The sequence below is a fragment of the Aptenodytes patagonicus genome, chromosome 5 (genome assembly GCF_965638725.1).
Source record: "Aptenodytes patagonicus chromosome 5, bAptPat1.pri.cur, whole genome shotgun sequence".
In the NCBI taxonomy this organism is placed as follows: Eukaryota; Metazoa; Chordata; class Aves; order Sphenisciformes; family Spheniscidae; genus Aptenodytes; species Aptenodytes patagonicus.
The window spans coordinates 63,222,519-63,460,540 of NC_134953.1; the positions used below are offsets into that span (position 1 = coordinate 63,222,519).

Here is a 238,022-nt window from a genome sequence, read left to right on the forward strand (position 1 = left end):
GGTATTGGGAAACCCAGTGTGGCAGATAGCAGGTACTCTTGCTGATGACAATGTCAGCTAACTGTTGAATCATTCAAACTGAGCTAAATCTGGATGTGTGCCATGCAGAGCTTTGTTGCCTTGAACTGAAATAACTCCAATAAATTGTGTACTGCTGTTTCTTAGTAGGTCTGTAACAGCAGGTTATTTCGAAGTCAGATATGCTTCAGTGGCATGGATTTACACTGAATTTCTGGGATGTCAACATTGCAGTCTGAAAGGAAATGGTTCTAAAGTAATATCCAAGATGTTATGTTTTCCTTTTCTCCTGCTGCCTAAATAATCTATCCTACTTTAGTTGTGTCCTTATTTTCCTGCACTTGAGCTGTAAGATTTGCATAGCAGCCACAATGCTTTCTGCACAGCATATCAAATGGGTTGTGTAGTCCATAGCAACATCATCAGTTTCAGTTCTTGCTATAAGCCTCCTGCATTCACCCAACTTCATCCTTCACTGTGACTTTTGGGGACTTTTATGACAACAAAACAGTAAATCTTCTTTGATTTGATAAATCTCTCTGTATGCATGTGTTCTGTTCATGAATGGTACTGGGTAGTCCTGGAAACTGTACATCCTTTCCTTATCAAACAAAGATAGTGTGGACAGTGATGATGGATATTCTTCTCAACCTCTTGCGCAGTGGTCCAGTCTTCTAAAAATAGTGTTATTACCAACTATAGTTTCTATAGTTCGGGTACTTTTCTAGTATCAGTGGGAACATCCAATCCTGCCATACAGGGCCTTGTTATTATTTAACACTACATAAATTAACAGTTATCCTTAAAAGTAAATCCACTGGTGGTAGTAATTATAATGGTCTAGAGAAAGCCTGTAGACCAGGAATTCCCTGAAGTACTGTTCCTCAGAAGCCTGTGTCAGAAAAGGATTGCACAGGACACCATAGCCTTTTCCCAAGCATCTGCTGCTGACCACTGCTGGAAGGAGGATACTGTGCTATGCAGATTCTTGCCTGGCCCAGTGCAGAAGTGATGTCCTCACATCAGCTGCCTGCTGAGGGTAATGTCTTGTTTCAAGTGATCTAAATTAATTTGAGCCAGCAATTTAATTTTTAAATGCTCCTTGTTCCATGACTGTAACACATAGTTCTCTGGTTGTGTTAATGATGACTATATTCAGTTAGGTCAAAACAGTAAAAGAGTAGCAAAAGGAAATACCCATGGAGAGTGGAAGAAGCATGGAAAAAATCAGTATCTGTCAGCAAGAAAGCACCAATATTACAAAAAAAAAAAGTAATTTTTCAGACCCACTAATAATAAATACAATAACACAGAGAAGCTTTTGCTCTTTTTTGTGAAGAGAGAGGAAATATATAGATGGCTGAATCCATTCAGTTAGCAGAATAAGCATCATTGAGTACCTCTGTCTTTCACAGCATGTAACTGATTTTTAACTATACTATACCTAGAGAAACTAATCCTTGTGTGAAAAAAAAATTTGGATTTTTCCATCAGTTCTTATTTGAGCAAGGAGGTCAACATCTGTGCAATCAAATATCATCCCAGGGAAGCATATACTGTAATATCACTCTGGACAGGTATGTTAAGTCTCCACAGTGTTTTGAATAAGGAGTCTGATTGTGCACCTCCACTGAAATCATTACAATTTTGTATTGAGCTCAGTCAGAACAAAATCACAAGTACATTGCACACATCCTAGGAGAAGCATGAGCAGCAGTTTAAGGATGCCTAGACCCAGACATTGGTTCTTGCACTGCAGTACTTCAAATTCCCTTGTCTGAAGATGTGACGAAGGTTCCTCTTGGCCACGACGGGCTCTGTGCTGTTTGGTCACTGGTCCTGTTTGCCCTCACTCTCCAGGCAGAGCACCGTGAGCAGGCTTTCTGGCTCTCACATTGTTCTCTGAACACCCACTCCTCTGATCTTAAGCAACAACACCAACCTGCCTAATAAGATGCCCTACTGTGTTCCCTTTTTGTGCTTCATGCCAGCTACTGGCCAGGAATATCGCATCACTGCACAGTAATGTTTCCATTAATGTAAGTGCAATTTCCTGGTGCTCCATATCCCTTTATCTTGTGCTCATATGCACAACAGCCTGTATCTGTGCTGTGCAGAAGGATGCATCCAGAATTCATTTTCTTTCTCATGTAATATGAAAGGTATTTCTGAAACAGTAACTAGTGAAGTGATGAGAATCCTCCAGGCTTTGAAGTCTAAGCTTTGCTGGTGTGATTAGTTTAAATGACTCATTTGCCATATAGGGAAGTGGTATTGATGGGTTTGGGTTTCTTCACCCCCCTCTTCTGTTTTGAAATTTGATGTCTCCCAACAAGTGCTATTTGGAGCAAGCTCAAAGCTGCTGTTGTGTTTCCCAACAGGAGCCCTCCAATATATGTGCAAAGAGGAAATTATCTGGCATTTCTGAGCTGTTCTTTTGGTTGCTCATGTTACAACACGTTACAATGAAGGTGTTTGAGAAGATGGTGGTGGGTGTATAATACAAGCTTAGTTGGAATCTTTCCTCTCCAGAAGCCTAGGGCACTTCTCAAGATACGTGTTTCTGACTCATAGAGTTAGACAATTACAAATGCTTTCAAGAGCAGATGCAAGTTGTCTATGCACCCAGCTGGACCTTTCTGTAACAGTTATTCAGCTCCTCAGACAGTCTACCACAATGAGGATTTATCTTGGTGTTTGTTGCCTCAGTCTCATCTCCTCCTTATTAAAATGAGCTCTCAGCCAACATAACCAAGACACATCTGCCATTTATGCAGTCCAAACTTCCCTGTGGCTGGCTATTAAGATGGGCTGTATAATGGAAAAAACTCACTTACGCTGAAGACTGACTTGATTTACCAACATGCAAAACAATCAATCCTAGAACTCCTCATAAAAAACATTTTAGTCTCTCAAACCGTCTTGTTACTCAACTACTCTGTTTCTGCTTTCAGCCCAGGAACAGAGAGGACAGTAGGATCCAGAGATAGCTATAAGCTGTAGAGGCATTGAGGGACCAGCATATTTCTGTCATCATTTAAAGCCTGGCTGGAGTGTTACTTTCATGTGTTTGAATCTTCCTGTGGATAGTCATCTGCATGCTCACAGCCCAACATCCATGTGTTTTGGGTCCAAAAAGGCTTGCCAGAGCATCACTGTTGAAACCTCCTATGACTCTGTGTGCAGTGAGCATGGTCTGCTCTAGCTGAGCAGGGTTTAATTGCAATCATGGGATACTTTTAAGTCAGGCTGGGCACTCATCCTCCCTCTTCTTACAGCCCAACAACTGCAAAAGCAAGCTATCTGACTGAGAGTCTGAGGCGATAACAGTTGGGTCTATGGTTTGTGCTAAAAAGGAGCACAGACTTAGAATCATAGAATCATTGAGGTTGGAAAAGACCTCTAAGATCATCGAGTCCAACCGTCGACCCAACACCACCATGCCCACTAAACCATGTCCCTAAGCGCCTCATCTACACGTCTTTTAAATACCTCCAGGGATGGGGACTCAACCACTTCCCTGGGCAGCCTGTTCCAACGTTTCACCACTCTTTCAGTAAAGAAATTTTTCCTTACATCCAATCTAAACCTCCCCTGGCGCAACTTGAGGCCATTTCCTCTCGTCCTATCGCTTGTTACTTGGGAGAAGAGACCGACCCCCACCTCGCTACAACCTCCTTTCAGGTAGTTGTAGAGAGCGATGAGGTCTCCCCTCAGCCTCCTTTTCTCCAGGCTAAACAGTCCCAGTTCCCTCAGCCGCTCCTCATAAGACTTGTTCTCCAGACCCCTCACCAGCCTCGTTGCCCTTCTCTGGACACGCTCCAGCACCTCGACGTCCTTCTTGTAGTGAGGGGCCCAAAACTGAACACAGTATTCGAGGTGCGGCCTCACCAGTGCTGAGTACAGGGGCACGATCACTTCCCTACTCCTGCTGGCCACACTATTTCTGATACAGGCCAGGATGCCATTGGCCTTCTTGGCCGCCTGGGCACACTGCCGGCTCATGTCCAGCTGGCTGTCGACCAACACCCCCAGGTCCTTCTCTGCTGGGCAGCTTTCCAGCCACTCTTCCCCAAGCCTGTAGCGCTGCATGGGGTTGTTGTGGCTGAAGTGCAGGACCCGGCACTTGGCCTTGTTGAACCTCATACAGTTGGCCTTGGCCCATCGATCCAGCCTGTCCAGGTCCCTCTGCAGAGCCTTCCTACTCTCGAGCAGATCAACACTCCCGCCCAGCTTGGTGTCATCTGCAAACTTACTGAGGGTGCACTCAATCCCCTCATCGAGATCATCAATAAAGATATTAAACAAGACCGGCCCCAGTACTGAGCCCTGGGGAACACCGCTCGTGACCGGCCGCCAACTGGATGTAACTCCATTCACCACAACTCTCTGGGCCCGGCTGTCCAGCCAGTTTTTGACCCAGCGCAGAGTCCACCTGTCTAAGCCGTGAGCCGCCAGCTTCTCTAGGAGAATGCTGTGGGAGACGGTGTCAAAGGCCTTGCTGAAGTCCAGGTAGACCACATCCACAGCCTTTCCCTCATCCACTAGGCGGGTCACCTGGTCATAGAAGGAGATCAGGTTGGTCAAGCAGGACCTGCCTTTCATGAATCCGTGCTGGCTAGGCCGGATCCCCTGGTTGTCCCGCTCATGCCTTGTGAGCACCCTCAAGATGAACCGCTCCATAATCTTCCCCAGCACTGAGGTCAGGCTGACAGGCCTGTAGTTCCCTGGATCCTCCTTCCGGCCCTTCTTGTGGATGGACGTCACATTGGCAAGCCTCCAGTCATCCGGGACCTCCCCCGTTAACCAGGACTGCTGATAAATGATGGAGAGCGGCTTGGTGAGCACCTCCGCCAGCTCCCTCAGCACTCTCGGGTGGATCCCATCCGGCCCCATAGACTTGTGAGTGTCCAGGTGGCGTAGCAGGTCATTGACTGCTTCCTCTTGGATTACGGGGGGTTCATCCTGCTCGCCGTCCCCGTCTTCCAGCTCGGGGGGCCGAGTACCCTGAGGATAACTGGTCTGACTATTAAAGACTGAAGCAAAGAAGGCATTGAGTACCTCAGCCTTTTCCTCATCCTCAGTGACAATGTTCCCCCCTGCATCCAATAAAGGATGGAGATTCTCCTTGGCTCTCTTCTTGTCATTAATATATTTGTAAAAACTTTTTTTGTTGTCTTTAACGACAGCGGCCAGATTGCGTTCTAGCTGGGCTTTTGCCTTTCTCATTTCTTCTCTGCATGACCTAACGAGATCCCTGTACTCTTCTTGAGTCGCCTGCCCCTTCTTCCACAAGCGGTAAACTCTCCTTTTTTTCCTGAGTCCCAGCAAGAGCTCCCCGTTCAGCCAGGCCGGTCGTCTTCCCCGCCCGTTCTTCTTACAGCGTACAGGGACAGCCTGCTCCTGCGCCTTTAAGACTTCCTTCTTGAAGATCGTCCAGCTTTCCTGGACCCCTTTGCCCTTCAGGACCGTCTCCCACGGGACTCTCTCAACCAACGTCCTGAACAGGCCAAAGTCCGCCCTCCGGAAGTCCATGGTTGTGGTTTTGCTGCCCCCCCTCCTTACTTCACCAAGAAGCGAGAATTCTATCATTTCATGGTCGCTAAGCCCAAGACGGCCTCCGACCACCACATCTCCCACCAGTCCTTCTCTGTTTGTAAACAGCAGGTCGAGCGAGGCACCTCCCCTGGTAGGCTCACGTACCAGCTGTGTCAGGAAGTTGTCTTCCACACACTCCAGGAACCTCCTAGACTGCTTCCTCTCTGCCGTGTTGTATTTCCAGCAGACGTCTGGGAAGTTGAAGTCCCCCACGAGAACAAGGGCTAGCGATTGAGAAACTTCTGCCAGCCGCTTATAGAACGCTTCATCCGCCCCTTCATCCTGGTTGGGTGGTCTATAACAGACTCCCAGCAGGATATCTGCCTCGTTGGCCTTCCCCCTCATCCTTACCCATAGAGACTCAACCGTACCATCATCACAATCGTTGAGCTCTAAATATTCTATTCTAAATATTCTATTCTTACTCAGACTTCACGTACATATGTTTAGAAAACCTATGACAAAGGAGTGTTAAAATGACAAAGTTAAGTTCACAGACATTGAGCTTTCCTATGCAACCTTAAATCACCTATTTTACACACTTGAATGTTGTTAATCTGTAATTATGGGATTCCACACTATATTTTCTTTCACTTGGGACCTTTGCTTTATTTAATAATTAACATAATAAAGTGTGCTCTGGAGATAAATCTATAGTCTGTAGTGAATGAGCACCAAACCCTTTCCTGTTGCAGAAAGTAAAGAGCACGTAGCCAGTGATGCAAGGATCTGCAGAAGGAAAAACGATGATTTTGTGATGGCTTTCTCTTGTGGCAAGTGAATAGCAGAGAAATGGATTTTATCTCCACATGCACCAGAGAACTCTTATCTAATTCTGAGCATCCTTCTTGCATCAAACAAAACTTTTCAAGGCTGTTTTCTACTTGTGAGTTTGCCTTCTTTTTGTGGTACACAGCTAAGATCCCAGCGTTGTAAGCTGGGTTAACTGTTGAGCAATCACAGTTCCAGCTGAAGCCACTGGAACCTTAATCTTGAATATATGAAGTACTGTATAATAGTCTGAAAACACAAGTTTTAAACAGCTTATGTTAGGTACCCAAGTTTAGCTGGTAGTTCTTACTCAGTTCATGTTCTGTAAAAATGGCAAAAACTATAACCTTAACATCCCAGAAAGTTTATAAAAATGAATGCATTGATGTCTGAAGCATTCATACTATTCTGATAAGCACCACAGAAAAGCCTATGAAGAAATGAATAATTCTGTTTTCAAAGCAGAATCTGAATAGCGTGCAATAAATAATGCCTGGTGAGAGTGAATGATGAAGGGAAAATAAACTATGGAAAACTACACATTAATTGAACATTGTTCATTCTGCATACTGAATGAGGTAAGGGTCTTATGGAAAAGAGTATATGTGACAGTGTCATTTACAGTGCTATCTTGGTGCCTGTGCACGAAGCACATGAATTACTGTTTCACAGGCAACCACACCATTTTACCTGCTTGATTAGCAGCCTTTATAATATAAGCATAGCATACTTTTTGTGTGCAATAAATAAGTTACATGGTTTTTAACTCATTTGAAGTCCCTACTTCAAGATCTGAAGGCTCTGAAGCCTTTTCAATGAAATGGTACTAGGGTTATTCTATTCTTTCATGTGGGGGAACAATATATTCTCCCTGCTTTAGTTCTCTGAAATATGTGAACTATTTTGTCTGAAACTAAGAAAGAAAATAAAGAGTGATCCTGGTGCAGGTATCTCACATAATGGATTTTATTAATACTGTAAGTGAAAACAGAATTCGATCATGGAAAGTACTGGGCAGGGGCTAAGACATCCATTGTGTCCTTCACATCCTTCAGTGTCTCTTGTTGTACCACTGTTATTTAGGAACATGGTGGTGGTTCATGCACCTCACAACAGTAGTGACTGGAGATGCCAGACTAGTCTTTTCCTTGGCGGAGTCACCAGTCTCATTTATATTTATGTTCTATGCTGCTGTTACTCACAGAAAGAAAAATATGTGTAACTACCCACCTTCAAGGATAGCAGGGCAGTTTGGTCAGCCTCCAGGTGGTGAGGATGAATTGCCCAGTTTCATAAGTGGTTTTTGTAAACAAATACTGGTTAACACTGATAGGATTTCAAGGAGACTCTACATGAAAGACAGCAATGAAGTATGTAGAGAGCTGAACTAGATGGAAGCGAATCATGTGAGGTGTTCAGGTTGCTCACAAGGTTGTTGTGAGGATGGATTTATATCAAGTTCGCTGCTGCCTAGATAAATATTAGTGCTGATGACACAGGAAGATGTCAGAAGATGGTGCAGTCTGACTTCACATATGGCAGAAAACAGAGAATTTGGGATTTGCTGAAAGCCATGAACAGCCTGAGGGTCATTAAGTAATAAGCTCCTCTGCCCACAGCAATAATTAAAGAAAGGCTGCCGTTCAACTTAAATTTTACTTTTCAGCCTTTTTTAGGGGTACTTTTCGGTTTCTGTCCACCAACAAATTCCCATTCTGCTGTGCAGGACTCAGACACTGGCTTATTTCAAGATAAATTCTCTTAAGTACTGGTATCTTTTACATCTGAATCCTTGTGCACTTGGTTAAAAAAAAAACCCAAACCACCATGTTGCACTATGTTCATTGTTTACTCTTGCATTTAATCAAGGAACGCTGTCTCGGCCTTTGAGTTTGCTTTGAAGATGGATGAATTCCCAGAGATGTCTAAAGCAAATGAGAGGGCTTTAACTTAACACAAGAACAATGACAATTTAAAAATTCTATAAGGGTGCCAACCATGCTGGTTTAATTTTTGATAAGGGATGATACTACGTTTCTGCATTTTTAATAAAGAGACTGACAAAAGAGTCGTTTAAGCTACCTAGAGAGACAAACTTTTACAGCAAGACTGTAACCAATTCAAATGTTAATGGTGAAGATACCAGGACAGTCTGTCTTAAAAGACTGTCATGAAATACTCACTAGTGTTGCTGCATAAAAGTCAAAAGATTACTTTTGATTTGCAGACACATTATACAATGCTTTCAGATTCTTAAAATTGATTTGGAAATCATTTTGATATTGTGAAAAACTGACGTAATAAAATCCATGAAAATACCACCTCACACTGCAGGTAAAACCAGAGAGAACTTAACTCTGATGGATTTCTGTTTGTTAAGGGAAGACTTTGATTTTATATTACCAGAATTTTTATGGGTTTCAGAAAGAGAAGTAATTTCAGGTTACTAAACTCTTAAGAATATAATGTACAAGAAAAGATTACTGCTGCCATTGGTACAAATTTCATTTCCAAGTGCATGATATATGTTATGATCAATAAATAGATCATAACACAAGCATATAAGGCACAGTAATATTTAATTTTTTTTTTTTTTGCACAGTCTTGCCTTACAGATTATCCTTGTGTAAGAAGAGCAATGTTTATCCATGAAACATTTATACTATGAGCACCACTGCAAGAAACATGACTGGACACTTTTGCTCAAGGTCGGATTTGTGCACTTTGGCTATTTTGGGGGGGAGTTGAGCCGTGAATTGAGACCTATCATCATCCATGCATCAGATATGCTAGGTGGGTTGAATGGTAAGAAGAGGGGCTCAGTTGATCGGGAATAGGGCTTTTGATAGGACTTCAGTGCCTGCAGGGCCCTACTACCTGGTACGCTCCCCGGTTACAAGGCAATGCCATGGCTTGTATACCAACTATGTCTTCTCTGCAGCAGATCACAGAGCAGTCCGACCATCTGCATCCTGCATATGTGACCACAGATGGGGAGAGAGAGTTCACAGTGCAGAGCTGTGCATGGATTTGATGTGAGCCTCACTGTGGGGAGTGTGCAACAGGAGGTAACTACATTGCTCTCAGCTCTGTGGGTAAGATTAGAACAGAACAGAACAGAATAGAATGGAATAGAACAGAATAGAATAGAATATTTTAGTTGGAAGGGACCTACAATGATCATCTAGTCCAACTGCCTACTTGTACAAGGCTGTTGGTTGCCTTTCGTGGGCCTATTCAGCCCTGTCTCATTTTTCTTTCCTCTCTAAAATGGGTCCTGCATACATTTTCCTGGCCTGGCAAATTTTTGAGAGGCCAATAATGCTGTTAGACCCTAGATGAACATGAATAATAGCCTGTTTGCACAGCTGATAACTGAGCTGTAAAAGTGAATCTGCTCCCAGATGAAACTTGACATGCAAAATTTAAGCTTGGGGAGCAATTCTTTGTACGTATTCTGAAAAAGAAAAAAAAAGGTTTGGACTGCTTAATTTTTATTCATCCTTAAAATAAAAACTCTACAGGAGGGTCAGCAGAGAAAGCTTCTGTGTTTTGACATAGCACTTGAAATTAGCTTTAAACATAAAATACAGCAAATGTTTAATCTGTAATAAAGTTGAATCTGCTCATTTTGGAGAAGAACAATGGCCGAGGGTCGAAGCTTTGGGTTCTGCAGTTGGCAGATGGGATCATTTCCAAAAGGGAATTTGGATGGTAATCAGTGTCCGCTGGGATCCATGCCCACCACTCCGAGTCCGCGTGCCACAAAGGAGAGATTAGGGGCAGAATGAGAATGTGCAGGGCTGGCACGAATCAAAGGGACTCCCTTTAAAACCTATTACATCTGCTCTCTAAAAAATGCATAGAGAAACTGACAGTCAGGAAAATGCAGTTTTGATTGTGCTTTGATGGCTGGGAAGCTAAAATTGTGTGGGTGGGTGGCTAAGTGTAACTCCATGTCCATGCCAGCTTTATTTGACTGAGACAGCCAGAGTCAGGCCAGTTTTCATTGTCCTTTCAGGACTTTCAGAGCAGCAGGATAAATAAAGGAATGAAATGGGGAAATGAATTCATAGACTTTGGTTGTCAAATGATTAACAAAAGGCCCAAACCTTGGTGTTTTGTTCTATTGATTTTGTTTTGGCAAGGCAAAGATAAGATTGTGGACCTATACAAAGGGAGGTGGCCTTTACTTCCCTCTGTGCCTTTGTGAATGGCTGGATGATTTGCTGAATTGAAGTTTCACTTTCGGACTGAAAGCAGGTGTTGCTCTACACTGAATTATGAGCTACAAACAATATGCCATGTTTTTGGGACCCACAGAGTTGGCTAGTATTAAATCAAAACAGACCCCAAATGCTTGGGTGGGAATATCTGAATAGAATACTCACCTGCTAGAGGGTACAGGTCTCAAGGATATCTGAGTTTCTCCAATGTCTGCTTTGTAACGGTAAGAAAAACAATCCACTTCCCAAATCAAGTTTCAGGTGAACTACAAGGACTTGTCATGATCATTGGGAGCCCATGTTAGTCCTTGAGACCTGTACCCTCTAGCAGGTGAGTATTCTATTCAGATATTCCCACCCAAGCATTTGGGGTCTGTTTTGATTTAATACTAGCCAACTCTGTGGGTCCCAAAAACATGGCATATTGTTTGTAGCTCATAATTCAGTGTAGAGCAACACCTGCTTTCAGTCCGAAAGTGAAACTTAAATTCAGCAAATCATCCAGCCATTCACAAAGGCACAGAGGGAAGTAAAGGCCACCTCCCTTTGTATAGGTCCACAATGGTGCCCATGGTTTGGGTCCTAGCACTCAAAACCAGCTGAAGAACATGAGCTGCTTTAACCTGATCTGGCCACGGGATGTATCATTTTCCAGAGGAAAGGGAACAGCTGTGCAGGGCTGTGAGGTTGGCTGCAGCCGTTCAGTGCTCTACTCTGGTGCTTTGTATTGGCCTGGTGTTGCCCTTCTGTCCTCCTAGGGATCATGGGCCTCCTTCGCAAGTACCAAGACCAGCCTTTGATGACTCGTGGACAACAAATATCTGGCAATCCTACCAAGTGTCACAGGTTATATTGAAATAGAAAAGCTATTTAAAAAAATAGTAACTTTGAGATTAGTTTGGACATGTTTAAGCTTTCTAAAGAGTGAATGAAAGGGAGACAGGGTCTTTCTGAGACAACAGCAGGAGTGTCATGAGTAAAAATTAAAGTGCTTTAACCAAGTGCTGTGGGAAGTGTTTGTAGAAGTTCAAACTGTATGAGTCTGACAAGATCTGTGCAGACATACAAATGCATAAATACTGTGCTTTATCAGAGCCACAGGAGAACCCAGGGCTGAAGCACAAGAGGTGCAGCAAATCAAGGGCCAGCTGAATTAGTAGGAGTTGGTTTAGACTACAAGTATCTATCTACTTGTATTTTTTCAGGCTTGATCCCTCTTGGTTAGAACTTAACATCTGTGGAACTGAGAGACACTTTTGCTTTTGAAGGAAGAATTGGGGATGGGGGAATATTTTGAAGAGTGTATTGGTAAGGGTAGGAGGAGAGCTGTTTTGTGCTTCTAGAAACTATGTCTCTAGGACATGTTATTCTGAAGTGCATCTATCACTTGATGCTTTATGTGATATGACAAAATGCCACAGGGATTGATCCATCAACTGCTGTTGTTGCAACATGGTATAATAGGCAGGAAATCTGAAAGGACATGTTTTCTGAAACTGTTTAAAAGAACTGTAGCTCTGGGAGTGCACATACATATGTCTATCACTCATACAAGCATCGATTCTACACGTGGCATCAGCTCTGTCCTAACATTTGTGTGAAAAGGTTTCTCAACCTCAAAGAAACAAGTTTTTCATAATTCAGTTACATTGATAACTCTTCTCAAACGTATGGACAAATATAAACAAGGCTGCATTCGTGTGACTCTCATGTATCGCTAACGAAGCTGTGCATAGAGACACCCAGAAGAATTTTATCGTTGGCTAAGCAAAACGCCGTGCAAAATGAAGAGATATTTGAACATCAGGCCTACATTTGCAAGATGATAACTGGATTCTTTTTCTCTCCTGGAAAAAAGATCTCCCAGTGTTTCCCTTTTCTTCTCCTCCCCCCATTCCTATTTTGGGGGGATTTTAAAAACTAGTTTGATTTTTATCCACTTTGAAAAACAAATAATTCCACTCTGCCCAAGCTCCAATGTTTTGGTTATGCACAAGACTCCATTTATTCTCTTGTTATTTAGGAATTGAAAGTGATGAGATGGCAATATCTAATGGGATGGCTTTGAAAAAAATTATTAAAGACAAGCTAGTAAATCAAAAGAGGAAGCAAGAAAAAAGCATTCAGAATCCAACCTTGAAAAATTTGCTTTTAATGAGCTCTCACTTTAAAAAGGAAAACAAATGTTGAGTTCATATTCCTTCATAAAGATATCCTTGTCTAGCAGCTGTAAGAATTTACAAATTAGACGGCTTAGACTCTGCCCGCTGCTTAGCATGAAGGCATAGATTCATCACTACTTTGAAAGCAAGATGGGTTTTAAAGTGTTCTGCTGTCATACAAAATCCATACAAATATAATGAGAAACATTCCATGCAGACATCATCCTAAATTCCCATTTGGGCATTATTTTCTCATTGATGTTGTAATTAATGCTAAAATAATTTGTCTGTGAGCCTTCAAGATGCTTAGAGCTTTCCAGAGGGCTGCTAGGAGCTGAGGGAGTTTTGCACCTCAGAACCAGACCTTGTCTCCGCTTCCACCATCCACGCACAATACACCACTTCTTTGCAGCACCGGGGCCTAAACAAATAAGGTGGGGGAGGAAAATGGAGCAAGTGTCTAGCTTACAGAATTTTTAAAAAGCGGGGAAAAAAAAAATCCAGGCTTGGTGCTGCTACTAGGTTTCACTGTTTGTGTCTAAGCCCTTTAGGAGCCATAGAGCAAAGAGCAGCCTGTGGTCCTAATCTGCTGCTTTACAGCATTGGTATATGGTCACTGTAGAGTTACACGAGACACTGTCAACTTCAGTTTTGCTCCAATTCATGATTCCTTTGTTAGTAGTAATAGGATAAATAGTTTGAAGTGAAACATCTTGAAAAAATCCCACTGTACTTGTTACTAACTATGGCCTCAAGTCTGCATTTCTGTTAGCTTTCATGGCGATTAGTCACTGTATGACAGCAAAGAGCAGATCAGTCTACAGCAGTGCTCCTCTAGCATGCAAAAGATCTCGCCAGACACCTAATCCTCACTTTTTTTCTTCTCGGTCCCTTCATTCTTATGGTCATTAAAATTAATTGGAAAGGTCCCTATCATGACTGTAGGTTTGGTTGCATTCAAATATATATAGTCTAGGGATACTGCTATGGCAGGGTGTTCAGCCTTGGGATGGGAATGAAGGGCAGAAGCCTTCTGTGTTAACTCCTCTCTAGCTGAATAAAAAACTTCACCAATGGACTGCAAAGCATCTCTTATCTTGCCCCTAGTCCCTTGACAGAGCCGCTATAGAGTAGCAGGAGTGGGAGCATGAAGTGGAAGAAGATGGATTTGAAGCTGTACTGGAAAAGTATTGTGACTAACTCTCCAGGAAGCCACGTTCCCAGGGAGTGGCTCTTCCCAGCTACTTTGGGAACCTTACATGGCCAGAGTATTGCTGAATGGCGCTGGGTAATATTTCAGTTGATTTACTAAGCAAAACCAGGAGGTGGTAGTCAAAGTGGACTAACTTGGGTTTGCAGTTTTATATATATATATAAAAATATATATAAAATTTTAAGAGAGTGGTTGTAAGTCAGAATTGCTCTGAAGACAAGAATCCATGAGTGTGAGATATGGACTGATATCTATGCATGTGTATATGCAGTTGGTGAATGTGTGATGCAGTGTGTTTTACATTTAAGTGGAAGCTTTGGTCACTAAATGTTGCCGTCTCATACCTGGACAGTAAGTACCACTGAGATTTTGTTTGGCCAGCAGTGTGGCAGTATTAATATCATACCGCTACTTATGCTTGAATAAAGGAGAACTGACTGACAGTTTTAGGACAAAGAAGAATTATGGCTATAGAAGTGAGAGATTCTGGCTTGTAGGAGAGACAATTCTTGGATGATAAACTGATGGGGTTTGTAGTTTGATTTAAATCTAATTGTGTGATGTCCTCCTTTCTTTACTAGGCCATGAGCCAACTAAAAATAAGGATGTCATTAGAAGACTTTGAGTGTGCTAAGGGGGTTAAATTGACCTTTTAGGCATGAAACAAACAAAAGGAAAGTCCCAGTGGCTGTGAAAGGTCCCTAGAATGTGAAAGGAGAAGATGGCTCCAATAGACAAAGTAGCACAGAGCATGGATTTAAATAAGAAATATGAAAAGCAAAACAGGAAACAGCTAACTTAGGGGATTGGAGTCCTCTGGAAAGAAGTTGAAGTTGAAAGAGAGTAAGATTAAACTAAGAAACAAAAGAGATTATAGAAGATATTGAACAAAGCATTTTAAAACAATAAAAATTGCAAAAATAAGAGCATAGAAAAGGGAGATCAATGTATGGACCCCATTTAGTCAGATACAAATAAAAATATGAATTGGAAAAAAACCCTAAAGAATTCGAGTACTAACTTGCTTTTACACACACAAAAGAGGATTTGTGCAAATGAAAAGTAGTATCACCTGTCATTAGAAGTGCCCTTACAAAGAGAGAGACAGGGATGGCCACAATGATGTAACGGGGCTGGAGAGTAAAATGTTAATGGACACCAATGCTACAGTAACAGTGGTCAGATGCGTGAACTAGGGGAAATTCCTATAGCCACATGGACAAGAGTGGAAGTATTTAAGGAAGTTAGTAGGGGAAAATTTTTAATTGAGACCTCTTGGAAATCAGTCTAGGGAAAACTATGAAAAGAGAGGAAGCAGAAGAAACCTTTCTGTGCAGTTTAAAATGGGCAGATTTTGAAGAAATTCATCAAAAGCAAAAGACTAAAGCGTCTTAACAGATAAAAACAGTAAGTAGAACATTTTAAAACAGAGTATTGAACAAGGTGCAAACAAACGTAGGTTAGGTAATCCCAAAAGTAGGAAGGAAGCTTGTGAAAAGCGTTAGTCATTTTGAGCACAGTAGGTAAAAACCAGGAGCTATGTAAGTGTCTTAAGGACAAGTCCGGATCAGAAGTGAACCTGTATTAATACTCCACTGAGCTTGTGGCTTGTTTTGTGCCTCACTCAGTAGAAGCAGCAGAAAATGAATTTTAGTTTCAAATGGAATACACAATACTACGTATAGCTGAAAACTCACAGTAGTTTTGGCTAGAGAATTTTATTTTAAAATGTAAATCATATTGCAGGTTCTGACATCATTTGGCAGATTAAGGGATGTGGCTGCTAGTGCATTGGTTCAACTAACTTTAATTAAAAGGATTAATTTAAATATCTGTTTGCAAAACATATTACATTAGCATATCGAAAGGCCATGAGGGGATTGAAGGAATTAGATTTGTCTAGCTGAAAGACAAGCCTGAAAAAGTCAGCCTAATGGACGGGGGGTATTTTCAAGGGTTATTATACAAATAGGGGAAGACAGGTTTTTAAATGTCCATTTGAAAGAAAAAAAAAGATTGTAGAAGGACATTAAGTTGTTTGGGGGAAAATGAGGCGGGGGGGGGGGGGGCATTATTACAAATAGCTTAAGAAACCTGGCCTCCACAGCTTGAAGAGTTTCAGCAGATAGACTGGAGACTTCCCAGTGGAAGTACATGTACACTAGTCCTGTTCTTTCTCTTCCCTGACAATGTGTCTTTTTTTTTTACATATAGCAAAGATATTATTGACAAAAAAAAATGAAGCACCTTCCATTCTTCCATAACTGAGAGAGCCCTCTTTGGCTGGGGCTGTCTCTCTGACAGTGGTCACAGGGCAGGGGAGGTCCATGGCTTGTGGACATTCTTGATTATGAGTGGCAGTAAATAAGCCAGGGTAAGTCTGATACTGCTCTAACTTGGCACCATCATGCCCAGGTTATCAGTGTTAAACTAGATGGAATCTATTGCCCATTTCTAAGTAAGTCAGCGTGGATGGTGTTGGTCACCTCATCTTGCACAGTTAATCTGTGGCCTCTTCAGCTGCACTAAAATGCTCCTGTGTATCATACATCAGGTGGAAGTGCTTGTAGCATATTGCTCAGGATGGACTTTTGGTCTGAACCTGTGTAGTGTTCTTCTGCAAAACAAGGGAAAGTGTATGTACAGTGGACAAAAGCTGGAAATGCCAGATGAACTTGCATTAAAATAAGTTTGGTGCATTGCTTTTTACATGCTTCTGAATGACTTTTCCAATTCAATAAAATCTGTGGTTGGGAGGGTGTGTATACGCACACCTGTGTGAGTAAACAACAAAAGAACCTGGTATACTAATACAAGCCTGCAGAAAATCTAGTGTGCACAATACCAGCTATTCATCATGACACGGAAGAGACTTCTCTGATGTCTAAGCTGTAGCTATCATGAGATACCTATGGATCTAAGTGACCAATTGTTGCAAAATGTATGGAAAAAAGATCTGGGTTCTATGTTAGGGGAAAAAAGTAATCTAGCTATAAAAATCAGTTTGTGAAATAGATCAAAGAAATGGTGTGGATGATGAAAGACACAGAGCTAGCTGATGGGAAGCTCCATCTGGATGGAGCTCTATAGAAATAGTGTTTCACTGTTCTGATGTACCTCCCTGCTCTGTTAGCGGCAGGCTGATTTGTGCTAGTTTGTGGTGTTTAATGTGCAGCGATATGTGACCAGAAGTAGAAGCAAATTAGCACATTACACATACAGCAGGTTATTGAACTGTCCCTTCCTTCACAGCACTTTGACATGGTCTGAGAGCCTCCTGCTCTCATTTTCTTTGTGCCCTGGGGCTGAGGCTGCCCCATTGCTGGTTGGTCTGCCTGAACTTTTAGGATGACTTTGAATGTGTAGTTAGTAGATAGAGGTAGGACATACCAGTCACTCAGATGGAGAGAAAAAATAGTTGACGTGGCAGCCTGAGCCTAATTCCTAATGAAAACTATACATAACAGCCAGCAGAGAAACAGTCTGCTACAGCAGGAGCCCTGTACTAGCTTGAGAAGTGTTGAATAAAGCTGGGTCACCTTTGTACTACAGATCAACCAAAAGTAAGGAACATGTAGTTCAACTCTGTGTTGGTCTTCTAAAAATCATTAGGATGGCACTGTGTTCCTAAGTTTACTTACATTACTTCTAAGGCTGAAATATTTCCATGCATGGCAAGACCACTCATTCTGTGCTATACACCTGGAGCCAGTAAGGACCAAGCAGGGGCAGAGCAACATGAAGCAGAGGTACTTCACACAACATGTAGAGCTGGGGAACTCCTTGCTTCAGGATGTGACCCCTGCTAAAGCTTTTACTTACATTACGTTTGAAAAGGAATTGATATTCATGAAAAATTATTCAGGACTATTTGAATACAAAGACACTACCACTGTCTCAGGAAGTCCTCAAACCACTAATGGCTGGGAGGTAGGAAACTGTTCTGGGCAAGCACTGCTGCATCCTGGCTCTGGTCTTACATTCGCTCCCAGGCATCTTGCTATCAGCCACAGTGTGGGTCAGAACGAGCTAGAGAGACTCTTGGTCTTACCTACCATAACCAGTCTTGAGATTAGGAGACAGACTGGTTTATGTGTGTCAAATCTATAAGCAAACTCAGTTGCCAACTAGCAAATGCAGTATATTAGAATGTGTTTTGGATATGATGGTTACTAAATGTTGCATATTAGCTGTTGGAGACTTACTGTTTGGCCAAATATGCCTGTGCTGTTGCTTTACAGATTTCCATACAGTCTGGAAAAAAGAAGCGTGAGTTCCTGTTCCAGTTTCTGACTCAAGAGGTGAGCTCCTGGAAGAGACGTGCCTTGGGAGGTAAATTAACAGTCTTAATTAACTATTGGAAAATAATGGATAAAACTAGATTTAATTTCTCTTACATACCAAATGGTTTCCCTTGCCCAAATACTTCCCCTTCAGCACCTCTAGCTTCCTTCTTGCCTCTGCAATTCCTTGGAGACACGTATGTCCACAAGATGGTACTAGGCTACAAGTAGCCCCTACAATGGCTGGTCAGTGAAGGCTGTTGAAATTGCTGTTGGTCAGGTGTCATCAGAGCAATTTACTCAAAAAAAGCTTATTAATGTTGTTTCCTGTGAGAGGCATTCAGGCCAAAATACCTGTCTGGTATTTTTAATAAAATAAAATTCTGATAGGAATCGTAGCAAATCATTGCTGTGACTGATGCTCTGCACACTCGCACCCGTTTCATACCAGATAGCTTCATTATTGTCTTTGGAGCCACCTCCAATTTAAACTAATTTAGGAAAGAGAAGAATGAGGCCAGGAATTATAGTAGCTGTATGAATCTGTGTTTTGGCACATTTAAAAAAGAGAAATTTGACCTAATGTCTTATAAATACCTCATTTGCTTTAAGCAATTATTGTAATCTATCACACCGATCCAGCCAACACAAACACGCGCTACATTTTGCATGCTAAAAAAATGTTCAAAAAGGCTTGAATAAATTGTTAATACTCTATAAGCTGCTAGTGAAATAGCTCAGTGATTAGCTCTTCTCTTCACATGATTCAAACGCATTAGTGACACTACTGACTAATGACTTGCAAAATTTTAGTTAAAGGCACAGGTGCATTTTTAAATGGCGGGCCAGTTCTGAAGTCAATGGCATTTCAGGGTTTGAAACGGAAAAGTTTTACTATATCGGTTTATGTAAAATTAGTGCTTGATTTTTTTTTAAACAACACTCCACATGTAATCATGTTAGTCCTGTTGTGACATTAGATTCAAGTTACTCCTGAAAAAAATATCTTTTCATAGTAAGATTACTGAAATACTCCTAATCCTGACTGTATGAACAACGCTGCAGTGTTAATTAAAGACAGTGAACCGCTTTCCCATCAGCACCGTGCAAACGGAGTGATAAACGCGGCCCCCGATAGCTTGTGAAAGATTTCCTTTGCGGTTACTGATCAAACCGCACGTGCTTAAGCAGTAGCAAGGGGGAGCCGTTCCTGCGAAGGGAGGTTGCCACCTTTACCATGCTTCGTACTTGTTTCACTAATTTGAACGCAGTTAAGTGGAGATGACCGCATCGGTATGGTCATAATGAAATCCCTCAGTGGGAGAGCCGAAGTAATGACGAGAGCACGCAATTTGTGACTCGGGGCCATTTAAAAGAGTCCACGTGTTTAACTGACTTAATAAAATCAAGGCCATGAACGAGGCTGTCGCTGTAACTGGGCATGTGGAGGGGGGCTCGTGACCGGAGGGCCCGGCCCTGCGCGGCGCAGGCCAGTCTAACCCAGGAAGAGCTCCAGGGTTCCCGGAGCAGGGCCCGGGCCGGCCCTGCTCTCCCGGGGCCCTTTCGCTGCTGGCTGCCCAGCACCGCCGGCCCGTTTGCCAGGAGGTGCCGCCACCTCCCGCAGCCGCGGCGGGACTTCGCCCCTCGCGAAGCGGCAGCAGGTGAGGCCGGCCGCCGCCAGCCCGGCCGGCGACGCGGCGGAGGCCCCCACCCTCCGCAGACAGGCCTGGAAATGCGTGCCCGAGCGCGGCGCGTACCATCCACGGGGCTTTCGGTGGCCGCCGCTGCGCGGCCGCGCCGCAGCGCACCCGTTCGCACGGGCGTGCCGAGGGAGGTGTCCCGCAGGTGTCCCTCCGAGTACGGCCCCTTCGGCGCTCGTCCCGGCGGCGGCGGCGCTAGGCGGGAGGGGGCGGGGGCCGGGGCCGCCCCCTCCGGGGGCAGCGGCAGGCGGCGGCCGGGGCCGTGCCGAGCGGCGGCGCGCGGGGCCCGCCCAGCGGGGCGCGTCACGGCGCGGCGGCGGCGCGCGGCGGGGCGGGGGCGGCGCCGGCCGCAGTCGGCACGGGGCAGCGAGCGGCGCGCCGGCTGCGCGCACCCCGCACACGGCGCGCTGCCACGGAGGGAGCGAGCGAGCACCATGTGCCGGCCAGCGCTCGCCCGGCTGCTGCTCCTCCAGCTGCTGCTGCTGAAGCTGCACCTCGGCAAAGGTGGGTCCGGCGCGGCCCGGCGGCTTTCCCTCCGCGCCGGGGCGGCCGCGGCGCGCCGCAAGTGCACGTCTCGCCTCGGCTCTCCCGGGGAGGGGGCGAGCGTCCTGCTTGCCCGGGCACCCAGGGCTGCGCGGCCGCGGCCGCTCACTCGCCGCGGTGCCCCGCGCGAGGGCCGGGCACGCTCGGGGGTTGCGACCTGCGGGGGCCGGGCACGCTCTTCAGCGGGCGAATGCAGCCCGACCGCTGGTGACGGGAGCTGCCACCTTTAATCCCTTTCTGAGGAGATTTGTGCCTTATCAAAGCGGCGCTGTACCGTGTCTGCAAAGCAAGATTTGCTCTGTCCGCCCCCTCCCTCAACTTCAGTTGGGTCCGTTCCCTTTTCTCGGGACGGCGCCGGTGCCTGTTACCCCCCGCGTCCCCGGGTATATGTGCGTTTTGCGCCGGTAGCGAGCGGCCGCCCAGGAGGTCCCAGCATCGGTGTGCTTTATGATTTTTCTTTGTCTTTTGCATTTCGGGTTTAACGATCTTCTGTTCCCAGGCTCCTTTCCCCCCGCCTTTAAAACAATGCGGGGAAGCACGGGAATGGTACCTTCTATCCCTGCACAAAGCAGCTTCGGGATCACCGCCGTCCTCCCGCGGAGGCGCATCTCCCCCGGCCCGCACCGAGCCCCTCTGCCCTGGCGAGCCCAGCCCCAGCCCCAGCCCCCACCCTCGGCCGGCGGCTCCCGGCGCCTGCCCGGCTTGTGCGCGGCCGGGGCCGGGCGGGGTGGCGGCCCCGGGATGCCCCCGCCGGGGGAGCGCGCCCCGCTGACCCAGGCGCGGCCCCGTGTCTCGCAGGCGCCGTCAAGGAGTGCGAGGAGGACCAGTTCCAGTGCCGGAACGAGCGGTGCATCCCCGCCATCTGGAAATGCGATGAGGACGACGACTGCTCGGATAACAGCGACGAGGCGGATTGCCGTGAGTGTCCGTCCCCTGGCACGGTGGGGCGGGGAGCCGGGGATGGGGGCCCTCTGGGGCCTGGAAAGGCGCGCTTCCCCGCTGCTCTGCACCTCTTTTTTATGAATGAATGAATGAAGTCGCGCCGTCCCCGGCTCCGGCGCCGATTGGCTGCCGGGAGCAGCAGATCCGTGACGCGGCGGGCCCGGCCGCTACCCCTGCGCACCGCGCCCCGGGGTAGCGGCTCCTCGCCGGCCGCGGCCGGGCCGACTCGCCAGGGACACCCGGAGGGTGATGCGGCAGCGCTCACTTGCCCTCTCCCTGCCCTCTCCCTGCCCTCTCCCTGCCCTCTCCCTGCCCGCCAGGAGGTTCTGCCCTCGCCTCCAGCAACGTTTCTGCTCAGAGTGTCTGAAGGGAACGGTGCAGTTTGTGTCCCCCGGGGAGTTGGGAGAGATGTTTAACCCTGGGGGAGTCCGTGCTCAGGGCCAGTGACAGGTGCTCATGTGAAACGCTGCTTACTTTTAAGCATCCTACAAGATGTGGGGTTGGTGTGAGTTTTGTGTTTAAATATATGTTTGCAGTCACAGTGGGGAGAAGGGAGATGAACAAGTAGCAGTGCTTGGCAGCGTCAGCCACGTAACACTGACTGGTTCACTGGTAGTGTAAGGGAAGAGGGAGCAAAGAGATCTATACTTTCAATCCTGAGAAGATGAGAGTCTTGCCTTCTCTTGTGGTGTGGCCCTGGTGCATGTGAGTGGCACCCAGTAAACTTTGGGTAGTTTGTAGGGTTGTGCTGTTATTATCTCTCTGTTATTTTGCTTACAGCTTCTGACTGCCTAGGAGAATTTGTCTCAACCAAGGAGTGTAAGAAGCGTCTGTAAAAGAAGTTATGGAGCCTAAGTCTTAAAGAAAAGTCTTAAATCCAGAGAAGTCCAAATCTTTAATTTGGAGTTTTAAGTTGCAAATATTGTAGCAAGTACCACGACTCTTGAATTATCTCTGTAGGATAATAGACATTGAATGTGCATCAGGTTATATATAATTCACTGAATGAACTCTTGAAAGTTCATAGACCCAGGAAGAAAAGAAGAGTCACTGGTTATGTGTTTTTCAGTATGCGACTATCCTGTTAACAGCTTCACCGATAAATCTGTGTCGGGTGATACTCAGAGTGAAGTCTAAGTAGATTAGTTTAAGTGGAGCGGAGATTCCCAAACTCTTGTTCATGGGAAACATCTTGATGTTATAAGATAAAACATAACATTTATTTCTGGTGCTTTTGTATTCAGAGGACTTGATAGGCTTTATATATACCTAAGTTTATGGTCTGGGGAGTTAACAGCATTACTTAATTCAGATATGGAAATGGTTTATGCAGGCATTATATTGGCACTAGTTAGAGGCAATGTAGATTTGGAATGTTTCAAGTTACAAAAGACTCAGGGAAGCCATGGCTGACTGAGAACTAGCTTGGACTCGTGTGTAGGCACAACTGGGCAAGTTTTCTCAGAAGTGTATGAGTTTCCAGAGAGAGACACTAATCTGTGGAAGTGCTGGCAGTCTCTGAGCAGGCTGATAATGGTATTCTTGAAGTCTTCTATTTAGAAGTCCCACGGTGTGCTGTTGTACAAAGGCTTGGTGAGCTGCAGGTGACCTATGGGCTGTGCTTTGGGAGCTGCTGTTTCAGAGGTTGGGATCGTGGCTGGAGTAGCATCTTGAACAGATTCCACACCCCGTACTCCACACTGAAGAGTAGGTTTGTGGCCTGAGCTCCTTGCCTAGCACGAGTGAGTGGGTCAGTGTCTGGGCTGCTTTTTTATTTTTTTCCCTTTTCCTTGTGATCTGCCCTCTAAGCATTTCGTCAGAAAAGAGTGTAAAACAACATCCTGTTGACTATCAGCTCTGTGTGAATTGTGCTGTGTTAGAATGGTTAGATGGATAATTGCATCTGATGTAGTTTTACTTTGGAGGGTTTTTACAGTTGTTGGGTTTGGGGGTGGTAAAAATATGATGGCTAGATTGTGGTAGAATGGTGACTTTTGAGATGCTGGGAAAAAGAATTTTTGGATGTGGAGATACCAGGAAGAGTTCTTCGCTTTAATCTGAACTTGGCTTTTATTATTGATTGGGGAGCATACTACAGAAATTACTCATGGACTGTTAATTTAGTTCACATATATATATATGTGTGTGTGTGTGTGTGTGTATATATATATATATACTTTGCAGTTGCTTCTCCATGCAGTCTGAAAGACATTTAAATTGCATTTTTCACACACATTTTTCTCGCTTATATTGTTCTGAACACTGTTTTCTTTTAAAAATGCATACTGCTTTTCAGCATATGTAATGTTTAGAGTTATACTCACTGTGTGAAAGAATATGTTCCATGTGGTTTTGCTTCTAGATATCACCTCTGTTATCACTGCTGTAATAAACAGATACTTATTTAAAAACTATTTTATGAACATATGTGATGGAAGAAACTGTTCTGGAAAACTGAGCATGCTGGAGTGGTGATGGAGAGGGAAAACAATATGCAGGTAGCCTGCTGGTAATGAGTACTGACACAGACACTGATAACCCCTGTAATTACTTGCTGATGCTTTTTTTTTCAGAGTTGATAACATTTGTAATAGCTCATTGCTGCTTGTATATATCCTCCCTTGTTGAAGAGACAGAAAGGTCTTCATCTATGTTAAGAATCGGGTTATGAAACAAGCTTGTCCTTGTGGTAGATGGTCTACATACTCTTGGCTACAAAATCTTCCAGTGTATCTTAAATAGTTCTGGAAGGAGATAATTTTTCTGGCAGTACTCCGTGTGCTTCTGACTAGAAGCATCTTTGTGTAAGACTGACATTGTTGGGAGTTTTTTTGTTTGTTTCTTCCCTGCCCCGCCCCAAACTTTGCTGATATAATGTTGGCTTTTTTAAAGGAGTTTTAGACTTTAAGGGGAATGTCTCAGTAATCATCCTGTATCGTTTCCTTGTAATTTGCTTTCTGTTCAGTAATTATTTTCTGTTGTGGTTGGTAGTTCAAGTTATCTGCTATAGGACTGATGTCTGAGTGAATATGGCAAATATAGGAACTGAAGCATGAAAACGTGATGATCTCAGCTCTTACACAAATCAGATAACACACCTTACAAACCAGTACTGAGTAAAGTTTATCCTAGGTTGCTCAATAACCTTCTTGTATATCATAGGGCCAAATTCTTTCTTGGTATGTGGCAGTTGACTTTAGAGGCTTTACTTGTGGGAAATGAATGAAATGAAAGGAATCCAGTTTGGTTTTCTTCTTTTAGAAAAAAAGGAAAAAAAGCTGTTTAGCACAATTTTTTTAACTTTAACTAATGTTGCTGGTGAAGGCAGCATTTACGAGCTTTCTGGCCACATGGTTCACTTGTGCTAGCAGGCAGCAGAGACTAGGTGCGTATTAGAGAAATGGGATTTGTTGCTTACACTGTTTGGATTATCAAGCGTTGGTTGTTTTTGTAAGATACCCACCGCAATGCAGACTAGACTCTGTATATCACTTTGGTTCAATTTAAATTATCTTTACAATTTTACCCTATTCCAAGAAGCATCTTTAGTTGAAGTTGAAACTTCATGCCTCTTTGGTCTTCCTCATTTGAGCAAGTATCAGTTCTGCATATGGTGCATATTTCGTATCACATATTTCAATGTTATCAAGTCCTTTTAGTAATGTTGATGATTTAAAACAGTCAAAGTGCCACCAGAAAAAATAGATGACTCTCGCAGTATGAAGACAAAGTGCTGAGGATTTAGGGAAGAGCAGGAAAATAGGGATTGCAGAAAGTGCCTCGCCTGTTGTGGAAAGGTAAAAAAAGAACCAAATAGATGTAGATAGCAAGTAGGTATGAATTGAGTTACTGCCTTACAAGAATTAAAAGGAAACAAATCCTGGTAGCAAAAGAACTGTAGCAAAGGAGGCTACCAGGAAGAAGGGAGACAGTGCTCATTTGTCTGTAGGCATGTGGCTTGGGAAGTGCTAACAAGAGAGAAGGAGGAGACACTCATTTGTGTGCATGGTGAAAATATATAAAGCTGTATACAGATTGCTTAAATACGAAGATGCCTTTTTCCTGTCGTGTTTTCAGAAAGTTATAGCATTTTATGGGAAAGAAGAGAAAAAGAGAGTAGCAAAGTTCCTTAAAATGTTCCTGTGCATCTACTAAAAGGAAACTCAACTCCCAAGAGAAAAATAGTGAAAGTTACGGTGTTTGGACTGCTGGGGAAATCAAGTCTCAAGCTCTGGAATTAGAACTCTTGGGTAGCTATTACAGAGTTTAAATCTGTGTAAGACTATTGACTCGGCTCTGCAAAATTACTTGCTTGAGCTCAATCCAGTCTGCGTAGGCCTGACAAGACAAAAACCCAGTTGCAATTCGCAGCTTGCACTGTCATGAGCTGCACTATATGTGATCCACACAATTAGAACAGGGCTCCAGGGCAGTTTTGAACATGGTTTTTTAGATGCATTTTACTCCTACCCTGTACAAGCAAGTGATGTTTTTTCCTCTCAGGAAACTCTGGAAAGTCAAGACTGAATTTTATAACCTGTTTCAGAGAATGTTTGCAGATACACGGTCATCGAGACTTTTCCTTAATGGTATAGCAGCAACATTATAAAACACCAAAGCTATTCTTATAGTGGGGAAAAATGTCCATTTTCTGAGGCACAATATTTTGGCAAAGGATCACTCCTTGCTGAGATACTCAGAACGTGGGATACCGGGTTTTGTTTTATGTCTCCCTCAGGATAAGTGGATGCTGCAGGGCCAAGTCAGCCTCGGGGCCCACAAGCTGTGTGCCCAGGGTGTCTGCTACTGTGTGACATGTCACCCAGAATGGAAAATCCTAGAGAGCTGCTTTGATGGGGGAGTGGCTCTTGGAGACTTTTTGCCCAGTTTTGCAAGTTTCTTCTTGCTTGCCACTGCAGCCAGCAGAAAACAAGGAAGAACTTGCACGTTGCAGCCAGACACGATACATTTGACACAAAATAAGAGCTCTTAGTTTGATGGTTGTGTTTGATAGGATTTTATTTTTGTGCTGCAAGTAGGGTTCACATTATCTTAACCCGGACCTGAAAGCGGGTAGAAGAGACTGGAAGACCTCTGCTTAAATGTTTCACTGTTGATTAATCCTTAAACGTGGCAAGGAGTATAGTTGCAAAAAGCAAGCAGTAGCTTACCCGGTTTCCTAAAATGAAACACAAGCTGCAAGGCCACTTCAGCTTTGTAATACCTGCCTGCAGATGGACACAGCCAAATGCAGAATTACTATTTCTCTTTTAAAGCTCCATTTTCCATCTTGGTATTGGGATACTTTCTGTGGTGTTGCTTTCTGGTGAGTACTGTTCATAGGGATATTTTATACTGGACAGGATTGAGGCTGCCTCAGGTATAAGAGGCATCCTGAAGGGAGTTACTGTTTCAAAGACTGTTCCTACATGTCCAGAATTCCGGGTAAACACGTGGCATCAGCAAACTTCCTCCTGCCTTGGGGCCACAGTATGTGACTGCATAGCTGAGACATGCTTCCCTTGCTATTGGGAGGAAGAAAGACTCCTGTTCTTCTGCTGGCTTTGTGCATAGAGAATCTGCAGGGAGTTTGACTCCTGCTGCCTCTGTGAAAGCCCAGGAGGCAGCCTGGTATTCTTGTTGCTTTTCAGTTCAAATTTCACTAGAGCTGGAATTTGGGAATAAAAATATATCAAAAGCCTATCTGAAAACTAAAATCTGGATCCTGTGAAGAGTTAAATATGGCCTGAGTGGCTTTGAAACGCAGGAGTGTTATGGTGTGCCATGCTTGCAGGTTTTGGGACATGGCAAAGTGAGACAGCAGGCAGTCACAATTGCCACATATATTCTATAACTTTTTTGTCGTCCATTATCTGTTGCTCCACTTTTTCTTCATGTTGAGTGTTGAGACAGTATTCTCTGTGCTGAGTGATAGCTGCATGTTACTCTGGAGATGCCTGTGTGTCTTCAATATGTGCATATCATCATGTGTAGAGTTTTAGGTTTCCTTGACGTATGCATGGTCATATGCTCTTGATTATGTCAGCGATAGTTTAACTGAGTTGTGTGGCCAGCTTGCATGCTCATCCCAAAACTGGAAGCAATGGGAAGAGTGGTGCAGAGAGGAAGGGCTCATTTGCTTGCCTGTGTGCCTGTTGCCTGCCTGTCCTGGTCTGTACTGTGTTCATGTGCAAGCGAGACTCAAAACCAGTTTACTGATCGCTTGTGTTCCACAGTGAATGTTGTTATTTGTTTCTCTTCCTTTTTTCATTATATTTTTGTTGTCTGTTCTGAGAAAACTAACTTGCATATTTTTTGGGTATGGGTTATCTTCCCTGTGCTGCATCCTTTATGTAGAAAATCAAACATTAAGTACATGTGGGAAACATGCCCTTCTCCATTTCCCCATTTCCTGGCACATCTGCTTGAGGGGTTTTTATTATCTCTAGCTACAAACTGCTTTCCAGGAGGTGGTGTTTTTCTATCATTCCTGCTCATGGTCTGGGAAGGAGAAAGAGAACTGGAACAGGACCACTGAAAAGACAGAAGAGGGAACTCGAGTGCATGGGATAGCCACTGGGGGCATTATGGCTACAGAGGGAAGAGAACTTGATTTTATGAAGTGCTGCTGTGCTAGAGCAAGAAGGCACATGGGTTGCTCTAGATACAGTTACAGGAACAAGCTGTGATCTGAAAAGCTTTCCTGAGGTCAAGGAGAATGGGAAGATTGAAAATAATGATTAAATTCAGGAAGGAAATTATGAAAGTGCATTCAAAACCGACAGTGACTTGGTTTGTTTATCGAAGAGCTCAGAGCTCTCATTTCAGAGGATATAAACATATTCTACGTTTTGAGCTAAGGTAGGCAAGCTTCATCCAGAGCATTTAATGTATAAAAAGATAAAACAAAAGTCAATGTAGAGCAGTTCTCTCTTGTCTGCAGTGTTACAGACCCAGGATTAGCACAGGTTTGAGATGTGATTTCTTATTGGTTGATGTTGGAGTGGAAGATACTTAGGATAATTTAATATTAATCAAAAAATGTTGAGATTAATTCAAGTGAACAAATTACAATTATGAGACTGGAGGAACCAAGTGTAATATGTTGGTGAACGTATTTATCTGACACACCTAGACTAAGAGATTGCCAGTACTAGAAATAATGAGTTTTCTTGACTCCATTGTCCACCTAAAGGACCATTAAACACTCTGTAACGCCTGAAAATGTCTGACAATTATTGATTCTCTTAGCTGTTTCTAATAGAGCAGACACCCAGCTTTTGTTTCTGCTAGCTTTTTTAATGGCACTAGCTTTTTTAATTCACTAGCAAATTTACCATGTCTTTGATGTGCCTCAGAGACTGTGATGTTGTATTAGAGATGCGTTTGTGGTAGACTTGATTTGGTGTGAAGTTCTCCTGGTCCTTGTACTGTTGCTTCTCTGATAGCCTTTTCCTCTCTACAACTTTCCTATTTACCTGCAGCTTTTCCCTGGTAATTTCAAAGATATTCCCAAGGCATGTTACTGCTCAGCTCTGCTTTTCTGCGTCATCACATGCCTTATAAAATGCCATAAGATGTCAATTTTTCTTTCTTTGCTTTGCCCAGGAAAACAAATCAGTAAGCTGAGTTTGAGTGATGGGGATGAAGATTTGTGTTGCTGCTTGTTTTCTTATGCAGGGGCATGTCCTTGGTAGAAAAGCAGACTGCCTGCTCCAGTGTGCTCTGCTTCCAGTGCAGACAGCTGGTTCTAGCCAAAGGGAAGCCTACACTATTTTTCGGTGCGTGGGTGGGAAGTGTTGAAAATACTGAGTGTAGTTTTTCTAACTCTCTATTTCCTGTTAAACTTATTAATATTTAGATAGCCACAAGGGAAGGGAAGGGGGTAAAAGGCCCTCTGATAAAATTAATGCAGATTTTCTGCTCTGTGAAAAAGTCTGGCTGAAGTACAAGTAATAACAAACTGATTAGACTTCAGAAGTTATAATAATGCTGTAAGGTAGTTGAAAAATAAAACTAAACCCATCCAAACTGAAATATTTTTCAAAAGCCAGATTTTAACCAAAGAGAAGCCAAAAGATTTTTAAAGTGGAGATGTGAGCTCCATCTCTGGTCTCTCAGGGTGAGATATATTCAGTGTCTTGCCCTAATAATGATGCCCTGGTAGACTGTGGTTCTGTTCCTGGCAAGGACCGTGACTTTTTACCCAGAGCTGAGGCTGATCTGGCAGCCCTATGCCTTGCTCCTCATGAAGAGGTGAATAAATGGTGTTCAGCTCTTCTGCAGGTGGGAGCTGTCCCTGAGTGACTCGTGGTTGTACAAGTAGTCAGCAGCAGAGCCAAGAACAGAAATGAGGTCTCCTATCTACCAGTCCAGTGCTCAATACGCGTAACCATATTGCTTACTGCAGAGGTACCTGTCGAACTAGTGGAAGTGTTTCAATTTTTCCTCCAGGTTTCCTGGCTTTTTTCAGTCTAAGCGAAGGCCTGGTGGTCAGTTTAACCTTACAGTTAATGCCAAGAGCAAGTGTTAGAAACTAGGAGAGAACAGGATTTATAGTTGGCTTAGAGTAAGGCTAGTAGTAGCCTTTGGGCTGCAGCCATGTATAGTGAGCTTTATTGCCATTTTTTTCTTTCTTAGGTGCTCTGTTTCTGATACATCAATATTATTTTTGCATTATTAATATTTATTAAATGCTCGAGAGCATGTGTGGCACTGTACCAGAACCAGAGCAGTCAGGGACTCAGTTTCCATGGCAGCAGGAGCACAGTCCTGTACTTGCAGAACCAGAAGGGCTCTTTTTGGCAACTGCTCTCTGTGCTGTGATTACTTTTCCTTTTTAAAGATAGATGTATAATTTAAAATCTAATTCATTAGTGCTGCAGAATCTTGTCCATCCTGGGTGAGAATTTTGCCTGCTGTAAGTTTCTTTATCTTTTCTGGAGTTCTAGCTTGGTTTCTGTAGCTTCTGTGGGTGCGATTTCTTTTACTTGCAAAACACTGAAAGAGGGGAAAAAGAGTGTGTTTAAAACCATTGAAATAGATGAAAAATTCCTCTTGATTTTGGTTAAATTTGAAATGTTATGTTGTTGTAGACTTCTCTCCCTTTCCAAGTCGCCTATAGCATAGATCAATTTAAAAAAATAATCGTTGAAGAAAGTAGTGTGTACAACTGACAGTAAACTCTTAACTGTACTTTTTTCCTCATGTAGATAACTGCTCCGATTCCAGGTTTTAACTTTGTTTTGTATTTTAACTGGCCTTGTTTCATACTTTTTTCATGCTTCCTTCCTAGAGACGCAGTGTGTAGTATGATGTACATTGAGGTGACGTTTTGCTTCATTTCAAAGGGTGAATTAAAATTTTCTTTCGATCCCAAGTCTTTGTTCAGCTGTGCATTACCCAGTAGAGGTTTTCTGTCCATCTTTGCTTTCCATGTATAAAGTTAATGCGACTAATTTCCTTGTTGGCTTTTTCTATTTTTGTTGATCTAGATAAGTAAGGTTGTAGGTATCTTCCAGATATGTTGCATGGGTCTCCTACGATACCAGCTGCTTGGCTTGCTGATTTAGCAATGATTGTATATCAGTAAATCTTGCTGAATTTGCTCGACCTATTCCATCCAGATATGATGCTACTCTGTGTGATCCAGGGAGTAGTTAAGAGCATAAAAATCAGCAATAGCAGGAGTAGTGAATATACTTGCACTGAGAATAAGAATTTCAGATGTAAACTTAAAACTGTTCCTGTAGACTTCTCATCCTGAATCACAATTGCATCTATGCAGCTACTTATAAACAGAGAGAAATGCCCCAGTTTTCTTTGACAACAAATGTCAGTGTTGACTGATATAGGCCAAGAAATACACCTCCTGTCTCTGTAACTGAGTGGTTCTATTCTTGTTAGTGTAGTTGTGTTACGCTGATTACACATTTGTCATGCAGTGGCTGGTTAGCAGTTTAGCTTTCTATAAATCTTCTCTGTACAAGTGGACTAAATATTACCTTACGGATGTGAAAACTGATGCTTAGAGAAGTTATCCTTTGCCCAAGGCTGTAGAGTGATTCAGCAACTCATTGTGAACATTAGTGACTCATGAAGAATGTTCCCAATTTCTTGTTTTCTGGTCCATTATCACATTGTTTTACACACATAATCGTGTTCCTTGGATTAAATGACTGCTCAAGGGCTTATCCTTTGCCTTTGTCACATACAGTTTGTAAAATATTCAGAAAAATCCCAGTGTTGAGATAACTCACTGTTTCAAAATTTTAGTGTTGAGTCAAGTGCAAGAAATACTTCAAATGGATCACTTCTTGTATTTAGTATCAAAGACACACAAAATACAGGCATTTGAGAGGGAGCGTGGTATTTGTTTTGCTTTTCAAAATGGACTTCTTTCTTTTTGTACATTCTAACATATCCTAAAGAATAATAGAGCGCAGCCTGGGTATGGGCAGTCACCACTGCAGCTACCTCTTCAGCTGGCCAGAAGTCCCGGTTTTGAGACTGCACACAACAGATTTTTTTCATTGCTAAAGAGTCTCTTTCCATTTCATGTGGGGACACTGTCTCTCCAGACCTCCTTTACCTTCATGCCCACACCTTGCTGTTATCTGAGCGCTAACTATTGAAGTAATTTATCACTAGTGCACCCTTGCCTCGATAAATTATTTGTAACATATCCTTGACTGGCAAGAACCGAGATTACTAGGGAAGTTTAATTTGCTATTATATATTTTATTGCTGCCTCTCTTTTCCTTCTTCCTTTCTTGTGTAAAACAATAAAGATTGCATAACTCTTAAGTTAGCGCAACAATATTCATTTCTGCTAGCTTGATAAGTAGGGCTGCATCCTTACCTTGGTGGCAATAACAGGTAGCATTTAAATTAGCTGGGTACTACTGGGTGATCCTGTTGGGCATGTTATACAGTTTAGAAGGGGTAGCCTGTATGGGCACAATTCTTTGGTGGATGATAAATAATGAGCTTCAAAGGGAAGCTCTGGAACAATCTCTGCCAGGATCACATTGGTGTATTGAAATTGCATGCTTTACTTCAACGAATTGCTCTTTGCTGGGTGATTTCTGTTCCCCTTTACACAAGAGCTCTTTAACACAGAATTTTGTCCTATTTTTTATGAAATAATGTGTTATGTATGTTTGCCCAAGGTGCCAGTGCATGTTGATCCCTGAAGTTAAATAAGGATTAAGGAGCTGCGTTGACAGGGGCTGAAAAGAATCGCATCTGTCCAGTTCTTGACTGGAGGGATTCTGATCATGGCATGACACTTCAAAGAGTGTGAGTGCTGAGAAGGGGAGAAATCCTGGGGCCTGCAGTATAAATCCAGGCACCCTCTTCTAGAGGGAAATGATAAATAACGTAGTTAATTTTTCTTCATGGTTGTGGATGAGCATGTGCCTGAGCAACGTGGAGCTTTTCCCAGGCTTGCATGCAGCATCTCATTGCCTTGCTAGAATCCTTTTCCTTCAAGTCCTTATGCATGAGTTTAGCCATTAATTCTCATGGCCCCGTTTCGCAGAGTGCCTGTCCTCAACAGCAATGCACAAAGCCTCTGTTAACACCTTCTCTCGCTCAGGCATTGAAGGAGACTCTGCAAAGCTTGCCTGAGAGCAGCAGGCATTTCTTCACATTTGATTATGCACGCAATCACGTGAATGCTGCCAGCCTTATTTTGTGCAAATACTTGTAGAAAGGATTAATAGCTCCTGCACAAATGCTGTGCTTCAGCTGGCTAGAAGCTATTAAGTTCACCCTGCCCAGATCTATTTAGTTCATTTACAGTATTTTTAAACTTTGAGACTGACATCTAGGTTGAGGCTGCTAGGGTGACAGTGCTGGAGAGACTGGAGCTGACGTGGAGCTTCACATCTGCCTACTGTTGACTCTAATTCAGTTCAGGGCAGTTGTGCACCAAATTGTTGGGCATACTGTGAAGTGTATTGGCAAACAATAACCCAGATGATGTATGTTCAGAGAACAAAAGGCATCACCTGTCACTGAGCAGTTCTGATCCTCCAGCTTTCAAGGTCAGGACTGAGATATTCAGCACTATGGGAAATGCTGCATTCCTGCAGCAAGAGTCAGCTTTTTGCTGGGGTTTACAGGGTCCTCGGCTTACAGGGCTGTTGCCCTGGCAGCTTCATCTCTGCCCGCTCAGCACACTGTAGGAGTGTTTCAAGAAAACTGGAAACCAAAATATCCTTTTAGGAGACCGTTTTCTTTCCTTCCTTCTCTATGCAAGCTGGATAGCTGTCAGTGGGTTGTCCATAATAGTAAGGGTTGAGCAATGATCTTTGTTACTAACAGATTCCTTTTCTGTACCGTGTTGTGCAGGCTTCATTATCATATCACAGGATTAATTTTAGAATGCAAAAAAGATGCTTCTCTGGCAGTGAAAACCACAGAGGGGGAGGAAGGCAGCCAAGTACAGGACCTAATTTGTCCCCTTCCCACAAGAATTTTTTTTTTTCTTTCTGTGGGGGAGTGTGAGTTTGAATGTGGCATTAGAAACATATTCAATGGCTGGTTTAGGGCAGAATCTTGCTGTATCGTTTTTGAATAGGGTTTTCTCCCTGCTACTTGTTTTTACTGAAGTCTTGTGGGATTAGGTTTCTTGAAGGAAAGAACAAGCCTGATGAGACTTAGAACAACAAACCAAAATTCTCTAAAGCTTTTCTTGAAAAATTATGGCTCTCTTTTGTGACTGTGGTACACCTGAAAGCTGGCATCATCTCTTCTTGAGCTGGTTGGGGGTGAATTTCCTGTAGACGGAACTTTTTGGTGCATCAGCTTGACCTTTAACGTAGCAAAAGGGCATGTGTAAATGTCATTTTTCTACAGTAATCAGTTGTGATTATCTGTTACTGTGTTCTTTTTTTCTCTGCTTTTATAATAGCAGAGATTTTTACAGCAGTTAGACATATAAGAATGATGCAGGTTTCACTGTCTTACATTGGATAAATTCTTGTCAATAGACGGGAAGGAGAAGATTCATACCTCTTAGTGCTCTGTGTGTGTGAGAGAGAGAGAGAGAATTATATTTCTCATTGGACATGAATTGGAAGATCAAGGATCTCATTTCATTCTGAAGTGTTAGAAATAAAAATATTAAACTATGAGTATCTTGGGATTTGGGGAAGATACTTGTTGTGCGTTCTGCTCTAACTAATTGTGGCGTTTGGTGGGGTTTCCTTATTACTTTAATCTATGGACAGCACCATTCCCTGATGTTGAAATTTGAAGAAAGAAAACATCTTGTCTGCGTGATGGCTCAGCCTGATCTTGCTGCTGCAGAAGTCTCTGAGGAACTGCTGGTCTGTTATTTCAGATTGCTGACTAACAACTTGGCCCTGTAGCTTCATAGCATAGGCCTGACCTTCTACCTGCTGGTGTAGCTCTGTTGAGATTGAAGTGTCTTTGCTGGTGAAACTGCTGCTGTGGGCCCAGAAAGGCTGAAAGGAGACTGGTTTGTGTGGTCCGTGAGGTTCCGCTGAGAGAAGAGCCCTTGTCGGCCTCGCTGCGCCTGCGGGGCTATACCCACGTAGCTGTGCTGGCAGGGGCTCCTCCAGTGTACGCAGGGCCACTGTCTCTCATCCAGGCACAGTTTCACCTCGGGTACGTTTTATCTCCTGAGGTGAGCCTTGTGAAATAACGGTGAGGGGAGCAATGTTGTCAGGGGAGTATGTTGGATAAAACATCACATTTTCAAGTGATGTTTCAAGGGCTCTTTTGTCCTCCACAGTTATAAGCAGTCACAGCTGGCAATGAGAAACCTTTCCAAACTCAAAAATCAATGGTTTCAGCCCTGTTTTGTTCACAAAAATGTTTTCTGCAGCAGTTTTCACTAGAGTATTACCCTGTTTTCTTTTAGCCTCCAGAAGTGCATGGAGCATCATCATGGACCTACAGAAAATCAAGGTCCAGTCCTGGTCCATGATACGTGCTTTGTAATGGTACAGATTGAAGTGGTTTCTGCAGTACTGCAGACAGGAATAATGGTGTGCAGGAAGAACAGCAGGCTTGCTGGGGAGATACCATGTTTGATGACTAGTCCTTGATCACAGTCAAGTTGTCAGTTCCCACCTAGTTACATGCAGAGTAGACTCAATGAGGGGGGCAGCAAATTCTGGGCTTGGACCACTGTTTTGTTCCAAGTGAGGATTAACTCCTCTGTAATTCTCTCTTGGAAAAGAAAGTACAGTTTCGTTCTGTTCCTGATCTCATGCATCCCCCAGCTACATCGCTGTGTGAGGACTTGCCATAGGCAAGCCATGAAAATAGTAACCATCTGTATTTTATTGACTCTTCATTCAGTCTGTGTGCAGGACTTCTTTTGCCTGTGTTCTCCAGTGTTCTGCTGAAGGGAAGATGAATCACAGGCATATTTTAGTTTGTGATATCCCTAGTTGAAGAATGATATGCTTTCAATTTGGAGATTGTAAAATTGCCCCCTCACCTGCAGGTAGGCTCTTAGTCTGCATTTACAGCTCTGCTCTTTTGTGGAAGGGGCCAAGCTCACTCCAACAGACGGTGTGTTATTCCTTCAGCTAAAGCAGGTTCTTCGTGTGCTAAACTTCAGGTCTCTCTGCTTTTGGAGCAGAAAAACCCAGAGTTCTCAGTGTGGTATAGGTGTAGTGCGTAGGTCTGAACTTTAACACGGGAAGGCTAAAAGAGCAGGAAATCACAAGGGTTGGCATAATATTTAAATTGTATCGAGAGCTCACTTACGGAAGTAAAATCCTCACAGTTGCTTTGACTTGCCAGTGCCTCTGCTGTTCACCCTGCCCTAGACCATGAACATCTCAGCAGCTAAGGTTTCTCCAGGCTTGGCCCACAGTTTGCAGCCTTATCTGTCACATCAGGGATGGACCCGAGGGAAATGAGCAGCATTTCTCAGTCCCACAAAGCGGTGTGCAGGCTATGCTCCTACCACCACTTGGATTGAGTATCCCCAGTTGAAGCTCCTTGTCCTGCCTGACAGTCTTGTATCCTGGCCTGAATATGGCTTGGAAAGCCTCAATGTTATTGTTTTAATCCATTTGCTTATGAAAAAAACTTTAAGTTCATGTTCTGTTTCAGAAATTGTGCAATATATGCAACTGACAAAAAACCAAACCAAAACAAGAAACAACCCTGAACCATTTGGAGAGGCAGTTTCTCCTGCTAAGCTGCAGGCTATTAGATTGCACAGCAGAACTCTTGGTGAGTTCAAACTGAGTTTACGGTTGCTGTGTGAGTATTTAGTGAGTCACTATAAACCTCTCTAATTCTGTTTCGTCAGTATTGTAACTTACATCCTGCTTTTTCAGTACCCATTCCTCAGTTAATATTAATAGGATTTTCCTGTAATATATAGATACTGAAACACTTCCAGAGTATTAGATTTTTAGTTTGACTGCAGAAAATGGCCAGGAAGAATTGCCAAATGTGAGTAGGCACTTTACATTTCTATCCTTGATGTGTACTTGCTTGTAAGTGTATGAACTTGATGGAGATTTGCTTTGATGAGCTTTTGCCAGGTTGGACTTCTGTTCAAACAGCATTATGTCTGAATAAGTGAGTCAAATAAACTGCCTTTGATTTTCTAGCATGCTGTCTCTCCTCCAGATGAAGAGCAGGTAACCATGGTTCAGTCCTGCCGAATCTATTGTATTACTAAGTTTTTCTAGGAAGGTGGCTACAGAGTAAAATTTTACTGCTCTTGCAAGGACCCTTGCTCACAAAGGCTTCATGCAGCCCCTCTGGGGACAACGTTCAGGGGCCATGTTCTGTGGGAATAGGCAGGTGAGAGCCAGGCCTGCTGTAGGGCGATTTGGCTGCTTTGGACAATCATGTCTGCAGTTCTCCACTGGAAAGGTGCCTCCCTGTGCAGAGAGCTTGTAGTGTAAGCTTGCCTGATTGGGCTCAGACACTGGAAGACAAGGGAAGCCTAAAGAGAAATAAAATATCACCAGGACTGAGAATGAAACCCCTGTGCAAGGTCTGGTGAGCCAGCTGGAAACTCAGCCATGCCTGAACTTTATGGTTTTAATAAATGGAGCTTGTGTGATGCCTGTTGAGAAAATATACCCAATGTGGAGAACCCATAAAAGGCAGAAAGAGGATGTGATGGGAAAGGCAGGCTGAAAGCTTGACAAAACACGTCCCTGTTTCAACAGGCTCTGTGGCAGGCTCTCCCCTCCTCACCCAAAGAAACTGTGTAAACTTAACCTTAAATGTCGGAGGAAGTCGTCATCTGGAAATGAAGAGCTGTTTGTGCTCAGGCCTGTTTGTTCCTTAGCCTCATATTGCTGACAATAATTGTGATAGTGTATTCTGCATCACGTGGACCTCAGCAGTTCTTTGGGAGTGCATAACTCCCTTCCAGCATCAGATGATGCTAGTTTGATCCCAGCTGTCATGCTGTAAAGGTGAGTGGCTTTCCCCATCTCATGACCGAGTCTGATGGGGCGACAGCACAGTTACTGAAACTTGCCAAGCAGCAGATGCATAACAGGAAAGCAGGAGACCTTTGCATTGATTTATTGTTGCTATTTCCTGCGGAACTGGCTTTGCATACAGAAAACTGTCGCTGTCAATGCAGAGAACTGGAAGGATGCAAGTGCATGTCAGTAAGGTGTTTTTCTGCTGCAATAAGTAGCAATAGGAAAATAAAAATGCCTACCTTACCCGTTTGACTATTAGTGGGGCAGATAGGCCCCAAAAGTAATATTTAGGTTATTCAGTAAATGCCCTATTTTTTAAAAATGAAAACAAGAAATCTCATTATAGCCATCAAGAGATGCAGGGTACTTAGCTCTATTAAAATGTGGGCTATTTATTCAGGCAGGGGCAGGGACTTGGTATAAAATACCTTTTTATTTTATATTGGTGCCTTTCTAAGTTTGCATTGACAAGCCCCTTCAGCTCTCATTTTCCCAATTTACCTACTTGTGAGATGGGGAAGTGGTTTGTCTTTATTTTTGTAAAATAGTGCAGTCGATACATGGTCAAAGGAGTGGAATAGGAGCTTGGTATTGCTATTTAGTTAAATGTGTGTGCTTGCAAACAAAATCAGCAAATTGGCATTTGGTCAAGAGAAGCAGCTTTCAAGTTTAGAGGAATGGACTTCTGAATCCAGTAGGAATATTGAATGCAACCCAGATGGCATCCTGGAGGGAAGTTTTGTGGCATCAATTAGCTTGTAGGTGACCATGCTTCTAGCCAACTGTGAGTTATTTGGCAGCTTGCCACTTGACTGTTACTGAAAATTCAAGAGCAATGAGATGAAAAAGAGTTCCTGATAGACAAAGAGAAAGATGTCTTCACTTGAGAAAAGAAATTTGTGGATCCTGTTTCTTAAATGATTTAATCTGTCTGCTCTTGTACAGCCACATATCTCAGCCTCATTTATATACATTTCTTTGCCACATTTGTATAAATAAAAACATTTAAAACTTCTCTCAAATTTCACATGTAATTGGTTCTCAGGAAGGAATCTGCACATAAAAGGGCCGCCAATAGCTGGACCAGTGCTCTTGTAGCTATTAGAAGGTGAGCTTAATTTAACGTTTCCTTCTGGAAATGATGTTCTTATCTAGATTTTAGGACTTGGGTCTTTCTACTGCAGGTTAAGTCTAAATGAAGTTGCTGCAATCTGGACTCTAAAGGAGCTGCCAAATCCCTGAAAAACTGGCTGCATTGTAGTAGATTGTAGTACCACAGTTTCATATCATCCCACTGAGAACTGAGTCTAAAGAGCAGTAAGAGTAAACACCCATTATGGGACAACTGTGGGAATGTGACTTACCTGATATTAGAATGAGCTGGGATCAGTTTTTGTTGACTTACAGAACATGTATCAGCTTACAGAAATATTTCTGCATGGCTTTCCTTTTTATTTAAAGTCTATTTTAAAGGGATTTAAAATCATCTCCATGTCTCAGGTGCTAACATTTCAGATGGCTTTTGCAACTGTGCAATGAGGGATAGTTAGGTTTGTAGATGTTCCGGAAGCCTGCACTGCAGTATGCCTGGCTGTTTCTGGCTACAAGGATTTACTCCTGGGTGCACTTGTTTTCTTTTTATGTAGGAGAATGGCAAACTCCCAGTCTTCTGTGTCCAGTAAGGACTTCCAAGATCTCATACCAGATTTAATCAGTACGTGCTTCACTAAGAGCTTTAGAAAAGAACAGTTTTGCTCCCAAGAATTTATTTCAGCTGCTTAGTACTGAGTTCTTACTCTGCACTGAAATGTGTTGTGGCTTTTTCAAAATGAGCAGAAGTGTTTGCAAAGAAGTAATGATGGTGAGATTTTTTCACTCCGTTCTCCTGAGGCATAACAATTTGGGGAAAGAAAAAAAAAAAAAGCCCTCAGGGAAAGTAGAATTATACCATTATCCCAGAATTGCATTCTGTTGTGTACTACCTTGTGCCGTACTGCCTGTTGGAGGAAGAAATGGGATTTTGTGAATAGCCAGATAGGAGCAAGGATATGAATTGTGAATATGGATGTATGCTAAGAGTGACCTAGGACTAGCTTTATAAAATACAAAATGTTCTTCATGGCACTTTTTGGTCTGGAGATGTGGTTTTTCTCAGTTTTATCACATCACACAAGGTTACATGCTTCTCCCAGTGTAGCTGTTATGAAAAAGGCAGTGTTTTGCTTTTGAAAAGCATTAAATGCAAAAAGGTATTAAATGGAGGTAGCCTTTTTTATCAAAAAGTTACCTCTCACTTTCTGCTGAACAGATGATACTATATGCAGCTGTGCTTTCCCTCATAATTTCGTCAGGTATGCCTGTTTTTCATAGACAAGAGCTTAGGCAGCTGATCTTCTGCCTTTCAAAGGCCACCAATTCACTTCCATTCCAGAGGGGACAGGTCTCTCTCAAAAATGACTTTGCTAGGTCATTCCTTCTGGCATTAGTCCAATACAGCACACACGTTTGTTTTTACAGCTTCAAAAAGATGTGGTATGAGAAACAACAATAGCTTCAAGGAAGGACCTGGAGACACAGCACTAAAAAAATAAAAGCTTTTAAAGCTTCACAGAAGGGCATGTATGGGGAAAAATACTACACATTCAAAGCAATACAGTGGGAGATTTTTTTGGGGTATGCTTTCAACTGAGAATCAGAAATGGACACTAGGCATTTTACAAGTAAAGGCAAAGCATAATGTGACTTTTAGATATGATTTTTTAAAATGCCTGCTGAAAGAGCTTTCTCTCTCTGCTTTGCATAAGAATGAACCTGGCAATCAGATCCTTATGTAAATAAAACTTACAGCTCACTCAGTCAATATTTTGTTCTTTTCTTAGCACGTATAGAATAAAATCACAGAAGAGCTAGTTAATTTTCACAATTAATGCTGATCTTGCAACAGCAGTCACAATTTTAAGAGTCACCTGAAATCTAAGTCTCTGCAAAATCCTGGTCAGAGAATTTTTTTCTTTATCCAGAGATGGCATTGTCATGGCACTCTTCTGTTCTGAGGATTTTAATTTTCATATCATTTTTGGCAGAATCCCGTTCGAGAGCTGCACGTTTCTCCTCTTTAAATACTGCAGTAATTAGGAAGACATCCTGACAACTGAGTCATCTAAGTGACTTTCCTCTCATCCTCAATACAGGATGAATCCTCCTTGTGCCTGATGCACAGGAAGGTTCAATTCCTTCCTCTCAATTACTTCCAGTAGTTTATGCAGTGATCTATCAGCTGCTGTGAGAGGGAGAGGAAGCAATAAATATGGCAGAAGGTTACTATGCATATACAATTTCTGTTGCTGGCAAAGTTCAAAGTCTGTTTCAATTTTCCTTTGATTCCTTCCAAAGAATCCCTCCAAAATGTTCTAATATCTTGTCAGGGCTGTGCTCCAAGGATGCTGGATGAACTGTCAAAAACCAAAGTGCTACAGTGCTTGCTGTATGCAATGGCAACTGCTGCAAGGAGGAGAGGGAACAGCGCACTGTTCCCTTCTGCTAGCAACAGCAGGAAGATCTTGTAAGGGGCACTGTAATATTTTAGTACCTGCTGGGACAGTTTATTTTCTTTTTATCTCTGAGGCAGAAAAGTCTCACTAAGCTGTAAGGCACTTACAATTTGGAAACTCAGCTGCTGATCATCAGCACTGAGAGCTGTACTTGAAATCTGATGCAGCCAAAGGTGTCCGAGGCTAACACAGTGATTTTGAAGGCATTGGGATGTTTCCAGATACAAGATTGTTAATCTTCAGAGTAGACAAGACCTTGATTTAACCTCTGGGCCCTCTACAGTGTCTGTTGTTGTGTTGATGTGTTATTGGTCAGTATAAGAAGTCCAATTTAATCCTCAGTCAGAATTTGAACTTCTGTGGCTTTCACGTTTTGAAGTCAGCACTGCTACTCCTGTGGGATCATGTGGTGTGAGTTTATGCAGGAGTTGTGAGGACATTAATTTTTCCATTAACACGTGGCAAATGCTCGTGCTCTTCCTTCTCTCCCCAAGGTTTTTGGCATCGTATTGCATTCCTATCAAGTCATTGCTCTTAGGCTCATGACTTTCCTATACTCATGGGACATTTTAAATTTAGCTTTTCCATTTCATCATGGTGGGTACTACTTGGTGGTTTTGTTGAATGTCTGATCTGATTTTTTTTAAAATGCTTTTCATATTTTGTAGAAATGATAAAAGGAGGACTTGCCTCTTATCCCCTGGTCTAGTGGTGGCTCAGCAACCTAGCAGGCTTACACACCTGCCAGGAATTCAGGTCAAGTGGCCCAGTGTGATTTGTGCTGGTACTCCCAGGTGCAGACAGACCAGAAAAGATAACCTGTGGCCCGAAGGAGGACTGCTGTGTTCCTGTTCCCTGCTTAATTCTTGTGTTTAGGATTGTCTGGCCTTTGTGCCATCTTCACCTTTATGTCTGCAGAGTGGTGACAAAATCTTCTCTACAGACTTGTTTTGGCAGCACCAAAACCAGAGGAAAAATGTGGTTTGTTTTCTTTGCCTTTAAAATCCTCCTGCAGAAAGGGTGCAAGCATGGCGGCAGAACATACAAAATAAACAGCTGTTGGGTGAGTTCAGACTCCAACCACTTCCCTCCCAAGTAGGAATAATATTTTTTGGTCACTGCTTACATTGACTTGAGATGAAGCAGGGTTTTAAGTGCGAAATATTTCACAGGCAGTTACCAAACCAGAGCTATCCAGCTATCCCTTTTGGGTGTTTTCTTAAGTCTTCGATAGGATCCCCATCTTTCCAGTCCACGTCGTATTACTCACAGGAAGGTTGCTTTTAGGATTTCTAATGGCTTTCTGTTCCATTTGACTTTTGTATTTTGCAATAAATTATACAAACCTTTGGTCTGGTGCCTCAACTGATTACCTCCTGTTCAGTATTTTTCTGAGATGGGTACCTGAAAAGCACAACCAATTCATGATACTAATGCCACTAGTACGGCTAATGAGTGTTTTTTAAAGCACTCTTACAAGCAAATCCAAACCCAGCCTAGCAATGTTTCAGGCTACTGTTTATTTTTTATTGCTTTTTCTATTTTTATTAAGTTTTAAAATTTAATGTTTCAAAGTTTGGCCATAGATAATTGTTGGCTTTTCTTTAGGATCTCTGAGCGCCCTGGCTGGAAGCATAAAGTCTTTATGTCACACATCAACACAGAGTGAATCTTTTCCACTTCACAAAATTAAATAAGAAATTTTCTGTTTGAGTTTCTGCTCTCATTGTAGGCTTGAAATTCAGTCCTGAATCTTCCACACTCAGTTTATAAGTCTGTCCCTATTTTTGCTTGGTTTGTTTGGTTTGGTCATATATTCTGTTAGCTCATAGTTGTCAAGATCAGTGAGATTAGAGTTTTTCTTAATCAGGAGGCATTTATTAAAGAAAATGGCAGTTAGAGATACAGAACAAGACCTTCCACAAGCACTCAGCTTAACAAAATCTGAGCCACATACTTATGTCTTATGTGTCTTACCTGCATTTTCACCTTCCTAGCCCCTGCCAATCAGCCTGATTTCTGTGACCTCCTCTCGAGAGCAGAAAAAGCCAGGTACTCTGTGTGAAGCTATGGATATTCTGATTAGGTTGTCAGTGCATCGCTGACTGCCACCAAGCAGGATGTGTGCACAGGCTGAGACTTGCTTTCCTTCAGTGAGGATGCTAATTCAGAGCTCTCTCACACAGGCTGTCATTTTCTGAATCTTAATAAAGTTCCTATAAAGATAATCATCTTTGAGATCTATACTTTGTTTTCAGACTTGATTGAAATTAATCAGCTGGTTTGATTAGCGGATATTAACAAGAGGTGTAACAGACAGAAAACCAGCATGATCACATAACCATTGTGTCTTTGAGATACCAGTCTCCAAACAGACTAGATTTCTACTTAACTGGAGTTCCAGCCTTGTCTCTGCCAGTAGTACCAGGGGTAAGTTACAGATACATAACACAGACATCTAGTGGCTGAATACCATACTGCGAATAGAGGTGCCACTGGCAGATCCTGGCTCCGTGTGGATGCCGTACAGGAAAGATACTTCCAAAATATGAGACCTATCAATGCTCACAGCTCCAGAATAATGAAAAGTTGGACCTGCTTCGTAGGTGCAGTTGGTTGCACTCCGCAGAGTGGGAATCAATGTAGAAATCCCCTGTAATACCCATGAAGCTGGTAGATTGGCAATGGGAGCAGATTTATTGCTTACGTTGTTGGTCTTTGTTATAGAGAAGTAGACGGGTAAGTTCAGGGCTTAAGGTCACTGTAAGAAATGCAGTTCAGAATTGGAGGAAGGCGATCAGTTTTTGGCATGGGATATTAATTGGTGCTGCAGATAACCCTTTATTGTTCATCTTCCTGTAAACCACAGACATTTTTCTTCCTCTGATTTGATTTCATATTATATTTTAACTTCATAATAGATATTTTTAATGTACATTTGGATGAAATTTTGCTTATCCCTGAAGTGCAGTTGTCCCATAATGGCTCAAGGGACACTTGTCAGACTGCTGTGAGGTGATCCAGACCTGACTTTGTTCAAGTTTGGACAGAGCAGCTTTTAGGCAGTTTCTGGCCTTAATCTTCGAACATTTGCCTTGAGCCTCAGACTTAGTGTCTGTGACGCCCCTCTGGCAGCGGAGGCTTTGCCTCGGCTATGAAATTGGTACCATTTCATTGGTATCAAGTCTCAGGCTTGTGACTGTTTGCTTGAACTACCTTATTCCACTGTAAAGATAGAATTTCTTTTATTTTCTTTGATTCTATTGATCTGGATTTCCTCATGGCAATCTGATTTCTTCAAGCTGTTTTTCCTTCTCTTTACTGTGCAAAAAAGAGTCATCATCTGGTCTCCCCTGTGCTCAGTTTGGTGCGTGCTTGCTAGAGGCCTCACTAGTCCACCTGGACAGCGGAGACTGGCTTCCACAGCCCTGGAGGCCTTCAGAAGTGCAGCCTTTGATAATGAGGCCACAGTGTTGGCTAGGATGCATAAGCTGTAGGTAGAGAAGATCTCCATGTTTTATATTTTTTTGTTCCTGATTGTGTAAATTGCTGAACACTTCCTCCTTTCATGTTGGGCTGATGGAGCTCTTAATTTCAAATGACTAGGCTCAAGCCCTTGGGCACAAGCCCTTGCATTTTAATCTGTTTTAGCTGTTTAGTTTGGACTGGAAATATTGTGTGATTTCTTGTAGCAGGAATTAAAGCTGCAAATGGTAATTCCAAGGATAAGACTGACAGAAGAGTCAAGTGTATTCTTGGAGTTTTTTTGTTATTGACCGGCAGATGCACTCTGGTGTTCATGAAAAATGAGAGGTTGGTATTAGGAGTAAGCAAGAAGTGTTTATTTATGTGCTTTCCTTTTTTTTTTTTGTTTTTGTTAATTTAAGTAGATAAGGTAGTTGTTACTGAAGAAAATGATAGAAAGCTGTAGTGTGATCACAGTGATGAAGAATGCACTTTGGTGTGTGAATAATGATGTCATAGGAGAGACATGCAAGGTAACCTTTCCAGTAGTGGAGCTTCTTTACAAGTACTTTGAGACTAGTACTGAAAATTCAAATTTTTGGTAAAGGAGATTTAGATTAGATTTTGGTAAAGGAGATTTAGACGTCTAAAGGGTAGCAACAGTGAAGCTGTGGTATGAACTATTTAGGGGGTATGTCTGTCACTGGAACTTTTTAAGGACAAACAAAGTTCTGTCAGGAGTGGCTCAGGGCATTTGATCCTGCCTTGGGACAAGAGTTCAAGGTGGAGGACATTTCAAGATCCCTTCTGCCTTACTTCATGTATTTCCCTTTGCTGGGAAGAAAGGCTTGGCTGCCTAATTTTCCTGCTGCTTCCTCTTTGTGCCCAAATTCAGAGGGGATGAATTGTTTTGCTCTTGGTTGAGCAATGGTTTATATAAAAAAAGCAGTCACAAAACTAGTCATCTCAGTGTGGGAAGGAGATGCTTTCCTAAAATAATGAGCATTGTTATTCTTTGGAGACTGCAGGTTATTCTGCGAGATTGCAGGTTATTCTGCGACAGCTGCCTAGTAAGCTTGCTTACTTACGGTAAGTGCAGCTCTTCTTCACATGCTGCAATTGCTTTGTCTGCTTTAATGAGTTTTGCAATTTGTCAGATCCACACACAGAAAAACACACCAAATCTTAGATATCCATAAAATACATATTGTTTTCAACTGACATTTATTGCTGCTGTATTTCAGTAAAAAAAAAAAATAATTAAATAGTACAATAAATATGGGATATTTTTCTCTTTCCAAGCTTCAGAGATCCCAGCTGTGAGAACATAATCATAGAATCCTTTGGCTTGGAAGGAACCTTTAAATATCATTTAGTCCAACCCCTCTGCCTTGGGGAGGGACATCTTTCACTGAATCAGGTTGCTCAGAGCCCCATCCAACCTGACCTTGAATGCTTCCAAGGATGAGGCATCCATAACTTCTCTGGACAACCTGTTCCAGTATCTCATCACCCTCATAGTAAATAATTTCTTCCTTATATCTAATCTGAATCTACCTTCTTTTAGTTTAAAACCATTACCCCTTGTCCTGTCACTACAGGCCCTGATAAAAAGTCTCTCGCCATCTTTCTTATAAGCCCCTTTATATATTGAAAGGCTGCAATAAGGTCTCCTGGGAGCCTTCTCTCCTCCAGGAATCTGCAGGATAAGTCTGTGTCTCCTGCGATTCGGTAAAAGCGATTCAGGGGTATGAGGTGTTTTGACACTTGGATTCTGTGATATGGATGTGTTAGGAATACCTACTCAGCAAGGCAAAGGGGAGAAAAATGCAAGGATGGTAAAACTGCAGTTGTCTTAGAAAATAAGCATGCATGGGACTCTGATTTCACTGCTGGAGGATAAAAAGCAGTAAGAATGTAGAAGTCCAGTCTGCTCATTGAACAGAAAATCCAGTTGTATTTGAATCTGAGACGGAGGCCCTGGCAATTAAAGGCTGTAGGCCCTAATTTAGTTTTGAAAAAAGGCCAGATTGGTAGTCGTGTTCGATAGCTTAGGTCCGGGGCTGTGCCTGCCTGCTGCTAGGCTCCATCTATGGGGGCTGTTAACTCCATGCTGGGATTTTCTGGTGTCTGTCAGTGCTGAAATGTGTTCATTAAAAGAGATGGTGCTGGTGTCAGACATCCACATGCAGGGTTGTCACAGTCTGGTTATTCTGCAAAGATTAGTTCTTTTTATTGACTTTTTGCTGAAGATTGGCATGCATTTCCTAAAGAAAATCTGGACACCCAGCCCTAAAAATAGCCGAAGACAACTGGCTTCTGAGTAGTTTGCAGCCAGTCTGTGGCCCTAGAGGAAACAAATCTGTTTATGAGCTTCTGGTAAGCCAATCCAGTATGTGACTCTGTCCAGTCTTTTACATGTTCTCTTAGCCCGAAGCTTCGACTAGTTCACAAAATCACCCAAAGTGCAATCTCTCTCACAAATTCGGGTAGGATTTAGGATGTCAGTGTGGCACTGTACCCTTGTGCTGGATATGGCTGCTCCAGGAAAATCCCACAGCAGGATTTAGGTTATGCAACCTATTGTAGCCCATGGCTTGGTCTGAGCTGTCAAGCAGTTGAAGCTCTGCTGGACTGGGCTGTGTTCACGAAATTGTGATGTGTCCATGTAATCAATGAGAAAAATCAACAGAACTCAGCATGTGTACACAAGTGGATAGGATTGATGGGTGTATAACTCACTGTCCTGTTACAGGTCTGCATACCAGGGAAAGGTAATAAGTAGCAGTATGTATAGTGAGACATAGAGGTGTAAATAATTTGCAATGTCTGTATCTATTAGCTTTTGGAAGATGTGGGACTCCAACTGAGTGGGAATGGCTGTGATGGCAGAGCTTTCAGTGAATTGAGGCAAGGTGTCTGTGCTTCGCTGCTTTTCAGAAATTGGTCTGTCCTTGGCTTCAGCTGCATTTTTATGTGACATTGGACAAATCGCTTAACCTCTCTGGGCGTTGTTGCTTAAAATGGAAACATCAATATTCTTGCCAACCTTTGTGAGCTATCACTAGATGAATGAATAAAAATTGCTATATAATGTGTAAGCATCACTTATGATGTATTTTATCTTGTTTACTTGCAAAGCAGCTGGGCTACCTTGAAGTGTCACAACTGCCAAAAGTGTAAGAGGGGACATGCTGTGTTTGCCTGAGTCAAGATAGCCCCAAAACGAAGATTACCTATAAATTCTTGAGATTGGTTTAGAAACAGATTTTAAATAGGGTTTATTTAGTGTTTGAAGTTTGATGTAGTGCAGAACTTCACTTTCTCTAATGGACTCTCTGAGCTCCATGCTTTCAAAAATTGTTTGGGAAGATGACAGCATAGACACTGACAACCATAGCCGTTATGAGCAAACCTGGGTAGGCAGAGGAAGACAAAATACATTGTCATACTTCCAAATAACCCATCTTCTGCTTTATTTGTTTAGTTCCTTGGATCTTTGTCTTTAGCCTCCTATTTTTAAGCAAACTCTTCCTGTGCATTTTCATTATAATTACAATATTTAGAATTACAATAAGTATAATATCTAACTACTTTTTAGCTGCCTTTACTGAGAAAAAGAGCCTTAATATGAAAAGTGGCAAATTGTTGCAAAGAAAGAAAAAGTGTTTTAAAGGGAAGGTAATTCAGTTTATTCCACATAGGAGGAGCAGCATATACATGGACAGGTACTGAAGATCAGTTGATTTGCTAGCATTTCCCTGTGATAAGGTGTTTCTTCCCCCTACCTCCAACATGCAAATTTAAGACAATGTTTAGATTTAGATCCTTAAGAATTGGGGGTGGGAGGGTAAAGTCATCTTGGATTCTGTTCAAGGTGACATCTTTCTTTATGTACATGTGTGCTTAGAATTAGCAATCCACGCTGAACCCTGTCCATTGGACTTGCTTGTTTCTGAAGGTGCCCCATACCCTGTTTTTCTGGCATGTAACTGTGTCCTCTTGCTTTGCTGTTGTGGAACCATCGCCCAGTCCTCCTGCTTACAGCTGCACTGCTTCCATCCCTGAGCTGATGTTCAGCCCTCAGACAGTTCTTGGAAGCAGTAAGTTTTGCTGGCAGGTTGTTTCATGTCTACAGAATTTGTACCGAAATGGTTGTTTGCTGTGCTGTTCAGACACATCCTCCCATATCAGATAGTCATTATTTCAGAGTGACTTGAAAATCTTGCAGCATTGTTCTTGGGGCACAGTTACACTGGAAAAATGCATGGCCTGCTATTCTGAGCCATTCTCAGCCAAAACAGCCCATGGAAGTAAGGAGCCAGTGGGGGAGAGTAGTGAGCACGAGTCAGGGCAACACATCTGAGAAATCTGGCTCGTACAGTACCACTTGGCAGTTCTGCACAGGACCAGCGCACCACGGTGTTGGGCATTTCACAAACACATAGCAAAGACCTGGCTCTGAGGTTTTTAATTCTCTGCTAGATGCTGATAGCTGAGAAGTGAGAACAAGTACAAGTACAGATACACTGTCTTGTAGGAGCAGAGTACAATAAGGGCAGAACAAATGTCTTTGAGTCTCAGTCCATCTCCTTGTCTGCGTGACCCTTTGCTATTTCGTCTTCAAGCCTCTTGGATGTACTGGTAGAACCACGTTTTCTCACTGCTGGAAAAACTGTGTGGCAAATGTGGTGTGACTCAGGCTGTGATTGTCCCTCAAAAGCTTGTTGAGGTTTGCCTAGGACTCAGAGAAGAACAACAGGGAAGGGCTGGAGCAGGAAAGAGTAGCTGGCAGTGTCGTCTTAGGCCAAGCACTGTCATCGCAAAACCCTTGCACTAAGCTAGGAGGGAGATGTTGGGGTGTTCATTTTGATTCCTTAAGCCACAACGGCTGTCTGCTTTTGTTAGCAGGCTTCCCTGTTATCCCATAATCTCTTCAGACACTTGAATTTGTCTGCTTTTCTGCCTAGATGGTGGGGGGTGTTGGGAGGCTTCTTGTTTCAGAGGCATTTGTGGTCTTTGAAAGCAACTTTTTACCCTAATGTGACAAAAAGGAGGCACAAAGCCAGAAATAGCATGCTGTGCTGTTTATTGCTTGATTTATTTGTGGCCATATCTGTCACACAGATGCCAACATGTTTTATCTTCATTTACAATGGCCCAAAATGTTTCACCTGGACTGATATACAGTCCTAGGCCAGACAGGGAGGTTCCACAGGGAGATTTTTCTTAGCATGTAGCTTGTTGCTGTGATTTTTTTTTTTTTTTTTTTAACCCCTGCTTCCCTCTCCGACCTTAAGTTTGCTTGTAAAGCTGTGCATGTTTTCAGTGCACAGTTTGGATAATTAAAAATAGCTGCTTGCAGCGCTTGGCTTCTGTGCAGTCTTTTATCAATAGTGCCTCTGAGAATACCTTGTGCTTGGATGAATGGTTTTAAATAGAGTGGCGAGAACTGCATGGAAGACAAATCAAATGGGCCTCTTCCACAGCAATCCTTTTTTACTTTCTAATGCCTAGAAATTATTTTTAAACTGAAAACAAAACATATTAATATTTGAAATTTAATGTATCCTTGTTAATCTTGTTTTCTAATTATTATTTTTTTTTTTCCTTGCTGGTGGAAAAGTTGTCCTCATAGAAATTAGTCATCAATGGGTCATTCTAGGATTGGTGCAGGACATGCAGGACCTGTCACAGTGAGTCTGCTGCAGGGGCCCATCCTCATTATTCTGTCCTGTGAAGAACCCAGTATGGTGGGCTTAAAGGGATGGTGCTGGAAGCCAGTTAGAAAACCATCAGTGAAAGTTGGTACCTAATCTCCTTTAATGATTATCTTAGGCTCTGAAACTGTAGACATTATATCCCATTAAAACTAGAATCCCCATTAAAAAAAACCCCTATGAATATACTTATGGTCAAAATAATAATGTAATTTCTTTTCTCCCTTTCCACAGAAACCTCCTCCTTCCTCTCACCCTAAATCTCGGGGATATGTGGTCATGATTTCTGCTGGAAATCCATATGATGTTTAAAATCTTTCACTGATTTATTTGTGGCTCTTCAGCTTCGTAGTCTGCCATGATCCATCCGTTGTAAGAGCCTGCAGAGTTCCTAATTTCCTTTTTTTTCCTGTGCCATTTACTTTATTAAAATACTTTCCCATGCTTTCCTTTCTTCATCTCCTCTCTACATTAAACAGTTCGGTCTCGCTGGAGGAAATGGGAAGATACATGAATTGCTGTTGTCTGTGGTGTACTTAGCCTGTGAACGTAAATCTTCAAAGCCTTTGTTCTGGTGCAATGCATTCTCTTAAATAAGGGTGTGTAGATGTAAAGAAAAAAAGATTTCACCTCTTCACACACAATTTTTGCAACATATTGATTCTTATGTTACTTCTCAGAAAAATCTCATGTGGGTCTCAGCATCTTATTTCTTTTTAAAAAAAAAAAAAGCCATGTGAGGCTCTTCGGAGCATGCAGAACATTGCATGGTTGGGTTTGTTTGTTTGTTTTTTAAAAACAGGAATAGCCTCCTGATAGAAGTGGAATAAACCTATACCCTAGTAGTGTTGCGTTCTAATCATGACTTGTAAATCTGCACGCGTAACCTTGACCAGTGCAAAGCTTACTGACTTTCTAGGAAGCTTCTGTCCTGAAGAGCTTGAAATCAAAGGTGGTAGGTTTTCTTCAAGCATGTACACACACTCAAAAGTAAAGAACAGTGCTAGGGGTGTGTGTGTGCCTTTGTATGACAGGTAGTTAAGTTATGTGTTGCAGTGATACTGATTTTTCATCATTGGCTGACTTGGTGATGTCTGAGCCATTGATAATTCTGAGTCCTGGAGTTATAGATGGGTAAGATGATAGGTTTGATACTGTACTAAGTCATCGTGATAATGCTTTAATTTTACCTCTGGTGAATTTCTGATGCTGACTTTGACTTACGCTTTGGGGGAGAAAAGTAATGTATGTGGACTGAAGAGTGTTTGTAGAGTACCTGTGAAAGCATTGCTAGGAAAGCATGAAAGGGAAAAAAATAACGAAGCCATAGTGTCTTGGTGACATTTTTGCTCTATTTTTCTTCTGTCCTCTGTTTTGCAGTCATACTGCGGAGAAGTGAAATGAGAATTTGGTTATGGGTGAACAGCTGCAGAAATAAATTCTCAGGGAGGGCAAAGCCTTCATATGTGTGTACAAATACACGTGAGGATGTGGACCAGGCTATCTCCAAAAGTTTGCTTCCTAGAGAAAAGCTCATTGAAGTATATACGTACTCATTGATGGTAGGGCTTCCTTTTAGAAGTATCAGCTTCCCATTACTGCTTACATTCAAGAGCAGACAGTAGAGTTTCAGGATGCCTCTGTGTTGACTCTTATTCTTGTGTTAATTAGCAGACAGCCGTCAGTCTGGTGTGTATGTGGTTTTTAGTGTCGGTCTTTCTGGCTTCACTGTTTATCTTGAATTTAAATGGGAATTCAATATATAATCAAGACCTAAAACCTGCTAAGCGCTGACATAGCAGCAATGCCCAGCTCTTCTCCTGGTCTGACCAGCAGCACATAAGAAGCTAAATGAATATTAATGCATTCCTGTCAACTAGCAGCTTGGTTTACTTGTCTCTTTCATCTTCTGCAATGAAGTATGAGCTTTCTGGCTGGGTCATTAATAAAACAGCTAGTGGGTGATTTATTTCACCCAAAGTACTAGTTGGCCATTGTGTCTCCAATGTCAGCAGTGAATGGCTTTTCTGCTGTTGTCATGGTCTCCCCCTTAGTAATCACAAGGATTCAGGAGAATGCGAAGGACTAGTATCGTGGGGAACTTGTTTACCACACGTCTTGCTCCTATTGTTCTCATTGTGCAGCTTTCAACTGAACGTGAATCCTCTTTTCCTGGGAGACACCAAGACCTCCTAGGCCTCTGGGTAAGAATGCAGGGACCTTGTCACATCCCTCATGGTGCAGGGCAGATTAGACTGCTGTAGCCAGTACAAAAGAATATATATATATTTTTTTTCCAGACTGCTGAAGATAGATGGTGTCTGTCCTTCTTCCTGGTTTGGAGGCTGTCTTACCAACCATCTCTGCGTGTCTGATGTCTTCATGGCTCCAAGTCTTGGCTTTGTTTGGGCTGCCATGGAAAAAAGTGCTGATTACCTGTCAGTCATAGGAAAATATATTTTTTTAGAGTAACAAAGTTGCTCTATAGTCTCCTTTAAGCATAAACCTAACAATTTTGATCCAGTGAGCAGAACTTGATCACCTACTCTGAATGAATATAAGATCTATTAAGGAGAGGGATCTTCCTCTAGAGAGTGTCAGAAATGGGCTTAAGTTAATTGTTCTGGATTTGGACTGCTGTTCAGTTCAGTTAGCAGACCTTAGTTAGCAGAAGAATTTGGTTCAAAGCTAAATAGTTCAGCAGTGAACTACGATGTGGCAAAAAGTGTCCTGGCACATCTAGACACACAAACTTCTGAAACAGATCTGAAGACTGTAACGTATATATGGCTTAGACCAGCAGATTTTATTAGAAAAATGGATGGGCTCCTTTCCCCTGCTAATTTTGGTATATAATAATCTTTACCACTTGTTTGCAGCCATTAAAAAAATCTGGAACAAGTCCTGGTTCTAGGACATTCCCTCTCCTATGGTTTTAGTGGAAGCTGCACATGCGTATGCTGGTTACTGCTGAACTAGCCAAAACAGTTGTGCGAATTCTTGCTCATGGATACACTCTTGCAAGCAAGTTATTACAGGTCTAAAGAGGCAAGTATAAACTCTCAAAGGCTTCTGTACGATGTGTATTTCTATGTATGCAGATGAATTTTTCTGTTTTCTCTTTGTTCTTTCTCCTCTCCTGATTTTTTTTTTTTTCCCAGGCACATTTTTGGCATCTGCTGTCAAAAAATTTGCCCCTTTATTAAGACACCAACTTCAAAAGACACTGAAAAGCTCAAATAACCATTTCAGTTGGTATAAGCAATTACAGATATTTCCAGACAGCAAAATGACAACCTCAGTGAAGCTTGGACAATTGCTACATAGATGTTAATCAAGAGGGACATAGGCAGATTCCTGAATTATTAAAAACGCAATAATGTTTCTGAAGCCTTGATATACCCTGATGAACCATGCTTAGGGAACAGATTTTGCCCGTCCTAAGTTCTCTTATCTGGTACAGCAGAGTAAGAACTGAGCAGCCTCCTCTCATTGCCTTTCATCAGTTGGAACATCTTTTCAGCTTTGAATTTCCGAGGCTGTTTCATTGCTTGTGCTGCCATTCCCCCTCCCATCCTTCCGCTTTGTTTGCTTGACAAGAAGAAAAGGCAGAAAGTGAAGCATGCAGCCACATTTCCATAAGCTTAGACAAACTATTTCTTTCTTTTTCTTTCTACCCCAGACAGGGTGCTTATAATTAGTCATCCCTGCTGTGGTTGAAGCGGAGTTTTTAGAAGAAAGCTTTGGTGCTTTCTTACCAGCCAGAGTGAAAAATAAAATAAATGCAGTTCACCATTGATTTGGAGAATACTTGTTAGCCTCATAATCCAGGCAAATAATTTTCTTCAGCCATATTTGTTAGAAATACTGGAGCAGAGACCTAGTGGTACTTTTCCCTGTCATGCTGAGATCAGACAGTGCTGGCAGCATTTGGTGTCTTGAGGCTGAATGCAGAATTAAAAGCTTCTTAAAAAAGCAGGCTATTAAAGTGGCACTAAGAAAACTTGTTACACTGCTTAATGGTTGGGTGGGGTAATCTGAACTTCTTTTAACTAAAAAGTGAACCCATGTTGCAGAATGCAGGCCTGGGTTGAGAGGGTGTTTTGCATGTGTATTTTAAGTCCTCCTGAAACTGGCAGTATTGAGCTCTTGGGTTTTGGCCAGTGAGCAGTTCTAGTGTTGAAACAGAGAAGAAAGAGAAGTGGTGAAATAAAACTTAAAGGAAATTTTACTTCCTACTAGGGAAGTCTAGAGTATAAATGGTATTGCAGACTCTTCCTGGTAAGAATTTTAAAGCAACTTTTTGGTGGTAAGATGTGAAATACATGATTATTAACCTTTTAGTCTAAGTGATCAAGAGAAGTTATTTCTGTCACTGTTCTTAATACTTGCTGTGTCATTATCCTGTCTTGTAAGGAGCTAAGATGTGATCTAGCCTTCTCTGACCCTGCAAAGCTTATTCTCTCATCCTTTTTTAGTAGAAAAGAAAAGAAAAAAAAATATACTGAAAAATACGTACATAGACCCTGGCTATGAAAGTCACGTGTTGGAGCAGCTAAAGGGATGAGTCCTTGTAAGTATTGCACAAAATTTCCCTTTGATTTCATTTGGACAGTTGGATGTACAAAGCTTGTAGGTGTACAGAGTTGAGTGTACAAAGCTGAGCTCCAAATACAGCTCAGATGTAGTGTGAATTCAGGACTTGTTTGCCCATTGCAGCAATGACTAGCATATTATAACGTAATCTATTTGTGCAAAAATTGGGCCCTCACTGCTATTTTTGCCATGCAATAGATTCTTAGAACTGTTGATTGCCATTTAATAGATGTAATATGAACACCAATTCATTAATCTGTCTTATTTCTTCTTTTTTGGTAACCAGAGACAAGTTTGGTTATTTCCTGCTGTAAACATGAAATTGCATTTTTAAGTTCTATTTAATTATTCTGGAAAACCAGTTCTTCCTGGAAACGTACACCACTGTTGAACTGAGAAATGGTCCAGAATTGCTTGGTCATTCTGCAGGGAGGAACAATGATATAAAAAAGGATTTGACTTTCTTAAGCAGTAGAGATTCAAAATTTGGAAAGGTATCCAGTGCTATGCCCAGTATTACTTAGTTTTTATTGAACTAACTGAAATTCTCTTTTAAAGTCAGTCCACTACACAACAGATTTACCACTTAACTGAGTTTTAATTGACCCTTTTATTATTATAATGATGGGAATAATGCTCTGGTAAATGTATTTTCCAGTTGCTGATTTTGGTGATAAAAAACAGCTTTAGATAGCAAAAGACAGAGAAACTCAGTTTCATGGAAATAGGCTGTCCTTCCATTTTAAAGATAACAGGGTCTTCTTTTAACCTTGGATGGCACTCCCTAACTTGTTTCCTGTCTTTTCTTCATTATGTTGGCTCCTTGCCTTGAAGAGGAGATGGCTTTTTAATACAGCCACTAAATTCCACCAACTCAGAATCTTTAAATCCCATTACTATGGTAGATTAGTTCTTGACTCTCTCCCTCTCCAACTATAGCACTTGTGAATCAAGCGTTTGTTTTTCATTGCAAGTTTTTTGCTAGAATCAAAAGATTTTCTTTTTTTCTTACGACTTAGCTCGCATTGTTAGTACGGCTCTCAAATGTTAATGTTAACAGTTTTACATAAAGCATCAGCCAGGCACTGGCTGCTGTGCTTCGTAAGATAAAGCTTGTTGTAAAGTTGTGCTTGGAGACAAAGCAAAGATTCACATCCTGGAGCGGCGAACATGGCTGGAAAAGGGGTAATCCTGGCTGGTGTTTAGTGCTGTCCAAAAGAATAACCCCTCCACTTCCCCCCTGAGGAATAGTACTATTAGTATAGTACAAGCTTTTGTAGCGTATTCACCAGTTTGAGGACAAAGCATAGAATGATAAACATAACAATTGTTAACCTCAGTTATAATCTAGGGAATGTGCCATAAATTCTGAGGAAAATAGTCTTCTTGTCTGGAAAGGATAACAATCCTTTGTTCTAGAAATGCCAGTTTTAAAATAGTCGGGCTCGGGCTGACATAGCTCATTGATGAGCAGAAGCTACTTATTAGAAATTATCGTGGGATTTGTTTTTTAATTCTGACCTCTCAGTGTATTCCACTGAGTGCCTCTAGCACAGGGTGCAGAAGTTGGATTTGACTTATAGCACTTATAGTTCAGGCTCTGGGAAGGGAGTGTTTAGCCTTTACGTTACACTAATCCTCAAGTGGCATCAGAGCCTGGCTAGCTCCTGGCATACCTTTAGGTGAGGGCTGCTCTGCTTTGTGCCATCTGGAAAAGTCAGTCCGCTGGCCAGAAATCTCTGTAGTGCTATCTAATGTCATCCTTGCACATCTGTGGTGTACTTGGTGTTCTCCTTTCTTTCTGCAGCTGATCCCCTGCTCCTGAGGGGAGCCATTGCCATAGTACACATCAGCCCCAAAATTATTGAGCTGTGCTTGGACATGACCAGTTTCGAGATGTAATACTTGTCTTCTGTGACTCATTCTAGTTTAATCTATAAAGTTTGGCAGAGAAAACTGTCACTATGAAAAACTGTTTACCTACCTAGATACTTCTTTTAGTGCAGAACATAGTTTGTGTTTACGTGGACAGAGTTTTGCCTCCAAAGTACCTTGCTTTATGCTAGCTTCCAAATGGGAACTTGATTTCTAAGCCAGTTTCTGCTGCAATTTATACTGAAAAGTCTCTGAAGTAGTTGGGGCTGGATGTGCTGTGAATACATTAAAGCAAATCCTGTATTTGTGCTCCATTCCCTGGTATAGGAATTGGGCATCTGTTTTGACTGGTGAGTGTCCCTCAGCTGTATTCACACTTGACGTGGGAGTTTGCGGACAAAAGAGATGCATACAGACAAGATCTCCTGTACATTCAAAAATGTGCAAATGTCTTTACTGCTGGTAATAGAAAGAAATGAACAAAATACGCCAAAAGATATAGAATAAATTCCAGGTATGATGGCATTTTTAGCATAAGCAATATATCAAATTTATAGCCTGCTGACAATAAATGGAAAGTTTTGAAAACCTATTTGTTATATAAGTTTAATGAGGATTAAATACTAAATGAAAGGTAAGTTACTTGAATGCAGGCAAAACAGAGCTAGGGTGGTTACCTGGTAGTGCTACGTACAGTTAATGTAATTTAGCCAAGGATGTTGAGACACTTTATAGATACCCCTTTTAAACCTTACCTCTCCACCCCTGTGAAGTTGTGTGATTCATCATTTGCAGGCAGATGATTCCCATCTGGGTACGCAGGTATCTATTGCTGTGCTTCTGCAGGTGGCCTGCTACAATGAAAGCTATCAGAGAGGACTTGGGTTTAGAGTAACTGGCTGTTCTGCGCGCTGAGGGCAGCCGGTAACCGCTTGATGTCTCCAAGGCCTCACACAGTGGCAGTGCTTATCAGCACTGCACAACTACTAGAGACTTCACGTTCTTCAAAGTGGAGGTTTGAAATCCTTCATGGATTCTGCAGTGGATTACACCATTAATAATGTAATGGGAATAAACACTCTTAATCCTTCAAACCGGTAATATGTATTTGAATCACTAAGCATCAAATAAATATTAAAAACATCTAGAAACATCTTTGGAAAAATTGTATAAAGTTGATGCTTATGTTGTAAATGTACTGCGGTAGTTTCAGGAAAATATTTTAAAGTAAAGAATTAATTTGAAACTAAAGAAGTTTAAAAAATACTGTATTTAACAAAATAAATCTTAAACTTTGAATGTAACAAAATGCAAATTTGAGGGAACTCAACAATGTTATTCCAAGACCTTATGTATAATTTAATTTCCAGTCTTTACACATATTTAATGGATGTAGTATAGCCAGAGTTTTATACATTTCTAGCATTCTCTGTTTTTAAGCAGTATGCTGCTGCTTTGTTGGATGAACTAAAGCATGCTTTTTGTTAGCTCACTTCTTATAAGCAACCTGCCCAAGCAGGCTGCCCTGAGTTTCCTTTGAGGCAGATTACAACTTTGTACTGTCTTTTACTCCATGGCTGCATCACAGCTGCAGAAAAGTGTGATTTTTTTTTTTTGTTTGTAGTCTTTTGGTTTTGTGTTTTTTTTTTTTTTTTTTTTTTTTTAATGCAACAAGGCATGATTCATTTTTATAGGGAGGCAAGCTTTATGTATACACTCAATTAATCTAGCTCACGGGAAAACCAAGCCCTTCCAAATTTTACAGTGAAACGTGTCATCTATTAACCATCTTGCCTTGCAAGGAAAAAGTATTCCAAGCATCTCACCTTTACTTCAGATTTTTTATTGTATTTATGGTGTGGATTAAATTTCCATTTAAGAGTAACTTTGTGTTCCACTGTTTCACAAAAATTTAAAGGTTGTATCGCATACTTCAAATACTGATACCAAACTCAGCCCGTTCTCCCTTTATAAGGGAGACCATAATATATATATACACATACACACATGTGCACATACACTAATTACCTAATCAGTCTGTTTTCAGAGTGATTTTGAACATGTGCTTTTCCTTGTTTTGCTTTCATTTAGTTTGTGTTTTCTTCTGGATATTCATCTTTACTGTGATTTTCATTATTTTGATGTTCCTAAGAGTGGTTATAAAGAGAATGGCAACAGCACACTGATCATTGAATTCCTTTTAAAAAGAACTGTGAAAAGAAAGATGAACAAATGAATGTTTGCTCATTAAGTGTGTTTTGCAGATTTTTTTCCGGGTTTTTAAGACCAGTTCAGCTCCATCAGCTTCTCCTGAAACTGTGAATTTTGATGTACCCGTTGTTTGTATTATACTACTTACTTAATCTTGTTGCTTGATGCTTAAAATATTAAGAAGGAGCTGGTACACTAAGGCTCTCAACATCACTAACGTGGAATTTTGAACAGTTGTTGACAGCAAAGAAAACATTGCACAATTTTCCCAGTTTTAGTTAAGACCATGAAAGGAAGCGTGTTTTAAAATAACGGGAAGCAAAGGCAAATATATATTGGAAAGAAATCTGCTCCTTAGATAAGATTTTATTACACACTTTGTGGTAAAGAGAAGATTGGAGGGTCTGCAAAATCCCTGAACAAGTGTCTCGCCAGGTTCAGTGTCATGCTCAGATTTCTTTACCTTAGGGCATAAGCTGTCAATGCATCAGGCAGAGAGAATGTATTCTCATTTGAAAACATCTAGGAAAGAAAAACTTCTGTGGATACATCACTATGCAGCTGCCTTTATAATTTATGCCTCTTTCTTGCTTCATTTCAAGCTGCCTTCAGCTCTGGTGGTGGTGAGGAGCTGAATCCCATTTTGCTCCTCCTGTCTCGTTTGAGGCTCTGCTTTCAGCATGCAGTGACGGGGTGACCCAGATTCTCAGGGGTGTCTTGTGAATGCAGTGCTGATGCACTGCTTTCAAAGTCCTTGGTTAGCAAGTCTTACCCCAGCTAGACAGTGTTATTTTCTTTCCTGCTCATCAGTTTGACAGGTGCATCTATCAGTAGTGGTTTAATATAGTTAGCATTAACTAGCAGCATGTGTGCCTGATGAATACAAATGGAAATAACAGTTGGATGAAGGGGCAGACAGGTGTGTTTAATAAAATAGATCAGTGGGAGGGGGTGGGGAGAGAGGAAAAAAGCCCGCAGGCACAGGAGGCTTATGGTGGAGCCTGAGAAGCCATGAAGCCAGGTAAGCTGGAGAGGGTTGGAAAAGCCAAATGGAAATAAGATGAGGGGAGTGCCTTCTCCCTGGTTATGAGCAAAAGGAAGAGGGAGTGGGAACAGATGGCTCTAAATTGTATAGCCCCCTGATGCTCTGTGGCTTTCTGGGATCAAACTGTGATTGACTTCTTATTTGAAGGTGGAACTGAGGCTTTTACAATTGATACATAGAAAATCAGATCCTTAAAAGGCAAACCCACAATTTTGGTAATTCCTGAAAAGGAGGAGGAGCTTGTGGGTGTACATCTTTGTTGCAAGAGAGTGGGGCGTGAACAGTCATGAGTCTGTTCTGATGGGTCGTCACGTTTAAAAGACACTAGTCTGTTCATCTTAGATGGTCTTGGTTCGTTGTGCTCCCCCCCCCCCCCCCCCCCCCATTTCTTTTTAGCAACAATAAAAGCGAGGTAGGTTGAGGGATTGTTTTCATCAGCTTTCTCAGGTTAGGCACTGTGTCTAGGGTTCTCTTACCAGGAGTCCTCACTGCTGCCTGTAGGCTCAGTATGTTTGAAGGTTTTTTTTGTTGTTGGGTTGGCGTTTGGGTTTTGTTTTGTTTGTAAAAATACTTGAATCCTACAACACAGACATATAATGATGTTGCTCATTAACACAGCAGACTGAGTTTATAGCTTACCAGAGGAATGCCATGTGAGTGGGGCACTGCAGGGATCCCCAGTGAATCTTGAGATCCCAAAACCAGATTTAGTTTTTCTTTTCTGTGAAGTAAATTATTGATGCTTTTAGGAAAGCCCACCCTGAATCATGAGAGGGTAAAAGTGCCTTCCAGCCTGTACCTGGCAAGCAACTAGCAGAGCTGGAAAAATAACTTGTATGAAATCTCCAGTGACTGAGATCCTGGGAGGAGAGTTCTTCCTTGGACCCTAATGCACAGTGTATCCTATGGTCTGTCTTTTCTGTGTGCTGCTTATTTCTGTTAACAGAAAGGACAACTTTTAGCAAATAGATTGTTTCCTGGCTGTCCATTAGGCAGAAAAACTGCTTAAGTTCCAGGAACATACTGTATGATGCATTGCTCTCTGTGGACACTGCAAAACATGCTCCTGTTCTAAAAAGCTTTTAATATGGGAAACTACTAGACAAAATAAATAGCTTTTCATAAGAGTCTGGAATCCTAGTAGATTTTATACTGCTTCTCAAATATTTTTGCATATACAGAAGAATGACTCTTCAGTTTCAGGCTTCCCCGCCCCCCCCAGTCTCAGACATATACCTGCTCATTTTACTGTATGAATTTACAGGCTGTGTAGGTCTTGGAAGCAGTGTCCTTTGCTTTGGGATCTCATTGCCTTTTATAAGTGAGTGCTTCAAAACATGCCAGTAACTACTGAATTTGGCTTCAAAAGAATTATTAAAAGGTGCCTGATTTTATTTTTTTTATTTTATTTTCTTCCCTTTTTTATTATACCTTCTCTGGCCAGATCTTCATACCTACATTGTATATCCTGTGCTCCTCTGAAATACGTTTAATTCGGTTGAGTCATTTTTTGATGTGTATTGCCGAGACTGTAGTCAAGCCAAGAGTTTTTGTTTGTTGAGGAAAAACAAGCCATGGAGTTTAAAACCCTGCTGGTTTAAATGTAAGGCTTTCATGACCTTCAGCCAAGTACTCCTGTGCAAGCAGCCGCGTGTTTGCAGCTGCACAGAAACGTGGGTGTGCAAGTTATGAACTCTCAGGCTGTAAGATAATCCTGTATCTTCAGCACGTGCTGGGATAAGTTGGCATAACTCAACTGAAACATTGCTTTAGGATGAGCAGAGTTTTATAGTCTGTGTTGCAGACTATACTTATAGTCTGTTTGCAGGATTGCTGGTCTCTATTAGGTATTCTTTCCCTTGGCTGTCTTACTCTGTTGACCCTTCAGGGAGGGTAAACATACATCTGTCATGATAATTGGAGCCATGAGAAATACTGAGGGCATTTCATGTCCTTGTTCACCAGCTCCTGCTTCTGGAGACAGCAGCAGCTTTCTGGGCATCCCTAGGGCGCAACCTGGCGTTTGACTGTTTTGGCTGAGCCTAGTTGACTGGAATGGGAGAATGATGGTTTTGGAAGAGCAGCATGAGAGGACATAAAGTGCAGCTCTGTGAAAAGTTAAGAGGACACCTTGGTTTCAGTTCATGGAGTCCGTCACATTGGATTGGTGACAGATGGAGTGAACGGGAGTTGGCTGTGTCAGGAGACTGTTTTGGCAACCAGAAAGAAATCTGAGGAGACAGACACAGCAAGACAGGAGCTAGGGAAAGGGCAGAGGGTGTTTCATGTTGGAGAGGAGGGGATGGGTAGAGCACTATGGTGTCTGCAGCTTTAGTTATGTATCTTGATGTTCCACCTTCTTATGAAGTTCCTTGAGGATTAGAAAAATTGCATTTGTGGTACTGTGCGTTTGGTACAACTCTTGACCAAAACTTGAAAAAACTCTTGGAAATATCAAGTTAGCTATTAAAGGCCAAAGGGAACCTGCTTGCTGTTACATTTCTGGGACTGAGTTATCTGCTGTCAGATTGCAGCCCAGCCTTAGGATTTACTGGAAGGAGTTTATTCCGGGAAAATCCAGACGGATGAAGGCAGTAGCAGTGACAGTGTGAAACACCTGATGATTTTGGATTGCATGGTGTAGCATGTCTCAAGCTGTGGCCTACAGAGACCTGTCTGGTACTGAACTGTAAGAGAAGGAGAAACTATCATGGCAGCTGGGCAAAAAAAGCTGCCAAACATTGCAAGTCTGCTGTGGGGAAACCCAGCAGTAGTTCCTCTGTTCCGAATGCCTAATGCTTTTCAACTCAATTTAAAGGATTCCCGTGGTTTGTGGGAAGGGTGCTAACAACCTTTCCCTCTTCCTTTGTTTGTGGCAGGCATTTGAAATCTAACAGGAAGAAAGCCTGAAGACCAAGAAAGTCCAACTATAAAATTCTCTTCAGGTTTTGTTGAGATAAAAATTGTATTTTCCTTTTGTTGGGTTGTTTTATAAGACTAGCAGGATGTTTCTAAAATGCTGGCCCATGTTATTGCCAAAGGAACAAAAACACATGCAAGAATGTCTGTGTGCTTGTGCAATACTGTTTGTAATTACATGTTCGCCTATTCTGGGATTCTCCTCTTCAATTATATGATGTGTCTTGATCTGCCCCATAAAATACCTGTGTTCACTGGTGAATGTGTTGGACACATAAGAGGGCAGAACTAAGATTGTACAACTCTTTTGTGTGCTTGATGCTGCAACATAACTATTTTTTTAAAATATATTGTCTAGATAATGCAGTGTGTACTATCTATGGCAACACAAATATTTCAAGATTATGCCTGGAGCAATGAGAGCAGGAAGAGTTACAAGAATTTGCAGATTGTAGTATGCAAAGGTAGATGATGCAGTCCTATTTATTACAATTAGGAGAAGTCTCATTGCTGGCACAGAGAGCTGAAAATGATAGGGACAAGATAGGGGTGGACCCTGATGTCCCTTGAAACCGGCACTTGAAATCAGTCATGTGCAAAAGGGAAAGGTTACTGCATCCTTGCCAGGAATGACAAAATGGGCAAACTCTTCACTGCCACTACAGATCTGGAAGATGCTGGTGGATTGTGAGGAAGCCTGTGGTTAGAGGCGAGTAACAGGTACAAGTGCTTTATCTTCTAGTTCAATTCAGTTTTACATGAATTAATAATTAATGTCAAGCAACTGCTTCTGTCGATGAGATCTATCGTGTAACTTCATTGGTCTGAGAGAAAGCTGTAGATGGTTCATTTTTGCAGAACAGCTCGTCTTTCACTAGTAGTCTCTGGTTGGACAGGAGAAGTTCTGTTCTCTCTGTTGACATGAAAACTGCCTGAAGAAAGCAGAAGGATGTGAAGATGTGAATAGGTATCTTTTTCTCCATCTTCCTGTGCAGGCTTGAGGCAGGGTAAAAGTTAAAGCTGGGTAAAAGAAAATGCTGTTGGTTTCTATACTATTGAGTCTTTGGTATATAGTGTTGAACACTATAAAAATAAAATTGCATAAAAATATGCTCTTCTAACTGTTAAAAATTGCAAAAACATGCACTGGGTTTGATGAGCAGTTGTCTAGGCATTGTAAATATATTCCTAAGAAATTGGGTTTGACAGACAGGGAAGGACATGCAAGCTGCAGGATTTCAGCATTTTTGAAATCTCATTTTCATTTCTGGACTCTCAGTCATCTTTTGTGTGCACACGCACAAATACCCATGAAGGCAGTGTTCCCATTGCAAACTAGTTTCCAACTTTGATGTTTTAGAAATCTAAAACTGTGGTGTTAGCATTTCAAACAATATCAGATTTGCTGCTACGCAGGTGTACCCTAAGCAACAATATGCCTGGAGGGATATCTGTTGACTGCTAGCTCTAGAAGAGGCAAGTTTTTGAGTTAGCCCAGCTAAGGAGCAGGTTGTGTTTTTAAAAAAAAAAAAAAAATCTATTGCAGTAATTCTTCTGGAATAAGTATTTTGGGAGAGCTGTTTTGGTAAACTTCCAAGTGCAGATGACTTCTGAGTATCTTTTCCTTCTTCACTAATTGCCTTAGGCTCCTGCTAACAATTGCCCATCCCTTGCATATGGAAGGGCAGTTGGGGGCGGGGAAGACGGACAGTGCACAGATCTGGTAGGTATTGCAGCCAGCCCGCCTGGCTGCTGTGCCCCGCAGCCTCCCTGCCGTGCAGCTCTGCAGAAGGATGGGGAGGGGACCCCACTGGGAAGCTCCACGGGGCACAGGCGGTGCTTTGGTATCCAATTCAGAGGATTAATACCACTTTCTGTTCCTTGGACACTGCAGCCAGTTGGCCTAGTGTTCATATTCAGTTTGCCCACTTCTTGAGTGCATTTACTTGTGTAAATCTGCTCAAGCGTTTAAGTCTGAAAGAGCAAACAAACAGGGAAATGAACAGACGGCTCTGCTGGCTCCGGAGGGGTCGCTTGCTTCTCTTTCCTTGTTTCCGTGAATGTGGCCCCTTGCAGTACATACAATGCCGTCTGTCAGCTCTCCTTTCCCAGATGAGGGCTTTGCTGTGAAGTGTAAAGTGCCGTCTGTGCACCCAGCATCTTTGCTCCTTTAGAAATGCTTGTTGGAAACTGGACACATACTCATTCCTCTTCCTCAACGCTCGGTTCCTCTGCTGCTGCCTATTCGTGCCCTAGTGTGAGGGGCAGGATGGATGACTGAGCCCTCGGGGGTCTGCCAGGAGGAGCCACCCCAGCACATGGTGGCTGCCTATAAACACACACACAGAGAAGCGTACACATGGGAAGAGATTGTGCTCTATACAAAATGGCATATAGGATTATACTGAGGGAGGACAGAGCTTTTGGCTATGCCTATTCAAACACCGAGGCTTGTCCCATAAATGATGGACCTCTACTTTATTAAGTAGCGTGGTGAGGATTGGCCTGCTTCACGTACTGGCCATACCACAGAGCTATTAATCAAGTCAGGCTCATATCATCTAATAGGTTTTCTCTCACAAAAGTGCCAGTGCTATTTTATTGTAGGTTATGGCTTGGTTTGATATGTGCATGCACTTATTACTGAAGAAATCTGACCATGTTTGAGATTCTCACGACTATTTTCCCGTTCTTTATTACTTCTGTTAAATTGCAATGATTTTGTTAATCCCTCGCTGGTCACCCAGTGAATCTTGATTGTTTTGGATGCTTTGGTCTCCGAGGTTATTGCAGGAGTTCTTAGAAACACCCTTCTCTTGCAGAGATCCTGTGCTAGATTTTAGCGTACGTGGTATTTGCACCTTCTGCATTTTGGCACAGTGCTTTCTGTATATTACCCTGCATGCTTTGTCGTTTGTATCCTCTTAACCTTCATACCTTTCAGTCTTGCACTGAATGCCTAGCTCCTGATTTGGGTATGTTAGACAAAGCAAATTTTCTGACAAAACTCAGGTCGGAGTTTCAGGCTGGATTTCTCATGGGTAATTTAATTTTGCCTATTTTAAATTTCCATGCAACCACCTCAGACATGACATTTATTCCAGTTTCTAACTCTTCTATGGCAATGTCTGTACTGTTTTTAAAGGCTGCCACAGTCCATCCTTGAGTATCTGGTGTTATAAAGGTTAAAGGACTGACTTAGTGCAGAATTGGTCCTGGCAGTATATTCTCAATTGAAGGAAAACTGTAATGACTGTAATTCTGTCATGGAAATTCTCTGTTCTTGTTGTCAAACAAAGGAATGTCATCAGGCAAAAAGGAAAAATACCTAAGATCTGCTACATATTTTAATAGTAATTTGTAATTAAGCCTGTTTTACTCAGTTTAGTGCTATATAATGTATTTTGGGCGTTTGGTGACAGTCTCCCAGGAAGAAGGTTCTTGTTCTCTGGTGCCAGCCAGATGTGTTAGGGACCCCCAGACGGCTGTGTAAGAGAGGGAATCAGGCAGGTTCTGGACACTTCTGTGTCTAGGGTCTGTTTTCTCTGTCTATGCTGGTACTGTAAGTATCTGGTTTGGTGTGCCATCCATTTCAACATGTGCTTCCCTAAGCTGGCTGATTCATTTAAAATCCAATGCTTTGTTGGGAAGCCAGTTCTCCAGGCTTTTTGCAGTGAATTATGTTTCAAAAGCTGATGGATTTTGCTTTTTTAATTGAGCTATGATATTAGTTTTTTCAGTGGAAGGTTTGTACGAAAGTGCTCTCAAACTTCTCTGCTTGTGACCCCATTTTCTGTTGCAAACTCTTCTACTGCAGTTGAATTTCATCCGACTTGTGATCCCACCTGGGATTCTTTCCCCTGTTTGGGGAGCTGCTTGCCTAGGCACTCATAAAAGTGTATTGCTTTCTGCAGGCTCCAGAAGGAGCTGCTGCTGCTCAAAACCTGAAGGGCATTCTCTTGGTGATACTTGCTCTTGCTTTAGGTACAGAACGCTGGGCCAAAATCATTCCTGGCATATCTGTGTCAAAAGCAGGGACTTATTTGCTACACTGCTGCTGATTTTAGTGTTATTACAGAGTGTTTGGCTTTAGTTTAAAATGTCAGCCCTAATCACACACACAGATGTTCCCTGTTGATTATAGCTACGGTTTCCTACCAGAGGAGTGTACTTATTAAAAAAATTTGCAATTCCTGTTGAAGTCCTGTGTGAACTCCAGTGAAGATACCACACCACTGATTCTCTTTACCTCCCCTTTCACCAAGGTAGGATGTTTTCTCTGTTTTTTTAAAAGTGCTGTCAGACTCAGCACTCCATCCAGGCAATGTGCCCTGCTGCTTTGCATTCATCCAGGTTTCTATCCCTTGCTATTAAACAGATGTTTAAAATGTCACAGAACTCACCAGCCCGCCTCTTGCACAGTTCATTTATGATTATTTATTTGCCTCCTGGTGATTGCCTGCTGCAAAACTGGAGAGGAAGGGAAGCGGGTGAATTGCATGAGACCTAAGGTCACCTCCCAGATGGAAGGTCACTAGCACAGCAAGAGCATTGAGAGAGTCTTACTGGTGGGAGCTGCTGGAGAACCCTGCTAGTGTGAAGGCTTGTCTGCAGTTCTTTCAATGAAGGGGAAGACTGTCCCTCGAGGCAGCCTGACCCCAAGGATAGAGGCTTGTCCTGTCAAGATTCGCCATGGGTAAGACATCCAGGCAGAGGCATATGTTGTGGGACACGAGGGAACCTTGTCAGAGAAGCTTTATGGGATAGGATAGGAGGAGAAAGAAGGTGGAAGACTTCAGGAACTGCCAGTGTGGTTATGGTTCTGTGCTACAAGAAGTATTCTTCTTAAGCCCTTGTAGCTCTCCAGGGGATAACCAGAGTGCAGGGACCTGGGACAGAGAGATTGATGGTTCATTCCAGTCTGACACTTTATCGTCATTGCTGTGTGAAGTCCGGTGACTAATTGCACTAGCAATACCTCCTGTTCCAGATCAGAGAATTCCCTTGTGCTAATACACTGCTTGACTCATGAGTCATGTTCTCTTTTTCTCTGTTTCAGAGTAGAATTTTACATCCCCATTAAATGGGTCGCCAAATCCAAACTTGCAGTAAACTGAAACTGGCTTTCTTTGGCTAAATTCTGCCATCGATCTTGGGTCTTGACTTGCAATATCCTAATCCCAGACTAGGCACTGAGTTCAGTGTGCTGCGGGTTGCCTCTCCCGCTCATCTTTGAGATATCTGGAACTATGTCATTGCTTAACTGGCCCTGAACTGTGTCTTTGGGAGATCTGCCAAGGCGCTCTGTACCCTTTCTTTGACATTTGAGTAGATCTCTTGATCATGTGTATGGATCTTGGATCTCACTTTTGTTGAAAAGTCCATGTCCTTCTGAGTTGGGACACTTTGGACAAAAGTAAAAAGATGGCAGCATTAAGGCAGCTCAATTCATTTATATTTCATCCTGCCTCAAATTCAGGCTTCTTTCCATCAGAAGACGCCTGGTTCATTACCCTAGTGCAACTCTCTGCACCTTTGCCCACCTCTTACATATTTTTTTTTCTGGGCTGCTCTGAAACAGTAATCAAATGTGTGATCCTCCAGTAGCATGCCAGCACTCTTGGACCCTTTTTAGTTTTAGTTGAGGTGGGGGGAAGCGAGATGCAGAGCCGATTCCTGGGAGCCCTTAGGAAAAAAATATTGTGCCTTGTAAAAATGAGTGATTTTACTTATTGCAATTGAGGAGTCAATTAACTGGCTAATTAAAGCAATTTCTCATTACATAATTGAATTCTGGTTCATCACCATTTCTACTCTGCAAGACTGCCGCAGAGAGCAGAGCCATTTCTGAGTGCTCTGTATCACAAACAGAAGAACCAGTCACTCTGTGTTCAGATGTGGTACTGAGCCACTCATGAGTCTGGGAAAGAGAGAGATGGTTGGGTGGGACTTCCCTTGATTGCTTGTGGAAATAAACAATGGGATGTCATCTAGATGGTTAAGAAAAAGGCAGTTTTCTCAGACATGTTTCTAGTGCCAAAGGTAAATGAAGGAAGGAGGTGACAAATACTGGAGACACAGCTGTTAGCACAGAAAACATGAGGTTTAGGATGCCCAGGGTTGTGGGACTCAAGGTTACGCTCTAGAATATGCAGAATGTCTCAAGCTCAAAGCATTATGCTGGATTTGGACATGCCAGTGCTCATCAAATATACTCTTAAATTGGCTGAGAGGAGAGCGAGCTTTTAAATTCTGGCAGCTTCCTCCTGTACAGAAAGATAGACTGAAGATGGAGTTATTTTTTAAGGAAGGATGAATTAGAAAAGTGTTGATGTACTGAAATGTTGTATGGTAATGGAAGGTATGTGGAAAAAATGAATGATAAGAATTTGAAATACTTTAAAATGTACAAGATGAGATTTTAGTGGGCATAGTTGAAACCAAGTATAGTGTCAAGCCATGCCATCTGAAGGAGAAGAGAAGGGAGGGCCAGGTTAGTGACATTCGTTGCTGGTGAGCCATGATTTGACAATGAGGGATTGTGGCAGAGATATTTTTGAAGTTAGGATATAAGTACTTCAAAGCCCCGAAGAAATTGCATTTGGCAGCTGATGTGGACTTTGAAGACTGAATGAGACACAATTAGAAGAGCTGCATTTAACACGTTCAGCTTCCACTAGTGTGATACCCAGTGACTCTGAATGCCGTGATCATGTTGTACCTTGGAAATAGGACTGAGCTGGAGCAGAAACCATCTTCTCACTGAAGGAGGAAACTAGTTAAAATTAGTGAATGTTGTGGATTTAGTTAGAATTCGGGTATTTTAACTGATGTTTCATTAGTGAACACAAAGTGCTTGAAAGAAAATTACGGTGTGATTATTTTTTTTTTAATGGGGGGGGGGGGGCGTTTTGTTTTGTTTGTCTTAAACATTCTTTTCAGACTACAGACCTGGGCTACCTACCAATCAGGTACCTCATTCCCTGAGCCCCAGTTCCTCATTTACAAACTGAATGCGTTGCCTCTACGTCACAGGAGTGCTTTGGGGCGCAGTCAGTGGTGTTTGCAAATCCTCATACCTTGTTGATAATGACCTATAATAGAAATAACTAGGCTTCTAAAACTCAATGGGAAATTGTTTCGTGCTTAAAACAGAAAAGATATTATACTTTGAGAACTGCAGAATTTACCTGGATAGGGAAGAGTGAGAGCAGAATTTTAAAAACCGAAATAAATAAAACGGGCCTATTGGTAATACTCAGCATCTCCAGAGTATGATGAAGTGAGAAAGAAGAAGGGGGTAATGATGGCTTCGCACAGTGGAGTATTTGTTTCCTGTACTTGGATTTTCGGTCAAAGTATAGAATGGAAGAAAGGGAAGCAATGGAGGCAGATCGCAATATGAAAGGTGGGGGAAGGAAGAGGTTAGGAGGTGTAGAAAATGCCTGTGTTAATGTATGTTGTGAGGAGGGAAGGAGTGGGTATAGTGCTGTGAAAGACTACTCCATAAGTGGGAAAGAGTATTAGATTGTTAGTGACTGAGTTATATTTGATAAATGTATTGCCAAGAAGAAAAAGAACAGAAGTTGGGGAATAAAATCTATGAGAACAGTATACTTCAAAATTATTCAACCAGAAGCTGGAGTGTAAAAAGCCCTAGGATGTGTTGTAGGGAGCTGCCTAGCACTGGTGGAAATAGATCACCTGTAGAAACAAATCTTTTGTGGGCTCAGTTTAGATGAGTTTTGCTGTGGGTTGAGTGTGATGGGGTTTGTTTTTGTTTTGTGGGTTGGGGTTTTTTTTGTTTGTTTGTTTTTCCCTGTGGCTGGAGTATGGTAGGAGGAGAAAATCCAGGCAACTTTTTTTTTTTTTTTTTTTTAAAATACATAATGTTTCACTTCCAACTGCCACTGCTTGGTATCATGACCCTGGTGGAGCTCAGTTCCCACCCTTGACCAGCAGCATCAGCCTCCATATGTTCCTGATATGACAGGTGAAATGGGCATTCCTGATTTCGCACAGTCTGACAGATGCTAGTTTTTACAGTGGCAGTCTTTTCCTCTCTCAATCAAGTTATTAGTGTCATTGTCATGAAGCACTCAACATCTTTCAGCCCTTAGGGAAGAGGAGCCCAGTTTGGAACAGAAACCTGTGCATCCTGACAGCACACATTGAAGCACTGTGGAGTTAAAGCGTACTCAGGTTTGTTGTCCCTTAGGAAGTACTCTAATTCCCAGGCTGGCACTTCTAACATAACTCAATTATGGAATCATAAATAAACAATTGACATAGGCCAGGGAACTTCAAAGGAATCAGTACAGTCATAATAGGTTCTAGCTTGATAAATAAACCATGCTGATATAGTCTAAAGGAGTCTTAATTTTTTTTTTTTTTCCTTCTGTCTTAGATCAAAGCTTCTTCCTTGAACTGCAGCCTGGCAACTCTCCCTAACCCCTTTCCTTCCCCCACAACCCCTACTGATCTCTCAGTACAAGCATCATTACCCATGGGACTGGTTTCTTTGCAAGGTGTACTCCATCTCCTAAATTAATTGGATCCTGACACACACTTGCATGCGAAGTAGTTCTTAGAGAATGATTCTTGGCCAGTGTTGTAGGTTTTTTTTTTTTAATTGAATTGACACACATAAAGTGGCTTCTTAGGTAATGAGGATCGCTTTTATGTTGGTCATAACAGTTACATCCATGTTGTGTGTTCTTTTAGTTGCCTGCATTGCAGCTTTGTACCCACGTAGTGGGGGTTTGTTCCCAACAAGACCAGGACACAGTGAGGTGGTGGCTGAGATGGTGTTGCTTGTGCAGCTTGAGAGGGTTGCTGAGGCCTTTCTCCCAGACCATTTATAATATTTATAACCAACTTAGAAGCAGTTGGTTGATGTGTCTCGCCTTCACGGAGCCCAAGACTCTCTTTAAGATATCTCATCCTCCATTACCAGACTGAAAATGTCATGGGACCATCTGAATGTCCTGTGAATCAGTGGCAAGCCTTGCAATAAACTTGGTCTGGGTTCAACACCCTATTTTTGTGCCGCCCTTTTTCTTTGTGTGTTGTCTGTGTCAGGAGTGAGCTGACCACAGTAAAGTATGGAGGGGAGCAGGTGCCTACCCTGCTGCCTCTGCCTGCACTCTGCAGCCTTTGCAGGGAACACGCATTACATAAAAATGTCTGGTCTAAAATACAGTGAGTCATATGTCTGAATTCATAGTTCCAACTTAATTTGTGAAGTGCAAACCCAATCAGTGAATATATTGCTAATAGCTTTTCCCATTCATCCCCAGCAGTGGTACAGCACTGGTTCCAAGGAAAAGGTGCCTTTTGCTTCTGTGTCACAGTGCCAAATCCAGCACTGCCTCTGGGATGGTGAAGGGGAGAGGGGAAAGCAGCAGGCGCAAGCAGGCTCCTGTGTGAGCATTTAAATGCTGACATGTCAGGAGCTGGGAAATTGTGTGATAGATAGATAGTTTTCCTGCGACCTGGATCCTGAGAGCTTAAGGACATCTGAAGCTTTTTTTTTTTTAACAAGTTGATGTATTAATAACAAGCCTATTGTATATGTATGTGGGAGGGTGGTAGGTTTTTGCATGAGAAGATCTGACTTTCTGAGAAATCCCATGTGATGCCCAGGTGTTGATGCACAAGACCACATATTACTGTGCTGCCTCCTGACCAGAGGAGGAAGTTGCCAGAATTTTCTGAGAAGAAACCAAACAAAACCCCCCTTGTAACTCCAAATAAACAGAGAAGGAGAAGTCACTGATGTTGTTAGTTTCTGAACAGCTGCATTTACAATGAATCCTGTCAGCAAGGACAAATAAAATCTCTGGTTTTTGATTAACAAAAAGAGCCCAATCTACGAGGAGCTGATCTTTTCAGATGTACCGAGAGGTCCCTGGCCTGCCACGAGAGACCCACGTCAAAATAGTGCAGAGCCTGTGCCTGGGTCTTTGGCTCAAAACTGCTTGATTAAATATTCTAGTGTTTTGCACATCTCGTTGCCAAAAATTCAGAGTCTAAAACTGTCTTCCAGGGAAGGGGATTTTTATGCATGCTCATTCAAGCACCACTTCTTACTGTGTGTGGTGCAAAAAGGCAAGCTTTAAAATCAATTCTCTACTCCATTAGCATCCTCAAAGGATGTCTCTGGTCACATCAGAGGCAATCTGCTCTCTCTGTCTTTTATATTATTGTTATTTGTTTTGATTAAAACTTCATCATCTCTGAAATCATCTGTCACCCTCTGCAGAGACCTGTCAGGGTACCGTCCATGTATCTGCCTCTGCCTGGGAATAACAAAGAAGTTTCTCTGTTGCAAGCTACCTGTCTGCCTCCCCCTTGGCTGAGGGAGAACTGGTTTGCTGAATTTTCATGGCCCGTTTGGTCCTTGGCCTCTTTGCTCGCACTGCCATTAAGGATGCCAATTACCATTAATCTGAAGGTATATGCTGCTTTATTAGATCCTGGAGTAATGCTATCAGCTAGTCTCACATGTGTCACCAAGCAGCTGTCAAGCAATAATGTTTATTGCATTTTTACTTCATATCCTTTACTTCATGATTGATCACTGTGGCTTATATAAAACTAATAAAATTGACAAAATTTTGAACTATTGTGAAAGCCAGTAAGTGAAATGTGGGGGTGAGAGCAGAGAGTTTCTGGCCAGCAGCTTTCACACAGTTGTTGAGAATACAGAGGAAGGAGAGACAGTGAAACTAAGTGCAAATAAGGGTGTGTTTTGTTTAGATTTCAGATGGGAACCTTGGAAATTATTGTTGTCATGTAAGGACGTGATGTTCGGTAGCACACTTTTGAATTCATGTATTTTACCTTGTCCTTAATGATGCTGTATTTTCTGTCTGCCCTTGCACACTCACCTTTGGATAGGAACAACTCTCAGGTGATATTTGGCTGCCTAGGGAACAGTAAGATAGAGTGTTATATTTATGCTGATCGTCATGGGGTTTATATTTGTTTAACCAGTGAGCTGGACAATTTGGACCCAGTGCTGGTTAATTGCTCCTACATCATAAGTAAAGTTACCTTATTCATCCTGTAATACTTTTCATAAAGAACTGGATAAAGTGAAAGCAGGATTAGCCTGGTCAATATGGAAGCTCTGCTGTGGCGCTGATGGCCTCTCTGAGCACACTGTAGCTCACTAGCAAATCTCTGCAGCATGTGCCTGGCCATAAGTGGGGGTATGGCCCTGACGGAGGCCATGGAGCCTGCCGTGCTTAAAATGAAGTGCTCTGTTGGACTCGATCCACAGGCCTCATTTTGATTGTTTACAATTGAGTATATCGGGCCTGTCCCCATGGAAGTTAATGGGATCAGTTCTGGTGTGAGGCAGAGTGAAACCTTGCATGCTTGAATCTTGCATGCTTAAAACAGTCCCATTTTTTTCCTATTTCAGGTCCTTTACTCTTTCTCATGTGTCTTGCTTCATGAATGCATTCCTTTAAACGTGTCATGGATCAAAACTGTAAAATACTATCTGTCAGCATGGGTGAAATCTGTAATCCCCGTGCTGTTCAGGTAACCAGCAAATTGACATTCATTTATTTGGAAATGGGGCACTTAGCCATCCTACTAATGTTATAGATTTGTCGTGTGTGTCCCCCCCCGATCATTACTTGCATAATGTATGGACTAATAGTTGCTGTATGGTTTGCATGTAAGTTGCTTTCTAGAAGCCATCTGTAGGCAGGGAGCTCAAGATGACATAATGTAGGATTAAATAATTGTAGTAATATGTTGCGGTGCAAAAAGGGGGGTGATTGCAGTATGTGAATGATGCTATCCAGTTAAACTGCATCCAGGCAGGAGTGGTACAGGGTCCAGATGGATGGGTCCTCCTTGACTTGTGTTCTCTGAGACTAAAATTCTTCCTGCTGTCTGCTGGATAGATTTGGGAGGACAGAGCTTTCCTAGTGATGCCACTGTAAATTAAGACTGAATTTATCCCAGTGTCACTGAGCTCTGAGCCTAGCTCATTGTAGTGGTCTGTTAGTGCCCTGTGTTTGTGCATAGCTTAGTTTGGTATCCCCCTTCAGTAAATTTTGCTAGTAGTTCACAAATTAAAAATTTTCTCCCTAGTCAGCACCAACTTTTTAGGTCAACAGTTTGTAGCTTTAAATAAGCATCCGAGATTTTGTTGTTGACTTTGTTTGTTTTAATACTGCTTTGGAACTGTTTGTACCTAAACTCACTGTGACTCAGTGTGGGGTCTTGCTGCCTTCGCTCAGAAATGCACATTTGCTGAACTCAGCTGGAAAAGATTTTTGTCAGTGGAGAGTGGAAGGGTGAAGAGAGGTGCTGGAAAAATTCAGTTAACACTTCACTGCAGTGCTTATAGCCCAGCTATTAGCATGTCTTAGGAATGTGAAAATGAGTGTGGAGTATAAACAACACAATTTTGTAATATCCAGGATGAACCAAAAAGAAGCAAAAACCATAAGATGTGGTCAGGGTAAGTTACAACCTAAAATCACTTCCCTTACAGATACCCAGAAGTTCCTACTACGTACAACAAAGAGTGTTTTTTCCTCAAGGAATACTTTTTAATTATCGTTATTATTTATTTACTTATTTAGCCAGAGAAACCCTTAAAGAATGGCGCCGTCTTTGTTTCCATGAGGACTGCAAGTTTCTGCTATGAGAACTGGGGAAACTCGAGCCCAAGCCTCAATAGGAATCTACAAGAAAAAATACAAGAGCAGAGACACAGGTGTGCCTTGTCTCTACAAGTGTCTGCAGGCTCTCCCCGTGCTCCAGGACAGTCTCCTGTCATTGTGTGCCATGAAGTAATATGTTCGTTATCAAACTAAAGTGGTTGGCATGGCAGAGCCTTTGGGCTCATTATTCTTTGCGGACAATGCAGTGTGACAGTGAAACGGCTGATGAAATCTAATGCTGTCTTTTCAGTTAAAAGGCAGTGTGATGATTACAGCCATTCATTTCCTGAAGGCAGCTGAGTAGCAGGGATTAACGGGAGTGAGGCAACTGTACTACATCTAATGACCAAAGGTTGTACTGTAATGTGGAGCTGACTTACCTCCTGAGCAGCCAGACCAGCTCTGGCCTGAGCCCACAGGGTTTGTGGTGGCCAGCGTGTTGCTGTGATCAGTTGAGGTCTCAGATAAATTCAAAGGAAAACTAGTTAATGTGTGCAGAAAGCAGGTTAGGTTAACAGCACAGGATGACGTGTTAATGAATGTGTGTGGACAGTGTAACTCTTTATTCAGGCTGGGTACTACCTTGTGAGCCTCTACACATGCAAGAGTGGTGAAGTTTCCCTGAGCCTTTGATGCTTGTGGTGTTCTGCAACCCCGAGAATGCTGCTCTTGTATGGTTTGTGGCTACTGTTTCTTATGTGGAAGTGTCTTTTGTCTTTTCTTGGGAACTGGGAGGGTTAATTATAAACATTAGTGGCCATTAGAAGTCTGAAGACCAGCTGAAGGTCTGCAGGAGAGTCCTGCACTTGGTGCTGAGGTTGTGCAGTGGGTGGGGGGCATGCTTAATAAGGTGCACCTGGAGGCAAGATCAAATTTTTCTTCTGCATTTGGTTGCAGATGTGCATCTGGTACATCAGAGTACAGGGATCTCGTTAGGTCGTGCAGAGAGGAAATGAGAAAGGCAAAAGCCCAGCTAGAACGCAATCTGGCCGCTGTCGTTAAAGACAACAAAAAAAGTTTTTACAAATATATTAATGACAAGAAGGGAGCCAAGGAGAATCTCCATCCTTTATTGGATGCAAGGGGGAACATTGTCACTGAGGATGAGGAAAAGGCTGAGGTACTCAATGCCTTCTTTGCCTCAGTCTTTAACAGGCAGACCAGTTATCCTCAGGGTACTCGGCCCCCCGAGCTGGAAGACGGGGACGGCGAGCAGGATGAACCCCCCGTAATCCAGGAGGAAGCAGTCAATGACCTGCTATGCCACCTGGACGCTCACAAGTCTATGGGGCCGGATGGGATCCACCCGAGAGTGCTGAGGGAGCTGGCGGAGGTGCTCGCCAAGCCGCTCTCCATCATTTATCAGCAGTCCTGGTTAACGGGGGAGGTCCCGGAAGACTGGAGGCTTGCCAATGTGACGTCCATCCACAAGAAGGGCCGGAAGGAGGATCCGGGGAACTACAGGCCTGTCAGCCTGACCTCGGTGCCGGGGAAGATTATGGAGCGGCTCATCTTGAGGGCGCTCACAAGGCATGAGCGGGACAACCAGGGGATCCGGCCTAGCCAGCACGGGTTCATGAGAGGCAGGTCCTGCTTGACCAACCTGATCTCCTTCTATGACCAGGTGACCCGCCTAGTGGATGAGGGAAAGGCTGTGGATGTGGTCTACCTGGACTTCAGCAAGGCCTTTGACACTGTCTCCCACAGCATTCTCCTCGAGAAGCTGGCGGCTCACGGCTTAGACAGGTGGACTCTGCGCTGGGTCAAAAACTGGCTGGACGGCCGGGCCCAGAGAGTTGTGGTGAATGGAGTTACATCCAGTTGGCGGCCGGTCACGAGCGGTGTTCCCCAGGGCTCAGTACTGGGGCCGGTCTTGTTTAATATCTTTATTGATGATCTGGATGAGGGGATTGAGTGCACCCTCAGTAAGTTTGCAGACGACACCAAGTTGGGTGGGAGTGTTGATCTGCTCGAGGGTAGGAAGGCTCTGCAGAGGGACCTGGACAGGCTGGATGGATGGGCCCAGGCCAACTGTATGAGGTTCAACAAGGCCAAGTGCCGGGTCCTGCACTTCGGCCACAACAACCCCATGCAGCGCTACAGGCTTGGGGAAGAGTGGCTGGAAAGCTGCCTGGCGGAAAAGGACCTGGGGGTGTTGGTCGACAGCCGGCTGAACATGAGCCGGCAGTGTGCCCAGGCGGCCAAGAAGGCCAATGGCATCCTGGCCTGTATCAGAAATAGTGTGGCCAGTAGGAGTAGGGAAGTGATTGTGCCCCTGTACTCGGCCCTGGTGAGGCCGCACCTCGAATACTGTGTTCAGTTTTGGGCCCCTCACTACAAGAAGGACGTTGAGGTGCTGGAGCGTGTCCAGAGAAGGGCAACGAGGCTGGTGAGGGGTCTGGAGCACAAGTCTTATGAGGAGCGGCTGAGGGAACTGGGACTGTTCAGCCTGGAGAAAAGGAGGCTGAGGGGAGACCTCATCGCTCTCTACAACTACCTGAAAGGAGGTTGTAGCGAGGTGGGTGTTGGTCTTTTCTCCGAAGTAACAAGCGATAGGACGAGAGGAAATGGCCTCAAGTTGCGGCAGGGAAGGTTTAGATTGGATGTAAGGAAAAATTTCTTTACTGAAAGAGTGGTGAAACATTGGAACAGGCTGCCCAGGGAAGTGGTGGAGTCCCCATCCCTGGAGGTATTTAAAAGACGTGTAGATGAGGCGCTTAGGGACATGGTTTAGTGGGCCTGGTGGTGTTGGGTCGACGGTTGGACTCGATGATCTTAGAGGTCTTTTCCAACCTCAATGATTCTATGATTCTATCTGTGCTGTTGGAGGGGGTAGATAAATTATATCAGCTTAAGTAATGTTCTTTCCTCAGTGCAGATTTTCCTATGCATTGATTAATCTGCTTTAGGATGTATTGCCAAACTGCAAATGGCACCATCTATAGAAATGATCAGAACTGGACGCTGCACAGTCACTGGAAGAAACAGGTATGTGAAGCTTTAGTTAGCCACATCCTGAGTTATGGCTTCTCACACTTACTGTTGAGCATCCTCTGCTGAGGCCCCAGTAGATGTTCCCTGGGATCTGGCTTTGTCACTGGTTCTTTGCAAGATGATTACAGGCAGTCTCTCTTACGCTTGGAGCAATTCAGTCTTTGGTGATTTTTAAGGATACGTATGCAGTCCAGTGGAGATGCATGTTAACTCCCCATCCAGCCCTACCAGGGTGTCCTCTGATGAGCCAGTGCTGACATCTCCAAACAGCTAAGCATTTGCCTAGCTGCTGTAGTCACCTGGTGCTGACATGCTGTCAGTCAAGGGGGTGCTGAGTGCTGAAATAAATGCTGTCCATCTAATTAGTATGTGTTGCAGCAGCAGGTTTTAATTATATGGTTAAATACACAGAAATACAGGATTGTCATATGGGATCAGTCTGTTGGCCCTTTGTGGCTGACATCCTGCCTCCAGAGTAGCCAGTGCTGGATATATTAGTGCGTAACATATTTCTTTTTGCCCTCAGAGTAATATGTGCAGGCTGTTACAGGAAAATTTCCCCTCTGGCTTTGTTGAAGCCAGTTTGTGTCCAGAAGAGTAATTCCTCCTCTGTGAACCCTTTCACTCTGCTGTGGTTCAGGTTAACCCAGGGCCTTTATATTTTATGTTTTCTAGGCAAAGTTTGTAAGATGAATGAGCTCTTTTATTTTTTCCCTGGCTTTAACAGGAGACTTGGTCTCTGCAGAATTTCCTGAAGTTTGTGGTTTCTCCAGATCTCTCAGTGATTTCTTGTGCCTAGTGGAAATTCATTCGATAGGTGACCAAGTGGTGAGCTTGCAGAGTATTTATGCTCCAGTTACTCTTTCCTTGTGACTATTTCTCATGCAAATCAATCTTGCAATTTTTGTTAATAGTTTTAGGTTGGTTTAGGTTGTTAGGCTTTTTTATTATTTTCACTTTCTATTTAATTAGGCATTGACTGCTGGCAGCTAATTATACAGTTCTGATCTAGAGATGCATAAAATGGTAAACTAAATTTGTATTTTGGTTCATGTGGGATGTGCTGTGTGGCCTCTCTCAGTTTGAGCAGGTGAATATGAAAAGGATGAAGAGAGCAAAGCATTCTTCCTGGTGGTAATATCTATGCAGTGGATGTTCCACCATGTGGATGGTGTCTTATGGGGAGAGTTGCTGTTCCTTTAGTGTTGTGACTATTCTGCCTTCCTATTGTACAGGAAGAAAGATGTGAAGCAGCTATTGCCATGTGATGTTGGGAGGATCCCAGCCCACTGAATTCTGATTTTTTTTCCAAGTCTGTCTCCTGCTGTATGGAAGGCTTGCTCATTCAGCTATGTTGGTGTTAGCAATACTGGTAAACTTGCTCACTGAGAGTCAAGAGGTCTCAAAATTTCATTCACAGAGGTCACTGAGTGTGTGAATACCAGTCTGCGTAACAAATTTTCAACTGTGGCCATCTGGGAGCCTCAGACCAAGGCTCTGCGGAGTCAGAATGACTCATCAGCTGAGCCCAGGCAACCTTTGGTACAGATGCAGCTGTTGTCAGCAAAGGAGTATTGCTTCTGCAATAGTATCTGATATCTCTCCAAGAGAAATCAGTGACACCTGCAAAAGCTACAGTCCTATGTGGCACAAGGGTTTTCCCAGAATACAAATATTATCATAAAGCCCCTATGGCCCTGGCAGTTTGTGTTTCTCAAGTTATAGACCAGTAACACATTTACCTTGAAGTAGGGGGGTCATACACACCAGTGGTTGAAATGCAGATTATAAAAAGGGTCACTGAAGGTCTCTGGAAACTGTGAGATGCTGTTGCTCCTTTGGATGCTTACACACAAAATTCAGCACAGTGAGGGTGCAGGAAGATTCCTGGGAAACTGCGTTCCTGCAAGATGTAAATTCCAGTCACTCAGTGAATGCGTATCAGAGTATGTTGTAATCTGGGCTAAACAAGTGTGGGTGTTACCTTATTTTTCATTGTGAATGCTGATAAAGGATTTAGAGATCCCACTGGACTGAGAGATAAGCCTAACAGGAATTTTCCTGATTACTTGTTACTCTTTTGACACTAACTAAATTGGAAGGGGGAGGGTGGAAAGACATGGCTTTAATGGTTTTTAGATTTGATTGGTTTAGATGTGGTTGTGGGGGTTCATTTCCCCTAATTTGGGAGATGTTGTTTAGGACTTGAGGTAATGGATATTCTCTATGTGTGAAGTACACTGGAGACTAATTGATTTATGGGCAAATTAAATGTTACATTTTCACAGGTGGAAAAAATTACCTTCAGAAGTTCCTGTCCTCCCAGGCTCCCACCCACTGTGCTAACACCACACCTTGGTCCACAGCACCCTCCCTCGGGCTGCTGCAGTTACTCTGGGGCAGTGTTATAACTGGATCATCACAATGACTGTGTGTTTTGGGGTTTTGTGGTCTTTTTTTTTTTTTAATTGCTTTTTAAAGAAACAGCACTGGAGAAAATGTAATAATGTAATGCCAGACCATACCCTTTGCTGCATGACTTTTGTGAGTTCTCTGATAACAGTATTTGGTGGACTGTAGGTTGTGTAAATGAAGTAATTGTCCAATACTGCAAAGAACATAGTGATTTAATAGGTTAAGGTAAGAGGAGAGGGCAGTATTTAGGAGTCATAGTTTGCAGCCTGAGAATAAAGGAGTACAAGCATTTGCTATATCGATATGCTTCTGTCTTCCCAGGGATAGTGACTTTTCCTATACATACAGGTATTGCCTATTTAGTTATCCTGCTGGATATTTACAGAAGCTCATGAGATACAAAGCTGCCTGTATAAGTTTGAGGTTTTATATGCAGTCTGCATACAGCTCTCCTGCATGCCCTCACAGGAAGGGAATGATGAGAATGAGTGTAACGAAGGTAGCTGCAGCATACTCTACTCTTACTCACAGCATTTTGCAGCTGTAATTCACAAAAGGTATAGGAACTGTTTACCTTTCAATTTATTCTTTCTTCTCTTTTGTTTAACAAAGACATATATTCTCCTTCCCTTTTGTAGGGTTTGGCTTGGAGACTGTGCATCACTGCCACAGGAACTGTATTGGAGAAAAACAGATCTAGCAGAAGCACTGGTTGTGATGAACACTGTTCAAAACTTCCCTTTTTAAAACCCTGCTTTCAGTTGTCCTAGTTTAGCTGTCTAGACCCAAATATACTCTGCATCTGCTTCAGACAGGTTTTGTTGATAAAGCAAAAGATGGGCTATTTGTCAGAGAAACTTAAGGAAAATAGTTTCATTTATGTTTGTGTCTGTTTGGTCTTCACTGAAGAACTTGGGTCATTAAGGGCTTGAAATCTGTCATACCTTTGCCTTTGTGTTGAGGATGTGCTTTTAATAGCCCCATTAAAATTCAGCTGGGCATGAACCTTTGTGCAAATCTCTGTAGATGCATGTTTAGCTTCCATCCTGGAATTGTAATTTTTGTCTGATTTTTTTTTTCTTTTCTTTCCTTTCCAAAACCTGAGAATAATCTTAAATGATTTCTATTAAAAGAACATTGAAGGCATAGTCAAACACTTAAAAATCAGATATTGTTGGAATTGGCAATAGGAGCTGGTTTTTGCAACCTCTAATACTACTTTAATCTAACTCTAATCTAATTTAATCCCACACATTAAATATCTTGCATGTGATCTGAACCTGGAGACAGAGTTCCACAGTTTCTGGCTCCTTAAAAGGAATTTTACTTTGCTAGAATAAAGAAAGTATGACAGATGACTTAGGGTGGAAAAAAAATAGGCAGTTAGAAATTTTTGGTGACATTCACTTAAACTACACTGTAAAAGGAAACATACCTTTAGCTCGTGGTAGTACATGTTTGGAACAAGCAAGCTGCTCATGCTTCTGGCCTGGTAATGAGGTGAGCTCAGAGACCAAAATCTTGTGGTGGGTCCAAGTCATAAAGAAACTTCAGCAATTCGGTAGACATCTTTGCTTTTTTTTAATAATGGATGATGTTATTTAAAACCTCAGGTAGAGGACACATTGAGCATCACCTTTATATAATTTTGACTGGTAATTGTTCACAAATGATGTGTCTAAACAAGGCTATTGTGTTGTTTGGCTTTCCTTTTTCTTTCTTTTTTTTTTTTAAAGTACAATATCTGTTTTGTTTTTGAGAAGCACTGAGACAGCTATTCATAAGATTTTCTGCAGCACCTGCTAGAGGGTATCATTTACTACCAACAGAAATGATTGTTTGCTGTACCTCCCATTGTAAGTGTAGGGACTGCCACAAATCTTGTCGCAAAATAAGACAGAACAGCACAGCAGATGTTGTTGCCCATTGATTCACAGGTAGTACAAACCTGATTCTGTTGTTAACGCTTTTTTCTTGCAGTGTGATTACTCTGATTTCACTTGTAGCTTTTTATATCACTGTAGCTGAGAACAAAATTAGGCCCCCTGTGTTTACTGATGAAATAATGATACCAGGATACAGCTTTTTAGCTCTGCTGGTATCCCCACAGTTATCCATATTCCAATTGCTTAGGAATTCCCATTGCTTTAGCATGTGTTTCTGTGCGTCCCCTGTTGTTGCTGTACTGTGGGACTGGACCTCACCAAAATCCACTTCACAGTTGCATCTGCCCCAGGAGCTGCTGAATGCGTCTGTCACATGATGAGGATTTCTCATCTGCGCTCGTATTAAGAGTGACTCTAGCTGTGCATGATGCATGCTGAAATGTCAAATCTGGCTGCCAGCAACAGTTGGCTTTGTCTTTTTTAGTTCTAATGTCAGTAACAGGTTAATTTGTATATCTCATCTATTATTATTATTATTTATTATTATTATTTTGTTCCACACTATATTTAATTTTCACATGGGATACTAGAAGTAATAAATCTTGTTAAGAGAAGCATTTCCACAGCAGGAGAGCTGAAGCAGTAGGATGGATTCAGTCTAGAGGCATTTTTTGTAGCACTTGGATTGTTTAGAAATTCTGCTGTGTTCTGAAGTAGCAAGGGAGAAATTTCCTTCAGCAAACAATGCCTGGTCACAGAACTTGATTTTTTTAAGGTGGATTGTGTTCGTACTCTGTGGCATGCTTGGTCAGATGATTTGGATTTGGGTTTGGGAAAGCAGCTTAAGTGCTGACTTGAATTGTGAGCTACGGATCACATGTCTGTGGGGCTGGTGTGCATTTGAGCCACTGGAAGTGTGTGGTAAGGGAAGGACTCAGGTGAACTCAAGGAGAGGAAAATGCAGTTTATGCAAGTGGAAGTGAGCAACTCTGTCAGTGCAGGAACAGCCAAGGAAACGTTGTCAGGAACAGAGTGAATACAGGTTGCGTAACCCAAATTTAGTATTACCAAAGATAATGCTCTGGAAGGTGAGGAGGAGAGAAGGGGTTGAGATTTTTGCATGTCCCTATTGAGCAGGATTGTAGAGGGCTAGAGAGCTGGGGTGGAGCAGTAAGAAAGATGGGAACGTGGATCACTGATTTGCAGGAAGGCAGAGGGGTATGTTGTAGAGATCAAGGAACTTTGTGAAAGAGTAGGAAGAAAAAAAACTTTAAAAGGAATGGTAATCTTTTGAACATTGAATTTAATCTGAAACTAGCCTTCCAGACCTTGAGGCTCACTTTTTGTGATCACTTGGCTTTAGACTGAATATAATCAATCCTTTCTTCCTCAGAGAAACCACCAGGTTTTGTGTTGTGTCATGGGAAGCTGGCCCCGGTGCCCACTGCAGAGTCCCAGCATTATTTGGGCTGTAATGCCTCACCAGTCACCTCATTAGCCATGTACTTTGGAGGGTCTCCTGTCATGTTATGTCTCCCCTACGCGGTCCTGCAGGTTTATCTGCTGGTTCTTGCTTTTGCTGCTTCGCACTCTCTTTTGCGGGGATGGAAAGAAAGGGAGAGTGATTTTCTTGCTTGGCTCTTGAGACAGTATTATCCTGTTTTATTGCCTTGTTTGTTATATGGAGAATAAAGCAGGTGATTTCCGCTCTCACTTCCTTGCCTCTCAGAGCAGAGGACAGTGGGACTTGCCTTTCCCCAGTAGCTGGGCTTTGAAATGTGCACTTCTCGCACTACTTTAAGTGACTTGATGACAACAAACCCCAGGTACCACAATGAAGGATGTGAGCATCCCTCTTCAAAGCAGAAACTCATGTGGCTGAATTGCAGTTCCTGTTACTGCTTTAGGTGCCATCCAAACTTCATGAAATCATGTCATGGGAGTGTTTATACAGTAGAAATTGTCAGCTTGCTATGAAGTTTCACTGAAAGTAGAAATAATAGGGTAAAAATGTATTATTAATACTGAGATTCCCAGATACAAATGGAAACCATTTGATAGATTTCAAGCGTGCTGTGAGTTTCGGGTAGAAGAAAAGAGCAGAAAACTGCCAGGGAGGGAAACGGGGAGACATACATGAATCAAGGAGACATCACAGGTTGTGGTAATTACTGTGAGACAGAATTAAAGATGTGCTCTTTGCTTTGGGTGACAATGTGGAAGATTTGTGTTAATGCATTACAGGCTCTTGTGCCACAGGCAGTGACCCCTTCCTCCTCCCAGCTGCCCCCTTCCTGCCCAGGTAATGACAGCAAAATGCACCCAGCAGGCTGACCCTACTGAAAGGGATGCAGCAGATCTGCGGGCAAGTGAGATGGAAGGGCAGCACTGCAACATACGCACTGGAAGAGGAGGATGTGAGCCTACTAAAGATAATAGCAGTCCTCCATATAAAGAACAAATCTAGGTCGTGCCATAAAGCGTTGGTTGCCTCCCCAGCACCCTTCATTTGGAGTCCATCCTTTGGTGATGCTCATGAAATATATAAATTATTATTTATAATAATATATAATTATATATATAATAATTTATATAATAATAGCTATTACCAGTGCTGTGTGCAGAAATGAGGGAAGTGGTTTTAAGCAGCGAGGTGAATACACTTATTGTCCCATAGAACCAGCAGCAAGTACCCTCCACCCAAGCTGGTAAAGCCCTGCCTCATAGGTATGTTTTCTCTTTCATTGTCATGGCAACTCTTTACACTTTTAATGTCTTTAAGACTCCACTAAAAGTGCAGAGATCCCAGTGAAAGTTCATTGCTGTGTTCCTGGTATGCTAACAGCTCTCGTGAGGTCCCCTTCACCCAGTTCACATGCTCTGCTCTTAGCTTTTGCTTTAATGTGGATCAAGGTTGTGTGGTTTTTCTTGCTGTAAAGTTTGACCTGATAATATCCAATATGAATGGAAGACCAACTTCTTTGATGGATGACTTGAGTCTTCGTTGTAACATTTGAGTTGGCACTAGTGAATGCTGAGTACCCTTAGAAACTGAGAGCTGGCTTTCTCTTTCGTTGGGGTATCACTGTTGTCTTCCCTGGAGCTTGTTCTTGATTTGCCCTGAAGCAAGTGAGAATGGCCCCCAGCCTGGGAGAGCAAGCTGAGCAAAAACTACAGCAAGAGAAAGGAACCCTGAGAGAAAAATGCTAATTATATATTTTGACCTTGTTGCATTAGAGATGGCATCACCCACATTAGCACTATTCACGATCATTCCCCAAGGGCCTGAATTGCTTCTGGACAAGGAGAGAAGTCTGGAGCTTTTATTGTGGCTGCCTAGTTAAGTTACAGAATGAAATATATACCATGTAATGCTTTTGGACAAATTCAGTGGTTCTTAGGTGCTTTTGCCTGCCATTTGTCTTCTGTAGCAGACAACAATTACCAGACCAAAATAAAATCCTGGGCAGAGGATGGGAGTGAGCTGCCCGAAGAAGGCAGGGGTGGAGCATAGCATTCCCGTTGTAGAAGAGGAGGGAAGTTGGTCAGTAAATTCACAAAGAAATTTGTTCTACTCATTTGGTTTAAATATTGGCAGGTGGCTCAGTTGTCTGTGTGCATGACTGGGAGCCAGAATTTGTGTTGCAATGTTGTCCTGCTTAGTGATCCTTTTAAAATATTCTTGAGTCCCCAGCTCTTATTCTTTGGTACCTCGTACAAGGCAAGTTTTCTTCCAAATGAGAGTTGGTAACAGATCGACTTAAGTCTGCTCGTGCTCTAAGGGTAGGAGGGGAGTGGGCAGAGGCAAGTGGGAAAAGAGGCACTCTGTGAAGAAAGGTGAGAACAAGTTATTTTCTGTAAACCTTCTTAGATTAAATCAGTGCTGTACTCGAGAGGGGTAGAAGAACTTAGTGCCTAGACGTGAACATGACTGGCATCCTCTGATTGACTCAATATATACTACAGCTTCCGTTATTGGGAGAAGTGGTCTATCTACTATGAATTTGGTTAGAATTAGGTCTAGTTTGTCACAAGGTGTGTTCAGCTGCCTAATCTCCTTTTCCTGTAAAAACGAGACTTGCAAACACTCACTCTTGGCATATAGGTGTCTGGTTTTTATTTGTGGACTGATTTTAATGACATTTGAATGAGGGATGGAGGTCTCAAAGCTGTAAGGAAGTAGGTCTCCTGCCTCTATCTTTTGAGTTTCTTGTTTTTTTAACGGGGTGGAGAAAGAGTCTTATGTAACTGTATAAGACATCACAGAATCTGCACAGAGGAGTCCTGTTCTGGTCTCAAAAAACCACTTCATCTTTTGAACATCTACACCAAATCCATCGAAAACTGAGCTTCAAGAAGCGCAGGAAATTAATTTGCTTTCCACAACTGAAACCAAAGTTCTTGTTCCTGAGCAATGATCCATGTCGCAGTGCTGAGCAGTCAGCTTTTCCCCAGACACCAGCTCATTTTGCAGTAAGGAATGATGAGATTCACTGTGGTGGTAAGTCCTTCAGCTCTGCTTCTACAAATTACAAACTGAATGAGCAAAACAGGTAGTAACACACAGGATGGGCTTCTGGGCTTCCTTCTTCGGGATTGCCTGTTTTGAGCTTTCCAGACTTTGGAAAAGAAAAGCACATGCAATATAAATTTTAATTTAAAGTAAAACTGTATCTGTATGGATTAGATCTGCCTTTATCTTTTAGGTGTTACCCTTCCCTGCAAGAGGCATGTTTAATTTTCATACGTTAAGTGTGCATTGTCCATCTCGGTATCCTAATGGTGTTATGGTCTGGTCTTTTGTAAAGGTACTGATGCTGTCTTTCCAGCATGTAGAACAAGTTGCCTCACAGAGTGTGCTCTCATCTAAGTTGTTGTCAGTTCATCTCATTTTGTAAGACTGTATTTTATATTGTATTGTTTTCAAACCTGGACAAAGCACAGACACAGTCTAAGCTAATGCCTAATTTTTATTTATTTAAGTCTCATGTTGCCAACTTGACCCATTTTTTCCATTCTACTGACTGTTCAGGTCTCGCATGCTAATTAGTCAAGGAAGGCACAGCTGATCCTGGAGCGAAATCCATACCCACACATTCTGCCGCTCTGTGATCTAACCCTCTTGGTTTTTTTCCCCATTCTGGGATGTAGGCTGTTGGTATTACACTGCACTGTAATAGACCTGACCAGCCATTATCATTAGCAGTGGGTACCAGCTTAAAAACCCAGTCATCAAAGAACAAAAATGCTGGCAGCTAAATCAAGAAATCCAGCCAGGAGGAAAACAACCCAGAGCGTCAGCCAGACGGCTGCTACTCCCTGTACAGAAGAGGAGGACCATGCAAGACAAGTCAGCTAAATGTTGTCTGACATTTTAAAACAACTGTTCTGTTGTATTTGAGAATGCTGTTAAGAAACCCCAACCCAATGCAAATTGCTGTCAGCACGCCTCAAAATGACCACAGACAGACTGAATCCTCCTTTCCTCTGTGCGTGCGCGTGTGTGTGTGTATATATATATAGGCAGCCAATTCTTTCATGTATTGTATGGGGGCCACGTCCCTTATTTATTAGAGCCCTAGGGTGTCTTTAAGCTTGCTTTCTCAAACTTTGGCAAATCCTGTTATACCTGAGAGCCATTGTACTTGCCACTTGTGTTCACATGCTACGGAATTTAGTTCCCCCCCCCCCCCTTTTTTTTTTCCCTTCGAAAATGTTATTAACTAGAGCATTAAATGCTGGCCTCCAGCAGGCCCTCTCCATATGTCTACAACAAATGTTTCCTCTATAGAGGGAGGATGTATGTGTGTGAGAGAGCATGCAGATATAATGGGGCAGCTCCCAGATCCAGCCTCCCTGGGAGGCAAAACTCAGGCACTTGAAAATGCTTATCAGTTCAAGCAATTCAGATGGAAACAGATTGTAACATCTCCCGATGCACCTTTCACCCGTGGCAAAGAGAGGACTGCAAGCATGATGACCAGATTTTTCTTCCTTGTGATGCGTGAAGATTGGCCTATCTCCTGGGGGAGCACAGACCGTTATTTGGTGTGGCAGAAAGTGCTTTATCAGGCAGGTTGGACTTCAAAGTCAGTTGGAGTGAGTTGCCCCTCTCCAGTCTTCTTTCAGTCCAAGTTCTGTGCCTAAAACATGTTTCTTATCAAGCCATGACTTAGAATCATAGAATCATTGAGGTTGGAAAAGACCTCTAAGATCATCAAGTCCAACCGTCGACCCAACACCACCAGGCCCACTAAACCATGTCCCTAAGTGCCTCATCTACTCGTCTTTTAAATACCTCCAGGGATGGGGACTCCACCACTTCCCTGGGCAGCCTGTTCCAATGTTTAACCACTCTTTCAGTAAAGAAATTTTTCCTTACATCCAATCTAAACCTCCCCTGGCGCAACTTGAGGCCATTTCCTCTTGTCCTATCGCTAGTTACTTGGGAGAAGAGACCAACACCCACCTCGCTACAACCTCCTTTCAGGTAGTTGTAGAGAGCGATGAGGTCTCCCCTCAGCCTCCTTTTCTCCAGGCTAAACAACCCCAGTTCCCCCAGCTGCTCCTCATAAGACTTGTTCTCCAGACCCCTCATCAGCCTCGTTGCCCTTCTCTGGACATGCTCCAGCACCTTGACATCCTTCTTGTAGTGAGGGGCCCAAAACTGAACACAGTATTCGAGGTGCGGCCTCACCAGGGCCGAGTACAGGGGCACAATCACTTCCCTACTCCTGCTGGCCACACTATTTCTGATACAGGCCAGGATGCCATTGGCCTTCTTGGCCGCCTGGACGCACTGCTGGCTCATGTCCAGCCGGCTGTCGACCAACACCCCCAGGTCCTTTTCCGCCAGGCAGCTTTCCAGCCACTCTTCCCCAAGCCTGTAGCGCTGCATGGGGTTGTTGTGGCCGAAGTGCAGGACCCGGCACTTGGCCTTGTTGAACCTCATACAGTTGGCCTGGGCCCATCGATCCAGCCTGTCCAGGTCCCTCTGCAGAGCCTTCCTACCCTCGAGCAGATCAACGCTCCCGCCCAACTTGGTGTCATCTGCAAACTTACTGAGGGTGCACTCAATCCCCTCATCCAGATCATCGATAAAGATATTGAACAAGACCAGCCCCAAAACTGAGCCCTGGGGAACACCGCTCGTGACCGGCCGCCAACTGGATGTAACTCCATTCACCACAACTCTCTGGGCCCGGCCGTCTAGCCAGTTTTTGACTCAGCGCAGAGTACACCTGTCTAAGCCATGAGCTGCCAGCTTCTCTAGGAGAATGGTGTGGGAGACAGTTGCAAGCACAAAGACTTGCTCCCTTTGTGAGCAGTTGGGAGGATGTAGAGCATCTGCCTTCAGCATTCCTGAACATCTTTGCTGCTGGCTGGTGCAGCATGGAGGGCTGTGATGTTACATGGCTGCTGCTAGCCCTGAGCTGCGGCGTTCCCAGAAAATATCCCTTTTCGTGTAGGAGGCACGGTTAGAGAAGCTGTTGAAAGTGACTCTTGCAATGCAGTTCCCGTGGTTATCAGTTGGAACTGGGCATCACTGCATTGTTCCCTAGTGTCAGTACTTTGTAGATTAACTGTTCAGGTAATAGCAAAGGCAGAGTTAATTGCAGCTGTTTTGAACTGAAGAGAGCAAATAGTATTCATCAGTCATATCCCCCCTTTTGGCTTGTAAATAATTCATAAGCTGACCCTTACTTTATACAAATGTGTGGTGATCACAATGATGTACTTTGAACGACTTATTTTTATTTAGTGAATGCTCATGAGCTCCTTCACCTTCATAATTGGTTCTACTGTGGCTGTCACCCAACAGTGAAGGTTTTGTTTCTGCTTCCTGCTCAGCAATTGAAATTTAAATGGGGAGAAGCAAATAGAGTAACAAATAATATGCTTTGGTACACATTTTCATGAGGAATAATTGTTTGAACTAAAAGCTTTCAGGATTCATTAACTACTGGGTGTTTGTGGAAATGCTATCAGAGTATTTTTGAATAATGGAATATGAGTGACTATTGTACACTGAACTCTGCCCTTCTAGATTATGCAAATATTTGTGACACAACTGTGTATATTGTAAGATCTCTTGAATCAGCTCCTCACTATTGCAAGGAGAGTAGCGGAAACAAGAAAATCTTTTTCCTCTTTAGTTGGTTCATAAGTAGTTGTAAAAACACAGAAAACAGTTGTTAACATTTCACATTCAATTTTAAAATTAAAAGCTTCTTTTTAAATTGGGAGAATCATGCTTCCTCTGACTTTACAGACTGGTATAGCTTAAATTTGTGGTGTCTGACTTCAGGGTGGGGGAATAAAATGTGCAGCCTGTGCTATAGACCATACGTAGGACACTTCAGTTGAAATTATTTGTTTGGCAAAGTTATAAATGATGGAAAGTCCAGACCATAATACATATGTTGCACGTGATAAAACATCAAGGTTTTATCAACGTGCCTTTGGGAAAGCTACAATAGTTAATACATTAGCCATAAGTTATGTAGGCCATTTCAAACAAGTTCAAGTAAAAATAACTCTATACTGTAAGATACCCACTTGTGTTCGCAAGTTTTTATATATGTTACAGAGAAACTGCCTTAATGTTCCAAATACATTGAAAGATGACGCAAAATGTAACCCAAAGCTAGCAAAGCTTCAAACATGCCTTTGGCTGTATTTCTGTTTATCTGGGTGCTATTGATACCTATAGGTAGCTTTATTTCCTCTTCCTCCAGAAACTCTTCAGTATTACCTGGTTAGTAGTTTACAAGGGCTGTCTGGTCTTTGTTCTGGAGCCGCGTGGCCTGGTTCTGCCAAAAAAACCCCCTGAATTCTGTAGGATTGGTGTCTGAGGACATTTTGCAGCATACCTGGTGCATAGGCAAATACTCTGGAGGAATTCAAGTAGTTTAAAGCTGAAAGAGGGGCAGTGGAGCAGTTGAGAGGTGGTATAGAGATGATACCTTTTGCTTGTGTCCAACCCAAAGACATGCTTGCCGTCATCTTTGTAAGTAGGCAGAAGTCATGTAATACTTGCTGATAGTGATTGCAAGCCTTACCCCGGTGAAATCAATGGAAAATACTCTGGTGACTTCAGTGGAAGCAAAAATGGGCCATTCCTTTGGAAACTTGTGTTCTTTAAGGGTAGTCGGAAAGTGTAACTAAGCTGATTGCATCATCTCTCAAATTACTGTCAAATGTTAACAATTAAATATTTTCTTTATATTAACAGCATCTTCCATTTGTTTTCCCAGTACGGTCTCAGCCCCCTCTCCCTCCGTGTGTCACTCTTGACGTGTTTCTCCCTTTGCATTGGCCTGCAAGTATCTTAAGAGATTTCATTTCACTCAGGATGCAATGCTTTTTGAGCCTGATTCACTCAGTTGGTTTTATGGTTTATGGTCTGCTGCGGGGGCTTTCAGTCTTCTGCCCAGTCTAGCGTACCTCCAGCTCTGTCACTTCTGCCTTTCTAAATGTCATAGGGTTACATTATCAAGCAGTGCTGCTCTGCTTGATAATGTTTGATGGAAAGTACTGCAGTTACAACTGTTGCACGCAATGCTCATGGAGATGTGTTTTCACCTATTTATTTTCCAGCTCATGTTTCCTGGGCATTTTGATGCGATACAGTGACTTTTGCTTGACGAGGCTAGCCAGTCACTGCTTTGCGTAATCAGGGCCTGGGCTAAACAGTTGGTTAGTTTATTTTCCAATGATCGTTTCCTGACTGCTTTGATAGCTACCTCATTACATCTCAGTATTTAATGGTTTATAAAGCATGTGAAATATTATAATAACTTCAGGACTCATTTTCATAATATCAATTTGCAGTAGCTAGATAACTATTCATTTTCATTTTATTGCTTTAATAATTGTTCTGGAAGGTTAATACCAGTAGTCTGGTAGCACTAGTGATGCATTAGCATCTGTTTCTCATTGAAGTGTGTGTCTTCTGTCTGTGGGGGCCTGTTGCCCTGAGACAGGGTGTGAGCAGCCTACGGAGGAAGTACATGTGGAAGTTTAACTCTTTCTTGAACATTTATTCTTATGTTTTGAAATGGGTTTGGACACAGGTGAGAGCAGAGCTGTCATCTGTATGATTGCCTGGGATTTGCTCTTTGCTTCATGGACATGTAATTCCTCTTTTTCTCCTTCCTTTCATCCCTTCAAAAATCCAAATTTAATTTAACAGCTTATTGCTGCAGAACTGGCAGTGGACTCTGCAACACTGTTCTGAGATTTATTAGCTCCTAGAAGTGATGTTACACTTCCAGTCTGAACTTACCTTCAACCTAAAGTCACTGGAGCACGGTAGACTTGCCTGCTAGGCTAAATGAACCTTTTAATACTCTATTTTTGTTTGCCAGGTAGGTGCTGCCAGTCAGTAATCAAATCGTTCTTTGCATCTGCTTTGATATGCTACAAAACCTGTTATTTCTGTAAGGCTCATAGCCTGCTAAGGAAAACAACTGGTTAATTTGACAGGATCTCATTTTTATAAACTTATGTTGATTGTCTTAAAATTAAAAATGAATGTAATTCACTTTCTTAGATTAGCTAGAACTGATATTAGGTTGACATGTCGATAAGCACTCATTCATTGTATTTAAATTCTGACATAACATTAGATTTCTTTAAGTCTCCTGGAATGACACGAGTATTCTAAGATTTAATGAAAATAAATAATTTTTTTTATTGCCTCCCCTCAGCCAGCTCTTTTAAACTCTTGAGTGCAGGTTACTTGCCTTAAAAAGTCTAAATTTAATAACTGCTGTTTAACAACCTTGTGTTACTTGTTAAAATTGAAGTATTTTGTTCTGCTGTGGAATGGGAACTATTTTTGAGCACTTTCTACATTATTGCTGTCACTTTTAGTGTATTTTAAAATGTCTTTAGTCTTTAATTTTGCTGCCTGGAGAATTTCTTCTTGTATCATCTTATTTGAATCTTGCTTTCAAGAGTTCCTGCCCTGTATTTATTGCTATCAATTTGCTTTTTGGTTTTCCTCTCTTCTGTATAGGTTGGGGTTTTTCTTTAAAAACTTAGTCTGTATTTTTACTGACTATGGAATGAACATCACATAAAATGTTCTAGCCTTTAAGTGTGAGGCAAAGATTTCAGTTCATCTTTGGATTCTATGTAGTTTTCAAGCAAAGTGTCCTGTGTATTCTGAAGCAAGTTAATATACATTTACTGACTTAGCTGGCACAGGGCTAAGGACCACTTTATTATCAAAAACATGCTGAGGATGGCATATATGTCCAAGTGATGCTAGTAAGTATTTCATTATTATTAATTTTCCAGTGAAGTGATTTAGTAACGGACCTTTACTACAAAGATAATTTAGCTGCTAAATTACATCTAAATTACATGTGCACTTCCACTCTGTACACAGCCTATTAGCACTTCTGTTGAAAACAAATAAAGTTGGAATACGTTTTTTAAAGAAAAGCGCATTAGAGAATAGAAATTAGTTTAGTTCTGCTTGTGACTGGGGAAAAAAAACTACCAACCTTTTGAATATTTTGTGTTTTATTTTCATTGTCTGACTGTATGTGGCTTTCCCCCCCATGTCACTTGAACTACTAGGGCTGTTGCTGGTTCATCTTTTCTTTGTTGGGAGGGTTTCTTTGTGTGATCCATGGGTTATGGATTAAGAGCTTTCAGTGCATTACTGATGGAGCAACATCACTGAATACTTAGCAACAAACTTTTTCTCTCAAGTGTTTTTAATGAAATGGAAGTTTTCTGTTGCATCTAATAGGTTTAAATACTATTAAAAAGAAATCCCCCCTATTTCAGTTAATCAGATTCTGTTTGCTACCCATGATAACATAAGCTTGCTAGTTCTGACATGTTCAGAGGGAGATGAGACCTGAATGTTTAATTTTAAAAAGAAAGGCAGAAAAAAATGTTTTTTGTGTGAGAAAACTTCCTTTGCGGTTCATAAAACCAAGAAGGGGGAGCAAAAGGGTGCAGTAATAAATTTTCTTCCTTTTACAGCTCGTCTTAAAGCAGAATGCATGAAAAGTACTTGCAAATTTATACACAGTAATGTGATTATATTTTCAAAACAGTATAGTTTTGCTTCAAAATTTATTACAGAAATTTGCTTTCTGTTTTTTGGGGGGGGGGTTTGTTGTTGTTTTTTTTTTTTTAAGACCTATAGCAAGAATATTGTTTGCCAAACACTAGGTTTTTTAACTACTTCCCTAAAGAGCAGCTTGGTAACTCTCCAAGGATTACCATACTGCTGACTTCAGAAAAAGAGAGAGAGCACAGAAAGAAATTTATTTGCAACCCAGGCAGTAAGAGAAGAACGAATCCCAAGTGATTGTGGCAACTGCTGACACTGTATTTCCTGGAAACAATGTTTGGTGCGTTTTGGGATTTGGCTGTTGTGTGACACTGAGAGCCTCTTGGGTTTGAGGGTAGAGTGAGAGACCCTTAGCATCTCCAGTGGGTAGGGGGCCACAGCCGTCCCAGCCAGGCAAGAGCTGCCTAGGAGACATCTGCAGCAAAAGTTGAAATTCTCTGCTTTGAATGATGAATAGCTCAAGTCTCACAGGTTGTCATTTTTTAAAATTACATATCGTTCATAGGTTCAACAAGGCTAAGTGTCAGGTCCTGCACTTGGGTCAAAACAACCCCATGCAACACTACAGGCTTGGGGAAGAGTGGCTGGAAAGCTGACCAGCGGAAAAGGACCTGGGGGTGCTGGTCGACAGCCAGCTGAACATGAGCCAGCAGTGTGCCCAGGTGGCCAAGAAGGCCAATGGCATCCTGGCCTGTATCAGAAATAGTGTGGCCAGCAGGAGTAGGGAAGTGATCGTGCCCCTGTACTCGGCACTGGTGAGGCCGCACCTCGAATACTGTGTTCAGTTTTGGGCCCCTCACTACACGAAGGACATTGAGGTGCTGGAGCGTGTCCAGAGAAGAGCAACGAAGCTGGTGAAGGGTCTGGAGAACAAGTCTTATGAGGAGCGGCTGAGGGAACTGGGGTTGTTTAGCCTGGAGAAGAGGAAGCTCAGGATAAGGTCAGGAGACCTTATCACTCTCTACAACTACCTGAAAGGAGGTTGTAGCGAGGTGGGTGTTGGTCTCTTCTCCCAAGTAACAGGCGATAGGACGAGAGGAAATGGCCTCAAGTTGCGCCAGGGGAGGTTTAGATTGGATGTAAGGAAAAATTTCTTTACTGAAAGAGTGGTGAAACATTGGAACAGGCTGCCCAGGGAAGTGGTTGAGTCCCCATCCCTGGAGGTATTTAAAAGATGTGTAGATGTGGCAGTTAGGGACATGGTTTAGTGGTGGACCTGGCAGTGCTAGGTTAATGGTTGGACTTGATGATCTTAAAGGTCTTTTCCAATCTAAATGATTCTATGATAGCAGAGACTTCTCTGACAGTTCTGATGTATAGGACAAGCTTTCCTGTGTTTTAACGTTTGCCAAACTGTAGCCTTTTAATCTGACCTTTTCTGTGTGCAGTTGATGTGTTTTTCAAGCATTTTATTTATTACATACACATTTTGGGTTAAAATGAGTTAGAGGCTGTTGGGAGAGCACTATAAAATGTCACAGGGGAATTGCCAGCTTTGCATTCAGTGGAGAGGCTGGATCATGTTTACCGAAGATCGAATAACCAGGTATAGAATTAAAATGGTGAAGAGAAATATTCAGTAACTCCCTGCTCTGTAAATGAGGCACAGCTGGTAGGGAAAGAAAATAGCTCAGGAATATATAAGTCTCTATTATACTATAAATACACAAGGGAGCTCAATTAAGGTTGTTCAGGAACTCTTGCTTGACAGTTTTCTTTGAATGTGTGATTTTTATAAACTTAATGCTCTTTTAGAGCAGTAGTTTCTAAACTACTGTGTGTTTTCTAAGAAATGTATAATATACTTGCTTCAGGGGGAACCAGCAAGCAAGAATTGAGATACATTCAGCTCACATGAGGACTGCTCTCACAAGATGCTGATCTTGCTAATAGAGAAGTCTGAGTTGTGCTGGAGGCCAGTATGTCCAAAGCCAACACTGATGTATGTAGGTCTCTTGGCTGTTGGGAGAGGACCCGTCGTGTGCTCCTTGGTCGTACCTGGTTCCTGCTGAGCAGAGAAATCTTGGCACTGAATTTATTCAGGCAGGTCATTGTTCTTACAAGCCTGTGTTTTGTAGGCACTATCGGGAGTGGAAAGTGGATGTGAAAGGGACTTGCTGTGTAGACCTTTGGTGGTGGCAGCAATCAGGTGGTTAGTGTAGTCCAGCCACTGCTGCTTCTACCGCTGCTCCATCCGGAGGATGTTTAAAACCTTGTGTGGATGAAAGATGGAGGCCTGGATCATCCCTGCCTGCACGAAGGCAGCAGTTTAAGGCATTATTAATGTCGCAGCTTTGGCAAGACATGGCTGGGTGGACCCCACAGGATCTGTACGCGTGGCAGGTGGCTCCAGCTCCCCAGTAGGAGCGTCTCTAGACAGTGAACGAGGACTCTGGTGAGACCCCACCTGGAGTACTGTGTCCAGCTCTGGAGCCCTCAGCATAAGAAAGACACGGACCCGTTGGAGCAGGTCCAGAAGAGGGCCACAAAAATGATCAGGGGGATGGAACACCTCTCCTATGAAGAAAGGCTGAGAGAGTTGGGGTTGTTCAGCCTAGAGAAGAGAAGGCTTCGGGGAGACCTTATTGCAGCCGATCAGTACTTAAAGGGGGCTTATAAAAAAGATGGTGGCAAACTTTTCAGCAGGGCCTGTTGCAACAGGACAGAGGGAATGGCTTTAAACTAAAGGGGGGTAGATTTAGACTAGGTATAAGGAAGAAATTTTTTACACTGAGAGTGGTGAAACACTGGCCCAGGTTGCCCAGAGAGGTGGTGGATGCCCCATCCCTGGAAACATTCAAGGTCAGGTTGGATGGGGCTCTGAGCAACCTGCTCTAGTTGAAGGTGTCCCTGCCCGTGGTGGGGGGGCTGGACTAGGTAACCTTTAGAGGTCCCTTCCAACCCAAACTATTCTATGATTCTATGACTTTGGCTGGTTTGTTTTCCAAAGCTCTGCAGTGACAGGTATGTTGGGCTATGTCTGTGATAGTTGCAACTGCGTGGGTTGTTTAAAGGCAACCCTGTCCTCCCTTTATGGGTTTTGTTCACCTGTTAGCTGGAAGGGTAGTGAGCAGTGATACCCTTCAAATCGTTAATAACACAGAGTTCTGTTATCATGGAATAATACAGAATACCAAAAAAGTATTGCACCAAGTATTGTGCTGTTGTGTCTTTTGGACACAGGATTAGTGCATTGTCCAGATTTCTGACTTCTGTACTCAGTCCCTGAGGTCACATGGGTCTTGGCCACAAAGGGGAAGTACATAAATGTGTAGATACTTACATGTTTATACATGTGTGTTTTGAAAAAGTAGGTGCTTGCTGCGCTCAACTACAGTAGAGTTTTTCTTCTCTCATATTCCTGCAGAGAAAAGTAATTTGTTTGTGATACAGTTATGTGCAATGTAGTCTTTCAAATGGTTGATTTCTTTATTCTTTTTTTGGTTTTTTAAACTGGCATTTTGAAACTGTGTGCCAGTTGGCATTCTGCATAGGGGAACAGAATCATCTGCTATGTCAATATTTTACCCTGATGTATCTTGTTCAATGTAAGTTGAAATTAATTGCCTTTTTCTTTCCTCCACAAAACCAATTACAATTCTGTCATCTATTTAGGATTAATACTACTAAATGTATCCCTTTTCCCATATAAATGTTCCACTTAGTACATAGGTATTCTACTTACTGTAGGCTTACGCATAGGCAGAATTTGCATCAATTTCAATTAAATCCCTCTAGCCAATTGTTATAGAATTTTGTGTTTATGTCCTTAATTTGAGTTAAATGTGGCTTATATTGATGGAGTTTAAATAATTTCCTCACTGAACGTAATTAAAATACTGCAAAGTCAAGCTTACGAATGTCCAGTCGAGTGGGTCTCCCCCCCCAGTTTTATACTGAGCTATTGATACTAGATTCATTTAAACTTTTTAAATGTGTTAAGACAGCGAAAGAGTGAGAACCTTTGGTGAACTGAAGGGGATGGGGGAAGAGGGGTAAGGAATCTACTCATGCAAAGATAGATGCTCCTACCTGGGTTTCAAACACCAGATACTATTTGAATACTTTGGGTATTTTGAGTGGACTGACTTTACTGATGATGGGAAAAGTAAAGCTAAGCAATTGCCATTGAAACCAGACACGGATTTCAAATGTCACTTGAAGTATGCTTGGCTTTTCTTAATAATATGAGATCTGTATGCAAGTCCCAGGACTTATTGCTTCCAGAGGTATCACAGCTTGTCAGAACTGCCATTAATTACTGTCCTCTTGTACCATTGCCTGCTGTACTGTCTCACCCCAGGACCTCTTCTGTCCCTGAGACACATGGAGCACTAAGCAGGAATTTGTCCTGATTATGCAGTATTGATTCATACAAGCAGGTAAAAAGGAAGATGTTGAAGGCTTTTGCAAGGGCTCACGTCTGTCAAACTCTGTGGGGGTTCTGGGATTCATTCTGTTTTCATTTTGACTGAGTTTAACTCCTTGATAGGTTACTTTTTTGTTTTGAGTTCACTAAGTACAAGATTGGCCCTCAGTCCTGAGTACTCTCCACTCAAGTGGAGTGTGGTTTTTACAAGGCTATGATGTTAATTCCCCAGTAATGGGTCTCAGTTACCAATATGGAAGATTTCCTCCCCTCCTCCACTATGGAATGTCGACCCTGGAGATTTTCCTTTTGTTTTTAGTGTGGTCAAACAAGATGCAGGTTTGCATGAAAATAGCCATATATAAATTAGCCGTCTGCTCCTGAAGTGATAAAAAGTGATCTAAATACTGCTGTGGGGGGAAAAAAAAAGTATTCTCTAATCTGTGTATACATTGGAGAATACTTTTGTTTGGCTCAGGAGAGCACTCAGCATGAACTCTATCCTACCCAAATACTCCAAGAGCTGCTGTTACACTGAACCATTCATGTGGCAAATTAAAAAGTCTGGTGGACGGATGATATGGTTCGGAGAACTCAATAAAACTTATTACCTATGAGACTGATCTTTCTGTTCCAGTGACATATGTGCTGGTAGTTTTGCAACAGCAGGAATAATTAAGAAAAAAAAATACAACTTCAGTATTTTGAGGCTTCATTTTAATGGAGCAAAAGAACTAATTTCTGCCTCGATACATGCAGGATTAAGTAGAAAACTCCCCTCCATTACCTTCCCAAAAAGATGTGAGCTTCCTAATCAAAGTCATACTTGTTAAGCTAAAATGGTGATGGAGGTGTGAATATATTAAGGTAAAAACCTTGAGAGGGCTGAAGTAAACAGGAATGATTTGACTTGCATCATCAGGGGTATGAATTTATCAGTTTAATCTGTGTCGTGGTTTAATCTGTCGGCAACTAAGCACCACGCAGCCGCTCGCTCACTCCCCCCCACCCGGTGGGATGGGGGAGAGAATTGGAAGAGCACAAGTTAGAAAAACTCGTGGGTTGAGATAAAAACAGTTTAATAATTGAAATAAAATGATAATAATAATGATAATAATACACAAAGCAAGTGATGCACAGTACAATTGCTCACCACCCGCCGACCGATGCCCAGCCAGTCCCCAAGCAGCAGCCCCCCTGGCCAGCTTTCCCCAGTTTATGTACTGAGCATGACGTCACATGGTATGGAATGTCCCTTTGGCCAGTTTGGCTGTGCCCCCTCCCAGCTTCTTGTGCACCTCCAGCCTTCTCGGTCAGTAGAGCATGGGAAGCTGAAAAGTCCTTGGCTAGTGTAAGCATTACCTAGCAACAACTAAAACATCGCTGTGTTATCAACTTTGTTCTCATCCTAAATCCAAAACACTGTACCAGCTACTAGGAAGGAAATTAACTCTATCCCTACCGAAACCAGGAACAGCCTGGTTTCATCTATACATAATGGCAGCTTAGAAACACACAGTTGGTCTTCCCTGTGAGTTAGCTGATCTTATAAAAAGTCTCTATAAGGTGACTCAAAAACAGAGCCAGTGCTATCATACATCTCTTGTCCATGAACTGGTTAGTGTTTGCTAGTGATTCTCCAGGATAGGAAACAATAAGGAAAAACCTTCAAATCCCAGCATCCAAAGTAAGGCAGATCCCTGAATAAGAGTTGTTTTGAACACTGAGGTAAGTATAACGAGCAGCAATGTAGTAAATCGCAATTACTCTTCAAGAGCGCTTGTCTGCCTCTTCTGCCAGCCTGTCTTCAGTGTGGCCCAGAGGTACCAGTGAGAGCTGAAGAGGTGATGTTCTTTCTTGTGTTTTTGGAAGTTCAGTCTCGAATAGGAGCACCGACGTAAGCACTAAAAACAGACTAGGGTGCCTGCTTGGTCAGCCACTGTCTGAGCAGTAAGAAGTGTCTGTAAGGTTGGTAACTGAAACCACTATATCTCTTTCTATAGTTTTTTTCACAAGTGAATGTCAGATAACTCCTTGAAGTTGAACTTGCAGGCTGTCTGTAGCGGCAACCTGCAGAGGCCAGCTGGCAGCATTACAAGCATTATAAGCATCCTCCTGTTTCTGGGATAGTATCAAATCATTTTAGCTCCATCTTTTTTTAATTTGAGGGCGGGGGGGGTAGATCACCGGTGCTCTGACCCAGAAATCTTATTGGATGGTCCTATGATTGTGCATGGGAATTGCAGTATACTTTTAGATCCTAGAAAAAAACCTATTTTTTTTGTCATATTAATACAGGTTTAGGCCTATGCTGGAGCATATGCTTCTGCACAAGTCAGTTGAAAACAATTGCCATCATTTGGTATAAGCCTTAAAATCAATAGGTAATTCAAACTCTAGGCAGAATTCTTTTTATTTTCATTTCCACTTGCGGTAGTATTGCGTATACCAAGAAAAATTCTCATTATACATTACTTCTATTACAGCATTTTGATGCCGGCAGCACAACTATGTGTGTCCTTGATCTTCTTTTTCTTCCCTCTGAGCCAAGTAACTTCAAGAAACATTTTGAGCTAATGATGACCATGCAGTAATAGTGACTCTGCAGTTCTGGTAGCTCTCAACTATACACATAAAATCACAAAGTGGACTGTAACAAATATTTTGGGATGTCCCTTTTGTTCTGTTCCTTTAGGTTTCTCCCCTCATTTGCTTATATTGTCTTTGGAAGGATGTATTTCCTTCATTTGACTAGTGGGGAGGGCCTTTGTTGCTGGATGCAATTCTTGTTATAGTCAACTCTGCTCTTCAACAGAATTTGCAGATGGATGTGCAAATTTGCAGAATTGATGTGCACGTGGCACCAACTCCCTTTGTTACTGCCCTGACAGGTTGCTTTTTGGTTGACTTGACTTTGAAGTTCTGAGTTCTCATTTCTAGAAGTTTGCTGTGGTTTTTTGGCATTATTTCTTGTATGTTTACAATGCTTTCCATTCATACTCACTTCTTGTCCCTGCCTTTGCACTGGCTGGTTACGAGAGATATTTGGGGTGTTATAAATAATAGAATGAGACAGATCTATTCCTTGTTCAGTTCAGCAAAGCTCTTGGGAAGCAGCATTCTTATTAATTCTCATCTTTCTGCCGGTGACACGAGAGGGGATGGACATGCATGGTTAAGGGGATGGTATTGTTGTGTTTTCATCAGTTTTGTCTCAGTGTGTGTTTGTGTTGGGCAGAGATTGGCGTGAGTTTTCCAGCTCTTACACAGGATCATTGTGGAGGCAGTTCATGTCTGTTAGTTGTGAACAGATGGTAATGCATTATTTTTGGCATGGGGAAGGAAAAGGAGACCTCACATTGCATATGAATAGACATCTCTGGGGATTGTTCTACCAAAATGAGGATGCAAAAATAAAAGCAGAATGAAATTTACCTGGGGTTTCATGCTGCAGTGTATGGGATTTCAGTCAGTCCTGGCTTTTATCTGTTGCTTCTGGAAGTTCTTTAAACTTACGGTGGATGCAAACATAGTAGGGCTGATGAGCATATTTATTTTAGCTAGTCAAAAAGATTTTACTTGCAATTTTTGGAGTAGTATTAGAAATAGGTAGGTAGATGGGCCAGCAAGTTGGGGTGAGAGACATAAGAACTAGCTTGACTATAGTAACATAATTTATGTCATTTGGGTTATTATTATTATTATTATTATTATTAGTGTGGTTGGGACCGTGTATTTGCTGTCGTGTTACTGCAGAACAAAAAGACCATTTCTGAAGTCCACACATGGACTGTTATGCTATGGGGAAGCATAAGGAGATGCTGTGTGCAATAACTGCTAGAAAGAACACATTACAAACTTACTCGTATTTAGTTTTTTGTAGGTGGTGTAGCAAGTGGCATCTTCAAGGAGGCATTTGAAAGCAGTAATGTGGTTCCTTAGGATTATGGCAGCTCCTCTGAAACAGTAGTGACCGTGTGAGGGAAAGCAAAAAAAAGACTGCTTTGAAAATAGGCTGGAGACAAGGTGGAGGTTTGTCCCTTGCTGCAATATGAGAGGAGTGTGAGTTCATTGGTGGAGGGATGCACAGAGGGGGCTGATGTGCCAAAGTGCTGGTCAGTTTTTCCTGTTGTTTGTACCAGTCCTTGGCTGGAGGTAGATAGCCAAAAAGGAAGCCTGCATCTATTCAAGGACAGAGAAAAGGATCCTGCAATGACTGGGACTAATGAGACTCCAGACAAGACCTGTACCTGTAAGCAGAGAGGAGCCCAGGGTGTGCAAGGTGCTATTTGGATGGGGAAAAATAGAAAAAGGTATCCATCGAAAAATGAGTAGTATAATGTAAGGGTAGTTGCTGACTGACTGAGAGATGAGGCTGTGGGAAGTTTGGAGTAAAGATCAGTTTTGTTTTAGACATACAGACTCGGTGGTGAAAACCCAAACATCTGCAAGGACCAACTGAGAAGCAAGCTGATTTTTCTTCACCATAGGAAGCTTTGACTCCTTCATCCCCACACATGTGCCTCCCTTGCTCCATTTCCCATCCTATTCACTCACTGTTGAGCATTCAGTCTAGCTCTCAGGCTGCATGGGAAGGTCTGTAATACAGCTGCCTAATTACCTCCAAAATAAACTGCACAAAGCCCTATGGTGAGGAGCAAACCTAGGGAGTGAAAGAACAAGACCAGAGGATTTGAAATTGGGGTTGTTGAGCGTTTAGGATGAGTGTTTGAAGGGCCACATCTTAGGAGGTGAGTGTAGTCAGCAGATGGAGGAAAATCTGAGGAGCTGGGGAACTTCAAGAGATAATACATCCTGGGTGAGATGTGTCACTATAGGTTCATGCTATTCAATACTGGACTCTGAGTACAAGGTACTGATATCTGCTGATATCTGTATGTGCTGGTTTTGGCTGGGGTAGAGTTAATTTTCTTCACAGTAGCTAGTATGGGGCTGTGTTTTGGATTTGTGCTGAAAACAGTGTTGATAATACAGGGATGCTTTTGTTATTGCTGAGCAGTGCTTACACAGAGTCAAGGCCTTTTCTGCTTCTCACCCCACCCCACCAGCGAGTAGGCTGGGGGGGTACAAGAAGCTGGGGGGGGACACAGCCGGGACAGCTGACCCCAACTGACCAAAGGGATATTCCACACCGTATGACGTCATGCTCAGCATAGAAAGCTGGGGGAAGAAGGAGGAAAGGGGGGACGTTCGGAATGATGGCGTTTGTCTTCCCAAGTAACCGTTATGCGTGATGGAGCCCTGCTTTCCTGGAGATGGCGAACACCTGCCTGCCAGTGGGAAGTAGTGAATGAATTCCTGGTTTTGCTTTGCTTGCATGCGCGGCTTTTGCTTTACCTATTAAACTGTCTTTATCTCAACCCGCGAGTTTTCTTACTTTTACCCTTCCGATTCTCTCCCCCATCCCAGTGTGGGGGGAGTGAGTGAGCGAGCGGCTGTGTGGTGCTTAGTTGCTGGCTGGGATTAAACCACGACATTGTGGAAGCAAAGTATGAACTGAGACAGAAAACCAAGTATGAGAAACCTTTGTTTTCTTTGTGTTTAATAACTTGCATTTGGCTTCAAATGCCAATCATTTAAGCTCCCAACAGCATTCTCTCAGATTGAGGAATTAAGGATTCATGGGGAAGTGGAAAGCTCTTTGTGTTCCGATGGAGAATCCAGCCCAGGCATTCAGGGCTGAGTGATTGCTCTCCAGCACAAAGCCTCAGAGATTCTGAGATGCGTGTGGTGCCTGGTTCCCTGTAGTTTCTTAGTTGTTGTCTGGCTTTTAGTTTGTTTAAATAAAACTTGACTTCCAGCATGAGAAAATGTTTTTTGGATGCATTTTTCATGAGCTCTTCTACAGTTGATGGGACCCAGAGGTAGTTCAGTGTCTTCTACTCAGTGCTGCTGATCCTTGTCAGAGATGAATGATAATGCTTAGTGATTTTAAAAACCATTGAAACACTGATTATATCTTTTATTTTTAATTCTATTTTACAGTGGTAGGTTGGGTTTGTTTTGAGTCATCGCCACTTTGGCTTTGCGCTGTGCATCCTTCACAGAGCTGATGTGATAGCAAATGTTTTCAGGTCAGATGAGACTAATTAAATGCTAAGACGCAATTGTACGTGAGTGTCTGAGAAAGTCAGCTCTGAGGCTTGCCTTTAGCCTTCTCCTGAGAGAGTAATTATATTGTATCTCACACTTCGGGCTAAAGAGTGCTGCTCTGTTACCAAGCCCAGTCAAGTTAATCATGCTGCTCTGAACAGACATGTAAACAAGGGCTGTACTGTGTCTAAAGAAGATCTGGCTCTTCTTGTGAAGACCACTTCAATGTAACAGCACTTAGTACACGCAGATGTCTATATTAGCTTTTGACACAAGTGTGCTATTGCCTTTTAATTCTCTTGGTCTTAATATAACGTACTGGATCATCGTAAGGCATTGATATGCTGAGATGGTAAAAAATGATGCTTTTATATTTTTATTACAGTGTGAATAATAAAAAGTTATAAACCAATAACTTTTAAGTTGTTTTTATAAATGTAAAAAACTGTGCACGCTAAAAATAATCAGAATTGCAGCACTTAAGTTTACAGTGATGAGAGCTAGGCACATGTTTTAACCCTTTGATGAATGCACCTTGCAGTTTAGTTTGGGTCCAAGTGATTTAAAAGCTGAAATACAGATTCGATTTTGCTGGATTTCTTTGTAGCAGGTATAACTTGATTTGATCTTAAAGATAGAGAGATGGAGGGAGAGTTCATTTGGAACCATGGGCAAAATTTTTTTTGGACCAAAAAGACTCATTCGGGATCAAACTGGAGGGCTAGCAGCTGGGGAAGGGGCTGGGGTCAGGACCTCCAATATCACCCTGAAAGCTTTCAGTGACAGAACCTATCCCAGAGCTGGGAAGGCCACACAGGCTCTTCCAGAGGCAGGTGGGACCTATGTGGGCAGCACACCCTTTTCCCACACCAGGAACGGCTGTACTAGATGACCTTTAATGGTCCCTTGCAACTGAAATCGTTCTACGATTCTGTGATTTTATAATATTGGAGGAACTGAGAGAAGAGCTTCCTTTGGTTTCAGAATGTCTTAACTTACGAAGTCTTGCTGGCAGTCAGATGGGCTGAAAACCACTGAGCTTTCTAACCAGCCATTCAAAGTATTTTGCACATCCAAATGGGCATATCTTTTTAATTACTTGCTGTTGCTTATGGCAAGCTTGTTTCTTCCCTCCCTTCTAAGTAACACACGATCAAGAGGGAGGGACTGCATGGTGATAGTTCCTGGCGATTTTAGTGCTCTGTGAGAAATCTGGAAATCTCTGGGATGCTGCAGTGTAAATTAAATACTGCCCCTCACATCCCCTCAAAGTTTAAGAGGGCTCTGTGTCTGATTGCTAATGTGCAGGGTGGATTTACGCTGACATACACTGCTTTCAGAAAACATTTAACGTTTCAAAGCAGTATCACTTCCATGGAGATTTTGTTCACCTATTTTGGATATGCATTTGGCCCAGGTCTGAATTTTGTACAAAATTTGCCTGACACTTTACGTATTGAGTTAATTAAATGCATGTGGTTCTATGGCTGTCACTGGTGCTCTCTGGACAGGGGTATGTGTTTATAACTTGTCCCTTTTTTCTATGATAAATGTGACAAATACTGGTTTTCGGGGGGGGGAGCTGGTTGTTTTTAAGCACAAATTCAGCTCATTCGGCCACCTGGAAATTTCAGGAGAGCCAAGGTGCACAAATTGCTGTCTCACGGGCTCAAGAGCAGAAGCTCTGTGCTTTTGTCTTTCCGTTAGGCAAAGAAAGAGTCAAATTCTCACCTGGTGTATGTTGACACAGGCTCTGAAGTCAGTGAACCTTTCCAGTGATCTCTGGTTCATACAGTGTAACTCTGTAATAACCGTGGGCAAACACAGATGGTTGTCATTACTTCCAGTGGCCATGATATTTAAGTTCATCAAAGAGTGGAATGATAAAGCTGGTTCTTGATCTCTGGATCCTAAAGATCGACAGGAGTAATGACTGCATCCAGACCTCCTGTGACAGTGGAGAGCTGCATGGCATTGAAAAATTCTCCTGAATGCATGTGCCTATGACTTTGTGCTTGCATCAGCAGAATCAGGCGCTATTATTTGTTTCTGTAGCAAAAAAGACATTGAGATCTTTGTTGTGAAGACCTTGGATTCTAGGAATGCAAAGCAAATTAAATAAATGAATAAGAAAATAAAAATTATGTAAATATAAACTGATGTGATGGGAATTGACCTTAAGCAGATCAACTCCCCTTTTTATTTACATGAAAATATAGAGACCAGTCACTGAAAGCATTTGTGGTGACTGATGCCATATTTATTTCAGAAGGCAAGATGACTTACTGTTATGAGCGCCTCAAGCAAATCTCTGTTGTTGCCGAGTTTGGCTCCAGTGTCAGTAGTTTGCTGATCATGACAAAAACTCTTGTTTGGAGTGGCCTCTACTAGGTTTCTCTTCAGTGCTGTGATAGAGCTGGGTTTTCAGAGAGATTTGAATGGAAATACTATAGCAGGCAGCCACTCAAGGGAGGCTTTCTGGGAATGGGGAAACACAGAAAATAGTACCCAAGGTCCTTAGACTTGTTGGCAGATCGGAGCAGACGAGAGATCAGGAGACTCCAGTAAACAGTCTGATAGCTGAGCATTAAAGGAAGGACAGGAAACTTTTGCTTGGTGCAAAACCGCAGTGAAAGAATGATGTGGTCAGCAAGACTCATGTGGAGGCATTGGTGTCTGCATTCAGCGTGGATCAGAGGTGATGGCAGTGTTGGGGAGGGCAGAGAGAAGGATGCTGTGCATCACTTGGGGTGAAATACAACATGATCTAGTGCATTCACTCTAGAGAAACCTTCCCAAGGAACCAGGAGGTTTTCTATTGCCTACAGGGTGATGGCAGTTTCAGCTGCCATCCAGAGGAAATCCTTTGGAAATTTCCTCTCTAAAACTGGAAGAAGCAGTTTTGTGTGCCTTGCCTGCCTGTAGACCAGCCTGTGGCTGTGCTGCGGCTTGTGGGGTGGTTTGTTTACCCTGTAGAAATGACTCTGTAGGAGACATTAATGGAAAAAGACTTGCAGGAATAGTTGTGCTTGGGGTTTGCAGGAAACTTTAAGTTTTTATTGGTCTGAAGTGTCCAACTGTATTGCGGAGGTGACTTTCTGAAGGCAGGTGGAGAAACACAGGTCAGTTAGTAGTGGCTGCCCTGGAATAGATGCAGTTCTGCTCTTGTCGGTGGTCTCAGCTATGGGTGCAAGATGTGAGGCAACATTTTGTAAAAATCTCTGCAGTAGATCATGTGGCATGTTCATGTGCTTCCTCTGAGTTCTGAGAGTTCTGCTCTCACTAAGCCCAGACTGACAGTTCCAGCTATTATTTTAATGCTGTGCAAATAGTCTTTGTATTTCAAAGTGGGTTTTAGATTTTAACAACAGTTCTTTCTGCAAGAGCTGATATTTCTTAGTGTTCTCGCAGCATCCAAAATGTCAAGCCCCTTGGGACATAGCAAGCCTAACATACGGTGGTCAGTGCTAATTAAACTTCTAAATATTTCCTCTTGTGTCAGGATGTTGGAAATTCCTTGGTTTTGTTTAACTTGCTTTGTGATTTCCATGCTCTGATTTCCACCCCCCACCCCCACCCCCTGGTTGCTTAATGCATGCGTAACCCAAATACTTGTTTCTCTGTGTAGAAAACATACGATTTCGGGGGGGGGGATGCAGAACTTGTAACCAAAGTGCTTGCCTCCTCTTAATTGTACTTGGTTTTTATTTTAACTGTTGTTGTCTCTGCTGATAATTGTCAGGTGGTCTCAACACTTGCTGCTTAAATAGTGAGCTTTCTTCAGTGTTGTTGGAGAGGGTTCCTTAACACAAACAGAAAAGTAATTCTTTGTAATCCAGTGTTAGCTTTGGAGTCAGTTTGTGCTTGTAGAACTGGCAGACTGACTTACAGCTTTCTATTGCTGCTTTTTGGCGTTTTGGCAAAGAACACGTTTGGCAAACTAGGCACCCTGTCCTTCCTGTACAGGAGGCTGGTCTTCCTGAGAAATAGACCTTTTTCTATTCTTCTCTACAGCTGCTCTCAGCCTGACTTGCTCTTAAACTTGTGGAGACTCTTTCAAAGACCCAGTCACATTATTCAGAGCCAGCGGCCTGGGGAGTAAAGTCATCCTGGGCAACTGTGAGAGGTAGCCACCTCCGTGTCCCTCAGCTTGGGAATGCTGCTGCTTTTCCACACCTGGGATTCCCATGAGGGTCTGGGGTATCTACAGGTTTCCTTGTTACTCAGTAAGGATGCAAGTACTAGAGCCTGGCCATGTTTGTCTCTCCCTTTGGAGACTTTTGAGGATTCAAGGACACAAGTGTGTCACTGGTATTGTGCATCTGCGTGTCAGTGCTGTGGGATGATTCCTAGTGTGTGTATACCTACTCTGTTAGCTGGAGCTATGTGTATGATGGGTGGTTTTCACAAGGATCTTTGAATGTTTTTCAAAAGCCTTTTATATAGCCCCAAGCAGCCTTTACTGAAGTTGTGTTTCTTCACCCAACTTTATTTCAAACAAGAGGATGACTCCTTTTAGGGTGATGGCAGCCAGCACGCGTGAGAAACTCCTGCCCTGTTGCAATACAGGATCTTCCTCTGGGCCTTTACATTTTGTTCCTGAGAGGACTTGCAATATAAGCTGTCACTGAAGAGAAGGGGGCAACAGTGAGTGCGGATTGCTGGTGTAAAGCCTGCCCATCCAAACCGTGAAGGTTGGCAGAAAAGGCACTGAAATAGGAAGCTAGAGAGTGATTGGGTCTCCAGAAGTGGCGTTCATGGAGATTAGGTAGAAATAATAAAGCTCTTTTAGGATCACAGTGAAACAAGGTAAAGTTACACTGGCTAAACAGGCTGTTGCTCATCTGATGAGCAGACATGGCATCTCTGTGCTAATTTGGCCTGTCCAGCTAGGTAGAGGAATGTTCTGGCATAAAATGCAATGAAAAGAGCCTGTGTCTCAGTCCATGAGACCGCAGTGTCTGAGCAGTTACCAATATTATTGTTCTTTATTTCTGTCCTTTCAAACCTGTAGAAGGCATGACTGTTAATTTATAGGCTCTCTCTCCCATTTGCTTATGTCTGATGTGTAAACATGTATGTGTTTGGAGCAAAAAGGAAAGTGGCAAGTCCAGGGGGAAAAACAATCCTGAGTTTTGAAATGGGGAAGTTCAGTCTCATGGAGGATGTCTGACTTTCAGCAGCAAGCTCTGTCATGACCCAGTACAAACAGCAACAGCGTTGGCCTTGTCATGGCTGCTTTAGTACTTTTTGAATTAGTCCTCAAAACTCTTGAGTCTGTGATTGCTAAATGAAAATTTTCTGGGCCCTTTACGCATATTTTCCATACTTTTCAAAAGTATGGAAATCCATTCCAAATACACAAATGGTATGGGGGTCTACAAAATCTTTTTAGAGGACGGGATATATTTGAGTGTGGTAGCTTAACTGCTCTTTTAAGTCCCTGAATAGCTGCTAGAAAATTTGTCACTGCCACTTCTTTGAATTGGAAGAGAACAATCTGTATCTTATGAGATTCAGTAAATCAAGAAGATCAGCAGTCTTCCTTCTCTTTATCAGGGAAATGTACGCATTACAAGCAAAGCATAATCAGGATCCCAGTGCAAGCCAGTCATTAAAATCCTTTTGCATCTCAGGATCTCCTTTATCATTGTATATTTGCATAGTGCTTATTCCTTTATGCTGAAAGACAGCAAGGAGGAAAACCCCTCTGGTTCGGGACTGAGAGTCTGCAGGCAGCACCGCTCTAGTTAGTAGATGTTTCTGTCCTCATTCCTTTCCATCTCACTGTTTTGTATATGACCCTTTGACATTTGCATATGGCAGGAGCCAGGGAAAAGATGGTGAAGGATTTAGCCCGAAGGAAAATAGACTCTGGTAAGAAAATGAGACTTTCAACCTGGGATATGTGCACACAGTCTGATGGGGGGAGACTGGCTGGCTGTAGTTGTTATTCACTATGGATATGCATGACACAGAAGTGATGGTCCCTGTCTCATGGCAGTGACAATATGGATGGTCCCTGGAAGACTGGAAGATCCCTGGCATAGGAAAGAGTTTGCATAGAAGCAAACTCTTCTGTGTGAAAATGAAGTGTTTGAGACAGTAAACAGCATAATTCCCATTGCCATTTCCAGCTGTCGTTTTCTAAAAAGTAGGATTGCGCCCCCCCCCCCCCCCCCCCCCCCCCCCCGTTTCCTTCACATGGGATCTAGGAACATAATAGATTTGTTGGTGATTAATAACTGTTAATTTTTATGGAGGCAGCCCCCAAGGGAACTGTCATGAAGAATTAGGACCTTGTAGTTCAGGACAGCATGCAGGCATGTGATAAGGGTAATCTTTGTCCCAGAGCTGTGACTGTGCTGGGGTGGGGCAGGGTGCAGGGACTGAATGACTCGGGCAAGTGGGGATGTTGGGAGGGAGTGGAACGGAAGAGAACAGAGAATGAGAGGCTCACATTAAAACTGAGCTCTCTCCTAATCCCTGTGTTTCTGTATTGGTATTACAGAGGGCTTTAAAGATAATGCAGACATCGCTAGTTTTGAGCCTTTCCATGTAAAGGAGGCAGCCAAGGAGATGAACTCAGTGGCCATTATCCTTGCTCTGAATCCCCAGCTAGACCGTTCCTTCTTATTACCTGTAATGACTTTTCCTTCTAAGATCAGCTCTTCCTCTTCACTTTCAGTTTCAGCAACATGACTGTTTTTTGAAGCCTTTATGCACTGCTGTATTGTGCTAATGCAAGGTTTCTTCTCCTCCGTAATATCCCTATTACATAATATCACCATCTATCAAAGTGGTGGTGAAAGGAAGCAGAATTGCGTTATGTTTTCATGTTTGGTGCAGAAACCTAGTTTAACTTAAGTAGATTTAGCCAATATGTTTTTTCTTTAAATTGTCTATTACTAGTCAACTTAATACCTTATACAAATAATCATTAAAGCAAAGCCACAGGATAAACTCTTTGTGTAAGCAAAGAATGGAAAGTATCCCAACCATTTAATGAATTAACCTGTTCAAGGAATAATTTCCAGAACCTTATAGTATATTAGGAAAGGCTTTAAAGTGAGTAATAGTGCTGCATATTTGAGAAAATATATTTTCCTGCATGCCTGATGGGATTTCTTGACATGGGTATGAACACAAGACTGCTATAAGGGAGCATAGCTCAACGTAGATTTGCAGAACTGCACCTGCCGCAGTAAATTTGATCTATTACATCTCCATAAATGTGCTTTTCATTTTGTTTCTCACCCAAACCTTTCTTGTGAGTGGCATTTAGGGCTCCACCAGATACCTTGTGATTGTACTAGAAGTATGTCTAGTTCTCAAAAGCATTTTTTTTTAGTGCTGGAAGGGACCCTGGCATTGAGACTGAAGTTCACTTATATTTGCTTGCTCTTCTGTTCTGAAGAGGAAGGGATTTTGCTTGGCATTTTCCTTTCTTAACCAGCCCAAACAGCTCTTTCTGGATTAGGGGAGACTCCACAGCAGTAGAAGAGGAGGAATCCCCTCTTCCCTGAGAGAAGAGTTGTGACTTATGTTCTCCTTGCTTCTGAATGGTTTTAGGGATAAAAGAGCTGGATCCTAAAATAACAGTATCTACCTAAAGATACTCCATAGCTCCATTGCACTTTGAGAGTGAGTTAAATCCTTGTACTGATGCTTGGTACCTTGTCCCAGCCTTAGATGCAGCACTGCCTTGACTGTGCAGGAAAGGTCAAACTGGAGGAGATATTGTGGAAGGGGGAAGAATTTGAGGCTTTGTTTCTACTGTCTCATTTCTCACATATTTCATTTAAACATGAAAAATAGATTCCTTTTTGCTTTAAAGGTCTTCCTACAAAGCTGTGAGTCCATGAACAAGCTCAAGCACTTTGGCTAATATTTCAGTGAAAATCTCTCAAACTCAAGACAGGAGTATGAGACCCAAGAACTGGCAGGGAGAGTTGACCAGGCTGGTTATGCATGAAACACCTTGGGTACCTGCCTGTACCTTAGCCAGGAACTGGCGCGTTAAAAGAAGCTCTCAAAGTAACACAGTTGAAGTCAGAGGCTGAAATGGCTGTTGTGATAGAGGAAAAATGCTTTGGGGGGAAAAATGAAAGAGCATTAGGGGTAAGAAGACTACTGAAGGAGAATTAACACCCTATGAGATGTGAGAGCAAGTCGCGTTACTAGGTATGAAGTGGGCTGCTCTGGTAAACTTGCCCTGGTGTGACTTCTACCATTGCTGAGCTGTGGACCATTCTACAAATATACCTGGTAACAGCCCATATAATACACATGCTCATTATTTATAAGCTAGCACAGTTCACATACTGCTTTTGTGTGAATGATGTTGGTTGATGATTGTATTGGAAGCTTTTATGATTACTATTTTAAAGCTTTTACAGTAATAAACACAAATCCTGCGGTGCTGTATGTTTTAAAATCCCTGTTCTCAAACTGATACGGTGTTAAAGGACTGAATCCTTAGCAGCAGTGAATGTGAACAGCTGTGTTGATTTCCGTAAAGCTACGCTGGTTTACATCAACTAGGGTTGTGGCCTAAAATACTTAGGTATGTTTAGCGCAGTGCATTTGTCCAAAAAATATAATGACGGGTCTCTTTGCAGTGCCAAGAAAATTGTCCTACAAACAGTGAAGCGCACTCAGTACATCATGCCAGTTCGGTCAAGGCTGAATAGCAAATGGCAAGCCCCAGAACTGGGTAAATGCCTCTGTAATTTGTCTTCTGACATTGTACTGCTTGCAGCTCTGCCAAGGAAATAGAAAAGTGTAGAGAGAGCTCTGAACAACCCGTCACAACACAACGAATCCAGCTTCCAAACCTATTGTAACTGGGATGCCGCTCTCATGCATGCCAGCAGCCTCAACAAATTAAACAAAACAAAAGCAACCCCCCTCATTCAAAGAAAGGAAGGGGGGGGGAATCACATGATGTCATATTTTGTGAAAGTAGCATAAACTTGGCAGTTTGTACAGCAGGATTGGGTCAGTGTATGGAAACAACAGGCAAGTCTAGGTCCATGTAGCCTCCTTGCTTCAGGCCCCAGCTGTTATACGCCTCTGACCAGTAAGAAGTCAAGGAAGCATATAAGATGTTCCTTTTGGTCACGTTCTGCAACATGCACTTTATTATGTCAATACATACTGACACAGCTTTGATGAAGTGGAACCCACTTAAGGAGTAAGAACTGCTCATCGAGACAGAAAATCTCTATTGATACCAGTAGGTAAGGTTCTGACTTCACAGGGAAGGTCTGCTACTTTATTAACTTAAGTATGAAGTGAGGGGAACTAAGCAAAAGGCAAGCTTTTCTTGAAGCTTAGGACCCTCAGAGTTCTGATGCAATAGAGTTGCCTGCTCTGGCTTGTGTCATGGACACGTAGGATCGCTCCAGGGATCCCCTAAATCTCCAGGGTGCTTTGGAGAGACAATGCAGCTTTCTGATCCTGCCAACATTTAATGTCCAGGATCTTTTCCTGTTGTGCCATGTTTCCTCTCTTTTTATTTTTTTTTCCCCCCAGACATGTTATTAAATACAATACTTTTTATTAATAAGAAGTAGATTTTTCTCCAGATAAATACATTCTTCAAACAGAACTCAATGGCAGAAATTTCCTGAGCAAAAATAAACCACATCTCTCTGAAGCTGTGCTAGTGACAAAACATAGCCCTTTTCATCTTCAAAGCACTGTGCAAACTTTAAATAATGGATTTTTTTTTTTTTTTTTAATCAAGGCTGTGAAGTATGTATTAATGTTCCAGATGAAAGATGGGAAACCAAGAAGAGAGGTTAAGTGATTCAGTTAAAGTTGTTGGGATCAGAGCCAGCTTAGAGTGGAGACTCTCTGGGCTGCCTGGACCTAGAACACAAGATTCATGCTTGTTCACGCTTCCCTAATAAACCTTAGAGAAGTCAGTGGAGATTCACTAGGAATAAGTTTGTTTAGTCTTATTCATGTGCTGAGGTGCTGCACCATTGAGCAAATAGTCTGAATTATTCAAGGGTAGGTAATAAAATGAAGCTTTCTACCTATTAGAAAGAAGGTAAAACACAGAAGCTTCCTGTGTGCTTCACGCTGCAACCTGAGACAATCTGCACACTCACCCTGACAGACCCAGAATTTCATTGTGGTTTATTTGTTATAGATTCTTGCAGTTGTATTTTAAACTCAGCTGCCCATTACCGTGTACAATACAAAGCTCTCGGTGCCTATGCGCAAGTGTGTGCTATACATGCTGTGTGGCAAGAGAGTTGAGTGGCTCCGAACTTGAGCTAATATGCAGCAATAAGGCTAGATCATGGGGGGGTCTGATCTTTTATATAAACAAACATGCTTATTTGCTTGATTTCATTGGAGAATGATATTTTTTTTTTTAATTGCTTTGATATGAGATGCTGTGCTGTAATTCTCTACAGTAAAGAGATGAATGTGGCCTTGGTGCTACATTAATGATCAATTTACGGATTTATGAGTACAGACCAGTGAACATGATACATTGTAAGCGTACAAGAACTTGTAATTGATGTTAGTACTTGGTAGAACATGGAAGTCTAAATAAACATCACTCATTTCTGCTAGCAGCAGCCATTGCTGGCAATGTGTCCATCACACTGTTACTCAGAACGTCCTGCGAGTTAGAGGAAGTGATTCAGTAAATGTTTTCAATGAATGTCTTAAAAGTGGAGAATGTTCTTAGGAGTGGAATTAAACCTATTTGGCTTTGCCATTGGTATTGACTGTTCATAGGAAATGTTTCCAGGACAATGACATCTCAAGTGACGTTGAGAAATAAATTGTATTTGGAGTTTTCAGGCTTTGGAGAAACCTCAGCCTGTACCCTTAGGAATGGATATGTGATGTTGCAGTGTGGTGAGTTTATGATGTCGTGACAGCTGTTAGGGTGGCTCAGCATGTTGTGATGATAAGGTCTGTTTATTCCAAGCATGGTAACATAAGCAGCACTGTAACTTAACAGTTTTATTTATTTCATGATTCATTCTTGCAAATGTTACAAGGCAAATAAGAAGGAAATATAACATTAGGATAAGACCTGGGATATCTGAAGTGATTTTTAGTCCAAAACACTATGCAGATGCCAGGTAAATACAAAAGCATTTGAACCAAATGAAAAAAATTTTTATTTGTATAAGTGACTGTTGTTTATACACAGGTCACCAAAAGAGCACATTATGGAAGTAGGCAATAAATTAAGATGAACTGAAAGCAGGAGATGGATTGAACGGGTGAGCCTACTAGAATAATTCAAGCACAAACCAGTCGAAAGGTCAGATTACTGAGTGGTAGCTACTGTTCCCATGAGATTAGGATAGGGGAAGGCAGACCAGATGCTTCCCAGTTACTCATTGTTGTCAGAAAGATTTTTTTCTTACTAAGGAGCAGGATTCCCATCTGCAGTTTCAAATGGATGAGAGGGTGGTCAAAATGCAGCGCATGGTCTGAAACCAGCTTCAGATATTGCTTGTTTTCATAAAGCACTGCCTACAGCTACAGTTGGGCTTGGCGGTCCGTGCCCTCAGTGCTGTACCAGTGTACGTCCATTGACGGGAGCGAGGGAGGAGGAAGCGCTAACCTCAGGTCTCCCTGACTTCCCCAGATTTCTAGTGAAATCTGATTTCTTTGGTGCTCAAATACCTGCTGCCATTAGCAGTAGGCTGAGGCTTCAGGCAGCTCTTTTAAAAAGTAAGTTTTAAAAATGTAATGTGTCACTTGGGTTCATTTGTGTTGTTAAAAATCAGGCCGTTCACTGCCTCTGGTGCTGCAGAAGGATAGCCTGCTAGCATGGCTTATAAGACCCCAGCAAAGTTTCTAATGGGGTGTCACGAAGACTGAATATTCCTGCATGCTCAGTCCTGGCTTGTTTTGTGTGCAGCTGTTTGAGTGAGTTTTGAAGACTCAAAGTGGAGCACAGGTTTCCATTCTTCAGAGAATGATATTGCAGAAGTGGCTAGGAGGGTATTCCAAGGTGTGGGAGCTGTGGGGTAGCTGTGAGGTTCTCTGTGTATCATATGTGCATCCTTTGGTCATAAGGTTGCACTTCTTGTCCACTCAATCTTTGAATAAGTAAGCAGTAACAGGCACTTGAGCATTATAAACAGTGACCACGTATGTGTTTATTATCTTGTAAGTAAATCCTATCTCCTGGAAAACAAGGAGATACAACCGCATAAGTAATATTTCTGAGTTTGAGGATGCTTGGAAAGGTATATTTCTGCTAGATAGGTGGTTGTAGCAGTTGGAGTTGCATACTTTCCGAATAACTGAGGCTGGATAGTTAAGGTCATAACAACTATATATGTGTATGAGTATGTGTATGCATATGTGTGCGTGTGCTTGCACACACATGCTAAAAGATTGATTTCCTGCCAGCAGATTAAAACTTTTCAGAAGTATTACATTTTATTACATCTCTACAACTACCTGAAAGGAGGTTGTAGCGAGGTGGGTGTTGGTCTTTTCTCCGAAGTAACAAGCGATAGGACGAGAGGAAATGGCCTGAAGTTGCGGCAGGGGAGGTTTAGATTGGATGTAAGGAAAAATTTCTTTACTGAAAGAGTGGTGAAACATTGGAACAGGCTGCCCAGGGAAGTGGTGGAGTCCCCATCCCTGGAGGTATTTAAAAGACGTGTAGATGAGGCGCTTAGGGACGTGGTTTAGTGGGCCTGGTGGTGTTGGGTTGACGGTTGGACTCGATGATCTTAGAGGTCTTTTCCAACCTCAATGATTCTATGATTCTATGATTCTGTTAATGAGTTGTTCCCCTTTCAAGGTATAGACAGTGCTGTCACACAAAATGGTGACCAACCTTGATGCTAAAGTTTGCAGTATTTTGTACCTGTTAGCAGTTGTATAATGCTGTTTGGATAAGACATTGCCCAAAAAGTTGGCATCTTTTTTTGGTTAAACTCAACATCTGCTTTGCCATGCTGCCTTCTGCTGTGTTTTGAATTAAATATTTCAAATTACTCAGGAATGAACTAGTTACTAATCTTCAAAGGGAGTCTTTAAAAAAAAAAAAAAAAAAAATGGTTTGGGAAATGCTGTTAAACATTATTTGTGTCTCTGTTTTTCTCATCCTTTCCCCTGGGCAAAAATCAATATTCCTTTGTACTGGCAAAAGAACGTAAAGCTATGGCAGGTGTTGGCTCTCCAATGCATACAGCTGGAGGAGGAAAGAGAACTGAGTATTTGGGATCGATCTTTTCTCAGAGTTTCAGATGAATGCTTGTCCTGGTTTCGGCAGGGATAGAGTTAATTTTCTTCCTAGTAGCTGGTACAGTGCTGTGGTTTGGATATAGGGTGAGAATAATGTTGGTAACACACCAATGTTTTAGGTGTTGCTAAGCAGTGCTTACGCTAGTCCAGGACTTTTCAGCTTCTCGTGCCCTGCCAGCGAGAAGCTGGGAGGGGGCACAGCCAGGACAGCTGACCCAAAGTGGCCAAAGGGATATTCCATGCCATATGATGTCATGCTCAGTATATAAACTGGGGGGAGTTAACTGGGGGGCAGTGACCGCTGCTCGGGAACTGGCTGGGCATCAGTCAGCAGGTGGTGAGCAATTGCATTGTGCATAACTTGCTTTGTATATTCTTTTATTATTATTATTTTCCCTTCCTTTTCTGTCCTATTAAACTGTCTTTATCTCAACCCATGAATTTTACACCCCCCCCCCCCCCCCCCCCCCCCGATTCTCTCCCCAGTCCCACTGGGGGGGTGGGGGGGCAGGGGCAGTGAGCCAATGGCTGTGTGGTGTTTAGCTGCCTGCTGGATTAAACCACAACAGTTATTTTGGCACCCAACATGGGGCACGAAGGATTGAGATAATGACAGATCTGACCAGAGCATGTAGAGGCAAATTTGTTATAAGCATTCATCATATTGGTTTAATAGTCACTGCTCACAATGTTGATTAATTTACTCTCAAAGTTGTCGTGCTTGCTCTCAAAGTTGTGTTGTGTAACACCTTACTTGCTGTATATGTTCCCTGTTGTGCTGTTTATCACCTCTGGGAGCTGGATCAAGGATATAATTTTGTTGCACTGCGTAACACTACTGGTTTATGATATGATAAAATTATTGGTCATGAGACTAATTTTTGTGTTTGTACTTCTGTATTTGTACTCAGCATTGCCGTCATCTCCGTACCTCAGAAGCCACCTTTCAGAAACTATTAATAATTACACCTTTTACCTTTTCTCCTTGGGGAGCCAATCTGTGGGGAAGACGGGGTGGGGGGGGTGGGGGGGACACGGACAACACTTTCCCTCGCTCCTTCACCTTCCCTTTCTCTTTCAGGCTAGTTACAACAGCTCTTGAGAATTTTGAATATCATTGAGATGTTCAAACCAGCATGTTCCTATTGCCGTCTCCTGAATGTGGTTCAGGTCTTGTTTAAGGTTAAACAATTATTTAAGAATACCATCCAGAGATGAAGCCCCCGTGACAGGCACTGTGGCTACTCCAGCCCCCGTGACAAGTACTGCAGCTAAACCAGAGAACCAGCCTGTGCCGGTATCAGTTGCCCCTATACACAAGAAAATAAACTCGTTTAGTAAGGGATGAAGATGAACCAGGGCCATCATGAGAACAGGAGGAGGAAGAGGCAGAATCTGTAAATGAGGTGGTAACCACCTGATCCCTATCCCTGAGTGAGCTGCAAGATATGCAAAAGGATTTCAGCTGTCGTCCAGGTGAACACATTGTCTGCAGAGCATGGCTGCTCTGATGCTGGGATAATGGTGCCAGTAGCCTGGAATTAGAGGGTAGGGAAGCCAAGCAGCTGGGATCCCTTTCTAGGGAAGGGGGCATTGACAAAGCGATTGGAAAAGGGGCACAAGTCCTCAGCCTCTGGAGGCAACTCCTGTCAGGCGTGAAGGAAAGGTATCCCTTCAAGGAAGATGTTATATGTCACCCAGGCAAGTGGACCACCATGGAGAGGGGTATCCAGTACCTGAGGGAATTAGCCATGCTGGAGGTGATTTATGATGACCTGGACAACAAGCAGTTATCTGAAGATCCAGATGAAGTCAAGTGCACATGACGACCCATGTGGCAGAAGTTTGTACGGAGTGCATCATTGTCGTATGCCAACTCATTGGCAGTGATGACCTGGAAAGATGGAGAGGGACAAATGATGGATGAATTGGCTGGTCAACTCCAGCAGTAGAAAGAAAGTCTCTCTTCCTCCCTACGGGCCTGCATCTCGGCTGTGGAGAAACTGTCCCGGGATTTACAGCAACTCAAAGAGGATACCTCCTACTCCCCACCTGTGCAGACCAGTATTTCAGCCCTTAATAGTAAGCGTCTCTCTTCAAGAGAGAGGGATATACAGAGCACACACCACGGGCCACCCTGTGGTTTTACCTGTGTGACCACGGAGAGGACATGAGGAAGTGGGATGGAAAATCTACCTCGGCCCTAGAGGCACGGGTACGTGAGTTGCAAGAAAAAACAATCACAAAAGGGGGTTCTTCCAGGAAAACTGCTGCTCCATTTTCCAGCGGGCAGTTCCCCAGAGAGAGTAGAAGGGCTGATCTTACTCCTGATCTTAATGAAGGAAGAGACTTCTGATTTGTATTTGGCCCTGCCTCCAGCCAGGGGGAGGGAAGGGAACAACCGGGTTTACTGGACTGTGTGGCTTCGATGGCCTGGCACATCAGACCCACAGGAGTATAAGGCTCTAGTGGACACCAGTGCACAGTGTACCCTAATGCCATCAAGCTATATAGGGGCAGAACCCATCTGTATTTCTGGGGTGACGGGGGGATCCCAACAGCTGTATTGGAAGCCGAAGTGAGCCTAGCTGGGAATGGGTGGCAGAAGCACCCCATTGTGACTGGCCCAGAGGCTCCGTGCATCCTTGGCATAGACTACCTCAGGAGAGGGTATTTCAAGGACCCAAAAGGGTGCTGGTGGGCTTTTGGTATAGCTGCCTTGGAGATGGAGGAAATTAAACAGCTGTCCACCTTGCCTGGTCTCTCGGAGGACCCCTCTGTTTTGGGGTTGCTGAAGGTGGAAGACCAACAAGTGCCAATCGCTACCACCACGGTGCACCGGCGGCAATATCGCACCAACCGAGACTCCCTGATTCCCATTCATGAGCTGATTCATCGACTGGAGAGCCAAGGAGTGATCAGGAAGACTTGCTCACCCTTTAGCAGTCCCATATGGCCAGTGTAAAAGTCTAATGGAGAGTGGAGACTAAGAGAAGACTATCGTGGCCTGAACGAAGTCACGACGCCACTGAGTGCTGCTGTGCCAGACATGCTAGAACTTCAATATGAATTGGAGTCAAAGGCAGCCAAGTGGTATGCCACAGTTGATATCACTAATGCGTTTTTCTCAATCCCTTTGGCAGCAGAGTGCAGGCCACAGTTTGCTTTCACTTGGAGGGGTGTTCAGTACACCTGGAACCGACTGCCCCAGGGGTGGAAACACAGCCCTACCATTTGCCATGGACTGATCCAGACTGCACTGGAACAGGGTGGAGCTCCAGAACACCTGCAGTACATTGATGACGTCATCGTGTGGGGCAACACAGCAGGAGAAGTTTTTGAGAAAGGGAAGAAAACCCTGCTGAAGGCCGGTTTTGCCATAAAACAAAGTAAGGTCAAAGGACCTGCACAGGAGATCCAGTTTTTAGGAATAAAATGACAAGATGGACGTCGTCAGATCCCAATGGATGGGATCCAACAAAATAACAGCCATGTCCCCACCAACTAGCAAAAAGGAAACGCAAGCTTTCTTAGGCATTGTGGGTTTTTGGAGAATGCATATTCCAAATTACAGTCTGATTGTAAGCCCTCTCTATCAAGTGACCCGGAAGAAGAATGATTTTAAATGGGGCCCTGAGCAATGACAGGCCTTTGAACAAATTAAAGAGGAGAGAGTTCACGCAGTAGCCCTGGGGCCAGTCCAGGTAGGACGAGATATAAAAAATGTGCTCTACACCGCAGCCGTGGAGAATGGCCCTACCTGGAGGCTCTGGCAGAAAGCACCAGGGGAGACTCGAGGTCGACCCCTAGGGTTTTGGAGTCAGGGATACAGAGGATCCGAGGCCTGCTATACTCCAACTGAAAAAGAGATATTGGCACCGTAGGAAGGGGTTCGAGCTGCTTTGGAAAGGGTTGGTACTGAAGCACAGCTCCTCCTGGCACCCCGATGGCCGGTGCTAGGCTGGATGTTCAGAGGGAGGGTCCCCTGTACACATCATGCAACTGATGCTACGTGGAGTAAGTGGGTTGCACTGATCACACAATGGGCTCAAATAGGAAACCCCAGTCGCCCAAGAATCTTGGAAGTGATAATGAACTGGCCAGAAGGCAAAGATTTTGGAATATCGCCAGAGGAGGAGGTGATGCGTGCTGAAGAGGTCCCACTGTGTAATAAACTGCCAGAAAATGAGAAGCAACATGCCCTGTTCACTGATGGGTCCTGTCGTCTTGTGGGAAAGCATCGGAGGTGGAAAGCTGCTGTATGGAGTCCCATGCGACAAGTTGTAGAAACTGCTGAAGGAGAAGGTGAATTGAGCCAATTTGCAGAAGTAAAGGCCACCCAGCTGGCTTTAGGTATTGCTGACCAAGAAAAGTGGCCAGTGCTTTCTCTCTTATACTGAGTCATGGATGGTGGCAAATGCCCTGTGGGGGTGGTTGCAGCAATGGAAGCAGAGCAACTGGCAGCGCAGAGGCAAACCCATCTGGGCTGCCGCATTGTGGCAAGATATTGCTGCCCGGGTGGAGAACCTGGTTGTAAAAGTCCATCATGTAGATGCTCACGTACCCAAGAGTTGGACCACTGAAGAACATCAAAACAACCAGCAGGTGGATCAGGCTGCTAAGATTGAAGTGGCTCAGGTGGATCTGGACTGGCAACATAAGGGTGAATTATTTGTAGCTCAGTGGGCCCATGACACCTCAGGTCACACTAAGGAAGAGATGCAACATACAGATGGGCTCGTGATCGAGGGGTGGACTTGACCATGGACACTATTGCGCAGGTTATCCATGAATGTGAAACATGCGCTGCAATCAAGCAAGCCAAGCGGTTAAAGCCTCTTTGGTATGGAGGACAATGGCTGAAATATAAATATGGGGAGGCCTGGCAGATCGATTATATCACACTCCCACAAACCCATCAAGGCAAGCGCCATGTGCTTACAATGGTGGAGGCAACCACCGGATGGCTGGAAACATATGCCGTGCCCCATGCCACTGCCCAGAACACCATCCTGGGCCTTGAAAAGCAAGTCTTATGGTGACGTGGCACCCTAGAAAGAATTGAATCAGACAATGGGACTCATTTCCAAAACAACCTCATAGACACCTGGGCCAAAGAGCACGGCATTGAGTGGGTGTATCACATCCCCCATCATGCACCAGCCTCTGGGAAAATTGAACAATACAATGGACTGTTAAAGACTACGCTGAGAGCAATGGGTGGTGGGACGTTCAAACATTGGGACACACATTTAGCAAAGGCCACCTGGTTAGTCAACACGAGGGGATCTGCCAATCGGGCTGGTCCTGCCCAGTCAGAACTTTTACGTACTGTAGATGGGAATAAAGTCCCTGTAGTGCACGTAAAAAACATGCTGGGGAAGACAGTCTGAGTTATTCCTGCCTCGGGCAAAGGCAAACCCATCCGTGGGATTGCTTTTGCTCAAGGACCTGGGTGCACTTCGTGGGTGATGGGGGAGGATGGGGAAGTCAGATGTGTACCTCAAGGGGATTTGATTTTGGGTGAGAATAGTCAATGAATTAAGTTGTATGATGTTAATTGTTATGTGATACTGTATATCATCACTTCTGTGGTGGCTATATGCTATGTTAACTGTATTACAGTAAGAATCATCTAGATTAATCAAGAATGAACTTTGATTAAACCGAGCAAAGTGCAGCGATGATAGAACCAGACAAGCGCAGCAATAATGGAACCAAAACTGGCTTCAGCATGTAACAATCCAATACCACACACCATCTCTCCTGTCCTGAAGGGCTGTTATGACAGATGGAGCCCAAAATCATGGGCTAAATTAACTCAATGAACATTTTATAGGGATGGCCCATAGATTGATATTTGTGTGTTACATATAAAGACAGGAAAAGTGGTGGTGATTAATTGAAATGTGTTGGAAAATGTGGGACCTGGGCAGAATAAGGGGTGGATACTGTCCTGGTTTTGGCTCAGATAGAGTTAATTTTCTTCCTAGTAGCTGGTACAGTGCTGTGGTTTGGATTTAGGGTGAGAATAATGTTGGTAACACACCAATGTTTTAGTTGTCGCTAAGCAGTGCTTACACTAGTCCAGGACTTTTCAGCTTCCCCTGCCCTGCCAGCGAGAAGCTGGGAGGGGGCACAGCCAGGACAGCTGACCCAAAGTGGCCAAAGGGATATTCCATGCCATATGATGTCATGCTCAGTATATAAACTGGGGGGAGTTAACTGGGGGGCAGTGACCGCTGCTCGGGAACTGGCTGGGCATCAGTCAGCAGGTGGTGAGCAATTGCATTGTGCATAACTTGCTTTGTATATTCTTTTATTATTATTATTTTCCCTTCCTTTTCTGTCCTATTAAACTGTCTTTATTTCAACCCAGAAATTTTACTCTTCCCTCCCCACTGATTATATCCCCCATCCCACTGGGCAGGGGGTGAGTGAGCCAACAGCTGTGTGGTGTTTAGCTGCCTGCCGGGTTAAACCACAACAATGCTGTATTATTCCATCTCCATAGGCTGTTTAGTGCTTTAGCCTCTCATAAATAGATTAGAAGCAGCTGAATTTTTTGTGCAGGTAGATTGATTTCTTGCTTGCTCCTTACAATTCATGTGGGAAGATTTCTAGAGCATCTTAATACTTTTGGATAAAGGGCTGTATGTGTTTAAATGCGAGATTCCAATGTTAGTTGTATAATGCACACAAATTTAAATAAAAATGGTTAATTTAGAGCTAAATTAGAAATATTAAGGCACTACCTTATTTAGCATCTTTTTTTTCTGTGCTTGACTTTGAATTGTTGTCCTTGACATGGAATATATAATAATTCCCTAGCTAGCATGCCCTTGCTGCCCAGCCCTGTGGGAGAGCCTGACGCAGATGCAAGTGGGTGATTCCTAAAAGGTTTTAATAATGTGTGAATAGCATTAAAGTAAATGCAGGTAAAGTTTTGACCTTTTGAATCTGTAAAATCACAGATGCACACATTCTGGAAGTGGGGTTGTGATTTATAGGTGCCCTGGGGGCAGCTAGGGAGCATTATCACTGTTTGAATGTGATGTTACAATGCTCTTGATTTATTATCTTGTCATAATATAGATTGTAAAGCGCTACAGTGTAGGAATGGCATCTGACCCTACTTCTGTCCAGCACCATACAACATTCGGTTGGGACGTGAGAGCTGCTGAGTGTGGCTGTGCCTGTTGGCAGAGTGGTCAGCTTGGAGACATCTGGGATGTGGCTGCTCCAGAGGAGGTTTGTCCCTGCAGAGAGCAGATTTTATAACCAACAGGTTACATACGAATCCTGGCAAGAAAAGGTGTGGGGGGAATGTGGAGACTGGCTTGACTCCCTTTCTTTTTGACTTCTCCCAGCTTATTTTGGAGCTGGCAACACATTGCTCTGGGAGAGCAGAGGTTGTGGGCTGGTGTGTGTGTGCTCACGTGCTTGTTCTACCTTGTGTTGGGATTTCTTCCTGGGAACACCTGGGGTCCAGAGAAGGAAGGAAACCATGGGGCAATGCAGCCACAGAATGGGGGTTCGGCCGAATGTGATGCACCTCAGGTGTCACTGGTTTAGGACTCTGCTGTGTCCTTGCAAGGTTAGAGGGAGGTTTTCATTTTTTTTCTTTTTCACTTTCATTGTTATAAAGTATTTTATTGATTTATAAAAGAAGATCACAAAAACGTAGACTAATAATAAAAGGACTAAGCTACAAACTAAAGCTTCACCCTGGCAGCCTCTTTGCTGCATGAATAAAAAAAGATTCTGCAGTGTGGCAAGTTGTACAGTAAAATCGCACTGAGAAAAAGCAATGAAAACAACTAATAAAAACTGACGTAAACATCCAATTTTAAGAATGAATTCAAGTAAAGCAGAAAACAATACATACTTTTCAAGATGGTGATTGGGAAGGGGATGGAAATAGCACTGCAGGCTGTATATTTTCCACAATTTTATGTTTACGTAAATCAAATTTAAGTAGTCTCTTATTGCTGACTGTGGAAAAATATTTCAAATTGTAATTTTGTTGCATGTGTTTGTTCTGAATGTTTTTATTAGTTTTTAGATAATACTGAATCTCTAAGGACAGGCCTGAAGCTGAAATAATTGCAGATTTTCTGTTGCTCTGCAATAGAAACTTGTTTTTGCTCTGCAAAAACTTGTCAACCATTCTCAAAACAGAAAAGTTGATCCAGAGAAAACTGGACTATGCAAGAATAACAGCAGGTGTCTATGGCTTTCCACTTTGCTTCTTGTTTTACTGCAGCTAAAGCACAGAAGACCAGATTTTGTTCTCAATTTGAGCTTATGTAAATTCAGATTAACTCATTAGGAGAGCTCTTCCAGGCTGTGTTTGGAAGCACAGTATGGCTTGGGGAAGCAAGAGTTTTTTTTTGTCTTCTGACTTGGATTTTGATCAGTGAGGATTTCTTGAGAGGATATAATTTTGAACGGTGTCCTCTAAGCAGCCAGTAGCCATCATCAGTTATGTTTTAAATATTAGTGACTGGTCTCCGTTTGGCCTTGGATGACTTGTAGAGAGGACGATGGGGGTTTGATCTAAATCTTGAGCCTGTGTTTGAATTGAGTTAGCAAAGGACTTGGTGTTTTCACAGAAAACTGACATGAGCCTGGAGACTTCTAAGCAACTATTAATAAATTCATCTGTCTCCAAAATAACTTTGTACCCTTGTACATAGTGCATCTGGCTTTAGGGGAGAGTCAAATTTAGTCTTCAGGAGTCTGCCAGCAAACCGGTAAATCTTTGCTATGCAGGACAGGTCACTGTTAGTCCTTAATTTGGATTTGGGAACTTCTGTGTGTTGTAGCCTTAGACCTGTGGCTGGTCCTTGCTCACTATGCAGCAGCTTTGTAGGGACTGTGAGAGGCCCCTGTCCTGAATATGCAAGGAGGTCAATCCCTGTGGGTGCAGGACCCAGAGGTTGTGATTCTTACAGCCTGAGAGTCCTAGAGCGTGTCCAGGCATTATATTCATTTACTAAGTTTACCCCTTGATAAACAGCTATTCCACTGTTAGCAAACCTTGACTTAGTTGCTTCCATGGAAAAAGAAGAGGAAAAAAAAAAAAAAATCTGTGTAAGGCAGCTCCATTACACAATGAAGGTTACCTGGCAGGCAGCTAAACACCACACAGCTGTTGGCTCGCTGCTCCCCCCCCCCAACACACCAGTGGGACGGGGGAGAGAATTGGGGGAAGAAGTAGTAAAATTCATAGGTTGAGATAAAGACAGTTTAATAGGACAGAAAAGGAAGGGAAAATAATAATAATGATAAAAGAATATACAAAACAAGTGATGCACAATGCAATTGCTCACCACCTGCTGACTGATGCCCAGCCAGTTCCCGAGCAGCAGTTGCCACCCCACGGCTAACTCTGCCCAGTTTATGTACTGAGCATGACATCACATGGTATGGAATGTCCCTTTGGCCAGTTTGGGTCAGCTGTCCTGGCTGTGCCCCCTCCCAGCTTCTTGTGCACCCCCAGCCTTCTCACTCGGTAGAGCATGGGAAGCTGGAAAGTCCTGGACTGGGGTAAGCACTGCTTAGCGACAACTAAAACATTGGTGTGTTATCAACATTATTCTCATCCCAAATCCAAAACACAGCACTGTACCAGCTACTAGGAAGAAAATTAACTCCATCTGAGCCAAAACCAGGGCACCTGGAGACACAGGTAGTCTGAAAGTCCTGTCTGTTCTTTTCTGTTCCCAGGGACAATCAGCTTATCTTCATTTTAACAGCTTACTATCAGTTCTGACCCATTTAAAATTTGCGTGCCAATTGAATTGTATGACAGAACCTAGCTGACCCAGGAACAAAGTGAAACATTCATATCTTCATAATGAACTGCTACAGACCGAGAGCCGAGAAGAAAAAAGGAAAAGAATAGAGCCAGCTCTATGAGACAGGAAACTTTTTTTCACAAGGCAGGGAATAGAAGCTCTCTTACTAAAATATTGTAAGTGGTTTTGCTCTGTTATCTGTTGGCAGCTTCACATCCTTGAATCGTTACTCTTTCACAAGAAAGGAAGTTTGCAAGTTTGGTGTATGTTCATGCGTAAGTCCCTTCCCTTCTCTAATAATTATTCTGCCAACCCACTCCTCCCTTCCACCTCTCTCTGAATAGAGACGAAGGCAGAGGAGGGAGGATGGGTCAGTCTGTGTGTTACCTGCTTCTGCTGGACATGTGAATGACTCTGTACATCAGAAGGGAAACACCTGCTGGCCAGTGGCTGTAGTTTCAAGGAACAGGACTGTTAAACGTATGGCCATTTGGAGAAACTTCTCCCTTCTAAATTTTCTAGCTGCATTTGCTCCATATTTGATGTCAGTTGTGGTTTGGGGTTTTTGTTAGCTTTTTGAGGGGAGGGGGGTGTGGTTGTTTTTAGGCAGCTGTCCTCATTAATAATTCATTTCATGATAAATTGCCACATGCATGTCCAGGGATACCTGTTAGGTGATTACCTGACTTGGGATTGAGCTGCTATTGATTTGGCAATGGGTTTAACTACATATTCATTATTTTGCTTATTTTTTTGCCTATAACAGCTAAAGAAATGTGTGAGAAGTGAAGAGCATCAAAGCCAGTGTGCATTTATTTTCCCCCCATGCTGATGAACCCTTCCCTCTGTGTTCTTTCCCAGTTCCCTTTCCTTTCCCAGAGGCAACTTATGGAGAAATGTGCATATAGACTGAAAACTGAGAAGTCACCCACTGATTAATGATATTGGGATTGAACTTCCCAATGCTGAGTTCTGTAGGACAGAGTCATTAGAACAAAATTATTTCTAACAATAGTAACTTGTGGTTCTTGACTTCTTTAGGCTTTCTGAGGGATTTGTTTTTCTTTATTCCCATCTTCTGCTTTTGGGAAAACAAGCATTTGGTAATGGAGGGATGAGATGAACCACATCACACAGCTTCTCCTTAACAGCTGTTCCTTGTAGCTGTCGCACAGTAGGGGATCGTGAAGATCTTTTTATGCCCTTTTTATTTTTCTTTTCAGAATGAAGATTTTAATAGATTCTGTTAAGTCTCGTCTTTATTTGTCAGTTTGCAGGAAACCCTTGGTGCTTTTGTACATCAATTCCATTGGTACTAAAGTTAGTCACATTCTTGCCACTGGGTTACAGGCAGGGCCAGGTTAATTTATTATACCATGTCATAGCCCTGTTGACTCCCAGCGACTTAGAAGTGTCTTTGGTTTGCGCATGTGAAGGAACAGCATCTTCCTCCCATGGTGTGAAACAGGATCTCTAGGAAAAATTCTTAACCTCTCCCCTCTCAGAAACAACCAGAGGGCAGCTGTGGCCTTCAGGGAATGGCTGGTGAGCAGGGAAGTTACGGCTGAGCATAGTGCTTTTTTATCTTCCCACTTGGCTTTGATTATTGTAGTTTTTAAGGCCTGACAGAAGTGAAGGGCTCCGTATTGTTTTCATGTACTGACTTGCAGGGGGAATGTGCAACAGAGGTGCCTCCAGTATGAGAATGAAGGACTTGCCACCAAAGGGAGAAGAGGTGATTCTTCTGGTTAGACTTCTTCCACATCCCTGTATTGCACACCACTGACTGTTTAATTACTGCGTTGCTGTGACTTCAGAGCCAGCTGCCAGCGCACACTTGGTCGCCTGGAATATGACAAGTACTCTGAAAGCAGATTTTATTTTATTTTTGCATTCAAGACAATGCTGAAACCATTATTTTTTATTTTGGTTTGAGTGCTTCAGTAACTTTATGAAGGAGTCTAGCTAATTATTGAAGGGCAGCATGTTTTCTCCTCAGAACTACAGAGACTTCAGATTTGATGGTCTGAGGCTATTGAACAGGCAAGTGGGAAAGTGCGTAGAACCTCAAACTGTAAATGCCTGTAATTCAGAGTGAAGGAGCTAAGAAAACCTCTAAGGAAACCACGGGCTGTGAATTCAGTAATAAACTGCCAGTCTTTAGCAGTTGTTTCTGTATATATGATTGTTGAAGGGATGGCATAGATAGGGCTATATTTAAGTCCTGCTGTGGTTTTACTGAAGTTGGAGTTACAGTGGATGTGTGTCATGGTTTAACCTCAGTCAGTCGGCAACTGAGCACCACACAGCTGCTCGCTCACTCACCCCCCTGCTCCTCACCCCCCCCCCCCCCAGTGGGATGGGGGAGAGAATTGGAAGAGTAGAAGTGAGAAAAACTCATGGGTTGAGATAAAAACAGTTTAATAATTGAAATAAAATGATAATAATAATGTAATAATAATAATATACAAAGCAAATTATGCACAGTGCAATTGCTCACCACCCGCCAACCGATGCCCAGCCAGTCCCCGAGCAGCGCCCCCCCCCCCCCCAGCTTTCCCCCAGTTTAAGTACTGAGCATGATGTCACATGGTATGGAATGTCCCTTTGGCCAGTTTGGGTCAGCTGTCCTGGCTGTGCCCCCTCCCAGCTTCTTGTGCACCCCCAGCCTTCTCACTCAGTAGAGCATGGGAAGCTGGAAAGTCCTGGACTGGGGTAAGCACTGCTTAGCGACAACTAAAACATTGGTGTGTTATCAACATTATTCTCATCCCAAATCCAAAACACAGCACTGTACCAGCTACTAGAAAGGAAATTAACTCTATCCCTGCTGAAACCAGGACAATGTGCATCAGACACAGGTAGTCTGGTGGGAATTGCTGTTCATCAAACTGCCTTTTCTCTTCTGAGTTGGTCGCTGTTCAGTCCTGTTGAGCTCCCCCGCTCTTGCTGGTCATAGTGGCCACTCCAGCAGTAAAGCATTTCTGAATGCAGGTTGATCCTTGGAGCTGTTTCAAGCTGCTTCCGTATTCTAGGTGGCCAGAAGGTTTCAGGGAGTTTCACTTCACTTGGCTGGCCAGGAACCGCAGCAGAGCACAGCAGGGCACTCAGCTGTATCTGGTTGGGAGTTACAAGCTTTCCATTTAGACTCAGTTCTGCTGTAAAGTGTAGTGTCTCATGAAACCAGGCATAAGTGAGATGATCAATGCAAGTGTGAGACGTGACCAGACTGTATTGCTTGGGCTAAAACTTACAACTTGATTTGAAATGGGAGGGGAGGGAGAAGGAGCAGGCAAGTTGTTTATGAGATTGAAAGACTGAGGGAAGTTCTGAGGTTTATAACCTCAGTCAGCTGCCAGATTGATTCAAAGATGAAAAGACGGTGAAAGTTATTGGTAGGTTTTGAATATCTCACTAGGATATTCAAAGGATCTAGATACTGAGCCCCTTGAAGGCCCTGCACCTGGCTCTGGTAGGGCTTGTCCACTCAATGGGCAGCTTCTGACAGTGATGAATAGTTGGGAGTGATCTTTTGGGAAATTGGAGTTCTGTATCTCCAGGGGTTTTTTTATTTTTAATTATAATGTTGCCATCAATGAATGGGTGATTGCTCAGCAAATTTGGCCTGAAACCTCCATTCATCTCTCCTAGCTCTGATGACCACATGAGATAAGCCACAGACTGGAGTAACTGCGGGACTTGCAGAGGAAGGCCTGCATGGCACAGCTGGTTCAGCACATTGTCATTAGAATTGATGACTGTCATACTATGTTGTATTCCTCTTTCCCAGTTGCACTTAACGTCCGTGTAATATTGGACTTGTGTAGCCCACCATGTAGCTCATGTAGCCCAGCATGGCAGTTAGATCCCACTTTTATCTTCTCTTGAGTTGCCACTAAAAACCTAGGTTTCCATCAGATCCACCCTTACTGTCATGATGACCACTGTGTGCTGGCACAACTGCTCTTCCTGGCTCCTCGCACAAGCAGGAAAGGCTCTAGAGTTTGCAGAATTTGGGAAAATATAGTCTGCTTCTTTTGCTGTCAAACTGAGCATTGAATGAGTTGGATTTTAATTGAAAACCTATTTTTCAGTCTCTGTGACATCTCTTTGACCCAAAATGCCAGAGGTTTTCTGATGATGGTGTGCCATGACCCCTTGGAGTCCTCTCTGATCAGCACACTTTGGCATCTTTGGGACAGCCAGCAACATACATGGTAGGCTCTACAAAATATTTTTCTGAATGTTCATATACTAAGAAACTTGATGGTTTTTTTAATGCACAGACTTGAAGAGAGTTCTCTTGATTTTTGAAACAAACTCTTCTAGGATTTAATCAATTGCTCCCAGCTGGGCAAGGAAAGGCCTAATAATAGGAGGTTGTATTCCACATCATCTTCTATGGAATGATCAACGTTTCAAGTGATTGTAGCTGCACAGAGTCCCACCAGGCAAGTTGTCATACTCTAACAGAGGCTCCTGCCTGGTCACACGGACTTCCAACAGTAATTTAACCTGGCAGGAGAATAAGAATTTTTACTTAAAAGCTGCACTTTATTAATCTAGTAGAAAGGACTTTACCTTAGCAAAAAGAAAGGTGGAAGAGGGTGGTCAGACTCATATTGCCTTGCTTTTGGCTCTCTGCAGTTGAGCTGCTTGCACTTGATACTTTAATCAGTAAATCCTCTTGTAGCCAAGCACTTGATAAATGTCACTGTAAGAGGAAAAATAAAGGCGTGTGAACACTTCAGCAACACCCAAGCAGCTATGTGAGCTGTGGACGGCAGGACTTCCGAGCTGGCTTTCATTTGTGTGGGGATATTCAAAGCTGCCAGAGGGTCCAGACCTCCTGTCAGGAATATTTCAAGAGTCTTACTGGAGGAATATGAAACCTAATAATAAATCTTATTTATTCCATATATCTAACATAACAAGTAATAACAACTTAAATGGCTGTTGATGCTCTGGTAGCCAAGTAGTTTATTTCACTTATCTTTCTATTTTTCTCACTCTTACTGCCCCACTGTTTGCTCTCGAGGGATCCAGTTTAGCATGCTCCCACCAAAATGCAGGGCTTTGGTTTTGTTGGTTTTTCTTGTTACAGTCTGCATGAAGATGGGACAGCAGGGTGAGGAAGGAGTTTGGCCAGAACTCTCTTGACTCTCGCTGGTCATGAGAAGCTTCAGGTGAAGTTACCTCATGATGGAAGCCTAAAATTGAGGGCACCACCAGTCTCTTCCTGAAAATCTGGCTCTAACTGTTCCGGTTGTAAAGTGTTTGGGACTTTCCAGTGAAAAATGTTCTGACAGTATAAAAAAAAATTACTGTAAGTTACTCAGCTTTAATGGGGAGTACAGCTGTCAGTATTTCCCACCCCTTCCTCATTCTTTGATTTCACTCTCTGAGCTTGTCATGCATCTTAAAATTCTTAGTTATGTTGCCTAAGTCTTTATAGTTACACTTGCTATTTACTAACTTAATTTTTCAGGCAGGTAATGTAACTACCGTTGTGCTTGGTTTATCAGCATTTTTGCAGAACAGTTTGTGCATCCAGAGCATTTCTTTAACACTGAGTTTTAAGATTGCCTCACACATCAGTGCCAAAGGCAAAAGAAGGTATATTTCTTTTTTTCTTCTTTTTTTTGCAGTTGTTAGAAATAAAATAATTGAAATGCACAGCTCCAGGGTTGTTTATAACTGGGCATCTCTCGGCACCCAAAGCTGCCTGGCTTTCTTACATGTAAAGTTTTGCCCCAACATTGGGACTTATTTATAGTTGATATCCAGGACAAGAAGAAGTCAAAGTGATGTTTCCTAGGGAATGAGAAGCCCTCGTCTGGCACTCATGAATTACAAGGCTGAACTTTTTTATATGTGTGTCTCCTCCTCCTTTTGCTCGGTTTTGTTGCTGCCTCCAGTAACATTTTTCCTGACTATAGTACCATTGACTCCTGTGATAGTTTAATAGTTTCTGCTGTTTACACAGTTGTCATTTAAATTGTTGTGATTTAAATTTGCATGCAGAGTTGGTAAGTGCTGGAGTTTACCGTGGTACCCCAAAGGTAATTTGTATTCTGGTCGCTGGAGTTGTCTTGGTAACACTTAGGTGACTGGAAACCACTTGCAGAGGGGAAGTTTAATTCTGATATTGCTCACCGGTCCCAGTTCTGGTGGTGACAGGCTGGACGGTGTTTAGTAGTTACAAAACCTTTTAACTTTACCTTGTAGCCATAGTCTTCATAGAGGGTCTTACCTGTGCTGCTATTGAGAGAAGAGTTTGGAGGAGCATATGAAAATGATTCCTCTGCTTGTACCTTAATTTGTGACATGCTGAATTTGGGGATGCTGTCCCTCCTGCTGGAGGCAGAATTCTCACCCCTGAATCTCCCTTTTTGGTTCTGATGCTACTTTTTAATTTCTAGAGGGTACTGATTAGCTGGGGGCTGCAGATCATTCCCTGTACTGCAGTGGTAGCCCCACAGTATTGCCGGTATATGTGATATAACAGACTTAAAAGATAAATTAAAAAAAAAAAAAAAACCCAATCCTGTTGAATTAAAATTGTACACATAGATTAATGTTTTTAGTGTATGTTAATGCTGGGGACCCAGAAGATTACTGAAGTATTGCAAGTTTAGGACTCTATACTCAAACAGCTAGGCTTTTACAAACTCCTCTTTTGAAGAGTCTAAAAGGATATTGCTGACTTTCTTGTTGCACAGTGTCTGGTATTTCATTCTGGCTGCCCTGGATAGAAAGTACTGGTACTTTATCAGAACAAGGACCCAGTACAGAATGGGCAATGCTGGAAAAGAGAGAAAACATAATGAAACAGTAATCTCTGAGACCTTTTCCTGGTCACTGATTTCCTATAAATCCATTCGTAGCTGTTCTTATGAAAATCACTGTGACAAAAGACTTAATGAGGAGCCAAATATTGATACAAACTCTTGTGTTTCTGGGCTCGTGGTGAAACATACCTCTTCTGTAGTAGATTTAAATCTGGACTTAAATAATGCCAATGCACTATTGCAATACATCTTGGTGAAAGAGGCTTTTAGAGCTAATCTGCATTGGAGTAGCTACAGTGACTTCAGAGCAGATAAGCCATTTCTCACACCAGCTGAGGGCATGGTGTGGGCAGGTTGGGTATTTGGAATTACAGACTGAAATCCGTGGAGCTGCTTCTGCATCATGCAAGAAATGCTTTCTCCACTTTTTGCTTTCTTTCCTATTGTGAATGAATCACAGGAGAACAAGGCCAAAATCCACTTTTGTATTGCTGGAAGAAAGCTATTAGACTTTGATAGTGGCTTATTTTCAGAGTTTTATCCTTTTTATGTCTCATTAAAGATGGTTTCCATAGGTTTTACATAGATAAGTCACTGGCCTCATGAAAAGAACTGAGAAACACACAGAAGGAAAAAAAAAAAAGTAATAATCATTGGGAGGATTATATATGTGGATGTCTTGGGCTTATGGTACTTGATCTTTCAGCAGTGTTCATGTGGGACTCCTTAAGCAGTAGAAAGTTCACAGTTCCATAGAACTTTATTTTCCGTTTATTCTCATAAAACACCTTTGGAAATCAGTTCAAAGACACAGTAGACTTTGTTATGCTTGTCAGTCATACCTTCTAATGTATGTTTTAAAATGCTTTTTTCTTACAAAGTCAAGGGAATCGCTGATGAGCGTGACTACTTAATAATGGAGTAAAAAAAGAAAAACTTCTGAAAGTAGAGAAGGTCTGTCTGCAGCTGATGCTGCTGTACGAGCGACATGGGGATTGCTAATTAAGTAAGTTAAACTACACATCCTCCGGGTTTGCTTTTGGCTGTGGATCCACCTCGTTACTGATGTTTTGCCACAAAGCGCTAATGGATGGACTCTGCATAGGACTGAAGGCAGGATGCTCCATCCACCTAGCCTGGTTGCATTTACCTGGAAGGGGCTTGGTTTTCTGAATCAGGGGAAAGCTCTATTCATCAACTTCTTGCACAAAGGGGTAGGGTTGTTTGTGTTTAGAGGCAGCAGGCAAATTGGTTTCTCTTTGTCTTGGCCTTCCTGCGCTATTGCCTTGCAACTCTTCCATCTCTGGCGAGAGACTTGCAGTTCCTTTGTTGCCTCCTACTCATTTCCATGGCAGCCGATCGCGCCGCGGCAGGCCCAGGCTGAACGGTACCGCATGGACAAGCCGCGGGGAAGGAAACAGCTGAGTGTGGGAGCAGAGAAGAGCAAGAATGGAGCCTGTCGCTAGGACTGACTGTACGTAATTGCATAAATTCCGTCAAGTGCATCCCATGGTTTCAAGCCCCTGGAAGCTGTAAATAACGTGTTTTAATTAATGGGTTGCCAGGAGCTTTAAAGGAAGTCAGATTGGACCGAGAGCTGCAGAATTCATCAGCTGTAGTGGCTGGAGCATACGTGCGGTTTGACTAACTGCTCATTGTTCATTTTATTTTAATTAAATGACTTGCAGAGCTGAAAGCTCCTGCCATCCTCACCTGGGTACCATTGAAATCCATGAGGTATGGAGCTGGGGAATTGGGCAGAACTGGTTGACAATAACAGCAGAGGAGACTTTGTCTGAAGGCTGTGTGCAGGGCTGTTACTTCAAAGTCATACAAATCACAGTGTTTCCTGTATTGTATTTCTTTGTGCGATCCTTGTGGTTTGGGTTTTACATTTTCTGCACATCCAGTGCAATTGGTGGTGAACAAGAAGTCTTTCATTCCTGTCCTGTGTTAGCTGAGCTTTAGGGCTGGCAGGTGAGAAGCGTCGGAGCAGCAGTGGCTCTTTGCAAATCTATAAAGTACTTTGGAGTGATGTATCCTGTAGCTGCGCCATACAAGTGATTTGTATAGCATTTGGTAATTAATTTGGCTTCAGAAATGAGCAAAACGAGCAGTATAAGGGCCACAGAAGGTGTGGTTTTAATGCCTTTCCCTCCCAGCACAACCAGGGTTAGAGACTGTCTCTCTGCCTCAGTTTCCCTCCATGTGCAGTGAGGTTAACGGTGCTACCCTGTGGCATGGGGATGTGGTGGAGAGGAGGTGTATGAAAGATGGGAGCTATGACAGTAGAGGTGGGAGCACACAGGTACCTCAGACAGGTAGATAAAAGGGTAATGTTGATCCCTGGTGTGGTCCAGCTTTTCGACAATCAGCCTGCTGCTCCCCCATGACCTCAGTTCACAGCAACTCGAGAGTAAGGGGAAATGTGCCCACTAAAAATGTTGACATGGTTCCACCATCTGCTTCTACTGTATTAACTTTCCTGACTAATTGCATGTGTGATGCTGTGCCACATGGTAGCTTTGTTCTTTACATCAAAAGACAAAGCCTTTTTGTGTTTCCTGTGGACCTTTGAACCACACTTGCCGTTGAAGGCCCTGTCAGTGTGATACAGTAGCTGTTGATGTCTTCTTGCCTTGATGATTAGAGAGCTCAGAATAAGTAAGCTTGGTCATACTTGTTAATAGGTTAAAGGGTATTGTTGCATGCATCATAATTTCCATGTTGTGCCTATTCATTTCCCATCCCCAGGGTACTAGTATATAATATTGCAATGCACAAAAGCATTTGACAACACACGATGATGGGTGAAGAGGTTTGTGCTTGAATGGAGGAACTGCGTGACCGATGCCTAACTCTTAACCTGACCACTTCACTTAACATAATGCAAGAGCCCATCCGCTCGTGCTTCCTGGCAGAATATTAATAGACGTTTGTTTGGCACTGTTCCGCTGTAACAGACTTGGATCAGAGGATGAACCTGCTGTTCAGTCTGAAACGATGCTGGCTTTGGAGACGTTTTTGAAAATGCTTTTGTGTGCGATCCCTTACAATTCCCAGAGCTCTGATTCAGTGGTCTTAAAAAGCAAGATTCCTGGCAAATTAGTCATTGGATGCAATTCATGTCTTCTTTACAGAGCAGCTAACAGAGCTGTAGAAAAGATAGCTTCACAGGTACATACATAGGGACATCTGTGGCAGTGGTCTGTCTAAAGATCATTAAGAACCAGGGTCTAAATTTTTTTTATCATCTTGGATGTTCCTAATGTGTTGCTACCTAGTTAATTCAATGCAAGTTCTGTGGCATACCGATTATTACTTTCCATTTTCCATTTCTATTTTTGGTGTCTGAAGCAGTTAAAGAATTCAGGACAAGGCATGCATGGTCAAAAAGGGAAACTTTTTTTTTTAATAATCCTACTCCAAAAAGTGCCATAATTTTGCTAAAAACAAAGCAAATGGAAAAAGAGGATAAAGCTGAAAACACTGGATTAAGTCTTTAGAAAAATCCCCACTCCTTTTATTGCTATTGACTCTTCATTCTTCCAAGACTGTGCAATGGGCATTTTAATTGTAATACTTTAGCCTCCCAGAAAAGTAAACCATGGCATGTGGGATTTTTTTAGCCGTATAGAGCATTTCTTGCATTTTTCGCCCTGCAACTTATTGATTAAATTAGGAACAGGAGAAAAAGAGCAAACATTGATCCAGTATTAAGCAACTGGACTGTGTATAGAAGTGATGTTAAATGTGATGTTGCTTCTAATAAAAAATAAATAAATGTAGCAGAACCGGGAAAAGTAACAGCTTCATTTCCCCTGCTGTTAGCTGCAAACCAGAATGCTCAGGTGTGTTACTACACATGTAATTCCCTAATCAGGAGCATAGACCCATGTCACCTTTCCCTACTGGCTACCCACATGGATTTGTGCACAGAACTGGCAATGCTTTCTCAGTCATCCCAGACCTGTTATGCTTCTCTTGTCCCCTCTCCCTGTTTCCTACCAACAGAAGGCATTCTTTTGCCACTGAGAGGATTGAGTCTTCAGGTATATGATTTAGATCATTGATCCTGACTCTTGAAGAGCCTTTGCTTTTTTCTGTTTTTTCTTTTCTTTGGATTGTTAGGGATTGTGAGCTTTGCATTGAGTTCTGCTGGGTTTCCAGTGTGTCGTTAGATTTGGGTAATTTATATTACAGGTCAGAGATACCTGGGCTTGTTAGCAACTAACACTTTTTTCCGAAACGTATAATGCTTGTTCATAGGAATGTCATATGCGTGTGTTTTACCACACTTACAAACACAGAGCTTGCAGGTGTAAATATCAGGTTACTGTTTTTCCACACAGCTGTGGTAATAGTATGCAGCCTGGACCCATGTCAAGTTCTGCAAAACAGGGCTTAAATGGTATATATTTCTCTTCTGGCTATTTTAAGGCTGAGTTGTAGAGGAAGTGACTTTGCCTGCAATTTTTGGGACTCCCAGTGGGTAATCACACTGCTCTGCTTTTGGTGGCAAAGGTGACTGGTGAAATTGCTGCTCCTTCCCAGCAGATGTGTTTTATGCTCTCGCAGCCCATGTTGACCGAGTGACCTGGGCTACAAAATGCATACACAGTTGTGCAAGGGCAGACTCTAGCAGTGAAGTGGCAAACGTGCAGCCAGGGGTTGAGGATTGCCAGAAACGCCTGACGCTGATTTTAACCCTCAAGACAGCATATATCATGCAAGTGCAGTAAGAGCATGACGAGGGGGTTCGTCATAACTGGGTCTGTGCAGAGTTTGGGACTCCTGGATTTACCTCCTGCATGCAAACTTGATTTTTAGCGAACTTGGCACGAAATTCTGCTAAGATGCCATATTTTGCTTTGGTGTGTTTTAACCTCATAGTATGTATACCAAATTCAGGTAATGAGAACTTAATGTTGTGTCTAAGCTGTGAAGGGCAACTTCTGCAACATGGTGTCTCCCCTAGAAACTCCAGTGTTTTGATGCAACAGCATAACCCAGGCAAGAAATAGTAGCCCTTCAGGCTTTGGGGATGTTCTTTGCCATCTTCTCCACTGGTCTTGGAGATTTTGTCACCACCACCTGTGAAAAAGGAATAATCCTTAACAACATCAAATAGAGTAGAAATCTTAACTATATAAGAAGGCCCTCCTTTTCCTGATATCCCTTCTCAGTATTGCTTAGTGAAGGGATCTGCATTCACGTCCTTAGTCGTCATCTTCCTCTCCTTTTCTGAATAACTGAAGGCAAATTCAGCCTTAAAGTATGGCTGTTCTGTTTCCCTGGTGCCTATCTGACAAGCTATAGGCATGTTTGCAGGTGGGAACCAAAATAGCTCCATGAACTTAAATTAACAACTTCTGCTTTTTCTGCCATTGCAGAAATGGCCTTCAGTATGTTTTGTCCTCAGGAAGCCTGGCTTTCTGCATCAGGGGGTCGATTGTATAACCTCTCTATGGAGAGGGATAGCCATTAATAATTTGGGGATATCAAGAGTTTTCAAGCTCCAGGGACTGCAGCACAGTATCAGCCTGGCTGAAGAGTCCAATGCTTGTGATCACTCCCAAGTTTCAGAGTCTGGGGAATTTTTCACTGTTTTCACGTTTCTGTCTGGGAACATTTTCGTATCTCTGTGACCATCCTGGTGAACAGCAGTATTTATAGGTGCCTCCTCGAGGCATGTAACTCTGACTTAGGCAAGAGTTATAAAACCTAAACTGAAAACAGACATCATAGGGTGTCATAAACACATCTGTGTCCAATTTTGCACAGAGACCACTGAGGCCAATAATTATTCACGGGCTTTGGTGATGCTTCATCAGGGTAGAATATGGCCCCTAGTGTTTAATTCCCAGAAATAGAAAGACAGAATAATGTCGAGTGCCTCTTGAGGAATTTGCAGACATCCTTCATTGTGAAATAACGTACATGTAGGTGCCACCCAAGAGCTTGTGTCTTGCAACAATGTCTTGCCGCTTGTTAAAAGAAAGCAAAACAAAACCCAGAGCAGACAGACAAAGCTGGCAATTCTGTCAGCAAAAGTCAGTGTGGATGAACTTTAATCAAAGAAATGTTTAGAAACAAACTTGGAAACTCAGAGCATACCAAATCCTTTGAAGAGGTCGTGACTGCAGCAATATGGAGTTCTGGAAACACATTCAACTTCCACAGCAGAGTGATGGTTGCTCTTTTCCGTAAAGAGGAAATTTTGACTTGAGCTTAAGATAGCGCACTAGCAGATGTGGCTGAAAGATGTCGGTCAGATCCTTGGCTAACCCACAGATTTGCTGCATGACTTTTGGCATGTCATATAATGTCTCTGTGTCCATGTACCTGTAACTGAGAACATGCATGACTTGTGCATTTCAAGTTCACAGATCTCTTATGTAAGAGGAGCAAGCTTTCTGATAGTCCTTTTGTACAGTGCTACCTTGCATAATCTTTGTTGTAATAAAAATTACATTTTCTGAAACCTGACCTTGTCTGTACACTTGCCAGCCTCCTTGTGACTGTTGCTGCTGTATGAGGATGAGTGTCAGTGAGATTTTGTCAGTGGGTATGTTTTGACACTGAATGGCAGGTACTTTTTCGCACCTTCTAACTTGCCACATTGCAGTGAGGTTGGTCGGTAGCATCCAGAGGTGACTGCAGGCTGGACAGGGTTGTCAGCCTATTTCTGAGCAAAGCTGGGGGTGTTTTTAAGATGCTGGTAGGAAAATCTGTCCCTTCCTCTGCAGAAGGACATGATTTTTCAATTCACAAGTAGAATGGGGGGGAGGATGGTTGGTTTACTTGTTAGGTTTGTTGTTTGTTTTTCTGGTTGTGGTTTGTTGTTTTTTTTTTTAAAGTCCAGAGACTTGAACACTGAGGTGATATGGGTTCCTGGAGAATAGCAATGTGAAAATTGTCACAAAACCTGGTTTTGTACAGCTTAAAAGATCACTGGTACTTTATGAGTTGATCTTTAAAAAAAAAAAAAAAAAAAAGAGTGAGAGAGAGAAAGCTGAAGGGAAAATGAAGGGAGCAGATGTTGGAGGGAGCCTTGTCCGAAGGAGTGTGGAGCACGTTCCTCTGAAGTCAGGCAGTGCTTGAGCTCTCTGCCCAGGCTGTTCCCAGCTGCGAAGCTCCCCAAGACAAAGCCCCAGAGCCCTGCTGAAGCCTTCGAACTCCAAAGGAGAACTTTTCTTCAATACCCAAGTAGCATGTTTTACAGACCTCTAATGCCCTTGAAGGAGCACGCCAGTCCAAGTGGTCATTTTGTCCTTGAATTCTCTTCTGGGATTCCTGCTTTTCGTACTGGCGAAGCATGGTTTGTAGGGACAAATGCTGCATTCATTAGACTAACTTGTGTATTTGGCAAAAAACAGCAACTTTTGAGCATACAGCCCCTTCTTGAAGTCTGAAATGGCAGCAGCAACCTGAGGAGAGGTTGTAGAAAAATTTTGTTCAGTTTTGCCTTGATTACATGAATAAACTTAGCAATGAAGGCATGTATTTGTTAGTTGAAATCACTTTATTTTCATACATGAGAACAAAATGCTGTTTCAGTGTTCTGTGTTTTTTCCATAGCTTTCCATAGCTTGCAATTAGGTGCTGCCATTTTCCTCACATTGAAAACTCAGTGTTAAACATGAAAATGTATTTTAATAAAGAGGAGGTTTACACATATTACCATTTAAAATGCACAAAGGTGGATACCTTTGATACTAATGAAAAATCACAGGTGACATCTCTTTTTCTCCTTTTAATTTAATTGATTTGATTAATCAGAGGAGCTAGTTTAGACTCAGCAGCTGCATGTTTTGGTTACTGTAATAGCAGCTTCAAGCAGTCCCAAACCTTCTGACTAGGCTTCTGTCAATCGGATGTTGTTTTCTGGGGCTGGTTCAGAGAGTCTTGGGGAGAAGTTTCTTTAAAATGTATTTCTGGTGGTGGAATATCAGAGGGACTGCTGTCTGTGTCTGAGCACCAGCTGTTTGAGGTGATCTGATTAATCTTGCTTTATAAGTGTAATTGCCTGCTGAGATGGCAGCATCAAAAAAAGTGGCCAGATTCAGAGGGTGGTTAAATATTCCCTTTCATTACTTCAAGGTGTCCTTAGTTGTCTGAAAATTAAAATGACTCGACAGTCCACATCCACTAGTATTTCCTGACATTTCAACTCTTGGATCTTACCTGTTGCCATTTTGTAGCTGCAAAACGACATGTTCTCAGGATTTCCTATGCCAAGGATTTGGCAGCAAGGGGCTGCCTGCAGCCGACCCTGTAACCCTGGCAGAGGTGCTGCCGGTGGGATCAGGCTCCCAACACATGGTGTTTGGGTGCCTAAAGCGGGGGCAGCGGGGTATGGCCAGGGGTGGAGCACTGTTTGCCCACCTGCTGTGACCAGGAAACCACCCCCGGGTGGATTGTCCTACACTCCCTGTCTCCACTTCCTCCTTTGCAAAATCGGTACCATGTTAGTCAACGGCGTGAATTGAGAGTACTTGGGCTACAGTATTGTCAGATGTAGGTTAGGATTTTCAAATCTCCTGAAGAGGACTAAGACATCCTTTGGGTATATAACCTGGCCAAAGGATTTGGGATCAATACCAGAGACTTTTTTTGAAGGGCAGGGATACTGACAAAGTATGTGGTTACGGCTCAGTCTCCTGCTCCAACAGTTTTCCAAGTTTGGGAGTACATATCAAGTTTGCAGTAACTTAACTTCACATTTTAAAAGATTAAGAAAAGAATTTTTTTTCTTGTATCGCTGGGAATTTTTGTTTGGGAGTGGCATCTGCAATGTCACGGTGGCTGTTTTTGTGATCAGGAGTTGACTGAGGTTATAAACTGAAGATGTCTGTTTGCTGTCAAGTTTTGCATAGCCCAGAATCTCTCTCAATAGCTGAATAAGGAGCCCAGCTCCTACCTTTCCCTTGGTAAGCAGAAAACCTCTTTGGGCCTAGCAAATGGTTCAGGTAGGGTGAATTTTGCTCGCTGTGAGACTGGATTAATTGAGGTCCTTAAGAAGTGCAGAGTGAGCCATAATGATGATGTATTTTGCTCTGGGAAGAGCTAGCTTGTGGCTGATGTTACACTTCAAGCTGCTGTTGGCACCTCTTAGGGCTGAGTGATGGCGATGGTCTGTCTTAAGCGCCTGAACTTGTGTGATGCTGCTGCTCTTCTTGTATGGTGTCTTGTCAGCGGCTCTGATAAGCCACTGATCAAAGTTGCCATTGAAGTTTCCCAGCATGAAATGAAACCCTGTTTTATGAATTTCAATTTCTCTTTCTGGCCTACCATCATCTTCCCATTCTCACGTCCTACAAGGTTGTGTTATTTTACTGCTGCAGAAGGATCACAGCAAAATTTTTGTTATATGGCCTTTTACGTTCTTTTGTTTTTACAGTGGCTTGGGTGAAACTAGTTTCCTCAAGAAGGCTGAATATGAGAACAGATACACAGTTTGACAGAAGATCTGGTGTTGATTCAGAAGTTAAAATAGGAGCAGGATCTGTGTAAAGGAATGAGGGTAGTGGAACAAATGAAACCAAAGTTTTAGTGTCTGGGGTTTTTGCTCATTTGTTTTTTAATCCCTAATTGCCGCCTTCCCTCTGCCATAAACCTACCTTGGGTATGAGATGCAGAAGCTGCACAGACCCAGCTGGCTGGCAGCACATGCCGCAGACGGGCCCGATGGCCACTTTCTGCCCTCATTTCCCTCTGCAGAGCTGTAATTTTGATTGTTCTCTAGTCAGCTACCAATTTTATGAAACTTGTAGGAGTAGGCATGTTTTTCACATCTTTCCCCCCTTTCGGAATTGGTGGAAATTGGCCAACAGTTACTGAGGGGGGCAAAGCGGGGAAAGAGCACAGTCTTGCGGGGTCTTTGTGGGTTAACACTCGAGGATGCTCCCATCAGCCTGGTTTTTTGTTTGGATACACAACCCAGAGATTGAACAAAACCCTTAATCTAAAAATCCTGTGTTTAGAGTCTGTTATTACTACATAGGGGTTAATTCTCTTGGGGGGGGGGAGAATCTTTGTATTAATGGTCCTTTACAGGCAAGTTGTAATCAGAAAATGTGCTTTTGTATGTGCTTTTATATCACTGCTGCTGTTGAACAGCTACAGCTTTGCTCATAGAACTGTTGCTGATAAGAGAGAAAATATGTTCGCTCTGCTCTTCAGCTGTGTTGGTTTGGGAAAATTACGAGTAGAAAAAATGAAACTATTGTAGTGTGGTACTATTGCTTAGTATTACAGATGTGCAAAATAGGAATAAGCAAGAGGCATGAATTAGAAATTGAATCACAGAGGGCCTGGTATCTTATATAAAGAGTAACTGTAAAGATGTTCCTGCCCCATAAAGCCTCTAGAACTGAAGGGAAAGTTAAGTGAGGTTAAGTGAAGTGACTAAGGGCTTGTGGGGGCGGTGGTAGGATGTTGGGTTTTATTAGAAAGAGGAAGAAAGATTAAATCCCGGACCTTCCAGTTAGATTCAGATATCTGTTTGGCTTTAGGGTCAGGGATTTGATCTTTCAGAGAGAGGTATTTTTGGAAGTTAGAAGTCACATTTAGATCATCCCGTCCCTGCTCCTAGCTAGTACAAGAGTTGTTCCTTTCAGTATATATTTATTTCCTCCAGTCTAATTATACATATCCCCAGTGATTTTTTTTTTTTTTAATTAATTCCCTCTATAAACGTTCATATTCTAAACCAGTCTCCTTAGGTTCTCTGCTTTTAATTTGCTGCAGGGATGAACCCTGAATCCTTACTTGCAGTTCAGGATAAGAGATGTGAGTAATGGAAAGGAAAAGGATGTTTTGCAAAATGAGGAACCATGTTGGTTTCATGCAGTTTAGTTTAAAATTCAGTGTGTTAGGGTATTTTTCTGTCATGGCTGGATAAAGTTGAAACTTTCATTTCCTCCCTTGCCTTTCTTCCTGGGAGAAGAGAAGCAGGACTGACTTCCTTTGCCCAAGCCTTCCTTTGGAAAGCTGCCCAAGCCAGGGCTCATCCCCTGTGGGGGCTGAGCCCCATGGCTGCACAGGCACCAACTTCCACCCTGGAGTTTCTGACATATCTGTCCAGCTGCAGATGTGAGAAAGGAAAAGCAGGTACCAAAGGCAAATCAAGCAAGAGTCAAAAGAAAGGCAGTCTCTTTGGTGTCACTCTCTGCATCCGAGCAGGGGAGAACATGAAAGGCTCTGTGTACGCTTCAGTAGCCTTCTCTTTTCTTGTTCCAGGTATCGGTTTGCTCCCCAAGGAGCAGAGGCGCAGGGATGCTGTCGCTACTTACTCTTGTTTGTTTATGTTCATTTTGAAGAGACGTGAGCGGAGCTGCCTGGGCTGCTTACGGCAAAGGAAATGGATCTCAGGGGAACAATTAATTCTGCTTGGCTATTTCTGAGCCAGGTGAAACAGTAAAATGAACCTGTGTCCTCCCCATTGTCTAAAAGGGATGTATTTATTTATTTATTTTACATTTTAATGCACCACGGACAATTTATGGTGTGAGCCTCAATGAATTTTTAATAGAGAATTGATAGAAGAAAGGTGTATAACATGGGAGATTAATAGAAAAGGTTATCAGACTTGAAAAAGGAAGAAAAAGACAGAGCTGATATTTTAATTAACTGCTCCCTGCCTGTGTTGTGATCCCAGAGACATGACGATTGAGTGCCAGAAGGTGAATCTGGCTGGAAATAAAGTGATTCCAGTCTTGTATTAGAGGTGAGAAATGAGACAGTGCTTCAGTATTCTTGCAGTTTGAATAATCTGGGTTGCTGTTTGCAACACAAAGCAGAGTTCATTGGAATTAAGACAGTCTGCAGAGCCGTGACCCAATGTGTTAGAAAGTAATAGTAGTAAAAAAAAAAAAAATATATATATATAGTATCTAAAATATAAATAATAAAAAGCAGAAAGAGTAAAAAAAAAAAAGGGAAATAGTAGAAGTAAATATAATAATCATAGAAAGGTTTGAGCTCCCCCTCCCTTAATCCTGCTCCTTTAAGAGATTAGACATTTTAGGTTCAAACAAAGGACCAAATGCATTTGTATCCTGCTGATTTATCTGGCACGGGACTGTTGGACCTTTGGGTGGGCATGCGGACAGGGATGACACTTTTTGGTTAGGCTACTGCTGATGAGCGGTTGTGCCCAACTTCATTTTGCAAAGAGGAGCTGCACTCAGGGAGCACATTAACACCTTCCAAATGACACCCCTGGACTGTCAGTAATGCTTTTCTCCCCCTTTTGTGCATCCTGGCAATCTATTAATTGTGCTGCCGAAGAGCAGTGTCAGGGGAACAAAGCAATCAGTGCCACCATCTGCTGTGAGCAGGTTGGCCATGTTGAAGGGAATGCCTGTAACGCTCCTTTCTGTGGCTGACCCCCTTGCTCGCGCTTGCGTCCACATGTTCCGGAAATAACAGCGATCAGAGTGTTAGACTGATGGAAACAGGGGAGGTTTATTTTGAGGTGGAAAAGTAGTTGTGTTGCTGTTTGGATCTCTAGAGAATAAGTCAAAGGACAGTTTTCCTATGGAAAACAAGACATTAGGACATTGAGAGAGCTAGTATAAAACTAAATACATTTTAAAAATTAAGTTTCTTATGTCTCTAGTATTATACTAGTCTCTGCTTTCTGGATGAAGATGTCATTGTTTCATTTATAGATGCCATAACCTTCCCCTAAGAGCAGGTACTAACATTTTAGCCAGTCAGCTTCACAGCGAGCAGGACAGTGCTCCGACTTCGGTTATACATGCATATCCCATCAGTATCTGGTCAGATTTTCTGACCATTAAATACATCAGATTAATTAAATCAAACTTGCATTAAATACACCAGAAGTGATGTACGATAGCCAGTTTCACAAGTTTTGGTTTTCCAACCAGAGATGTTCAGGAGAAAGTCTTTTCCCTCTGATAATGGATGTGCAATGTCTTTGGAAGATCAGACTAGATTCTTAGTATGACTGGTTTCTTGTAAAACTCTTGGTCTGTATGGGGTTGGGGTTTTTTTCCTATATTAGTTCATAATATCTGGTTCTGAATGACTGAAAATTGTCCCTTCCCCCCCCCCCCAAAATCTGGCTCATTTAGCAACAGAAGGGGAGTAAATGTATGTTCTCTTTATAAAAAGTGCATCCTGAGAGATTGTACAGCTGCTTAGTTATACTTTGCAGCGTTTTCCTGCTGGATGCCTGTTCAGGGAAGCTGCATGTTTTGTGTACTAGAAAATGAGTACTTGATTTCAGTCATGTAGACCTCTCCAGTACCTCACACAGTAATGTTCCTTGTTTCCTGTGTGGGCATGTGACCGATATGTAACACGGCTCCCTCCCTGACAGCAGCTCATGTAAGAAAAAAAGAAAGGAAAATAAAAGATCAAACCCTGGAGGCTTATTTGTTGCATTTAATGCTTTGAAAATGTTTGCTGGAAGCAATATTGATGTAGCAATGATGTGTGCACATGACATATCGGGGAATAGCTGTCAAGCTCAAACCTCACTGTGAGGGCAGCTAAGTGGTGGAACAGATTGCCCAGGGAGGTTGCGCTGTCTCCATCTTGGGGGTTTTTAAGACCAGATTGGATAAAACCCAGAGTAACCTGGTCTGACCTCAGAGCTGACTCTGTCTTGAGCAGGAGGTTGGACTTGATGACCTCCTGAGGTCCTTTACTGGGATCCTATTAGATTGTGAGCAACTTTGCAGAGGGAATAAACAAATCTTCTCCCCACCTCCACTTCCTATGTAAATTGATCATTAACAAAGGTAGATACCAGTTAGCCATACAGTCTTGCACTTCAAGGGTGGTAACACTGAGGCTGAGCCATTGCTCACAGCATGGCTGTTCAGTGCAGTTCCTAGCAGAAAAGCCACGGAAGTCACCATTGCAAAAGCAGTGAGTGACTGGTAATCACGTTGACACTGAGGCCACGGACTGAAGGGGCCGTATATCTGTAGATTACTTTTTCTGCTGCAGTGGAAAGATGCTGACTAGTATTACAGGGCACTGGTGGTGCTGCGCCACTGGCACAGAGGAATAGACCAAGTAATTGCTTGAGTTCATGTCTTGCATCTTTTTCAAGCCCTAGATTAATGCAAGCAAAGAGCACAAAGTGGTTGACATTTAATGAAATGATTTTTAGTGTTTGGAGGAGTGCTTTATGATCATCTACTATGGTGACAGATGTACTAAAAAGCCATGAATAGATTGCATAGATAAAAACATTACTACTTAGATTATAGTACTCCAAAGGCGAGACTTGGTTGTCTTACCTGTCTGTAAATCATGCAGCACGCTTTCAGTTCCATGTAGGCAGCAGCTTTTTGTTGTAAAAGCCTTAGAAAATTATTTTGAAAAAGAACATCCCTGGTTTTTGAATGTCTGGAAGAAGACATAAAAGAGTGAATCCATGTTAAATAATGGAGGGATAAGAGTTCTAGCAAGAAGAAACACCCATCTTTGATACCTGTTTGACTCTGTCATGCAGAAGCAATGTTGAATGTGAAATGAATCCTCTCAATACAGGGTAATCAGTATAGTCCTTAGTGGTATTAGAGGCAATGGAGGTCTTCTGCACTGCTTATATTCATGCTAAGTACTTTCTTCTTTTTTTTTCTTGCAGCAAAGAAAACTTGTGCCGAGTCAGATTTCACTTGTGACAACGGCCACTGCATCCCAGCCAGGTGGAAATGTGATGGTGAAGAAGAATGTCCTGATGGGTCAGATGAATCAGAAGCAGCATGCAGTGAGTAGCACAGAAAAGTGGTGTTTCTCAGATGTGTCTTATCAAAGCGTAGAGAAACTGGATGTGTTATTCCCAGCACTTGCACGATGATCTGTCAACTTTTGCTTCTGTTAGAACAGAAATTAAAGACACAAAAGATTCAGGTCATTGAAAGCAGATGGCTTCCAAACTTTGAAATGTACCAGTTTTCCAGACTATGATACAGGTAGCACTATCTAGCGTGTATTTCTGTCTGTAACAGAATTGAAAACATCTCTAGCTCTGTTACAGTTTATCTGGTTGTAGGGTTCGTGATCAGCAGCAGTGCATGAAGATTCACGCTCACCTGGGATCAGGCCTTTTGGAAACTCAGATTTGCAGTGTTTTGCATGGTAGCATATTGGGATTTATCACTGCAGACAGCACTTCTGTCATTACAGAGGAACTTTGCAATTTTAGAGCATTGCTCAATTTTTTTTTTGCCTCCAAGAACAAATGAAGAAAAAAGTAGCAGATGAAAGGTGAACAATGTAAAATAACTAAAGCTGAGAGTAAGTATGACAGATGTTAACTGCAGGTAACACCTTTTAAAAACCCATTGATTCGGTAAGTAAAAGGACATGCTAGATTTTCATGTAGCACATTTTATCTTGTTCTTTTGACTCTGAGGAGGTCCATTCATGCTCCATTGTTCTAGAACTGTGAAGGGTTGTCTGATGTTGAGTTGAAGGGAATCCCAGGGATATTTTAATGACAACACTAACTAACATGTAGACTTCTATTTGCGTGCTTACTTACGTCTACAGATTTGTTCTTGGACAGACCAAGAAACTAGTACAAGCCATTCTAGTGAATTTCCGGTCATGTACTTCACAAATATATTCCCATGAGTCAGAAGCAGTTTTGGAGGAAGCATTTTATTGGATTTCACCAGAATGGGGCACATAGAGGACTTCAAAATTAACCATACTTTTTTTTTTAAGCCCAGTACCAATCCTACTTTCTCTCTAATTAAGAAAGATGAATGTGCTTCTCTTGCATAAAATGAATGTAATCATTTTTGCAGTCATATACAGGCTACAGAAAAAATTACTTCAGTAACTACATTAACATTTTTATGTACTGTATGTGTTGGTCTTTCACCCTGCATCCTCCTTAGTCAAAAGCTATCTTATTAATGCTACTTCCACTACCTGATTGGAGGGGGGCTGAATAACTAAGCAGCTCCGTTCCCTGCAGTCTCTGCCTGTAAATCTCTTGTCAGAGGTCATAGCATGGACTGTGTATAGGCCATGCAGCGCTAAGATCCCTGACGATTTCTCTTATTCATCTTCCATTCCTTTCTAGCCATTTCACCTTCCATTTTTCCCCCACTTATTTCATCCTCTGGGGAAACCAGCCTTAAATCCTAAGTAGCGCAAAAGAGACTTGACCTGAGCCTCTGACTGTTACAGTACGGGACTGCCATCTCGAGAGGAAAGTAATTTGTTCAGGTTTGTGTGATTTTTTTTTTTTTTTTTTTTTTTTTCCCCCCCCTTCCTTCTGCTTGAAACCTTCTAAGAGACTGAAGTCTGCATTTCTGTGATGGTTCTTCTGTTCAGAAAAATAGATGGCCCTTGAAACACCTCCCTGCTGCTAATGGGAGTGGGCCAGTGTCACCTCGACACAGGAAGAAGTTTGTTCCCATTCTGTAGCATACGCCTAACAGATGAATCAGGAATTCCTAGTGAAAGTAGCACTACCTGTATGGACCAATTCTTAATTTGTTTTTTTTAAATACAAGGGCTTTGAAACCAGCTGAAAGACTGTGGCGTGTAACTGTGCCATATTTTATTTTTTTATAGCTGTCTCAAGCAGATTTACCATGCTTTGCCTCAGCATAAGATATTTAGGTTTTATTATGAGTTTTAGCCAAAATAGATCAATTTTTGTGTGGTGGATGTGTGAACTTGTGTCTCAACGTTCACAAGATACTTGATACAAGCCTATGTCTGACTTGTGGCTAGCTCACAAGAGAAGCCAGTGTTTCTGTCTGTACCAAGTAAAAGCTTGCCTTTGAATCTTAAAAATGTCTGCAACTAGAATTTTGGAACTTTACTTGTTTTATAGGATTATTCACATCTGAAGTTCACGCTTAATCAGATGAAGATCAAGTAGTTTTAATCTTATGACTGTTGATAGCTATAGGCTTTAATTTGCACAGTAAGGACATTCCTTCCAGATGTTTTGCATCCTTGTCAAAGTATGTGTCATCTCAAAAGCTGATCCGATCTGCTCTGTGAGGAAACAGAATCAACCTGGTAACACATAAGCACAGTGCTGGTTGTGGGGTTAATTCACATATGTTTGCAGGTCTTCCTACCACCACTGGTCAAGACAGCAGTGAGTTAAAAACCTGGTGGACTATTAAACAAGAAACTGGAATGTTAGGCTTTGCTCTTAATTTGTAGAGTTAAAGTAAAAGGTCTAGCTCTTTGTATAAATGTTATTTAAGGGCAAAGAAGAGGCTGTAATGACAGACAGAAAATGTAGTGAGAAGCAAAATGTACAGTTGGACATTCCTGTATGGTCCTCCCTCCAGTCCCATTTTCTTTCTCCCCAGTGAAAGCAAGGCTGAACTTACTCCCTGTAGCTGAGGAATGACTGCAGGCCCCTGTGACTGTCTCATTTTCCTGTTTAGAAATGCAGCACAGCCCTTTGGAGGAGTCTGCACTGCGGAGTTTCCCTAGGGAAGGGGCAGGTTGGGAAATGGAGATTTCTCACCTCTGGCAAGATCGAACTGCTTTATAAAATCAATTGCTTTCAGACAGACCTCATAATTGCCAGCACCTCTGCCAGGATCTAGGGTTATTCCTCAATTAATGCAACATTGGGACATTGTCCATAGTCCATTTGAGCTGGGGAGGTTAAGAGCGTTGATAATACTGACTGTTGCATTTTAGGAGTATTTCCAGTTTAGAATGTGGTGAAAACAAGGCAGTTCCTCTCAGCATCTAGCCACCTGCTAAATGGCTTTTTATTTTCTGAATGCTTTTGTGGTGTGTTTTTAAATACATTTTGTGCTCTCTTGCTGGTAGTTAGGGATGTTGTGTTCCCATCTGTAATGCTCAGTTAAAGGTAACAGTTTGCGGTCTTTTTTTTTTTTTTTTTTTTAGATAACCCAGCTGCAAAACCAAAACAGTACTTTGCCTTTTGTTTCCCAGATAACTGAAGTTGCTCAGCTTTGTACCTAACAATATCCTCTCTAGGGATGTTACCCATCCCCAGGTGTTCAGGACAGCATGACCTGTCTCCTGTCGGATAGGTAAGATGGCATCACAGCTGGCCTGACTTCTGTTGGACCTGTGATGTCTGGGACCTTTTCTGCTATTCGTGCAATTATTTTTTTAAACTGCATTTTTTTCAAGCCACTGAATGTGGCTGGGAATTCTCAATTAATGAGATCTATAGGACTTCTCCCTGTTGTGGGTTTTGGTGCTAGTTGAAGGTTGACTAATTTCTAGCATGGGCTGATATTGGAGAAGATGGTTATCCAGGCTTTTGGTTTGAAATGGGTCACTACGAATAAGAAACTGCATTTATTTCTTCATTTTTCTTTGAGCCAGATCCTTAACCTACACATACTCTCACATCCATAGGTTTGTTCAAGTGAATTATTCATGTAACATGTGAGTGTCACCACTAAACCTCAGTGTTCTGCCATCTGTCAGTTTTTCAGTGCTATTATCTGGCTGCTGAATTTGTATTTTTGTTTCATTTTTTGTTATGAGCTGATCTGTTCAGAGGCATCTTGTGGGCTGGATCTGTTCTCTCTGAAGTCATCATCAGAAATACTGTCAGTTTAGGGGGGAGGTGTGTTTTATATTTTTTGTTTCTGTGTGGAAGCAGAATGAGCCCCTAAATCAAGAGAAGCAAAACCATGTGAACTCAGAAATTAGTGCTATCTGCACAGGGCAGAAGGGACTGAATTCACAATTTAAGAAGTGTTGACTGAGGCGGGGGGGGGGGGGGGGGGGGGGGGAGGAATTAAAGAGAAGAAAGTTATTTTGAGAAACATCCTTAATAAATGAAAAGAAATGGGATGGTGGGTGAGAGGGAGCAAAGAAACACCATTCAGCTGTGCTGCAGCGGTGCTTCTGGTGGGGAAGGGGAAGAGTTAGTACTTGGGCATGCCAACTTCCAGCCTCATCTTCTTTGACAAAGCTTTTCTAGATTCAGCGATCGCCGGAACTAGGCCTCTGTTCAGGAAAGGTTGGCTGCTTGTACGTAAAGCAAATGAACCACTTTGGCCTCACAGGATACATGCCAAAAAAATAGCCGGGGGAGAAGCAGGCTTGTCCTCCTGTTTGACATCAGCCATTGCTGGTTCTCCCTGCCTGCCGTGAGGGAGAGCCTAGAGTGGGTGCAAAACTGCCATCGTTGGAAGGTGCTGTAAAATGATAATGGATTTCATCTTCGTCGTGCCAGCTTGTTAGTATGCAAGGAGCCTCCCCATTTAAATCATTAAAAAGGATAGCAGAGTATCTGAAAGTAGTGGGAGTAGAGTTAGTGCCTCTGTCAGCCCAACGCCTGCGACTCCCACATACCTCACCAGCAGCTGTTTTGAGATACAGAAAATATTTTTGACCTCAGAGTAGGCTCGAATGCTGAGGATCTTATAATTGTTTGCTGCAGGGTTATACAGCAGCACGCCTCTGCCAACTGCAGGGAGATCTTTTGTAGCCTACATGTACTCTCCCATTGGAGAGCCCGCCGTGGCCAGAGCCCCGGACTTATTTTTCATTGCTCTTACTAAAAGCATCTCAGTGTGACTCGGTGATTGCCCTAGAACTGTGGTGCAGCTGCTGCTGATATACACAGGCTTTGCTTACGCCTGTGAAAAGATTCCTCACTATTTTCTTATCCAGTTTCTTGAAGCTGAGAGAGGGGAAAGAGAAGTAATTTTTCTTACTGAGCTAACAGAGACCTCCAGCAAAATGAATGTTATCCACCTAATGCTGTTCCAGCACAGGTACTGAATCATTCTGCTTTTTTACAAGAAAGAAATTTTAAATTTCCCTCTGAAGTATTTTGATTATTTAACTAGTGACTTGAAACAAAAAATCTTTAGAGAAAAATAAAACCAAATGCTAACAAACAGTAACAGCACTGATGGGAACACAAATTTAAGGAATAGAGCAAGTGAAAATCTAAGCTGGCAACTCTTGCCTTAGGACATTGTATATATAGTGAGATCGAGGAATGCAGGCAGCATAAACTCACCACTTATGTCACATATCTGATAAAGAAATTCTCCTAGTTAAGAGCAGAAATTATGGTACAGAAAGATGTAGTAGGGTGTTATGAGGAAGAAAAAGAGAAGGAGACACCTGAATTCGTATTGCATTTAATAGTTGGATGATTTAATAGGGCACGTTTAATAAGCAGCAGTCCTGGAAATAGATTTTGAAATGGAAATGGAATATAAAATCAAACCCTGAATGTTGGTTTGAAATACAGTACCAGTTCATGCAGTCCTCTTTATTTTGAAGTACATCATGAGCCATTCAGGGAGATTTATCCAAACTTGACGGTTATATTTTTAATGGGTATTTTCCATGGTGCTAGGCACTTTGTGTGCTGCTGCTGCATATGTTGATCTCTCACAGTGGTGATCAGTTCTGTCCTCATTTTCTATTAAGTTGCCCAAATGCAAAATTCTGTAATTGTTGTCAGTGCTGATGGTATTGCTCACCCCACAATGCACAGCCCTCTCCTAGCTCCCCATTCACCTCAAAGGATATTATGTCTCTGTTATTCTTCTTTGATCCAGATCTCCTGCATGACTGAGTGAGTTTGGTGACATTACTGCACTTTTGTGGAAAGCGACTTAATATAACTGTTCCTTGCCCTTGAAGAATTTCTCCTGGAGAAGGGTGGACTGTCTCATTCAGGGCATCACATACACTGGGCCATTGAACTTCAAGCAGCAAAAGAAAAAACTACGCCAAATCAGCCAGGCACAGCCAGATACCAAGTTTTAGGACCTGGGGCAGTAACAGAGAGGATTCTTCCCCCCCCTGCCCCCAGCTTTAAGAGCAGTTCTGTTTGTATATATGTGATAAGATGGTGGGGGGTTGTAAATGCAGTGGAACATGTAAATTAAAGACCATTCTGTTGGATTAATTTGTTACAGATCATTCAGGAATTGAATAAGGTGATGTTAAAGTCAGGTGTACAGGTGTGCATTTTAACAACACTCCCACTACACTAACTGGCTATTGCCAGCATAAAATACAGCAGCTTTGATAGTCTTGTCACTGTCCCTGGTGGGCTGTTGGGAGCACTGCTGGATTACAGCAGCTGAGGACCGCGTTCCCGGTTTTCACTGCATCTGTAAAACAAATACAGGATGAGTTACAGGTTGCGGGAACACTTCGAGAGCTACAGGATCCTCCTGGCAACAAGGCACAAAAGAAGCAGTCTCATTTTCCAGATGCCCAGACTGGTTTGTAGGGCTAATGATGAAAGCTTTGATTTGTCAAGGTGATCAAATTTATTGAGACAGAATAAAATGAAAACACCCTATGATCATCTCTCCATAAAGTCATGGAATAATTTAAGATAGAAAGGACCTCTGGGGGTCATCTAGTCCAATCGCCTGCTCAAAGTGGACCCCTGTCCTCATGTTTGACCACCCTTATTAATGAAAAAGAAATCCCTATATCTCATTAGAATTTCCTTTGTTGCAGGACGTGTCTGTCACCTCTCATCCTGTCACTATGCACCTCTGAGAACAGTCTGGCTCCGTCTTCTCTAGTCCCTCCCATTTTGTAGTTGAAGGCAGCAATAAAATCTTCCTTTAGCCTTCTCTTCTGATGGCTGAACAAATGCTGTTCCCCCAACCTCTCCTTGTATGTAGTCTCTCATTTCAGATTATTTTGTCAGATAATTGGAAATGACACAATTCTACAACCAGGATACAGTTTTTGCATTGTTCACTCACCTCTGTCAAAGCTTTACCACATCCAAAATATAACTTAAAAATTAATTCATTTTTATGTCTTTAGTATGCTACTTAGCTTCCAGGTCTACTTAAGCAGAGGGTTCCCGACTCTCAAAAACTCCTTTCCGTGGAAGTGTTTAACAGTACACTAGAGATGGACAAGACTTGTTGAAGCCTATTAGCAGACTAGTAGTTCCCTACGGATCGTGGCTTATAGTCCAGTGCAGATTTTTAAAAGTCCTTTTTATCCTAAGTGTATGTAACTCTTCAAAATCTCACAATTGTACCTTTACTCCTGATTTAATCATCCTGTCTCAGCCAGTGTATACTTGCTTCCCAAGTGCCTCTGGTTCCTTAACCATTGTAACTGCTTTGAATGCTTCCAGGTGTGTCCTTATTGAGCAACCCCAAGTTGGCCTCAATATCCCAAAGGACACGAAACCATAGGGACTAACACAAGAAGTCTTTGACAGGGTGAGGAACCACATCCAGTTTTTCCTGCATCCTGTTCCTTTTCTTGAAGTGTGAAATTATCCTTTGTACATCAAAGGAAATTCAGTGAACTCAAAGCCTTAGCTGTTTATCCCTAGTGGTGGGATAACTTTATCTGTGGCTCATGGGCAGTGAATTACATCTCCTTTTTGATGATTACATGGCTTTGGTGATCTCAGCATTTTACTCACCTAGAGATGTAAATGAATTTAGGGTATGTAATGATTGTGCTCCAATTCTACCAGTGCTAAAGAGTTCTAAGTAATACCTGTTCAAAACAAAAAGTATTTTTCCTTTAAGGGAAGATGTTTACAGCTTATATCTCAGAAGTGACCTTTTCAGAGGGCTGAGTCCTATAGGAAAACCAATAGAAAATACCTATTGGGTCTTTTCTGATGTTTTTATTGTTCTTTTCTTAAGCAATGTTACCTTGCGAGAAAGTCACTTTTTCATGTAGCATTGCAAGCTTTGACATTTGCAGTGTTCCTGTACCTCAGATCGACTTTGAGCTTTTTCTAGTTGACTGCTACAAAGATTTAAATGCTGGCATTTAAATATTTTTCCTATTGGTCTAATGCGTTCATGCAGTTCATAAACAGGAATGGTCATAAAAGGGTTTGATGCTGCTTTTTTATGGCTATAATTAATTTTGCAGTTATTTCAATAGAAGAGAAGAGCAGGAAAATGAAAGTTGAGCATGTGAAGCTCTTGTATGTGTAATTATTTAACAGGCCATAAATACTGAACTAGTAAAAACTGAAGAGGTTTTCAGAAATACTCAAGCAGCTTTTCATTGCCTAGTGCTTTTGTTTTTTCCATTGTCTTGCTGCTTGCTTTCTGAAGTTCAGATTACCTGATTTTTATATTTATATTTTTGCTTGCTTATTGTGGGGGGATCACGGTTGGTTTACTTACTATGGCTGATATGAGAAGGAAATAATTTCTGAGAATCAAAGGCAAAATATAATTTGAAAATTGAAATGTTTTGCTAACTGAATGAAGCAGTATTGCACTGCAAGAGTACAGAAAGCAAACCTTTTCTCCTTTCTTAAATGGGTGAATTACTGTGTGAGGAAAATAAGTGAATATTGAATGACATGATTTTAATATTTTTCACATTTAAATAGCTTCTGTGTTTTAGTATCATAATGAAGTGTATGTTGAAGCCGTGATTCCTAGTTCCACCACCTTTTCCTTGATTTTTTCGCTCTCTTTCTCTGTTTCTACAGTTGTAGGATCGTGTTTTCATTCAGGACAAACTCCCCCTGTCATCATTTGCAGTTTTACTAAGGGTCTCGTGATACTCCATCCTGCTTCCTTGAGGATTAGGATCATGATTAAGACTGGTTTAATATGCAGTCCCTGCATGCTTTGGTAGATAATTTATGTAATTTAAACCTTGTACTGGAGATTTTTAATTCTCTGAAATGCTTCCAGTCAGATTGTGCTCTGGGGTGAGGCATGGTCACTGATGGCCCTGTCTGAACGTATGAGGGTAGTATGGGTCTTCACCCTGTGCATTTGTGGGATGCAAAGAGCTTCCATAGGTGCTGAGAGCCTTAATTAGGGCTTTGCTTTAGCAATAGCTTCTAGCCTCCTTTCTAGGGATGCTGTATTCAGTGGCTATATTCAGAGTGACAGATTTCAGCTCACACTTTGTCTTGTATTTTAACATATTAAAACATGTTAAGAATCCTTTGCATTAAAATACAGAGGACTTAATTCAGTAGCTTTGTTAGACTGCACATGCTTACACGTTCCCATATGAATGGACTCATGCCAGTAATTGCACCATTTTTCTGGCTTGTACTGCTAGGGTAGTCATCTTACCGTGTCATTTGAGTTCTCTTAAGTGTACTGTTGTACAAGACTCAAGTTATTATATGAAGACTCTGAATTCTCTGTTTTGGCATAGAGGTTGCAAACACTAGTCATTTTAGCACAAACATAATCATGCTTCTCCCTTTTTTTTTGTACAGGGAGAAGCAAGTCTAGCATGTTTGACAGTCAGCAATTTCGTTTCTAGTCATTGTGTGTGCATTTATATGGGTAAAATCATACACATGTATTTAGAAATGCACATATGCACAGACACAAAAAAATAATGGTATGCTGTTCAAGCATTTCAGCAGGTACATAGGCCCTGTATGGAATGTGAATGAGAAATAGCAATTAACATACTGAATTCTGCTAGAATTTATATGTTTCTGCTTCAATTCCTGCCTCTAGACATGTTGCAAGTGTCAAACTTGGAGCTGAGTTCTGTGAACCAGCAAGGGATATTTGTAATGAAGTAAAGGTGTAGGTAGTAGGGGAAAGCCTTTTCTTCTCAGCCACAGGTCTACACACCACTATTCTTATTCAACAGCCTGAACACATTCAATTAAAATTGCCTTCTAAGCTGCCTGTTCCATCCTCTGAAAAAGAAAACAGGTGGGGGTTTCTTTGTATGTACATAAAAGATGAAATGTTCACTCCGAGATAAGAAACACAATTATTTAATAGTAGCAGAGCCTTTTCAGACTTACTTTCTTTTGCACAAATAAGAGTGGAGGACATTAGAAATTAAGTCTATGTTCGTCTACTGAATTCTTTTTTGTCCTGGGTTCTTCATGTTCTGTCGGTCCCTTTGAGCAGGAATTCATTTGTTAATACCTTTAACACCTCAGAAGAGTTGTCACCTTTAGTGTGAGAAGCAGCGTCTTCACTTGGTGTGAGCTCAGATCTTGATGAAGCAATTGCTTCTTTGTGGCCATGCAGCTGTTACCAGCAATGGTGCAGGATGGCTTCCTTTCAGCTGCTGTGGGTGCTTGAGATGGTGTAACATAGAGTGTGACACCGCACTCAATTTTTCCTCTACAGTATGAATTTTTAAAAAGTCCTGGATGCTGTTTGGTATACTCGATCCTTTGATAGAACAGAGAGGATATACTGTAATGGCAGATACAAGGTGAAATACCAATATCAGCATATGCAGGCAAGCTTTTCATTTGGATTAAAAAAAGGTGCAGACTTCAGGTAGCAGGAAAAAGTGTTTTACGATTAATTCTGGCAGTTTCCGGGAGACCTGTATAATTTTTCTTTCTATAATTTTTATCACTCATCTTGGCAGGTTTCATTATGTTTGCTCATCTAGGGACCTTTTGTGGCTTTATTTTCCCTATTGATAAGAAGCACTTTTGCAACCATAATCTCTTTTACGAATAGGTATGGTCTCAATGCTACTCAACTCCTTTATACTTTGTATAATTTTGTCCCCCTAGAGTTCTGTGGGGCTTTTTCCTCCCTGTTTTGATTAGTGATCGGAGTAATCTCTGTGAAAGAGAGAAAGAAAATAAGCCTGGTAAATGAGGGAAAATGAAAGAGCAGCTGCTGACACAGAGGCTCAGAGAGCCCCACGGGTGTGTGCTGGACTCTTAGCCATAGTTGAGAGACTTCTGAAGAGGCTGTGTTTTCATCGCTGTTCGTAACCAGCAGGCTCTTGATGGAGCCTAGTGTGCGGTCTGTGAGCGTTCCTTCTTCCCAGCGCCCGTGGTACAGAATTACTTCTTGATTAGCCAGAGAAAGAAAGGGAAGGAGCCAGCATGCACATGTGCACTTGTACATGAACCCCCCAGTCTCATTTATACTCTTGAGCATCTGCAGAAGTGGCACTGTCTCCACTGGACCCGATCTCCCCGAAATACTGGTACCTATGTGGCTGTCCTGGCATCAACTGTAGAGCACCTGTGCTGCTGACAAAACACAGGTGTTTGGGGAAAAGGTGGCAACTATTCAATTAGTAGCCTGACATAGTAGATAACTCCAATTATGGACTCCTCCCTACGATTGACTTCTTTGACCATGTGTTTAATGATATTCCAGCTCTTCAGAGCAGGAACTGAAAAGTTGCTCTGCTTATCGGGTACCTGTAAGTGCAACTACTGATGTTTCACTTCTAAAAGTATTTGATTACTGGCATGGTTGGAAACAGCTTGTTAGTCAAACAAGTTGCTTCAGCTGAAAACGACTGGTAGGAAATCAAGATAAAAAGCTATTGGTAAAATTTTCTAATCTTCTAGATTTATCAGAGTACACCAAGCTTTCATATAGTTTATGTAAAAATAAAAAAAAAAAACCCACCTTGTAAGAATAGATTTAATTAAATTAATCTGTGAGGAAAAGTTAAAGTGAGCTTTGGAAGAGGTAATTCAAATCTCTCAACCCTTCAGCTACAATGTTTTGTTTTTTCACAAAGGGAAAATGTCTAAGTTTCTAGTAGGGCTTTTGATTATTTTAATCAATGGTTTCTTCCCAGCTTGCACAGTATGTTCATTTATAAAAAAGAGTAACGCTGTGGAAGATCACAATAGAACAATCTATGGGGTTTTTTATAATTAAAGTTCCATTCTGTTTCCATAATTACCTAACTGCTTATCTGATGTGAAACTCGGAGAAACAGTTCCTGATCCATTATATTCAAGCCAGACAGCAAAATAAACTGCTTTAAAGGGATTAAAGAAAAATTGTCAACTTTAAAATCACATTTTAAAATCCTTTTTGCACTTAACTACTCTACTGCAAACCCCTTCTATATTGTACTTCTATCCGATAACCACCAAGTACTTTACAAACCATGATTAAACTCAGTGGTTATGTCAGCACCAAGAGGTGCGTGAGGGTGCTTCAGAAAAGCGGATCAGACATGGGTCCTGTAATAGCATTCACCATTTCCTTTATAATTAAGTAACTGTGTTTGCAATAGAGCGTTACTGCAGCCAGTGGGGTGCTGCCCAGGCCTGTGCAGCTGCCTTCTAGCACAGAGCTTACAGCCGTGGTGAAGTTACTCACATGGGGGCTTGCAGAGTGGGTTTTATATGAGAACAGACTCAAGTAAAGCAAGAAGACTAATGAAACAGAGGAATAGCAGAAGGAGTGAAACAAAGATTATAGTATAAGGTCAAGGGGTCCCTCATCTGAGGCCAAGCATGGCTTGACTGTTACCCTTATATATAGGTATATAATAGATACATAGACATACAATTCTATTAACAAGACTATTACAGATTCAGCAAAAGTAGCCTGTGAGGGTGGATTTGAGGAAGAGAAAGAGCATGAGCAAGAAGTATAAGAGGATGCTCTGTGCAACGGGCAGAGTGAGCAGCAGTTAAGGTAGGAGGACGAAAGGAAGGGGTGGGAGAAACAGGAGTCTGGTGCCAGTGGTGGTGCACAGCTGCTTCAGCTTTCCACATTGAGGTAGTGGTAGGAAATTAAGATATCGGTACATGTTTTTCAGAGGACTTGCATGATGTTGCTCAGGAAAGTTGTTGAGATGCAGGTCTGGCAGTCAAGAAACCCGGGTTTGAGGTTTGGCTCTGCTGCTGCCTCGCAGTGGGACCACAGGTGAGTGAAGTGGTTCGAAGTGACACCATCTGCAAAACCAGAGTGGTGTAATATTGTCGAAGCTGCTCACAGTGGTGCCACTGTATCTTACTAGGGGGTTGGAGTAAGTCTGTTGACTATATTCCTCTTTGATAGGCACCAGTTAATAGTAGCGTTATGAATTGTGGTTCAATTTTACCATGGAGTTAAAAGCTCTTAACTTCAGTACTCTTTGTGGTCTAATTTCTTGCCAGTTTTTTTTATTAACTGAGTAAAAGTTGAAAGCATGGGGACATTTTAAGTTGAACATTGTTCTTTCACAATCCCTTACTTACATTTTCTTCACACTTCTTTAGTAAGGTATTTTCTTAATTTATTTTCTAAGAAGTGTCAAGGAGTAAAGCCTAGGCTTTCAGAAGTGCACAAAGAAATCTCTGTAGGCTCTGACCTGAGACCTTTGAAAAAGATTACCACTTTTTAAATGCACCTTTTTTGGATGCTTCAGTGTAGGCAGTTTCTTCTAAGATGAATGCCCTAAATTAATGGCTTCTAGGAAGCAATTTCTTTTGCAGACTTTACTTCTGTAGTGCTAGTGGGAAGGGGGCATCTGGCCATGTCCATGCTTCAGTATCAAGTGTACACGCATCAGTAGTTTAGTGAGGGCAGTGAGATGCACAGGCTCTGACAAAAACTGAGCTTAAGCAACTTCTTCAAAACTATCCATGTGAAAGGTTTTTTTTGTTGTTGTTTGTTGTTTTTTTTTTTTTAAAAAAGTGGAGGTTTTGAATCTGTGTAGCCTTCAGGCACAGATCATCCCTTCCATATGTGCTCTCAGATTTTGCATCTTGCTGTTCTAATGCATGCTGTAGCTGGACTTTATTGTCCTGAAATTTGAAGGTCACTATTGCTACTTCCAGCTGCTGTTGGACTGGGAGCATGGATTTTTGGGTTGTCTAGAAATCAGCACATCATTGCAGAATAGCAGTACGACATTGTCTCAGTACCAGTCACACTCCATTGTTTAGTGTGTTTTGAACTATTCCTTGTTACTTTTCTGGAGCCAGTAATCTTGGTTGTGAAGGTTTAAGGAGAAATGTTTAAGAAGTATTGTATGTCAGGATTATGGAGAAAAAGCAGAATTTTGATTGTTCTTCTGTTTCCTTCCTTTCATTGCCAGACTGTGCTGGTGTAAACATTACACTTCATTTTATTTTAAATGCAGAATTATCCTTTTAAATGATACTTGCAATGAAAAACAGAAAAAGTAACAGATCTAAACCGTTGGTGGCCTCAGATCGCTGGTGGCCTGAATTTTGAGCACAGCTTGAGTACTAATGCGCAAGATTTTCTGTTTATCTAATAGTGGCCATTGCATTGTGCTTATGCATACCAACTTCTATACACATGTGTGTCTAAGTTCTGCATTACAGTTTCTTTCCACAGACTAGTGAGCAAGGAGTTTCCATGTGCATGACCGTTTTCTTTGAAACGGAAGCCCATGGTATTTTCATCACATGGTATCAAATATTTATTACTGTTTTTAAAGGTTGGCTTCAGGAGACAGTCTGTGATGTGACTGCATTTAGTAACATAAATCAAAGTCCTTTTCTTTTTGCATATATTTAAGAAGCTATGAGGAGTTAGTCATGGTGATTTCTAAATACCAGGGAGACAACCACTGTGAAAACATTTCAAAGGGAAATAGCTTGAAGCTATAGAATGATGTTTAGAAAAGGTCAATTTAAACTAAATAAAAAAGTAATCCCTGTTATACATAATAAATAGAGGAGAGATCTCTAAAGTTGTGCAAAAAATTAAAAAAATGTCTGGGATTCAGGTTCCTGAGAAAAGTGTGTTCAATGATTATGCAAAATCGGGAACTTCACAATTGTGGGATCAGTTCTTACCTTTTAATAGCCTAAAAACAATTCTGCATATTCTTCTCCTTCACTTGGATTTTTTCATTCATCTCCTATGGTCCTGGCTTGGAAGAAGTGTTTTTTTCCAAAGAGTGTAGAGCAGCTGCCACTGGAAGCTGTTGTGTAACATATGTCCCAGAAGGAGTGAATACATCCTGATCTGATCATCAAATATTATGAGAACTAGGGCTGATGTTTCTGGGTTTCAAGACACTTTTTCTCTCCTACTGAGCCAAAGGAAAAATTTTGATAGTTCAAACCCACACGTGCTGACTTACTTCCTCTGTATTGTAATTATTTAATCATTTTCCCAAACCCCAGAGACCTTTAGAGATCAGAACTGACTGGATGGAGAGAATGGAGAGGTCTGAGAGGAGGAAAAGGAAGAACAGTAGCATGCAGTCCTTGAGTGTGATGATTCAATGCAGTTATGGTAGCCATGGATGACACATGCCAATACACGCAATACATGGATGCACGAATCTGTCTTTTAAAAAACATTTGCAATGCCCTGGAGCTCTTGCACATCATGTAGTGTGTAGGTTTTGCCAGCTGAAATCATACTGTGAACTGGACCTAGACAGCAGAGAGACTGGACAGAGCAAATCAGGTTGTTCTGTTGATTGAAAGTCAACAAGAGCATGTTATATCTTCTTCCTGAATATGCTCACAGAATTTGCATTTGACTTCTTGTATACCCTGGTTCGTTGAGACTAGGCACTATTTCAAAATAGTTCTGGAATCTGGATGCTGGGGCAACTTGTAGGCTGGTTTTACTCTTTTGTGTGGCTTCACAGTGTTACCTTTATTGAAAAGGCTGATGTAATCAATTAATACATTTCAACATTGTTATGAGCACACTTCTCTAGTCATTGTCAATCAGGATACCGGGGTTCTTTCAAACAGTAAGAAATGGATATTTGATTTTGCTGATTTCACATGGCTACTCTTGCTTGTTCTGTTTTGTGGGGGTTTTTTTAACCCAACAGAATGAAGAATTCTTTAGGTATTCAGACAGTTTTCATATTTCCAGTTGCTTTTTAGGGGGAAATGTAAGAGACTATTTCCTTTACGTTTTGAAGGTTTTACTGGTTCAGCTTAGCCTTTGTTATTAACTCCAGCCTGGGATCATCAGAAGTGTGTGGTGCTGCAGGACTAGACTGTAATTGTAACGCAGATCAAAATCTCTGACAGGCTATTCTTTCCCTCTTCTAAAAGCAGATTAGCAGACTGGCATCTGTTTTCTTCAGGGAAGATGGCACAGATGCCCATACTGCAAGAGGAGCTGACCACAGCGGTATAGCTGACCTTTCTGCAAGGTGTAGGATGATTAATGGAAGGTGTGCATGTGCTTGCCAGTCATCCCATGTCCTTGATGTTAGCAGACAGGGATGGTGGCTTCTTGCTACTCTTGCCTTTAGGGTGAAGCAGGGCTGGGCAGGTGCTTTGAGTCTTACTGCAAAGCTCTTGCAGTCTGCGAGATACCCTTGAGCTCAGTGTGTCTTCTCTCCTGTAGTTGGCAGGTGGAAAAATGTACATAAAGACAACTCTGTCTTGTTTCAGAGAACGTTTTGGAAACATTAGGCACTGCGAGGGCAGCAAGTTATTTAAAGTTCTGACATCAGACTCCCTCAAGTCTTAGGTGGCTGCATAGGAAATTATAGCTGACCTGCATAGGAAATGAGGTGTACTTTCAACTTGAAAGTCATAAAAATTACTTTATCTAGACCAAATGCAATCTTACCTACTATACAGGCGATAGAACTTTGTCTGAGATCTCTTCTACCTCTTTCAGTTACGCTAGGGCGAAAAGAACGTCTTCCTGTGGGAAAAAGTTAAAGCACTATGTACCCAGCCCTTACGAACCGGTGCATTATACTGTATTTCTGTGAGCTTTTCCGCCCCCTTGCTATGTGGGTTGGATTCTTGCAAATAAAGGTAATTCAATCACTGGGTTAGCAAAGAGCTTCAGGTGCACCAGAACTAGGAAAGTTTGATTTTTTTTATTTTTTTTTTTTTTTTTTTTTTTTTTTTTTAATTCTCCCCTGCCCGCCCCATTCATGTATGTCCTGGGCTTGATTGACTTTTTGGTGCATAAGATGGTAAGAATTCCAGTTAAAAGTTTTCCCCAGTTTCCTCCTGCATGGATTCTTTGCCTTCCAATGTAGATTGAGCTTACATAGCAGCCTTTTGTTCTGTTGGAGTATTCTGCCCAGTCATGTATTTTCACTGGCCTTATAGGAACTCTCCTTGAGACTGCTTATCTTTTCTTATTTTCTTTGATTTGGCTACTGCATTTGGAATTTATGATGGCAGAGAAATAGATTCTTGGCGTTTTTTTAATCCTTTATGGAAATTTTCCATAGGAAACCAGCATAAGAACCTATAATATTGAAAGCTGAAACAATAACAGTCTAGGTACAAGAGGTAGTTATGTAATAAAGACATTGAATAAGGAAAGCCACAAGTATGCATGAAAAGTTTATGGCCCAGTATATTAACGATTGTAAGGAATTCTTTAGCTGTATGAAAAGCAAATCCGTATAGTGTGATATTGGTCAATGAGAGTGAAAGAGTGAGCTGCAGTGGCAGAAAATGAGAAAATACTAAGAGTATTTCTAATTTCTGTTCAGAAAGAGGAGGAAGAAGAAACATTTGCACATTTAACAACATGCCTGCTACTAAACAGCAGCTATTAAAGTTTTGTGTTTTTAAAACAGAAGTACTGGCAAGCTCTCATTGAAAGACACAGCAAGTGAGTTTTCTGATCTGTGTTTTGATTTTTTTTTTAACTTTTATTACTATTTTTTTTACAGATGTTGGAACACTGGTGGAAGTTTCAGTAAGTTAGTAAAAGCTGGTATTTTCATGGTAGTTTAAAAGGTTAAACAGAGCATGGTACAGAACCTGCTGTAGGTGGTCTGCAGTCCAAGCCTTGAGTTCCTAACTGCTACAACAATACACAATTCAGCTCCAAGAGCTGTATGTGCTGATCATGCTGTTATTAGTTTTGGAGAAAACCATAGAAAGGCTAATAATGGAATATAATACATCAAGATTTAAAAAAAAATAAAAAAAAATCTGTGTCAACATGTTAGGGCAAACAGGAGTTGTCTCACTTTTCGCTTTCTTAATTGAATCATGACCTTGTTAATAAGATACTGTGTGTGTTAATAAGCTACTATGTGTATTTTGTGATATGTGGTTTGACTTAAGCATAAAGGTTAAAAAATGTAGTTACAGAATAATTGGAGGCCATGTTAAACACATTGAAGAACAGGTGACTGAGAGATGGTAAAAGACATGGGTAGCTGCTATAAAGTGGAAAGGTTATTAGACAAGGGGTTGTGAACAATCTTACAAGGCTCACGTGATTATAGAGTTGGAAAATATGCCTTATTAGAAGGGTATTGGATTTATTGAAGAGAGGGTTGAGAGTTGCCTTTATCAGTTTACACCTGTCTCCTTAGAGAAGAGGTTTCATCACACAGTTGTTTCTTTAGCTTAGCAAGAAACAGCATAATTTGATCCAAATTCAGCTTCGAACAGAAGCCGGAACTAGGTAAGAGAACTAGAGATAAGGACTAGAACTAGAGGTAAGATACAGCTTTTAACAGTAGTGGTAAATAAACAAGTAGACTCACTTGTCCAGAAATCTTTACCAGCTGAAGTCTTTAAATCAAAATAGATACCTGTCTTGAAGATACCCTGTCATTTAAATGGGGTGTTGATGTGGAAATGAAAACCTTCTGCTGTGCAAACATTCGGCTGATTTTAATGATCCTGTAGCCTTTAAACATGGGAAGTTCTCTCAGCTGGTACAAACAGAGGTCGGTGAAGCTGCACAGTTTATATGTAAAGACCAACTGTAAGCCTCAGTAAGCTCTGCCACCAGGACGTACTCCATCTGGGAATTAGTTGGGTATCCAGATCACTGGGAAGGAATTTTCAGGGCAAAAATAGCCTTGTTCAGTTAAGGGAAAATAGTTTGTTCATGGGTAGGGGAGGGCCACTCTCCTTCCTCCTCCCCAACCATGGATGATCATTCATAGATCTCCAAAGACAGTCATAGATATCAAGAAACCTTTTTTCTGTTCTGTGATCCTTGGAGAGCTGTCTTTTCTCAACAAATGGAAACCAGGAGAAACCTCTGAGAGGGGACATGTCACGTGGATGGAAAATGTAACTGGTGAGATTTTGCACAGTATATTAGCTTACTGCCTGATAGGCGGATTGATGGCAGAGTTTTCATGGAGTTAATTCTTCACTGAGCAGAAGTTACCTAATACAGATCTATGTATACTATCTTATATATACTATCTATATCTAATATATCTATAGATGCTTCTTTTCATCTCTGATCTGCACAGAATATCTCCAGAGATAGAGACACTGTGTTTTAGATAGAGGAAGGTGTTTTCTGCCGTTGGCAGGTTTTGCTGCCATGACCTGCTTGAAGTAGGCTTGCTGCCTTTCAGGATTGAGCCCACTGGGAAGCTGACAGTCACAGTTAAAGCAGGCTCTGTTGTCTGAACAAACTCTGGCTCATTTTCTTCTGATCAAAAGTGCTTGGTGAAAGGTGCAGCTTGGATTCTTTAAAGCATCTCATTATAGGTTATATTTAGAAGTGGGAAGAATATATTATTAATTACAAGGATGCTCTAAAGCAGAGAAGCTGTTTAATCCATGCCCTTGATGAACAGAAAAGTTACTGTACTGAAGGAAGGTTATGCAATTAACAGTATATTCATTAGGTGTTCATCAGATATCAAACTACGCTTATCTTCAGGGTAGTAGTAGAATATCTGACAATTTTCTAGTTACTGCTTAAGTGATAAGAGTGAGAGACAAGAACTGCCGCAGGAAAATTTATATAATAGAGTTTACGTATCTCTTATCTGCCAGTCTATATATATATATTATTTTACATCTCGTTTTACAGGCTAAGTACTCTCCTGCTGCCTTGGTGGAAGTGGGGTTTTCTGGGAAGAACTGGAGGTGGAAGTTGGCCCCACATATTTCTTGGCTTATGTGGTTGCTAAATGGGTACATTGTATAGCCACTTACTGTGAAGATCATTACAGTTTTTATTGTATCTTTTGTTCCCACAACACCCCTTTTACCAAGGTGGCTGACCAGTGGGTTCATCCCAGTATTGTAATGGATGTTTGCTTTGATCTGTTTAGTACTCTCAACTCCAGTCTGTGTACTGGCCCCATAAAACAGAGCCGCCTTTGCAGAGGCATTTCTCTAACTTAAGTGATTTTTGCAATTACTTTCAGTACTTACAAAATATGATAAATTTTCTGTCTTCAAGTTCAGACTGACGTCTGGTAACTGATTTTTGTTAATTGTGTGATGTAGTCTGGTGAACTGGTTTTTAAGTTTTGCTTAAAAACCTAATTTTGAGTTGAGCATTAATTTGCTTCAAAAGAAGTGGAGAAGTAGAGAGCGTAAATGTGCCAGAATGTGTATGAAATAAGCCTCCTTCTGAAATTTGTTTCTGGATTTGCTGTAATAGGAATGGAGCACTCTGGTATGCATATTATGGGGAATTCTAGAAATTAATATATGGGAAGAGAAATAGATAAATCAGTCGTGGTGCTCTGCTCAGCTGCTTGTATAAGAATTTGACAAGCAATCAAGGCGATTGTGGCTGGTAGGCTTGTACTATGCAAGATTTCTGCTAGTGAAAAGAATTCATTCTTTTTAGAAACTAATTTTTAACAGTCCAGGGTCACAGTGCCACAGATTTGAAGAGAGTCTAGAAAACTCTCTGTTGTTTTTGTATCTGTAAACCAAAAACAGTCAAATAACGTTTGATTCAATAAAAAGTAAATGTGTCTCTTGTCTAAAAGTATCTGTGCAGAAATTGTTCCAAGATGCTTTCAAACTGCTGAGTTGCAAATCACACAGGGAGGTATGATTGATTTATTGTGTGCTGCAATCTGGAGTATTTTATCACTGAATCTTTAGTGAAGAAGGATGATGTTAATAAAGCTGTAATGTATTTAGATCAAAAGCCTAGGAATAAAGAAAGAAGCACTACTGTATTACTACAGATCAGGAGAATGTAGTTATTACCTGTGTTTCTGTAGAGCATAGCTCTTTCGGCAGTCTCTGCTAAGTCAGGCCATGAGGGATAGGCTTCATAAGTCAAGGCTACAGAGTTGGGTCTGGTGTGCCCACGGGACGCCCAGGTAATGGGAATTAGGCTGTGCTACTTAGGCACACAGCTGACATGGCCAGGCTGATACCTGAATAGATGACAAAAGACTTGTAATAAGTCACACTTCAGTGGAGGAAGGCTAAGGCAGTTGTTCCCCAGCTGTGCACCTTTGCTCAGCAAGGCCATTGTAGGCCCTGAGAGCTGTATTCAGCAGCTAAATGCATCAATTTGTCAGCTGTGTGGCTGTGTGAGAAAGTTTGAAGTTGTTAAAAAAAAAAAATCTATTTGCCCACAAGGCTTTGGAATCACTGATCTAGCGCAGTGAACAAGTTTTCCTTTCAAAAGTTGCATTTCTCAGGGTTAATTAGCTGACTTCCATTCATGCCTAGCTTGTGCCATCTTAACCTCCTGACTCTCATTTCTTCCTTGACGCTCTTTTTTTCTTTCCGTAGCATGTCTGTGTTTGAACTTCACTGATTGGCAGCTATGTTGCTATCAGTCTGTGCTGGGTCAGCTGTTACCTTTGGGTGTTTTATTCTCCTAAGGTTTGCCTGAATCAGAATTGCCTTGAAAGCATTGGGGGGAACACAGTGGATCATGATAGATTTTAAAGGCTGTCTGCAGCCAGACATAGATTTTCATAGCAGGCATCCCTGGATATAAGCAGAGGTAGAGGATCTGTGTTGAGGAACAGAGCTCTGCTCTCAACCATGCCAAAGATTGGAGTTCAGTTTGATTTCTGGGCTGTAGGAAAGGCAAATTCCTTCCCCCCCCCCCCGACCTCACCCATTACTGTTAATGCAAAAAGGAGGGGAGGCTGAGCTGCATTACATCTGGCAATGTGTGCACAGACTGACAGGGTTGATGTCATTACGTTATTGATGTAGACAGTGGTGGGATGGGAGGTTTGACTGGACAATGTTGTATATCGCTCACGCTCAAACTAGCTGTAAAAACAATAGAGTTTAAAGAAGATGTTATGTTCAGGATAGAAAAAAAGGGGAGTATTTTAACTGCCCTTCTTAAAGCCATTTCTTTGTTGGATTTTTTTAATCTTTGCTTTTGACTGAGTATGAAAAATGCCTCTCACAAAAGGGAATATTTAATAGCTTTGCTATTAGAAAACTATCTCTAAAGAAAATTATGAGTCCTGGGTTTTGCTAACAGGCCTATGTATTTGCTAACTAACAAAGTCAACTGTCAGTTTACTAAATTATTAAACTGTTTGAGATCAGCAGTGTACATTGCTGCTTTAGGTACACCAAGAACAGGTGGTTCTTCAGCTGTTCTTGTTTCTTTCTTTGATGTCTAAGTTTTTCCTTGGGTTTATTACTAACATCTTCTCTCCTTTCTTCTGTGCCAAGCTAAGGGCACGACCAACTGATCCCTGAGATCAGAGATGCTCATCAGTGAAGGGAAAATAAGTAGTGCAAAATGATCTGAAGAACTCTAATATGGAAACTCAGGTTTTCAGTAGCTAGAGTAATGTCTTAGTGTCACAACTCCTCTTGAAGACAAGTTCTGCCCTGGCTTAGAGGTGGAACAGAGAGAAGGGCAAGAAGGTTTGGTGGTTTCACAGGGAGGGACCATGTTAGGGTTTCAACGGGGTGGGGTGAAGCATCCAGCCACTCTGACTTTGTGCCCATTCCTCTTGCTGGGCTATGTGATGGGCTTCAGTGCCCATTCCTCTTGCTGGGCTACGTGATGGGCTTCAGTGGCATTTGTAGCACCAGCCTGTTTGAAGTCTCTGACATTGCACTTTTTTACCCATAAATACCAACAGAGGCTACTTTTGTGCTGATTTAAATGAGTACCTTGAACTCTTCCTGTAAGCAGATACAAGTTAAGGTTTTATCCCACTTGAGTTTAAAACGGCTAGTCTGCCTTATGACTGCTGCTGATAAAAGTACAAAACTAAATCTTCTGTATAGCTATTGTCCTCTTAAAAAAATCACTGTAGCAGTAATATCCTTTTGTGACTTAATATAAGGAAGTAAATGGCACCGTCGGCAAGGATATATTTTGATTGAATTCCATATTTAATGTTGGTCTCCAGGATGCTAGCTGGGATGGAGCAGTTGCTGGACCCATTTTGGGAAATTCTCAACATGGTCTGTGACTCGATTCCTGATTCAGTTGAAGTCAGCAGCAAATTTCTTGGGCTGGGGTTTTTCCATGAGTGTATGAACATTTCTCCATTTTAAGTCCAGGGTAAATCATGGATTTGTCTCATCCACAGAGAAGACATGCAAAGGGCCAAAGTTGGTAGAAGTAGGGGGAAAAGTTGCCAGATGGCCTCAGACTTCAGTTTGTCAAAATCCCCTTTTTGTTCCCCTAAACAATGAGGGCTGTGCTTCATAGTGATTAAGCTAGGCACTTGCCTGTCATTACAGGGCTGTATTAATTTATTCTCTGGATTAATCTGAGTAAACATTTCTAGTGACCATATGGCTGTGGTGTCAGGAAAGATATAAAACTCTGCAGCATTTCGAGGTGGCAAGAGGTTCATGGTATCTCACATAGCTACACACACTGTAACAATGTTTTACTCAGAGACTACACCAACCTTGTTTCTGTTGTACACCTCTTCTGCCTTGCCGCGTGGAGTCTTACCCTTCATGCTCAGCTCTGCAACAGGATCAACGCCTTCTAGCACTGTCATGTCACAAAGAGGTGGTGGTCATAGTTGTTTTGTATGTTACTGTTGTCCAGAATCTATATAAGATAGTAGTAAAGATTGGAATCCCTGGGTTATGTTACATCTCATTCAAGTTTATTAAAGGATTCATGCATCTCTGACCAAATCAGTGCTTAGAAGCATTTAACTAACATCTAAAAGACATCTAAGTACTATTGATCATAAGAAGCTGGGCTGAATGAGCTACATGGAGTACAAAGGCCAAGACAGTCCAAGGGCTGACCTCATTGAGGAATTGCTAACTCTCTGTGCGGAGGTGTTAAGTGTCCCCTAGGAAGGGAACTTTTTTGTAACAAGTTGCTTGGGCATAAAAGCTGTTGTAGGGAATGAGCCTTTACAATATATTCTTGAATTCTCATGTGTGTAATGGCAGATAACGAAATGTGGTTTGTTTGGGAGCAGAAAATCCTTATTGTATTGTGTAGATCTTTCTCATACTTAAAAACCTGTCGTGATCTCTTAGAAACTGGTCTCTCTGTGCTCAACCAGCCTTGACAGTGGGGGAAGGTCACTGTGTGTTGTACAGACACCACTAAAACACTGTCATTTATGCTAGATACTTAAAAAAAAAAAAAAAAAGGAATTTAATGAGGCTCAACAACCTATATCCTGACTGTTGTTAAACATCTGATCTTAGTTTGTGAATTCTGAAACTTTAGAAAGTATGACCATGAGGATGGGCTAAAAACAATTAAAATGCTTCCTGACTCCTACTGAAAGTACTGCAAGTTTCCTATCGTTTGAGGCCAAGGAGGATTGTGAAATCAGTTTGACCTCCTGTTTACCATGGGCCATTAACATTGACTTAGATTTACCCGAAATGAGCCAAGTGACTTGAATTAAAGGACTTTAGTTCTCAGCAGCAGGGCCTGTGGGGCCTATCAGGTAGAGAACAGAAGTGCCATCAAAACAGTATCTTGCAAAGCTATGAAATTAATTAGGTGAGACATGCTCAGATGATTGCAGCAAGTGAGCATTTGCTATGTTTACAGAAAGACAAAATCAGCTGAAGTCCTGCCAGTCTGACTGAGGGAAGGAAATGCTTTTCTTATCCAAGTGTGATGGTAGTTTTGATTTTTAAAATGGGTGAGTATAAGACATAGCAATCAGGAATCTAAGAAAAATTATGTGCTGGAAGCCCAAGAGTACTAGCCCTTTCTGTCCAGCATGCTGTCTTGAGCTGTGCCAATATTCAGTATCCTGGGAAAGGTTTAAAAACAAACCATAAGTGTGCCAGGATAGCTGTGAACTTGGGTAAAGAATCCCTTCCTGACCCATGCAGGTGACTCAAGTTGTGGGACATGAAGCTTAGTTATTCGTTACTATAAAACCTGATGCTATTTGTCTTTTCAGCCTACTATAGAAATATCTTACCTTTTTACACTGTGCTCAAATATGGTTTATATTACCTATTAAAACTACTGGCACTACCCCTGAGAATAATTTTCTTCATTGAGGTTGTTTGTAGTGTCTGTGTTTGAAACATGCTTTTCCCATAAAAGCTGCCTCGCTTATTCTGACAGTGAGTCTGTATTTCAGTAATTAGGATTAATCCTGGGACTTTGAAGTCCTGATTATTTCACTCTGATCTCAGAGGTGATAATCACCAATGTGATAATCTGCACAAAAGCAAGGTACATGCTATCTATTTTAGATGTGCTGAACCCTTTGTACACTAAGCTTATTTTATCCCTTCAGTTTCTAGGTAGAGAAGGAGTTGGAGACCCATCGAGGACTCCTATCCCATGCTGTTGTAAAGAAGCCTTTCTGACAAGCAGACAAGAATGAATTTAAGGGCTGTACTATGCAGTGCCATGGAGTTAAATCTGTGTAAATCCTTTTCCATTCCCCTGGGAACTTCTGAACATAAGTCACCATTAAACAAATCGCACCACAGAATCTAACTTTTTATCAGATATATCAACTGTTAATGCTGTTTACTATATGATTTCTTGACCTTTATAATATAGTTTTAGTAGCCTTTCCTAATCTGTCCTTTGAGTCACTTATAGTAATTTATGTTCAAAATGTAAAGGTAATGGCCGTAAGTTAATTATCTTCTTGTGCAGAAAGCATACGTTTTCATTGTTTCTCTGCTTTTGCATGCTCCCACAAAGATTATTGCATGTAAGTGTGTTCTTACATGTTCAAAAACGTAGAGTCAGGTAGCAGCCGTCCAAGTTCCCAGGTCCTGGGAATCAGTGTTGTCAGTATGCCCCAATTCTGACCTGAACAGACCATCCTGTGCTAGCAGATGGATGGGTCTGCCTCCTCTGTCAACAAAGGCATCAATTGTGGTGGTGGTTTGGTCTCATTCCAAGTCTCTGAGTGCTGTAATCTTAATTCACTTAAGCCACTAATCATGACATTCATTTTGGCCTGGGCTGGTTTCAACTGGAAATGTAAAGTTGCCTTTATTTTCTCAGTGATCTCAAGTGTATGCATAATACAGATGTGGTGAGCAAACCAAATACTACTACTGGATGCAGTTGCACCAGCTTTAGAAGTTGCAAGTTCATATAAAGCTTGCCATCCCAGCAGGCTGATGCTCGTAGTGTGTTGCTTTACATGACAGAAGGGGAAGTTCACTGCAGAATCCTAACCTTTGTGGAAACAATTCTTTGATTAACATTCCCCCTAACATGTTCTGTCTTTGTGTATTGCTAACACATAGATCCAAACGCAGGCACCCAGCGAAGCTCTGGGTTCAGGGGAGTTCCTGTGTAGTCAAAGTGTGTGTGCTCTGTACACCAATGCCAAAGAAATTCCTGAGACACATCCACCATGAATGTTGCTGTCCCCATGCAAACACTTCTCACTGTAAAAGAGGCTCTTGTTTGATATTGTTTGGTTTGGACTTAGCTTGGCACAAGGAGGAGATAAGGGAGATTAACTAAATGTAACAAATATGATTATATAACACTCTTTAGCAGAAAATCTGATGTGTCTTGCAGAGTTAAGTGAAGTAAACTAAGGCAACATCAACTTGTCCTGAGCTACGGAGTGAACTAGTGGGTGAACAGGGTAGAAGCCAGTGTTCCTAGCACCCACGCTGAGGTGGGAGAAGAGGCAAGGGAAGGAAAATACCAGTGCAGACACACCTTCAGCTGTGATAGTAATTTAAGTCAAGATGGATTTTGAAATGTTTCTTATGCACCCTGAATACTTCAGTGGGAAAGTATCAGATGTGTCAGGAGTGAGTGTAGGCTGGGATATACATTATATAGGTGTGTGTGTATAAAAAAAATGACTATATGTGCAAACTTGTGACTGAGATGTTTTTCCGAATTGCAAATCTCCAGGAATTGGGAACTCTGATTTCTGAATTTCCCTAAGCAATCTCTACCTGTCAGCTCCCTTCCTCTCTTCTGAACAGTTCCTTGTTTAACATTTGTGCTTGTTTTGGCTGGAAACATAGAGGTACTAGTCCTGTACACGGGCAGGTATGGACATTTATTTTGTTGTTGGTACATCTCTGAGATAGGACTGCCAGCTATGACAAAAGAAGATTTAAGTGCAATATTTGAGGAGAGGAGGTCCTTGTTAAAAACTATTCCTTTAAAAAAAACAAAAACAAAAACCACACTAAACCATTGCTGGAGGAAAGAGGGAGGTAGGAATTTTAAGTTTCATAATAAAGGTAGTAGTGGAAGTTTTGCAGGAACAATTTATTGGCCTGTCAGAAATGGATTAAACCATTTTAGTGTGGTATTTTCTCTGTTGCAGAATGAAGTTTTGGGTTGGGATTTTTCTTCTGAAGAACCTGGAGAAAAACACGGGGGGCAGTTTGGAGAGGATGGGGATTTATTTCAGCAGATATAGAACTGTTCAGACCTGTAAGATGATGTTTTTCCACAAAGGGCGTTCTTTTCAGTCTGCTGATGAAAAGTCTTGTGGGTTTCCCACCAGTAGAAGCTGCTTAATTACATTTTGTGTATGCTCTTAGAGTACCTGTTTGGTGAGAACCTGACAAATGGTCTTCTGAAAGTAAATCAATTCTGTTTTCTTGGGCTTTCTTGAATATACATGATGTCCGGAGCCTGAAAAGCACAGCAGTGGCACAAGAGGAAGCAAACAGTGGGGCGCCAGTTAGGCTCTATGGTTCTCTGAAAGACTTTGTAGCCTCCTGTAAAGAAAAAGAAGAATGTGCCATTGGCGGTAGTGAGTAAATGGAACCTTCTTGTCGTCTTTGCTCTTGTCTCCTTATAAATAAACCATTGTTGTCCATCCTTGGCATTTGCAGTTCATTGTGATAAATTGTCTTGATGTGTCTGACATTTCAACCAAGTTGTTTAATGGTGCTTTTCTGAAAAGGCAGATCTTGCTATAACTCGCATTGGTCCAGAATATATCCAGGGTAAGAGCACTCACCGTCACATACAGTGCTAACCCTTTCCTTTCTGGGTGGATGAAGAAGAAAGTAGGAAGTAAACATTTTGGTCATGTAAGCCCAAAAGGCCTGGGTTTATGTAAGCAGTATGCAGAAACAGAAACGTTAAGTTCTGGATTGCAGTAGCTAAAAGCCTGTTTCATAGTGTGGACAACAACATTGAGTCCACTTGCACTGCTGCAGCATTTCTGGGGGCGGGGGGAGAACGCAACTTGCTGAAATAATGCAGAAGTATTTTCATCAAAATTTTGCTTTGAGTTTTATGCAAGATCTCCTGTCTGTTATCTGCCAGTGCTTACAAGTTGTTGGCTTCCATGCAACAATTGCTTCGGTGCAGAAACCACTGGAACACAGAGATTTGATGAACTGTGACCAACAGCAGCTTCTGTTGCTGCATCCCTGCAAGTTCAAGCTTTGATTTACATTTTTTTAAATGTCTGTAATTACTCTGTCAGCGAGATGATTAACACAGAGATTGCTTTCCATAAATAGGACTCTTCTGTCCATACCTTTCCAAACCTTTCAGCTTCCCAAAGCTATTAAGCATCTGCCTACAGCAGCCAAGAAAAAGTAATGCCCATACTTAAACTGTGACCAATAAATAACCTTTTTGCTGGTTAATGATCCCAGTGTGTTATGATACCATTTTATAATTATATTTCACCTTCTTCAAAATCAGGTGTGTGGAAAGTGTTCTCACCTGTCTTGACCCACTTAGTTCTCAATGGAGATTTACTATGAGGATGAAAAAGCTGGTCCTACTTGGCACCAAAACAAATTTTCCTTTCCATCACCATAGCAAGAAGAACAATTTTTTGGGATGTGGACCAATAACCTGATGAACAAATGTCTTCGTGACTTACTTTGGTCTCCCAGTTTTCCCAGTATGCCAGTCCAATGCAAACTTTGTTCTTAAATGCACTGCACAAATGCAGACAGGAGACAAACTTTCAAAGTGCAAAAGCATGGAAATCCATTTGGAGTAATAAATCTAGCGAGGAAAGTTATTTTTCTCATATATTCTAAGCATGTGTTTGCTTATGGTAAAAACTTGTTTTAGAGCATGGGGTGGCCTAGAGGCAAACCTCATCACAGGGCCCAACCTTGAATTGAATGGGGGGGGGAGGAGAGGGGCTCAGCAGGGTGAGAGTGCTGTCTTGTGCAGCCATGTGCAGGGTAGGGGGAGCTGTGACCTCCTTGCCCCAGCAGCAAACTCCCATCTGCCTGGCCCTCTGAAGCGGCTCCTCAGCAGCCAGGGTTTGGTGGTGAAGCCATTTGGGAGAGGGCAGCTGGGTTTTGGTGGCCATGGAGCTGCGCGCTTCAGAGCTGAGAGGCTTTGGAGGCCTAGATGGAGGAATGCAAAGCCCAGGTAGCTGCTGGAGACCCCAGTCACGTCATCCTTCTGTACGGTATTTGTGGCAAAAAGCCCTGTTTTCACAGATGCTGCTTGGCCAGTCTCTCAGAAGACAAGACAGCCCTGCTGTTGGGGTTGGGGTCCCTTCTCTGCAGCCTGGCATTGTGCCTCTCTCGCATCCCCAGGCCTCCTGTGCTGCCTCATATGTGTGGACTGTTGGCCATCCATGTCCCTTTCCCAGAATTTGCTGTCTTCTTCAAGTTGCCACCTTTCTCCTCAGAGGGGCTGATGGCAGTGAGGTGAGGCCTCTGGCGCCTGCCTTCCCTGGCCCCTGTAGGCTCCTCCTGCCAGAGTGCAGTCTGTAATCCTTGTGTGGCTCTGTACAGAGGTTTAAAAAACAAAAAAAAGTAAGTTACGGTGACTTGGCTGCACATTTTTATTTTTCCACGCAGTGTTCCCCAGACTCACACCTATGCATGTGAGGGCAGGGTAAGGCTGGCAGAAGTGGTATTTTTGGGGTGCGAGCCCTCTGTGCTGAGAGGATGTGGTGCTTCTAGGCCAAATGGACCATTTAACTCCATTTTTATCTTGTTTGAGGGGGCTGCTGGTTGCCAAACAGCTGCCACAGAATTTGTTTTTCTTTCTGTATCCATGAATATTACTTGGGCATATTTAAGGATGGTGCACCCCAGCATACAACTCAGGGGATGGTGTCCAGAGCAGCTCGGCTGCAGTGAGGCATGCCAGCTTCCTCGAGGGTGAGGGCAAGCACCTTGTTTTACACCATTTTGCACAGTTGGCAAGTGACCTGGTTTTCAGACATGCTATCTGACTTCTGTGGAAAGACGCGAGTGCTCAGTGCCACGGAGCGTCCCTGCAGTTGTGCATTATAAACGTACAGTTTAGAGGGACCAGGGCCGAGGGGAAAATGTAGGACATGGGTCCTGGCCTGTGGCAGGGCACTGATCTGAGCTGGCAGATGTGTTGATCCCAGTGGGGTGGTGTTGTGGAGCCTTTCCAATGTCAGGTGATTTTTATTACTGACCTGCTGGTAAAATAATCAAAAAGCCTAAGTGAGGATCCCTTTTTCCCCTGACTCTGCAGATCATGCAACATTCATAAATGTTATTTAGGTATGCAGTGAGCAAATTTCAACAAAAATGCTGTCTTGCCTGAGGGTTATAAAACTTCATTACATCTGTTATTAACTGTCTGTCTGTGGCAGGACCTAATTTTTCTTGATATATTGATTGCCTACAGCTTCTAGAAACTGCTTCTTACGGCACTTCAAGGTGCTAAGGCAGAGAAATTCTGGGATTAAATGGCACTGCTTTCGAAGTCTCTGATTGATGCTTTGGGGCTGTAAGATGCACCTCTACAGCCTTCTTGTGCAGGTGGAAAGGGAGAGGTATAATTTTCACCCTCTTTTGCTCAGCACTTGGGAAGCTGTTTGACTTTGCATAAATATCTTTACCAGGGCAGGGTAATGTGAAAGTTTTAATTCAGAATTTAGGTTCCTCCCTTTTCAGTAGATCTACCGCCATATATAGCGTTATCATCATTAATACCAATGGAAGAACTATTTGAAAACATGTAATTTTTTGAAGAGAGAAATTGGTCTGTTTAATAAGCAAATCCCACCAAACTGGGTGATGATTCCAGAATACTAAACAATTGTTTAAACTGTGGAACATTATGCATTCGAGCAGCTTTGTCACAATAAACATAGATCTGTTGATCTTTACACTGGTATGGAGGAAAAAAAAAAAAGGAATTTTGGCAATGCAAAATAGTTATAAGAGAATGAGCTTCACAGCTTACTTGGTTCCAGATAAATTTGGCAGATTTTTTTTCATAGCTGTATTCTTGCATGTACTGGGGGTTTTGCTTCTGCAGGTCTTCCTGTGTCTCCATGTTAGATCACAGTCACTGTTAATTTAGGTAGTTATGGTTAAGTTTGCTTAACGTGTGTGAGTTCATGCTTATGCTTGCCACTTTTTCCCCAGGTTTACTGACCATAATCTGCCTAGATCATTAAATTTAGAAATTGCCTTGCAATACCAAACATGTAAGTAAACCCTTATATTAAAATTAGGCAATTTGTTTTTCCTGACTTAATTTGAGGTAGCATTTTCAGAGTAGTTTTGTCCAGTACTACTGCTGCTGTGTGCAGGGTGCTAGTGTTTTAATAGCAAAAGCACAGCGTACTGGGGGTTTGAGGCAGTCACAAACAGGCAGTGCTGTTGCTGTATTGAGCATTACTTACACTGAGTATTCCAGCAGTCCTTCAACCAGCCCTAGGTTCTTAGTTGAAATCCCTGTTGATCTATTGAACTCTGTAAGTTCATTTTGGTTGAGTTAAGCCTGAAAATAAGAGTGAGGGGTGGTATTTGTTTTATTTGCATGTTCCTGTACAGTTACATTCCTGTAAAGGATTGGCTGGGTCAGGCACAGGCTGGAAGGACAGGAAGGTCCTTGTTTCTGGGGAAGCCTGTGCAAGGACACCTGATTCAAGAGGCAGCAGCATGTTGCAGAGAGGAAGGTCACAGCACAAAGCTGGGCACTTCTAGCCCACGCACAGACTGAGATGGCAAGGAGAAGGTGGGAAAGGGCCACTAGGCCCCAAGTGTGTGTAAAGAGCCATGGGCTCTATGCACACTTTGTTGCAACTTGGTGCCACTGGGACAGCCGGAAGCAAGAGCCTACCTGCAAGGAAATGCTAAGTAGGAGAAGTTGCATACAAATCTGACTTCTGTTCCTCTCCCCTAATTCCTTTGAGTTTAAAGTTAAGTTTCTGGAGTTTTGTTGAAATAAACAGTGGCGCTTTTCTTGCCGCTGCCCCCCCCCCTTTCTTTTTCACCCCATGTAAAAGTATTGTGATCTTTTTTGGGGAACGCATACGGGACATGTAAGCAGCCATACCTCAAAATCAGTGATGACTTGGGATTTCATTACAATATGTCTCAGGATTGAGCCATATAAAATAAAAAAGTGCAAACAATGTTAGCAATGTCTAGAATTATGTTTAACTTGGGGTTTTTTTCTTTATTTTATTCTTCCAGCCAAGCAAGTATGTCCAGCTGAAAAAATTAGCTGTGGAGACTTAAGCAACAAATGTATCCCGTCATCCTGGAGATGTGATGGGCAGAAGGATTGTGAAAGTGGTATTGATGAGGCTGGTTGCACTCCTGGTGAGTTAGAGTAATACTTTAATATGTATGCAACATCTCCCTTTAGGACAATAAAAGTCCTAGAGTGACTATTACAAATTGCATGTACAGGGATGACTTTTCCTGCCAGCAAATTCATTCACTCTACATTTGCAGTGGTAAGTAGTGAATTTTAGAAGAAGAGAGGAAAGAAGAATTCTCCAGTTGGAGCTGGCTGGAGAATATAAAGTGAAGTCTGTGGAGAATTAAGTATTCTTTTACTACTGTAGCAGAATATAGTTAGTCACTTGGGAACATGGTTGTCAGGGTTAATACCCAGATGATGTGGTAAGGACTTAATAACAATGTTCAAACGTTCCTCTGTGGTAGCTCAGCAGCTTACTGCCATGTCCTTCCTCCTGCAGATTGTAGCCCTATAGACTAAGGCTAGCTTCTGCTGGGATATAATAGATAGGCCTGGACATTTCTTTATTAATAGCTTGTTGGTTTCATTGGACAGAGAGAGAATGAGAATGATATACTATTTACTGTAACTGTTTTAAATTCAGTCCCTAAACGGCCATTGCCTTTTATTAGGCCTTTCTCTGCTGAATGAAAGAGCTCTTTAACGGTGTTTGCCCTCTGTGAAAACTCCTACACTGTGTAATCAAGCCATTTCTCAAACTGTCTTTTTGATAGACTAAACATATTTAGTTCTTTATGCTTCTTGTTGTCAAATACTTTCTTTTGAATGAATGCTTGACTCATTTTTGTGGCTCCTTTCGGTATCCCAGCTGATTTTCCAACTTTCTTTTTATACAGACCACCGGAACTTAGGGAATATCAGTCTTACCAGTCGGTGCAGAAGTAAAATCAGCTTTCTAATACTGTTCTTACATAACTCTGTCTTTATTAAATTCTTTGTGTGCAAATGGTCCCAGACTATTAAGGAGCTATTTCATGCTCTGTGTAGTTATTCACCCATCCATCAATATTTCTGGTGTTGCACATGATATCAGCAACGTTATTTTTACTTCCAGATTACGGGTGAAAGGGTTGAATGATTACATGCAAGCACACATTGATGTTTCTTCATTTGAAAACCGAATTTTGGGCTCTAATACCTAGCCAGTTAATAATCCGCGTTATTTCTTTTCATTGAAGTTGTGTAATGAAATATGTTTTATGTGAACATTTTGTGGTTCTGAGTAAAACACGTGGATAAACTTATTTCTTTGCAGTCAGCTTTATCAAACAAAATCTTACCAAAGATTTTACTGTCTGAGCAACCTCTTCCGGTGTTTAGCCACTCATTGTAAAAATATTTTTTCTTTGTCCTTTTTTACTTTTTCCTTTGTCACAACTTGTGGCCATTGCCTCTTCTCCTTTTGCTGTGCAATTCTGAGAAGAGTTGGCCTCCAGCTTCGTTGTATCACCCCTTTAGATATTGGAAAATTGCAGTAAGACCTCCCTCTAACCTTCTCCAGGTTAACCAAACCCATTTCCCTCAGCCCCTCCTTTTATATCACGTGCTCCAGCACCATAACCAGTCTTGATGGACTTCCACTGGACCCTCTCCAGGTTGCAAATGCCTTTCGTGTACTGTCAGGGTGGCACAAAACCGGACATAGTATTTCAGATACGACCTAACAAGTACCAGCTAGGGGAGAATAATCACGTCCCTCAACCTCCTGGCCTCACTCTTGGTAATGAAACCCAGTGTGTGGTTTGTTATGTATGAAGCTCAGTATGAAGGCTGGATGCAACTCACTAATTCAATTAACCACAGATTAGACACAAAGTTTTTCAAAACATCTCCATTCCATATTGCACATGACTCAGAGGTCTGGGGTAACAGTAACAGGTTACTGTGGTTGTGCTGAGCCTGTACGGCATAGTTCCAGTTGGATTGGCTCGCAAGGAAAAGGTATAGGTTTGCCTTACGTTGCCTCCTGTTTCACGTGGAATTAAGTGCATGTGCATGGACAATTCCTAAGTTATAAATTATTACGACGTGGTAAGTTGGTGATGTGCTTAGACTCCTGGTCCTGTGTCCTTTAAGCTAATGATGTTTTGGCAGTTGTCAAAAGTCTTTTATTGATTTTCTGTATGAAACTCTTAGTGTTCTCTCTATAGCGTATGCATTTTTTTTTCCTTTGAATGGGAGGCTTGAATTAGAGACAAATTCAGAAGATAATTGTAACTGCTATTGAAAAAATTATTCTTTTCCCAATATGAGTTAGTGAAATTAAAACAATTTTTACACTGGTGGCTGCCTCCACTAATTTAATGCTGCTGCTGCTTACACCAGTAGGAATTGTCTCATGGAGTCTTTTATTTGTAATAAAAATCTACTTGAAATTGCTTTGAACTTCTTTTTTTCAAGGCTCTAGGTAACCCCCAAAATGAATGTAAATATGTTCTGAATGCCACATAATTTCAGCATAATGATGCTATTAATGGCTTTAGAAATAGCTGAGTGTTTCTCTTCTGGATGTTTCAGCATCTCTAGTCTTGCTTATCTTCCAGTTTTAGTGCACATGCAGGTTCTTAAAATGGAAATTCAATCCAAGGACAAACTACCATCTTCTGATGGTTGTTGGGTAACTCATGTGAAATGAATTAGTGACTTTCATCTAGTTCCCTATGACTGAGTGTTGTCCCCACATAGGCTGCTGCCTCGGTGGGTGCACATGGGCAATCTCTGCCGAGGGGCTGCTGCTGAGTCTAAATGTGGGATGAGCCGTTCTCTGGCCAGAGGACCAGGCAGAAAGGCACTGACAGGCAAACTTGGAGCTTCCTGGGTGGATGCAAACCTCAGAAGCTTTCAGTCCTAAGATCTGTCGACTCAGCACCTTTCAGAAGCATTAAACTCACTTTGAGGAGACAGGAGGCACTACTGAATGACTGTAGTGGGAGCATTTTCAGTGAGGTTGCTTGTCAAATTAAGGTGTTTTCCTCATGGATGAGAACAAATGTGTTAGCCATTTAAACTCTGAGAGCTTGTGGAGGATTGATAGCTATCCTCTCTTTTATCCAAATCTGATAAACCTCACTAAGCCTATCCACTGATACTCTGTTAACATTCCCATTTCTTCACTGTTTAGAATCCTCCTTTATCCGTTTTCTCTTATCTCAGCAGGACACAGTATCCTGACAAAAAAAAAAAGTCTGTTCCTAGGTTCAGACCTTTTCTTTTTTTTTTTCCTTTTCTTTTTTTTTTTATTTTAACCTCTGCACCCACATTTTTGTTCTCATTTTAAAAGAAGTTTCAGCACTGACTGTCACCTGCAGCTCCTTGGAGCAGAGCACCCTGTCATAGCTAAGGCTGCACCTCTCACAGAGCTGACCAACTTGTCTATAAAAAACACATCTTTCCGGATAAATGTTTGGAGAGGAGTTTACTTGTGCTCAGGATAATTTCTGTGGTGAGAGCCTGCATGTGCAATAAACAAGTGGAAGATGACTTGAAGATACTGTGAGTGAGGGCATCCAGAAGAAAAACTCTAAGCTGTTTCTAAATCCATGTTAATAAAGTTATTACTTCAAGCTAATGTGACACATTAAACATATTTTAACTATGATACTCCTATTTCTTAATAGGAATAACTGGCTCTTAGTATTATAATTCTTCAAGCGAACCTAATATGGAGTTTATGAACATTATTTGAGCCTACATTTCTGCATTGGTAATTTGTACTACTGACAATATTGTGCTGGTATCCGGATATAGGAGCAGGGCTTGATTGAGCTGAGGCTGTGCAAGTGCCTGTCCCTATGTCAAAATATTCACAGTTCAAGTTAAGGGAGGATCTACTGCAGGAGAGGAAAACAATGATTATGGTGGTAGAATCATCCAAAACTGTAAGAACAGTGCAAGTGTATTATGGTCCTTCCTCCTATGTCTGCTTCTGGCCTCTAACAACTTGCTTTTCAGATACTGTTCTGGATTTGATAATTCTTGATGGATTTTTCTTCTCAGAATTATGTAATTGCTTTTTGAATCAATGTGAAATTTATCCAGCGTAGTCAATATAGGCACTGGCACGGCCAGCTGGAGGGAGAAAGCTGCCGTTCAGAAATTCGGGAACAAAGTATATAATATGAATAAGGGAATCTTCTGTTTGGGTTGCGTTCTCCTTTGTGCTTTGTGAGCCACATCCTTGGTGCATCATCTTGCATGAATGGAAACAAACTGGTGCTCTACATCCCTCTCCTTTGCTTTTGGTCACTATTGAAGACTTACTGTTTTGATTGGCACCCTGTGTGATCTGAAAAAGGTTTGTTACAGTAGTGCTCAGAATATCTTCCCTTCAAAGAAGGAGAGAATTTGCAGTCTCGTATGCTGTCCTTGTGTAACCCCCTTTAGACAAAGGGTTCAGCTACAGTTAGCAAGTTCTGGACTTACCTGAGTGCAGGTATGCTGGAAAGAAAATGCATCATCTCAAACAATGAATAAGTCAAATATTTCCTTTGAGTTCCTCATCTCCCCCTGTACAATCCAACCCTATAAAAAGCTAGCCTTAGGAGTAAGCAAAGCAGACTGTATTCATCTGAAATAAGGGCCCTGTTTGCCATGTCTGGAGTGAGAAACAACAATTTGATAGATGAAATCCATTAAAATAAAAACTTCCAGAGAGATGTGTAAAACAGCCTTTGCTGGCCTGTTAGGCCTGGTCTGGTACCAGTATTAGGAAAGCAGTTATTTTCATAAGCAGTGCAGGCGCTGACCCCATCATACTGCTTGGAAGCCATTATCAATGGATGGTAAGGCACTTTATTGTTGTTGTTCACCCATGAACAAGGAGGAAAAATGGTACGATTTTCACCCTGTGGACGAACTTCCCAAGGAAGCAATGGAAGCTGTGAATTATTTAACCTGCAGTGGATAAAGCTAGGGATCCAGATTTGTGTCTGCACAGGCTGTAATTGTACCAGGGATTAATTGCAGGTATTAATCCTTGCACGTAGGTAGCTAAGTGCCTGTCTGCCTAAATAATTTACTTCCAGCAGGTAGGCTTTAAGTCCACTGCTAACTTCCAGTGCACAAACAATTTTTGAAAATGCAAGTATCTGCCTTTTTAAAATAAAAGAGTATATAAAAAGAAAAAAACCTTATTTTTAAGTTCTTTGGAGCAGAAGTAATTTGTGTCTTTACAATACTAAGTGTGTTGCTATAGGTCAGGTTTAGTCCTCTAAAATAGACATCAACAGTTAATAATGTAAGAGCAGTCTTGAATTTGCTGGCTTGGAGGTGCTGGCATCCTCTTTCTTATTTCCCTGGTTGAGGTTTTCTGCTCCCAGTGTACCTAACCTTTGTCACAATTGATTGGACAAGCTTAGGAACGTGTTTACTGAGACTAAAAAGAGAAATTAAATATGAGAGACTGTAATTAAAGCATCACAACTCGGGGTCAGTCTGGACTTTGCTAACTACTGCTGAACTTATTAAATCTCTGCTAAGAGAGAGATTAACCAGTGTTTTGTCAGCTGCTCGGGAATGCAGAGAGCATTTCAGCATGGCTTTAGAACAGAAGAGCTACCATCCTGCAACAGCTGAAATGGGCATTGCACCCCTGTAACGCACACATCACTTGTTCCTCCTGACAGGACTCTGGATACTCAACAGACAGAGCAAGGCTCTGGTCCCATCTCTTCTGATTGTGTTACTTGTTCTCACCTGGACCACTTCTTGCATTCAGTATGGAAATCATGTCTTGAAGATGAGGAGTTGGAAGTGTACAATTTTCCCCTTTCCCAATAGTCAGATACAGTGAAATGATGTATTCATTGATATATTGATAGCATAATAAGCTTATTTTCCTATACCATGATTTATTCTGCTTAACTATAGTATAGAGACAGTGATCCATGGGAACTTGTGCAGGTAGTGGATGTACTTATACTGATCTCATAAAGTTGTCCAAGGGCGAGAGCCAGGAATTCCAGCAGGAGTCTCATGACAGTGACAGCCTCATTACCAAGAGCATCTTCTTTTGGACCCTGGTCTTCCGGCTTTTCATTGCTGACCATATATCTCAGAATTAGTTCAAAGTGAACAAACTGGGTAAAGTTTTTTAAATTAATAAGGGAAACAACAGTAAGCACATTCTTGCTCAGCTGTAAGCCACGTGTCCTTGCTATGGTAGCTCACAGCCTTTACATTTCCATATTATATATATCACTTACAAGATCCTCAGGGCAGGAACTTTTCACTTGCTCTTTTCTGGTAAAGTTCCAGGCACGTGTGTGATTCTCCATAAAAAGCAGCAGTGCCTACAAGTGAGGGGTCCTTTTCTTGGAAGGTCCAAGTGCAGAAAACTTTCAGAGTCAGCTCTTTCCAATGCCCTGCTCAATAGCCCTCACATCACCTAAGAACCATTGGCAGAAGGCAGAATTTAAAGCAGGCTAAAGCTTGTCTGATCCTTCCAGCAGATCCACCTTGTGATGAGCCAGCTGAAGTGGGGAAATTACAAAGCTGATTTAAAGCCACCTTCCTCCACACCGCTCCTGCACCTGCACTCACATGAAGTGACCTTTCTGTTGACAGTTAAATTGTTTTATCATCTTTTATCATTGTCCTGTAGCAATAAGGAGCATCATGTGGTCCAGCATAATTTTCTTTACCTGCAGTAAAAGGTACCTGTGTTTTGCATGAGTCACACTTCCAGTGCTACCTATGGGGATTTGACCATACTGATTCTGTTCGTTCCAAATCTCCACAGATCCTACTGAGAGCTTTTTACTTGGTGATAACGTAGCATTAATTTTATTTTTCTTTGCAGCCTGATTAATACATGCTTTCATCAAAGTTATGAATTCTGTTTGTTACCTTCATTAACAGGCTAGGTGCAGAGTGATGTACTGTTCCTCAGTCAGCTCAGAGGGAAATCAAACCCAAAGGATCAGATTTTGCCATATATTCTCCCTGAGAAACCCATCAATTTTAATGGTGTTAAAGACCGTAGTATTGCATTCGTGCTTGTAGAGGAAATATTTATCTACAGTCACTATTTGTGATTATTTCAGCATGTGATGAAAAGAGACACGGCTAGCCTGAAATTCCTGTCATTTTATAGAAGGTAGCTGTAACTCGAGTACGCTTGCCACGGTGGAGGAATCTACAATTATTTCCAGGAATGGAAAGAAAATTACTATAGATTGAACAAATGAAAGTCCTTCATAAGTAAGATAAGGTAGCACAGCAATGATATCCTCTGGGCTTTACATGATGTTTAATTACTGGACAGCTGGAGGGATTAATGCTTCTGCGTTATGCCCTGGCTCTCAGAAATTAAACATGTACAGCTGCCACTTTATCACTGCTTAAAGTATTAGAGCTCCTTCGAAAGCAGTAATAATTGCAGAAAAATCCCCATTGTTCTTTAGGAAAAATCTCAGCCCATAATCATATTTGTCCTGAGTTCCTTCAGAACAAAACAGCAAAAAAATGAGATTGGTAGTTACCTTTAATTGCACTCTTACCGGAAGAATAAAGGTAGTTGCATTTTTAATATATTGGATGCTTGTTGTAATTCAACGTAAAATACTGCATGAACTTAGGTTAGAGGTAAGATAGTTATTGCATTTGTTGAGAATTAAACCCTAAAGCCATGGCCTAAGCTCTGCCAGGGCTCTACCTGCAAAAGGTTAGGGCAAAATGGCTTTGTTTTCCCTACTGCTGTGTCTTGAGCTTAGGTTTAAAAAAGAACAGACACGCGTAACATTCTGCAAATGGTTTCCCAGTACTGAGTGCTGCCTCGCTCACCACAGCAGGCTTTGGTGGTGGCCTCTGCACATTTGCTCTGTGCTGATCCCTCAGTTACAGATAAATTGTCTGTATCAGTATGTTCCATGAATAATTTATTCTTTAAAGCGTAATAGATGAAAACACAATATGAAAACAAGACAATTTAAAATTTGGTACTTTTACGATGTTTCCCTGAAAGTACACTAGGAAAAAAGAGTAGATGCAAAGAACATACTGCAAGCACGTGCTCACGTGCACGTGCACACGCACCCCAAATGATAATTTTTCCCAGAGTTGTGGAAGAGTGGTATGAAAGAACTGGTTTTATACAAAGATCTGTGGATAATTAAAACTAAAGCCTAATACTGCTGGACTGCATGTTACCTGTGCGCGCGCACAAAAGCTTTGTTCTGCTGCTTTTTCTGTACTTTAGCTGGAGAAGTTGTCTTTGATTCTTCTTTCCAATCTCCCATGTCATACTGTCAGAGGAGCAAAAATTGGCCTGTAGTTATGTTTATCTTCTGGGCAGTCTATCTTTCAACAGTTAGAGCTCTTGGAGTTGAAATAGCCAAGAAATTGCATCTCTTATTGCCAAATATGATTGTATTTCATGTCCCTGAAGTGCTTTCTTCATAAGAATGGAGCTATAATTCTGAGCCTATTCATCCAAAAAGCAAGAATTTGTTTAGTTTTATTAAGGGAAATCTCCTGTAGCTGTCAGTGCCAATGATCGTGTTATGATGGCAGATATGTGGGTAGGAGTTCCATCCTTCAGTGGCCACAGGTACATATGCGTTACGCTAATTAATGAGTGCTTAACAGTTTTGCTTCCTGAGCATATGATCTGAAGACTGAATCAGAATCAGTTAGCTTGAACTCAGTACAGTCCTACGCAGGAGATATAATGTTTGATGCAAAACCAAAAAAAAAGCTGTTTTATGAGTCATGTTAATGGATAAAACAACATCTGAATGTTATCTTAGTGGCTGAAATACTCTATTTTCATATAGAGGAAGATATAATGGTTGGATTAACTTTGCTTATATTTTGCAAAGAAATTTGTTTACTTGATAAAATACAACTGGGAAGGTTTAGCTCACAATAAAATACACTTCAATACACTTATTTTTTCCAAAAAGTTTAAAATAATTGCTCATGTTGTACAATTGATTCTTCCTCTCAGCCCAAATCCAGCAAAGTGCTGCCTTCTATTTCAAAGCCATAGAAACTGAAGGGCAAATACTAATGCCATAGAAATCTCACTACTATTAAAGTGAGTGCAGTTAGTACATGACCCTTACACTTTTAATTGCAGTGAGTGTCACTCACTGCTTAAATTTTCCATTTGAGTAGAAAATCTAAGACATTTTTTCTAAAAATGATTGCCATTCTTTTGTGGAATTGTGGGTACGTTATGTGGGTACGTTGTTTACATCATATAATAGCTGTGCCCCCGATATCACATAAGTGAAAATAATTAAGGGCTGGTTGTTTCCTGAAGAGTCTGTCAATCTCTCCCCGCCCAAAACCACCACAGTGGTCTTGTCTTTATAGACTTGGTCAATATAGTATGTGCTTATATTCATAACGTTGAATCTGGCTACACTGAATTCTGCTAATTGTCTCGTATCCTAGATGCTTCTTTTTTAAGGTACTCTTTCCTTCAGATCAGTTCCTTGCAAACTGTTTTATTTCAAAAGCATCTTTTTAATTGTTATTGAACCTACATTAAAACTCACTTTGGATCACTGTTCCTAGAGAAATGTGAGAGACAGTTGGGTAAATGGGGGGTGAGATGTGACAACTCTGTGTTTCCTTGTTTTGTCTATGCTCCAGAAGAGTTAAAAGTACTATGTTCTAAATGCAGTGAATATTTAAGTCTAATAGTGAAGCAAACTGCAATAAGAAGAAATACCTCCTCTTAGAGAGAATTCCCATCAAGCAAAGTAAATTAGTGGAAGTGGAGATTTTAAGGGGCAGTGACCTCATTGCTTGAAATGTGAGCACTGCTTTGCCCCTCATTACTCAGCTGAGTTAAAACCTGTGAGCCCATGGCTGCTGTAGCTACCAGATTATCATGCTAAAGCCAGGCTTTTCTGTCTGCCTTACCTGTTTGGCCCGTTGGTTCAGAAACGTATCCTGAGGGTGGCCAATGTGGCTTTTCTTTGCTCTGTTTTTCACAGATAGGCCTGTGCAGCGATTCCATCAACGAAGAATTCTACCTAAGAATTAAGACTTTTTTCTTTCTCTACAGGTGCTTTTGAGGCATGCACAGTTTTCATGACGTGAGAGTATCTGCACAAGCATTAGCAGTGCACATAGCTTTGTAGTGTCAGTTGCTGTTCCCTTGTTCCTTATCTGTGTTCAATAAAGATAAGTATTGTAGACTGTTACAGACCTCCAGGATTCCCTTCTTACTTATGGTGGTGTAAAAGACACGATTGATTCTGGTGGAACGGTTCAGTTTTCCAACTGGTTAAACTGGTGCCATCCCTGTGCTTGGGAATGTATGGGTAAGGAGGAAGTGGCAGGCCAGCGACATAGCTGTGGACCAACAGACATGGGTTTGAATTTCTTGCCTTTCCCAGTCAGAAAAAAAACAGAGCTTGCAAATTTTCTGAGAATAAAACAAATTGTGCTGTCATTTGCCAATGTGACTAAAGTGTAGCTTTTAAGATTCTGATGAAGTCTCTCTCCTGAGCTGAACATAAGAAAGCAGAACGCAATGGAGAAAACAGGCAGATATAACAAGGCAGTTTGTGTCTCTGTATTAGCAGATGAGCACAGAGTGGAAGTCTGCCCAATGGATGGAAGGTGAGATCTATGGAGTAGGCTTTTCCTGGCAAAGTGTCTGTGATTTAAACTCTGCAATGGCAAAATTAACTCCTGGTCATGCAGAAAGTTCTATGCAGGCAATCCTCATAACCACAGGGAGTCCTGCTGAATCCAAGAGGTCTGCGTATACAGTAATGTGGTTTTTGTTTGTACTTGTACAGGATCAAGGCCCTGTTCAGAAATGCTCTGTTCTGGTTGCTGGAAGAACGTTTATATATTCCTCAGAAATACAGAATTTTGTGTGATAATATTAGAGCAGCTGTTAGTTTCATGGATATTATCAGATGTTTCTGAGGGATTTGCCAAATTGGTGTAATTTGTAAAATTACCGTTTTAATAAGCAAGTCATGTCTGAGGGAATAGGAGTGAGCTTGTCCCGTACAGGTTTCAATTTTCAAAGTCAGAAAAGAAACCCACTAAACGCATCCCAGGATATTTTTTTCCATTTAAATTTTGGCTACTACCAAACATCTCCAATCTGATTCAGCTGATTATATTCCAATCAGAATATAAAAGAGTAATAATAATGTCTTTATCCCCACAGGATCCCCATGGGGTGTCTTGGATTTTAGCAAAAAGCAGCACAGTATCAACCTTAGGCATTCTGACCATCCTTTTTTTCTCCCAAGCTGCTTTATTTTACTCCTAAACCCTCTACACTGGACTCACTTGTTCTTATTTTGAGGTCATTTTCAATCATTTAACCAGAAGAACCTGTGATAAACTTCCTAACACTTTCCTGGTATGAAGTAAAATTGAGGAGACTGCAAGTATGAGTTAGCAACCTTATTGCACATAAGTAAGATTAAAGACAGGGAAGAAATTCAGAGTGTACATACCTTTTGTACGTAAGCTGCTTCTCTTCATAAATTGTGGGGTCATAATTAATTCTATTTTCAGAAAATTAAACCACTTTGAATGAATATGTGATTCTCAGCAAATATATTCTAAATCAGTAAATACATTTTTGAACCAACTAAAATTTATCAGCAGGGGCTTTTGCATCTGGTTGCTTCATTATAATTAACTAATACTATGCAAATACTGCTGCAGAGGGTGGAAAAATAACTCATTTGTGTTTGAGGGGAGCAGTGTGGCAAAGGCAGTGAGCGCATGCAAATATTAATTTGCAAGAGTGCGTGAGATGGCTCCTTAGCTACATTAGTGATTTGAACAATATCAGGAATTACTATTCCTTCTGCAGTCTTCATCTATGTGGGCTTTTTGGTATCAATCACCATAGCAACAACCACTGTTAGTAGTGAGACTGCAATTCAGCTGCATTATTCCCTCCATGGGAGGCCTGTCATTTTTTCAGAGCAATGTGCTTCAAGGTCATCTTCATTTACCTCCATCTCTTTTGCTGTCCCTCCTGAAGGGCAGCTTTCCGTGGGAAACTTGTCCTTCTAGGCATGAGTCCATGCTTTAAAGACTGGCATTTGACCGAAGATCTGTATGAAATATTCAGATATTTGATAATCACACCAATTGTCTGCAGACAAAACAAATGATTTAGATACAATTAAGCCTGAAAATAAATACTAGTTAAATAAAACTAACATGATGACAGCATTGGTAACTGGCCTGGGAGTTCCAACTTAATTTAGCCTGTCTGGACTCTGTGACCTCCTTATCCATGGTCCAGCTCAGAGATTAATTTATGTGGGCTGTGGTAGCTGGGTTTGCACTTTGTGCAGAATACCTGAGCAGATGGAGCTCAGGCATTCTACTCCTGCAGCCATGTGGAGCTCAGATCCTAAACCTCACAGCTTAGGAGAGTTTCTGAAGCCCACCAGCCTCTTCTGCCAGTGTTGAAGCGGTGATAAATCAACAGCAGATCTCTCCCTCCCCAGTGCAAATGTTAGTATCAGCCTTTGCCTTCTTTAAAAGATCCATGATCAGATTTAAGCAAACAAGAAATTTTGAGCCACACTTTTTTTAAGTTGCTTTGGGGAGGGTGTCAGAAAACTGCAGTGTAATAATTCATCTTATTTTCTTCTCTTCAGTATCAGTAATTGCTGTTTACCACAAATTTTACCAAATAATTATCTTTCTTTAAGCCATTCATGTAATTGCAAGTGGAACTAACTTTTTTGGAGGAGAGAGATGAATTAAATATCTGACTTTTACTGAAAAGCTAGAAAATCTTAGATTAGCAGTGGCAGCAGTTATAGTCCATTGTACATAATTCCCATCTCCTATTAATGATGGATATCTTGTTTATTTCATATTTTGAGTTTTATTCAGATTTGAGGATCCATGCTTGGTAGAGATGTTCATTGTAGAAACATTGTTATGTACAAATATATATTTTTTTGAAATTACAGTTCTCAAAGAGTGCCCTGTATCTTCAGAGCATTCTACTTTTCTCTATAAGCACTTAAAAAGCATGTGGTAGAATTATTTTAATTTTTTGGTGCAGCACCTGAGCTAAGATTGTCCCTGCTGCACCAGACTACTCACTAAAGCTTCTGGTTAAATCCTGGCTCCGGGCAAAAAAAGAACCAGCCGGTACTGAAACACTAGCTCCACAACTGCAATCTCTCTCTCTCTCTCTCTCTCTCTCTCTCTCTCTCTCTCTCTCTCTCTCTCTCTTTTTTTTTTTTAAAATTTCCTCTATCCAGAGACTGCTTCTGCTCCACTCTCCTCAAAAGATGTGACAAGACTGCAGCTGGAGGCTGTGAGGCAAAAACTGTGACAGTTGTGCTCTGTGTATTGGCATATATTACAAGGCAGAAATTAATGCAGAACACCTCTGGTATATATTGTCTATAGGCCAAAGCGCATGTACACTACCATTTAGATGTGATATTTTGCTTCCTAAAACTGTGAAGAACCTTAATGGATTACAGTACTCTACAAAACTGCTTTTGTAATTATGCTTGTTTACTGCTTTGAAGCCTGTTGGTTAAACGCTTCTTCTAGATAAACATTTCCAAGATTTCTACTGGGATCACTTCATATTTGAAGTAGGTTTTGCACCTTAGAGTACAACATTTATTAATTTCTTTGGCACTAAGGCAAGCAAGCTAATATTTATTTCCTTTGTTTTGCATGAATAAGCTTACAATAGGACAGGTAGCAAAATCAGAGAAAGCAAACAAATTGCTCAAGTCGAAGAAAAAATACCCCAGTGATCATTTAATTACTATTCACACATTTTGGATTTAAATGCTCTGGAGGCAGTGAAATGCTATAGTGATGGGACTGCGTAGGTACCCTGACAGATTTATGAGGAAATGTGAAGTAAACTGTCCCTGGGACTTGACTTCCCCATCCTCATCTCTCCAGGTGCTATGTAAGACAATTTGTAGTGCTGCACTTTACTAGGTTCTTCAAACCAGCACCAAACCATGCAGCAGGGACCCCGAAGAGCATGAGCGTGCTGGCTCTCGCCTAGGTACAAAGGGATTGTAAGCAGCTTTTCTCCTCTGTTGTCTGTTTGTGCCAGAGCAAGTCCCCGAGTGGCTGGAAGCTGCAGGCTTTGCTTTATCCTGGCACGCCCTGCGGATTTTAGCTGTCAGAGAGGATAACGGAAGGGTGAGAGGAATTGGGACGTTATCTGCCTTCCCGTGGCCAGCAGGAGAGCCAGCTGCACACAGAGACAGAGGTCTCTGCTGGAGGCATGTGTGACCTGGAAGGAACTGTGCCATTTGAGCTGGCCTGAAGATGGTCATTAGGTCTGTAAATGAAGAAAGGGGCATTTTTATTTCTTGAGTTCACCAGGAGGTGCCTAGAGCAGCCTTCTGTAGTGAGGGACCATGTGCTCCCATTTGGCATGGCCGTTGGCTGCTAGTGCGCGAACTGCAGTGGCGCCTGTGACAGCTCTGGTGGCTGTCCAGCAGCCTCCTTGTCGTGGCACAGTGGTAGGAGCCCATCAGTCTTACTGGTTGTCCCAGCAGCGTATAGCTGCTGTAATTGCAGGCAGGAAGACCTGAGCACAAAGAGCTGCTCTTCTGCTGCCTAGGCCTTGTCCCAGTGCAGGTGATGCCCTGTCAGTGCTGGTGCCGCTGCCCCTGGCTTTAGCTGCACAAGTGAGTTGCAGAGATTGATCCCCACCTAAGGACCAGGGTGGTGGGAAGGGGAAGTTAGCAGCAGCCAGACTGCTGTGCTTGTTCAGTGGAGGGAGAACTTGTAGTCTCTAGTGCTGTCATCACACTAAATTTAATTTTTAAAAAGAAATAAAATAATCATGACCATGCGATTTTTCTAGCTAGTAATTCACAAGCTTCACTGAGAAAGTCCTCATGAGAGGTTACAAAAGCTGAAGTGCTTCTATTTTCTGGCTGCGATTATCAGTAATTTTATCTCTGTACTGGGATTTGTAGGTGCAGAGGAGGAGCTTTTGTGCCAACTTCCATTGTCTGTATCCCACACGTATGTTTATCAGTCACTAATTTGCCAATACAGCAGATTTCTGAAGGGAAATGCGTACAGGCAGAAGGAGGGGTGGAGGTGGGACCAGGAAAACAACAAGGGAAAAAAGATGGGCTCATTACAGTTGGGGGAAAGGAAATTAATGCACATTTGGAGTGTGCAAATCATTACAGCCTTGCCCAAAAATTAGGGATCAAAGGACTATGCAAAATTTTGCTCACTGATCTGAGATTCATCAAAATAATGCCAGAGAAGCAATTTCTTCTTCTTAGCCTTGATCTGTTACAGAAACTGTAGATAGCCCTAGAAATATTCCTGTTTCTCACTTCTTTTTTAAATAGACTAGTAAGATTATAACTGTTTACCTTAAATTTCCACTTGGCGGTTTTGGTTCCCTCACACCTTGATGAAATAAAGTGACTGTGAACTGCACATTGTTGGAATACCTGAAAGTTTAATTTGAGCAGGCTTCTGTGGTTCAGCTGTCCATTAGGCTTGCAGAGGAGAGTACTCCACTCAGCTTCCTATCTGACAAACGCCTCATTTGTATGTTAATGTTGAGTTGTGATTTCCAGGGAAGGCGTTCAGTGTGTTGTAAAGGGCCTTACTGGCAGATTGCAGCTAAATTGATGCTCAACTCACTAAATATTTACCCTACACATCCCACTTAATATGTCCAAAACCAGGCACACTGTGAAATCCTGAAACCTGATTCTGTGCTTGTGAAAGTCAGGAAACTGGTAATGTCAGCGTGGAGCAAAGCGAAGCGCTATGCGAGTCCACCAGTACATGCCAGCACACCTCCAGCCCGCCCTGCAATCTCGCCACTCTTTCCGTGCTGTGACCCCATACACTGGGGCTTGCCTAGCTGCTCTTGCCTCAACACCAGGGCAGCGCTGCAGCTGGCCCCCCACTTTTCCTACCTGCAGTTCTTGCAGCCCTGCTGCCCCTTCTTCTTCAGGGCTGCCCATGGCCCATAAGAGGATGCATCCTATGGCACAGCTGGGGAGATGACCACTGCGTCTTCACCTGCTCCTTGCCATGTAGTTTACCATAGGGAAAAACGTTTTGGGTTAGGACAGCCAAGGTAATGCTTTTGTGCCCTTGCCCTCCCCATCTCAGACATTCCTAATGTGCTAAAGCTGGCACAGTGGTGAGGGGTAGGTTGGAGACCTCACAGCTCACCTGTTTGTTTTTATTCCCAAGCCTGTTCTCCCAATGAGTTCCAGTGCAGTAACAAGTCGTGCATCTCCATGATCTTCGTGTGTGATGGTGACAATGACTGCGGGGATGGCAGCGATGAAAGAAAATGCTCCCCTCTGACCTGTAACCCCAATGAGTTCCAGTGCAACAACAGCGTGTGCATCCCGGAGCTGTGGGTCTGCGATAACCAGCCGGACTGTGAGGATCAGTCGGACGAGTCCGTAGAGAAGTGTGGCTATGATGCCAAGGCCCTCAACACCTGCGCGGCTCATGAGTTCCAGTGCAGCAATGGTGAATGCATCCACCTGAACTGGAAGTGCGATGGGGACGAAGACTGCAAGGACAAGTCTGATGAGCAGGATTGCCGTGAGTGTCTGCAGGGGTAGGATAGCGCTGAGGGCTCTCCTTTGTGGGGGAGAGGGGCCAGAAGGCTGCTGTGGGCTGTGTTCTAAGGCGAGTCTTTGATGTCTATGCAGCAACTGTGTGCCTGACAAGGAGCATTTGTGTCCCAAATGGCATGGTTGGGTGCCCAGCCCAGCAGGGTCAAGTATATTCCAGACTCCTTTCATGCTTTTTCCTTGAGGATTCAGAGAGGAGGTGCAAGAGCTGTTGGATGGTACCGTGCCTCAGAAGAGATCTGTTTCACTAGAACGTCAGGGAATGGAGAATGGAAAAAATGTTCAAAGCCCTCAGGCTGCATGGTGGGGTCACAGCCTGGAGGTTAGAAGCCGCAATGCTAAAGGGAATATATGATCAGCAGAAAAAAAATAATTAATTTTCTGCCTCTGAAATTAGAGTATACTGAACAAGGCAGTCAAGAGCAGCACCCCTGAAGAATCCAGTTTGAAATGCACTTTGAGCTTGGCTTGATAAAGGCACAGAGCTAATAAATAATGGATTTCTTTTCAGCTGGCTTTATGCATTTAACATGGTGTTGTTGGTGTGTGTGGTATTTTGAATGTTTCATCCATTTTTAGCCACTAAACTCTTCAAGCTGGTCACTTACCTGAGGAGGGAGAGAGAGACAGACAAGAAAATAAGAGCAAAATGTTTTGCTAAAATATTCATAATCACAAGATTGAAATAAAATATTTACATAGCTGTATATATTTAGCAGCTCTGACACTGGGCCACCTCTGGGGAGGAAGGCAGCAACCAGCTGCAGAAACCAGACATTTTTGCGGAAGTACCTAAGAAAATTTACCACTTTCGCCAGCACCATCTTTTCATATCCATGACAACACTGAGTCCAGGCTGGTGAGCTCAGAGCAGCTGTGTGGGAGAGCCCTTCAAGGAGCGGGGGATCAGACTCTCTCCCAGGCAGACAGAGGCAAATGTAAATTCAGTGGCTTCTTTAGCAAGAGGAGGAGGATGTAGTAAGTCCTGGACACCACTGTTTACACTGCTGGAGAGCACAGGGGATGAGTCACAGGTAACCCTGGAGCTGCTGTGCCTTTAAAAGAACCAAGGCCTCTTTTAAGAGAGGTGAGAGCAGAGTAGGAGAAACCAAATATGTTTTGTTAGGAAGAGAGCAGCTTTGACTGCTGGGTACAAGGATATCATCGCTGTCAACCCCATTCTGAGTAGGGATGGGTTAGGTAGGATGTCTTTTCCTTCTTCTCCAAGAAGGGCGTACAAGAGCTGACAGAGCTCTTGGGCAGCAGGTACTCGGGCAGTACTTCCAGGGTCTGAAGCGTCGCAGGGATAGTGAAGTCAGGAGGTGAAGTTTCACTTCATTTCAGTATGAAGTGAAAGCCAGGCAGGAGCATGTCCAGTGGAGATGTGCACTGCTAGCTGGGACAGCCTGTGTTGTTTGGTGCCTGTTTTTCATTCTGAGACCTGCTGCAGACAATCTTGTATTTGTATGCCCTCCAAATCAGGAGGCAGTGGCTAGGCCCACATTACAAGTGAAGAACTAGTGTCTGGCGCAGGGGACTCCCAGTAGAACTGATCTCTGTCCCACAGGTTGCATTCCGTGCGGTGACAGCAACCTGGCAGGATGGCTGAGTTTAGACAACTCAGGAGAGGGAAAGGTGAGCTCCCTTCTATTTCCAAGTGGTGAAAGAGGGGAACAGCTTACAGATGGCACTTTCTGATGAAATGTCTCTAAAATTTCAATCCCTGTTGTTCAGCTTGAAAGGAATTTTTTTAAGTCTTTTACAGGCCCCATTTACTTTGACACTGCTGCATGAGAGGAGTGGAACTGTCCCCATGTACCTTGCCGAGGCATAGGGAGCACTCTGTTCCCCAGCTTCTTTCCTTGATCTGACAGACACCAGCAATACCCAGCTAAGCTCAAACTGCCAAGACATGAGGCCCAAAAGGAGCACGGCTCTGACAGCATCCCTCAGCTACAGAGCAGCTTCACCCAGTAGCACCTCTGGATACGCCAAGGGCAGCCTCCCTGGGGCAGAGGACGCAGCTGGACACCGCTGCAGCACAGCACAGTGCTGACAACCAGTGGAGGGAAGGAGGAAACGTGGCAGAAGTGACTTGAGACAATTGTATCTCTGACTAGCGGAGATATAGCACCCGAGGTTTTTTTCCAGTAAGTCTCGGTACAGCACAATGTGCAGCTTATCTACCCAGGAGAAATGAGCTTGTGAGCTGCTTCTGCTGCTTTCAGTCCTGTGGGCCAGGAAACAGTGGGTTTCGAAGCCCCATGTTTTAGCTGCTGCAGTGCTCCTCTGTACAGAGTGCCTGGTTCTGCCCTTTACACTCGTGCAAACTAGGAGTCACCCCAGTGCCAAAGAGGTGCATAAGCCTGCTGCTTTTTACACCACAGGGAGGGGAATCTCTATGGTAGTAGCCAGGAGAGAACTTGCAGCAATGAGTGCTCGTGTAGCTGATGGGTCAACTGGGTCAGAGTCAAAACTAATGTTGCTTCCCCATCCTAAATGCAGCTCTTGCTTGGATGCATGTGCCTGCAGTAAGAAATTGACATTTGAGAGCTCTGGAAACTCAGCATCACTGTTTATCTGTTGGACTGAAGAGTTTAGGGATTGACCTCTATTATTTTTTTTTACTCTCCAGAAATTCTCTTTTTGAGATCAGTATCGCGTGGCACGCAGGGAGTTATGGGTGTATGACACTGCTTCGTCCCCTTAGCAACAGGGATGGCACAAGTACCACTAGGTTTTACTTCATTAAAACTGCAGATACCAGCACTGTGTCTTCTCTTGTGAATGCGAATCATACGGGGTTTGCATTGTATAAAATAGAGGGATGGGAGCTAATGCTTTAAAAAAAAGTCATGAGGCCATCACCAGTCATTTGTTATAATCATCTTGGGGTGATAAACGAGTAGAGCAGAGATGAAGGGTGACAATTGGTGAACAGGTTTTGGCAGCAAGACAGCAAATAAATAGGAGGGAATGAGGCATTTCAGGAAAGCTGTGTGAGAACATTGAGTGGTTGTTTTTTTTCCCTAGCATATATATTCAAATATGTATATATATTTATAAGATGAACATTAGGTTAGATTTATTAGTCTCCAAATCTGGAAAAGTTATATTTTAAAATGTCCTTTGCAACTCACATTAGGGCATCCAGGAGGGAGAATAAATAATGATTACAACTGACAGCTAGAAAACAGATCCCTTGAGACCTGACCTCACACTTTTGTGCCTCTGTCTCCCCATCTATAAAATGGGATTGATGCATTTTGCAAATGCTGGGGTTTTCTTGAGATTAAGTTCATTTCTGGGGGGAAAAAAAACCCAGAAGACAGAAGAAACACAGGCTCAGACTTGGAATCTGGAATTTATCTGCTGAATTTGAGCAATACAGCCTTGTGCCCAGTAGTTGCAAATGGGAAGTGTGTCTGTTTGAGTGTGCCTGTTAATTTATCAGGGCTTTGGTAAATTGTTTCATATTTGATTTGAAGAGCAGAGGAGATGGCTTATAAAAGTGCTGAGACTTCACTGATTTAAACCCTCCAAAATAGCACAGCAATTTTCTGAACACCTTGTGCAAATAAGCAGCACAGCTTTTCCCTCCTTTTGGGATATTGCTCTGCTTTGGGAATAGTCCTGATGGCAACCTGCTGTCAACTCTGCCAGTGGTGCTGAGATGGGTTCATGTCCTGGCTTCAGGATAACAAAGTTCCTGGCCCTCTCCCCTCAAACTTACGCTCTCCAGGCCAGGTATAAACATAGCGTTCTCTCTCCTCCTACTGAAAAACACACCAAAAAAATAGAAATGCTGTATATGCATTTTAATATCTTTGTGATCAGTAAGAGTTGTTACTGTATTGCTCTTTTTAGATGTCTGTTAAGAGGCTCAGGGGCCATTCCTCAAAGGTCTGAACTTCTACAGCTCTGCTGGAGTGGGAAGTGAGCCAGGAAACCAAGCCTGGTCTCCAAACTTCTGTCTCTTCTTCTTGAAGCAAAAGCTTTGTGCAATGATGTTGTACAGTCCCACATCTGTGTTTTGCAGTCCTTGCAGCAACCGAGCTAAGAGCTGTGCTGTCATTTTTCTCTCAGTCTTGTGGTGCTTGTGCAACATTGTCTTTGCAGTTCCTGCAAAATTCTCCTTCATTTTAATTTGTTTTAGGATTAGAAACCTTTCTATTCTTAGCATCTAGCTATAGCTTCTTTTTAGAAGAGCTTTGGAGATTACAATTGAGGACAATTAGTAGGTTTTATATCGGCTGCCTTCCAAATCTGTAGCTGTTGTCATGCAGATTTGCTTGATAAACTGGAGACCTGTTCCTGCTCCAGGAAAGACAAGACCCCCATTGGCTTTAATTACATGTTACACTTTTGTGGGGGGTTAATACTTATAGTCAGAAGTGGAGGACCATCCCTTCCTGTCTCCACATATAGAATTTGCTACAGAAAAGGTGAAGTAAACTGTTTTTCATGTTGGGGGTGAAGACAAGAAATAATTGTGGCAAGGGAATTTTCAGCTAGACAGTAGGAAAAGCTTTGCAATGGCCAAGGTTTAGCTTGGAAGAGGTCAGGATTGCCTAGGGGTAAGGTGGTCTCTCCATCATCAGGGCTTCTCCAGGCAGGTGGTTGTACATGGCAGGAACGGTTCAAGCAGAAGTGCCTCTGCCTCCCTGCAGGAGCTCTCAGTGCTACTTCCAGATCTGTGATCTGTAATTCTCACAGACAACAGCTTTGTTTCTTCCTCTCCTTCATTTTTCTCCATTTAGAGCAGCAGTTCCCACATGCTTAGTTCAGAGCTGCTGTCCCAGATGTCCCACTGTTTCCCATTTCTGTGCCTGGGTTTATTAGCTGAAATGTGGCGACACGGCTGGTCCCATAACTATGCTTATTGCTTGAGATTTTTTTCTTGCTTTGCAGCTTTTTACTAATATAGTGCATATGGCTTTCCTCTCCAAGGAGCAGTGCTATTTCCAAACTTTCCTCGTGTGAATACTGTGTATTTCTAAAGGCAGGATTTCTCCTTTCCCCCACCAGCCCTGCAGTTGTGGCTTTCCCTGTATCTTGTGCCCTTCGCTGGCTGAAGATGCACTAGAGCTAAGTCCAGTGAAGCAGTCATGAATCTGGATCCTGCATCCTGTGGGATGCAATCACCAATAATGCTGAGCCTTTGTGCAACTAATACTTTATGGTATCAGTGCTATCTCACTTCATGTCTGTGGCTCTTCCTGGGTTATCTGAAAGTAGTACTTTTTGTATTAGAACCAGTTTGTCAAATTGTCAAGGAAGGTCTGCCACGTAGCTCTCACCTCCCATGTAGTAACATCAGTGCTGACCTCTAGCTATTCAGAGGCAGTGATTTTCTGTCATATGATACCAGGATGCAATCAGCAAGATGGAAAGCCTAGAATCAAGAGCTCTCCAGAGTGCACTGCCTTAACAGGATTTTAAGAAAACATCTGTAAGACAGTCCTCTCAGAAGTAAGCTGCATAACATGTCCCAGGAATGAGGGCCCTGTTTTGCCAGTGAACTACAGGCTGCAGCCCTTCGATGGCTAGCAAGTGCCTGTACCCTTTGTCAGTGCAAGTCTGGTCCCAGCTAGGGAGGTCTCTCACTTAGTGTAACCTTAGGGAGGGAAACATGACTGCTTTTAGTATGGTCAGTGCAGCTGTCTGGTTTTTTTTCCCCAACTTTGCTGTTCATCAGATCTGTTTTGAGTCTGTAATAATCTGATCTGGGCAAATGAGCTTCAGGCTTGAAACCTGGCCTGACATTGTGGAGATGTTTTTGGCCTGTAACCCCAAGAAGCACCAAGCTGCAGTGCAGTGGAGCTCTTCTGCCTTCCAGTGGTCTGTTTAGCTCATGGGCATTTAGTAACCCGAATGACCATGTCTGTGTTGCTAGCTTTGTCCTGTGTGACCACGTTGGCTTTGGCAGAGAAAGTCAATACATGTCTCTTGCCCATGCCTTTAGCCCGAACGTGTTTTGAAATATATCTTAAATATAATTTTTTCTGAAGGAAGGAGAGCTAAGGAGCAGTTGCCTTTGCCTACCCAGTGCCACCCTGCACTCCTAGTTAAAAAACAGCCTAGCCTCTCACATAGACTGAAGACCCCGGAAGGGCTCCACTGCTGATAGTTTTGCTGCCTGCTTGCTTTCTTGTGTCTCACCGAGAAGCCTCACTGCCTGCACTGATTCTGTTTTGACTAGATCTGCTCATATGGGCTTTGGGGCTCTTTTCCCAAGGACGTAGAGGGTGATCTGGGATGGCAGAGGGGCACAGGAGGACAGTGGCTGAGGCAGCTGCTGCCTCTGTTGCTTTGTTGGAAGCAGCCAATGCTCTGTGGTGTTTGCCAACAGAGGGTGCAAAACTCCAGCCGTGTCAGAGGTATGTGGCTAAAAGGTACCACACAAAAGATTCAAGTCCTGTGTGGCTAATGCTTGAATGTGTTGTCTTAAAGCTCTGGTGACCTGCCGGCCAGATGAATTCCAGTGTGGCGATGGGACCTGTATCCACGGAGCAAAGCAGTGTGACAAGGTGCACGACTGTCCTGACAACAGCGACGAGGCAGGCTGCGTCCAAGGTAGGTACAGACAGCTCTGCACTCCTTGTGCTCCGTGGTGTAAGCCTGTGAGAGCTGCGTGGCCATTGGAAAGGGAAGAGGCCTGTGCTGTTTCTCTGGGCCATGGCAGGCTGCTTCCTGTTGAGAGTTTTAAGCCATTCTGGCAGTGGGGTTGCTTGGGAGAGTTGATTGTGCTGACCAGGCAGACTGCATGACTTGAAAAGTTCCTTGCATGATGGCTTAATGTTCATTTGCTTAATCCCATCCCATTTCTGCTAATGACACCCTCTTGAAGCTTTACATCAGGCTTTTTGTTGTCATGAGCCTCATCTAACTTAGTTGCTTTCCTCTCTTGCCCAACATGACAGAGTCAGCATGTGAAAGTCCCAGCAAGTTTCAGTGTAAGAGTGGAGAGTGCATTGACGGAGGCAAAGTGTGCGATTCACATAGAGACTGCAGGGACTGGTCTGACGAGCCTCTGAAAGAATGTGGTACAGTACTTGCCTTCTACGTGTTGCTCCTGTTGTAACTGCTTCCCCTCTTCTCCATCTGGTGCTCACAGCTTTGAGTGTAACCACATGTAGCTGCTAATGCTATTTCTCACTCTGCTCCTCTTTCCTTGCCTTTATTCCCTCATCACCCTTCATATGAATATAATTAGTAGCCTAGTCTGATCATCTGTAAGTTTGAACTGTGCCCTTCTCAGCTCAGCTTTTATTCTTGGAGGGATGTATGAACTAAGCCCGGGACTAGGAACCAGGAATTCCCCCTCTCCCCAGATACTACTGTCCTCCACAGCACAGACCAGTTTATTTAGCCTCATTGCCTAAATTATCTTTGAATTGTAAGATTATGATAACATCATAAAAATTTAGCATTGGGAACATGCTTTGAAGGTGAAAACACATAGAGTGGCGGCAATCACTGAGAGATGACTTCAGCTGTTTCTGGGTTTTACATGTTGTTGCTGGTTCCCTTAGAAATGACAGCAGGTTGCTCTCTGCAGCGTCCTGCCAGCTCTGGGCTAGTGAGAATGAGCAAGCCACGAGAGCCGCGTCTGCATGGGGGCTGTCAGAGTCAGCAAAACAGAAAGTTCCAGGCCAGAGAACTGTGCCACTCTCCCTAGGACAGCCCTTCTCCCACCTTTCCCACCAGGCATTGTGGGCACCAGCCCCAATCTGGAGCATCACTCAAACACATTTGTTTTTTTCCCTAGTGCAGAAATGTCTCAGACAGGCATCCCTTTCCATGACATCATGGAGCACCAGTAGCATGGAGCTCAGTGCCTGCCTCTTAAATAGCTCACATTCAGGAAGAACTGTCAGTCTCTCCTCTGTATCAGACAAGAAGTGTGTGTGCATGCCTAGTGAGGATGCTCTTACCTTGTGCTTTCAGTATGCCCTTGCTTTCTTCCACACTAATCCACACCTCCCTGTCTTTATGAGTGGGTGTTGCAACTTGTCTGTCTGTGGAGGTCTCTCAACAAAGCTGGCAGCCTGGTTTGTCTTAGGAGACTGGGCAGTGGCATGGCACAGCTGGGCTTGGTGCTCAACCTTACGGTGGTGACATGACTGACTTGGTGCAGTCCCAGGCTGGCAGTGGTGTTGTTTGAGTTAGGAAGCTGAGCAGAGAATACCCCCAAAGGAAACATGTTTCTTTAAGAGTACAGAATGATGTGGATTGCTGTGAACGTAACACCCATGCACAAGTAATCCATGCAGAAGGCAGGAGGTGCAGGACATGCTCCTCATCTTGGTGTGTCTGTCTAGCTGTGTGCTACACACTGCAATGCCCTCTGAGATTCCCCAAAAAAGCACGGCAGAAGACAGAATGTCATTTGTCTTATTTTAGGCAGGCAGTGAATATACTGCTGAAGTTTGGGTAATGGGCAGCAGCTGCCCAGCAGAAAGAGAACAGGCTAATGTCTCTGCCTGGCTCCTCCTCAGCTCCTATTGAGAAGCGCAGCAAGTGAACCAGCACTTAATTTACAGTCTCTAAATCCATTCCACAAAGCACCTCTGAAACCATGGGAATCATCTAAGTGAGGGTTTGCTAGTTTTGTTAGTCGAAACAGCCTTTGTAGTATTTTGCACAGAGCTTGTTGTACGTGTTTATGACCCAATTTGCTAGAGGCCTATGCAAGTGTAGGAATAGGTGATATCCATTAATAAACATCATTGAACAGTGACAACACACAATGTGACTCTGTGGACACTTTCTTGGAGCCTAGTGAACTCGCTGTATTAATAACATATTGATATCTATCTATATGTGTGTGTCTTTGATAGGAAGGTGAAAGCATCCCAAAGCTGAGATGGGTTTCCTTCTGGCATGGTATTTTCCTAGTCTTACTGACTTAATTGGCTTGTGGTTGTTTTCGTTTTCTTCCAAGAGTACTGGTTTAATGGCTCTGCTATACTGCTCACCTGCAGTGCGCAAGGAAGCAAGAAGTTAAAGATGAATGAAAAATTTGCCTTTAAATTGCATTATAGATTGAAGCAAATCAGTTTTGCTTGTTCTAGTTGAGCCCATTATCCCTGAAATCCCACAGCTTCTGTTCAGCAGTCTTACTTAGGGAGAGGACTTCCTCTTCACCTTGTGTAGGTTAATTACAACAACAACAAATGTTATTTCTGACAGGAAACCAGCTTTCCTCAGCCTCTCATTCAGTTCTAGTTACAAGAATCCATTTAGTCTGTTTTTCATTTCAGCACTTGAAAGCAGGATCAGAGAGGTGGCCTTGGATTAGACAGGGACCGAGGAGAGGATGGGGGCTGTTGCTTCATAAATGGCACTCTTGGGCTGATGCAGGCTGCCAGCAGAGACTGTCGTGTGGGAGGTGTTTGTGGGAGGACTGTATCTCAGTGCTAATGGAGTATCTCTGACAGACTGTACTTTGGTGTTTTCTGGAATTTTCACATAGATCATTCCTTGGAGCTAGATGGGAAAATAGTACAGTATTTCAAAATAGCTGGCCGCTGGGAGATGAGACTCCCCCAGCATGAATTATTAAAGCTGAGAGACTGTTCAGAAAAGTCAACATGAACCAGCACATGGGGAAGAAGGAGTCTCCTGGAGAGAGCCCGTAGGTCCCTTGGAAGTTTCTCACATGTGGCAGAACATGCTCAAAGCAGCAGCTCTCTGATGGGATGAGATGCAGAGATTCACATACGCTGTATCCCCGGGGCTCCCTGTTCATTTAGCCACTAGCTTTCAGTCCAAATGATCCTACAGTGTTGGTCTGGAATAATAAAGGGCGAGAAAGTGATATGGTGGTAGCTTCCTATCTGTGAAGTCACTCATATGCTTTATGGGGCCAGCTCCTGCTACCAAAAGCTGATAGGTACGGGAAAATTTCTGAGGACCCCTCTTAATTTTATTTAATCTTACAACTAAAAGCCCTCCTTTGTCATAGATAATCTGTATATCCCTTCCAGGTATTAATGAATGTTCTATGAACAATGGTGGTTGCTCACACATATGCAAAGACTTGAAGATCGGTTATGAATGTGAATGCCCGCTCGGATACAAGCTTCTGGATAAAAAAACGTGTGGAGGTAATTTACATGCAAACAGCAGTCCCTTGTGTTTCACCATACAGAGACGTGATTATATTCACTTCAGCGTTGCTCCATCACAGATGGTTTGATTTCAAGTTATTGATGGGTTTCAAACACTCCTTTCAGACATAGATGAATGTGAGAATCCAGACGCTTGTAGCCAGATCTGCATTAATTACAAGGGGGACTACAAGTGCGAGTGCTACGAGGGATATGAGATGGACACCCTGTCCAAGAACTGCAAAGCTGTAGGTAAGACAACGCCACAGGCACTTAAACTCTGCTTGCTCAACATCACAACTCCAATAAGAAAACATGCTTGCAGGGCTGAGGCTAGGGGAACAGAAAAGGAAACTAGAAAAGCAAGCAAGCAACGACATTTCATTTCGAGCAGCAGAGAACTGCTGCAGTGATAGCAGATGTGTCTCTAGGCAAGAACTACTGATCACGCAGATCAGAATATTTTAACAGTGTACAGAGCAAGATTACAGTCACTAGTTGGCTGTTTGAAGCTGAAACTAGAAAAGAAAGCGTCTTGACAGGTGTTATTAAAAACAGTGCAGCAAAAACATTTAGTGGTAGTAGTATTAAAAGGAAGAAAACATCCCAATTAAAGCACAGTAGGTTAGCCACCTCTCCACCTTCCCAACCTCTTACGCAAATACCAACATGAACACCAGCAGTTTGCTCGACCTTATTGCAAAAATGAAAGTTGAATTGTGCAAGAGTGAGCATTAGCCATGCTGGGGGTTTCTTTAATGGAAATAGTGGGTCTCCTGGGGAAGAGCGAGTTACCTGCAATAAAAAATTGCCACATTCATGTGGCCTCTTTCTTCCCAGGTTCTATATGGTATGCACAGTGTCCTGCTGTCCTCATAAAGTCTGTTAGTCTCACAGCTTCAGTGAGTTAGGACTGACCCAAATTCTGGGACACTGATCTGCTTGTTGGTTAGAAAATTCTGTTGAGCCCGAGAGTCTGTGCTGGGAGCCCTGCAGCACGACGTATTCCAGAGCTAGAACCTTGTCCCAGCTCTTCCCTTTCAGTATCATGTTCCTCAATCCCCAGTGGAAAGATGCTCTTTGCTAGCATCTTCTACTGGCAACTGTTGGAGACAAACCAGTCTAATCCACTAAAGCTCTTTCTGAGCCTCCCTCAAACACAGAGGCGCACAAAGAGCGAACTAAAGCTTTAGCTGTTTGACTCGCAGCTTATTTTAGTGACACTTAAGAACACAGAGAATCACATGCTCTGCTACTTGCAGAGGGCAAAGATGTGCACCTCTTGGTCTGAGCCTAGAGGCATAGGTGTCTGCCTCCTACAGTAGGAAACTGGCCTCCATGGGGGCCACTGTGAATAACTGTGGAGGCTAAGATTCTGGCTATGGTCTTCTAAGCAAAATAACTATTGGGTTTCTATGTGTCCTGCTCTGCTGTATTTTGGAAAATTCAGGTCAACTTTATGCTTTTTGAGAGGCTCTGGCCTGGGCTGGCCTGAGATCACAACTGCAGTAGCAGTATCACCAGGACCCAGGCTGCAGGCTCTGGCCCCACAAAAAAGAGATGTGAACTGTCTGAGCCCAATTGCTCAGGTGGACTGTGTGAGTTCTGCATGTACATGACAGTCTAAAATTCCTCCCTGGCAACAAGTTCTGGCTTTGCTGTATTCCATGTGGCTCTATCATGCCTCAAGTCTGGCTGCCTCCCTTCCCTCCAGCCAGCCTAGAGGGCCATCTCTTCCTTGTCCTGGCCATGAGTCACCAAAATCTGCCCCATGTATTTTGTATCTAAAATGTGTAACTGAAGGTGAGGACATTCCCCAGAGTTTTGCTTGTGGCTTAGCAGAATGAGCAGACCAAGAGCCAGTGTGCATCCAGTGACCACAGAGGTGCTGCAGTCCTCCGTGTCCACGTGTGATAGTTCTGCTTCTAGAAGCCATTTACACTTGCTTCTGGTATGGTGTAAAGCTTCCTTACAAAGCAGAACTATCAGTGACTGATAGTTCTGTTGTTGTTTGAGAAATGAAAGCTGAATGCAGCCGTTGGGTCAGCTGCTAAAATGACAAATGAGCTTATTTTCTGTGGTAGGCAAGAGTCCGTACCTGATCTTCACCAATCGCCATGAGGTCCGTAAGATAGACCTGGTGAAAAGGGACTACTCTCGCATCATTCCCATGCTGAAGAATGTTGTGGCGCTGGACGTGGAAGTGTCAACAAACAGAATATATTGGTGTGATTTGTTCTACCGAAAAATCTACAGGTAAGGGACAAGAGAATGTGTGTTTTGGTACCTTTCAAAAGCTATGGTTCAATCTGTACCCCTTAAGGACAATCTGTAGAGAACAATGCAGGGTACAGTGAACCTGAGGGCTTTTCTTCCCTTACTGGATTACCTGTTGTGGCCCAGACTTTGTGAGCTTTTTTAGGAATTGATAAAGAAATCAGGGGCTTGTGCCGTTTTCTGGTTTGATAATACAGGAAGGCTTTTTGTCAATAATAGATCCTGCTGCATTTGTGCAATTACACGTAGACTCTTGTTTACTGAATCATAATATTGCTAAGCGATGCTGCATGAGACTGCTGCTCTGCTGTGTGCTTGCTGTATGTGAAACCACAAAGGACTTAGCATCTGAAAGCACAAAGGAGGCAAATGGTGGGAGCAAGGAGGTAGCAACACAGATACTAGCTGCCCACTGTAGTCTCTGGTAGACTGGATTTAAATTCACAGCACTTGCCCACAGTACACATTCTGTAATTCTCATTCTCCCTCCTCCTTCAGCTGTTTTTATGGCATCCATCACAGTATTATGTACCGGGGCTTGTGAGCGTGCCTAGTCAAAAATGCATTTAATTTATGAGCTGAAAATCCCCCATGTATATTCTGATTTGCATAGCTATTGCACCCTATTGCAGCTTCTACAGTGATTTGTTCTGGATTTTAGCTAATGATCAGGGAAAGGTTGATTGGTTTCAGTGTGTGGGAGCCAAGCCAGGGTTTCTGCAGGCTGTGGTAGCTCCCATGCCATTGGCAGGGAAATTTGCCCAGGCTGTGCTGAGTATTAAGCACTCAAGTTGCTAGGCAGGTACCCTGAGCGGGCCTGTGGGCCTCTGAAAATGGGGAAGATGGTTCAGAAGAAAGCTGGCTGCTTTCACTGTGTCTGATTCTGTAGGCACAGGCAGGGGTGGGTAAGGGCTTTGTATTCATACACAGAGAATTATTCAAGACACACTACTTCTGCAGCTCTCTGACAGTGAATGCCCTGGGGCACTGGGGGCCACTGAACAGTGTTCATACCCTGAACATGGCTATACCAAGCCTTTTTCCAAACAGCAGCATTTTTCTCTTTCTTACTCCTGCTTGCGTTAGCTTTGTTGTAAGTCCCACCTTTTCTGTAGGGAAACAATTATATGCAATTATAACTTTTTAACAATTAATTTTCCTGTTTAAGATACTGCGACTATCACTAATATCAAACACTTTTAAACAAAAGGCCACCATGTCCTTCCAGCAGAGAACAGGACTCCACCTGCAGGAGTCCTCTGCGGAAAAGCAGTCTATAGTTGAGAGGCTATCACAAAGTGACAACTATGGTGCAGGAGGTAATTGCTGGCAAGACATCCCATCTTTCTTAATGCTCACCTCACTTGCCTTTCCAGATCTGCTCCTATTAAGGTGATGTCCCCTTTGGGGTGTCAGAAGATCTTTTACAATATTTAGTTACTGAGAGAATTGAAATGTCACCTGTATTTCAGCCCTCCCTGAAAGCCGCAGGAGCCTTGCTGGGCTTCCCCACCAGTGCAGTGAATCACATTGAGGGTACAGCACAGCAGCTCACTGCAGTGGTGGATGGGAAGTATTGAACACGACTGTTTCACTGGGGAGGAATTAACTGACCTGGAGCTGTGCAGTTAGAACATGTGGTGCTCATCAGACTAAAATAACAGAGTGTTGGGAGCATTGTCAGATGCCCTGAAGAACCCCAATGATATCGTTCATATGGTGTTGGGCCAGAGAGAAACCAAAACTATTCCTTGTAGTGAAGATGCAGTAGCATGCTGTTAATCCAGGCTGACTCTACGTAGCCATTCCAGCCTGGGCTGCAGGGCATAAAACAGTGTCAAGAATTCCTGGTTTTAGACATTTGTTTCCAAGTCTCTAATCTGATACTTGAGAGCTCAGCTCCTATACGACTTACCTTCTCATTCCATGACCAAAGGCAGGATGGCTAGTGAACAGGAGATGTAAACCATCTTGCAGTTTCAAATGTTCGGGGGGTGGAAACTTTCTGCTGTTTGGTCACTTTTTTAAGATGTACCAAGTTATTCTAAGAGGCAGACCAAGCTCTTAGAAACACTGATGCAAACTCAGAATAACTCCATTTTAGTTCACTCAGAGCAACTGATACTGGTGCAGGAGCAACAGAACAGAATCAGCCTGTGTGCTTGTAGGAGCAACACTGAGTTATTTATGAAACATCCATGTGGAGTTTGCTGCCTTTCATTAGCGTTTTGAAAGATTTTGAGGCTGCCACTGATATTTAGTGAACATTTTCTTTGTATCTAATGAGATCAGTTGCCAAATTAGTACAGCTTCATGAGTTGCTTTGATGAATCATAATTAGTTACACAGGTCCTAATTCTGCAGTACATTTAAGCACATTTATTTGCACGCGAAGTTCAACTCTGTTCAGCAGAGCACTGGAGATTATATTTCTAATGTCCATAGATCCCATGAATCGATGCTATTGAAGTTAATGTGCCTGAAGTCAAATGTTTTGCTGAATTGTGCAGTTATAGCAGGAAGCAGGTAGAAAAATAAAATGACAGTTCCCTATTCTGGAAATGCCTGCCATCCAGATACAGGGAAATAAGAAAAAGTTGCAGGAGAAAGCGGAGGGTTGCAGCATGCAGCCATAAGGGTTTCTATGTCAATCATGCTGCCACATGTGCACTTTCTTTCCGTGGGGTTGCAGTGGTGCTACCTGGCATTCAGCTATCTAAGATCCAACCCAATGCACATGTGCACAGCCCTCTCTGTGCCGTGTGTCAGTCCAGTGACGAGTCCTGTCTTTGCAGTGCCTACATAGACAAAGCGAGTGACACAGCTGAGCAGGTGATTTTGATAGACAGCCAGCTGAACTCTCCTGAAGGACTGGCAATAGACTGGGTTCATAAGAATATCTACTGGACGGATTCCGGAAACAAGACCATCTCAGTGGCCACTGCAGATGGAAGCCGGAGGAGGACACTTTTCAACAGTGACCTCAGTGAGCCAAGAGCCATTGCTGTTGATCCCACACGGAGGTAGGTGTAAAGACCACAAACACTCCCTTCACCAACAGAGACATTCTAGTCTTCTTTCTGCCTCTCTTACAAACTTGTGGGTGGTTCTCATCTCATCAAGGCTTCAGATGCCCTTTAAGATAGATAGATCCATTGAACTTAAATGGGACTGCTGAGATGGTTCAACTAACTCTTTGCAAGGCTACTGCTGTTAAGGAAAGTTCTGAAAATAATGGTCAGGTCATGTGTTCAATGGGTCTGAGCTGGTCCAGGCATGTAGGTTGTGCTGGGAGATGAAATAGTCTGTCTGACATGTGTATGGGCTACTTGGATAAGTGAAGTCCACATACCTAGCAGACACACCAGGAGATAGTTTGCATGGGGTTACTAAGGTGAGATTTTGCATTCCGGTGCAAGTTTTGTGGCAGAGTACCCTGTGGGACAGTGTGTGGCTACACTAGGTGCATAGCAGAATTAACTGAAGTGGCTGAGGGGCTTTGCTGTAGTAAGGAGAGAACAGGGCACCTCCTATTCCGATTAGTAGTGCAGATTTCTTACACTAGAGTTCAATTTACTGTTTTCTTTCATCTGTCTCTTTCAGGTTCATGTACTGGTCTGACTGGGGAGACAAAGCTAAGATCGAGAAAGCTGGCCTGAATGGCATGGGGCGGCAAGTGCTGGTGACTGACAACATTGAGTGGCCAAATGGCATCACACTTGGTAAGTGCCCAGGTTAGAGCTACAGCATCCACTGTGGCTGACATAAATTTATTTTTATTGTTAAACAGGAAGACAAAATTGTAAATGCGCAAAGGCACCTGCACACAAAAATCCTGCAAATACTTTGTCACTTACTGCTCTCCAACACAAGTGATTTTATTTCAGTAGCAAGCATATGCAGTAAGTCTTGCCACAGAACCTCATACTGCAGGAACTTTGAGTTGTGTTTAGGTGTGCCTTAAGGCAAAGAGAAATTTTGGGGGAGGATGCAGAGCTGCAACAACCATTTGGAAGTCCAGGAAGCATCGGAGTCCTTGGTGCTAGTGTCTCTGGGCCTGAACCTGTCTCAGAAGCAGTGTCAAGATACTTCATTGGACTGATTAATGCATGGTACATCAAGGAAAGAGACAGCCTGCAGAGCCCATTCCCCGTCAACATGCCTGCCCAGCCACTCTGGGTGGGGGTAGCAAGATGGAACCCATCTAGGCTCGTATCTGCATCCTGCTGGTCCACAGAGGGCTGTGGTCGTTCTCACTGCCTCACCAAGTTGCCGGAGTGGAAAGGAGCTTTCCTGCTCTCATGGGGCAGCAGGGGACGCCCTCCTCTGGAGTTACAGCTGTATGTGTTTTAACGCCATGCAGATGTGAGGTTCTCTGCTTGGTTTTATATTTGAAAATTCTGGCCATGATAAGGATGTAGGAGAAAATGCTGCTACCATTGCATAGTGTTGAAGTGCTACTGCTGTGAACAAATAATATTATCCTTTAGTAATTAAGAAATTAATTAATGACTTGTTTAATAACAGAACTTGTTTTGTGTTGGCACTCATCCACTTGCATTCTGTTTAGTGAATCTCATCCAAAATGAGTGAATTTGCTCCAGGAAGAGAAATTCAGTGCTTAGCATTCTAAATAATATTGGATCCTTCCCTCCCACTCTTACCTGCACCTTCCCCAAAACCTGGCTGGTTGTGGTAGGAGTGTCCCCACCACCAGCGTTACCCCAGCCTGCAGCACAAGAAGGGTTTCTGGACCCAGGATTCTTCTTCACTGAAGATGTTCAAATTGTACTGCTCCTTCAGAGAGGCGTTTCATTTGAATCACAGTTGTTCTCCAGCAAGAGGCCAAGGACCGAACAGCCTTGAGAGGGATGAAGCTTCGCTCAGGCACTGATGGACTGACTCTGGGAAGCTCAAACTGCTGCTGGCCTGCTCCTCCTGGTAACAAAAGAACCTCGTTGTACAAAGCTGTCAGTCAGGCATTCCCCCCACACACACAGCCCCCCAGAATGTTCCTCCTTTTTAATCTTTTTAATAGGATCTTATCCCAGCATATCTGGGCACTGATTCAAAATCAGAACTAGTGTTAAAAAAAAAAAAAAAAAAGTCCAATAATAAAGAGATTAGTCATGCTGCCAGCAGGAGAAACATGCTGGGCAAGAGAAAAAGAGTTGCAGGAGCTGTGTGTAATTTTGCTTCATTGTGTTTCACTTCCCAGATTTGCTGAATCAGCGTCTTTACTGGGTAGACTCCAAATTGCATTCACTGTCCTGCATTGATTTCAATGGCAGCAACAGAAAAGTTCTGATCTCTTCTGTTGACGATCTGAGCCATCCTTTCGGCTTAGCAGTGTTTGAGGTAAGAGTCAAAAACGGATGCAGAACAGACTGGAGACTGCAAGAGGTCTCAAAGCTCCTCTTGATTAAAAGCTCTGCCTTTTGCATAGCACAGAAAGCTCAGTGAGGGCGTTTGCTGCTATAGAAACCAATTAACCTGGTGTGGGTTCAGCAATGAAAACTGTTTTCTAAAGCCCTTAATCAGGAGCAATGCGTTGTCTCATGCTTTTACCTAATGTAGTACCAGTGCATCCATGAGGGGCAGGTGGTGCCCAGTGTAACACCTCCCACAGAACTGGAAAATGGGTAATGGGTTTTCCGTGATTTGAATTGAGCCAACTGTCCATACAAAGCCAAAACTATTAGCAAGGGAAGGGAGAAGCCACTTACTGTGATCAGCAGGTGGGACAACCATTCACTGAATGACACTGCAACACGTCTCTCGTCTTTTCAAAGTCGGACTTTGAGGGGAGCTGCATGGGCTCAGAGCAACCTCTCAGCCTGCAGTGGAGTGCTCTGCTGCTCTCAGCAGCTTTGTTTCACACCATCTTTGCATGCCTGTGTTGCATTTTCTGGTGCCGGCAGAACCCTCAAGGCAGGACGGCCCCTTAAATTTTGCTGCGTTGGCTAGTTGTTTCTGTTGTCCATCCCAGTATCTGCAGAAGTATCCTCAGAAACGTTTTCACCTGTCTCAGGAGTATCTCAGGAGTATCTGTGCCAGCAAGGCACTCGCTGGGCTCCCCCTGCAGTCACTGTGCACCAGTGCATTGCTGAGGCTGGGGACTTGGCATTAAAAAGGTGCTTGTTCACCTAGTTCTGAAAGGGTCAGATAATTCTCTTTCAGGCTGAACTGCTCCAGTTACGACACATAAACCCTGCCACACATCAGAGAAAATTCCCTGCCCCCCAAAAAATATAGCTGTGATCCTACAAAGACATAAGCCTATTTCACAAAGGTGTTAGGCTTCCAACTCCTACTTGAGCATGTTCCATTGAAAACCCTATTAGTCTTGTAGATTCAGTACTCTTGTACCGTTCAGTGTCACACTGTAGCCTTGCTAAGAGCAGTGCAGTAAGTAATGAAATAGTACAGTTCAGATCCTCAAATGTCATCAAGGAAGAACCTAAGACCTGCTGAGATCTGCAGAAATTACTACATAAATGGGCATCCATGTTTCTGCCGTTAGTTTATACACAGCTACCCAGTGGCAGGGCCCAGGGCTAATGGCTTCCCTGCAGTTTGTATCTCATGCTAAGCATGCGTTCGAAACTCTGCGTTCCCCATCCTATCTCAGGAGTACTCCAGGGGTATGAAAGACAATTCAAATCCCTGCTTTGCCTGGGTGGAAGCAGAGAGACAATCCAGCTCTTCTTTCACTGGTAGAGGATTGCCAAAGTCCTGGGGCAGTGAAGTCTCCTCTCTTGTAGCTAAGCTCCTTTCTGTGATTATTTAAATGATTATGGGAATAAAAGCTTCAATTTTAGCACCTCACTCTAGGTAAGCTATAGCAGAGAAAGTTGTCTGGTTGGCTCCCTGTCAAGGTCCTCTTCATTTCGCTTAACTAGGTTGGCTTTTGACTCAGCAAACCCCTCTTCCTTAAAATCCTTATTCCTCCCACGCAATGTCTGTGATGTCTAGGCATCTAACTTTGGGCACAGGTTTCCCCAAGACATCACTGCTCTTTAGTTTTATCCTCATCAGCAATGTTTGGAAGGATCTCTTGGGTTATTTAACCTCTGTACACCCTTCCTCATCTGAATGGCTGGTTAGAATAACAGACAACCCTTTTGCTTTTGATAATTTGCCCTTGTTCTCCAGCAATGTGCCTTTCCTTACTGAAATATATATGGTTTTTAGCAGGCAGCAGTATACATAGCTGACCAAGCAACTAAATACTGTTTGATAACTGCAATCCCTGTGTACCTCGTTGACCAGTTATTTTGTATCTTCAATCATAGTATGCCATACTAAAGATATTACTAAAAAAAGAGAAATAGATACTCATCTTCCACGTGTGCTGTAGGCACTGGCCTCTTTGTAGATACCTGCTTAATGTAGGTCTTATCTTTGGAAAGGAGAAAAAAATCAGCAGAGATAACAAAAGTTTCTGGTATGGCCCTTTAAAAAAAAAATGGTTCAGAAACAGAATGGATGCAACTCTTCTGTACTTAACCAAATTTCTGCTCCCTTGTCTCAGTCTCATAGCTACTCAGAATTACTAAGCACTTTATAAACGTGTAGGATTGCTGTGCTTTTGAACATTAGAAATGACAGCGTCCAAAAAAAAAGAAAAAGCTGCAGATAGAAGTAGCACGAGCCAAAGGTGCCCCAAGGTAGGAACACAGTGTGTTGACTTTGTGACTACTGGAGTTTAATCCAACTTGAGTTGGATTTGAGCAGGGCCAGGTCAGAAATCCTATGCATTTCCTGCAGGACAGAGTGTTCTGGACTGACCTGGAGAATGAAGCAATCTTCAGCGCAAACAGGCTGAATGGCTTGGACATCTCCATTTTGGCAGAAAATCTCAATAATCCTCATGACATTGTGGTATTTCATGAATTAAAGCAGCCTAAAGGTAAGACTTGTCCGTGGGGCATCATGGCCCTAAATCAGGTTTATTTAGTTAGTAAATGAAATGCTTCCTGACGGTTCTTGATGAAAGAGAAAGCACAGGTAATAATGTGAAATCAATGCCTAATGTTTGAAGTTCCTGCGTAATTAATTCAGCGGCAGCATTTATTGAAAAGTCTGCAATTTGTTAATAGCTGTTTAATTAGCATCTTTGATAACAGTGAGTTACTCTTGTCACTGTGATGCTTGCCATTCATTATGTATTTGGGCAGTTTTTATAGTAGTCTGTGAGGTTTCACTCTATTCCAAACTGTAAAGATGATTAAGCAGCCTGATTAATTGAGGTAGGGAGTGGAAGAGAGTCTTCTTAGAGGACCTGATACTTCTTTGCCAAGAACAAGAAATAATTAGAAAAATAACTTGTCTTGTCTTCCATCCTCGCACAGCTCCAGATTCCTGTGAGCTCAGTCCCCAGCCAAATGGAGGCTGCGAGTATTTGTGTCTTCCTGCACCTCAGATCTCTCCCCATTCTCCCAAGTATACATGTGCCTGTCCTGACAATATGTGGCTGGGTCCTGACATGAAAAAATGCTACAAAGGTAAATACAATCATGTCGCTGTTCCACTATTCCAATAAAATCATACTTAGAGTGAATATATTTCCTGATGGTGGAACACAAACGTTAGCTTTTGTATTCCATGTACTTACTGCCTTCTGAACACAGCTTTGTGGTGTTCTTTATTGAAAACTTGCTTGTTTTTGAAAGCATAACCAGAAAGAGATACAGCAGGAGGAGGAAAAAAGGGATAAGGCCCAGCACTAAAAGTGTGAATGGTCAATAAATCATTAAAATTTGCCATGTTATTGCCCTATAGATTCTGGATCTGGTGAGGCCACAGTCATTGCTGACAATATCCTGAAGAGACGGGTGGTTTCAATGTAGTTTTCCCTAACATGCAAATAGTTCATGGTACAAATTCAGTATCTTCCGAGGTACTGAAAAAAACCCTAAGTTTTGGAACTTCTTAACTACCTTCCATCCAGAGTGCTTTATTACTACTAATAAATAAAGCTTGACTTCAGGAAATCATTTCTGTAGCTTTAGACAGAGAACTATTGATAGTCTGACTACCTGGTAAATAGAACTGGAATTTGGTTTCTGCTTCTAATCAGGTAACACTCCTCCCCAGATTTATATCACCATTTGTGATTTGCTTTGTACTTACTTTTACCACATTTCATGTTTGCTCTTGCTTTTCAGATCTTCCAACTACTTCAACTACTGTACTGGTTTCTACAACCACAGCATCCCGTACTGCCAGTACCACGACCATTGCAACTGTAATTGGCAGTGCCAGTAACACCACTGAAGTCGTCCCCAAACCTGTATCAGAAGCTACAATTACCACCCCAAGTTTTCATTTACCTTCCACCACATCCATCCTTATAGATTCTGAGATGACCACTGGAAACAGCAATTTATCACAGCACTGTAAGAGAATGAGATTCCTCTTTTCTTTTTCTGTATATACCATATCACAAGAACTCTCACGCACTGGTGGGAGACGTGACCTAACATCTGAGTTATAAATGGGTCAGATGCAGGCACATCCTGTTGTATAGCAGGAGAAATCAGGTACTCTTTCTGCAGACACCTCTGTTATGATGGCTGATGTGATTCTAGTTGCTCGGGATGTTAAGGAACTTAGGTCAGGTCTTCATCCAACACACGTAAAGCTGACTCTGGAGATGAGGCCCTGAGAGTTCATACTAGTCCTTGCCTTGTGCCTAATAGTAGCTCATCCCAGCTTCAGTGCTGTTTGTAGTGCTGCATACCATAATACGGATGATTCTACAGGCGCTTCACCTATTTTAATTGTTTAATTATTAATGTGATCCAGCACAAGTTGTGAAAAAATGCCTCCTGTCCAGCTTTAGCCCTGCTGGACGTTTGGAATTACTACAGCCCAATACAAGCTGCACGCTGTTTTGCGTGGCTGTGCTTTGCATGTTAATGTGGCCTGATCCGTAATAGACGTTTGAAGTTTTTCATTACAGTATTAGAAGAGTATCCCAATGGAGAGCGCTAATAGGCTCTCCTAAAGTTCACCCTACACGATGAGTGCCTAATGAAACACCAACCTAGCATCTCAGTGCTAAAAGGTAATCATCCCTCTAGATTGTGCTGCCAAGGCAAAGCAGAAAAGCTGAACTGCTTTTCCAAAAAAAAAAAAAAAACCCAACCAAAAACCTAGTCCAGAGAGAAGACGTTACTCTGCAGGACTGTCATTCAAGACCTCAAACAGATGTAGACTGCTTTAAAAAGAGTAAAACACTTTTTTTCCCTAAACGTTTTGCTGAGCAGAATAGGCAGTTGCCATTGCATCTGGAAAGCAAAAATAAACTGTCCCTGTTTGACTAGGGTGCCTTCCTATAGCAGTAGTGATGCAGTGCGCTCTGTACTGCATGTGGGAAAGCAGAATCCGATTTCTAAAATTCATTCTTGTAAAGTTCTTTCTGCGCAAATTTCTTTCAAATGCAATAATTAACTTTTTAATAAGCCATGGAAGCTAGGTGCTTTAATTGTCCACATTTGAAATAGTCTGACTTATTATTAAGTAAATAACTATGTAATAGAATAACCTGCCAGAGGGAAGTATTTAAAAAGATAAATTGCCTTTTAAGTTCCATGAATTGATGTATCGAAAGACAAACTACAGCTAGTTCCTCCTCTCAATTTCTAATATTTTAGCAAAAATAAATTTTCTGTGCTGATCCCCTATTATAAGAGCTCAGAGCAAACATTTTTAAGTATATAACTTGAAAGGTATATTGATTATTTTTCTCTATAATTGTTCTTTTCTCTTGTAAATACAATATCGAGTCTTGGGGTCATTCTTGCATGCTGAGGCAGACTGCAGCAATGAGTGATATATGTGTTGACTAACTCCTTAGCTGTAAATAAATAAAAAAAATAATTAAAAAGAAAAGTTGTGCAGATGGCTTTGAACTATGTTCTTCTGCTGACAGCTCAATAAATCATTAATTGTGTCAGTGCTAGAAAGTGTTCTACTGTGGATTTTTAAGAGCACTGTTCAGTATCCCCTGATCCACGCATGGAATTCCCATTAAATGTCACAGTTTTTAAAACTGGCCTTCTTTTTTGTGCTTGAAATTTAGAGGCACAAATACAGTCACTTACTCATTTCTGGTTAGAGCTTCTCTATCTGATAACACTGTACCGAGCGCTTCCCTTAACTGGCCACACTCTCCTGGTGTGTAGTTCGCAGTCCTGCGAGGGCAGTACCACTTCAGGGCCGGGATGTTTATTGTTCCTAAGAAGAAACAGCTCAGCTTATCCCAGATTTGCGTGTATATGCTTTTTATCTTCTCCGTGATAATTTTATTACAAAACTTTTCGTAAACTCTTTGATTACAAAAGCTTTCTGATGGACAGAACAACGTGGTTACTAACATAAAATATTCTTTAGACGTGGCTTTAAAACCAGCAAATGAGTTAAATGATCAGAACTACTTCTGTAATTACAGATGCAAATAATGACCAAGGCTTTGATTCAACTGTGACAGCAGCTGTTATTGGAATTGTCATCCCTGTTGGTAAGCTGACTTGATTTAACCTCTGAAGGAGATCATACCAAAATGCTAGTGTAAATACAGTCTCCTGACTTTCAGGGTTGGAGTGGGAAAGAGTACAGAACTGTTGAAATGGGAAAAGTAGCCTGGCTTCGAGAAAATTGTACAAGGAGGGATATCTACGTGGGAATGTCCCAGCAGATTTATGCCTGGCTAACAGCTCTTTCTTTCCCCTTTCCTCAGTGGTCATTGGCTTGCTGTGCATGGGGGGATACCTCATCTGGAGAAACTGGAAACGGAAGAATACTAAAAGCATGAATTTTGATAATCCAGTGTATAGGAAGACAACAGAAGAGGAAGATGAAGACGAAATCCACATTGGGCGGACTGCCCAAATTGGACATGTCTACCCAGCAGTAAGTATTGAGGAAACTGCTGACAAAGAAGATTAATTTGTTGAGAGTTTAGATACAGAATTATCTCCAGCCGATTACAGTGTTGGTTATTTGGCATATAATGACAAAAAAACAGAACTTCTTTAATAATCATTGAATAGGCAGAAGCCTGAACTTCTAGGCAGCTCATGCAGTTGTCTTAGAATATAATGGTCTATATAAGAAGATACCTGTTCAAATGAAGAATAATTGTCCTAGTCGATCACGTAGTAAGCTAGCAAGTGTAAAAGCTAGCTATCTCAGGAGCTCAGTATGCGACAGCTGATTACTTATCCTCTACTGGATTCCATTATAACTGTGCTTAGACTGCTACCAAGTGTCTAAACTACCTTAAGGATAACTTGAGTTTCTCTACAAACCAGGGAGAATATTTTCTGTATAATAAAACAGTGTAAAGAAGAGTCAGGTTCCTCTGAATGAGGTTCTGTGAGAAGTTAAGGAAATTTGCCTTGGCAAGATTAAGCTTTACAAAAAGCAAACTCATTCTGATAGCAAGTCCTGTGTATGCGGAAGAAGGAGAACCTGTTCTGTATGGCAGTTTGCCTGTAAAGGAGCCTCCTTCAAAGCAGCAGCCCTGGTGAGATGAAGCATTGGCAGTCATAACTGCATTGTATTTTTAGAAGAAAGCATAAAGATCCGTAAGTAATGAGTGAAGGCAATATAGCTTCTGTAGGCAGGCAGGCATGTAGGTAATGCCCTATATTATCTAAAGATCCTGCTAAAGATCACACTAGAAGAAGGTGTCATCCCTTCCAAGGAACTTTATCCATGTAATTCACAAGTGAATTAAACTTTCCAACACCTCTTTAGTAACGCTTGAGTGAGTGACCCCATTTGGGGAAAAGAATCAGGTCAAAAATAGATTTCTGTCACCATTACGCTAGAGACAACAATGAGATTTTCAACAGGAAATACAAGTTAGCAACAGTATCAGAATTTGGTTCTAATGCATCAAAATTCACAAGTCACAAACTTTCTCCTCAAGTGTGTTTTTCTTCCTTCACAGCGTGTAGCATTAAGCTTAGAAGATGACGGGTTGCCATGAGGATGAAGTTGCTGCTCCAAACACCACACTTGACAAATTTGCTTTGGATCACAGAACCTGCTTCTTCTTTTTAATCGTTATTTATGTTGCAGAAGGGTAACCACAAAGTTATAATGAACTGCAAACATCCAAAGGATGTGAGAGTTTTGTATGTATAATCTTTTATACACATTTTAACTTGTTGCACTACCCATTTGTGATAGTGAATAAGCGACAGCTGAGCTACTAACTCGATGTACATAACCAGCCAGGCTGAAGGTTCAGTAGCTATTGCTTTATTTTAAGACTATATTTATAGATATTTTGTAAATAAGTTGAATATGCTTTGTGGCTATCCATCAACATAAGTAAAACAAATTCTGTACAGGCAGTTTAGAAATATTTATTAACAAAATCTGGATTATAAGATCTGTTCTGTAAATATAGTAGAGGGGTGAGAGTATTTATTTTTTGTATGTTTGGCTTGCTGTGCATAGATTATCTGTGTATATATCTATCTAGGCCAGGTAGATATATAGGCATATAAATATATACAGATATATAAAAATATATACATATATTTTAAAACTACTAGCCTATGTTTATGAAAACTAGGGATAATTGAATTTTTACAGGATGTTTGAGAAGTTTGCTTTGAAATCTAAAGACACTAAGTAAGAAAGAGCTGTACTGTAAGACAGCTGACAAGTGAAGCACTCCCATAACAAACAGAGCTCCTGTTTCCAAACTGGCTCGGAAGGGTTGCTTTTACATTTTCCAGTCTACCCAGAAAGATTCACCTGCAGTGCTTTTAACTGAAGAGCTATTGCTTACAGCATGTCAGTCAGGAGAAACTCCTGCGGCGCCCAATTGCTTTTTCTTTTGTATTGTTGCTTTTTACAGCTTGGTACAAATTTGATTTAGCTTTTTTTGTGTGTGTTTGTTTCTAAATGTAAATCTAAATGCTTTTCCCCACTGGGAATCTTGCACCTCAGAAATTAGTTTAGAATTAGTAGAAACAAAGATTTAGCCATATACTTCCATACACCCAAAGTGAGCACTCTCACCTGGCTCATCAGGGAAGAAAAACCCCCACAATAACAAACGTTAATTCCTTCCCTCCTTGCCCTTTTCCCCTACTCACGCTGATTAAGAGTCCAAATTTAGGAGCTGCTATGGGGCAGCGTCTTCATTCACCATATGCAGAATTCTTTGAAGCACAGCAATTACCTTCCACGCTCCTGCCAAGGGAACAACCTGCACCATGGTAGATCTCACATGCCACAGAGCGCTAGGCAAGGAGGTTAAAGGAGGTTAAAACCTCGCAGCCTTATCAATATCTCTGGCTGGGTCATCCTGCACCTTGCAGCAAAAAGTGTTTTCTCATCTCATTCCATAAGGTTCCCAGGGAATTCTATGGGAATTCCTACCCCTGCATAATGGACTAGTACCTCCCTGAACTGTACCAAAACCTAGAGAAATCTTACTAGTGTTCTTATGTCAGTCCAAGCTTTTGTATTGGAGTGAGTGGAAGAAACTCAGCCTGATTAGGTTTGGGGTTTTTTTCCTTTTGTTTTTCTTTCTTTTAGAATAAATTCAGAGTGTAATGAGAGCTGGAGGTTGATTCTTGACTAAGAAAAGGAAAAAAAAGCGTCTAAAGACCTAGTACGCATTACAAACATAATACATACTCTCAAACTACTTCATGGCGTGCATAGACAGTACATAAATAATCAAGCATCCTTCTATTCAAATTTTAGATTTTAAGGCAGTGAAAAAATGATTGAGATACCCAATTATTGTTTTAATGAATGAAGCTCTGTTTCTACAAAACCATGCACTGTGTATATGAAAAAGAAACTGAGAAAAGGCTGTATGCGATAACACTGTAACTAACTGACAAATGTAAATATATTTGAAAAAGTTCTACAGTTTTGATACTTTTTTTAAGAACACAAACACACAAACAAACCTGTATAAACCATGTATAGAAGGCTGCAGGTTTTTTCAAACCCTTGTAAATGAACTCAATGTGCAGTGTTGATTTCAACCTTTACAGATTTATAACGACTGAAAAGTCAAACAGCAAATTTGTTTTTTTAAGAAATTAATTATTTTAAATAATGGTTCAGATTGTTAGGATGATATTTAACATTGTAATAATTTCTGATCTCTGTCTTGTCATATTGAAGTTCTGTTAGCGTAAGTCTTGCTTGGTGCCTTTTGTGTTTCAGTTTTTACGTTACAGACAAAAGGACCAGGGAGGGGCAGGGGAGGGATCTGCTCTGTGTAACACTTGCTGTACTTACATCAATACAGATTACTGGAAACCAAATGAACACGTTTGTAAAACAGTGCACTGTTTCTATAGAAAGATTAAATTTTTTTATCTGGGACTGCTGAACTAATTACTTCATAGTGCTTAAAATGCTGTCCCAGACCTGGGACTGTATCATATTTTGGTCTGAGTTTTCCTTAATTCTTAATTGTCCAAACCCAAAGTGGGACTTGGGAACACTATTGTGTAATTCAGCTGTTCTCTGTACAGTTTCGCTCTCTATTGGCAGTAGCTTCACAATAGCAACACTGAAAACAGGTCACATTCTACATGTGAATGAACAGACCATTTTGTTCCGAATTGTCTCTCTCTGCCACTTTGGTTTTGGTCATCCTCAAATCACATGGAAAACAGTACCTGGTTCATTATTTCCTTGAGCTGAACAACTCTTACCAGTGATGTAATTAAAATAAGCGAGTAGAACTTCCAGTGGTACAAGTACGCTAGTCCTTACGCGTTGTGAGAAAACGTTCTCTCAAAACTGAATAGTACATACAACAAAACCGGTGTAGTTTTTAACCCGAACTATTGCATATTAGACTATTCAAGGGCTAGTTGGAAACTACTCAATTTCTTCATGCAGCTTTTGGTAAAGCATATCTACTGAAGCTGAAAAACTTGTTACAGCCAAATATGCACTCTTTTGCCATCCTGAAAAGAAGACAGAAATACTGCTATTCTTGGAATCGCAACAGGCAGTCTTAACTTTTTTTTTTTTTTTAAACATACAAACAATCTCTTCTATGGAAATAAAGCTGTGTCCTGGTTTAACGCCAGTCAGCAACTAAGCACCACACAGCTGCTCACTCACCCTCCCCCCCCACCCCCAGTGGGATGGGGGAAAGAATCAAAAGCGCAGAAGTAAGAAGTAAGTTTCTCTCGTGGGTTGAGAGAAAGACAGTTTAATACTTGAAATAAAATAATAAATTGTAATGAAAAGTAAAACAGAGAGAGAGAGAACCCAGGGGGGGGGAAAAAAACAAACCACAAGTGATGCAACTGCTCACAACTTACCAACTGATGCCCAGCCAGTTCCTGAGCAGCGGTTGCCACCCCCAGCCAACTCCCCCCCCAGTTTATGTACTGAGCATAACGTCACATGGTATGGAATGTCCCTTTGGCCACTTTCAGTCAGCTGTCCTGGCTGTGCCCCCTCCCAGCTTCTTGTGCACCCCCAGCCTTCTCAGTCAGTAGAGCATGGGAAACTAAAAAGTCCTTGACTCGTGTAAGCACTACCTAGCAACAACTAAAACATCGGTGAGTTATCAACATTATTCTCATCCTAAATCCAAAACACAGCACTGTACCAGCTACTAGGAAGAAAATTAACTCTATCCCTGCTGAAACCAGGACAAGCTGAAATGAGATCTACTGTACTGGAAGTACAATGATAGCTTTAGTTGGAGACACAAGTGAGTCAGAACTAAGTGTGCAGTCAGCTTGCTCTCTCTTCCCCTTCCCTTGTAAATTATGAAATCCCAGATAAGAAACAAGGATATTGTGAACAAGGAGAGAGGACTGGAGGCATTTTCTGAAATGGATGGGCAGTTTGGGTCCTATACAAACTTACATATGACGTTTCCCTGTGCAGAGAAAAGCTTGAGCACGCAGTCAAATGCTTAAAAGACTTTTCTCCTTTTAGTTATTGCTGTATGTCCCCTTTGGTCTGGTTTTGTGGGAAATCTACTGCATAACTTAACTTGAATTTCAAGTTATCAGCCAGGGGAATAAAGTAACTGTAAATACCAATATCCATTGAGCTGTACCTCTTGAAAACCAAGACAACCAAACTGTGCATCCAGTGACCATTCTCTTTCATACCCAGGTAATTGGCAGGATGCACTCAAAGCAGCATTAGAAATCAGAGCTCTGACGACAATACCACCTTTCACTGTCACGCGTTGTTATAAAGCCTTTTGAAGCAGTGTATTTACGGACAGTAACTCTCAGTCATTTTTTCCTCCCTAAAGGAACACTGCCAAGCAGCTAACACTTTTCAGACACAAATAGTTATTACCAAACTAACATGGACTTATATACTGGTAAATATTGGTGGGTTAGTTTTCAATTTAACTGAAAACAGGTTTTTTTTTCTTACTTTAAAAATATTTCTCCATTTCAGTTAATTATTTTAGCAGAGTAATATGGTAGCAAACAGAAAAACTGACCAAAAAAAAAAAAAAAATCTCTCCAGGTCTAAATAGAGAGGAAAGCACAAATGAAAAGAAGTGAAAGAGCCTCATATGAGAGTCCGACACCTATCTGGGGCATTGAGGTATGAGGCCTGCTAAAACAACCATCTCCGTGGCGTGCGCACACACACACACACACACACACACACACACACCCTTTTTTGACTCTGCTGTATTAGCAATAAAATTCTATTTTTTTGTTTCACTTTTTACACATAGTAACTGTACAGTATGAGATAATCCATACGAATACTGTGCTGCCTACTTTCATTAAGATGCTGTACAACTACACGTACTCATATAAAATCCCTTTAGTGTTTATATAGCGTATGTAACTCGGTTACCTTTCTGCAGGAGTTTGTATGCATCATTTCCTCAAACTGAGTTTGTTCTCCGTCAAATCAGTACTTTAACTTTGTGAAACAGTTCTAAATCTGTCTTCCCAATTTACAGCCTTGCCTTCAAGAAGGGAGCTATAGCCATGGTCTATAGCAAGCTTTTTCCCTGCGTCAGTGCAGGAGTTTAGTGCCGATTTCAGTTGCCTCCTAAATGCACAGTGTCAACATTGGAAGGATTCAAAGGAAGAAAGCCGCAGAGACAGTGCATTTAGATGTGGGACACGTAAGCCACCTTTTAGATTCAAGCCACAGTCCATTTGCACGTTAACATGCTGGGTGCTCAGTGGCCAGCCTGAAACACCCACGCTCACACACTCCCTCACTCTCACTTTGCAGGTCCTGGCGCCCTCTATTCAAACAGCTATAACAGGAGCACTTTGTAAGAGTTTGCACTGACTGAGGATGCCCTGGAAACAGCACACTGGTTGATGAAGGCATCGGTACAGTCCCAGGTGACAGCTTGACAGAGTTGTTTTCAGTCATAGTTTGAGGGCTGTTGTGGATTGTGCTGATGACAAAAAATAGGGGCTGCAGCTTTGCAGCTGTGTGTTTCTGCAACAACTTGCAAATAATCATTCCCACAGAACGGCAGCAAGCATGTCCTAGCCAAGACTGTCATTTCACGATGAGGTGCAATGTGGTAAATCTGGGGTGAACCAGAGCTCTCAAAGTCTGTGCCAGGGACAGGACTGTCTGAGCTCTTGCACATAAACAGTGAGACTGAACCCTAATCTGCTACAATGAGCTGGTGGAAAGGCATATACTGGTCATCCTGGTCACAGGATAAAAATATGCAGAGCCATGCATTTAAGTAAATAATCTGAAGTCCCTGTAAGAGAAAATGTGGGGTTGACATTCTTCAGGGTAGTGAGAGAGACTGAACTGGCTATTCTCAGCTAGATTAAATGTGCCTGGCAAATAGTTTACCAAGCTCGTTGCACCTTGATCAGTAGGAAATGAACTGAGCTAGCACACCTCATTTTACTTGTATGGCTATGAGCACAGACTCCCCAGCCAAGACACAAGTCTCACAGAATCAAATTTTACACAGATAAAGATGAATTTGTGGGTTTTGATATGACAGCAGCAGACACAATAACACAAGAGATTAGCTTCACAAAAGATTACCTCACAATAGTGTCCCCAGAGGTGAGGCCATCTGCCTCAGGATACTGAACTTAGATTCCTCACACCAACAGTGGTAGCATCTACCAGAAGAAACCAACAAGCAGCAGTTAAGGCTATGTTCTTAGCTCTTTACAGGAGGTTAGTAATGCGAACTTGTATCTGTACCTATGCACCAACAAGCAGAACGAGAATTAGCACAATTTAAAAAATAATAATCTTTTTCAAATTATTTGCAGCATTCAAATTTCACTACATACCTCAGTGGGAGAACATTTTCTTAAGGGATTAGCTGCACCTGCCTGCTAAGTTCTCCACACTATTAAGGAAACCATTGTAATCTTGTCAGTCATGATAAGGCAGCCATCTTAGCGGGGAGCTAAAAGTCATGATAGCGTAACAAGCCAATCTCCCTGATATTTTGATAGGCCCTAGCCTGGTTACATGGAATGCTTACGCAGGATTACCGCATAGAGAAGGCTGAACTGATGCTTTTTTTTTTTTTAATCTTCACATCAGTCCAGTTCTTCAGTCCTTGCCTACAGGCTACAAAGTCAGGTGGAAGAGTAGAGGTTATAACTACAGTTCTTGGCCAGGTACAACTGAGGCCAAATAACAAAGATATTTCATGTTACCCTATTCAGGATTTTATCTGCTGAGTCTGCCAATCAAGGAATTAATGAGTTCCAACTGTAGTAATTTATTTTCATGCATATATTCCCCCACTGGGACTTAGCTGAAAGCACATACATTCATTTAATTCAAGCCATTACACATAAAGGATAATGGAAAGCCCTATGACCAAACGTTCAAGAAAAATCCCTGAATCTAAGTATTTTGCTAATAAGGCACAGACCTAAATAAGATCTAAGCAAAGGGAACACCCTGAACGCCTAATGCAGCTAGAAAAGACACTGAGAAGGTCAACAAGGATAATTGAGGAAGATTTTACATTTTTCAAAGCTTCAGCTCAGAAAGACACAACTGAGAGGATGTACAATGTCATATATAAAATCATTAATGGTGCAGAGAAAGCACTAGTACGTAATTATTTTTCTAAGTATCCATTACTAGCTACTATCAGATAGGAGATGGGGTAAATGGAATTAGTCTGATCCAATATGACAGTCCTGATGATCAGATGAGTAATTTCTCATATTTGCTTTTCTTTCTTTTTTAATCATTGCCTTATTTAGTATAGAACATGGAAATTTTTTTAGAAAATACAATAACTGAAGCTTATCATATTGTCCATATGAACAAAGCAGTTCACAGACCTCAAAGGCAGCTCTGGTTCTGTGCGGAGCCACACCAGACAATTACACACCTTTCCTTCCTTTATTCCTTAATATTTACAGGAGAAGGAAAACCTTTGCAGTTTACCTCTTTCAGGCAACACCTGACCAAAAGCCTTTGTCTCTAGGCTGCCATTAAGGTCACAGTAGCACTTCTATGCCTGTGCCTGCCTTTCTGTTCCTCTCAATTCCCTCCTGTGGTTCTTTTGGAGCACCTTTCTCCAACAAATACCTAACATCCCTTGTTTAAAAGGCAATATTCAGTAGGGTTGCTTTGACCACATAGTATTGTTAATCATACCCCGATGAGCTGAATGAGAAAGATACTCTGGCTGGGATGTTTAACTTCCGCTCTTCTTTTAAGACAGTCCTGTGAAACTGCAAAAGAAATAGCAGCAGTCTTCAAAACAGAAGCATCATCACCCAAAAAGACACATGCAGAGTTGCTCAGGCACTAAAACCGGCAGTGCTTAACAAGCAAATAGGTTTTTAAAAAAAATCGATGTTAATAATTTAAAAATAGATATTTTAGGAGGTTTTGTTGTTCACACAGGCCTTTTTATTGTCAATATTAGAATCTTAACAGAGCAAAGGGGAACAGCAAAATTTTAAGGGCAATGGACTTGAGGAAAAAAGAACATCTATTTACTAAAAGGAATAAAGAAGACAGACACTAACAGTCTGTGCGATCTCAACATTACAAAACATGGTTGATTATGCGCAGCAGAGATTTTAAAGAACTGTGTAAAGTTATTTGCATTTCCAAAACTGACAGATAAACATGAGCTTCCAAGATCTGTATCACTATACCATAAATACAAGCGTTGTAAGAACAAGAAATTTTAAATAGTCCAGCTAGCTGAATAAGTTCATTCTGAGAATAAGTTCGTTCTCTCAACTGTATGAGATGCCTCGACAGACTGTCATTTATGAGCACTGGTCTTTTTGCCAGAAAGGCCAAATTTCAAATCCTTTTTCCCTTTTGGGGTTAAGTAGATGCGAGCTCCATCCCAGTGCGGCGAGGCATGAACTCTCCAAAGTACATCTCCCTTTGTTTCTTCCTTTTTTTTTTTTTTTTTAATTTTGGTGATTTAAGAACTACCCATTAAGAGCTATCAATACGGGCTCTGATCACGAATACCTACTTTGTCTCTTGCAGACTAAGAGACAAAAACATCGGGCTTTGGCACACAATCCCAAACGACAGTTAAGGTTGTTCCTCTGCCTTAGCTATCACTCTTTGCCCAGGACAGTGATGTCCTAAGCATTACAACTTATGTGGACAAACACCAAATACAGAACATTTTGTTTTTTTCTTCAGTCATGTTATCAGTTTACAGAAGCTCATACAACTTCAATATATAAGGCACTAAAACAATTAAATTATAGAAAGTATGATATTCAAAGTACGATCACTGGCCTAAATGCAGACTCTGAGTAACACAAATATACATGGACAGGGAGGCACCCCAGGCCTGATTTATACACAACCTAAGATAAGACACAGGCCCATCCGTGGACCTAGATAAATTAATTGAGAAGCTGTGACAGAAGCACCTAGGGACGGCGCTGCATTTGTTTGTAGTATGTTACCCTGGACTTTCAGCTACACTGTTCCAGGAATTAGCTACAGTTATGGTTTCCCATAGCAACAAGGTATATGGGACTAATTGTTCAGGAAAAAACAGCTGAATGGGAGCTATAGCTCCCCACGGTGAGCTTACCCAAGTGTTCCCTTGGTTTGCAGGAAATCGAAACAAGGCTCCTCCATGTGCATCTGCAATACAGCTTGAATTTAGTCAAAATGTACTCCTGTTCACAGCAGCAGGTGTTTTACCATACCCATACTGTTTCAGACCCTGTAGGCAAGCCTGGTCAAATCAAGGAAGAATGGACTAAACCCACTAAACTTCTCCCCAGGTTCCCCCATCCTCACTGATTTAGGAAGAAATGAACACAGGTAAATCTATGTCTCTGCAACAGGATAAGACAGGAGATTAACCTTCACAAGCACTTATATTTTATAATAAAAATGTTTATTTATTAATTCTTAAGTGAAACAATGCATTGTTTGAAGAACCATACCAGGACAGTCCCAGGTACTCTTGCCATAAAAGTGCTAGTAGGCTGAAACAAGTGTACATGTCATCAGAGTTATGACCTTATCTTAATATTAACCATTATTTTTCCAAGTACCATGCATCGCATAGTATGTAAATGCAGCCTATACACACACCAATAAGCATTTAAGATGTTAGGAATGGTCAAAACTTACCACAAGCAACCCCATAAGAACACATTCTCTTAAACTCCTCACACCAGCCTAAAACAAACAAACAAATCGAGCCTGGATGGACTTCCGCATTAAATTCTCAGTAAGTTATCATTCAAAACAACAAGCCAACAATTTCTGGTTTCCCATTGCGCCTTCAAAGCAAAAAGCAAATGGTTTCATTTGGGATCCACTGCACGGGTGGGAAGACGATCTTCAATTAACTGGAGGGGAAAAAAAGGCATCAACTGGCACGAAAGATAAGAAAGATGACAAAACCAAGATTGCAGTGGCTGGCATATGGAAAAGCAACAGATACATATCCAAAATAATCACACACAAAATAATATATGCTGTAATTTCATCAAGGATTTTAGTAAGCCTTGAGCACAGGAACCGTGCTTACAAAGTCGCTATCATTCAGTTCACTTTCCCTGCACAGTGATCATGCAGACGGGTTCTTGGACTGATCGCGCTTTAAATTGTGACTGCACAGCAAACTACTACAGGTAATAGGAAAAACCATGTGCAAATCTCTAGTACCTTACCTGATAATACACTGTCACTTCAGAGCTGGCACCACCTTTGTTGAGAGTTTTCACCTTACAGAGCAGATGCGTATTTGGCAAATCCACCACCCGGAACTGAACAGGGCAGGGATGGGCCAGAGGAGCGAACTGGAGCTTTCTGAAGGGAGCACAGACAGCAGAGAGTCAAACACCCGCTCACATCTTAGCCAAAACACAAATATATAATAGCATATATATTTATATGTTTATTTGATGCACAGTTATCTCCCTCTCTCCTGAGGGACCTATGCACTGTTTTTACTACCTATACAGCAGCCTACAAAAGGCTCAATTTAATCCTAAATACTGGAGCAGAGCCTTCTAATTAGCAGGTATACAGAAGCCTTTTAATTTCAGTTAGTCAATTCAAGGCAAAATCCTAATGAAGACAACATAATTTGTAGTGTCAATAGCTATTAGTGCTATGAAGGCTACAAAATACCCTGAGCTTTGATTTAGTATCTCCCTTTTAGAGCGCACTCTACCTTCATAACAAGAATAAGGCCAAAGAGGAGTAACCTGCAGCTGCTCCTGCAGACCAGGAGTCTACAGCCATATATTATTTTGATTAACACTTTCTCCTTTGAGAAAAATCAAGACACAGTGCTATCAGAATATTTATGTCATCAGATCCAATGAATATCAATTAAGATGTCAGATTATATTCATACAGTACTAGCTACTGTCTTTACTCGAGAGACTTAGCAATGTGGTTTCCCTTGGCCTGTTGAAGAAGATTCTAGGTATCTCTTGCTCTTTTGGGCTACAGAGAAGCTCTGACCCCAGTAAGCTATCCTTTCTGAATCAAGCAGAAATTTTGCTGGTTGAGACTGATCTTATGCAATGTCAGTTTTGTCTACTTACCCCTACCTCTGCAGCAGCAGGCCTCACGTACCTCCTCTTCTCTACCAAAATTTTGAAAAAGAAAGGAAATAAACAAAAACCGTCTGAATTATAATCAAAGTATAAATAAAGTTTGCTTCCAGAGAGGATGAGAGGGACTGATAAGGAAAGAGCGTGAAATGTGAGTGATCTGAGACCAATGGCAATTAGAAAGAAGCACAGGGCAGCTGGGCTGGAACTCTGGGAGGAGAATGATCCCAGCTGACACTTATTCAGATTATTTGATAATCTTCTATACCAGGAATTTTAACCTCCAAGGAGGTACACACAGGTGCTACTGACAGAAGAAACGCAAGCAACTATGAGAAAAAAATACACAGGATGACTTTTTATATGTGAATTCATGTCAGCCTTTGGCACCTGATCATTAGTACTAGTACTTAATATAAAGCAAAAATATTTGGCAGTTTGAAAATTGTGCTCACATATAATTATTGTGCTGGCATTCACTATATTCAACAAGAGTATGCAAAGAACTGCATGGTAATTTCTGATAAAAAGACAGGCAACTCCTCAAGCCGCTACTTTTCGCTACTATGACAACACAGGAAGAACAAAGACGATTGCTTTCTTTTCTGCCACTACCCTAAAATTAAGCCTTTCCCCACTGACACTCATTTGGCTAACACTTCTGATTTGATGAGCATATTGAAGTAAGTCTTTTTTAGTTCCTCTTTAATCATCTCAAAGACTGCTGGAGTAAATCTGAAGTCAGACAAATGGTCAGTGATGAGCTGGCTGTAGAGAAAATGCTATTTCCTTTGTAGAAGAGTCATGTTATAAATTTCACGTCAGACCTGGGTATTTTTAAACATTTTCATGTGATTTTCTTTCTTACTCCATGCAAAAAAACATTGCCTTAGTCAAAGACCAATTGCTTTGTATTTAGCCTTCTTTACTCCACACTTAGTCTTTTTATAATTCATGTCATAAAATCTCCACCCTAAACCGTAAGTCTTCACCTCACGACCCTTACAGTTTTGAGGTACTTGGCAAAAAATGCACATGGTTCTTTATTATATGCAAAATCATTATCCCTCTGTAGTCTTTAAAACCATGCAAAACTATGGATTGATGAGTTGCAATGTAAACCTAAGCATTTCAGGCTTCTGACTGATGTAGAAAATAGTGTTCAACATGATTTGTTGAGCTCTATTAAGGACGATGTGCCGTTCGTAGTTACAGGTAGCTTATGATTTAATCCTTTCACTCTAATGACCAAACCATGCTCTCCAGCCACCAGTTTGTTCTCCAGTTTAGCGATATCAGCTCCATATGCTGGTTCTGACAGTCAGAGAGAGGATGCTTACAGAAGTGTCTAGAAGCACCACACTACATGAATGAAAAAGGACGTTATAGTGGGAATCAACATAGAAAAGAAACAAACATTCTAAGAACAAGGAGTTGTTCAGGCTAAGACCTTGAAACACCTAGTTAGGTGAGGATACACAGGTATGCCTTGTAGTTTTTCTGGCACGAGACTCAGAAGTTTTATATGCCAAAGAAAAAAAAAGGTATCAGTGTATGATTACCAGCAGCATTCTCGAGAGTATACAAGGATAGCACCTACCTTGAATAAAGAATTAATTTTCAAGAACTACATTAGCTCTCAGTAAAATGTGTTTGCTGTATATTAACAATGATTAAAAAAATGTGTTACAGGTAGCTGCAGAGAAGACATTTGAAAGATTCATAACTTCATCTGAAATGGAAGTGGCTGTGATAAAGTCAAAATAGGTATAAATGCATTTTATCACTTTAAGGAATCTTTCATGATAGTTAAAAATTGTGAAATGCCCCAGAGTATTAAAATCAAGCATTTCTATTAAAAATTCAAACCCAGTATTGTTAAGGCCTGGTGAAATACAGGCTTTTAAAGGTATTTCAAATAAATGATTCTCCCTTTCATGAAGCTCTTTAGTGATCTTACAATAGAACTACTATCCAATTTTTTACAACAGACAGCCTTGATCAAAGGTTAGCGGGCATGCTACATGGGGAGATGTAATACATTCATAGAGTTACAAGCAGAAGACTA

General features: G+C 42.2%; 1 protein-coding gene across 4 annotated transcripts; it reads left to right on the forward strand.

The window, feature by feature from the left end:
- Positions 1-20,380: 20,380 nt before the first annotated feature.
- LRP8 (LDL receptor related protein 8) lies at positions 20,381-227,288 on the forward strand. 4 transcript variants are annotated; one of them, XM_076340176.1, is made up of 19 exons: positions 20,381-20,475; positions 21,313-21,432; positions 150,337-150,459; positions 182,869-182,997; positions 199,124-199,486; positions 205,972-206,094; positions 206,442-206,564; positions 209,511-209,630; positions 209,760-209,885; positions 211,718-211,889; positions 214,706-214,933; positions 215,514-215,632; positions 217,129-217,268; positions 219,681-219,822; positions 220,265-220,417; positions 221,081-221,311; positions 223,369-223,437; positions 223,657-223,829; positions 224,875-227,288. In XM_076340176.1, exons 1-19 carry the CDS (start codon positions 20,406-20,408, stop codon positions 224,911-224,913), a joined length of 2,763 nt encoding a protein of 920 aa, XP_076196291.1. In that variant the 5' UTR covers positions 20,381-20,405; the 3' UTR covers positions 224,914-227,288. The 4 variants fall into 4 exon arrangements, with proteins under 4 accessions (XP_076196291.1, XP_076196292.1, XP_076196293.1 ...); XM_076340177.1 differs by lacking the exon at positions 206,442-206,564; XM_076340178.1 differs by lacking the exon at positions 199,124-199,486.
- Positions 227,289-238,022: the final 10,734 nt, after the last annotated feature.

Coding starts and splice junctions, on each gene's coding strand:
- LRP8 (XM_076340176.1), top strand. CDS start 20,406: ATGTGCCGGCCAGCGCTCGCCCGGCTGCTGCTCCTCCAGCTGCTGCTG. Junction 20,476..21,312: donor GAAGCTGCACCTCGGCAAAG/GTGGGTCCGGCG, acceptor CGTGTCTCGCAG/GCGCCGTCAAGGAGTGCGAG. Junction 223,830..224,874: donor TTGGACATGTCTACCCAGCA/GTAAGTATTGAG, acceptor CTTCCTTCACAG/CGTGTAGCATTAAGCTTAGA.